Raw genomic sequence first — 288,358 nt, 5'->3', positions numbered from 1 at the left:
GAGCACTACAAGAGCCTTTTCAGGGATAATCATCAAGTACAAAAAGTATGCATTGAAATGACCCCCAGCATGAGGTCAGGCTTAAGCTTGATGGCCCAACTCTGGATGAGGTCAAAGCTGCTACTTCCAAGCTGAAATGCCATTTGGCCCCAGGCATTCATGGGATCCCAGCGAAAGCATACTAAATGGGCAGAGACATTGTCCTGAGTAAACCCACAAACCTGTTCACACTCTGTTGGGAGCAAGGCTCAGTCCCAAATGTCCTACGCGCCGCTGTAGATGTTTCCCTGTAAAAGGAAAAAGGATAGAAATTGGATTGCTCAAATTACTGAGGCGCTACCCTGCTTTCCACCACCGGGAAGATCTTCGCCAGAATTCTCTTGGACAGAATCACCCCTCCCATTGCCGAAGGCAACCTCACAGAGAGTCTGGGCGGATTCAAAGCGAACAGAGGCACATTCGACATGATCTTCCTCCTGCGCCAGATACAGGAGAAGTGTCATGAATAGAACATGGGACTGTACGCAGCATTCATTGATCTGACCAGAGCATTTGATATAATCAGCCGCGACGGTCTCTGGAAGATTCTGCCGAAGCTCGGCTGTTGCTGAAATTCCTCACATTCCTTCAGCAGCTCCATGAGGGCCAAAGCAGTCAGGTTAAACACAACAGCAGCCTGCCTGACCCATTTCCCCATCAGTACCAATGTGAAACAAGGCTGTGTTTTGGCACCAACGTTCCTCATCATCTTTTTCAGCATGATGCTACAGAGACCTCCTCGGAGAGCATCTACATTCAGTTCCGCACTGGTGGAAATATCTTCAACCTCTGCCACCTTCTTGCCCGAACAAAAACCATGCAAGAGCCTATTCTCGAGCTACTGTATGCAGGCAACTGTGCTCTTCTCATGCACACAGAGAAACACTGCAGACTGCAGACACTCAGTTCACCAAGGCTGCAAGGGCTTTTGGGTTAATGGTCAGTCTGTAGAAAACAATGATCCTCCATCAGAAACCCCCTCATGTTATAACCCACCTCAGATTACCATTGATGACCACTCTCCCACCATGGTTGAGCAGTTCACTATCTGGGCAGTGTCATCTGCAGCGACGCTACGGTGGTAAAGGATGTTGACAAACAACTTGCCAAAGCCAGCAGTGCCTTCGAGCATCTCCAGAAATGTGTGTAGAAGAACCTCCAACTACGTCTGTCCACAAAATCCAGCTGTACAGGGCTGCTGTCGTCACAGCACTGCTATATGGCGCTGAAAACTGGGTCTTGTACCGCAAGCAGATCCAGTTGCTTGAGAGCTTCCATCATGAGTATCAGCTGGCAGGATTGTGTCTCCAACAACGAGGTCCTGGAGAAGGCTCTACTTCCAAGCGTTGAAGCTACTTGGCTGCTCAAGCAGCTTCACTGCCCAGGCCACTTGCCTTGCATGGACAACTCCAGATTACTGAAAGCAGTACTCTACAGAGAACACTCTCAGGGCAAGAGAGATCGTGGTGTCCTGCACAAGAGGTACAAAGACCAACTTAAGCAGCAGCTCTCTCAGGTAAATATTGAGCTCAAAGAGTGGCAGCAGGCGGCTTGTGACAGAGATTTCTGGAGAATACTGATCCACAGAGCAGCCAAGAATTTTGAGGAATCCAGAAGAATGACCTGCTGAAGAGAAAAGGAGATAGGAAGAATCCTATTACCCAAGTGCCCATATCCCAGCTGTTCCTGAGTCTCTACTTTTCCAGAGTCTGCAGATTCAGAATTGGCTTCGACAGTCACCAACAACTGTGCCATTGCTCCTGAGGTCACTTCTTTCCTCCTGATCTTCACAAGTGAAGAACAAGCCACCATCACCATTATCCTATCAATTCCTCTCAGAATCCTATGCTTCATTGAAATCACTTCTGATATTCCTAAAATCCAGAGACTGCAAGCTCAGGCTGCTTAATTTATCTTCATAAGATTGTCTGCTAATTCCACAAATTAATTTACTGAGCTTCAGATCGAGATAGAGATGTGCCCTTGTTGTATCTAACAAACAGACAATAATGTGTCCATGCTGACATTTTATCTTTTGTGGGGTTTTTTTTGTATATCAGATCTGAGTAACAATTATTTCATTCTCCTTATACTTGTGTTTAGGAAATGATGTTAAACAATTTTGAATCTTGTGTCTAATGCATCACTATTACATTGCAATATACATGGATGGACTTTTTAGGTATAAAGAATAACACTTTATTCTTCGTCTGGTCCTAGCAAGCCTTGTACAACTCAGCAATACTTCCTAATTTCAATCATTTTCAATAGAAACCAACATGCCATTGGCCTTCCTGTTGGCTTACGTTAACTTGCATTATTTTGTTTGGGCTTATAAACCCACCCAAACACCTGTCCCAGATTTCTTCACTATTTTAATGAAAAAGAATCCGTTACCCATTCCTCTGACAAAAGAATAGCCTCATGTTTTCCCTCTTTATTTATTATTTCCCTGTGCACTGAGTTTAAACAGTCAATATTCCATGAAGCTAGCTCTCTCAGCCCACTTTCTCCACCGTTTCTGCAATCATACAGATTACTGTGCATTCCTTACTCTTTATCCGTTCATCTGACTGATTTACACCTTTCACTGACCCAGAAACCCACATACTTTGCATGTGGAATAATGTTAGTATCAATCAATGAAAGGTTCCATTTTAAAATTAGTTTTCTGATTATTTGGCTAATGCTTTGATATTAATATTATCCCCTGCCTGTGAATTCTTATTCTGTATAATCTTGTCAAATTCCTTTTGATTATTCAGATAATAAGTCCACCAATTTCTCTTTATCTATTTTGCTTTTTCAAAGCAGGCTCTATTAGATTTGCTGAAACATGATTCCTATTTCTTAAAACAATGTTGATTTTGACGGATGATAAATATGATTTCTTTTACAAAGGAGTGCTCTGTTGCCACCTGACAAATAGTGCTTTCCAAGATTTTCTCAGTGACTGATGTCAAGCTGCTTTCTTTCTCTATCCGGAATGACAAAGTTACACTCAGTCATGGAGTCACTGTCACAGTACAGAACCAGGCCCTTTGCTCCATATAGTTGTGCTAAACTATTATTCTGCCTTGTCCCACTGACCTGCACCTGGACCATAACCTTCTGTACCCCTCCCATCCATGTACTAGTCAAACTTCTCTTAAATATTGTACCATCATAAGAGTGTTGAGGCTTTGGAGAGGGTGCAGAAGAGGTTTACCAGCATGCTGCCTGGTTTAGAGAGCATATGCTATCATGAGAGGCTGGATAAACTTAGGTTGGTTTCTCAAGAGTGCCGGACACTGAAGGGAGATCTGATAGGGGTTTACAAGAGTATGAGAAGCATAGCTAGAGGAGACAGGAGTATCTGTTTCCTAAAGTTGTTTAATACCAGAGGGTATGCATTGAAAGTGAGGGGGTTAGGTTCAAAAGGGATGTGAGGGGTAGGTTTTTTACTTATGGACGCTTGGGATGTGCGGCCTGATTTGGTAGTAGAGGCAAATGCATTGGAGGCTCTTAAAAGACATTTGGATAGGCACATGGATGTAAGGAAGATGGAGGGATATGGACATTGTGTAAGTATGAGGAATTAGTGTTTGGATGTTTTTGATTTGCTTGTTAGCTGCTTCAGCACAGCACTGTGGGCTGAATGGTCTGTTTCTGTGCTATACTGTTCTATGTTCTATGTGGACATACCACCAGCAGCCGACTATAAACAAGCACTCACAAAACTGCGCAATGCTGTCTGTAAACAAGAAACGGCCCATCCCGACGCATTTCAAATTATATTCAGCATCTTTAACCAAGGCTGTTTGAAGAAAACCCTGCCCTGCCTAAATATCACTAGCATGTGACCTGTTGCCAAGGAAGATTCTTAGGAAATGATCGTTGTTCATTTGGTGCGGCCTGAGGCTGGGAAAATGATTCTTCCTGTCTCAATGGCAGCACTGACTGAAGCCTGGCCTAGCATCAATTCTTCCTGGTCCTCGTTTGGCAGGGCTGCACCTGTTTGGCTGTGCCCTCCTGCTGCTGGCAGTGGCGTGTACTGTACATCCCGTTACTGGTTAAAGGGGCTCTCTCTACCACATAAACATCTGTGTTTATAGTTCAGTCTTGAGTACTACAGAGCAGGCTGAGGATGATTTCTATTGTAATCTTAAGAAAATCCTGGACCGCATTCAGGAAAAAAATACAGACTGGTATTCCTGGGCCAGTTCAGTCCTAGGATAGAGTAAGTATGAATCTCCGCCAATGTTTTTGGGATATTCTTCTTTGGACCATTTTCTTGTCATCAGCCGTGTTATCAATGGCTTATTCATTAAAAATTACGAATGAATACACCTTTCAATCTGAAACAAAGTTCGACTACCAACCCTCTTCTGCTGGACAACACCACCCTCTGATAACTCATTTCCTATGATTTATCAGTGCCCATTATTTTAAATACTTCTATTATTTCCTCTTCCATCTTCCACTGTCTGAAGGAAAGCAAGTCCTTGCTTCTACAACTCAATCGCTTTAATAAAATTCCTCATGCTTGGAATGATCTTCTGTACCCTCTACAAGGCCTTCCCATTTTACCTAAAGTGTGGTACCCAGAACCAGACACCATACTCCAATTATGGCTGAGCAAGTGTTTTATGAAGGTTGATGATTTTTTTTTTTGCTTTGTACTCTATGTCTCTAACAGGGGTAGCTATTTATTTTATGCTTTATTGAGATACAGCATGGAATTGGTCTTTCCAGCCCTTTGACCCACACCGCCCAGCCACCTCTTGATTTAATCCTAGCCTAATCACGGGAGAATTTATATTGACCAATTAACCTACCAACCAGTATATCTTTGGACTATGGGAGGAAACTGCAGCACCCAGAGGAAACCCATGTGGTCACTGGGAGAACACACAAACTCCTTAAAGGCAGCGGCGGGGATTGAACCTGAGTTACCTGTACTGTAAAGCTAACCACTATGTTACCATGCCACCCCAAAACCATGCAGAATATATAGAGCAGTGACAAGAATGCTCAAGAACCAAGCAGCAGAAAATGAATGGGGGGGGGGGTCAAAAGAAGCAATAGTTAATGCAATAAAACTATGCAACTATGTCTTCTTTTTGATTCATTCTCTAACTTTTTTTGAAAAGTGCTCTCAAGTTAGTTAGGCACAATTTGCCTGCTGGCGTTCTCCAAACAAACCATACCTTTCCAAGCTAATTGTTAAATCCAGCTTTGATTATTGTATCTGCAATTTTCCCCACCTCTGAGGCCTATGAAGTCTCCTTGGAGAAAATGAACATCTTCACTGATTTAAGAGGATTATTAGCTGGTGACCAATTAAAATGGAGAAGGAACATCTGGGAAAGATTAAGTACCTCAAGTCTTTTCCTAGTAAGCAAAAAAAAAGGAGCATGCCAAACTACCCACCCACCCACAATGTGGCAGCCCACAGATCCCACATCGCCTCATTAGCGACTTGGAATCAACAGATATGGAACACTAGTGAGTCATCTTTGATTCCAAATGAGTATCTAAGGTATTAGAGATCCTTTCTGGAAAATAAGCAGATTGGGAAAATTGTAACCAATGTATCTCAGCCATTTCTTTTAGAATTTTAGAATGAGTGAAAATATTGTTACCTTTTAATTCCATTAATTTTGTAAATAAATAACCCTTGCTAATGTGTGCTATTTTAATTTCCTTTAGAACTTTGGTTCACCTCTCTCTCTATATTTTCTATTGTAAAGACAGATGCAAAATATTCATTTAACACCTGAATTATTTGCTTGCTCCCCGTTATATATTCTCCTGCTATTGACCTCTAGGGGACCCAAGTTTAAGTTTATTAGTTTTGTTCTCCTGGTACACTTGTAGAAACTCTTACCAGTTAAAAATTCTTCTTTTTCAGTTCTTTTACCATCCTTCGCTGGTATTGAAACATTCCAATCTTGAAGTTTTATTCAATCATTTGGAATTAAAGCTCTTTAACTTTCTTGTAGAATTTTATTTTCCGGTGTAGTAATATACTTAAGGATAATAAGAAGTGTTTAGAAGTCTAGTAAGTAAAGCAAAAAAAATAAAAGTCAGTCAGCGCAAAAATACATTTTCATAATGAATAGAAATCAAAGAACCTTTTGTTTTCAGACTTTCCCAAGATGAACTTTATCTCTGGCTGTGTCTTCACTGATCAAGAAAATCTGTGGGGTCTTTCAGAGTGAACTGGTAGTTAGAGTAGCATTGGCAGACCTCGGAGCTGGTCTCCTGGTGATTCTTCCCTACAAGTAAGGTGTACGGATGCAGGTAGGCCACAGGAAAGAACTTGGAAATATTAAAATGTATGGTAGAGATGCACAATAACTTTGAGGATACAGCCCTATTATTCTCAGTGAACTGAAGGTCAAATCAATCTCCTCAGTGTCAGAAAGGTCCTCGAATTGCCCAGGATACCTTTGTTCCCAGAACAGTACATAGGTTATGGTGAACACATAGCACATGAACAACCAAAACTTACTGTGTGACACATAGATTGAACTTTTCATTTTCTCCTTGGCCTTTGGGGAGATCTTGCGAGCTTGCTCTGGTGAATAATGATACATTGCAGACCTGATGAAACATTCTGCTTTTGCTCGAGGGACCAGTACTTGGCTCACTTTGGTCTATAATTAAAGAAAGGAGTACAGTAAGGGCTGGATTTTGCCTGCGGGCCTTCTGCCGCTCATTGAAGTGTCGAATCAAAAGTTTAAACTTGATCAAGTTTTACCCTTACGACTTTGATGCCTTTTTAAAATGTAAGTGTAATTATTCTTCACAGTTTAGTTTTACATCGCTGGGAACTGTCAGAAATATTGCTCGGCTCTCTCATGTGGGTAGTGTGTTACTCACCATGTGTCGAGCCAGCCTTTGCCTATCCTGACATACATAAGTATGACCATCGCAATGCATGAATGAGGGCAAACAAGGTTTGTACACCGAACAGAGAAAAGTTATAAGAATCTTATGAAAAGAAAAAAATACATTGCCCATTGTGGATTGATACAGAGGGTGGTGAATATATGGAATTAGCTGCCAGAGGAAGTGGTTGAGGCAGATACATTAACAACATTTAAAAGATTCTTGGACAGATACAAGAGTAGGGAAGATTTAGAGGAATATGGATCAAATGTGAGCAAATGGGGACTAGCTTATTTTGCATCTTGGTCAGATTGGACCAATTTGGATATCCTGGACTACTCTATGAAACTATAACTTGAGTGACGAATTGTGTTCATGATAGGTCTGCCCCACTTTATGTATACACACGTTGAGAGGTCAATAGTTCTGCCACATTCTTTTTGCCCTCTGCAAAGCGTGCAGCAAAGTCGCCAAATGTTCCAGGAATTTTAATCCCTCCCTCTTCTCTCTCTTCCCTATTCTGGCTCCCTCTTACCACTTTTCTTCTCTTCACCTGATCATCACCTCCCTCTGATACCACTCCTCCTTCCTTTTCTCATAGGGTCCAATCTTATTTCCTATCAGATTCCTTCTTCTTCAGTCCCTTAACTTTTCCATCTATCACATCCCAGCTTCTCACATCACCATCCCTTCCCTCCCGGTCACCTCGTTGAACTTATCATCTGCCAGCTTGTACTCTTTCTCCTCCCTCCACCTTCTTATTCGGGTTTCTTCCTCTTTCCTCTCCAGTGCTGAAGTGTCTTGACCTGAAATGTTGACTGTTTATTCCTCCCTGTAGATGTTGCCTGACCTGCTGAGTTCCTCCAGCATATGGTGTTGTGTTGACTTCAAAAGTTAGTGTTGCTTAATGTCTTTTATTGTTAAAACTGTGCTGCTGTTTAAAAGTGTGCCAGTGAAGATAGTGATTGAGTCCAGATGCCTTGTAAACCATTTTAGATTAGATTAGATTAGATTATGAGGACACACAATCCTCTTTTATTGTCATTTAGTAATGCATGCATTAAGAGATGATACAATTTATTCCTCCAGATTGATATCACAGAAACACAAGACAAACCAAGACTAAAAAAAACTGACAAAAACCACATAATTATAACATATAGTTACAACAATGCAAAGCAATACCGTAATTTGATGAAGAACAGACCATAGGCACGGTAATAAAAAGTCTCAAATTCTCTCGAAAGTCTCATTATCTTATGCAGACGGTTGAAGGGAGAAACTCACCCTGTCATGAGCTTCCAGCGCCACAAACTTGCTGATGCAGCATCCTAGAAGCACCCGAACACAGTCCGACTCTGAGTCCGTCCGAAAACTTCCAGCCTCCGACACCGAGCACCGAGCACCATCTCTGCCCAGCGCTTCGATCCCAGCCCCGGCAACAGGCAATAGGCAAAGCCGAGGATTTGGGGCCTTCCCCTCCGGAGATTCTCGATTGCACAGTAACAGCGGCAGCAAAGCAGGCATTTCAGAAGTTTCTCCAGATGTTCCTCCGTAATTCTCACGTCCGTCTCCATCGAATCAGGATTAGTGCATAACCATTTTTGATTAATGCATGTGGGTATAAATTGAGGAGAATCTTACCTCAAAATGGCATTTCCAGGAAAGCTCCGTGGGACTGTTTCTGACATACAGTACATGAGTTAAAGCTCAGAAAAAATAATAAAGTTTTAAAATACCCTGTAATGTAAAAAAACCCTCTACATGTTCTGAGAGTCTTTCAGGCCAGGGTCACTCTTTGTGAAGATGAATAATAGTGAATCATTGAAGGATATCAGTGTTGCTAGTGTAGTAGAACATAGAACATAGAATAGCACAGCACAGTACAGGCCCTTCAGCCCACAATGTTGTGCTGACCCTTAAACCATGCCTCCCATATAACCCCCCACCTTAAATTCCTCCATATACCTGTCTAGTAGTCGCTTAAATTTCATTAGTGTATCTGCCTCCACCACTGACTCAGGCAGTGCATTCCACACACCAACCACTCTCTGAGTAAAAAGCCTTCCTCTAATACCCCCCTTGAACTTCACACCCCTCACTTTAAAGCCTTGTCCTCTTGTACTGAGCAGTGGTGCCCTGGAGAAGAGGCACTGGCTGTCCACTCTGTCTATTCCTCTTAATATCTTGTATACCTCTATCATGTCTCCTCTCATCCTCCTTCTCTCCAACGAGTAAAGCCATAGCTCCCTTAATCTCTGATCATAATGCTTACTCTCTAAACCAGGCTGCATCCTGGTAAATCTCCTCTGTACCCTTTCCAATGCTTCCACGTCTTTCCTATAGTGAGGTGACCAGAACTGGACACAGTACTCCAAGTGTGGCCTAACCAGAGTTTTATAGAGCTGCATCATTACCTCGCGACTCAAACTCTATCCCTCAACTTATGAAAGCTAACACCCCATAAGCTTTCTTAACTACTCTATCTACCTGGCAACTTTCAGAGTTCTGTGGACATGTACCCCAGGTCCCTCTGCTCCTCCACACTACCAGGTATCCTGCCATTTACTTTGTACTCTGCCTTGGAGTTTGTCCTTCCAAAGTGTACCACCTCACACTTCTCTGGGTTGAACTTCATCTGCCAATTCTCAGCCCACTTCTGAACCCTATCAATATCTCTCTGCAATCTTTGACAATCCTCTACACTATCCACAACACCAACAACCTTTGTGTCATCTGCAAACTTGCTAACCCACTCTTCTACTCCCACATCCAGGTCGTTAATAAAAATCACGAAAAGTAGAGGCCCCAGATCCGATGCTTCTGAGACACCACTAGTCACAACCCTCCAATCTGAATGTACTCCCTCCACCACGATCCTCTGCTTTCTGCAGGCAAGCCAGTTCTGAATCCACCTGGCTAAACTTCCCTGGATCCCATGCCTTCTGACTTTCTGAATAAGCCTACCATGTGGAACCTTGTCAAATGCCTTACTAAAATCCATGTAGATCACATCCACTGCACTACCCTCATCTATATGCCTGGTCACCTCCTCAAAGAACTCTATCAGGCTTGTTAGACACAATCTGCCCTTCACAAAGCCATGCTGACTGTCCCTGATCAGACCATGATTCTCCAAGTACCCATAGATCCTATCTCTAAGAATCTTTTCCAACAGCTTTCCCACCACGGACGTAAGGCTCACTGGTCTATAATTACCCGGACTGTCCCTACTACCTTTCTTGAACAAGGGGACAACATTTGCCTCCCTCCAGTCCTCCGGTACCATTCCCGTGGACAACGAGGACATAAGGATCCTAGCCAAAGGCTCAGCAATCTCTTCCCTCGCCTCGTGGAGCAGCCTGGGGAATATTCCATCAGGGCCCAGGAACTTATCCGTTCTAATGTATTTTAACAACTCCAACTCCTCCTCTCCCTTAATATCAACATGCTCCAGAACATCGATCTCACTCATATTGTCTTCACTGTCATCAAGTTCCCTCTCATTGGTGAATACCGAAGAGAAGTACTCATTGAGGACCTCACTCACTTCCACAGCCTCCAGGCACATTTTCCCACCTTTATCTCTAATCGGTCCTACCTTCACTCCTGTCATCCTTTTGTTCTTCAAATAATTGAAGAATGCCTTGGGGTTTTCCTTTACCGTACTTGCCAAAGCCTTCTCATGCCCCCTTCTTGCTCTCCTCAGCCCTTTCTTAAGCTCCTTTCTTGTTTCCCTATATTCGTCAATAGACCCATCTGATCCTTGCTTCCTAAACCTCATGTATGCTGCCTTCTTACACCTGACTAGATTTTCCATCTCACTTGTCACCTGTGGTTCCTTCACCCTACCATTCTTTATCTTCCTCACTGGGACAAATTTATCCTCAACATCCTGCAAGAGATCTCTAAACATCAACCACATGTCCATAGTACATTTACCTGCAAAAACATCATCTCAATTCACACCTGCAAATTCTAGCCTTATGGCCTCATAATTTGCCCTTCCCCAATTAAAAATTTTCCTGTCCTCTCTGATTCTATCCTTTTCCATGATCATGCTAAAGGCCAGGGAGTGGTGGTCACTGTCCCCCAGATGCTCACCCACTGAGAGATCTGTGACCTGACCCAGTTCGTTACCTAATACTAGATCTAGTATGGCATTCCCCCAGTCGGCCTGTCAATATACTGTGACAGGAATCCGTCCTGGACACACTTAACAAACTCTGCCCCGTCTAAACCATTGGAAGTAATCAGATGCCAATGCAAGAGTTTTGCATGTATCTCCAAAGGTATCAATGAGCTGAATAGTATGTTGCTGAAATTTTGCACAGCTGGATTTATGTCACCGGAACCATTTGCGTGAAACTGCTCCTCACTCTCAATGGATACATTCTTAACAGTATTATCCAGTCTAGGTGAATAAACAAAAAGACAAACTTTGAAGATACAGATCTCCCTTCATGATGGCCAGATATTTTTGCAAAAATGGTACCATCTAATCAAAATTATCTTTGTTGCTCAGGGGAAGTTTTTGACTCCTATGAAAGTGACACTAATGGGTGAATCCTGAATGTCTTCACAGCCTGATTGTCCACAGTCATTTGGAATGGGCTCCTCTCTCAGTCACTGCATGAACTCCTCCAGAGATACAGCAATAAAATCTCAGCAGTTGTACTTGGAGCACCGCACGCACGCAGGCAGGCACGCACGCAGGTACGCACGCAGGCACACACACACACACACACACACACACACACATACCCTTGTTCAACCCATCAATGGCTCAGTGGAATTGCTGTAAGGGAGAGAGGAAATATTGCATTATTCACAGCATCTGTGTTACTTATGTTAATTCAAAAGTAAATTATTTAAAGTAATTTCTTGTATTTTATATGCCTTAATTTTAAAACACTTTTTAACAGCTTTAACACAAACAGGAGAAAACCTACAGATATTGGAAATCCAAAAGTCCTGCTAAAGGACGGGCGGGAGGAGAAGATGGCAGTGCGCCTGCGCGTGCACAGCCCTCCGGTGAAAAATGATATCATATCTGTTAAATAGGGGCTGTGGACAATTCTGATTTGATGGAGAATGGACGTGAAAGCACAGAGGAACATCTGGAGAAATTTCTGAAACGCCCATTTGTTGCTGTCGTTACTGTGTGGTCGGGAATCTTTCGGAGGGTAGGCCTCAAAATCCCCGGCCTTGCCTGCTTTTGGCGACCGAGAAGGACAGAGATGGTGCTCAGTACTCGGTGTCGGAGAGCTGATCAGAGCTCAAAGTTTTCGGATGACTCAGAGTCAGACCGTGGTCGGCATGGCAGGGAGAGTTTTTCTTCCTTCTCCCGTCTGCATGAGATGTGGGACATTTGAGAAACTTTGAACTTTACTGTGCTCATGGACTTCTTCATCAAGTTATGGTATTGTTGTACTGTGTAACTATATGTTATTTTAATTCCACATCCCATTCCCATTCTGACATGTTTATCCACAGCCTCCTCTACTGTAAAGATGAAGCCACACTCGGGTTGGAGGAACAACACCTTATATTCCGTCTGGGTAGCCTCCAACCTGATGGCATGAATATTGACTTCTCTAACTTCCGCTAATGCTCCACCTCCCCCTCGTACCCCATTCATTATTTATTTATATACACACATTCTTTCTCTCACTCTCCTTTTTCTCCCTCTGTCCCTTGCCCATCCTCTGGGTTTTTTCCCCCCTCCCCCTTTTCCTTCTCCCTAGGCCTCCTGTCCCATGATCCTCTCATATCCCTTTTGCCAATCACCTGTCCAGCTCTTGGCTCCATCCCTCCCCCTCCTGTCTTTTCCTATCATTTCGGATTTCCCCCTCCCCCTCCCACTTTCAAATCTCTTACTAGCTCTTCCTTCAGTTAGTCCTGACGAAGGGTCTCGGCCTGAAACGTCGACTGTACCTCTTCCTAGACATGCTGCCTGGCCTGCTGCGTTCACCAGCAACTTTGATGTGTGTTGCTTGAATTTCCAGCATCTGCAGAATTCCTCGTGTTTGCATTATAATTATGTGGTTTTGTCAGTTTTTTCAGTCTTGGTCGGTCCTGTGTTTTGTGATATCACACTGGAGGAAATAATGTATCATTTCTCAATGCATGCATTACTAAATGACAATAAAAGAGGACTACGTATCTTCATAATCTAAAGGGTCTCGGCCCGAAAAGTTGACTGTACCCTTTTCCATAGATGCTGCCTGGCCTACTGAATTCCTCCAGCATTTTGTGTGTGTTAACAGTTTCATGTTTTCTTATAGTAAGTTTAACTTCTGAATATCAGAAACATTCATGTACATTCAGTCAGCTTTGCCAGCTTTGCCAGTTTCTTCAGACAGCTGTGTGGCTTAACTTGTCAAAGCAATTCTGCCGGATTAAGATTGCAAGGTTCTGCATTATGCTTGAACCTCTTTATCGGGTCAGAGTGTGTTTTGTCAAGGATGTTCTCACCACAGAATCCACTCCAATGTGTTTAGTGGGCTTAGCAAAGCACTGAATAGCTGAGAGGTAGTTGTGGGTAGATGAGTGGTGAGCACTGTGGGTAAGTTCCAGCCCTGTAAAGACTAATCAAAAGCCAGAAATAATGGTGACTGTTGCTAAAACTCATGATCCTAAAGCATAAATCAAACAATCATAACTCAAATCAACACACACAAAATGCTGAGGAGATCTGCAGGTCAGGTAGCATCTATGGAAATGAATAAATAGACAATATTCTGGGCCAAGGCCCTTCTTCAGGACTGGAAAGGAAGGGGAAAGATGCCAGAATAAAAAGAGGGGGAGAGGAAGAAGGCTAGCTGAAAGGAGGTAGGTGGAGCTAGGTGGGAGGGAAAATTAAAGGGCTGGAGAAGAAGGAATTTGATAGGAAAGGAGAGAGGGTCATAGGAGAAAGGGAAGGAGGAAGGAGCCTGGGGGAGTGATAGGCAGGAGAGAATAGGTAAGAGGCCTGAGTAGGGAATAGAGGGAGAGCAGAGAGGGACAGATTTTTTTACCAGAAGGAGAAATCATAACTTAAACTAATTGTTTCTCATAGACATTGAAAAGTTAATTTTATTTCCATGTCCTGTACATTTTTTAGCATACTACACTAGTTTTTTTTTCCTGGCTAGTCAACAATATTGTTAGGTAATGGGACATTTACTTCATTACACCCAAATTTTATGACTCTGTCTAACCTAGGATGCAGCATTAACACTAAGGCCTTACTTGGATCAACACTCCCCCACCCACCTGGCAACATTCAGGGGTCAAAGGGAGCCATGATCAGTATTAAGATCTGACCACCTCCACCCACAAAGAACAGGTAACCATCTGATATTCTCCACTTGCATCCAGAACAGGAACTGTCTGCCTTTCTAGTCATTAATTGGGAGTATTCTGAACAGACATGAAGTTTTCCATTTTAGGAACAAATGGGCTAAAGTAAGAATGGGGATGGGCAGAAGTTCAGAAATGGAAACTTATTTGTGTAAATGAACAAAATCAAACAGGATAAACTACAACTATATGTAATCATGCCTACCTAGTGAATGTCCATGTAGTCATATCAGATGAACATACACACCTAGAGGAGGACTAAATAACCTCTCCCTTCCTAAATCAGGGTTACTTTTCAGTTGTCAACATTTAAAGTTGCCAATAATGATTGGAATGTTCTTTAGGTGTTCCCTGACTTGCGTAATGTCACTCCTCAATCTATCTCTTCATGTTGCAAGTAGGGTCAACATATCACCGGCTACTACATAGTTTGAAATGCACAGAAGGTGCTCTTCTTTTATGAAAGCAGAAAAGGTAGCTCAGATGTTTAGTTTTTGTGAACGAGTGATCCGTATACAAACCATTAGCCTGATATTTTCTTTTCCTGATGCTGACAGATCTGCTCTGACTCATATGCATTTTCTTTCAGTTTTCTTTCAAACTTCCAGAAATTAAAACATCTCCTTCGTTGTAATAATTTTTTAGTTCCATATTCTGCTTTTCACTGTATTGATTTTCATATGCCACTTCTGATTCTGGCTATAAATTACAGGACAAGGTGAATAGTAACAACGAGACTGACTGGGAGGAATTTAGCCTGAAATGTTAACTATTTCCACTTCTACAGACACTCCCTGACCTATTGAGTTTTTCCAGCTTTTATTGGTCCTATTTCAGTGGTATAAGTAGAGTAGGTATTTCTTCAGGGGAAGAAAGTGGAGGAGTACCATTCCATACAGTTGAGTACAGCTTTCTTCAGTCAAAATAGTTACTGGAATAGCGCGAGAAAAACACAATGCCAACTTCAAGGCCATAATTGATTTGGACTGTCAGGAGGAGAGAAAATATAGTCATAGTCATAGTCATACTTTATTGATCCCAGTGGGAAATTAGTTTTCGTTACGAATATGATGTTAAAATTTCGTTATATTTCGTGAATATTTCGTTAAGATATGATAAAATGAACTCTTGGCCACACATCTAACTTGTTATGATCTTGTACTTTAACGCTTACCTGCACTGTACTTTTTGGCAGCGTGTAACCTTTATGCTGCGTTGTTTGGTTTTAAATCTTACTCTAGCTCAATATAGTGTGTAAAAAAATTGATCTGTATAAACAATGAGCAAAACAAGCTTTTCACTGTATCTTGGTACATGTGACAATAATAAACCAGTACCAACAAAAAATACAATCATCCCCTCTGCCATCAGATTTCTGAATGGACTTTGAACCCATGAACACTACCTTACTCCTTTTTTTTAATTTCCAATTCTTTTGCACTACTTATTTAATTTAACTATATATATATTTAATGTAATTCCCAGTTTTCTTTTTCTCTCTATTATCATGTATTGCATTGTACTACTGCTGCAAAGTTAACAACTTTCACAACATATGCTGATGATATTAAACCTAATTCTAAATATAAGATGAGAGAATTTGTCGGAGTAAAATTGAATATGTGGACGTGTTCCCCTTGAATTAATGCCATTTAATGAATTAAGATTTTTCTTTTAACTTTTCCTTAACTTTGAACCATAGTCTTAAAACAATAACTTGAGCTACAGGGGTATGAGCACTAAATGTGCTTAGTGGTCACCTCACCACATGAGTTGAGGTGACACCTCTAGCTGAGCGCATTCATTCTTCATGCCCATTATTGGGAAGCTGTCTTTCTTCCTGCCGAAACTTAAATCATGAGTATTGAAAGATAAGTGAAGCAATGGCAAGATTGAGAGATGTGAGCTGGCTCCTATTGACATGTTCACTTTACTGTCAGCCAGTCACCTCCCAGTCTCCACACAGGAGTTACCTGCTACTTGTTTCCAACTCATCGCCTACAGCCTATTTAAACCCAAATCTCACCTACAGTCCTTGTTCACCCAGCCTCACCCAATTGCTCCCAGCCTTCAGTTACCATGCTGCCTTGTTGTTTTAAGTATCTGCCCTCTCTTGTTTTGTGGCCCCTCATGGCTTGTTATTTTGGCAGTTTATTATTAATCACTCACTGCTAAATTGTCTCTGATATTCTGCATTTGGGTCAAGCCTCATCTACATTTCCTGACATTTTACAACAGTCTCTTAAATGTCCCTAATGTCTCTGCCACCACTCCGGCAGCACATTCCGTGCACTCATCACTCTGTGCAAAACTACTTCTGATATCTCGCCTATACTTTGATATTGTATCTGAGACAAGCAGCAGATTTACCTAGAAAACCCAATAGACTGCAGATGCTAGCACCAGGAGCGACACACAAAAGCCTGGAGGAACTCAGCAAGTCAGGCATCTATGGAGGGAAGTCAACAGTTGATGTTTTGAATTTAGATCATAGAAAAAGGAATCACAACATTTTAACAAGGCCTAATTATTTCATTTTACCTAAAAGTAACAGCTGATGAAATAAGGTTCAAATATGATCTTTGACGAATGTTAACTAATAGATTTTGCTCGCTATTTTATTTCATCTCCATATTATCAAACTAGATTCTTTCTTGTTTCCTTTTAAGTTTTGCTGGGAGAGGACTTGTTTGTTTTAAAAAAAGGGGGAGGGGGGACCGTGGGAAAAAATTACCTGAAAACTAAGTAATGTGAACATTTTATTGCAGTAAAAAAATGTAAAAAATAGTTGGGAACCCCTGGCATAGAGGAAAGACAGTTTAAAAAAGTGAACGGGACAGTCAGCACTTTTTGCATTTGGGAATTCAAAATCGGCAGATACTGGGAAACTAAATTGTGAATTCTAGTTTATTTTTCCACGGAAGTTGTCTTATCTGCTGAGTGTTTCTAGCATTTTCTCTTTTTATTCCATGAAACTTCCGTTTTGGAATAAACAGCTAGCTCAGGACTATTCACTACAGTTGACACTTCTCTTGTCCCACCGTTCCAGTGGAGACATCAGATTGCGTGGAGGGAGAGAGGGAGAGAGAGTTTAAAAGGAGCAAGTGGGGCAGTGGGAACTTTTTACCCACTACAATTCCCGAGGAGGCATTGGATTGCATAGAGGGAGAGAGAGAGTTTAAAAGAAGCAAGCGGGGGTTAGTTGGCACTTCTTGTACACAACAGTTCCTGAGGAGACATTGGGTTGCGTACAGCAGGGGTCTGCAACTTTTTGTGCCATGGAGCAATAACATTAAGCGAGAGGGGGAGCCCTGGCATAGAGGGAGAGACAGTTTAAAAGAAGCGAGTGACGGCATTCGACACTTTTTACATGCTACAGTTCCTAAGGAGACATTGGGTTGTGTATAATTAGGCACTTGGCAGGGCCAACAAAAAGAAGTGAGGCTTAAGTGGATTGTGTGAGTGGGCCAAAGTTAAAGTGGGGAGTTGAGGCTTTGGCTTATCGAGGTTTAGGAGATAAGAGTCATAGGGGCAATATGTAGATTTTATTTTTTCATGATTTATTCTTTCTTTCTGTCTTCTTGCACAGTTGGAGCAGTGGAGGTGCCAGACAGGATAGTTGAATGCTCCTTTTGTAGTGGGACCTCCAGTGTCCGTGAAGACTACAACCGCAGGAAGTGCATCCAGCTGGACCTTCTGAAAGACAACGTTAAGTAGCTGGTGTTGGAACTGGATGAACTCTGGATCATTTGGGAGGTTGATGTTGAAGTCCATTTCACAGGGTAAAACATCTATTAATTGCCAATTAAAATGTTGAGGAAGATTGTGACATTGAAGGAAATGTGGATGGATTTGGTGGGGTGGGGTTTAATGTTTGGGATGCACTTCTTTTTTGTGCAGGTGGGGTTGGAGGGTTTCATTTTCTTCACTGAACAACTTTCATGTTCCTTCTTCGTTTTGTGGTTATCCGGAGAAGACAAATTTCAGAGTTGTAAATGGATACATGCTTTGATAATAAATGAACCTTTTAATCTTTGAACCCTTTTTTTGAAACTTTGGATAGTCAATATGGTTTTGTGTGTGGTAAGTCATGTCTAACCATTCTTATAATGTTTTTTGAGGAAATTACCAGGAAAGTTGATGAAGGCAAGGCAGTGGAAGTTGTTTACGTGGATTTTAGCATGCCTTTGACAAAGTCCAGCATGAAAGGTTGATTGAGAAGGTTCAGTTGCTAAGCATTCAAGATGAGATAGTAAATTAGATGAGATTAACTTTGCAGGAGAAGCCAGAGAGTGGTGATAGAGGGTTGCCTCTCTGAATGGAAGCCTGCGAATGCCATAGGGACCAATGCTGGGTCCATTGTTATTTGTTACCTATATTAATGATCTGGATGATAATGTGGTAAACAGTATTAGCAAATTTGAAGATGACACCAAGATTGTGGATGTAGTGGACAGTGAGGAAGCCTATCAAAATTTACAGTGGGATCTGGACTAGCTGAAAAAATTGGCTGGAAAATGGCAGATGGAATTTCATGTGAGGTGTTGCAAATTGGGAGGCCAACCAAGGTAGGACTTGCACGATGGGTAGTAGAGCGCTGAGGAGTGCAGTAGAACAGAGGAATCTGGGAAGAGAGATCCATAATTCCGTGAAAGTGTCATCACAGGTAGATAGGGCCGTAACGAAAGCTTTAGACACATTAGCCTTCACAAATCAATGTATTGAGTACAGGTATTGGGATGAATTTGAAGAAATGAGAAAGGATCTAAAAAGCGTGGATTGGGACAGGTTGTTCTCTGGCAAGGATGTGATTGGTAGGTGGGAAGCCTTCAAAGAAGAAATTTTGAGAGTGCAGAATGTGCATGTTCCTGTCAGGATTAAAGGCAAAGTGAATAGGAATAAGGAACCTTGGTTCTCAAGGGATATTGCAACTCTGATAAAGAAGAAGAGGGAGTTGTATGACATGTGTAGGAAGCAGGGAGTAAATAAGGTGCTTGAGGAGTATAAGAAGTGCAAGAAAATACTTAAGAAAGAAATCAGGAGGGCTAAAAGAAGACATGAGATTGCATTGGCAGTCAAAGTAAAGGATAATCCAAAGAGCTTTTACAGGTATATTAAGAGCAAAAGGATTGTAAGGGATAAAATTCGTCCTCTTGAAGATCAGAGGGGTCGCCTATGTGTGGAACCAAAGGAAATGGGGGAGATCTTAAATAGGTTTTTTGCGTCTGTATTTACTAAGGAAACTGGCATGAAGTCTATGGAATTAGGGGAAACAAGTAGTGAGATCATGGAAACTGTACAGATCGAAAAGGAGGAGGTCCTTGCTGTCCTGAGGAAAATTAAAGTGGATAAATCCCCAGGACCTGACAGGGTGTTCCCTCGGACCTTGAAGGAGACTGGTGTTGAAATTGCAGGGGCCCTGGCAGAAATATTTAAAATGTCGCTGTCTACAGGTGAGGTGCCGGAGGATTAGAGAGTGGCTCATGTTGTTCCGTTGTTTAAAAAAGGATCGAAAAGTAATCCGGGAAATTATAGGCCGGTAAGTTTAACGTCGCTAGTAGGTAAGTTATTGGAGGGAGTACTAAGAGACAGAATCTACAAGCATTTGGATAGACAGGGACTTATCAGGGAGAGTCAACATGGCTTTGTGCGTGGCAGGTCATGTTTGACCAATCTATTGGAGTTTTTCGAGGAGGTTACCAGGAAAGTGGATGAAGGGAAGGCAGTGGATATTGTCTACACGGACTTCAGTAAGGCCTTTGACAAGGTCCCGCATAGGAGGTTAGTTAGGAAAATTCAGTTGCTAGGTATACATGGAGAGGTGGTAAATTGGATCAGACATTAGCTCAATGGAAGAAGCCAAAGAGCGGTAGTAGAAAATTGCTTCTCCGAGTGGAGGCCTGTGACTAGTGGTGTGCCACAGGGATCAGTGCTGGGTCCATTGTTATTTGTCATCTATATCAATGATCTGGATGATAATGTGGTAAATTGGATCAGCAAATTTGCTGATGATACAAAGACTGGAGGTGTAGTAGACAGTGAGGAAGGTTTTCAGAGCCTGCAGAGGGACTTGGACCAGCTGGAAAAATGGGCTGAAAAATGGCAGATGGAGTTTAATGCAGACAAGTGTGAGGTATTGCATGTTGGAAGGACAAACCAAGGTAGAACAAACAGGGTTAATGGTAAGGCACTGAGGAGTGCAGTGGAACAGAGGGATCTGGGAATACAGATACAAAATTCCCTAAAAGTGGCATCACAGGTAGATAGGGTCGTAAAGAGAGCTTTTGGTACATTGACCTTTATTAATCGAAGTATTGAGTATAAGAGCTGGAATGTTATGATGAGGTTGTATAAGGCATTGGTGAGGCCGAATCTGGCGTATTGTGTTCAGTTTTGGTCACCAAATTACAGGAAGGATATAAATGAGGTTGAAAGAGTACAGAGAAGGTTTACAAGGTTGTTGCCGGGACTTGAAAAACTCAGTTCCAGAGAAAGGTTGAATAGGTTAGGACTTTATTCCCTGGAGCATAGAAGAATGAGGGGAGATTTGATAGAGGTATATAAAATTATGATGGGTATAGTTAGAGTGAATGCAAGCAGTCTTTTTCCACTGAGGCAAGGGGAGAGAAAAACCAGAGGACATGGGTTAAGGGTGAGGGGGGAAAAGTTTAAAGGGAACATTAGTGGGGGCTTCTTCACACAGAGAGTGGTGGGAGTATGGAATGAGCTGCCAGACGAGGTGGTAAATGCGGGTTCCTTTTTAACATTTAAGAATAAATTGGACAGATACATGGATGGGAGGTGTATGGAGGGATATGGTCCGTGTTCAGGTCAGTGGGACTAGGCAGAAAATGGTTCGGCACAGCCAAGAAGGGCCAAAAGGCCTGTTTCTGTGCTGTAGTTTCTATGGTTCTATGCTATGTTGAAATTGTATCAGATGTTGGTGAGGCCTGATTTGGAGTATCGTGTGCAGTTTTGTTCACCTACCTAGAGGAAAGCTGTAAATAAGATTGAAAGAGTGAAGAAAAAATTTACAAGGATGTTGCTGGGACTTGAGTTAAAGAGAAATGTTGAACAGGTTAGGACTTTGTTCCCTAGAACGTGGAAGATTGATCGAAGATTTGATAAGGGGGTATAGATAGGGTAACTGCAGGTAGGCTTTTTCCACTGACGTTGGGTGAGATTACAACTATAGATCATGGCTTAAGGGCGAAAGGTGAAATGTTTGAGTGGACCATGAGGGGAACATTCTTCTCTTAGAGGTCAGTGAGGATGTGGAACAAGCTGGCAGCACAAGTGATGGTTGCGAGTTTGATTTCAATATTTAAGAGAAATTTGGATAGGTACATGGATGGGAGGGGTATGAAGGGCTTTTGTCCAGGTGCAGGATGATGGGAGTAGATAGATTAATGGTTCGGCACAGACTAGGTGGGCTGAAGGTTGATCATCAGCCTGAAATGTTAACACTTAATTTCTCTCAAGCTGACCAACCTGCAGAAAATTTATAGCGTTTTCGATTTTCATTTTCTAACATCTCATTGTTTTGTTATTTGGCACATCTGGAAGTGATGAAAGAAACTCTATAAATGCAAGCCTTTCTTTTTACTAACTGCAGGGCCATACCAGTGTGTCGTCTGTTTCCTCTTCCATATGTGTCAAAAATTTGAGCTTTTCTTTCAATTCCTGAAAGTAAAATCCAAAGTAATTTTTGAAATTGTGACCTTGATATATTAACGAGCCATTGGTTCTACAGCCATAAGATGGTTTCATTTGGCTAAGCAGATGCTATTTGAGACTGACAGGACTGTGGCCAAACACAGAGACAGCACCCTATAGATGTCATTATAACAATAGGAGTCCACTATGAATAACTAATAAAGTGCTGAAAATAACTGGCCTCCAGTTCTGACAAAAGTTACAGGGTCGCATTCTTTTCAGCAATTATCAATCTCGACAAGGAATATTCTGGCACCACAGAGTCTGGCCTGTATTTTCTACCAGCCACTCTTTCCTTGTCTGTGAGGTGCAGCAATAAAAGGAACATCTTCAATGAAAGAAGAAACTCTTACTCTCTACTTCCTCCTCACCTAGGTACCTGCTATTGTTGGACATCACTGTCAGTAAGTAAAGAAAGAACTCTACGCCACTTTTTCCACTAACAAAGGGTATTACATTGTGGGTGAAAGGGTGGTGCCTAGTAGAAATGGCTAAGTGTCTGGTCAGAAAGCCAGAGTGAAGAAAGGCTGTCAGTCGAGAGGAATACTGAGGCATCACTGAGGGAAATCAGCGCTGAATTATCAAAATCCAGCAAATTACTCACATAAAGATCTATTCAAACAGCTCCTGAAGGATAACATCAGAATTTTGGAACAGAGGATTTAAATTCAATCAATAGTGTTTCAACACCTATTCCCATTACTGACACAAATTTTCCATAAAACTGCCACAGATTTACCAGCAAGAAAAGCAGGGTGATCCCAACACAGACCGGGCAGAAAGTCTTCCCATAGGATTTCCCAACCATCACAAACCCACCTTCCACCCGTCCCTCCCAGTTTGCACATGCTTCAATTCTCTCACTTCGGAATTTTTTTCTGTAAAGTATTTGTTTCTTATGTGTTTTGCACCACTCTTTACAGAGGAAGGGAGGCAAAAGTCAGAAAATTATAAGCCAGTTAGTCTAACTTCAGGGGTTGGGAAGATGGTGGAGTCCATTGCTAAGGTCTTAGGTTACTTGGAGGCACATAATAAAAGTGTAGAATTTTCCTAAATGGGGAAAATATAGAAATGAGTACTGTAAATTGTGGTGTGTAAGCCCAGAATTTGGCCCTAAATTTTGGTCCTAAAATACAGAGGCTCATACAGAGGGTGCCAACCTTGGAAAAACGAATACACGGAAGACAGGTCGTATTTATCGGCTGTTTTTGAGTCAAATACAAAAGAAAATACAAATGTTTATGAAATCTACACAGAAGATCTTCAAAACACATTCTGTTTCTCAATTTACTTGTACACACTGTTGTCATCAAATGTTCAGAGCTTAAAAATCTCTACTCTTCATTATCTGACTCTCCGAAATTTGCGTCCCATTCTTTGGCGGTCACCATATCATCATAAGGATTGTCAATTTCTGCTTCGACATTATCATTTGCAGCTTTACTGGCTGCCAAACCTCCATCGACTTCTTCCCAAGGCAAATGATCTTCAGTGCCATCCAAAGCATTGCTGATGCTGCACTTCTTGAAGGCCTTCACAAAGCACTCGGCCTTCATTTCCTCCCACGATTGCACTACCCACTCGCAAACTGTAGCTAGAGATGCGGCCCTCATATTCCCCGCTGGAGTGAATGACTGATTTCCAGACATCATCCATTTGTTCCACTGTCGACGCATGAATTCTTTGAATGGTTTGTTTAAACTCACATCTAGTGGCTGGAGCACGGACGTCAAACCACCGGGGGTGACTGTAAGGTCTGTATTTTCAGCTTTCAATGCTGCTTTTGTCTCACCTGACAAGTGCGCTTTGAACACGTCCCAGACAAGTAGCAACTTTTCCTTCCTGAAACCTTCGGGACGTTGACGCAACACCTCTTTAACCCACTTCAAGCAACCCGCTTTGTCCATCCAGCCGCGTTCTTGAACGTAAACAACAAGACCCTGCGGGAATTTTTCTTTCTTTGGGAATATTTTCCTCTTAGAAATCACCATTGGTGGTAGTTTGGTCCCATCAGCCATACACGTTAACACGACAGTAAAATGTTGCTTCTTGTGTCCAGTTGTTTTGACAAGGACTGTTCTGATTGACAGTGCGGTTGCCAGCAAAATCAAAGAATATTGGTGTGTCGTCCATGTTACCAGTCAGTGAGAGCGGGTAAGAATGTGCCTTTCGATGCTTGATTACAAATGATTGGAAGGCCATAATCTTATTCTCAAGGTCGCTCGGCAACTTCTGAGCAATCTTTAATTTTTGTCCCAACACAAGATCACGTCTATTCATAAATCGGGTGAACCAACTTCGCGTAGCTTTGAAATTTTCACTGACCTCACGGTGTTTCTTGGCCCAATTCAACGCTTGAACTCGAATCATTTCCCTGGTAACAAAGTATCTAGACAATTGCTGGTGATTCACCCACCCTAAAACTTTTTCTTCCAGTTCTGGCCACTGGCATGTTTTCCCACGGTTTGCACATTTTGCCATTGGCATTTCCCTCAGCGTGTCCTCTGCCTTTCTCCACTCTCTCACTTGTTTCTCGTTTACACGAAACTTCTTAGCAGCTGCAGAATTATTCGTTCCTTTAGCAAAATCAACAACCTTCAGCTTGAAGCCAGCATCATACCGCATTCATTTTAATCTTTTGTATGTAGTAGTCGCAAACTCAATACTGAGTACACGTACTGATCCCGCCACGCCATGTTATGTTTTAACAAGATTACGATGGGCGCTAATTGGTTTCACGGGGGTTACATTTCAGAGGATTCTTTGCCATTGGGAACTTAATCCAAAACTTCCCTCCCTGATTTATTTATTAAGAATTAGTTTATAATGCTCTATAATGTGTGGGCCTATTTTCTTAGCAGGTACTGGTTCATAAAATTTCCAGATTCCGGGTCCAGCAAAGCTGAGTACCAGCATGCAAGATCTTGTGATCTTTTCTGTTTAAGTCAAAAACCTCTACAAAAGGGGTCGGCTTATACAAAGGTAACATGAAAAAGTCACTTTTTTAACCTTGAAAATGGAGGTGGGGGGTGGAATCGGCTTATACTCCGGGTCGGCATATAGACCGGAATTTACGGTAATGCAAAGAGACTTGGGAGTCGTCATGCAGGAATTCCTAAAGGTTAATTGCAGGTTGAGTCGGTGGTAAGGAAAGCAAATGCAATATTAGCATTCATTTTGAGAGGACTAGAATATAAAAGCAAGGATGTAATGCTGAAGTTTCATCTCCCTCCCTCTCTGGTTATCCATCCCATAGGATGATGATGGTTCCTTTCAGTCAGTTAGTGGGGTTTGATATATGCATCCTGGAGTGGCTGTGCAGGCTGATCCTTGACAGGCACTGCTTGCCACATACTTGGTAGGTGAGGCCTGGAGGGGCAGCAGGGGCAGAAGCTCTGTTGTGGCGCTTCCTGTACCTTTCCTCTGCTGCCTCGTTGAGCTCATTCTCAGCAGTGTCCACACCTTTTCTGATGGCGTCCTTCCACTGTGAGCGATCTTGAGCTAGATCCTCCCATGTTGATGGGACAATGTCAGCTTTCTTGAGGCTCCTGTGCAGAACATTGTTGTACTGCAGTCGCTTTCGAGTGCCACTGGACAGTTGGCCGTACAAGACGTCGTTGGGCAGTCTTCCGTCAGGCACTCTGACAACATTTCCTGCCCAGCGCAGTTGGGCTGACATCACCAAGCTGGCATTCTGGCTCGAGAGAGGACCTTGGTATTGGAGACCTTGTCTCGCCAGGTGATCTTCATCAGAGAGCGTAGGTGATGCTGCTGCAGTTGGTCAAGCTAGCGTAAGTGTCTCTGATATGGGCACCATGTCTCACATCCGTATAACAAGGTTGATATGACAACGGCCCTGTACACCTTGCACTTGGTGGCCAACCTGATGTTCTGTGGCCAATCGCGATCTTTCAGCTGACCAAAGGCAAAGCAGGCTTTTCTAGTTGCTAACTCAATCTCTACATCCAGAGAAGCTGAGGATGGTATTATGCTGCCCAGATAGCAAAACTTGTTGACAGCATTGAGATGAGTGTCATCAATGAGGACAGTTGTTTCTTCGTAGCTTGATCCAGGAACCGGTTGGTACGAAACTTCCGTCTTTTTCAGGCTGATTGTCAGTCCGAAGCTTTTGGCTGCACTGGCAAAGCGACTGGTGATCTCCTGTAAGTTTTTGAGAGAGTGGGCAACCAGTGCACAGTCATCAGCACAATCACAGTCATTCATAAGTCAGACCACACTTGGATTACTGTGACCAGTTTTGGGCCCCATATTTAAGAAAGGATGTATCAAGCGACATAGATGACAACAAAGTTTCACTTCCAGATGTCCTCAGTGCCTTTTATGCTTGCTTTGACTGCCAAAACACAGAGGCACCATCACGAACCCCCACAGCCTCTTATACCTTGTGATTTACAGCCTCTGAGATCGATGTGAGAGCATCCTTCAGGAGGGTGAACTGAAGGAAAGCAGCCGGCCCAGATGGATTACCTGGCCAGGTACTAAACACCTGTGTTGATCAACTGGTCGGAGTGTTTATTGATCTTTAACCTTTTGCTTTGACAGTCCGAGGTGCCCACCTGCCTTAAGCAGGCTTCAATTATACCATTGCCTAAGAAGAAGATGATAATCTGCCTCAATGACTATCATCCAGTGGTACTTACTTACACGTTGATGAAGTGTTTGGAGAGGTTGGTGATGAAACATATCAACTCCTGCTCCAGAAGTGACTTTTGTCTATTGACACAACAGGTCAACAATAGATGCCATTTCATTAGCTCTTCACTCAATCCTGGAACAAATGGATAGTGAAAATGCATACATCTGGATGCTCTTTACTGACTACTGCTTGACATTTAATACTATAATCCCCTGAAAATTATTCAGTAAGTTTCAAGGCCTAGGGCTCAATACCTCCCTGTGCAACTGAACCCTCAATTCCCACACTTGCGGACCCTAGTCCGTTCAGATTGACAACAGCTTCTAATCCACAGTCACCATCAGTACAGGAGCACCACAAGGCTGTGTTCTTAGCCTCCTGGTCTACTTGCTTTGCACTTATGACTGTGAGGCTAAGCATAGCTCAAATGCCATATTTACGTTTGCTGACGACACCACTGCTGTTGACCAAATCAGAGGTCACGGTGAATCAGTATTTTGCAGGGAAATTGAAAATCTGGCTGAGTGGTGCCACAACAACAACCCCTCGTTGAATGCCAGCAAAGCCCAACCAGCTGATTATTGACTTCAAGAGGAGGAAATAGATGTATGATGGAGAATGTATTGACTGGTTGCCTCACAGCATGTGTATAAGATGATGAGAGGCATTGATCATGTGGGTAGTCAGAGGTTTTTTCCCAGGGCTGAAATGGCCAGCACGAGAGGGCACAGTTTTCAGGTGCTTGGAAGTAGGTACAGAGGAGATGTCAGGGGTAAGTTTTTTTATGCAGAGAGCGGTGAGTGCATGGAATGGGCTGCCAGCGACAGTGGTGGAGGTGGATATGATAAGGTCTTTTAAGAGACTCCTGGACCGGTACATGGAGCTCAGAAAAATAGAGGGTTGTGGGTAACCCTAGGTAATCTCTAAGGTAAGGACATGTTCAGCACAGCTTTTGGGCCAAGGAGTCTGTATTGTGCTGTAGGTTTTCTATGTTTCTGTGAACAGAAAAGCCTACAAAAAGTAATGGATATGGCCCAGTCCATCTTGTTTAAAACTCTCCCCACCACTGAGCAAATCTACACTGAGCACTATCAGAAGAAAGCAGCATCCATCATCAAAGACCCCCCCCCCCCACTCTCTTCTTACTTCCTGCAATCAGGAAAAAGATACAGGACTCTCAGGACACCTCACCCCCCACCACCAGGTGCAGGAACAGTCATTATCCAACCATCATGCTCTTGAACCAGAGTGAATAACTTCACTCGCCTCATCACTGAACTGTTCCTGCATCCTATGGACTCACTTTCAAGGACTTTGTCTCATGTTCTTGATAGTTATTGCATGTTTGTTTGTTTATTTATTTATTTATTACTTCTTTGTTTTCTTCTTTTCTTTTTGTTGTCTTTTGCATATTGGTTGTTTGTCTTGTTGGGGGCAGTCTTTCATTGATTCTTTTGTGTGTTTTGTATTTACTACAAATGCCTGAATGAAAAAGAATCTCAGGGTTGTATATGGTGACATAACGTACTTTGATAATAAATTTACTTTGAACTTTGAATCCTTCCTTGGTGGCAGGAAAGGACAAGGAAAATAATAAAAGATAGGTTTGTAGGTTTATATGAGAAAGGTGAGTCATTATCAGAGACAGTGTTTTGCCTGGTTGGTTGCAGTATGCTGAAAATAGAATAAAGTTAGTAAAGTATTTTTTGAAGGAAATACAGTTGTAACATGGAAAATTGGCATTCTACTTGTAATCTCCCTTAAGCAACTAAGCTGCCCACTATAGAGACGCTGATTGTGGCAGACTAGCCAAGACATTTAGATAAATATGGAGTGCCATAGTACTTTACTTGATTCTTAAAATCACAAATATTGACTGTGCTTTTGAATTGGCTAAGATAGGAGCAAGTGTGGGACGAAGGCACTATGACAATATTCACAATTAAGGTTGACAGTGTGTGATTTTGTAAGGAAAAATAATCACAATTTTACTAATCATAACAGTGATGACACTATGTTATCAGTGCTGTCAGTTCCTTATGAATTGGACTTATTTTCCAGGTAAAAGTGCTTTGGGCTTGTAAATATCTTTTATGCTGATTGGCATGAATACCTCATCTGTCATATTTGAAGATTACCATTGAAGGTGAAAAAGCAGGAGGTACAATTAACATTGTTTTTTTTTTGAAAGTCGTACTGTCGGTCATGTCAGAGTATGATAAACTATGACATCTTGATTAATAGTTCATTTATGAAAAAAAGCTGAAGGGTTGTATTTTCTGAATAGATCACAATGTCATCAGTGAACAAAATCCTGTTACAGGTAACAAATTTTTGTAATAAATTTAAATTTTCATGTCTGAAATGCTTGGCATGATTTTCCATGTGGCAATGTGCATGCATCCTGTAAATTATTACAGTGCAGGGTTTATAATACTCAAACCCCTTGAAAGAAGTTTAATGCATTCTTTAATGGTTTAGAACAATCTATAATCATTGTTTGAACTGTCACCTTAAAGCCACTCTCCCACCCCACCAAGAATAATAGATCTATTAATCTCAGTGCATTAGCAGTGTTACAAATGGGAATATACTTAATGAGTAAAACTTAGGACCTCTTAAGTTCTTCTGATTTTTAATTTTTAGCACTGGAAAATATGCTAAAAGGTTTGTAATTAGTATTCTCTTTTTGTATTGCATGAAAGTAGTTAATCAATTTACCCAAATTAGAAGTGGGATGGCTTGCACCAAATCTAGAATGAAAAGCAAGAGTCTCGGCCCAAAATGTTGACTGTTTACTCTTTTCCACAGATGCTGCCTGACCTGTTGAGTTCCTCCAGCATTTTGTGTGTGTTGCTTGGACTTCCAGCAACTCTGGATTTTCTTGTGTTTGTGATTCTACATAGAATCCAGTCTCATAGCTAAGTTCAGGATGACCATTTATCCATCTATTAGGGACTTGAGGTGAATGATTTCATGAGCCCATTGGAAATTACAAGCACTTTGAGTACTACCTTGCTTCCCAGGGCTTTGTGTTACCACTGAAGGATGCAACTTCCTTTTAGGGACTGCAGATGACCTTTAAACTCTCGTCATTTCCCAATTTACCACTCAGTTTGCAGAGAGCATTTGTGGAGGTGACCACCAACCGATCATGTGATCATGCAGAGAGCCTCACCTCTCCTCCACCTGACACTTGATAGATGTTCTACGTAACAACCAAATTCAATTAATTTGCAACCAAATTTCAAGTTTGTTTCGTCTGCATTTCAGTTTATGGTAACAACGACAAAACTTGTAAAAATACCCAAACTGGAACGGACTGTAAGATATTCCAAGATGACTTTCAACATTCATGATCTAACACCCCTGCTCCTTTGAGACAGATCCTGTCCTATGCAGCAAATTGAGGCCCTGAATAATCTCATGGATTAATGATTGAATTAGTTTTAGGGTCCTGGGAGGGGAGCCAAGCAAATCTAACCTTTGTCAGAAGAATTAGTTAAATTGATAATTTGACGGCTACATTCTAGTGTTGTCAATAATCTATGCAGTTGTTCATCAGTTGTCCTGAATTGGTCCAAACACAATGCAAATGGTGATGGATCTCAAACAGTTTGACTTGAATCATACATAATTGCTGAATCCTTAAGACTCCAAAGCATTTTGCTCTATCTGATAACAATACTTCTTTTTCAATGCTATTCAGATGACAACAAATAACTTACAGCAGAATTTGACAATTTTACAATAAAAATAGAAAATGCTCAGCACATCAGGGTAGGTTTATGACCTCCAGAACAGAAACAAGTTAAAATTAAACACTTTTAAATGTCATACTGTCAGTCATGTCAGAGCACTGAAGGTGGGGGTGTGGGTGGCAATTGTGGTGAGTGATATTAAGAGAGGCAAGGATCAAAGTGAAGAACTCTGATTAGATTGAATGCAACAGAGAGTAAATCACAATAAGAATGTTGGTGCAACCCGGAATTTGCAAAGATCCACCATTTCACAGATTATAAAGGTTGAAGGAGATTACAGAAGGGAGGACAAACAATGAAATGAGGTGTTACATAGAAACATAGAAATCTACAGCACATTAGAAGCCCTTCGGCCCACAATGTTGTGTTGACCATCTAAAATAGTCAAGAAGCTGCCTAGAATTACCCTATCACATAGCCGTCTATTTTTCTAAGCTCCACGTACCTATCTAAGGGTCTATTAAAAGACTCTATTGTATCCACCTCCACCACCATCGCTGGCAGTGCATTCCATGCACCCACCACTCTCTGTGTGAAAAACTTACCCCTGATATCACCCTTGTACCTACTTCTAAGCACCTTAAAACTATGTCCCCTCAAGTTAGCCATTTCAGCCCTGGGAAAAAGCCTCTGGCTATCCCCATGATCAATGCCTCTCATCATTTTATACACCTCTCAGGTCACCTCTCAAACTCCACCGTTCCAAGGAGAAAAAGCCAAGTTCACTCAACCTATTCTCATAAGGCATGCTCTCCAATCCAGGCAACATCCTTGTAAATCTCCTCTGCACTATCTCTATAGTATCCACATCCTTCCTGTAATGAGGTGACCAGAACTGAACACAGTAGTCCAAGTGGGTTCTAACTAATGTCTTATATAGCTATAAGATTACCTCACGGCTCTTGAACTTAATCCCACAGTTGATGAAGGCCATCACACCACACGCCTTCTTAACAACACTGTAAACCTGCGCAGCAGCTTTGAGTGTCCTGTGGACACGGATTCTGAGATCTTGCTGATCCTCCATATTGCCAAGAGTCTTACCATTAATATTATATTCTGAATTCAAATTTGACCTACCAAAATGAACTACTTCACACTTAGCTAGATTGAACTCCATCTGCCACTTCTCAGCCCAGTTCTGCATCCTATCGACGTCGTGCCTTAACCTAGACATGCTGGTGCATGTCACAAATCATGATTATGCGACCACTGACACCAGGCAGACAACCTCTGAAGAGTATGGATAATGTCTGGGATCACCTGTCTTGTAAAGATACTGCCCAGAAGAAGGTAATGGCAAACCACTTCTATAGAAAAATTTGCCAAGAACAATCAGGGTCATGGAAAGACCATGATCACGCTCGCCAAAGGACACAGCACAGAATGCTGTAACCTGATTCACTGTTCTTCCCAAATGCAGTTCATGTATCACTCCTCAAGCAGACTCAACTCTCATCAACACCTTTACACATCATTCCCTCCTTGCTTCTTCATCTAACACAGTTTACTTATCACAGTTAAAAGCTCTTCTACTTAGATGTCTTGCTGGCACGACGATGACTTGTTTCCATCAGTTCAGTGGATTCAGGACAGATGATGATCTCAACATGAGACCTGTTACTTATTGAGTAGGAAGTGTCTGATGGGAGGGTAACTGGGTCGTTTGGGAGATGATATTTATATTCTGCCATTTACACTGGGCACAAAGCTCATAGGCTTTGGTCATGCATCAGAGACATAGATTATAGCCACCTCAAGTACTGGAGAGATACCCAAAATACTGTCTCCACAAGTCCATTTAGAATGGAGTTGAGGAAAAACTTTTTCACCCAGAGAGTTGTGGATCTGTGGAATGCTCTGCCTCAGAAGGCAGTGGAGGTCAATTCTCTAGATGTTTTCAAGAAAAAGTTAGATAGAGACAAGATACTGTCTCCACAAAATCCTCTAAGTCACCAGGCAGGAGAAGGAGAAGTTTTCTTCTAAGCCAATATCCTCCATATTTAGGACCTTATTGCAGTCATTTGGCTCCAGTGGGAAGGACCCATTAGCACCAGATCTGCAGACGCTATTCTGATCTCCTTCGTAACAGAACGTCAAAGGGAAAAAAAAAATCAAGGATGTTCTCAAAATTTTATTGAAATGCTGTAACATACCCAACAGCCTTTAGGAATTTCTGTCCCATGCCTGCTCGAAGTGGAAAAGGAGCTGTCGGTTTGGCATTGAGAACAATTTACAAAGAGCATTGCAAAACTCCAAGCTACCCTTTTGACTTACCCTGGCAAGTACCTTCTGCATGGCTGCAGCAGAGTCTAATCACCTCAGAACCCAGTGAACTGGATTGGAAGCCAGTCATCCTCGACCCTGAGGGAAGCTTGAGATAGAAGACAAAGAAGGAAATGTGCCATCAGAGTATAAAAAATAGATTAGGTCGGGAGTTTGAATGCTTGATCAAGGGTTTCTAAAAGGAGGCTAAAGATGAGAAGCAGCAAAGAAGTTTCCTTTAAACAGCGACCCTGCTATTATAAGAATATTGAATGATTTCCTGGGATGCACCTTCTTGCATGTCTATCTGCAATGCACTTTGTCTGGAAGCTGTTACACTTTATTCTGCACCAGTTATTGTTTCACCTTGTACTGCCTCACCGCACTGTGTACTGACTTAATCTGTATGAGTGGTATGCAAGACAAGCTTTTCAGTCTGTTGTACTGAGGTGTGTGTGAGGATGATAATCTAATAGTTTATTTTTTTATTTATTGACATACAGCGTGGAACAGGCCTTTCCAAGCCCTTTGAGCTGCACCACCCAGCAATCCCCCACTTTAACCCTGGCCTTATCACAGGACAATTTACAACGACCAATTAACCGGTCTTTGGCGTGTGGGAGGAAACCCATGCACTGACGGGGAGAACGTACAAAATCCTTACAGGCAGCAGTGGGATTTGAAACCCGATCACTGGCACTGTAAAGCATTGCACTAACCATTACTGGTTCAAAAGTTCAAAGTAAAGTTATTGTCGATGTACCTGTGTATCCTCTATGCAGCTTTGAGAAATACAATAGGATCCAGAAAAAAAAGTACACATAACAAAGACCGACGGGCATCCACCGTGCAAAAGAGAACAAATCATGCACATATAATAAAAACGTAAACAAACAATACGCAGAACATGAGCCTCTGAGTCCCCAAAACTGGGTCCACAGGCTGCAGAGTCAGTTCAGCACTGAGGAAAGTGAAGCTGGTCCAGGAACTGAATGGCAACAAAGCAATAACTGCTCCCAAACCTGGCAGCGTGGGACCCCAGACTCCTTCGACTCCCGCCCAATGGTAGTAGTGAGAAGAGAGGGGCACAGGTCAAATGCAGGCTAAAGATGAGGGCTGAATTGGGGTATCTTGGCTGGCACGGAGTAGTTGGGTTGAAAACCAGTTCATTTTCTGCTCGCGGGGCCTTGATGCTTTAATCTAGCTTGGGGTCTGCTCCAGCCCTCTCTTCTGGCAACGGTGAAGGCGGACCTTTGCCTGCTTCGTACTTGCATTCTTGACAGTCAAGTTCGCAGAGTCCTTCAAGAAATCATAAAATCACTAGTTTGATTAGATGGTTCAAAAGTGCATTTCTTAAAGGGAAATGACAGGCTTTGGACTGCAGCCATCATAGGCCAAAAGAAGTATACCTGGTAGAATATCTGGTAGTTTTGTGAGCTGCCTGTAAAACCTCATTGTATATCATTAGCACCATCGACAACATCTGGTGATGTTGTAATAATGGAAATAGGCCCAGAATTGTGGCATAAGAGTGGCATAATGACAGAGCACAGAGATATTAAGAAATGGAGGGGGGGCGCGGGGGAACAGGAAGTTACAGAATTAAAGATGGTAAGGCAATGGAAGTATTTGAATACAAAAACCAGAATTTAAGTTTCAGACTTTGCTAACTTGTGATTGATCAAAATAGATTTAATTGACTATCTTTCTTATGTTTGTATCCCTACCATTAACCGACAGGTCTGTGGATCACAGGTTGGGAACCCCTGATAAAATTGCCCACTCACCTCAGCCAAGGCATTAACAGTTCCCGAAAATGGCATCACAGTGAGACAGGGTGGTGAAGAAGGCGATGGCATGCTGTCTTTCATCAGTGAGTGTAGGAGCTTGGGTGTTTTAATCTTTAGTTGTCCAAGATGGGGGATGCACCTGGAGTATAGTGTACAGTTTGGCAACCTTGTTACAGGCAAGACACTATTGAACTGATAAGCATGCAAAGGAGATACCCTACATGAGAATGGTGCCAAGACTTGAGGGCGTTAGCTACAGGGGGATGTTGGTCAAGCAACAATTTTATTTCTTAGAGCATAGGAGACTGAGTGGTGACCTTGTAGAGGTGTATAAAATTACAAGCCATAAACACATACAGTCTTTTACCCAGGGAAAGGGCATAGATTTAAGGTGAGAGGAGAAAGATTTAAAAGAGACCTGAGAGGCAACTTCTTCACACGGAGGATGGTGCACATACTGAATGAGCTGACAGATGAAGTGTCCGAGGTGAGTACAACAACAACACTTAAAAGACAGGTACATAGTTTGGAAAGGTTTTGCGGGATTTTGGCCAAATGCATTTGTTAAGCTTAGACAGCTTAGTTGATGTGCAGGAGTTGGGCTGAAGCACTTGCTTCCATGCTGTATGACACTATGATCCTAACTCCACAACATGATACAAGCTGCTGAGTGTAGGCTGGTTGTCACTGAAATCCATGGTAATTTGTAAATATATCCAATGCACCTGAGGTAAATTTATCCTAACAGCTTGGAATGCATTGACTGAGAAGATAAAAGGGAGGAAAATAAACACAGGAGATTTGGCAGATACTGGCAATTCGGGGTCACACACAAAATGCTGGAGGAACTCAGCAGGTCAGGCAACAGGGGAACAAAGAGATGACATCTCGGGCCAAGGCCCTTCATCACAAGTCAGTTGTAAACAGGAAATTAAGTAATACTTTTGTAATGTACAATTTATAAAATGTGGAAAGATTATGGGAAAAAATTGGAAAGGTAGGATTAATTGGATATGTCTTCAGTCACAGAAATTGCCAGTGATTCCATTGTTCCACTGATTAAGCATCGGGAAAATCAGGTCTGTTTGACAACACTGTCCCTTCACTGCATCCATTGTGGAAAGAACACTCATCCTAAACCTACCAGATGGGTGATTCTTGAAAATCCTGTCATGCAGACTGGAGTCTTCCAGTAGTTCTTATATTGTTGTTCAGTGTAGGTTGTGAGCTAATTTTATCAAAAGCTTTTGGACTTTTATGCTCTACTAATTTCAATTTGAAAAGAAACAATGTTTTTAATAATATGCTTCAAAATACTTAATTGCAAAAACAATTTATGAGTTTTCTGAATTTTGACTTCATATGTCATTAGTTGTTGAAAAATCAAGTCCTTTGTTTGATAATACTCTTATTCAATAAGTATATTTCCTCAAGGTTTACCTTAAAGGCACTAAAAATATTAGAGGTATAAATAATGATATATTGAGTTAAATTGAGTTAAACTGAACTTTGAAAGGAAGAAAACATTTTCTTGAAAGCTGTATTACTTTTGACTTCTGATGCAGTTAATAAAAATCTAATTCAAAGTTCCTATTTTCTATTGTTGCACATTTACGTCTATAGTAAGTGTTGAAACGGGAAGAACAGTCAGAACATCAATGCGACACATTATTGAACATTAGATGACAAATTCCTCAGTAACAGCCTTTGGAACATCCATTTGTATTCGTTACAACTGTCACATTTTACAATAGACACAACATTTCCCATTTTGACGTAGAAAAAAAATCAGACAATCTGTTTGAAATATGTGAATCCATTTAAAAAAATGACACACTCTGCTTCAGTGTTCTCAGCACTGTTTCAGTTTAATGTTAAGAATCTTTTCTGCATGACTGCCAGGGTAGAACTTGAATTAATCATTGAAGATAAAATGTAGGTATTTGAGTTTTTGAAAAACAAAAGGCATTGCACGTGGCACATTTGCTTCTTATGGTGCCTTCCTGAGGCTTTTTTGACACCTTAGCGGTAAATTTTGGCATAGTTTTGAGTGCAGTAGTGTCAAGTGGCTGCTTGTGGGCTCAACACTATTTCTGATCATTGTACCTGCAGTGGAGACACAAGGATAAGTTGTAATGCCATGGGAAGTTAGTAGAAACTGCGACTTCGTGCACAGCTCTTTCAAAAAAAAATCACCATTGCAACCTTGTATTTTCTATGAAACCACTTTGCCGACCCATTTATACTTAAGTACAAAGAGAATATAATCTGCATTTTTTAAAATCATCATGTAAATACACATGAAGTGAGTGATTGACACGTAAATGGTTATGTCCACGGACACAATAGTCTTGTCAGAATAGAACAAAGAACAATTTGCAGGTAGGTGTACAAATCGCAAAGGCTACTTTTACTAATAGCTTTAAAATATATGGTATACCTGAGAAGTCTGCTCTCTAATCAAATGGTAAAACATTACAATAATTTGGGTTTTTTTAAAGAAAACTAAAACTTGTAGCGAATTGTCTATAAATCCACTGGAAGTCTGTTCGTAAGAACATAGCTTCATTTGCTTGGACCTAACTTGTCAGTTTTAGTTCAGAGCTAATAGCTGGCAAAGTTTAGTGATAAGCTTTGTAGCTGTTTCTTATTGGTGAGAATCTAGCACTGAAACTATGGGCCACTAATTGATCTTGGCCAGAAGTGCAGGACAGCAGTCTTGTAATGGGTGTTTTTTCTTTTATTCTTTTACCTATTGATCTTGATTTGGAATTCAATAACATTTTGTTTCTTTTTCATACATTACTCTGAACAACAATTTTCCCCCCAGTAATTTAAAAAAAAAATTTGTTACGAAAGAGACATGTTTAACAAATGAGATTCCTTAATAGGGTCTGGCAAGGATTCTCTATTATTAAATAACAGTAGCTGTAGTACTGATTTTCTGCCTTTAGATGTTGTCATTGGGCTTTGTAAATACAAGACTGCATCAGGGTGCCATGAGTCAGAATTACAAAAAAATACTACTTTCATCTTTGTATTATGGAATTGATAAGCTTATATACATAACATTAAACACTATTGTACCTTTTATCAGTGCTTGTTTCAGTCGTCTAGCTCTTTACTTTGTAATTCATTGTCAACATAGAGGTAAAAATTTCATAGGCCAGGTGTATCATTTCTTCGGTGACTCAGTATGGAGTATACACACAGTGTCCAGTTTATTAGGTACACCTGTATATCTGCTCATTAATGCAAGTATCTATTCAGCCAATCATGCAGAAACAACTCAATGCATAAAAGCATGCAGACATGGTCAAGGGTTGTTGATCAAATCAAACATCAAAATGGGGAAGAAACATGGTCTAACTATGACCGTGGAATGATTGCTGGTGCCAGATGGGGTAGTTTGAGTAGATCAGAAACTGCTGATTCCTTGGCATTTTCATGCACAACAGTGTCTAGGGTCCATAGGGAATGGTGTGATAAACAAAACAAAAATCTAGTGGGCTGCAATTCTTCAGGTGAAAATGCCTTGATAATGAGAGAGGTCAGAGGAGAATGGCCAGACAGATTCCAGTTGACAGGTGAAAGTAATTCAAATAACCATGTGTTACTACAGTAAAATTTCAAGTTTCAAGTTTAATTTTATTTCAACCATACATGAACATAGCCAAACAAAACATTGCTTTTCCAAGGCCAAGGTGCATAACACATTACCAGCAGCACACAGCACACTGCACATAGCTCATAGTACAAATAACAGGTATTGTTACAATTTCAGAAAAATATATGCTCATAAAGAGAAAAAAATTAATAATAATATAGCCCAAGTCACTGAGTTGTCATGGTCCAGCTTGTTCTTCCACTGAGTGAACACCAGAGGGCAGCACCAACAGGAAGAATCAGTCCCCAACACAGTATGAAATCCAATGGAACAAAGCCAGCTCTGGCGTCTCCTTCACCTTCGACCACCACAGGCAACTCCGAGACTTGAGGGCCTTGACCACGTGACATATCAGCCAATGAACTGGTGAACTGGACTTGCAGTATTTTATGTTACCAATGTCCAACAGGGCCTTGCGATCACACTAAAAACACCCAAGACAATCACTCACACCTTTTTTTGGACCATGCACCATCTTGGCACAATGGTACGCAAATAGTCTGATAAGTTCAGGGTGACCTGTGGCTAATCAGCCAACTAACCAGCCTTTCTATCAATTACTCATCAGTAGTCAATAGTCAATAGAGAATGGAGGGGTAGAAGAAAACTGAGCTTTTTTCATCTTTGAAAGCTGTTACTAGTGGCCTTCAATTACATACTATTTATTTTAATGAGGGGGGCAGAATGTAAGGTATTCAAATTTGGAAACGAAACAAAATTAGTTGGAACTGCATGTTGTGATGAGGATAGTGTAACTCCCTAACAGGGTATAGGTAGTCTAAGTGGGTGGACTTTAATGTGGGGCTATGTGAAGTCATGTACTTTGGTAAGAGGAACCAAAAGGCAGATTATTAACTAAATGCAAAAAGAATGCAAATGAGTAAATTGCAGAGAATTCTAGGTGTTCTTATTACAAAAAAAGTTAGCAGATCATTGCAGCTAGTTAGAAGGGCAAATGACATATTGGCCTTAACTGAATAAAGGTTGGAGCTCAAAAACAGGAAAGTTTTGTAGGAATTTTAATGGGTATTGAAGAGGCCTAGCCTGGAGCTCTACACACAGTTAAGGTCTCCTTAACCATGGAAGGATTGAAGGTGGTCCAATAGGCATTTACCCAGCTAATTCCTGGGATAAGAGGATTATTCTATCAAGATAGACTAAATAAATTGGATCTGTATTCTTTAGTGTTTAAAAGAATAAGGGGTAATCTTATTGAAACACATAAAATCCTAAAAGGGGCTTGACAGGGTAGATATCAATATGTTTCTATTAGTGGGAGAGTCTTGAAAGAAGAGACATAGGTTCAAGCAACAAACAATCTGCTGGAGGAAATTGGTAGACCTCCACCTGTGGGTGGAAAGGAATTGTCAAGATAAGGAAGCAGTCATTTTAAAATGGGGTATACACAAATTTCCTTTTGCAGGTAGTGAATCTCTTGATGTCTCCACTCTAGAGAATTGTGAATAGAATATCTTTAGAAGAATTTAAAGTGGAAGTAGATACATTTTTGAAAGATCAGGGGACCAGGCACAGAGGAGAAGTGGAGGCCAGCAAAAATCAGCTACTATCATATTGAATGGCAGGGAAGGCTTGTGGGATCTGTTATTTCTATTCCCTCGTGTTCTTTCATTTTCCTGCAGTGGCTACACAAGGCTACTGATTTTCATTGGCCTTCATTGCTAGAGGGATTGGATTCAAGAACAGGGAGGTCATGCTGCAACTATACAGGATACTGGTGAGGCCGCACCTGGAGTACTGTGTGCAGTTCTGGTCTCCTTACTTGAGGAAGGATATACTGGCTTTGGAGGCAGTGCAGAGGAGGTTCATCAGGTTGATTCCAGGGATGAAGCTGTTAACCTATGAGGAGAGATTGAGTTGCCTGGTACTATACTGTCTGGAGTTCAGATGAATGAGAGGGGATCTTATGGAAACATACAGAATTTTGGAAGGGATAGATAAGATAGAAGTAGGAAAGTTGTTTGCATTGGTAGGTGAGACTAGAACTAGGGGACATTGCCTCAAGATTCAGGGGAGAAGATTTAGGACAGAGATGAGGAGAAATTGTTTTTCCCAGAGAGTGGTGAATCTGTGGAGTTCTCTGCCCAGGGAAGCAGTTGAGGCTTCTTCACTAAATATATTTAACAAACAGTTAGATAGGTTTTTACATAGTAAGGGAGTTAAGGGTTATGAGGAAAAGGCAGGTAGATGGAGGTGAGTTTACGGACAGATCAGCCATGATCTTATTGAATGGCGGGGCAGGCTGGATGGGCTGGATGGCCTTCTCCTGCTCCTATTTCTTATGTTCTTAAAAGAGCATTGGTTTTGTTGGAAGATTGCATCATTCAACTTTGGGCTAAGAAGTCCCAGCTTTGGATGCCATCTTCTCAATGTGAGCAACAGTCGGTTGGACATCAGTCCTGATGAAACGTCTCGACCCGAATCCTCAGCTGTTTATTCCCTCTATTGATGCTGCCTGACTTGCTGAGTTCCTCCAGGTCTTTGTTTAGAGCAGCAGTGGTAGTCTGGGCTTCCCAGCAGCTCAGAACAGGAGTACCAGTCAAGTGGCATGCAGAGTGGCGGTATCACACGACAACATCCTGAAAGGGATAAAAGGACTTACCATCACTCAGGGTCCTCAGCAGCCCTAGCAACTCGTTGGAGAAGAGTGTACAGGAATGCTGTGTTACTGCACACGACCCTTTGAACTGTGTCACCCACTGCGACGATGACAGTTACCTGATCTGCCACGTCCCATTAAGCAGCATTCAAAGCTGGGATATTGATTGGCTGAGGCCGTGTGATGCTTTCAATTACACATCCTCAGAGCCTTCCACCATTTCCATATTGAGTAATATGGGGGTTTCAGCCTCTGTGGAAATCACCCAATGATACTGCTGTACTAAGTATTTCATTGCGTGTTTCCAACAACTCTTCCCATCAAAGTTCTCTTCTGAGTTCTCTGCAGCGGAATATATGAGCACTACCAACCCTTGGAGATTAGGAATCTGTGCTACCTATGTCCCAGGCCTGACTGAAGGCTGGAGATTCACCATAAGCAGGTCCTGAAGCATCTTTGTGTTTGTTACAAGAGAGCGGTAGATTGAGTACCCGTGCATCTTCATCCTCATTCACTTTTCACACATCTGCCCACACCTGGCCAGCTGCTATCATTGGGTATCTGAATGGAGAAAGCTGCAAGGGTAAGGTTTAATGGGGAGATTGGGGCAAAGAAGGAAAGAAATGTTTAATTTCGCTGTAACCTTGTAAGCCATCAGCAATTGTGGGAAAGCAGGAGGTGAAACCTCCAAGAGGACCACAGCTTGTCGCTGGATCAATGACCTGGAGAGCTATGTTGTCTGAGGTCAGGGCTTTATGCTTTGGCTCTTGGTAGGGTTACCCATGCCAGACAGGTCAAAGGGTAGAGGCAAGACTAAGAGTGGCCCACTGGTCCTCCAGGTTCAGGGATTCAGCTCAGGGCTAAGAACTCTGACTGGTAAAACAAAATTGTTACGGAAACAGCAATGAAGAATCCTTCTATATCTAAGTGTGATGGCATTCCTAAGTCTCCACTCCAGCCTCGTATGACCGACAGTAGTGAAAATCGAGAGGAAGCTACTGACACAATGAAGGAAGCCCTGAACACAGCCAGAGATGGAGGACCTTCAAGGCTGCCCTAAACGCCAGCAGTGTAACAGGCAGTACGTAAGAAACTGTACCATGATACATTGCCCTGATATATGGTCTACACTAGTTTGCTGAGCCATTGCACAGATTGCTGACCACTGCTCATCTGTTCATATTGCTGGCTATTGTGCACAATCTTATTCTGCAGAAAACTGGTAAATTTCTCAATGTGTATTGGAATGGAAGTGGGTGAAGAGCCCATGCCTTAACTGCTGGGAATGTATGGAAGCAACAGACTTTGGGTTTCAGTGCCAACAAAGTGTGCAAGCAGCGTTGAATAACACGACTGATAGAAGTGTGCAGTCCAGTGCAATGTGTGAGTCTTATTGTGTTAATGTATGGAGTTACTGTTTGTTCATCCCAGTGAAAAAGAACAGCTTGTGAACAGATCTTGGTTGTCTAGGGTCGCAAGCGGTCTCACGGTTTAATAAAAGGTCGCAGGAGCAGCACAGACTGATGGGACAAACTGGCTCCACCACAGTCCTCAATATGTATATAATTACAATTAAACACAAACTCAGAAGGTAACTCTCCAAACTATCAGGAAAAATACATAAAAACTACTTCTTCATTCAAAACACTGGCTGATCTCAGAGGGCAAACACTTCACACTTCACGAAGACAGAAAACTGGACATTTCTCCTCCCTACCTACACTCAAAAGCCACCGTCTTTCACAGCCTCACCAGAAACAAGCTGCTGGAGAAACCCTGTAGGTCAAGCAGCTTCTGTGACCTTTCAGTCCCGATAAAGGGTTTCAGCCTGAAACGTCAACTCTTCATTCCCCTCCATGGATGGTGCCTGACTTGCTGAGTTCCTCCAGCATTTTGTGTGTATTGCGCAGGAAAAGTCTCTGTTTTGGGTTGAAGCCCTGATGCAGTTTTATTGGGAACCTGTTGGATATTACCCTCCCTCTCATAAGAGCAAGGTTTTGGATGAATGCTGTGAAAGAAATCATTATTCAAAGCATCCTATTGGCATGTCTGTCCAGGCTCTCTAAAAAATTACTTTGAAACTGCAGTTAGTGTCAGAGGAGATTTGTGTACAACTGTACTCTTATGTGCTTACTTATGTGGTATCAATTCACCCACGTCTTAAAATACAGTGCATACCACTGTCTTATATACCAGCAGATTTTTAACTACCCATTTTATAGTGATAGAACTGCACCCACCAATCCTTGTTCAAAAATTGAATGTGGGTTTGGATTTGCACTCAGGCCAGAATGGGTCCAAATGGATACCTGGTCTCAAGGTCAGTCTGGTCATTATCTGGGTGTGACTTAAGATGGGCTCTGAAATCTTATATTTTCTGCTGGAATCTCTGGATCTGGGCTGAACATTGAGCTAATACTGAATTGTCTCCAAGGATCTCATCTTGAAAGGTGAGCTGGTGGGTGGTGGTTTGCTGAACCCAACATCAGGTAAGCGCCGCGCCCAAATGGGTGAGCCCTGATACTGAGACTGGGTAGGCACCAAGCTCAGTATTGGGGAATAGACAGACAGTGGTGACTGACAGGTCTATAGAGTCTATTATGTCCTTCCAATAACCATGTGGTGCAAGATCTCAGGGAATATTGATCATCATCCTTTCTTTCAAAGACATATTGCAGACCTGAACATTCCTAGTATCATATTCATGGCTTTTATTGACTTTAAGGGGAACTTGGAATCCTACATCAATATCACATGGGGCAATCAACTTTTCTTCCTGATATAGGAAGTCCTGGACTATATGGAGTAGGTGACAGCTCTACTGTATTGGGACTACTGTAGATGTGTTCTTGTCTCTCTTGATTTCAAGTTGTTCTTCCAGCATTGTATCAGAGTCCTAAGTGCAACAATTTCAGTATTGCCATGAGACCATCTTCTGTCAATAGAGTTTCATTATGAAGCTAGAAGTCTATCTCGGCCTTTTGGGCATGGAGGAATTCTTTCCCCTCTCCATCCAGAAATACAGCATATATCCACTCATCCCTGGTCTGCAGTAGCTGACTTTCCCAAAGCTGATTAGAGACAATGAACTGTAAGTAAGTTGAGTCGGTTCATCGAAATGAATACCCCCACATTGGCAATACTGTGCCAGACAGGACTTTAGCTCTTGCTAAAGGAGAAGATGGCGGCGCGACAGCAGTGCGCGCGGCCTCTGCGGTGAATGAATGATATCTGTAATCTGTCAAGTAGGGGACCGTGCACATTTCTGATTTGATGGAGACGGACGTGAGAGTACGGAGGAACATCTGGAAAACTCCTGAAATGCCCGCTTTGTTGACGCTGCTACTGTGTGGTAACCGGAATCTCTGGAGCAGAAGGCCCTGAAATCCTCGGCTTTGCGTGTTTCAGCGGCCGGGGCGAGGTCAAAGGCGCTCGGCAGAGGATGGCGCTCAGGAGGCTGTATCGGAGGGGTTGGTCGGAGGCTCGAAGCTTTCAGACGGATGGACTCAGTGTCGGCTGTGGTCGGCTGCTTCCAAGGTATCAGCAAGTTGACAGTGCCCATGCTTTGTTCTTCATCAAATTATGGTATTGCTTTTCACTGTTGTAACTATATGTTATAATTATGTGGTTCTGTCAGTGTTAGTCTTTGGTTTGTCCTGTTTTCTGTGATATCACTCTGGAGAAACATTGTATCATTTCTTAATGCATGTATGCATTTCTAAATGACAATAAGAGAGGACTGACTGTTCTCATAATCTAATCTAACTATAATCATGGTATAGAGCATTCTCATGAATCTCACGTGTGAGTTGTCCAGTATCTCATCAGCATTGGTTTCAAGAAAAAATGGATAGGTATATGGACAGGAAAGGAATGGAGGGTTATGGGCTGAGTGCAGGTCGGTGGGACTAGGTGAGAGTGGCGTTTGGCACGGACTAGAAGGGCCAAGATTGCCTATTTCCGTGCTGTAATTGTTATATGGTTATATAAGTCAATAGCATAATATTTTAGGTAACATTTAGATATTAAACACACAGCATATATTTTCCCTGTATGAACATATAAAATCATTGCAACACACCAATATCGCTGAATCAGTGGGAGCCCTGGGCTTGATTTCCTGCAACAACACGGTCCTATCGAGGGGTGATGGGAGACAGTGATACTCGAACGGGGTTCCTTATGTCCAGTCTATTCCGCAATTTAGTTTTCTGCATTCATTGCAGAGATAGCAACGTTTTCAGTGCTTTCGAGGCTATCTCAGGATATTCAACCTCGACTTTCATCCAGAATGCCGGCAGGGATGTTATGTCAAACATACTTTTCTGCCCGCCATCATTTGCAAGCTCGAGGAGTTGATCTCCTTCCCGCGCTGACATGGATGACGTGTGCGTAATAACCGCGCATGCGTTCAAGCTCAACAGTAGGGGTGACAGGGAATGAGAAAAGATGCAGCTGCCTCCTATCACCAAGACATATCGTTTCCTTGCAGCCCCGTAGCGAATGCTTTGCGTCCCGGTGGTTGGGGACCGCTGGTGTAACGGCATCTCACCGGACTTTGAGTAGGATGGTCCTGAGTTCGAATCAGGCCAGCTCCTTGCATGCTGTCTATCCGTGTTGGATTGTGCATGGGACTAGCAACATGGCCTCATAAAAAGACAGAAAATGCTGAAGCAACAGAAAGGTTGCTGCTTGATTCATCACAAGATGTAAAAAGGAATAATAAACATTTTATTTGTGAACTGCTGAGAGCCAAGATGAAACAGAAACTCTAATGCTCTCCAGAGTGCTGTGTTTCTGGTACTAAGTGCCCAACCCTTACTGTCAATTCAGGCCTTCCTCAGTGACTGAAAAGGTAGACTTTGGTGAACTGCAGGCGGGGCCAAAAATTAATCAGGCATTGTGGTGAGAAGGCACCCATTTAAATCAAATCTTTTCATTTGGATTTGTGGCTGTGTTTTCAAAGATAGCTGGATAAGTATCATTATCTATGACATGGATAGCAAGTCAACAACACTAAGACTTGTCAGGAGCACTTTGTTTAAAAATTCAGTTTAGTAATTCAGGCCAAATAGGTTTTTCCATAAGTATTTATTCAGAACTTTGGAGTCATTTTAGAAATATCCACTAAATTTCCCTTGAAGGATTATAACATATTGCCTAATGCCAACAGTCCTGAAAGAATTTAAGAATATTAAGAATTATTTTTCCTTTTCTTTTGTTATTTGTCATCCTGCAAAATTAAAGTTTCTAATTTGATATGCTACTAACCTATTAACTGAGGGAGGGGGAAAGGATTCAAAATATAAAAATCTTTGTTATATCAAATAACCTCGTGGTCCAGTTCACTGTAGCAGCTTGAATTTTCACATAATTTGTTGAATGCATTGCGTAAAATGGTTGTGAAATTTATTCAATTCAAATTAAGTAGATGTAGCAGTGTAATCTTTCTCTATTTAATGTGTCACTCTCTGCAATTGTTCCTTAATATCCTTCACAACTTCAATCTAAGATTGGTAGTTTCTTATGCTGCCACAGTATCAGTAACCTTCTGAAAAATTCACTGAAGCAGAACCTTGAGATATCAGGTTGTGCAAGGCCTTGATTATAGCAGGAAGTGGACTGTATAAAGGATTTTTTTCAGTTAGTGGAAATGTTTAGCTAAAGAATATACTGGGGCTGAAAAATTGCCCAAATGATTTTTGAACTTGAGATAATTACTCTGATACAGTTTAATTACTCAAGTGTGTAAATTGTTGATATCTATTTTAGCATTGTAGCAATTTGTTTTTATGGCACGGTGTAGGCTTAAAGTATTTTTAGAGGCCATTAGATATTTTCTTGTAATAAAAGAACAGGAGATCAGGTTTTACTGGTTACATAGCTGATTGAAAATAAATCACGTTCCAATTCACAATCACTTTAGCAGAATTATCAGCATTCTTTGAAATTAATGAGTAAGCACATTCTTGCAGCATTCACATATATATAAAGCAAAGTGGAATGGTAGAGATTGTAGCTATAATTCCTCATGTTCCTGGTTCCTATTTTCAATGACTGTCAAAGGTGGGTAATAGGCAAATGCAGATTACTGTCTCACAAAGGAAGGGCAAGCTCATTTGGAGGGTGATTCAATTCACTTCCATAGACAGCTTGGGAAAAAAAAGACCTGGAAATAATGAATACTCAATGCCTAGAATTTCCAGCAGCAAGCCCTGGAATTTAAAATTGTTCCAGCATTCTTGTAGTGTTCCATTGAAGCAGTATTTATGTCAGATTGCTTACTGGTAATCCCGGATTTGGAGCATGGATTTAATGTTTGGGTCTGAAAGCAGAGCTAGCTTTAACTTAGTCTGTTCACTCAAACAAGACTGCTTAAATATTTGCTGTGGAAATAGTGTACAGCGGCACTTCCTGAAGTCAAGGAGAAGAACATTTCTCCTCATTGACAGCGTTGTTAAAATTCTAGGTTATACCCTTGGAGGGAGACGCACCATGCTGCAAATGCAAGTGCAATGACGCTTCTAATGCACTTACACTCACTGGCCACTTTTTGAGGCGCACTTGTACATCTGCTTGTTAATACAAATATCCAATCAGCCAATCATGTGGCAGCAACTCGACATATAAAAGACTAAAACACTAGAATGGGGAAAAAATGTGATCGAAGCGACTTGACCATGAAATGATTGATGGTGCCGGGCAGGGTGGTTTGAGTATCACAGAAACTGCACATCTCCTGGAATTTTCACACGTAACGGTCACTAAAATTTACAGAGAATGGTGCAAAGGAAAAAAATCGAGTAACTGGCAGTTTCTGTGGGTGAAATCTCCTCGTTTATGTGAGAGGTCAAAGGAAAATGACCAGCCTGGTTCAAGCAGACATGAAGGTGACAGTAATGCAAGTAGCCATGCGTTACAACAGTGATGTGCAGAAGTGCATCTCTGAATGCATATTGCATCAGGCATTAATGTGGATGGACTACAGCAGCAGAAGACCACGCTGGCTTCAACTCCTTTACCTAATCAAGTAGCCACAGAGTGTAAATATTGTGGTGTCACAAGTAAAAGCATAATAACATAACAAATAGAGGAAGAAGTAGGCGATTCAGTCCCTTGTGCATGCTCTGCCATTTAATAAGATCATGGCTGATTTTCTAACTCTGTGCCCCTTTCCTCTATCCCTTGGTTCCCTTAATAAATAATAAAATATATATCAGTCTCCTTCTTCAATATAGTGAATAAGCCTCCACAAATCTCTTGAGAGAGAATTCCAAAGTTTCACTAACCTCTGGGTGGAAAAATTTCTTCTCTTCTCAATCCTCAATGGCCGACCTCATATTTAGAAAACATGACCTCAGCCACGAGCAGCACCACTTTCATGTTTACCTTATCAAGTCCCATAAGAATTTTGTACATTTCAAATGATTAAGGATAAAAGAGGCCATCATTATCTGTTTCAAGACTGATGCAAAGATGTTATTGATTGCCACGATTTTCAGACGTTTCCAATAACAGAAGCAATAGAAAATCCTGACAACAGGGATGAATGTAGCACGCAATAAAGTAATATATTTATGGGTTAATAATAAAATAAAAGAAAAAATAATGAAAGGAGAGATAAATTTGAGACCTGTTATTTATTGAATAGTCTCCAAAGAATATTAAGGTCGCATGTGGCAAATTGTTTGTAGTGTCACGGAACTTATGAAATTGACTGCCAAGAATATAGTTCTGGTTTTACTGGGATTGAGACAGTATGGTGTGAAATCCCAGAAGGAGTAGGGAGGTGGGACTGGGGGTAGAAGGTTGTCCGAATGGCAGTAAGGAAAGAGTGCGAATGAAGGAAGCCTTTTCTGGTTGGCTACTGGTGACTAGTGATGAAGAGCCCACTAATTTTCTCATTATATGCTAATGATCTGGATGGTGGCATTGATGGCTTTGGGGTCAAGTTTGCAGATGATAGGTGGAGCAACGTATAGTTTTGAGGAAGCAGAATATCTGCAGAAGGACTTATGAGAATGAGCAAGGAAATGGCACATTGAATACAGTGTAAGGGAATATATGGTCGTGCACTTTGCTAGAAGAGAGTAAAGGCATGGACTACTTTCTAAATGGCGAGAGAATTCAGAATCAGAGGTGCAGAGAGACTTGGGAGGCCTAGTACAGGATTCCCTAAAGGTTAACTTGCATGTTGGTTCAGTAATAAGGAAGGCAAATGCAAAGTTTGCATTCCTTTTGAGAAGACTAAAATATAAAAGCAAGGACATAATGCTGAGGCTTTATAAGGCAGAACACACTTGAAGTATTGTGAGCAGTTTTTGGGCTCCTTATCGAAAGAAGATTGTGCTCTCATCAGGGAGGATCCAAAGGAGGTTCACAAGAATGAAGCCTTTTACTCTTGTCTTGAAATACTAGTTATGTCTCTCTGTGCAAAGGTATTGTAGATGTTCAGAGACATGAATAGAGTATTAAACTAGAGTTGCTTGAGGGACATACAATAGTTTTATGTCAACACCCTGGAGCATGCTTCAGACATGCATAAATTCACAAGAATGATCTTGGGAATGAAAGAGTTAATGCATGAAGAACATATGATGGCCTGTACTTACTGGAGTTTAGATGTATGAGGGAGATCTCATTCAAATCTACCAAATATTGAAAGGCCTGAATAAAGTGGACGTGGAGAGGATGCTTCCAATAGTGGGAGAGTCGAAGACTAGAGGGCACAGCCTCAGAATAGAAGGATGTCACTTTATAAGAGTGCTGGGGAATAATTTCTTAAGTCAGAAGGTGGTGAATCTATGGAATTCATTGCCATAGATGGCTGTGAAAGCCAAGTCAGTATTTAAAGTGGAGGTTGATTGGTCCTTGATTTGTAAGGATGTTAAAAGGTTATGGGGAGTGGAATTGAGAGGGATAGTAAATCAGCCATGATTGAATGGCAGAGCAGACTCAATGGGCCGGCTTGCCTAATTCAGCTCCTACATCTTATGATCTTATGGGATGGCAACAAAAGTCCATGTAACTGTAACTGGTACTCAAATACTCTCATACTAACTATTCCCCAGAGGTTATTGAAATTAGTTTTACCGCTGCCAAGCCTTACAGGGTCTGTATTATTGAAGAAATCGTGAGTTAGAGAGCTCTGAGAGAGGAGGCGGCACACAGGTCTGGGAGCAAAGTTTAAAAGGGGAAAGCTTCGTGGGAACTCGGCTATAACCGGAGCAGCAATCGTGAATTGGCGAGCAGGGAAGGTTTAGGCATAAAAGAGAGACACTGCCAAGCGGAGCAGTCATCGACAGAGTGGTCTGAGGCAGAGTGCTAGGGCTTTGGCTCAATTGGTATTCGGTGAGGCAAGTGGACTTTTTTTTTCCTTGGATTTTTTTTGGAGGAATAGAGAGCCTGTCTGTAGGGTTAGCACTTTGCTCTAGGTGCCAGATTTGGGATCCTGGGAATCTTCCAGTCTCCCAGATGGCCACATCTACATCAGGTGTACTGAGATGCAGTTTCTGAGAGACCGTGTTAGGGATCTGGAGCTGCGGCTTGATGACCTACAGCTTATTAGGGAAAGTGAGCAGGGGATAGATATGAGTTATAATGAGTTAGTCACCCCGAGGCTGCAGGAGTTAGACAAGTGTTTGACTATCAGGGAAGGGACAGGAAGAGCTCAGATAGTAGAGAGCATCCCTCTGGCCTTCCCCCTCAGTAATCGCTATCTCGTTTTGGATGCTGTTGACGGGGAGGGCTGACCTGACGGAGGATGAACATAGTGATCGGATCTCTGGCACTGAGCCTGGTTCTGTGGTGCAGAAGGGAGAGAAGAAGATGAGGAATGCGATAGTCATTGGCATTTCCATAGTGAGGGGAACAGACAGGAGGTTCTGTCGGGTTGATAGAGATACCCGCATGGTATGTTGCCTCCCAGGTGCCAGGGTACGGGATGTCTCAGATCGGGTGCAGAGTATTCTGAAGGGAGAGGATGAACAGCCAGAAGTCTGTTGGTACCAATGACATAGGTAGAAAAAGGGAGGAGGTCCTGAAGAGAGAATTCAGCGAGTTGGGTAGGAAGCTGAAAAGCAGGACCTCGAGGGTAGTAGTCTCAGGATTGCTGCCTGTGCCACCTGCTAACAAGCGCATGATCAGGTATATTAATACATGGCTGAGAGACTGACTTTTGCTCGACGCTGGCCCCCTAGGCCTGAGTCGACGAAGTAGTAGTAGTGAGAGACTGGTGTCAGGGGCAGGGCTTCAGATTCTTGGATCACTGGGGCCTCTTCTGGTGAAGGTACGACCTATACAAAAAGGACAGGTTACACCTGAACCCAACAGGGTCCAAAATTCTAGCAAGCAGATTTAATAGAGCTGTTCTGGAGGGTTTAAACTAATTTGGCAGGAGGATGGGAACCAGAGTGACAGGACTGAGGAAGGGGAAAACAGAAATAAATCAAAGATAGTGTGCAACAGAAATGATTGAAAGGGCAGGCAGGAGATGAGGCATAATCACAGCCAGTGGGATGATTTACAGGGCCATAGAGGCGTGGTGCAGTTAAAACAGAAAGCAACAAATACTGGACTGAAAGTGTTGTATTTGAATGCATGCAGCATAAGAAATAAAATGGGTGATCTAGAAATTCAGCTACAGATTGACAAATATGATGTTGTGTCCATCTCTGGAACTTGACTAAAGGATGGCTACCATTGGGAGCTGAATGTCCAAGGATATACGGTGTATCGGAAAGATAGGTTAGTAGGCAGTGGGGGTAGTGTGTATAAGAGATAATATTAAACCGTTAGAAAGGGATGACAAATGATTGGAAGGTGTAGAATCTGTATGGTTGAGTTAAGAAATGGCGAGAGTAAAAGGACCATAATGACAGTTGTATACAGGGCTCCAAACAGCAGCTAGGATGTGGATTACAAATCACAGCAGGAGATAGAAAGGCATGTCAGAAAAGCAATGCCATGATAATTGTTGGAGATTTTAACATGAAAATGGATTGGGAAAATCAGGCCAGTACTGGACCTTGAGAGAGAATTTGTAGAATGTCAAAGGGATGGCTTTTAGAACAGCTTGTTGTTGAGCCCACTAGGGGATCAGCTGTGCTGGATTGGGTGTTGTGCAATGATCCGGAGGTGATAAGAGAGCTTACGGTTAAGGAACCCTTGGGGAACAGTGATCACAGTATAATCATGTTCACTTTGAATTCTGAGAAGGGGAAACTAAACTCCAAGGTATCAGTATTTCAGTGGAATAAAGGAAATTACAATGACATGAGAGGGGAATTGGCCAAGGTTGACTGGAAAGAGACACTAGCAGGAATGGCTGGAGTTTCTGCGAAAAATGAGGGAAGTACAAGACAGATTTATTCCAAATAAGAAGAAATTTTCAAATGGAAAAAGACACTACCGTGGCTGACAAGTGAAGTCAGAGCCAAAATAAAAGCAAAAGAGAGGGCATACAAGGAAGCCAAAGCCAGTGTGAAGACAGAGGATCGGGAAGCTTATAAAAACTTGCAGAAGGAGACTAAGAAGGACATTAGGAATGAAAAGATGAATTATGAGAGGAGGCTGGTGACTAATATCAAAGAAGATACTAAAAGCTTTTTTAAGTATATAAAGGGTAAAAGAGAGTTCAGGGTAGATATAGGACCAATAGAAAATGATGCTGGAGATATTGTAATGAGAGACACAGAGATGGCAGAGGAACTGAACGCGTATTTTGCATCAGTCTTCACAGAGGAAGACATCTGCAGTATACCAGACATTCAAGAGTGTCAGAGAAGTGAAGAATGTGCAGTAAAAATTATGACTGAGAAGGTGCTCAGGAAGCTCAATAGTCTAAAGGTGGATAAATCTCCTGGACCTGATGGAATGCACCCTTGGGTTCTTAAGGAATTAGCTGGAGAGATTGCGGAGGCAGTAACAATGATCTTTCAAGAATTGATAGATTCTGGCATTGTATCGGATAACTGGAAAATTGCAAATGTTACTCCGCTATTTAAGAAGAATGGGAGGCAACAGAAAGGAAACTATAGACCTGTTAGCCTGACGTCAGTGGTTGGGAAGTTGCTGGAATCGATTGTTAGGGATGAGATTGTGGAGTACCTGGAGGCACATGACAAGGATTTCCTGAAAGGAAAATCCTGCCTGACTAACCTACTGCAATTTTTTGAAGAAATTACAAGCAAGGTAGACAAAGGAGATGCAGTAGATGTGGTGTACTTGGATTTTCAGAAGGCCTTTGACAAGTTGTTACACATGAGGCTGCTTAGCAAGGTAAGATCCCATGGAATTACAGGGGAGTTACTAGCATGGGTGGAGTATTGGCTGATCGGAAGTAAACGGTGTGGGAATAATTGGATCCTATTCTGGCTGGCTGCTGGTTACCAGTGGATTTTCACAGGGATTGGTGTTGGGACTGCTGCTTTTTACAATGTATGTCAATGATTCGGACTATGGGATTAATGGATTTGTGGCTAAATTTGCCAATGATACAAAGATAGGTGGAGGAGCAGGTGGTGTTGCAGAACCAGAGAGCCTGCAGGGAGACTTAGCTAGTTTAGGCGAATGGGCAAAGAAGTGCAAATGAAATACAATTTTGGAAAGCGTATGGTCATGCACTTTGGTCAAAGAAATCAATGGGTAGACTATTATTTAGGTAGGGAGAGAATTCAAAATGCAGAGGTACAAAGGGACTTGGGAGTCCTTGTGCAGGATATCCTAAAGGTTAACCTCCAGGTTGAGTTGGTGGTGAAGAAGGCAAATGCAATGTTGGCATTCATTTCTAGAGGTATAGAATATAAGAGCAGGGATGTGATGTTGAGGCTTTATAAGGCACTTGTGAGACCACTGTTAGAGTATTGTGTGCAGTTTTGGGCTCCATATTTTAGAAAGGATATATTGACATTGGAGAGGGTTCAGAGAAGATTCACGAGAATGATTCCAGGAATGAAAGGGTTACTGTATGAGGAATGCCTGACAGCTCTTGGGCTGTATTCCCTGGAGTTCAGGCGAATGAGGGGGGATCTCATAGAAACATTCTGAATGTTAAAAGGCCTGAACAGATTACATATGACAAAGTTATTTCCCATAGTAGAGGAGTCCAGGACAAGAGGGCACAACTTCAGGATTGAAGGGCATCCATTTAGAATTGAGATGCAGAGAAATTACGTTAGTCAGAGGGTGGTAATTCTGTGGAATTTGTTGCCATGAGTGGCTGTGGAGGCTAAGTCATTGGGTGCATTTAAGGCAGAGATAGATAGGTTCTTGATTATCTAGGGCATCAAAGGGTATGGGGAAAAGATAGGGGAGTAGGGATAAGTGGAAGAATTGGATCAGTCCATGATTGAATGGCGGAGTAGACTCGATGGGCTGAATGGCCTACTTCTGCTCCCATATCTTGTGGTCTTATAATTACATCACTATCTTACATTTGCAAAACTTAAACCGAACAAATGGGTACCAGTATTGATTATAACCAACATTTCAATAGCAAACTTTGCCACCTTCATCAGGGATGATGCTTAGGCATGTCAATCCCATGGCTATTGTGAATGCTGAATCCTGAAGAAACTCCGGATCAGTACCATCTGCAAACCTGTAAGTTAGCTCAAATCAAAGCTCATGTGGGTCAAAGATGACCTGGGACTCAGGACGTGTGGCATTCACAGGATTCCCTTTGAATCCAGAGTAGCGCATATCGGCCAGATGGGACACACAGTGGAAACCTGCATCAAGGAGCACTGGTGGTGTATCCATTTGACCTACCCTGGGAAATCTGCAGTAGCAGAACATTGTATTCACAATGGTCATAGGATTGACTTTGATGGCATAAAACTACCATGCCACACCAATGGCTTTTGAAATGGTCTGGTGAAAATACTAGGGAAAAAGAATTTTAAGAAAGACAAAGGTATGACTCTAAGTAGGAACTGGAATTTGATTGTAAACAAGGTGAGAGTGCAGATTGGATGAGAACTAACCAACCAGAAGGGACGGATGACAGGGTCGTCCCTGGTGAAGATAGCAGAGTTTATCATCAAAACATCAGTTAAAATCGACACCTGCTGGACACTCGAGAAGGGTTTATTTGTCATATATGCTGGGAAAGCACTAGATCCATGTTTTAAGCTGAAGAACTAATAGAAGGGCATTACCTTAAAGATTTAAAGATAAATATTTGTTTTATTTGTCGCATGTACATTGAAACATTGAATCCTACAGTGAAATGCATTGTTTTATGTCAACAACCAACACAGTCCAAGGATTATGCTGGGGGCAGCCCACAACTGTCGACACATTTCTGACTCCAACATTGTATGCCAATAACCTACTAACTCTAACTCTAACCATGCATCTTTGGAATGTGGGAGGCAACTGTGTCATTGTCATCATCAGGTGCTGTGCCCAGTTTGAGCTTTGACTGCCATGGCCCACACACTCCTGTTTCGGGTCAAATGGATCAATTCATTGGTATTCATTTCCAGTTCTCTGGCTGCTGTCTCCATCATCATTTGTTTTTGTCTTCCTCTTGCTTTCTTCTCTTCAATCTATCCCATAATTACTGTGCATTCTAACTCCTCTTTCCTAATCACATGCCCAATGAAGTTACGTTGCCTTTTCATGATCTCATACATCATTTCTCTTTTTGTACTTGCTCTGTTCATGACATCTTTGTTAGATATTCGTTTCATCAATGATATTCTTTGCATCCTCCTCAAAAATCACATCTCTGCTGCTTCAATTCGTTTCTTCATGTTACTAGATATTGTCCAACATTCTAAGCCATATAACATAACTGGATAAACGTAACATTTCAGTGCTCTGAAGCAGGTTGTCATGCCTAGTTTAGTGTTGGTCAGTATATTCCTCATTCTCATAACTGTGTCTTTTGCCATCCCTATTCTTCTTTTGATGTCCATCTTGCACCTGCCATCTGATGTCACCCAGTTTCCTAAGTAGCAAAAGTTCTATATTTGTTTTATGTCTTCCCCATTTATTTTCAGCCTGCAAATAGGATTCTCCTTCTTTTTGGATAACACCATACATTCTGCCTTTTTTTAATTGATAGATAGACCCATTTTTGCACTTTCTTCAACAACTGTATCAATTAAGTTTTGTAGTTCTTCCTCTGTACTTGTAATTAACACAGTGTCATCCGCAAATCTAAAATTATTGATGTTTTCACCGCCAACTTTGATTCCCGAGATGTCTCTTATTTTTTGTAATATTGTTTCACTGTACACATTAAACAAATCAGAGGAGAAAACACAACCTTGTCTAATGCCTCTCTTGATTTTCGTAAACTGACTCACTTCTCCCTCTATTCTTACAGCAGCAGTTTGTTCCCAGGACAGATTTCTGATTAGGCGGAGGTCTTTCGAATCTAGATCTAGCTTCCTGTGTCACCAGGAGGAAATGTGGTCATGGAGAGAATGTGCAAATTCCTTATACACAGCAGCGGGGATTGAACCCTAATTGATGACCACTAGCACTGTAAAGCATTGTGCTACTATACTGCCCTGTTAAAACTACAAGCTTTATAATCTAAGTGATCCTGAAAATAGCGTAAGCAAATAAATATTGAAGCAATTTAGACCAATTGAACTCTAAACAGTAACTAAAATATCTGTGAATACTGAATATTTTGGCTTAAAGAGAAATTTCACTGTTTTTGAATCTATCAAAAGGGGTTGTGGAACAGAAGAGGGTGCTGGTAAACAACAATGAAGCTTTGTATGCCAGATGTGAACCAGAGGCTACATAAATTAGAGGACAGAAGGTGGATATAGGGGAAAATGTGTTCAGAAAATTTGGACTATTATGTTTCACTATATGTGGTTTCTTAAAGTTGTTAAGGGTGATAATAAGGATAAGCTCCCAAAACCAATTAAATGTTCCCAATGGTGTGCGCCTGAAATAGCCTTCTTCAACCAAGTCCAGCTCCTGGCCTTCACGTTGAGGTTTGGCTACTAAGCCTGGTGGAACCATTTCTACTGACAGGAGAAGGGGCAAAGGTGCCTTAAAACTAATCACTGTAGGCAGATGGGGTTCATCAGCCATGGCTCTCCATGGAGAAGGAAAACTCCGATCTCAAAGCTCTACTGCCTTGCGGTTATACCTGCTCAAATCTGGAGCTGCAGTCGCTAAGGCAGCCCTACATTGAGTTAAACGCTGATTGGTAACTCCTACGACGCTGCTGGTGCCAAACTGTATCGGTCTCTGCCGTTCCTTTGGGTTTATCGGATGGATGGAGAGGGGGAGCTTGCTACATGGGCATCGGCTTGATCTCCATATTGTCCTGCCTGTGTTGCATATCTAAACAGCTAGGACACGGCATCTCTGGTCGACTCTGACCAACGGAGGCCTCATTTATTATGTTTTGTCTTCACAGTGTGTCCCTTTATTCATGTTGTCCAGAAACTAACATTGATGGATTCACCCCAATACTATGATACTGCTGAATCAGGAAGATGTAGGAAATTTGCAGATAGGCTGGTTGTTAGGAAAGGCATGGGATTGGGTTGGGAATGTTGTTGCTGGTATGGCTTGACTGATTTCTGAGTGTGGAAAAAAAATTGTTACAGGTTCTGAAGATAAATCGCAATGATGTGTGAGAAAGAGACACGCACACAAAAGAGACTGCCAATGCTGGAACCTGAAACAAAATACAAGATGCTGGAGGAACTCAATGTATGCAGTACATGTGGAGTGAAATGGACAGTTGATATTTTGGATCAAGAGAGTGGTGATAAGGGGGTTGATTTTTGATTCCTAATGTTGAGTGGCCCAATAGCAACAACCAACCAATAATGTATTCTAAGCCCGAGGGTACTGAAATGAAGGGCAGTCTGAGCGTCGTATGGTCTAATTGTGGAATTTAAATACCTTAAGCTTTGAGAATTGTGAGGAAAAATGTCCTCTCCTTGCAGCTGAGAAACAGCGTGGTTAAAGTAATTCCCTTTCTCACAAGGTTGTTATTGCTTCCCTTTAGATTCTGATGCTCAGGAAATCTTGCAGACAGGGCTAAGCCTAGTAGCCTAGATAAAGTATGAAGATAACTACCTAAGTCTTAGAATGGTTACCCGAGCCACATGGTTTCTAAGGGTTGCAACAATCCACTCACTCCTCATTTATTTGTATAGAAATTGTCCTGATGCTTCTTTGCACTGTCTGTGTTTTAGCTCTTCAATAACATTTTCATCATATTTAACATACAATGAACCAAATGTAACTTCTATTTATGGTAACCATTAATTACATTTTATTGAAGAAAAATCTTTTGTTTCTGAAATGATTTTAATCACTAGAGTCAATTTTCTCGATATTATACTTTTCACATGCCATTGTAAGATCAATGTAACGTCAGCTGGAATAAGGATGTCTTTATGTTTATTATGCAGATAAGGAAGATAGATTTAATCAGAAGCCACAACAAATTAATTTTTAAAAACCAATTGATTAGAAGAAAACATACTCATTGGGCAATTTAAATGCTGTCATAAGCTTTGAGAAGAAAATGTTTGAAATGTGATCTCTGCTACTCATGCCTTTCCCATAATTATGCTGCAGTGTTATTTTTCAACCATAAAAATTAAGTCTCACCCATTGATGCTGTGTGTGAGGGCTTTTAAATGTAGTTTAAGGTGCCATGGTTGTTAATGATGACCCCAGGGATTTTGTCTGGTTAATAAATGATGATGGTTTCACTGAAAGATTAAATCTCTCTCATAATTGCTGTAATATCAGTAGAATTTAATTTACTCAGAGTTATTGGGAAATAATTCTGCTTTTGCTCAATGTATTTGGATATTTATTTGTTTTTATACATTTCTTGCAGGTGACACAGGCAGCATTCCAGCAATGAAAATAAATGCCCTTTATCCAGCCAATCACTCATTCAAGGATAAAATTCTATAGCCTAGAATAAAAGGGAGAAGTAACAGTAATGAATCACCAACCAATTTTGCAATGGAGCATATGTGGCAACATCCTCTGGAATACAAAAGACAAAACTAAACCTTGTCGCACAGAAATTATTCGCAATTATATCCTGCCCCTCTACAGAGCAGCCTTCTACTGTATAAACATTTAATTTTGTGAGCTGATTAGAACTTCAGTTTTATTAACTATTCCTGCCATAAAAATCAGAAATTAAAATCCTTCAGGTGCTGGGATCTGAAATAAAAAGAGAAAATGCTGACAAATCAAGTCTTCTGATGAAAATACAGTCTTGATAGATTAACTGTTTCAATCATCAGTGCTGCTGCCTGACGAGATAAATATTTTCAGCATTTTTAGTTTTTGTGTCTTGGAGACATAGAGTTGTACATCATAGAACCAGCCCTTCTGGCCACATATCAATATTTGGGTGTTGGTGTGGAGATACATCTCTACCAAAAGAGGTGTAAGACGCTCCTTCCCTCTGCTAGTCTATAGATCAAGGTGTAACCGCTACTTGGCACCCTCACCCCTGATCAGGATCACATGAGGCCATAGGAACAGCTGGTGGATGGTGATATGAGCAGCTGGTGCATATCACAAGCCCTGAGACCTCTGACACCAGACAGACAATCTCTAAAGAGTATTGATAACGGCTGGGGTCATCCGTCTTGTAAAGACACTGCCCAGAAGAAGGCGATGGCAAACCACTTCTGAGGAAAAATTTGCCAAGAACAATCATGGACATAGAAAGGCCACAAACGTCCATGTCATTTGACATGGCACAGACAAACGAATGAATGAATGTTGACAATTGTGCCAATCTCTACTAAGGCCACTTGCCTGCATTGATACCATATCCCTCTTTGCCCGTTTCATTCAATGTGCCTCATAAATGTCATTTCTGTTAATGCTTCCACAACTACTCTGGCAGCTTATTCCACAAACTATCTACTATTTATGTGAAACATTTACCCTTCAGATCCGCTTAAAACCTCCTTGCTTTCATCTTGAACTAGAGCCTCTAGTTTTAGACACCCCTGCTATGAGAAGAGACACTGGATATCCAGTCCTGAGGAAGGGTCTCGGCCCAAAACAATGACAATTTACTCTTTTCCATAGATGCCGCCTGACCTGCTGAGTTTCTCCAGTGATTTGAGTGTGTTGCTTTGGATTTTCAGCATCTGCAGACTTTTTTGTGTTTGTACTGGATATCCACTATATCCATTCCTCTCACAATGTTATATACATCTATCATGTCACTCCTCAGCATTCTTGCTCCAGCGAAAGCAGACCTACACTTATCAATTTTTCATGATAACTCAGGCTCTTTAATCCAGGTAACATCCTTGCCAAACTGTTCTGCGCCCTCTCTTGCTTAGTCACATCCTTCCTATCGTATTCCTTGCTATATAGAGTTTGTGAGTATGTGTTATTGGTGCCAATCTATATTTTGCACTTTATTAAATGTTTTTAAAACCTGACATTTTCTTTATGGTTTGCTGTTGTGCAAATGCTACAATATGATTGGCTGGTTTGCTGGTTTGATGACATCATTGTTGCTGCCCACTAGAGAGACATGGAACTGATACCTGACAACAGACAATGTAGGAATGGGAGCTCACACTACAAGAAACACAAAATATTTTTATAGATAGTGCTTTATGAGGTTTGAAGTGAATGCCATTGTTCCCTGACTGAGTACAAAATAGGACCATCCACTGGTTAAGCTGCTGTGTGGACTGCAAAGAAAGAGTTAATACTTTATACTTTATACTTTATTGTCGCCAAACAATTGATACTAGAATGTACAATCATCACAGCGATATTTGATTCTGCGCTTCCCGCTCCCTGGATTACAAATCGATAGTAAATATTAAAAATTTAAATTATAAATCATAAATAGAAAATAGAAAAATGGAAAGTAAGGTAGTGCAAAAAAACCGAGATGCAGGTCCAGATATTTGGAGGGTACGGCCCTCCAAATAGCAATACCTTGACAGGAATACCTACATTTGTTTGAGAAGGAGAGAGGATGGACCATTTTTTTTGGAAATATTGGGAACCAGGACTACATTATCATTAGTTACCTGGTCAGTGACCATTCAGAGTGACTAGTTATTCAGAATATTTCCTTAACTAATCAAAAATAAATTGCTGATTGGAGGTAGGGTTGGAGGGGAAGGAGCTGTGACTGGTGGTCATCAGATTTGAGGGCTGTGCTGGGTTAGGGGCAATAAGAATTAGGGAACTTGGGGTTCACTGCAGAAAGGAGAGTGGATGGGAGGAGAGGGGCAAGTCATGCGTTTGGAATGGGGAGTGTGAACAAAAGTGCTGGATTTGGAAGATTTCTTTGATATGTGGCAGTTCAGAATCAGAGTCCTGTTTATTATCACTGGCATATGTCCTGAAATTTCTTTCTTTGCAGCAGTAGTAATGTGCAAGGTCTTCTCTGAGCACTGTCACCTTGTCACAGTTGAGAGGCTTATGAGTCGCTGAGGTTCGGAGAGTGACGCTGTCTGAAGTTCACCTCTTGTGGCGATAGGCAAATTGCAGCGGGTCCAGGTCCTTGCTGAGGCAGGAGTTCATTCTAACCATGACCAACCTCTCAAAGCATTTCAACACTGTAGATGTGAGTGCTACTGGATGATAGTCATTAAGGCAGCTCACACTACTCTTTTTGGTATAATTGTTGCCCTTTTGAAGCAGGTGTAAACTTCTGACGGTAGCAGTGAGAGGTTGAAAATGTCCTTGAATACTCCCGCCTATTGGTTGGCACAAGTTTTCAGAGCCTTACCAGGCACTCCATCGGGGCCTACCGCCTAGCAAGGTGTGCCCTCTTCATGACTACATCAATGTGTTGGGCCCAGGATCTCTTTGTTCCTTAAAACCCATGACCATTGTTCTATAAAATGGATCTGATTAGACTTACCTCTCTTTAGCCACAGGTTTGCCCACAGCCCCAGGGAATTCAGGCAATCAGCAGTAATCTAAATTCACTGTCAAATCAGCGGAAATGGAGCCAGTTCACTAACATATTTCAATCAGTGACTTGCCTCTTCAGATCAAGTTAATGGGACCCATGCCAAACCCACAATTATTGTATATAATTGTGATAAGTTAGATGTGGATTTCACAAATTTGCTTCTTTAAGTCACTCTGTAATATTCCATCTGTCTAGAGAAGTTAAATTTTCACCTCACTCTCCAAAATATTCACTGGATGAGAAGTGCCTGCCAACCATTATTGGATCTTAAGTTGTAATCATAGTTATGTGCCATTGTTGAACACTTTTTTAAAAATTTATGTTATTATTTTTAACAATAAATTGGAATTTGGGATAACATAAATTGGAGAGAATGTAACCGTGCTTAGCTACTGGGATGATGGGAGAGGCCAATAACAGGACCTGTAGCACCAGTTCAGGTCAAAGTGCACTGGTACAGTGTAATAAGTTTATAGATTTCCTAGTCACCATGAGTATGGATAGAATTTATAATAGGAAAGCTAACCTACTGACTGACGAAGATATAAAACAATGTAAAGGTGTGTGTGTGTGTGTGTGAGTCTCTGTCTGTCTGTCTGTCACTGGTTGATGGTGTAGTGGCTTCAGCACCAGACTTTGAGGCAAATAGTTCCGAGTTCAAATTTGGCTGGCTCCCTGCGCACTTCCCTTCCGAGCTGGGTTGAGCGTTGAGCTAGCAACTCGGTCTTGTAAAAAAACAGTTAAATACTATTGAGCAGCACAAATGCCACCCTTTGCACCACAAGTGTGTGTGTATATATGATATAATGCTTAAATTTTATTGATGAATCTATGTAGAATCACTTCATGACAAAGATCAAATGCATATTATTTCAAAATATTGACTGCATAGATTATACATGCTTTCCAATATACATTTAATATATTAATGAACTATTTTGTATATTTAAAATCAATTACTTTTAATTTCCTTGGCTTCAGCCTTATATTTCTGCAATTATATGAAATATCCAAATATAATTAAATTTAATTTTTCAATTACATTCTTATCAAGTTCAATGCAATTTCTCTCAACCACTGGGTCCATTTTACATCAATTTCTTTAATTTTAACCAATATTCCCTTTGTTCCCCTCAACTCTTATGGATAATTTTCCTTCTTCACTTTCCCAGAGGAGAGCTGTGCCCCTGGCATTCGTTCCTCGTAATTGACTCATAAATGATCAAAAGATCATGGGCAAAGTACAAATGAGTTTTCAGAGTGCACTCCCGATGCCAGAGACACTTCACTGGAAGCAGAAACTCAGTGAAGTACCTTGTTAAAATGTGCCAGCACAATAAAAATTTTCTATTAGAATATTGAATCCTCTTTCCTTTGATCATGGTCCAACATTCTTAGAGTCATATGGCTTAGAAACAGAACTTTTGACCCAACATGTCATTACTGACTATCATACACATCAATAAAAATTCCATTTAACAATTCTTGATTTGTAATCTTGTTTGCCTTAGTAATTCAAATATTCATCCAGAATCTTTTTAAATGCTGCGAGATAGGGGAACTGGAATGGGAAATGGAAAAAGAGGAGGGGAAGAAGCTACCCGATGTTAGATAAATTGATGTTCATCCCTTCAGGTTGGAGGCTACCCAGAAAGAAGGTGAGGTTTTGCTCCGCCTGCCTGAGTGTGGCCTCACTGCGGCAATAGAGGAGGACATGTAGCAATGTGTCAGGAATGGGAGTGTGAAGTGGATTTGATATAGATGACCACAAGGAATTACTGGCCTTTGTAATGGACGGAGCGAAGGTGCTCAGCGAAATGGTCCTCCAATCTATGTCATGTTTCAGTGATGTAGAAGAAGCCACACTCTGAACACAGGATACAGTAGATAGCTTCTCACTTCCCATCCTATCTATAACCCTCAGAAGACAACATTGGAGTAAATCTCGTATTTTTTAAATGAGAGGGTGTGGATATTACAGACAGAAAGTGTGAATATTTATGCCCATCTCTGAATAGATTCAAACTGAGGAAGTAATGAATTTGGCAACACAAGGGAGGTGGAATGAGCAGGAGGGCAGATTTCTTTCTGTGACAAATATCATTGAACTAGATGGGTTTTGATAACAATACAGTGCCTCTGTTGCCTGTGTTTTGCTTTTAATTCCAGCTACCAGACTGGGGTCTGAACATGCCTATAGATAAATGTTCTAAATCTCCCGCTGCTGGTGCAGTAATCTAACAGTGACACTACCACACCCTCAATAGCTACCTCAGCTCCACTGAGAAATTTATGCTAGTCAATATTGCCTGTGAAACGGGAAAGGGTTCAAAGGAAGTCTATGAAAATGATTCCAGGATTGAATGGCTTGTCATATGAAGAACATTTGTTGGTTCTGGGCCTGAATTTACTGAAATTCAGAAGACTGAGAGGTGATCTCATTGAAACCTGTTGAGTGGTGAAAGGCTTTGATAGAGTGGATGTGGAGAAGATGTTTCCTTTGGTGGGAGAGCCTAAGACCAGAGGACACACTCTCAGAATAGAGGGGCGTACTTTTAGAACGAAGATGAGAGGAATTTCTTTAGTCAGAGAGTGGTAAATCTGTGGAATTCATTGTCACAGGCAGCTGTAGAGGTTAAGTCTTTCTATATTCTTAAGGCAGATGTTGACAAATTCTTATTGGTCAGGGCGTGAAGTGATATGGGGAGAAGCCTGAGAGGAAAAATGGATCAGCCATGATGAAATGGTGGAATAGACTCGATGGGCCAAATGGCCTTATTCTGCTCCTGTGTCTCATGGTCTTAACTCTTCTATTAGCAATGTCTACATTCATAATGGAAATATTGAGTTAACCCTGTCATACAGTTCTATCATCCCACCAATAGGGGTGCTGCTATACCAGCTCACACATATGAGGAAGGTGCCATTAAAATATGAACCTGAGGTCAGGCAGCATCTGTGGAAGAAGAAACAATTAACTTTTCAGGTTCTTGATCAAAACTGGAAAAGAAAAATAGGTTAGCTTTCGGTGGCAGTGAAGAAGAGGAGGAAAGTCAATAGGACAAAAAGAATAAAGGGAACAATGCAGCAATTAATGAACAGTTAAAAAGAAATTAAGCTTCTTTGCTTGTGTAATGTGTAGGTAATGAGAAAATTATGAGGAAAGAAAGAAAATGATGGCAAGTAGAATTCCACAGTTCAAACACACACAAAAAGAAAACATGGGTTACTTAAAGTTGGAGATGTCGATATTGTATCCACCAGGCTGCAACATGTCTACATGGAAGATGAGGTGTTGTTCCTAGAGCTTGTGTTGGGCTTTGTTGTAACAGTGCAGGACGTTACAGGCAGAAAGATTAGAGTGGATAACAGATGCTGAATTAAAGTGGCTGCCTATTCAAAGTTCAGAATCACTACTGTTAGCATAATAAAAGCCTATGTAGATTACGTAGACAAAACCAATTTTGAATTAGATATGGAAATTTATAGTAAGAATGTATATATTAAATATCTAAAATGGGAGAACATTAGTTTAAAACAGAGCCTTGATATCTCTTATCTACATGGAAATCAATCACATAAGGCTATTCATAGTCCACTAGAATGTGTTGGATTTGAAGTGACCGTGGGCAACTCTTGTGATGACTTCAGAATAAAAGGGACTCACTTTCAAAATCCTGTAAATCTCCACTGCATGCTCTGTAATGCTTTCCATAATCTGAGTGATACAAAGTTATGGAAGCTGCTGATATTTGTGACTACTATATCTAAGATTCTGCCCACAGAAAGGGGAGCCTAACTTCCATATTACCTTTTATAATATTTGGTTTCCACCAAAGAAGGTGAAATTGGTCTTGTTTAATTCAGAATACTCAGCGTAACAGGCATTCTATCCCGCAGGCAATAAATAACTTAAGTGAATATTTCACTATGAATTGGAGGAGGTGCCTTCTCCCAATATATACAAGGTCCCTCTCCCCTGCCTTTGTCCTTAATCTGAACTCGGCTTCCACTTCTGCTCTCCTACAGACACAGCTTCCAAACTCCTGATTACTTCGCACTGTCTGCTTATTTCCCACTTGACCACACAATGGATTTTCCCTCTTCTAAGAGTTGCTGCTGGCAAGGCAGTAGCTCAAAACTGCAAGATACTTAGGCAGCACTTTCCAAACCCATAACTACCACCATCTAACTCAAGCACAGTAAAAACATGGGAACACCACCACCTAGAAATTACTGCTGGATCTCTGTTTTTTTCCTGATCCTTAGGGTTCTACCGGGAGTCAAGAATGATGAGTCAGGAATTGGCACCTGATTAGTTCCAATGGTTTAGACGGGGCAGAGTTTGTTAAGTGTGTCCAGGATGGATTCCTGTCACAGTATGTGGACAGGCCGACCAGGGGGAATGCCATACTAGATCTAGTAGTAGGTAATGAACCGGGTCAGGTCACAGATCTCTCAGTGGGTGAGCATCTGGGGGACAGTGACAACCGCTCCCTGGCCTTTAGCATTATCATGGAAAAGGATAGAATCAGAGAGGACAGGAACATTTTTAATTGGGGAAAGGCAAGTTATGAGTCTATAAGGCTAGAACTTGCGGGTGTGAATTGGGATGATGTTTTTGCAGGGAAATGTATTATGGACATGTGGCCGATGTTTAGAGATATCTTGTTAAAATACATTAGGACAGATAAGTCCCCGGGGCCTGACGAAATATTCCCCAGGCTGCTCCACGAGGCGAGAGAAGAGATTGCTGAGCCTCTGGCTAGGATCTTTATGTACTCGTTGTCCACGGGAATGGAACCGGAGGATTGGAGGGAGGCGAATGTTGTCCCCTTTTCAAAAAAGGTAGTAGGGATAGTCCGGGTATTTATAAACCAGTGAGCCTTACGTCTGTGGTGGGAAAGCTGTTGGAAAAGATTCTTAGAGATAGGATATATAGGCATTTAGAGAATCATGGTCTGATCAGGGACAGTCAGCATGGCTTTGTGAAGGGCAGATCGTGTCTAACAAGCCTGATAAAGTTCTTTGAGGAGGTGACCAGGCATATAGATGAGGGTAGTGCAGTGGATGTGATCTATATGGATTTTAGTAAGGCATTTGACAAGGTTCCACAGGGTAGGCTTATTCAGAAAGTTAGAAGGCATGGGATCCAGGGAAGTTTGGCCAGGTGGATTCAGAATTGGCTTGCCTGCAGAAAACAGAGGGTCATGGTGGAGGGAGTACATTCAGATTGGAGGATTGTGACTAGTGGTGTCCCACAAGGATCTGTTCTGGGACCTCTACTTTTCGTGATTTTTATTAACGACCTGGATGTGGGGGTAGAAGGGTGGGTTGGCAAGTTTGCAGACACCACAAAGGTTGGTGGTGTTGTAGATAGTGTAGAGGATTGTCAAAGATTGCAGAGAGACATTGATAGGATGCAGGAGTGGACTGAGAAGTGGCAGATGGAGTTCAACCTGGAGAAGTGTGAGGTGGTACACTTTGGAAGGACAAACTCCAAGGCAGAGTACAAAGTAAATGGCAGGATACTTGGTAGTGTGAAGGAGCAGAGGGATCTGGGGGTACATGTCCACAGATCCCTGAAAGTTGCCTCACAGGTGGATAGGGTAGTTAAGAAAGCTTATGGGATGTTAGCTTTCATAAGTTGAGGGATAGAGTTTAAGAGTCACGATGTAATGATGCAGCTCTATAAAACTCTGGTTAGGCCACACTTGGAGTACTGTGTCCAGTTCTGGTCAACTCACTATAGGAAGGATGTGGAAGCATTGGAAAGGGTACAGAGGAGACTTACCAAGATGCTGCCTGGTTTAGAAAGTATGCATTATGATCAGAGATTAAGGGAGCTAGGGCTTTACTCTTTGGAGAGAAGGAGGATGAGAGGAGACATGATAGAGGTATACAAGATAATAAGAGGAATAGATAGAGTGGATAGCCAGCGCCTCTTCCCCAGGGCACCACTGCTCAATACAAGAGGACATGGCTTTAAGGTAAGGGGTGGGAAGTTCAAGGGGGTTATTAGAGGAAGGTTTTTTACTCAGAGAGTGGTTGGTGTGTGGAATGCACTGCCTGAGTCAGTGGTGGAGGCAGATACACTAGTGAAGTTTAAGAAAGTACTAGACAGGTATATGGAGGAATTTAAGGTGGGGGCTTATGTGGGAGGTAGGGTTTGAGGCTCGGCTGAAAGGCCTGTACTGTGCTGTACTATTCTATGTTCTATGTTCTATGAGTAGCCTTGATTCCAAGATTTCAGTTTATTTTTGAGTACAAACAAACCCACAAATACTAATTAAACTAAATAAGGAGCCAAGGACCTACGCTAAGAGGTGTATAGACAAAGTAATGAAGAAGCCAAGATGGTGTTGCTAAAAATTCCATCTCTTATATAGATATGGTAAGAAACTCCTTAGATAAAGATAAACTAGTTAATAGGCCACGTAATTAAAACAATTAAATTATTTTGGGTAATATGCTAATACTTGACCAAAGTAAAATGAGAAAGGTGAAAAACCGTCAGTTTAGCTGCTATACCGCTTTCTGCCTGTGAGTGGGGATACATGAGCTTGTTAAAATGTACAAATCTTATAAAAAGTATTAATAAAAAGACACGGTGGTTTCCAACATTACCCCCTCCCCCAGTCCTGACTTGGAAACTTATCATCAGTCCTTCACCGTCTCTGCGTTTCACCCTAACAACATAACCGCACCTCGAGGACTGCAATAGTTCAGGAAGACAGCTCACAAACGCCTTCTCAAGGGCAATTAGGGAAGTGCAATTAAATGCTGACTCAATCTGTGAAGCCCACATCCTTTCAATTAATGTATAAAATCCATTTATTCATGAAATTAAGAAATGCTGAAGATAAGCAGCAGGATCATTGGCATTCATAAAAGGGAGAAACAGATAAACATCAGGGGCTCGGACATTTTGTTAGAAGTAGAAAAATAAAGGGACAGAAAGAAGAAAGGTTAAAGGTAACTGATCAGGTAGTTTTGCAGTAAAATGAATGTATTCCTCCTGTTTATGCAATGAAAGCAGAAAACACAATGGTAACAGAATGACAAGTCAATAAATATTTAATAAATAGCGAAGACAACTTGCTCGTTAAAATGCATTTGCACTAGCTTTTTCTCAGGCCTTCTAATTAAGCTTGCTATTGGTCATAAGGTTACCATTGAACATCGTAAACTCCTACAAATATCCACCATTAATATGGTGCTATACATATCTTGATAGTAGAAATTGTCCACAATTAGATCTGAACCTGCTTGTATGCATGATAAATATACATTTCATGTTGGTACTTAATTGGTGCTTAAATACTGTAGATGTCCATCATCTATCTCCAGTATAAATTATAGACACTCTATAATGACACAGGTCCAGTAAAGCTCTGTAATTTGTGTAAAACTGATTCTATTTAAATTTATTTAACTCCCTACAACTCAGCAATTTATGATCGGAATCAGAATCTTATTATCACTGACATATGTCATGAGATTCGTTGCTTTACAGCAGCAGTGCTGTGCAAGTCATGAAAATTACTATACTGTGAAAGACAACTAACATCATGTTCATGGGTTCAAGAACTATTCAGAAAATAAGATGGCAGAGAGGGGATTTGAATTTCACGACATACACTGGTGATAGTAAACCTGATTCTGATTCAGAAGCTGTTCTTAAAATATTAAGTGCGTCCTCCCCAATGTTAGTAACAAGAACAGGGTGTGTCCCAGATGATCAGGGTCCTTGATGATGGAGAGGGTTGTGCCCGTGATGCAATCGGCTGAGTCAGCAACCTCTGCGGCCTCTTCCGATTTTATACGTTGGAGCCTACATTCTAGGCTGTGATGCAAACTGTCAGGAAAAGGGAAGGGGGAAGAAGAGGAGTGCGGTAGCGATAGGGGAATCCATACGTAAAGGAGTTGACACCAGATTCTGTGCAAGTGAAAGAGACACCCAAATGGTATGTTGCCTCCCAGGTGCCAGGGCCGGGGACGTCTCAGATTGAGTCCACAGCATTTCAAATGGGAAGGATAAGCAGTCAGAAGTTTTGGTACATACTACATATGATCTTGGTATCAGTACCACAGTGGGATTAAAGGAAATTATAGAGACATGAGAGAGGAGCTGGCCAAAGTTCATTGGGAGGGGACACTAAAAGCGATGACAACAGAAAGCAGTGGCTGGAATTTCTGGAGCAATTCTGATGCAACCCGAAGAAGAAGAAGAAGTACTCTGAAAGCAGGATGATGCAACAGTGGCTGATAAGGAAAGTCATAAACAACATAAAAGGAAAAGAGCGGGCATATAATAAAGAAAAAATGGTGGGAAGCTTTTTAAAAGTAACTGAAGACTACTGAAAAAAACATAAGGAGGGAAAAGATGAAATATGAAGGTAAGTTAGCCAATAATATCAAAGAGGATACCAAAAGTTTTTTTCAGAGATATGAACAATAAAAGAGAGGTGAGGGTAGATATAAGACCATAGGAAATCATCGCTGAAGAGATAGTAATGGGGGCCAAATAAAGCCGACTAATTAAATAAGTACTTTGCAACTGTCTACACTGTAAGAGTCACTTGCAGTATGTTGGAAATTCGAGAGTGTCAGGGAGAGGAGGTGAGTGCAAATACTATTACTAAGGAGAAGGAAGGTGCTTGGAAAGCTGAAAGGTGGATACGTCACCTGGGCCAGATGGACTACATCACAACATTCTGAAATAATTGGCTGAGGAGATTCTGGAGGCATTTGCAAATTATCTTTCAAGAATCACTCGGTTCCTGGCATGGTTCCGGAGGACTGAAAAATTGCAAATGTCGCTCCACTCTTCAAGAAGGGAAGGAGGCAAAAGATTGTAAATTATAAGACCATAAGATATAGGAGCAGAATTCACCCATTTGGCCCATTAAGTCTGCTCCGCCAAGTATAGGCCAGTTCACCTGACCTCAGTGGTTGGGAAGACGTTGGAGTCAATTGTTAAGGATGAGGTGTTAGGATACCTGGAAACACATGATAAAATAGTTTTAAGCCAGTATGGTTTCTTTAGGGGAAAATCTTGCCTGACAAATCTGTTGGAGTTCTTTGAGGAAATAACAAACAGGATAGACAACAAGTAGATGGATGCTGTGTAGTTGTATTTTTAGAAGGCCTTTGACAAGGTGCCGCATATGATGCTGCTTAGCAAGGTAGAATTATAGTAAAAATGCTAGCATGGATAGAGGATTGGCTGATTGGTAGATTGCAAATAGGGGAAAGGGAGCCTTTTCTGGTTGGTTGCCTGGTGACTGGTAGTGTTCTGCAAGTGTTAGTGTTGGGACTGTTTCTTTTTATGTTATCCGTCAATGATTTTGTTGATGGAATTGATGGATTTGTGGCCAAGTTTATGGATGATAAAAAGATAGGTAGAGGGGCAGGTAGTATTGTGGAAGCAGGGAGTTTGCAGAAGGACTTAAATTAGGAGAATGGGCAAAGAAGTGGCAGATGAAATATAGTGTCAGGAAGTGTATAGTTATGCACTTTGGTAGGAGGAACAAATGAATGGACTATTTCCTAAACAGGCAGAATGTTCAAAAATCTGAGCTGCAAAGAATTTGGGAGTCCTCATACAGTATTCCCTAAAGGTTAATTTTCAGGTTGAGACAGTATTGAGGAAGGCAAATGCAATGTTAGCATTCAGAATCAGGTTTATCACTGGCATGTGCCATTTGGAGAGGTCTAGAATATAAAAGCAAGGATATAATAAGACATTAGGTGCTTGAGGAGATTTGGTATGCCACCAAAGTCTCTTGCAAATTTCTGTAGATGTACAGTGGAAGTTTTCGTAATGAGCCTAAGAGAAAGGATATGAATCCCTTAAGCCATGGTGTACCTGATGGTGTTCACAGGACTTTCCTTCTGGGCTGCATTGACTGATTTATTTGAAGGGATATTGTCCACTGAAGCATAACAAACACCAATGAAAGTTTGCTCATGCCAGAGCCCATCTTCCCAGCAGATTGCCATTGTGTGCATGGGGCTGGGGCCCAAAGCTCAACCTTGTTTTGTAAGGTTGGATGATTATTGTTGGGAAATGGGAGTAAAGTTTTCACTCACCGGCTTGCTGACAGAGCAAGTGACAAAAGTTGGCCAAAGTTCTCACGATGACTGCAACCATAGCTATTCTCCCCTGGTTTGATTGAAAGGCAGCGTGATGTGGCTGCCTGACTCTCAGTGTCCATGTTCTGTGATTCGCATCATTTTGGAACTGAGCTGGACAGAACGTTGGCCGTACCTGCTCCGAACATGCAAGTACAGCAGGCAGTGAAGAAAGCTAATGGCATGCTGGCCTTCATAACAAGGGAGATTGAGTATAAGAGCAAAGAGGTCTTTCTGCAGCTGTACAGGGCCCTGGTGAGACCACACCTGGACTATTGTGTGCAGCTTTGGTCTCCAAATTTGAGTGCAGTGTAGCTTCACAAGGTTAATTCCCGGGATGGTGGGACTGTCATATGTCAAAAGATTGGAGCAACTGAGCTTGTATACTCTGGAATTTAGAAGGCTGAGAGGGAATCTTATTGAAACATATAAGATTATTAAGGGATTGGACACATTGGAGGCAGGAAGCATGTTCCCGCTGATGGGTGAGTCCAGAACCAAAGGCCACAGTTTAAGAATAAGGGGTAGGCCATTTAGAACAGAGTTGAGGAAAAACTTTTTCAGTCAGAGAGTGGTGGATATGTGGAATGCTCTGCCCCAGAAGGCTGTGGAGGCCAAGTCTCTGGATGCTTTCAAGAAACAGATGGATAGAGCTCTTAAAGATGGCGGAATCAAAGGTTATGGGGAGAAGGCATGAACTGGATACTGATTGTGGATGATCAGCCATGATCACAGAGAATGGCGGTGCTGGCTCGAAGAGCTGAATGGCCTACTCCCGCACCTATTGTCTATTGTCTATTGAACATCATCAGTTGTTGGTGTAAGCGATGAGGATACAGGAGATGCTTCCCATTTCCTTTTGGTGGGACCAGAAGAAGCTGCTTCAATTGGGCTGGTCACAGGAATTATCCCGGTGTCAGCTTGCGGCCATCCCAGGCCAACCTGGAACCAGCGTTCGCCTCCTGGGCACCTGATGCTTGGGTGCATCCATTGTTCTGCTGATCAGGTCAGACCTACAGCTGGAACCTTTGGATAGCTAGCTCTTTCCACACCACCCGCAGTCCACCCTCCCCGAACAAAATTTGTGCATTTTAACCTCTAACAAGAGAAATTCTGCAGATGCTGGAAATTCAAGCGACACACATCAAAGTTGCTGGTGAATGCAGCAGGCCAAGCAGCATCTCTAGGAAGAGGTACAGTTGACGTTTCAGGCCAAGACCCTTCGTCAGGAAGGGTCTCGGCCTGAAACGTCAACTGTACCTCTTCCTAGAGGTGCTGCTTGGCCTGCTGCATTCACCAGCAACTTTGATGTGTGTTGCATTTTAACCTCTAACTGGATTTTCCAAAAAGGAATATCTGACACTTGTTGCCTGCTTAATTTAATCCAGGAACTTGTGATCAAGATCGTTTTCAAAGTGGGAAGCATGAATCCTCCCCACCCCCAGATAGGTCTCAGGATATTAAAATATGGTAGATCATATCCTTTCTTTTAAATAAATACCAGTCTACAGATCAGAGAACTTGTTATTGCAGGATCATGTGGGTGAATTGTTTGGTTAAAGTGGCTCATCTGAAAAGTGTCTGATGTTCACAGATTTGGATCTTGCTTGGCCTTTTCATTTCCTAATCATACAGAACAATGTAGAAGAAATCATGATAATGGCATGTTATAGAGGAATCCATAGCATTTTGTAATTAATCTTTAAAATGCAGTGGTGTATAGATTTATATTATACGTAACAAAGATATAAATTCCGAAGGTTAGCATTGTGGACATGTAATCTATTGTTTAATCTGAGTGATTGGATTACAAGATATTAATATTATTAATCTCATCTTTCAATCTTGTAGCTATGCAATATATTCTTTGCTAGTCTTGTTATACGGGAAAATGATGTATGGGTAAATTTCATATTGAAATTGTGAGGGGTCCAATATCACCCATTTTAATCATAGGAGGCTGATTATCAAGCACATCCAGTTTGAATAGTATGACCATTGATGTTCTATTATGTAGTATTTTTGTTATGAAGATTGTTTAATGCAATTAGTAGCACCATTTGTGAATTTCCTTCCTCCTTTTAACAGAAACAGAAATGCTGGGGGTTTTGCATCAGCTGTCCAACTATAGACAAAAAAAAAATGCTCTTTTAAAATTTGTATTTCAGTGCAGGCTTTTGTTGGAAAGCCCGACCCAGCAAAGGAAAGGGACAAAACTTCTGGCTGATGTGAATAATATCTGTACCCCATCAGCTGAATTCAATCTGTGGTGGAGCAGAAACTGCAGAGGATGTAATTTATGGGCAGATGCTTGCAGTTGTGAGCTACCTCCATTGTAGCAGCCTGTTTCCAGACTTCATCTTCCCAAACTGTCCAATGGGATTACTGTAAGCCTTTGCTGCAGTCTGTCAACCAATGAATTTCTGATCAGAAATTCATATCCCTGGATATAAGATTGCTCTCTTCCTTGTGTCCTGTGACGGCTATGATTGCTGTCATCATGTCAGACTAAGGAATTAGCATCTTGGCTTTCTGTCCAGCTCATAATTAGCGAAGTAAATAGGCAAATGGTAATTCAGTCAAAATCAAACAGGGTATGGCTCACAATTGAGTAATATTGGAAGATTATGCAGCAAATCTCTCACAGTATGCTGCTGTTGAATGAACAAAATATAAAATAAACAGTGTTTGTAGTTTATTTGCTGGTACTATAACCTACATTTCATAATCAAATTGTACGTTCATATGTGTGCGACAAACCTCCTTGGAATCATGTTTTGATGCTTACAGATCCCACATTAGGACGGCGAAGATTGCAGGCAGATAGTTTCAAGGGCATTGAATTAATCACGGGAGGCTGGCTAGCAGGAGGTTGCAGGGAGGCTTTTGAGCATCAGTTTGGGTCATATGTCTAGAGGCAATGGCTGTGCATGCATCCCATTTCCGAGTTGCTATTTGATTCTAAATGGATGCATATTTTGAATAGAGCTGATACAAAGAAAGGAAAGCAACCAGTAAACGTTCTTAGTTTTAAAGATATTCAATAATAAATTGTCAACATAAACAAAATGAGAGTGCATTTGTACTTCAAAATCTACAACTTTTTTCTAACAATTTATGAGGCTTACTGTTCCATTGCTCCCATTACAAACACTTTTTTATGTTGCCTTTTATGTAATATTTTATTGCATATTGACAATTCACTATAATTAACATTTTATAATGGATAGAGCATGGTTTTACACCAGTTTTCTCTTTCTTTATTTCCTCTCTCTCTCTCTCTCACTCTCTGTCTCTCTCTCATTCTCTGGTTAAAAAGAAAATAGAGTGGTGTGAGTAATGACATTCACTATAAAGGCGAAGGTATGTCCTCCAGTTGCATTTTGTTTGTCTGAACTAATCTATAAGAACTCTGATTCTCCCTGGCATTAGGAGTGAACAAGCTGGGACCATTGTGACTTACGTGTTTGCACAGATTTACTATTAACAGCTTCTGATTTTCATCCATCCAATCTGATCCATCATATTTAATCATGTAAAACTCAGCATTACTTTATCACAGCAGTTGATAAGAAAGAAAGATTTACATTAGAATGAGTGACATAGGGGAAATATAAATTGAAAATAATCATCAAGGAAATTTAATATTTAGACTACAGCTTCATTTGTTTTGTGATGCTCATTTAGAGCAATGATCTGCCAAAGTCCTAACGGTGAATTGATGTGATTTCTTCCCGCAGAAGCTCAGTGCTTTTATATTCATACCTAGAAATGATATTCATTTCTAGTGAACATGTTAATTTCTTACCTCAAGACAAAGTTTACAAATGCGTTAGTTTAATGCATATTTGCCTAACAGAAATGTTTTTGCATTCCATTACATTTGGTATTTCAGCGCCAAACAACAAAACAGTACTGAACCTGGAATAAAAACTAAAAGCTAGTGGTGTAATGATGAGCTGTCATATTAGGTCTTCAGTGACAGTGCTAATGACATTTGGGAATGATCTGATACTTATTGATATGTAATTTAAAGAAATTTTTATCGATTTTTCTCTTTTCATGGTAATTTTTCCTGTTTCCTACTCATCCTACAGACAATATAGCAAATCTAAAAGGATTAATATTTTCATAGGATCTTTCATTATTACATTGGAATAATCTTTATTTGACTGACAAATACAATGTGTGCTTTGCACATACTTGACTCTTGAGTATGGTCATTCCCAGAATTCAAGCATGCCTGGGTTGTAGAGATAGCCATTTTAAAGAATGAATGCATCGTTGCTCTTTGAGAAACCTCATCTATCAAATGATACTGTGCAGGTTTTATTTCAAGGAAGAAACATTTTAATATGATTTGATATAATTTCTATATGGGAGAAGGAAATAGAATTTTTCACCTTATTGAGAATAGATTAAAATATGTAATAAATAATATAGCATAATGAATATAAATATATTCTAAGGTTCTTGTTAAGAACAGAGGTGTATTGTCCTGTCGATTTTGAGTATTTCATTCTCCAAACTTCACTTCCATTAGGGTTAGGGTTCCCTTCCATTTAGAAGCCCTGTTGGGAACTAAATAAAGGTTGGAGACTCGAATCCCACAAATATTTGGTGACGCGCTGGGAAATGTGCCTTCCTTTGAGATTCTTGATTTATTTTTGCTGTTACTTTGTAAGTTTTCTCTTGCCTGCTATACCTGCAATACGGAGGTGTTGCAAACACTTCTTGTCAAAGCAGAGACTGTCAAAGAGTCTGGGTTCGCAGCTGGTCCTTGGCTGTGTTTGTCACCCGTTTGAATTTGGGGAGTTTGTTCATTACATGTGGATAAAACAAAGTCGGTCTATGTACCATAGAAATACTATTACACTGTAAAACATAGGGCATAGGACAAACTTTTCTTTTATAATTGAGGAAGGAGGCTGTCAGACTAAATAATATGAAAATAGTTAAGGACTCCTAATGAATGATTTAAAAACTGTAATTCAATAAATTCACTGAATAGACACTGAATGATAGTAGTTTCAGAATCACGTTGTAATGTAGGTTAATTCTTGCATTATTTTCTCTTCTTTCCTTCATTCTTTCTCCAGGAGCTGTGAAAGTATTCATTCCAAGAAAGGGCAGGCAGTCAATGAGCTGTCTACCCAGTGCTAGTGCTCTGTAAACTATTTGTGTGAGGTGGATGGGAATGGCTGGAATTAATCACCCACAGATCTTGGTCTCTCTACCCATGGGGAAGAGTCCTGAACACCTTTCTTGCAGCCCTGGTGCAGATAAATTCTGTGACTCATCATAAACATGTCACCACTTCACAGCATGAATCGTTGGTGGTCCGATGTGCTGTGCCAGCTCACACAGGCCAAGTGAGCAATATAGAGTTTTGAACTTGGTACTGCTAAATGCATTAAATTTGCAACCACCTACCATCACTGATCTCAATTTTATTTTGAAATGATTACTTTCTAATAAATCTAATTGTTTTTTCTATTTAATTTTCTCTTTCTTGCACCTTCAATCATGCTGACAGTGACTTTGATCAATTAGCTCTGGTATTAATTACAATTTTTATGACCTAACGCTGAAGTTTGCACTTCAATAACAATTTCAGATAGTGTGTAGATTGAAATTCTTGATTCCACAAGAAAATAAATCCCTAATCTGTTGAAATGGATGGAATTAAGAATTATGCTTTTCCTATAAATGATAGTTTAAAATTGAAATTTAACAAGGGCAAATGATTATAAAAATAATATTTGGTTTATTCTGTAAGTATACTTGTTGCTTGTACTTTCAGCATTTTCAATATATCCTGAGACAAACAAACAAAAGAATTGCAGTCTTTTTAAAACAACTGTAATTTACCAGCAGGAAACACTTTAAGGTAAAGACAATACTACGTGGTAAAATTGTACTGAGTGATCTGTCAAAGGAGTCATTTGAATTTTTAAACAACTTTTATTATTTTACATGAGCTTATAAAATGCAGAACAAAAATATTTCTCCAAATTTTATTGTTTCAACTGTATTTCAGATTTAAATAAGCTGATTCCAAAACTCCGGACAGATTAGTTGGTCCAATATTTTAACACTTCCCATTGTGGGCAGAAATTCCCTACATTCCATGAAAAAAAGAGGTTTAACAAAGAAAAAGCAGTTTAATATTAGAAATGCCCCATTGCCAGCTAGCGTTTAGATCTAGTTCTTTAGATTTTGTGCCCTTCTGCAGATTTTTTGATGTTAAAATATGGTAGATACCTTCAAGATAATTCTTTCAAGCTGTTTTAGCTTTCTGCGTTTTCACATGGAACAAGTCAGTCATTTAGTTCTGTGCAAGCTATTTTAGTAATACGAAATGGAAGATTAAGGATTACAAGTTTATCATTCAATTTATTCATTCCTTCCAAAGATTTAGTTTTTTCAATGACAGATAAAAACCCTGTTTTTATTGTCTTGTGAATGCCTGGAGAAATCTGATAGTTCATGATTATCAGAATGGAGTAATAGACAATTCAAAGAGCTAGGAGAAATGAAATGTCATCTTTTAAACAGTTGCAAAAAATCTACAGTATGTTTCTACAAATAAGCTCAAAAATGGAAAATGTCTAAAACATTTATAATTAAAACATGCATGGTATTCATTGCAGGAGAGTTGTTGAATTATAATCTAAATTTTAATTTCAAATCTTGAGATTTTGTTTTGTATTTCTGAATATTATTGCCTTGTATATAAACTTACTAACAGATGTTTACTTGCCCTCAAACACTTGAATGAATGAATTCATCTTCATGTAGATTCAGTTCATTTTAATGATTTGGAACTTTTAGTTTAGTGTTCCATGTTAGTAATATTGAATATTGTCTTGAATACTAATTTGGCGATTTCTGATGATTTACCATGTTTGATGTGAGGTGATTTATTTTATAAATAATATGGCGCTCATGATAAACCATTGATAGCATTGTATTTGTTTTTCCAAGAAGAATAATACTAGTCATGGTGTTATTTTAAGGTTATTTAAATTGACTTGGATGTAACTAATTCACTTAACTGAAATTAATATTTATAATTGCTACAATTTTTATGAAATGAGTATCAATTGAGTCAGTGACAACACTAATTTTCTGAAAAAGTTAAAGGATAATCATTATTGTATTTTTATTAAAAATGAGTACTCCTAGATTCTTGGTATACTTCTTTAATATCTGTAAAAAAATGGAACAGTTAATGATTTTTTGAATAATCTATAAGAATATTGCACTAATATCATAAAATCACATCTCATTTCACATTGAACAATTTCTGTAGATTACTAAATTATTTTTAATTATTTTGGAAATCTGCAATTAATAATTATGTACATTGTACTTCAGTGAGAGTCACAGGATGTATATAGCTTTTAATTGGTAAGCCTTATATATTATACCAGTAGATGGCATTGCAAGCCAGATTATCTCTGTTCTTTTCAATTCTTGCACTGTAAATAAGGAATAGGGAGGACTATCGAATTGCTTATAGGCAGGACTTGTATACAGCAAAACTGACTATGCAAGCACTGAACAATACAGGGAGCATGGTAACACTTTAATAACACTTCTCTTCTCAGAATGACCTGGCATTTTGTTTTAACAAAATACAGGTTGGATTATATCTAATTAGTATACCTTTAGTGACTTGTTCATCATGAGAACTACACTTTTAAAGTGACAATTAAGAATTCTTATTTTGTTCTTCTGAAAGAGGTTTATGTCAGCCATTAACTGGTTATTGCAAAAATATAATCAAATTCTCTTGTGGAACAATAACATGAGAAATAAGATGACTTGGTTTCAAGATTTTTATTTTCTTATCATTTTTCATCCTTTAAAATTTTCAAGGGAAATATCATCATAATAATAATCCTGTTATTATTTGTTGCTAAAATGTTAATACAAGAAAAGTACCTTTAAGTATTAAATTGTTGAATGTGTTCTGGAAGGGAAATTGCAAATTACTTTTGAGTTTTCATCAGTGTCTATTTTATCTGGTTCTGTACAATCCTTTAGCAATTTTCCACCAAATATATTGCAGCAATATTTTTTCAAAGTATAAAATGTGATTTCTGATGTTCTGAAACTGACCTTCAGCTTTTGCAGTGCACCATTTTCAATATCCAGCTGAAATCACTCAATCTATTCCAGAACATGTTACATTAAATAAGTATTTCAAGAAGATTGGTATCTAGGACAACCTTTGATATCGCTATAATTTAAATAGTTTCTTGTTTGGGAGCTTTCCAAATAATCATCCACACACTATTAGGTTGGAAGACCCGATCACTGGAACAATGGCCAGTGTCAGGGATGAAAATGGACGGTTTCAGACATGATGATCTATGACAGTGCCCAGAAGTCTGATGAATCATGAAAGCATATGATGTAGATACTTGGATTGCTCTGCCGCAGTGAGCAAATCTGTTATTTAATATATTGGCTTTTACTTTGTTTATATACGATAAAAGAAAATGATATTTGTTTGTGATGCAGATTACCAATGGCTTTTAAAGTGTTTCTGTTTTTTATCCTGCCTAAAAACCTTGCAACATCATTGTAGTTTAAAATGTAGTAAATATAATAATTACCATTGCAAATAAATTAATCATTTGAATTCTGTTTCAAGTCCCTTTAATCTTCAGGCATTTTAATACTCCTTTGTAATTTGTGAGATCAGAAAGTTAATAAAAACAGTGGATTATATTTTTAACAATATAAAAAATAAATTCAATGCATCAAGACAAAAAGAATGATTTGAATGAGACTCTCATAATGTTGCTGATCATTGTTATTTTCACTCTTGCACAAAGTCTATGAATTTTGCTTAAATTGAAATACAGTATTTTCAAAATTTGTTTTTTTTAACCAAAACAGGGAATATTTGATTTACAAATTAATTATTGGTTAATGAACTTATTATATTCTGTGAACATGCCCAAGGTGCTGGCTTTGTGGCTCATTTACCACATTACCTATTTAACTGGTAATTTAACAAGACATCAAAACCAGATACTTTAGCCATTACATGTAATGCATAATAAAATCACCATGAGAAGAAATATCTAATGCATAGAAAAATGCAGGAATATATTTTACAGCCATGAAAATACTATTAGTTTTGTTATATTCTTAATTCTGCAATAACTCACTTAACTGAAAGAAAGAGTGATAAGCCTTTTAAAACATATACTCAGCTGTAAAATCTTGTTAATTTTATTTTGTGTATAATTCATATTGCAATATCCTTAATATAATTAAAACAATCTAAGTTGAAATTACGTAGAATTTCAAATTTATTGTGGAATAATATTTTTCCTTATAATGTGGCATAAAAGATTGCCAAATTATTTTTCCAGTTAACTATCATTTGTTTACAATTAATGCTGGAATAAATTATTTAAAAATTTTCTGAATAGAGTTTTGAAATTTAAATTGAGCAATGCCCTTTTAAAATTACAACGTGTAAAATAGATGGATTTGTTATCAGAACATTAATTTTAAAATGTCCTTCTCTGTATAATGTTTGATTCTCATGTTTTGACAAAGGCCTTAATGTTAAATCATAGAATCAGATGATTTGTATTTGATGTCTTATTCTATTGTATCCTTTATAGAAATGTAAAATGCTGCCGATACTTTAAATGCAACTGTTTTCTGCGGCTGTCAGAAAATAGTTCAATATTCTGTTCGAGAGATACACCTATACAAATTGCAGTAATCTCACTTTAAAATTAAGCTTCACTTATCAATGTCTGAGATAAGAATGTTAAATTTGATTACAGGATTGCCATGTGAAGCATTTTGAAAAATAACCAAGGAGCTCTTTTATGAAACTTTGCGAATATTAAAAATTGTGGTAACAATAATATAAATGAGAGAGTTATCAACAAAGGTAGACGTGTTTATAAATAGGACTCTAGTGCTTCGGGTACCTAAGCAGCTAAAAGCTCAGCAGTGCTCTTACAAAGCAAATTGAAACTGAAGGTTACATTCTTGTAGACTTTATCTTAAAGCAGTAAAACAAGTAGCTGCAACTACAGCTAAAGGTATTGATTTTGTAATTTCAGCAAATTAAGAACAAGACAGGAAACCTATTAAACCTTTTCACTGATTGCCATTGGTACTTTTTGGTGATGCCAGGACTGACATTTAAACCAGTCACACTGCCTTTTTTTTTCGTTTTCTGTAGTCAGGTGCTCTGTTTTTTGGGAAGAAAATCTGAAAGAACTGAAAACAGAAGGCATCTTGGCAAAAGATATTGATTTTCATATATTGTCAGTAAGCAATTTGAAAGCTGTAGTCTGAATAACAAAGAAGGCATACAAAATAGCTTAATTTCCTTATAACTAATGTGTTTGAATATATTCCCATTAATTTTTTTATTATCTGCAACAACAAACGAAAGAAATATTCTTTGTAATACGATTTGGTAACCTTTGGCAACAATATTATCTGTCAAATGATTTGAATAATGATTGTATTGAAAATTTCATATGAGGCTAAGATTAATGGATATTATTATTGAATTATCTGCGCTTATATTTAGGTACATACTGTGATATTTTATTGTAAAGCTGCAGTAACATTTTTCAGGGATTTTGAAACTATTGGATATCATCTCATCAAATTGACTATATATTTTGCTTTGTGTCTCAGAGTAATGTTTACAGACTAATTCCTTCCATGATATAACATCATATCTCACTTTTCTTTTATTGTAACAAAACTCAACTGAGTATCACGGTGTTTCCTCTGTTGTTTTTGTTTTAATATACAGTAAATACATTATGACCCATCCATGTATGATTAAAAAGATTTGAAAAATAATCAGATTTTAGAAATAAATATGGAACAAAATATTTAAACAATTAAAACACAAAGTGTAAATTTTGTACATATTTGAATTCATTTAAACTTGAAGAGTGTGATGATGGTTAGTTAGCTGGGGAGAAAATGAATTTATACTCTTTTCGGTGGAAATGTCATTGTTGAATCCTACTTTCATTTTAGAAGGCATTGAAATGGGCACCGAATCTGTGGGAAAATCACAGGTTAATTCATTGATTGCCCCTTGGAAATTACTGCTGTTAATTGTTAGGTAATTAACGCCATGCTGCAATTATGTTGGCCTTAGGGGGTGATTAATGTTTCAACATGTCACATTAGCACTGTCTGGATTCTAAAAGCATTCCTTTCACATTAGATTTACAGAACAGATGGTTTATTGTCTGTGGTAACATTTTTTTCTTTTATTACAATCTGAGTTAGACATCTTCTTTTTGTTTTAATCAATTAACTACTCCATTAGTTGTGCCTGAAAAATGATTGTGTAATACAAAATTATTCAGCCAGTAAATTATCAGAAACCTTGCCTGGTTTAGATTCAGTGGCTGCTCTTTTTTCCTCTTCGTAAATACTCCCTTCTTTTATAGATTTGAATTTTGTGCCATGTGTCAGTATATCCAGAAAACCCTTCCGCAATTTGGTGCTTAGGCATTGAGTTGACATTGATCACATTGGCTGTGGACTTGTTGTGGCGATATCTCTAGCATTAACACCTCTGGCTAATCAGTCTGACAGAACTTGGACCCAGACGGAAAAGCCGATCACGTCCTCCGAAGAGGCTGAATTGACAAGGCCGCCACCCCTTAAGGTCACATTTATCAAGAATTGCAGAGTCCTGAATTCCAAGCCAGTAACTATAAATTTACAACTAATTCCCATTTGAAACAGAAGGGAATTTGCAATTTTAAAATGTCACTCCACAAATCTATCTGAATGGATGTTTTATTGAGTATTTATTGTTAATTTTGCTTGATGTTGTAGTATCATTCTTGAGTTTAATATCACAAATTAAGAAACAATTTATTCTGTTAAAGTTAATGTGTTTAATGGTTTGCACATTTTGCTAAGAATAATAAGAGTAATGACACTGACAAATTTCTAATTCATGGTTTACATTGTGCACAATATACAACACGCAGTACTGTCTTTCCTGACATCAAATTGCAAATTTAATTTCATTTGACAGCCTCATGCTGTGGTCACTGCATTAAAAGCAATGTGCTGTTATCCTGATTTGGGCATAACTAGTAGCAAATGAGCACTCAGCATGTTATTTGGCAATTGTTCTGAAAAGATGACATTTAGCATCTCCCAAAGAGAGCCTTGAAACTAGAGTCTAATTTGTACCATTATTAAAAATACGGGGGAGAAAGTGAACAAACAGAACAACTAAATCACAAAATGTATGAAAGCATTACTGTAAAAGGAATCAAACAAAAAAAGGAATAGAAATGACTAATAATTAAGTACATGTGAATGAAGCAAAGACGTAATTTATAAAAATAGAGAAACGCACAGCTTTTTGTCAAATGAAACAAAGTAAGGTTATCAAATTTGAATGGATACAATAATCAGAATATAACAAAATTGCTGCCTATTACAATTGTTTATATTTATTGATTTCTAGTCCTCATATATCAGTCAGGTGAACCGTTCTTCAATTGTTTTGGAATGTCTTTTTTATTTGACCTTGCTTTTGAGTGTAACTTTTTAATGTTTTATTTTAGACTTCTTATGAATTGAGATAAATGGCTGACGTATACAATTGTTTACCATGATTTGACTTGCTTAATATTGTAGTCACGTTTCTGTGTACTTTCACATTACATATTCTATTGTTTACTCACCATAAAGATAATACAGCTGAATCCACTTATATCCATTATGTCATGCATTAATACATTTAATGCAGCAATCCGAGTTTAAGGAATACCTTTTTGCTTAGAGCTTGACAAATTATCTTCAAATCAGATTATATGTAAACTGTAGAGCTCCAGATCAGTTGACAAGAAATACAGAATACCAACATACATTTCTTACAATTCTATACCTGCTTGCTTTATACCTTTGATCTTCAAATAAATGATAGTTACATACTTTCCAAGAAAGTAGTCTATTTTTGTTAATGAACAGACACCTTGGAATGAATTGGTAATGGTGGAGACGGGAATTGGGACAGATTTGGAGCAGTAACTACTTAACACCTGACATTTATGGTATTAAGTGTTTAACTGGAAGAAATATAATCTAAGAAAATGGCACTGTGAAGGAGTAGCTTATGTTAACCAATTTTACACACATTTCCATGTGAGCTTATCCCAATCATTAAAAAAAAGATTGGACTCTTTGATATGACATTTCATGCATGTTAGTTGTATTATTCTGGTGTCCAACTTTTCAAATGATGTCAACATTTGGGCAATGCCCAAAATGCGTTTCTGGCAGCCTTTCAGCCATATTGATGTGAGTCGTAACTGTCACAGTTCACTCATCGAAGAAGTAGCTTTTAATAATGCTGAGATTTTCCGAAGAGATTTTCTTGCCTATGATCAAAGATAGATTTCTGTAAAACTTCCTGCCAAACAAACCGGTAGAAAGCTCACTCATACCTAGATCCCATTCTCCACATTGGTTTATTTTCCCTCACCCTTTCCCAGGTGTGATGACGGATTTCAGAACTGAAATGTTAACGCTTTCACTTTTCCACAGTTGCTGCTTGTCCAGCATCTTTCCAGTATTTTCAGTTTACGTTTTAGATTTGCAGTAACTGAATAGTTTTTGTGATTTTCACCACACCTCAAGATGGATTCAATAGATTTTGTCTCTGAATTAAATAGCCTGAAAGGTATAAAGAAACCCTGTGATACCTGACATGGTTCCAGATTCTTTACATCAACAATTACTGTAAAAAGAATTTGATATAATAGCAGGAGTTTGCAGGGAAATATCTGTAAGGGCACAGGTGTCCTCATGAACTGGTGAACCACAGCAGAGCACTGAGCCTGCCTTCAAAAATCCTGAGGCAAAAGGTCCCTGAGAGCACAGGATGACCTGACTTTGACTGTGAGAGCAATGCAAGCACTTTTGAGGGTTGTCTAATAAACAAATGCAAGGTGCTGGTATTCCGGTGTGAAAATCAGGCTCCATCTTGTTCTCAGAAACCTTGCCTCAGGATTGCCCCCACCGGAAGATGTTGTATTTGATTCTCCTCTGCACTGGCGAAGTCAGGAGCAGCTCTAGCAGTGAATGAGAACTTCCCGATTCTGATTAAAGCAGCCATTGCGTCTACAACTGTAAGAGGCATTTGGTTGTAGCCCAGAGTTCCCAAAGGTACAGGCATTTGTGCAAAACACTCGTGCACTTACAGATGAATGTCCTGTCATTAGCAGTGTTTAAACAAGGAGGTTGTTTCCTGTATGCAGCACAGAAGCATAATGCTTTACAGTGCCAATGATCAGAAGATCAATGATCGGAAGGTTCGATTCCCGCCATTGTCTGTATAATTTATACATTCTCACCATGACCGTATAGGTTTCCTCCCACATTACAAACATATACGAATTAGAATTAGTAAACTGTGGGCATGCTATGTTGGCGTCAGTAGCATGGCAATACTTGCAGCCCCCAGCACGTCCCCGGACGGTGTTGGTCATTGACACAAACAGCACATTTCGCTATGTGTTCTGATGTTTTGATGTGAATATGACAAATAATGCTAGTATTTAATACACTGTTCTTCAGGTAGGTCTGTAGCTTCCTCTATTCCCTGGGAGGGCTATGCCATCCCTTCACTGGGGCATGAGATCACTCCTTGCCAATGCTCTCCAAGGACTGATAGAGTGCTTGTTCAGTTGTGGTATGACCTTTCCTGAGCTACATACTAAAATACGATGCAATCAAGTGGAAATATATGTATGTTTTTTCTAAAGCAGAGCCCCGTATAAGGGAGCCTGCATTGTTTTGGCAATAGTAATAGTAAGTTTTTCCATTTTGTTGGAACTGTTTGAGACAATGTTACTGAAAATGCTAAAATTGCTTTAGCACCAAAAAAAAAGACACAAAATAATTTCCAGGTTGTATTTTAATGGGATTGGAAATAGTGCTCACAATTAAGTTAGTTATGCCATGCAATTCACAGATTCATCTGAGGGAACTGTCCCACGTGGATTTATCTGTGAAACTGGACCATAGGGATTCATTTAATGGATGTGTAAAGGATTTCTTCAAGGAACTGGTCCACTAAGCTTAATCCAAGTGTTTCATTCACCACTACACATTTATTGGATTGAGGTGCATGGATTCAAAGGATGATCTGAGGGACTTGCCCACAGGGATTCATCCAAGGAGTTGCTCCACAAAGATTCATGCAATGGATATCCACAGACATTCATCCAATGATTGATCTGTATGTGTACATTTATTGGATGTGCCCAATGAAAATTACTCAAGGGATTGGTCTATAGGGATTTACTCAATGGACTGGTGCAAAGTGATTCATCAATTGAAGGGTTTACAGGAATTTTTTTTCACAAAACCAGTCCTCGGGGATTCATTGATTTGACTGGCTCATTCAGACAAGGGACTGGTCTACCAAAATTCATGCAATAAGCCAGACCACAGAACTTCATTGTAAGTAATGATTCATGCACCTTCATCCAAGGGGACTGATGTACAAGCCTCCATTAACTGGATTGATAGGACTTACCAAATAATTTAACAAAGATGTACAAAAGCAGAAGAATATTCAGACGAAAGTAGCCCAATGAAGGTTATAAATGCGCTGTCCAATTGATCAGTAAGATCATGCTGAACTACAGTGATTGTGAACTATCCGAGTTGTTTCTATTCCCAATTTTTTCTAGCTGCAATGTCAGTGGTAGGCACTGTATACCTGGAGATCTAATATCCTGGAGGAACTCAGCAGGTCAGGCAGCATCTATGGAAATGAATAAACAGTCAAGGTTTTGGGGCTGAGACCCTTCTTCAGGACTGGAAAGGAAGGGTGAAGAAACCCAAATATTGCTTCCAGGATGTTCAACCATTCATTTGCATAATTTCATTGAACAATACAAAGAAACAACAAAAAAGCAATTAACAATCAGAAGAATAATGATCCCTTCCTTTCACCTTCCTTTTTATGATGATGAAAGTAAATATAAAGGTTCCCTTAAGAAAGAATAAAGGGAGTAATGAATTACTGTTCAGGGAACATTTAGTTAAACAAATTACTCTTAAATGATCTTAACAGTTAAAACCAAGACAGTCTTCAATGCATAAAATTGCTTTGTGCAGTTATTATATATTTAACAGTTTTCTACAGCACATGCCAAGATAAATTCTTTTTTATTTTTTTAAATAGCAGAATAGGCTGTTTACATTTTCTCTCACAGAAATTACTTCAGATAAGTAGATTGGGAATACATGCATCCTTTCTATAAGGGAAACAAAGATTGTTATCTAGCATTCTATAAATGGGACATCCTTCAACATAAAAAAAACAAAGGGAATATTCTATTTTCTTTGACAGCGATTTTGTGCATTTATGTAATAGTGCAGTCTTTATTAGATAGGAAGAATTTTATACAATGTATAAAAGTATGATCATGAAGATGTATTGTTTGGTGAAATATTTACATTGAAAACAATGTAAATTTAAGATTTGTTAGAAATAGAGATAATATAGAAACAATTATTCAGGTTTTCATATTACGTTTCAAGGTAATTTTCACTGCAAGTGTATGAGCCCGTATGATTTTCATGTTTGTAAATAATGAAAAATTGATATATGGTTGCAGAAGGAAATTTGCTAATCAGTTTGCAATGTTTTCTTATTTCTGTTTTAATTTTATATTATATTATGGTACACTGCCTCAATGAACATAGACAGGAATTAAACATGATTCAAAATTAAAATAAAGTTAGCTTCCTTCATTTTTACTTTAAAGAGAGCAAAAGAATAATTAAAACCAGTTGGCATGACCTAAATATTAATCTAAGAAATTAATGTAAATTAGAATGCAGTAAACATGTGATGTTTTTGTTCATGCTTTATTTCAATCTGGCATTAGAATATTTTTGCTCCGATCGCATCACTTACTAACCCAGGATTAATGAACAGAAGTCTGTGAACCCATTTCCTTCTTTGTACTTCTGTTGATTTATTTAGTTCAGCTGAGTTTCTGCTATACAGTATACTAAAGCTCAATTCATAGTCAAGTAGGCTCAAAAGAAGTGGCACAATTACACATCAGCCTTATATTTATCATCGTCCATATCTGACCACACTTACATTATCTGGTCCAGGCTTTATTTTCACCAGTACCCAAGACATTCCATTTTACTATGGCTGTTTACAATGCATTAAACAATAATCCCACATTCTGGACATTCACCAGACTCCTAACTTCTATCTGAACTTACTGAATCAAAGAAAGACAACAAATGAGACCCATTGGTCAAAAATCCCTAGTGATAGTTCCCCATACCCATAAATTTAAAAGCTTAAGCAGCTTAGAGCCTTGTCATTTATGCTAGAAGAATTCTAAATATATTGCATTTATTCCTCCTAGAAATAGGACAATTATATTCTATAAAAGAGAGGTTTAGAGAGCAGTAATGCACAATATTAAGTGAAAAAATTAAAGTAATTTCATAGTAGAATTATAGCATTAACTGTGCAGTTTATTTTGTTCTTTGATTGAAGAGTTTAAAATGTGGATGTTAATTGAAATTAAAGCCCCTGCATATGTAACAATCTATTGCAAAATATCATCTTTTAGACTTTACATCATCGTTTGTTTAAGATGATTTTCTCTTGGAAATACAAAGCAGTTGCAATTTACTGACAATTTTAAGAGGTGTGTTCCTTAGGTGTTGAGAAAGTGAAAAATCTAAAATATGTTGAATTTTCTACATCTTTCAACATCAAAGTGCTTTGATCTTTGTATTAGCAATGGTATGTACTCCATGTTGTAAGCCTATCAAATGAACTGTTCTAAAAATACTGTTTCTGGGCAAAGTTTCTTTTAAACTGTAGAAACTTTGTATTAAACATTAATGTATACATTAAATTAATGATTTCAAATAGACTTGTCAATTTAAGTTGCCTTGAGCATTCAAAAGGTTGAAAGGTAAGCATTGTAAGATGCTCATCAAAGTGGAAACCCAGAATTTGTACAGAGGATAGAAACTTTCTAGAATTAACATTAAATACTTGCACAGAATTTGAGTGTTTATAAAGAAGTTTGATTGAAAATATTATGGATTTTATATAAAGAAGAAGATTAAATATTTGATCTCTATTAGGCATTAGATCAAAGTAAAGAGGAGAATCAAGGTGACAGAAAAACTAAGCAAAATAAATAAGTGGAAGCTGTAAATGTTTAACGGTTTTACCTCTTTGAAAGGACAGCTTAGTTTGGATGCATAAACTGAAAAAAATATTACTAGTAATGACCAAACAAAAACAGCTTACACAGCAAAAGCTTACAGAAGTGTTGAGACCACAACCAGCAATTTATCACAAATGAGATAGCTTCAGAGCTGACAGATACCTGGAATTGTGGAGCGTCGCCAGCAAACCTCACAGTAAAGCAAAACAATCATAAACAGTCACTGTGTAAACAAAATAGCATAACCTTATCACAAAATAGTTGTTCATCACGACTTCCAAGGATAAATTATTGGAATTGTTAAATTGAAATGGAATCAAAAAATGACTTCAATGAATTAATATTTACATGTTGTCTTTTTCAGTGCAAGTATATTTTCCAAACCTTTGTTGAGATTTTTGTAAATTCTAATGTAAAACTTAACAACAAACAGAAAAATAAATTAAATCAACAAATACAACTTTTAATTATACACACAGTAATTACATGTCAAGAATTGCAAAATCTCTTGAACAATACACAGAAACAGTATAGTAACGCAGTAGTTTTGCTTCAGCAAGGGAAACTTATTTAGTAACAGCGAGACTAACCCAGAAGACATCCATGTACCTATTATTGCTAAAATCAATAGTGTGCTGGTTAAATTGATCAACCAATAGGGGACAAATATAGAAGTGAGAGCCCTCATCTTTCTTTCTGAAAGGTGAGTGAACTTTACAGCAAACAAAGCCACAATGTAAATCATTCATGGGTTTTATTTTAATTAACATCTGTGATAACATAACAACCTTTAATAGGAACATTGACCAAAATTCAGTATAATTTTAGGAAATTTTTGTTATAGAGTACGTACTGTAAAATAAACCTGTAACATTGAATAAGACACTGAATCAGCGTTTTTAATTTGCATAGCATATGTATTTAACTATAAAAAATCAATATCACTGCATTGCATGATCGAGGTATAGATATTACTATAATCAATAATGTTTGATTACATTTGAGCATTTTGAGCTGTGATATTATCACCTCCTGCTTTATTATATATCTTTGCTGTAATGCATGTTTGAGAATGTTATCACACAGCCTATTCCCCACCCCACCCACACACTCCCTACCCTATCCCACTTATTCAGTAGTGGGACCTGTATCAGTAAGAGAAGCTTAAGTCTTGTGCACTCTTCCCCTGACAGATTGGAAAAACAGTTTGTTCTACTAAATTTAACAATGATATATCATTATCACAACTTTGGGAGGTAATCCATAAGATCAATAAGTTTATAGTCTAACTCGGATTTGGATTGCTTCCACGCTGAGTGGCTGCCATCGCGCAAGACATGTACAGTGAGCCACAGGCAATAGCAGTTCAACAAAAAGATGGGTTATACACTTATAACTATTGGAGATAAGAATTCCCTTTCCTAAACCCAGAGGTAAAATAGATTTTTTCCAAAGGCACCTCACAATCCTGACATGTTGTTTGATTCATTTCAATTTCATCTTCTTATTTGAAAGATTTGGAAAAATTACAAAGTATTGACATGTATTTCATTTAAAATAAAAATATTTATAGTTGGGCTCATTAGGAAATGATCTTTCCTTGTAAGTAATCAAAGTGAGGATATCTAAAAATACATTTGATAAGTACAGAACAACATCTGTGATATTTCTATAGAACTGCATTTGGATGCAGAAACAGTTCAAATTTGCATTAATTGAGAGATCAAGATTTGCTTGCCTGGGCCAAAACGAGTCCATTGTGCTTAAGGTAATTAGTGTTTGATAAACAGGTCTGAAATGAGCTAAGACACAGCTGTCTGTGTTTGTGGTAGAAGACGTATCAGTAGCCGTGCTGCAGCAATCGATTGGGTAGCTGTGACATCCCTCAAGCCATGTCACCAGAGTGAAAGAAACCCCAAATTGACCAATAATAAAGTGTTGGAAGTTGTAGAAGCTGCCTCATGGGGTTTGTACTTGTAGAGGAAAGCACACCCTTCCCCCATTGCCATCAATCCTCCCTGAAGGACTGTATGTGGCACTAAATTAGCAAACAGCCTAACAGTCTAGAAGGGACATCTGTTTAATTACCTTCACCTTCTCCAAAACAAATCTTTTCTAAAAGAAATTTTTAAAGAAAAACTCTAAACACTATTTTGTCCAAAGTAGATTGTGTTTGCCATGCATCTTGAAACCTAAATGAAAAATATAAAAAAAAATTGAAAATTTTAAGTTATTCCTGACACTGGAATAATCAAACAAATTCAGAATTTTTACAGTGATAATGTAACAAAAGTTTAGATTATTTAGCTCATATATGTATATAAAACCCTCCTCCAAAATAAGCTTAGACTTTAATGTTTCTAGTGATTTAGAATATAACACTTTTTTTTAATTGTCCCAGTTTTTTTTGAACTGAATCAAATATGTCAACAATTGTTAGCAATTTCTTCTTGATTTTTACTGCTCTGATTGTGTAGTCTTTTTCTGTCATGGGCCACTGACCATACAGAGCATCAGCCGACTTTATATCAAAGACCAACAAGCATGGAAGCTGTTGGTGTTAGTGCATTGAAAACCAGTGACCATAAATATTTAATCCATCAAGAGCATCTATGGACCTTGACTGAGTCTCTCATCTATTCAGTCTTTTAAGTTCCATTGAAGAAAGATTAAAACAGTACATCAGAAGTTCTTGTATGTACCATAACACTATGGAGTGTAATACAGGTAAATTTGGTTTCTTCAAAACTAATCAATTATACATCGTAAAATGCTTTTCAAAATTTTTATTCATCTAGTATAATCTATCAAATATTATAGGAATTAACAAATGATTACAATTATTAAAAATTTCCCTTGTTTTATGTCTCAACTAAAACGTAAATAAAATGTGCTTTATAAAACTAACACAGTTTAGTGCCAATTGATATATAGCTACTGTAGATCACAAAAAATAAATTGAAGCTTTTACTATATCAAGAACATTTTAGTTGATGATCATTTTCATATTTCTGTGAGATTTAATATGACTGATCTTCTAAATCTTCAAGGTACATGATGCACATAAATATTCATGCAAATGCAAGTTTCTTTCTTGTAATTTAAATTGCTGCAAGAATAAAAGCAAATTGCATTTATTTACAGACTTTAACTTATTTGAATTTTTAAATATACTACAACATTTAATATTAAGCTGTGTGAGAACATAATACGGGCGCATCTTTGACAAAGACAGTATTTAGCAGTATTTTAAGACAAGAATAGTATACAAAAGGCAAAATTTAGGAAGGAAGTCCCAAAGATTGGGGCCTTTGTAAAAGGATCTACTGGTTTTCTGGTGTACAGGTATATGATGAATAAACTCTTCTCAGGTTTCAAGCCGGGTACAAGCATCAATTATAAGCAATGTTTCGATGTCAAACTCTGCCATTTTCTTCAGAGATGATGCCTGGGTAAGTCTAGTCCAGTAGTATTTATACCTCCGTAGTCTGTCCCTCATGATTGGGTACTCTTCATCCAATCAGGTTTCCGGCCTCCCACCTTGCTTACAATCGCATTCCAGTTCTTACTTAGAGCGGGACCTTCGTCTTTGTTAAAATTACTTTCCTCTACTTTTAGTTCAATGGCTTGGGGCCTTTGTAGACAATGATGTCCTGGGTAAGCTAAGAGGCCTGAAATGAAAAAGCATAGCTTTCACAGAGGGATGCATGGCTGAAAGAGCAGTTAGTGTAACACTACTACAGTTCCAGTGACCCGGGTCATCATTGCCACTGTCTGTAAGGAGTTTGTATGTTTTCCCTGCGACAGTATGGGTCTCCTCTGGGTGCTCCAGTTTCCTCCCACATTCCGAATACTGTATGTACAGTTGTACATGTTAGTAGGCTAATTGATCAGATGGGTGTAATTTGGTGGAATGGGCTCATTGTGCTGAAAGGGCCTGTTACCATGCTGTATCTCTAAATAAATAAGGAAATGAAAGGAAGAGGCAAGACTAGATAGAGATTTGAAAACAATCTTAATACTGAGGCATCGCTTTACTTGTAGATCAGTCAGCAGCTACATAACTGGTGAGTTGGAGTTTTGGATGGTATCTGTTCTGTGGAAACTAGGAGCAAGGCTGGACATGAATGTATTGCAGAAGTCACTATTAGACAAGGATACTTGCATTACATTGGACTTTTAGCACCTCTTTTTGGTTGTTTCAAAGCACCGGATGGTCATTTGAATATTTTTGAAGCAGCAGACAATCTGCTGAAAGAACTCGTCCAGCAGCATCACTGGGTGAATTTGGCCCAAAATGTCAACAATTCCTTTCCTCCCACAGGATGCTCCTCAGACCACTGGGTTCCACCAGCAGGTTGTCCGTGGTTCCGCATTCCAGCATCTGCAGTCCCTTATATTTGTCTCCAAATATCTGTCGAACCCTTATTGGAAACAAAGCATGGGTTGGAGACATAAGAGAGTGTAGGTGCTGGGATCAGGAGCTAAACATAAGCTGCTGGAGAAACTCTCACTTTAAGTGAGACAAAGGATCAGTCAACACGTCAGACTGAGGCCCTGCATCAGGTCTGTCTGAAGGATAAGTTTTCAGTAGAAGTGAGACAGCCTGGTACAGTAGCAGTTGGCATAACACTGCTAACTACAGCGGTGATCGTGGTTTAATTCCCATTGCTGTCTATGAGGAGTTTGCATTGCCACAATGGCTTCCTCTGGGTGCTCCACATACAGGTTAGGAGCAGAAAGCTGTGTGCATGGTATGTTGTTACCAAATCCTTGGACTGCATTGGTCATTGATCCAGTTGATGCAATTCACTGCATGTTTTGATGTACATGTAACAAATAAAGTTAATCAATCTAATTTTAAGAAGATACCCCGAGTCAGGTAATCATGAATGACAACACAGATGGATTTGTTGATGAAGAGGTAATAATGTGGTCACAATTCCAGTTCATGATAAAACTCAACATCTATAGTAGATTTGAGTAGTTCTTCACCTCCTGCTTAGACAATGGTTAAAAAATAGAGATGTAGGAAGATTGTAGAGGAAAGTTTTGAGCAGTTCTGCAAAGTATTCAGAAAGGCTTTCTTCTTCTAACTAGTTCCTTTTGTAAAATCTAGAATACCAAGTGCTTTGGTATTCTAAATGTTTGACCATGAAGATATTAAATTGAACAGCTCTTGATATTATTAAGTTCAACTCAACTGCATCAATGGACCAGATTTCTGACTATTATGGAGATGACATATTCCACAGTTTTTTGGGAAGAGGATTATCTCTTATTCTCATCTTCTCCCTCTTTAACTCTGCTGTGTCAATCTCCAACCCAATGTCAGAGAAGTGTCTTGTTGGTTGCAGTGTTCACCCAGGAAATCCTTGCAATAGTTTATCAGTACCCCTCCACTCCCACCCACCAACACCCCAAACCCCTCCATTACTTCAGGTAGTGGTTCCATTTGAAAAAATCTAGGCACAACTGTAATGTATGGACCTATTTCTTTTAGAGCAATAACCTCCCCCTTAGCACTATGTATTGATCTGTTGTCTATGCATGTCCATTGCTCGCTCTCTCTCTCTCTCTCTCTCTCTCTCATTGCAATGTGAATACACCAGTTAAGGCCATCTCCTGTGTGCGTGCTTTTATTTAATTGATATGTAGTTGTGCACAGACCCAACCAATTGGTGATGAGTATGAACCTGAATATCAGAAAATATCATGAACTGCACTGTCAGTTACAGGGCAAAACAGTGAAAGTTAAACAGCATGAGAAGGCCGTTTCAAGGACGTTAACAAAGGTGTGAGTACAGCATAGTACACCGTAAAAGATGCATGGAATTTAAAGCAAAAATAACCTGGTGTTGGTTTCAGTCATGAAAGATGATGAATTTGATGTGTTAATGAAGATAGGGAGTTGTATATCGAGAGGGTTGAACTATATTGTAACACAAACAACATGGAGGACAAAAAGAGAGCCCTTACACTTCTTAGCTTAATGGGCTCAAGAACGCACAGTCTCTTACACAACTTAGTTATGTAAGAAAAGCCAGCAAGAAAGATGTTTGACAAAATTCTCACAATTTTACAAGATCACTTGAGCCCTATACCACTGGTAATAGCTGGGAGATTTAGATTTTACAAAAGGAACCAGTTAAAAGAAGAAATCCTTTCTGAGTACTTTGTAGAACTGCAAAAACTTTCCCAGTACTGTGACTTTAGAGATGGACTTCCTGATGTATTAAGGGATAGGCTTATATATGGCATGCATTGTCAACACTCAAAAGAGGTTACTGTTTGAGAGAGACCTAACCTTAGAATTGGCTTTGACCATTGCAATATTGTTAGACTGCACAGAAGAATGCAGCAGAATACAGAAAAGGATCAGTCATGATTGAATGGTGGAACAGATTTGATGGGCCAGATGGCCTAATTCTGCTCCTATGTCTTATGGTCTTGTATGGTGGATGGTGCTTTCTGCTAGAATAGATGGGGGAGGGTTGATGCTGCTTTGTTGCTGCTTGTGCATGGGAGAGGACCATGGGTTTAATGTTCTTAAGTTTTTCCTATCGTTCATTCTTTGGGGTATTTCTGTTTCAAGGATGTCTGCAGAGAGTAAGAATTTCAGGTTGTATATTGTATACATTCTCTGATATCGAATGGAACCATTGAAAAATCTGATTTTACCGAAAACTTCTGTGGCACAAATGTTACATGCCACTTATCTGCCCGTACGTGAAATCCCATCCACGTCTTGCTGCATGCAAGCAGGGACGAGTTCATTTGCTGAGGAATTACAAATAGACCTGAACATTATACAATCATCAGTGAACAGCATTCTGACCTTATGATCAGAGGAAGGTTATTGAAGATGATTAGACCTTGGAATCTTGCTTAAGGAACATTGCACTTATATCCTGGGCTGGGATGATTGATCTCTGACAACCACAGGCAATTTCGTTTGTGCTACCTATGATTCCAGTTGAAGGTGAAGTTTTCCCTAGATCCTAATTAACCTGCAACTCCCTGAAGTCACACCTGCTGCCCTGTTATGAAGAGCAATCACTCTTGTCTCATCCCTGAATTGAGCCATTTGTTTCTCTGCTTGGTCTAAAGTTTTGAGCTGAGCAGGCTCTGATGAAAAGTAAACTAAGCATTCCTGAGCACTCACTGTAACCGGTTCTGCTTGATAGCATTGTCCATGACTCATTCCAACATTTTGGTGCTGATGGAGAGTAGACAGATGAGGCTATCATTAGTTGGATTGGACATCCTGCTTTATGTGGACAGGACATTGGAGCGCTTTCTCTTCTGGTGTCCACTGAAATTCATTTCACTAGGAGACCTTGAGGCCACCCTCAATCAAATCTCACACTACCTTCCCCTTCACAAAATCTAGATGGTGAGGATGGAATTGAGATCATTTGTTGGGAGGACTAGGGGGTAATTGCCATAAGAAAAGTAACTATTTTGGAGAACATACTTCATCATTGTGGCAGTCCTGAATGGAGACTCTCTTAACTATGGGCAGTGGGTGTTTATAGACAATTTCTTCCACATGTTAATTGGATATCAATTTTCCATTTAACGTTTTATTCCTAATCCCCAGAGTATTCTCAGTCAAGAGTAAACCTAAAAAGAAACATTTCAAAGCCTGTTGTAAGTCTTCTGCAAACTGAATGGGCTTTGATGATTAAATAACTGGCCAGTCCTCTCCTGATAATCTTTAAAAATTAAGATATTTCCAAGTTTATTTGAGATTTTAAGTGTCATCTTGAAGAGTCTGTTTTGCTTATTCAGCAGGCTGCAAAAATTCACACTAATCCTGAACCTCAATATTGCCAGCGGAGAATTACACATCAATTTAATGTTTCAGTTGATGATCCCATATCGTCAAGTGGAATATTAAAATAAAAGAGTAAGTTTAAACAAGCTGAAATTAGTAACAATAATCAAGTTTTGAGGGAAAGAGTGTTATTTCTCTACAAACCAAGCTTTACTTAAGAGATGGGAAACAGGATGGGAAAATCCAGAAATTTAATGCGTAAGTCGATGCTGAACCAACCAATCCTACATTGTTCGGATATCGTTAGTAGGACTATCTTTAATATTCAGGAAGTTCTCAGACATCTAAACCGGGGTTCTATGATGGTTATAGGACACTCTGCCATTTTGGCTGGTGGTATCTAAGAATAGCAAAGGCTGTTCCTGGGCCTTTGTGAAGGAAATTGTGCTTGGAACTCTGAATGTATACATGATCAGCCCAGACATGGGTAGGCTACATCTGAATTTGAATTTATTTAAATCTTACATTTCGTCCCACAATGTGAGGAAGTAAAACTCTTTGCGTTATGACTCCGTTGCAATGTACAGACATTGTGGGAAGAAGCTGCCCCGTAGCCTGTTGGTCCTGGCTTTAATGCTGCGGTACTGATTGCCAGACAGAGGTAGCTGAAACAGTTTATGGTTGGGCTGACTGGTGTCCCCGATGACCTACCAGTCCTTTATGCACCTGCTGCTGTAAATGTCCTCAATGGAAGGAAGCTCAAATCCACAGATGCGCTGGGCTGTCCGTAGCACTCTCTGCAGTGTCCAGTGATCAAGATTGGTGCAGTTCCCATACCAGGCGGTGATACAGCCAGTCAGGATGCCCTCAATGGTGCCCCTGTAGAAGGTCTTGAGGATCTGGGGGGCTCATGCTGAATTTCTTCAGTCGCCTGAGGTGGAAGAGACTCTGTTGCCATACAGTTGATCTATACAGTCCAGGTGAGACCTTTGGTGATGTGTATACCGAGGCACATCCATGACATTATTTGAGAGTACATTGGTGGAGGATTGAAACTTTATTTCTGAATTTTATTGATTTGCTGTGTAGCTAAACTTTGTGAGAAATTAATGAGCTGTTAAGTTCTTTAGAGTATCCTGAGGGTGATGAATGTACATAGTGCACAATATATATGTACACATTTGTGTCCGACAGAGAGAAAGAGGAGGTGGGGGGGGGGGATATGTAGAAATTTAAAAGCAAGACTTTTTAGATGCTAATTGCACAAAATTTGATTCTATTCAGAGTAGATCAGGACCATGAAAACCCCATTTGTGTGACCCCATTGTGGAGGTGGAACCATTTCCTGATGATGCAAAATGTCCATTTTTCTCACAGGAGCCTCAGGGGCTCACCGTCCTGGATGATACTGCACTCGCAGTGGAACTGTCCTGGGTACTTCATGTCAATCCCTGTCATGTCACTCAAACTTTCCCTGATGTTAGGGATACATTTGCTAATGCCATTATTGGCAAACTGCTCAAATCTGTCCATCTTAACAGTAATTGGAGCTCACTGCTCCATAATGGCTGCAGTGTGAAGTCCCAGGTGAGCAAGGCACACATGTTTCTCATTATTTAAAGGGATTCTCTGCTGATATTAAGACACTGACTAGGTCATCTTCAACAGTGACTTCTTACTGCTCCAATATCCTCTAAGGTTAACAGAATAACAGGCTGTGCCTTCTGCAGCATTTCACACCTCAGATCTGTGACACCACTAGAATGACCTCCTTACTTTCTTACTCTAATGCTCATGGCTGGTCATGCAGAGTGTATTGGAGACCTCTGGGGAGGAGCTGAGGAATTGTCCTCTTTGAGCAAGACATAAAATGTATTTCTATGTGGAGAATCTCATTCCTGGAGCAGACCACAGTAGATACCTCCTGCCAGAATTTTCTGGTGGCTGGTGTGCGTTCTCACCCCCTTGGTACACAGGGCTAGTTTCCCTATATTTATCACATTGACCAGTATATGTCTGTCCCTTTACTGAATATGGGATTTTTCCCCCAGCTTCCATGCAAAGTCCTTGTTCTCTATAGCAGCCAAAGTGTGTAGGAGTGCTGTGTTGCTGCCTTGGAGAGAGTGCCTTTAAAGGCCAACGCTAATGCATGATTGTTATGGATGAGTATTGAGCAAATACAGGAAAGTATTGGATATTGTGCTGAAATGAGTGAGGTTCTGTTGAAGATTGATTAAGTCTTGTTTTCATACTTGTTCCTGACTCTAAAGTAACTTAATGCTGTTTCACATTGGACTTTGGCCAGTTTCACATTTTAATTTTTGCAAGGACATGAGCTGGTGTGAGCAGTATGTATTGCTATGCTTTAGTGCATCGTTACCTTGGTTTCCTCCTTCACCTGGGTCTAAGTGAATGTTGCTAGCCCTGTCTATAACCTCTCCATATCCTCTGGCCCTCTGTAAAGTTCCTTACCTTTCCATATCCACACCAATCTCTCCTGCAGGGTAACCTAGAGTTTGTTGAAGGAGGTTATGGTGCTGTTGTCCTCAGTGTGGGAGCCACCTTCTCACCTGCTGTCCTGAACTGGAAAAGCACCAAGCTAGGATGTGTAGGGGCTTTCGGTGCTGGTGAGGGGCTGCTGTGTGGACATGACTGGAATCATCTCTTTGAGCCCATGCAGCCAGTTTAGGGGATCATTAGACCATAAGACAAAGAAGCAAAGTTAGGTTATTCATCCCATCAAGTCTGCTCCACTATTTCATCATGTCTGATTTATCATAACCCTTCAACCCCACTCTCCTGTTTTCTCCCCATAACCTTAGATGCTCTTACTAATCAAAAACCTATCAACCTCCGCTTTAAATATGCCTAATGGCTTGGCCTCTACAATTGACTCTAACAATGAATTCCACAGATTCACCACCTCTGGCTAATGAAATTCCTCCTCATCTCTACTGTAAAGGGACACCCTGTATTCTGAGGCTGTACCCTCTGGTCCTAGAAATCCCACAATAGGAAACATCCTGTCCATGCCTGCTCTATCTAGGGCTTTAAATATTCGATAGGTTTCAATGAAATGCCCCTCATTCTTCTAAACTCCAGGAGTGAGCAGAATTATCTGCAGCTTAATGTGAAAAAGACTAAGGAGCTGGTGGTAGACCTGAGGAGAGCTAAGGTACTAGTGACCCCTATTTCCATCCAAGGGGTCAGGGTGGACATGGTGGAGGATTATAAATACCTGGGGATACGAATTGACCATAAACTGGACTGGTCTAAGAACACTGAGGCTGTCTACAAGAAGAGTCAGAGCTATCTCTATTTCCTGAGGAGACTGAGGTCCTTTAACATCTGCTGGACGATGCTGAGGATGTTCTACGAGTCTGTGGTGGCCAGTACTATCATGTTTGCTGTTGTGTGCTGGGGCAGCAGGCTGAGGGTAGCAGACACCAACAGAATCAACAAACTCATTCGTAAGGCCAGTTATGTTGTGGGGATGGAACTGGACTCTCTGACGGTGGTGTCTGAAAAGAGGATGCTGTCCAAGTTGCATGCCATCTTGGACAATGTCTCCCATCCACTACATAATGTTCTGGGTGGGCACAGGAGTACATTCAGCCAGAGATTCATTCCATCGAGATGCAACACAAAGCGTCATAGGAAGTCATTCCTGCCTGTGGCCATCAACCTTTACAAGTCCTCCCTTGGAGGGTCAGACACCCTGAGCCAATAGGCTGGTCCTGGACTTATTTCCTGGCATAATTTACATAGTACTATTTAACTATTTATGGTTTTATTACTATTTATTATTTACGGTGCAACTGTAACGAAAACCAATTTCCCCTGGGATCAATTAAGTATGACTATGACTATGACTATGAGTACAGGCCCAGAGTCAAACACTCCTCATATGTTAACACTTTCATTTCTAGGATAATTCTCTTGAATTCAAACATACATCAGTTCTAATCAACAAGCTAAAAAACCTGGGCCTCTGTACCTCCCTCTGCAATTGGACCCTTGACTTCCTCACCAGGAGACCACAGTCAGTGTGGGATTGGAAATAACATCTCCTCCTCACTGACAATCAGAACTGGTGCATGTCAAGGATGCATGCATAAGCCACTGCTGTAGTCTCTCTACACCCACAACTGTGAGGCTAGACACAGCTTTAATGCCATCTATAAATTTGCCGATAATATAACCGTTGTTGGCAAAGTTCCAGATGGTGTCGAGGAGGTGAGTGAGATAAATCAGCTGGTTGAGTGATGTTGCAACAGCAACTTTGAACTACAAACGGTAAATGTCATAAGGCCAAGGAATTGATTGTGGACTTCAGGAAAGGGAAGTCGAGGGAAAACGATCAGTCATTAAGGGATCAGTAGTGAAAAGGGTGAGGAGTTTCCGGTTCCTGGGTGTCTGGTCATACATGTAGGAGGAACAAAACCTTGGTTTCCTCAGCTCATTGAGTTTAAAATAGTGGGTACAAAACGAATGCTTTCTTTTACCCCCATCTCTCTATTTTTATCTTTTGCTTCCGAACACTAAGTATAAACAATAAGAAATAAAAGGGTAGAACAGGACATTTCCCCTTGATCATTGATGAAAAATTGGTTACAGATCCATGATTAAAATAAAGATCATCATTTTGGTGTCTCAGAAAGGCAGCGTCCATTCTTAAGGATCTCTAGCCCTTTTCTCACTGTTACCATCAGGTAGGAGATACAGAAGCCTAAAGGTACACACTCAGCGATTCAGGAACAGCTTCTTCCCCTCTGCTATCTGATTCCTAAATGGACATTGAAGCTTTGGACACTACCTCACTTTTTTAATATACAGTATTTCTGTTTTTGCACATTTAAAAAAATCTATTCAATATACGTAATGGATTTACTTGTTTATTTATTATTATGTTTTATTTTATTTATTATTTTTTTCTCTCTCTGTTAGATTATGTATTGCATTGAACTGCTGCCGCTAAGTTAACAAATTTCATGTCACATGCCGGTGATAATAAACCTGATTCTGATTCTGATGTTCAGTGTCCGATGATGTGGGCAATCATGATCTTTCTATGACAATAATTGTTCTTTCAAATTTTTCTGCAGAAGTAGTTTGCCATTGCCTTCTTCTGGGCAGTGTCTTTATGAGACTGGTGAGCCCAGCCTCTTCAGAGGCTGTCTGCCTGGCATCAGTGGTCGCATAACCAGGACTTGTGAAAATCTGCAGATGCTGGAAATCCAAAGAAACACACAGAAAATGCTGGAGGAACCAAGCAGGCCAGGCAACATCTATGGAAAAGAGTAAACAGTTGACGTTTCAGGCCAGTGCTCTCTGCAAACGCTGTCTATGCTCATCTGCAAATACACTGATGTGAGGTGCAAAGGAAGTAAAGGATAGGCCTTATTCCCTGGGATCCATTCTTTCAAGCAATATTGGCTGCTACCAATGTTTTGCAGTGCAGACTGTCTAATGACTAAAGTGTCATGGGTGCTTCCTAGAAATACGGCACTTAGAGCTTGAGGATATTTGGTCACAAAAAACTTCCAGATTTCTATAGATGTACAATGAACAGTACTCTGACTGGTTTCATCACAGCCGGGTAAGGAGGCTCCAATACATAGGATTGCACATCACAGACACCATCAAGAGAATCTTCAAGAGGCCCTCAACATCTTCGACATGCTTTTGTTCATTACTGCCACTGGGGAAGAGATAGAGGAATCTGAAGACCTACACCCAATGAATCAGAAACTATTCCATCCCCTTCCCCATCAGATCTTTGAACAGTCCATTAACCCATGAATTCTACCTCTTTAATCCCTTTTATTTGTGCCACAGTATTTATTTTTATAATTTACGGTAAATTTATTTGCACTACACTGCTGCAGCAAAACAACAAATTTCATGTCATATAAGTCAGTGATAAGAATTCTAATTGCCTGTGATCCACATCAAATGAACATGTGAGGGAACGTGAATCATCCCTATTGATGATGACATCCAGGTTATCAATGGGAGCCTTTCAGGATACACACATGGGACACATTCATCAGGTGGAGCTCTTCAATGATGGCCATGATGTTGCCACACTCCTTTTTCTAACCACACACTTACTGAATTCTCACAGAACCTGACCAAGACTGAGATAACTTCTTTTCTCTTTTTCTCTCATTTAGCATCATTCCTGCAGGACCTGACCTGGAGCAGGGCTACTTCTTCCTGTGCTTCCTGCAGGACCTGATCTGGAGCAGGGCTACTTCTTCCTGTGCTTCCTGCAGGACCTGACCTGGAGCAGGGCTACTTCTTCCTGTGCTTCCTGCAGGACCTGATCTGGAGCAGGGCTACTTCTTCCTGTGCTTCCTGCAGGACCTGATCTGGAGCAGGGCAACTTCTTCCTGTGCTTCCTGCAGGACCTGATCTGGAGCAGGGCTACTTCTTCATGTGCTTCCTGCAGGACCTGATCTGGAGCAGGACAACTTTTTCCTGTGCTTCCTGCCAGACCCAACCTAGAGCAGTTTCTGTCCTTCTGTTCATGATCATTCATTGCCATTAATGAGATGCTGTTAGTGATGCCCCCAACCATATACCCACTGAATAAATATCTCTGCAACTAAATATTACCACAAGCCTACTGTGTAGGCATTGGGAGGTCTCTGAGCTACCAGCAGGGAGTATTAAAGCCATTCAGTTGGATCTCCTGATGACTGCATATTTTTGGTATTGATAGAAACAACAATGTAGCACAATCTGATTCGAGTTGTGCTGAGATAATCCATGACATCATCAGACATGCCTTTGCATTTTATGTTATCTGCAAATTGCAATGTCATATAATGCATGACTTAACCTGGTAAAACATCAGGTCTGTTAATGCCAATAGTGTGGTTAAATTTCACACTAGTTGGGATCTCAGTCAGAAATGATCAGTCTCTCAGTCTACTCCTTCCATTGATTTATGTGTGATTTGCAGATAAGAAATCCAATTTCTCAGTTTTAGCTTTAAGTCAAATTCTTAAATATGATTCAATGGACACTTCCAGTCGGCAGAGACAATATGATAATGATTTTAAATATTGAGAATAAAAATATAATACCTTAATGAATCTGAGCACAATTTATTTCACTATGTGTTTGTAAACTAAGGAAGTTTCAGCAATATTCATCAGATACATGGAAGTATAAGAAATGTGAAATGCCTACTTGTCAAAATGAAATCTTTCCAATTAGAGTTAGTTCATTCCAGGAGAGAGAAATACAAACAGATTAAATGATCACTAAGTTCCTCTTAGTATATGTTCATTATATTTGAAATCTTTTGGGGTTTTTCCTGTAGAGTAAATAAACATTCTTGATTAGTATAGATCTCATAATGAATAGCAGACAGATTTCATTTGCTGTTCTCAATGACATGAAAAGACCTAATGCTGCCTGAAACCATCTAGGGATATTTCCTTAGTATTTTATGGTAAGGTTCTTAATTCTTGGTTTACTCTGTTTTTAGCTGGTATATAATAGTGGTTCAACAAAACTAGGAGAATTAAATGATAGTCTTTTGTTCCGTTTCAGATAAATCTGAAAATAGTGCATAAATTACCGAGACGGTGAAGAAATGCGCAAATAAATCCCAAGGTAGCTGACTGTAATCAGTGTCTGAAAATTGAATGGATCATCACTGTTTTATTCATTTTGCTTTTCGCTGAGTTTTCCAGCAGAAGAGATAGCGGTAACAAAATTGGTAGGTAAAAAGTATTTCCAATAGTTTCCCCTCGAGATATCTTGCAGGTAGTAATGATGATATAACATAAAAATCAATAAGAAGTATTGAGCTATTACCTAAAACAAATCATAACTGCCATCTTGTAAACTATTAATTAAATTGGCACTTGACCAACTGGGTGAAAATAATATCTAGTTTCAAAGGAATTATCTATAAGTGCCATGGCTTTACATTTGCAGCAGAGAGATTCTTCTTATATGTCTGAATGTTTAAAGCTTTAACCTCGGGACATAATATACTTTCACATACAGGATCAAATACTTACTGTTCATTTTTGGATTCATTTCACAAGCTTACAAAGGACTGTGATCAGAATATTTTTATAATGTACTTGAAATGGCTACTGTTTAATTGATAACTCTTCTATTTTTACATTTAGTGGAATCCATCTAATTATCTCATATTGAACAAAACTTCAAAGCTGCACTTGTCACTGGATAGCAAGCACATGTTTGCCTTTGACCACGGGAAAATCATTAAGTCTGACATCTTGTTTTCCATGTTTATTTATTTAGTTTTTTTTATTGATTTATTTATTTAGAGGCACAGCATGACAACAGGCTATTCTGGCCCACTGAGTCTGCATTGCCCAATTTCACTCATATGACCAATTAACGTACTTACCTGTAACCCACGTGCTCATGGGGAGAATGTATAAATTCCTTGCGGGCAGCAGTAGAATCGAGCTGGTGTTACTGGTGCAGTAATAGCATTACGCTAACCACCACACTACCATGTCCATTAAATAAACAATAGAGAGGGCATTGGCATTGCGGTTTAGATGTGCTCTGATGTCATAATCACAGAGAAATAGAGTACAGGAACAGGTGCATTGACACAATGAACGCCATACAGCCGTCAACTGCCCATTCACACCAAGCTGAAATGGCGACATTAATCTCAGATTTCCACGTTCTCATTGATTTGCCATCCCATGCCCTCAACGCCCATCAGATTTTACATAATAGGGGTAATTGACAGAGATTGATTAATCTACCTGCCAGCACCTCTTTGGGATATGGGAAGAAACTGGAACACCTGGTCACAGGGAGAACATGCAGACTCAACATAGACAGCATGCAAGGACAGGATTGTTCCTGCTGCTGTGTACTAGCTGAGTTGTTGTGCCAATCATGTTGAACTAAATGCACTGTGTAGAATGGTGATGGGGATGATTCCAATGTCACTGACTAGTCTACTTTGTGTTAATCCTTCAGTTGGGATAAAAAGGGAGGCGCAGTGACTGATCTCAATAATTACTGAGGTAGAAAGAAGCCACCCCACACTTCTCATGATCTGTGGCACTTCATTTTAGGTAGAAACATGCCTTGTTGCTTCATGCCTGAGGATCATTTTGGTATCATCTCAAAATTTTTTTTCCATTTACGGAACTGTGGTACTGAGTAAAAGTTTTAGGCACACCTATATAGCTAGGGCTCCTAAGTGTTTTGCACAGTACTGTATTTGTCAATGTGGAGTGCAGAGCAAGTTTGTAAATCTGACAGACCAAAGGATGCTGGGAATGGTGAGCCTGTTCCACCATTCAATAAGATCATGGCTGATCTGACCATGGATTCATCTCCACCAATCTGCCTTTTCTCCATAACCCTTAATTCCCTTACTATGCAAAAATCTATCCAACATTGTCTTAAATATATTTATTGAGGTAGCCTCCACTGTTTCATTGGGCAGAGAATTTCACAGATTTACCAACCTCTGGGAAAAGCAGTTACTTCCTCATCTCCATTCTAAATCTACTCCCCTGAATCTTGAGGCTATGTCCCTTAGTTCTAGTCTCACCTATTAGTGGAAACAACTTTTCTGCCTCGATCTTACCTATCCCTTTCATAATTTTATATGCTTCTATAAGATCTCCTCTCATTCATCTAAATTCCAGCAAGCACAGACCCAGGTGACTCAATTTCTTCTCATAGTCTAACCTCCTCATCTCTGGAATCAACCTGGTGAACATTCTCTGCACTGCCTCCAAAGCCTTCTTCAAGTAAGGAGATGAGGCAGCAGAATAGGAGTGCCAGGGGCAGGGGGAGGCACGGGTGCAGACACACCCAGCCCTGAGACTCCAGGCAAGGTCATTTGATTCTAAACAATTGATTTATTGATCATTACAGAATCTCTCTGGTGCTTCCCACTCCCTCCCCTCCCCCTTCTCCTTTTCCCAACCATGATTCTCCTCTCCCTGCACCTCTCCACTCTCAGTCCACAAAGAAAGATCTATATCAGAATCAGGTTTATCATCACTCACATATGGTATGAAATCTGTTTTTATTTTTGCGGCTGTGACGCAGTGCAATACATAAAATTATTATAGTACTGTGCAAAAGGTCTTAGGCACCCCAGCTAAATATATGGGCTTAAGACTTTTGTCCAGTACTGTATGCTGTCATTAAGTCACCAACTTTCAGGGAATGTGTTGGGTAAAATGGAGGAAAACAGTGGAGGAACAATATATAAATTAGGAAAATTGCTCCATTTGCCTTTTCTCAAATTTTATGTGACCTCATTTGAAGAAGCTGTCAATCACATTGAGATTCTGTGTAATAATTTAATTCAACCAAACTACATTGAATTGACTTTATTGCTTACATCCTTCACATGCAGGAGTAAAAATCTTTACATTACGTCTCCGTCTAAATGTGCAATGTGCAATTTATAGTAATTTATAATAGTATGTACAAGGGGACAGTCAATACAACATAGAAATACAATTGTATCAGCATGAATTAATCAGTCTGCTGGCCTGGTGGAAGAAGCTGTCCCAGAGCCTGTTGGTCCTGGCTTTTATGCTGCGGTACTGTTTCCTGGATGGTAGCAGCTGGAATAGTTTGTGGTTGGGGTGATCTGGGTCCCCAATGATCCTTCAGGCCCTTTTTATACACCTGTCTCCGTAAATGTCCCGAATAGTGGGGACAACCATCAGCCTAATACCCACTTGCATTGGTGTCTTTCTCAAAGCATTCTCATCATTCTGTGTAATCTTGGCCAATTTGTTAAAAAAATCTAATCAGAAATTGAATATCAATTGTATACCTTCATAGACATAATCAGAAACTGGTTGCAGTGAAGGTGTATTAAGCAGTCTAAGTGTATTGAATTTGGATCAGATGCAGGAAGGTTTAATGGTACACTGTCCCCAAAGCCTTGTGTGCTAAGGAATGGGCCTCATAACCAGAGAAGCCTCTCTTCATGCTCTTCACTATTCAAAATTGGAAATCAGGGAAGCCCAAAGCTGGCTGATGCGGAGGAGGAGGTTCATGGGGTAGAGTAAGATTTTGGATTGAGGTTTTGTGAGGATCAGAAGCATGGTAATTATTCAGAGATCAATAGGTTGTAGGCATTAAGCTGAGACTAGATCAGAAAGGCCCCCTAGATATCTGTGCCTTGAAGCAGAGTTCACTGGCAGCACAAAGACACATTTCCTCCTGAGTGGCCCACACAGAGCAATGTGGTAAGTTCCCGATTTTCATTTGGGTTTATTTTTCACTGAAATTCAATCAGGTATTATACAGCATTATAACACTTTTGGATCTAGTTCTGGGGAATTCTATTATATTAGTTCCCTGTGGCCACATAAATGAATAACATGGTTATTAAAGCTCCTAAAACTCCTCTTACAGCGGCCGTTTGGGATAAATAGGTGGGGTGTCTTTTCCCCTTTCTGATGAGTGCATGTCTAGTTGTCACAGGCTCTCATTGAGGAATCGGCCACTTAAGATTAAAATTAAAAGAAATTTCTTTATTCAAGGGTTGGTGAATTTTTAAATTTCTCTGTCTCTGGGCAACTGTGAATGCTCAGTCACTGAATTCATTAAAAACATAGATTGATATATTTCTGGATACTACAAGAATCAGCTGATACTGGGATGGGGCAGAAAAGGGTGGCTAATGTGTAAAGTCAGACTTGATTCTGCTGAATTGCTGAACAGGCTTGAGGGGCTGAATGGCCTATCCCTGCTCCTGTTTCTTATGTTCTTTATTTTAATAATAAAGCCATCAACATTACAAAATCACACAGTAGAGGACATATTATGTTTCAGTTCTTCATTTTTTCAGCTAAGTGATATTCCAGGGCACAAGCCATAAAAGCATCTCAAGCTGGTAGATTTTTAACTGGCAGCACTTGATCTATAGACTTCAAACGGTTCAGATTCTGCTCTGTGGTAAATGGAAGAAGTGGGTGACTTGAAAAAGTAAATCTTTGGCAGCAGTCAACCTGGCACCAGAGCTGAAAGAATTGATTTGGTAAATAAACTTTTATTGTCTATGTCTTATCAAGCATCTATCCTGACCTGTCACTAAACTGTCTTGATTTGTGTTCTTCTAAGGTGTTGAATCCAGCTCGTAGATAAATAGCTATTAAGTGAATATTATACAGTAGACATAGTTCTACTGATGGGTACAGCACTATATCACAGAGAAAGCATCAGGAAAGTTAATAGATTAAATATGTAATAGACGTGACGATAAATGTAAAGCTAGCATTACCAGCCAAAGCTTATCCTTCTGAGACAGGAGTATCTGAATGAAAGTGAAATGTTTCATTCCATTGGTTAATTACCTTATTGGTTGAGATACATCTCTACCAAAGGTGTAAGGCATTCCTTCCCTCCACTAGCATGCAGGTCACCCTTGGGTAAGGTGATCAGGTTACCTGAAGCCATGGGACCAGGTGGTAGATGGTCATATGAGCATCTGGAGTATATCACAAGCAGCACACACAAAATACTGGAGGAAATCATCAGGCCAGGCAGCATCTATGGAAAAGACATAGGAGCAATCTGCCCCAGTCTGGGTCAGGTCTCCTGGGAATTCTTAAGTGTGGTTGAAAAAAAAACTCCAAAATGTATGCATCTGTGTGTGTGTGCATCTGCCCTGATTCTGCGTACACGAATGATAACATGGAAGTTCCCGGTCCCATGCCTCAAAAGGATTCTGGTAGCGTGCATGCTTGTACATTATGGACCAGAAAGTATTATGTTGAGAAGTGTACTGTATGGGTGGAATTGATGAGTGTTTGCAAATGCGTTACTAGAGAGTGGAAAATGTGAGAAGACTGTAGGGGTGGCCTGTGATTGTTCAATTTAGATGTGAAACACAAAAATGTCTAGATGAATCCAGTAAAAAACTAGAGAAAGTAAACAAAAATCAACATTTCAGGCCAAGACACTTCCTACCCCAGTGTTTTGAAAGAAACAACTGGCACTAGATTCTAAGGCTGACCTGCCAGACTGGCGCGTGAAAACATTAACATGACCTCAGCACTACTGGAGAAACTGGCTACCAACACAGCCTTGGCACTACACGACACAAGCCAGACCATCAATAACATTACTGCCAAAATGCTGGCAATCTGCACTGCGGCTCTTCAAAATTGACTTCTTTGTGTCTAAGAGGGGTGCCATTATTATCCAGGAGTGTTGCACACACATCCCTGATGTCAATAACCAACTGTCCCTGATGAAACTGATATAAAGTTTCAGCGAATCTGCACTTTTGAAATTCAGTCAAATTTGTGTTGATCTCTACAAGATGGAAAGGAGGGAGTGTGGAAATTGCAGTACGGTAAGGGTTAAAGACAATGTCCAGGCAAGAATGACTGCAGCATTGTGTGGTCAACCCAGATAAGGGAGAACTTTGAAATGAGACCCTGCTCAGTACTGTTGAGATAGGCGAGGGTAACTGTGGCAGTGTGTGAATCAAACTAGCCAAGTGGCCACTGAAGTGAGACCTTTTCCAGAAAGGTCTTTGAAGAACTTTGCTTCCCTTTACACAGTAGGGGGTGCCAGAGGCAGATGAGATTGGAACATGATGGAAGAATGTGAAACACACCTAACAGCTAGGAGACAATAGCTATTGACTTTTAACACATCTATTGTGAATGGTGATTGATCTTGCAAGTAAGGGATTCAAACATACTCAATTTACCAAACGGTCAATATCCGGAACTGATAAGCCAATTCTGTGTAAAAATAGAAGTTTCTTGTTCAGACTGTAGAGCTGTCTAGTAAGGTGATCTACATATTGCTTCAGAAAAAAATTGTGGATACCCTTGACAAATTCTCTCCCATCTAATCTCTTAGCACTTTGTCAGTCTTAGTCATGATTAGGGAAATTAATCACTCTTGCTGTTACAACACTATTATTCCTACAAGTATCTGTGATTTTCCTATACATATACTCTAATGCCTGCTGACTGTTTCTATCAAAATAACCTCTCCTTTTTTTATTTCCAAATTCTACCGGCATGGCCTCAATGGACATTATCCTGGGATATCCTAAGTATTGCTATGATATTCTCCCTCGTCCGAGTGCAAGTCACCATCCCCCCCCTTACCCCCTCCACTGTCATCCAGAAATGTCAGTACCACAGAACATTGAACTGCTAGCCCTGCTCATCCCTCAACCATGTTTCTACAATAGCTTTAATATCACAATTCATGCACGAAGTTCATCTGCTTTGCCTTTAATGCTTCTTACTGTACTGTACTTACCTGCTTTAACATCTGTATCTGAAGTTGGAGGAGCAGTATCTCATATTCCATCTGGGTAGCCTCCAGCCTGGTAGCATAAATATCAATTTTTCTAACTTCTGGCAATTTCTCCCCCCACTTCTTTTTTTCCATTTCCATTCTGGCTCCCCTGTTACCCCTTCTCTTCTCCGCAGTTGCCCGTCACCTCCCTTTGGTGCCCCAACTCCTTCCCTTTTTCCCATGGTCCACTCCCCTCTCCTATCAGATTCCTTCTTCTTCACCCCATTACCTCTTCCACCTATCACCTTCCAGCTTCTAGTGTCACCTCCCCAACTTCTTCCCCCTTGCTTTTCAGTCTTGACAATGGGTTTCAGCTTGAAACATCAACTGTTTATTCCTCTCCATAGATGCTGCCTGTCCTGCTGAGTTCCTCTAGCAGCTTGAGAGCTTTTCTCTATATCAGCACCATCTTTCCCATCCGATACACTTATACTTTGGGTCCCCATTCCCATCTAGAATAATTCAAGAAGCATTAGCCAAACTTCCCCACAAGATATTGGCCCCTCCTTAGTTCAGATGCAACCTTTCTCAGTTGTCTGGGTCACCACTACTCCAGCAGAGATCTCGTGATCTGAGTAGCTGAATTCATCCACCCCACCCATTTTCTTTACCGTCCTATTCTACCTTCTGTCTAATATTTATTTTGCAGGACTCATCACTTCTTCTGTTGCCACAGGAGTTCATTTCAACAATCCTGACAGCAGTCTACATCCTGCTTCAGGCAGAATTGAAGCCTGCACAAATGAATTATACTCCCCCATCAACAGCCTTGAAAAAGGACACCCTAAGGCCCGCTTCATCATTGTCAGTGACTGGACAATTTTAACAACATATGTCCTGATAGTATTTTGGTATCACGCTATTAAAATTGTCCCATCAGGGTCTGAACATCCTTGACCAATGCTACACAATCATCAAAGATGCCTATCCCATACTATGGTAATTCTGACCATCGAGTTGTGCTCTTTTTGCTTGTGTACAAACAGAAGCTTTTTGTACACAGAAGATCCAGTACAGAAAGCCATTCAGTGCTGGTCTGAGGAAATAGAAACATGACTTCTTAGATTCAATAGGCTGGTCCATGTTCAAAAGCCCAGCAGCCACCAAGATGAGCATGTCACCACTGTCACGGACTTTAAGTGTGTTGGAGAACTCTCTACCAAAGAGGACATCTGGGTGTTCCCAAACTAGAAACATGAATGAACCAGGAAATCCACTCCCTACTGAGGTCTAGGACTGAAGGATTAAAAACAGGCAGCCTTGACCTTTAGAAGATATCAAGATACAACTTTATAAAGCTATCAGGGACGCCCAGAAATAATACCAGTTGAAAATTGAGTCCCAGATTATCAGTCATCTGTAACAGGGCTTAAACAGCTACAAAGCAAAGTCAGGCATCATCATCAGCACCAGTGTATCTCTTCCTGATGAGCATAACTCATTCTATGCAAATTTTGAACAGAAGGGGATTGCAATGTCATCCAAATCACCTGAACCCATAGTCACAGTTGTGGCCATAAGATTAGTCGTCCAGAGAGTGAACCCACAGAAAGCATCTGGCCCAGACAGTGTCCCTGGCCATGCCCTTCGATCCTGCACAGATCAGTTGACATTGCTTTATTATTGGTACTAGTTTATTATTGTCACATGTACGAAGATACAGTGAAAAGTTTGTCCTGCATAAAGTTCATACAGATCAAGTCATTACACAGTGCATTGAGGTAGAACAAGGTAAAACAATGACAATGCTGAACAAAGTGTAAAGGCTTTTAAGTAAGTGTAGTACAGGTAGACAATAAGTGCAAGATGATGACAAGGTAGATTGTGAGGTCAAGAGTCCACCTTACCTTCAAAGAGGTCCACTCAAGAGTTTGATATCAGCAGGATTGGAGATATCTTTGAGCCTGGTAGTTAGTGTATCCTCTCTCCCATCGAGCCTGCACGATGGGAGAGAGGAGAATGAATGAATGTCTGGGGTGAGTGGGGTCTTTGATAATACTGGCTGCTCTACTGGGGCAGCAAAAAGTATAGACAAAGTTCGTAGAGGGGAAGCTAGTTTCCATGATGTACTGAGCTGTGTCCACAACTCTCTGTAACTTATTGCAGCTACATGCGGAGCAGTTGCCCCACCAAAGAATTAAGCATAAGAAAAAAGAAGCCAAAATAATCATTTATGACAAATAATGAGACCTACCTTAGTTCTCATCTTAGAAGGTATGGATAACAGGCTGTCTGAGCTATGACTGTGAGGATAACAAGGAATTACTCCCCTGACGTCGCGAAGGACCCAAACCCATGAATGTAGAATTACACAAGGCACTCTTTGGTGATGTTCTAATATTGATAATTTTTGGACATAAACTTAAATTTGTTCACTTGAATTACTCGGGACAACAAAGACTTTGCTACTTGAATACTTTCGGATATATCTTATGGACTTTGGGTTGCTGATCATGAAAATCACTATGGAATTGCTCTATCACACCCCATTTTTTTTAATCAAAGGAGTCAAGGATTTAAATTATATTTATTATCAAAGAACATATAACTTATACAACCTTAAGATTATTTGCTTACAGGCAGCCACAAAGCAAGAAACCTGTAAGAAACTAATTAAAAAAATTAAAATTGTAGTAAATTGCAGCACCCGATGCACAGGGAAAGGGGGACAAAACACAAACCGCGCAAACAATGGAAGTGAGCAACAACATTCCGAATCAAAATAAGTCCTTAGATCCAAACCCTGGAGCTGCCTGAAGTTGGCCCAAGCCAGTTCATCAGCCACCGTGAACAGTCTTCATGGCCTCAGTGCCATGGAGAGAGGAGCGTATTGTACTTCGCACTAGGATCTGGGTGCTGCTGCAGTGAAAGACTCCAGGCCTAGAACATGCCACCCAGCGATTTGCTCCATGTCCAGATTCCATCATCCTGCCCAAAGCCACTCTGGATTTCTCCAATTCGGCTTGGCACCCAAAGCAATCCAACCTCACACCTGGTCCAGCCGTACAGGCATCAGAACTCTTCTGCCTCGACCTCTCCTCTTTGAATGGCTCACTCCATCTGTGTTGATTCTGCAACTTTGTAGTGACAATTTACTACAAATTACTTCAGAAAAAGTGTTATTAGTAATGGCTTTAGTCAAATTTCTTGGCTTCTGAACTGCGTATGAGTTGCCGCACGCATTTGGTAGAGCCATTTATATTTCACCTATATTTGTTATTTCAATTCATAATTCAAGTCAGAATAACTGATGCCAAGGTTAAGGAAGGCGTTTTGTTGGACCACAAATCAAACAGGTTATCAACGCATTTCTGGTGGGACTGGAGAAAATTGTATGGAAGGCATTCAAGGCTGTTGTTGAACGTTTTCTTGGCAACTACAGAGCACCAAACTATGTGCAGTTGGTTGACAACATTTTTCAAGCATACAGAACCATGAAGTGCGGGGGAGGGGAGGAAATGTCGACTCAGACCTTGAGAGCCCTGTGTCGGGCATTTTCATGCCTTACAAGGCGCAGGTTGGAAGTCTGTGTGGGGTGCCACTCCTCGCACAGACACTAGAGCAATGTGTGGTTAAGTGTCTTGCTCAAGGACACAAACACACTGCCACAGCTAAGGCTCGAACTAGCGACCTTCAGATCACTAGATGAAAGCCTTAACCACTTGGCCACGTGCCCAACACATGAAGTGCAACACGTCACTAAAGATTCATTTTCTGCATTCCCATTTAGACTTCTGTCCTGCAAATCTTGGTGCTGTCAGTGATGAGCATGGTGAAAGATTTCACCAGGACATAGTGGTCATGCAGAAATAGTATCAGGGCAACTGGAATCCATCAACACAGGCTGATTATTGTTGGGCACTTCAGTGAGAAGCCTCAGGCACTGAGTACAAATGAAAATCATCCACTAAACATTTTTAACTTGGTTGAACTATTGCAAAGCATCAGCACTATCATGGAATTAAATGCATTGTATTCAATAAAAGTTAATTTCTTGTTTCTTTAGATTCCTACATGATAGAAGTAGACTGAAATTATATGTTGGTTCAGCTTCAAGCAGTGTATCATAAACAAAAAAATTCTGAGGAAGCAACACTTCCTAAAAAATTCGTTAAACAGTGTGATCTATCCAGGAGAATATCCAAGTTAGGCTCCAAAGCCAGCTGACACTTTCAATATAGAGTAGCAAAGGCTGTACTCCTTTCCAAACCAATCCAGTAGAGAGAACAGCATTCCTTTAAATTTCAGAAGCTAGGCAACTGCAGAATGCTTTGTAATAATAATGCAGCATTGCCTTTAGCAAGTAGATGCACAACTAATGCTGAAATGTATTACCCCTCATATTTAACATTCTTGTCATGAAAAAGATCATGTACTACATATGTACTACAGTTGGTATAACTCGGTGCTTAGAAAGCTCTTTACTGCTGAATAAACAGAAACTTCATATGAATTGCAAAAGATAATTGACTTAAAATGAAGTCAACAGTAATTTAATTTGATGTACCTGTATGCAAACATATGCTTTGCCAAAATTGATATGCAAAGTAATTTGATCCACGTTGCTGAATCGTCTTGGTTACGTCAAATTATCCTCACATGTAAAACTGTCAGTGTGGAATAAATCATAATTTAATACATCACAATACCACAGCTTTCACTTTAAGGGTTAATGTATTCTCTGCACAATAAGATAGATACAGGTAAAGATTCAGGTTTACAAAGTTCTTTGTTGTGGTGTCATATTATTGTTTTTTATATGCACAGGCAATTCTTGAAGTGTCTGTATTCTTGAAATTATTTTGCTTTATAATTTTAGGCTTTGAAGTGAAATAAGGATTACAGCTGCAGAGAAATTACACAGAAATAGACATAACAAATTGTTTAATGGAACAATCTACACAAAATGGCTGTGGGAATGATTCAATTTCATTTGCATAGCTGAAAAATTTATATAGATGCAATTAAAGTAACCAAAATCAAATAATTTGTAATTAAATTATTCAGATGCTGCCTGGATTAGAGGGCAACCTCTGGATAAGAGGTTGGACAAACTTGGGTTGTCTTCTCAGGAACCGCAGAGGCTGAGGGGCGATCTGACCGAGGTTTATAAGATTATGAGAGGCATAGATAAAATAGACAGAGAATATCTTTTTCCTAAGAATAAAATGTCTAATACCAGAGGGCATGCATTTAAGGTGAGAGGGGTAGATTCAAAATGGATGTGAGGGGCAAGTTTTTTCTCCACACAGACGGTGGAGGGTGCCTGGAATGCACTGCCTGGGGTGGTGGTAGAGGCAGGAACATTAGGGATTTTTAAGAGCCGTTGAGATAGGCACATAGGTGTGAGGGAAATGGAAGGATATGGACATTGTGTGGACTGAAGAGATTAGTTTAGTTGGCCATTTGATTACTAATTTAGTTGGTCCAGCGCAACATTGTGGGTCAAAGGCCCTGTTCCTATCCTGTACCATTCTGAGTCCTATGTTCTTTATTCACATTAGTTATATGTAGCCACTTAATAATTCCACTCATAATCATAATGTTGCTTGCATTACGGAGGACATCTCCATGAATGTTGCCATGAGGACCTGATTTATAGGGAAAGGTTGAAAAGGTTCAGACTTTATTCCCTGGAGTGTAGGAGAATGAGGGAAGATTTGAGGTTAGGTATAAACATTGTAAGAGGTATCGATAGGGCAAATGCAAGCATGCTTTTTCCACTGAAGTTGGGTGAAACTACAAATAGAGAACATAGGTTAAGGATGAAAGGTGAAATACTTGAATTCAATAGTTCAATAGTTCCATTTAATATCAGAGAATGCATACAATTTACAACCAGACATTATTGCTCGTTGCAAACATCCACAAAATCAGAAGAGTACCCCAAAGACTGATTGACAGCAAAAATGTTAGAACACTAAAGCCACCCTACCAACCCCTCCCAAGCACAAGCAATGGCAAAGCAAAAATCCTCCCCCTCTCCCCTTATTTCAGCAAAAAGCATCAGCAGCCACCACTCACCAAGCAAGTAATAGTAAAGCCCCCAAGAGGCACTGTGATCTGCAGAACAACAAAAACTAATCATTAAGGGGAACCTTTCCGGAACTCCTTCACTCAGAGGGTGGTGGGAGTGTGGAATGAGCTGCCAGCAGAAGTGATGGATGCAGGTCTGATTTTGAAATGTAAGAGAAATTTGGATTGACACATGGATGGAAGGGTATGGTCCGTGTACAGTTCAATCGGACTAGATTCTCCAAAGCACCTGTTTCTGCGCTGTCGTGCTCTATGACTGTGTGTGACCTTCCCTGATCCAGGGCTGTCTGTGCATCTGCTAATAAAGCTTGGATGAGATGAAATTCTTTAGGAAAATGTCAGCACAATCTATGTCCTCCTCTTTATATTCTGGCCTTGCTGTAACAATCTCCTATCTGCCATTTTACTTCAGAGAAACAGGCATTAGCTCCCCCCATGTTAAAGCTATCAACTTTCAGTTTAATTTGCCCCCCTTTTCCAGTTCACCCAACACTGCTTCACAGCATGTTCCACACTCTCAACACTAATGTTTGCTCTTTAGCTAATGCTTTGTACCATCCATGACTCACTCCCTGTACGTATCAACCTAAGACCTCCATCTCTTTCTTTAAGCTTCTCTGAAATGCATTTTCCTTGGATAATTCCTTTGATTTTCCTCAGCATCAGCTTGACATTTCTCTCTTTCTCAACTCTACAATGTCTAGTGGAGTAATATGAAATCACTTTTATCACAATGGTAGCCAAAGAAATACATACTACTGTTGTATAAATAGCAAGCATTAAATAAATTTTTATTTAAGCCCCAGATATATATATATATTATATTTTCTTTGAAGCTCTTGACACCTTGTATTATACTCACTGAAATTCAAACAAATAAGAGAGGATCTAGTAGAAACATATAAATTATGAAAGAGAAAGATAAGACAGGACATAGAACAGAGAACAGTACAGCACAGGAACAGGTCCTTCGGCTCACAATGTTGTGCCGAACCAATTAAAGAGGCAGGAAAGTTGTTTCCATTAGTAAGTGAGACTAAAATAAGGGACACATAACCTTAAGGTTTGGGGGAATAGATTTAAAGCAGAGATGAGAAGGAATTGCTTTTCTCAGAGAATAATGAATCTGTGGAATTCTCTACATAGGGAAGCAGTAGCGACTAGCTCATTAAATATATTTAAGATACAGTTAGATAGATTTTTACATAACAGGGGAAGAAAGGGTTACAGGGAATAGGCTGAGTCCATGGCCAGATCAGCCATGATCTTATTAAATGGTGGAGCAGGCTTGACGGAACAATGGCCAACTCCAGCTTCTATTTCAGATGACAAATTTCACCCAAATCAAATTTTATGATTCACTGTTTACACCTCCTTTCATGGCGGTGTGAACAATGGAAGCAACTAACGAGAAACTGTTGACAATGAATAACTAAAAGAGTTATTGCACCTACCAAAAAGAGTACAGTTGACGTTTCGAGCCAGAGCTCTTCGGCAGGACTGGAGGTAAAAAGCTGAGGAGTAGAATTAAAAGGTAGGGGGAAGGGATAAAGAAACAGAAGGTGAAAGGTGAAACCAGGAGGGGGAGGGATGAAGTAAAGAGCTAGGAAGTTAGTTCGTGAAAGTGGCAGATGGCCACTGAAGAAAGAAAAGGGGGGAGGAGTGCCAGAGGGAGGAAATGGGCGGGCAAGGTGAGAGAGTGAAAAGGAGATAGGAAATGGTGAAGGGGGGGGAATGGGAGCATTACCCGAAATTTGAGAAATAGATATTCATGCCGTCAGCTTTAAAAGAGGAACCCTATCACTGGTAGTGTGGTGGGAGGATGGGGTAAGGGCAGAACTACCAAGGATAGGGTTCCTCTTGTCCTCACCTACCACCCCACCAGCATCCGCGTCCAGCACATAACTTCTGCCACCTCCAGCGGGATCCCACCACCAAACACATCTTTCCCTCCCCGCCCCCCACTTTCTGCTTTCCGCAGGGATCGCTCTCTGCACAACTCCCTTGTCCATTCGTCCCTCCCCACTGATCTCCCTCCTGCCACTTTTCCTTGCAAGTGGAACAAGTGCCACACCTGCCCCTGCAAATCCTCCCTCACTACCATTCGGGGCCACAAACAGTCCTTCCAGGTGAAGTGACACTTCAGTTGTGAGTCTGTTGGGGTCATGTACTGTGTCCATTGCTCCCGGTGTTGCCTCCTGTATATCGGTGAGACCCGATGTAAATTGGGGACCGATTTGCTGAGCACCTATGCTCTGTCTGCCATGTCCAGCCATGACCGCCTCCACTGTTGTGATGAGGCCGCACTTAGGTTGGAGGAACAACACCTTATATTCATTTGGTTAGCCTCCGACCTGATGGCATGAGCATCAATTTCTCAAATTTCCATAATGCCCCCACCCCATTGTCACCATTTCTCAACCCCTTTTCCTTCGCTCACCTCATCTCCTTGCCCGCCCATCGCCTCCCTCTGGTGCTCCTCTCCTCTTTTCTTTCTTCAGTGCCCGTCTGTCTCTTTCAGCAATCAACTTCCCAGCTCTTTACTTCGTCCCTCCCCCTCCAGGTTTCACCTATCTCCTGGTGGTTCTCTCTCCCCTCCCCCACCCTTTAATCTACTCAGCTTTTTATCTCCAGTCCTGCTGAAGGGTTTCGGTCCAAAATATCAACTGTACTTTTTTCCATAGATGCTGCCTGGCCTGCTGAGTTCCTTCAGTATTTTGTGTGTGTTGCTCAGTTAAAATCACCTACTATCACATCCTTATGTTTCTTGCAACAGTCTGCGATTTCTCTACAAATTCGTTCCTCTAAATCCCTTGGTCTGTTGGGTGGTCTTTTGTATAGCCTCATTAATCTGGTCATACCTTTCTTATTTCTCAGTCCCACCAACAACGCCTCACTAGACGAGTTCTCCAGCCTGTCCTGATGGAGCACTGCGATGGTATTTTCCCTGGCCAGTAATGCTATCCCTGCTCTTTTAATCCTTCCCGCTCCACCACGTCTGGAACAATGGAACCCTGGAATATTGAGCTGCCAGTCTTTCCCCTCCTGTAACCAAGTCTCAGTAATGGCTACAATATTATAATTCCAGGCGTTCATTCATGCCCTCAGCTCATCTGCCTTTCCTACGGTACTTCTTACATTGAAATATACGCATATGAAGTATGGCATGTACGTTGATTTCTCAAACTTCTGGTAATGTCCCCCACCCTACCTCTCCTTCACTATTTCCCATTTCCTTTTCCCTCTGTCACCCTATCTCCTTCCCCACCAATCACCTCCATCTGGTGCTCATCCTCCTTTTCTTTCTTCCCTGGTCTTCTGTCTCTTTCACCAATCAACTTCCCAGCTCTTTATTTCGTCCCTCTCAGTTTCACCTATCACCTTGCATTTCCCCCCTCTCCCACCTTTTAAATCTACTCAGCATTTTTTCTCCGGTCCTGCCGAAGGGTTTCGGCCCAAAACGTCGACTGTACTATTTTCCATAGATGCTGCCTGGCCTGCAGAGTTCCTCCAGCACTTTGTCCGTGTTGCTCGGATTTCCAGCATCTGTATACTTTCTCCTGTTTGTGAGAGTTAGTGACCTGTATAGTATGTCAAAATTCTATGAATTGATTTATGTGGGAGGAATAGTTCGCTAAAGTCAATTGACGTGACAGGCTATTTACAGGTCAATGTGTTCTTTACTTATTTGTTGAGATACAACGCAGAATAAACCCTTCAAGGGACTCCCCCCAGCAACCCCCGATTAACCCTAGCCTAATCACGGTTCAATTTACGATGACTAATTAACCTACTAACTTATAGGTCTTTGGACTGTGGGAGGAAGCCAGAGCAACCAGAGTAAACCCACGCCTTCCATGGGAGGACGAACAGACCTCTTACAGATGACGCTGGAACTGAGCTCCGACCCATGCCCCGAGCGCTAACCATTACATTTCCATGATGCCCTGTTACAGTCAATATATATTGATCTTTAACATTCAGAATTCTTTTTTTTTTAGTCACACACCTTTTGGTTTTGCCCTTCACTGATTGGATTTTGATCAAAATATTTGACTGGTACTCAAAGGCCTATAAAAGATCCTTCCCCTTGGAAGCTGGTCTCGCCATCTTTGGCTGTTTGCAATCCACTCTATGCTTCCCTACAGCCATACAACAGTCTCTGATGCTGGGAATGATTGTCACTAAAAGACTTGTCTTGAGGAAATGGAAATCACCCTCTCCCTCTTCCTTCCGGAGATGGATGGCTGACATGGTCTCAGTCATACAGATGGAGAGACTCAGGTTCTTGAGAACCAATTCAATTATAAAATTTTCAGATATCTGGGATCCATTTCTTGTTATCTAGACAAGGCCGGGGGCAGATGAACAATTTAACATAGAACATAGAACATAGAACATAGAATAGTACAGCACAGTACAGGCCCTTCAGCCCACAATGTTGTGCCGACCCTCAAACCCTGCCTCCCATATAATCCCCCCACCTTAAATTCCTCCATATACCTGTCTAGTAGTCTCTTAAACTTCACTAGTGTATCTGCCTCCACCACTGACTCAGGCAGTGCATTCCACGCACCAACCACTCTCTGAGTAAAAAACCTTCCTCTAATATCCCCCTTGAACTTCCCACCCCTTACGTTAAAGCCATGTCCTCTTTTACTGAGCAGTGGTGCCCTGGGGAAGAGGCACTGGCTGTCCACTCTATCTAGTCCCCTTAATATCTTGTATACCTCTATCATGTCTCCTCTCATCCTCCTTCTCTCCAAAGAGGAAAGCCCTAACTTCCTTAATCTCTGATCATAATCCATACTCTCTAAACCAGGCAGCATCCCAGTAAATCTCCTCCGTACCCTTTCCAATTTCCCCCCAGCTAATCTCTCACGACCCTCATTTGAGACTTAATGTTTAGCACTTTTGAGCACTCTGTACAACAGGCATCCCTCTAATGATATGTCCCTTTTTTTTCTTTTTCTTTTGTTTATTTTATTTTTACATATATCTGAGTTTAGAAGAAAAAAAATAACATTCAGAATTTCGAATGAAATATTTATCATGAAGACTTTGATGAAGGCATAAACTAGGCTAAAATAAAAATGTACTTAATTGTCATTATTACATCAGTGGACTTTGGAGAAAAAAAAGGCAAATTGGTGAGTGAAGGTAGGTAGCAGCATTTATTGAGATACAGCACAGAATAGGTTCTTCTGGCCCTTCGAGCCACGCTGTCCAGCATTCCCCCAATTTAATCTGACCCTAATCACGGGATAATTTACAATGACCAATTAACCTAGCAACTGGTATGGCATTGGAGAGGGTCCAGAGGAGGTTCACAAGGATGACTCTAGGAATGAAAGGGTTATTATACGAGGAATGTTTGATGGCTCTGGGTCTGTACTCGCTGGAATTCAGAAGGACGAGGGGGGATCTCATTGAAACTTTTCGAAGGTTGAAAGGCCTAGACAGAGTAGATGTGGAAAGGATGTTTTCCATGCTGGGGCAGTCTAGGACAAGAGGGCACAGCCTCAGGATAGAGGAACGCCCTTTCAAAACAGAGATGTGGAGAAATTTCTTTAGCTAAAGCGTGGTGAATTTGTGGAATTTGTTGCCACATGTAGCTGTGGAGGCCAGGTCATTGGGTGTATTTAAAACGGAGATTAATAAGTTCTTGATTGGACATGGCATCAAAGGTTATGGGGAGAAGGCTGGGAACTGGGGTTGAGGAGGAGATTAAAAAAAAGAATCAGCCATGATTGAATGGCGGAGCAGACTCGATGGGCCAGATGGCCTAATTCTGCTCCTATGTCTTATGTCTTATGATCTCATGGTATGACTTTGGACTGTGGGAGGAAACTAACACTGGCACAGAGAGTACATAAAAACTCCTTACAGGCAGCGGTGAGAATTGAACGCAGGTCACCGTTGTGCTAACCACTGTGCTACTATGCCACCCATGGGTTTCAGGAAAGACAAGAATAATGATGAGGTAGAAGAAGCGGGCAAAACAAGATCAAAGAGGTCATAGCATTACAATTTGGAATAAAATGTATAATGGGAGCATTATAGAGGTATCAACTTAAAGATTTTAAAATATTTCTTTAGATTGTTCTGTAGAATTCCAGTTTCTTGCGTGGATCTGATTTTAGTCACTCTTCTAATTTGTTAGCTCAACCTCTTTGTCATTGTGTTTGTACAGTTTCTCTCTGTATTGAAATGCATGTCTTGATAATTATTGCCTTTATGTTCACTATTGACAGATAAATGCAGAGAAGATGCAGGTGATGATGCTGAAACCGAAAGCATTTGACTAGATGAAAGAAATGAGAATAAATTGGCTGTAGTACTGAGATATATTGTAAATCCCCAATCTAAAGTGGCAAAGAGGTTGAATATGTAAGGAGCAGGGATTAAAACAGGATTATCGTGAACTGCAACTTTATTATTTCAAGACAGATTAGAATAAGAAGAATGTAATAGATAGGCCTAGGTCAGAATTGTAGGTCTGTTTACTATTAGTCCAAGATGATTTGATACAAGAGATGAAAGGTAAGGTAGAATTGGAAGAATGCTTATAAAACAATGATCTTAACAAATTAGATGATTTCAAAATTTAAAAAAGTGAGTAATCTTGACCAGAGAAGAGCAAGTATGCTTAATTTTTTTAAAAAAGAAAATAGTCCAGGTTAACTGGTAAGACAATGCTGTCCAATAAGTATATGCACAATCTGTGGGAAATACTTCTACTAAAAAATGATTATTGTATAAACACCGTATCATTTCTTAAGTTCAGTAGCAACTAAGTCTGGAGTTTATCTGCATGAGTGAGTAAATTCAAGTGGTATCAGCTGTAGGAAGGAGCAAATAATAAAGTAAGGAAAGTTAAAATAAGAAATGATAAGAAACTTAAGGTAGAGAGGAAAAAAAGATGAATTGAATAAATGACACTGGGCAAGGTAGAGAAACAAGAACACAAAGAGAAAGAGAAAAGGAAGGAAGTTCGACCAGAGGAACTGCTTACCCTAGTTTGAGTTTCCAAAATGCAGTACCTTACATTTATTTGGTCTGTAAACCATTTGCTAATCTTCAGCTTACATAGCTACTTTATCAAGATACCGCTGTAATTTTTCATAACCTTCTAAACTGTCTACATCAGCTATTTCAATATCATCTGCAAATTTACTAACCGTGCCTTGTACGTTCACATCCAAATAATTTCTGTAAGTTGCAAACAATGAAGGTCCTAGCACTGACACCTGTGGCACACCACCGGATACAACTATCCAGTCTGCGAAATCCTTGACCATCACCCTCTGCTTCCTAGCACTGATCCAATTAACACTCACAACACGCTGGAGGAACTCAACAGGTCGGGTAGCATCAGTGGAAAAGATCGGTCGATGTTCCGGCCCGAACCATCGACCAATCTTTTCCACTGATGCTGCCTGACCTGCTGAGTTCCTCCAGCATGTTGTGAGTGTTGCTTTGACCCCAGCATCTGCAGATTATTTTGTGTTTACTGATCCAATTACTAATCCAACCAGCTATCTACCCTGATATCCCATGTGATATAACCTTCCGGACTAACCACCATGAGCGACTTGCCAAAAAACCTTGCTAAAATCCAATTAGACAACATCCCTACCTTCATCTACCCTCTTTTTCCAGCATGATTTAATAGCAGAGTAGACTTAGTGGACTAAATGGCCTAATTCTACTTCTATGTCTTGTAAACTTACTTCCTCAAAGAACTCCAAGAGATTCCACACACACGCACACACACGCACACACACACACACACACGCACGCGCACACGCACACACACACACACACACACACACGCACACACATTCACATGCACACACACACACGCACACACACACGCGCACACACACGCACACACACACACACACACGCGCGCACACAGCCATTCTACTTGTCTTTAATCAGATACTGTCTCTCCAAACATTGGTAGATCGTGTCCCTTAGAATCTTCTTCAGCAATTGTCCCACCACTGCCTTCTTTACCATATTAGCCACTCTTTAGTCCTCTGGAGCCTCATCTGAGGCCAGGGATGAAGTAAAAATCACTGCAAGATTTTTGTTCTCTAGTTTCCAAGAATGTACCAGGTTAGGCACTGTGAATTTATCCACTTTGATGACTGACAGTCTTGTTTCTGCCAGGGAGACTCGAATCAGTGAGGTTAACTTCACTTTATTGATCAGGAACTGTACCCACATCCTATGGACTCACTTTCAAGGACTCTTCATCTCATGTTCTCCATATTTATTGCTTATTTATTATTATTCTTTTTCTTTTGTATTTGTACATTGATGGCTTGTCCATCCTGTTGGGTGCAGTCTTTCATTGATTCTATTATGTTTCTTGGATTAACTGAGTATGCCCACAAGGAAATGAATCTCAGGGTACAAATATGGTAACATATATGTACCTTGATAAGAAATTTACTTTGAACTTTGAATTCTAAACATTGTATTTTTGATATCACTTAATCTTCCAAACTGGTAATGTCTTGTTAGCAGCTACTAGATATTTCTTTTAACATTTTGTTGGCATTAAAAGGAAAAGAAAATGTAAACTAGAGTAGAAGGGTCCAACACAGTGGCAGCGTGGGCTGGAAAATGGAAGAAAGATTTATCCCCAAAAGGAAACTGCACAAATTGTAAAAGAAAACAACTGATCTTCTGTGCTGAAAATTTTCAGCATTCCATTTTCCTCAGATTTGTTCCACTTTCCTCAGTCACATTAGTTCCTGAGACTGAGGAACTTGCAACCTTTTGACTTGACACTGTCTTTCTCTGAATCTTCAATAGTTGTTGACTCTTATTGATGTTAGGAATAGATTTATCATCATCCTTCAGCATTTATTTGTCCATCTCCTGCTGTGATCATCTCATCAAAATGAATACTTCTGACATAATTTCCAATAAGTGCTGGGTACCTGTTTGAAGTGCAGATTTGGTCTACTTCACTGATATCCCATGCTGAGTTCCATACACAATCACACATCTGCTAACTTTAACTTTTTCACTCAGTTGAAATTACTTTTCTCTTCCTCCATCAATTGCCCTTCACTGTATGACCTGCTCTGCCAGAATGAAATGAGGAATAGACTCTGGGGTTGTATGGTATATTTGTAAGTGTGTGTGTGGGGGGCGGGGGGGGTGTTGGGAGTTTTGATGCTATTTCACTGTTCTTTTCTGCGAGTGAGGGGGTGGGGGATTGTTATCGTTGCTTTTTTTTCTGCAGGGAGGGGTGGGATTTTTTGGGGTCTGGAAGTTTTGTTTCTTTTCTTTTCCATGCCAGGGAAGTGAGAGTTGATGTCTTTGATGTGTTTGGTGACTTTAAACTAGAATGGTTGGGGGGTGGGAATCAAATTAAAGAGGCTAGGCGTGAGGAGGTTAGTTCACAACAGGGGGATGGGAATCAGTGCAGAGAGACAGGGGGGTGTAAAGTGAGGGTAGAAGCAAAAAGTACTAAGGAGAAGAGTAAAATTGGCAGGCCGACAAATCCAGGGCAAGCATTAAAAAGGGCCACTTTTCAACGTAATTGTATAAGGGCTAAGAGAGTTGTAAAAGAGCGCCTGAAGGCTTTGTGCGTCAATGCAAGGAGCATTCGTAACAAGGTGGATGAATTGAAAGTGCAGATTGTTATTAATGATTATGATATAGTTGGGATCACAGAGACATGGCTCCAGGGTGACCAAGGATGGGAGCTCAATGTTCAGGGATATTCAATATTCAGGAGGGATAGACATGAGGGAAGGGGAGGTGGGGTGGCGTTGCTGGTTAAAGAAGAGATTAACACAATAGAAAGGAAGGACATAAGCCGGGAAGATGTGGAATCGATATGGGTAGAGCTGCGTAACACTAAGGGGCAGAAGACGCTGGTGGGAGTTGTGTACAAGCCACCTAACAGTAGTAGTGAGGTCGGAGATGGTATTAAACAGGAAATTAGAAATGTGTGCAATAAAGGAACAGCAGTTATAAAGGGTGACTTCAATCTACATGTAGATTGGGTGAACCAAATTGGTAAAGGTGCTGAGGAAGAGGATTTCTTGGAATGTATGCGGGATGGTTTTTTGAACCAACATGTCAAGGAACCAACTAGAGAGCAGGCTATTCTGGACTGGGTTTTGAGCAATGAGGAAGGGTTAATTAGCAATCTTGTCGTGAGAGGCCCCTTGGGTAAGACTGACCATAATATGGTGGAATTCTTCATTAAGATGGAGAGTGACATAGTTAATTCAGAAACAATTATTTCTATATTTAAGAGAGAGTTAGATATGGCCCTTGTGGCTACGGGGGTCAGGGGGTATGGAGGGAAGGTTGGGGCGGGGTTCTGAGTTGGATGATCAGCCATGATCATAATAAATGACGGTGCAGGCTCGAAGGGCCGAATGGCCTACTCCTGCACCTATTTTCTATGTTTCTATGTTTCTATGTCTTGGTGCCAAACTGTCGTGGGTAATCCTCTCTAAAGGTGATGATTGCTTCAACCGATTCATGATCCTAAATGATGAGCATTGATATCCAAGGTCCAAAAGCATGGACTCTACAAGTCATCCATAATTTCTTCCCATACACAGCACTATCATTTCCTTAATATGCTATTGTTTAGCCTATATATATATATTTAATTTAGCTCCTTCTCAATGGTTTCTTGTGATTCATTTGATCCTTCTGCTTTGTAATATATGTTTCTGATCAAAGCCAATCCATTTAATTGGAAAGAGTGGTGGTCTCAGCCTTATGCAACCCAGTTTAGTTCTCAAGCTTGATCTGGAATGACTCTTCCTACAAGTCATTATTATTTCCATCCTTCCATTTGTTTCTTACTAAATGAAAGTTTTGATAAGTTTCAAGCACATAGGGTTAAACTTTATAAGAAGTTGGTGCCAGGGAACAATGCTACCAAAGGCAACATCCTCAAGATGGTTCATGAAGCAACTCCTTTTACTTCTTTTACACATTTTTTTTAGTTTTACACATGGTTGCTATTGCTGCAGCCTGTTATCTATATTCTGACAGTATGGTTTTGGACCGAACAGGGGATCTGGTGCTTATCTGACTCTGAGAGGGTTCCACAAGGCTACAAAGCGTGTGGCATGTAGGCCAGGAGGCTAGGTGAGCCCATGATCAACTTCATCTCTCGTCGACCTTGCCGATCAAAGCAACGAAAAAGATTGAAATCATCGAGGCGTGTGCGGAGGGCGAACGAGTGTTCAGCGCTGTCTACCAGCATCTTGCTCAGTGCTGCCGGAGGAAGGTGTCTGCGTGCGATGGTCTCTCTCTCCCTCCCTCTCGCTCACTGCTCTCGAGGGAAGGTCCTTGCATTTGAGTGATCTCTTTATTCCTTGATGCCATGAGCAGATAGTACCGAAGTAAGGTTTAAACCCTGCAGTTTGTAGATTTCGGCTCTAATTCAGGTGGATGATGTGTTCTAGTTCTGGTCTTTCCTTTCTTCTTGTTGCTACTTTTGGGTGATTTTTGTATTGGGGCAGCCTGCAGATAATAAACACTGAGCTGAACTGAAATATTCCTTTTGATTTTGTGCTTATATTCTGTTTTCTCACTTTTAGCTTTTCATGTTGCCGTTTGTACGTTTTTTTTCCACGTTGGTGGGGTTTGATGTTTTCCTTTGAACAGGTTGGTTCCGTGTTTTTTTGTTTCATGGCTGTCTGTGAGAAAGATGAATTTCAAGGTTGAATGCTGCATACATACTTTGATAATGAATGTAATTTGAATCTTCGAAGCTTTCAATGCTGAACTTTATTAGGAATTGTTGGAAAATAAGTTATGTCATGCTTTAGGGATTATGGTGGTAATTTGGATTATCACTTCATCACTGGAGCAAAGAAAATTACATAAGTGGACTTTTCCTTTCTGATTCCATGCTGATGATTTACAATTAGGTTATTGCTGTGTGAATTATCTTCAGGTTTAATCTGAAAACTTCGCAGAGTTTTTCCAGGACACTGACTGGCTCCGCCATGTATTTTGTTATTCTCGGAAGTCCTACATGTCCTTTGAAGTCCATCGGCAAAAGCCAAAGGGCTTTTGAGTGATCTCTTTGTCCTCTATAGCCCTAAAGGGCTATACAAGCAAGTATAATAGGTTATAATTTACTTCAATTATAATCATGAATATGTATTTACTCTTAGTTATGCAGAAGAACCACTGGTAAGGTCCAATAAATGATGATCAAATATAAAATTTGTTCCTTGAGTTGGGCTGCTCAGCTCCATCTTTGTAAAAAATAACAACTCACTGCCGGGCTTGTTATTTAAAAGCATTGATCGGTGGTAAGTTGCTGCAGGTGTGTGGTAAATAACTAAACTCTACAGAGAGACTATAGCCCTGTGATTTAAATCTAATTACCCTCTTAATGATATTGTAAGTGTTAATTACTCGCAAACAACCTCTCTGGGGATGGGCACTATTACCAGCATGAAGTCTCATTCTTCAGATTTTAATTAATGCTGGTAATTTATAACATACAAGAAAGTAATTTTATGTGCTTTTCCTTTTCTTTCCTTCTTTTAACATAATCTTTCTATCTCTCTTTTGTTCTCTGCCTATTGTAATGCGTTACATAATCTACAATAACATACACTTCCTTCCCACGTTTTCCATGTTAATTTCACAATCCTTCAGACCGATTGGCTAAGGAGTTGCTTGCTTACTTCACTAAGGTCCCATATGCTGAGTTTTCCCTGATGTAACATTATCAGGTAAAAACTGAGAAACTAAATGTGTATGTGCAGCTTTATCTATTAGCCAATGCCATTACATTCACTCCTGGAATAAATTACGATTCAATAAAGCATGGACGCAACGGTGTGGCAGGTTTATGGTTTATCATAAATGACAGCTGCACTCAGATTGCAACCTAAATAATTATCTTATATCAATTAACATGAAAATTTTATGAAATTCCCAGTCGAAATATATTGATTATGAATTAAATTCTCAAGAATAATGCCCATGAGGATGTTCAATGTAGACCATTTTCTTTGTCCTTCTTTCCAACACTGTTTTACAAGGTAGCACTTTTCATATTAATTTATCACTACTTAAATCACGTGTTTACTTGTCTACTTTAGAATTTGTAGAGTCCACTTAGAAATTTTCTTAGAATGTATGTTGTGCTTTGTACTAAAATTCTCTGGAAATTTTTCATTATTCATACCTGTACCAATCAATTGTATGAAGCACTCAGGTGTATATTATAGTTGAGGTGTATACACTCAGCTGTTTAGTACACTATATTACAGATATCTAGAAAATTTATATTTAAATCATAAGCCAGTTTTGGGGAAGCAATGCATGAGCTCTGCGGCGCCATCAGCAATTGTCAAACCACACACTTGAACGGATTTTTTTTATTGTAGCTGGGGACTTCACCCATTATCGTCATCATTATGTGCCATGTTGTATGACATAGACGATCATGGTCTTTCCATGACCACAATTCTTCTTGGCAAATTTTTCTACAGGAGTGGCTTGCCATTACCTCCTTCTGGGCAGTGTCTTTTCAAGATGAGTAGCCCCAGCCATTATTAATAGATTGTCTGCCTGGTGTCAGTGGTTGCCTCACCAGGACTTGTGATATGCACCAGATGCTCATATGACCAACCACCATCTGCTCTCATGGCTTCACCTAACCCTGATCATGAGGTGAAGGAGGCCCTACACATTGGCCAAGAGTGACCTGCAGGCCAGCAGAGAGAAGAAGCATCTAACACCTCCTTTGGTGGGAACGTATCTCCACGTATCTCCATGTATCTCGTCACCCGTCCTACCTAAATTTCATCAATATGTTGACTTTGCTACCAGAGGAAAGAATATATTGGACTTATTTTGCATCAACATCTGTGTGGCATATAAGGCTGACCCTTGTCCCCACCTTGGATACTCTAATCTCATACCTGTTATGCTGATATCTACATACAGACCACTGACTAAAATGCTTCAAACCAGTTTGCAAGGAAACCAGAGTTTGGCTAGAAGGAGCCACCTCAGCATTGCGGGGCTGTAATGATCTGGTGCTTTTGCAATCTCCTGTAAAATTCGGTGAACTAGACTCGAGAGTGCAGGCATGGTCGGGGCGGTCACTGCTAGGGGTGGATGCTGTGTAGAGGCCTAGTGGAGGAAGATTAACTCATGATTTGCTCCATTGCACCGCACTGATTAAAGCCTCAAGCAGCGTTAAAGGGAGAGAGCGGAAAATGAACAGGTGTTCGATGCTGTTTGCCTGCGTTTGACCGGTCTCTGCCTCTCTTGCTACAACTGTCGGGTAGGAGGTGCAGGAGACTTGGATCCCATGCCACCAAGATTAGGAGCAGTTGTTGCCCTACAGTCTTTGGGCTTCACTTGCCTCAGCGCTGGACGGGCTTCGCAGCTGTGGACCCACTTTCAGGGACTCTACAGTGCATGTTTCAGGTGTTTTTGTTTACTTTTTTAAAAACTATTTGCATGATTTGATCAAGGCACCAAGGCCGAAAGTGAAGGACGGAATGCTGTTCAGCTCACTATTCTGTGAGTTTTACTCGTTTCAGCCCTAAACTGATCCTCTCAACCCCATTCTCCTGCCTTCTCCCTGTAATTTTCATGCTCTGCCTAATCAAGAATCTATCAACTTTCATCTTAAATACACACAATTACCTGGCTTCCACAGCTGTCTATGGTGATGAATTCCACAGATTCACTACCCTCCGGCTAAAGAAATTCCTCCTCATCTCCAATCTAAGTGGACGTCCCCCTATTTTGAGACTGTGCCCTTTGGTTCAAGACTCTCCCACCATCCTCTCCACATCGACTCTATCTAGACCTATCAACATTCAATAAGTTTCAATGAGATCGCCCCCCTCATTCTTCTAAGTTCTAGCAAGTGAAGGCACAGAGTTATTAATTGCTTCCCATATTATAAGTCCTTCATTCTCAGAATCATTCTTGTAACCCCCTGAACCCTCTGCAATGTCAATACATCCTTTCTTAAATAAGTGGCCAAAACTGCTCAGAATACTCTAAGTGAGGTCTCACCAATCCTTTCTGAAGCCTCATCATTACATCATTGCTTGTATGTTTTAGTCCTTTCGAAATGAGTTCTAACATTTCATTTGCCTTCCTCTGAACCTGTGAATTAAGCTTCAGGGAATCCTGTACGAGGATCCCCAAATCTCTTTGCACATTGGAGTATTTGAATTTGTTTACTTTTTGATTGCTTGCACCAATTCCAGACCTAACCAGTTCCCCTCTACCATCACTCTGCTCCGTCTAGCGGAATTAATCCTTACTCTTAATAATTTCTCCTTTGACACCTCCCACTTCCTCCAAACTAAAGGTGTAGCCATGGGCACCCATACGGGTCCCAGTTATGCCTGCCTTTTTGTTGGTTTTGTGGAACAATCTATGTTCCAAACCTATTCTGGTATCTGTCCCCCACTTTTCCTTCGCTACATCGACGACTTATTGACGCGGCTTCCTGCACGCATGCTGAGCTATTGACTTCATTAACTTTGCCTCCAACTTTCACCCTGCCCTCAAGTTTACCTGGTCCATTTCCGACACCTCCCTCCCCTTCCTAGATCTTTCTGTCTCTGTCTCTGGAGACAGCTTATCCACTGATGTCTACTACAAGCCTACTGACTCTCACAGCTATCTGGACTATTCCTCTTCTCACCCTGTCTCTTGCAAAAACGCCATCCCCTTCCCGCAATTCCTCCGTCTCCACCGCATCTGCTCTCAAGATGAGGCTTTTCATTCCAGGACGAAGGAGATGTTCTCCTTTTTTAAAAAAAGGGGCTTCACTATCAACTCTGCTCTCAAACGCATCTCTCCCATTTCACGCACATCTGCTCTCACTCCATCCTCCCGCCACCCCACTAGGAATAGAGTTCCCCTTGTCCTCACCTACCACCCCACCAGCCTCCGGGTCCAACATATAATTCTTCGTAACTTCTGCCACCTCTAACGTGATCCCACCACGAAGCACATCTTTCCTTTTCCCCCTCTCTCCGCTTTCTGCAGGGATCGCTCCCTACGCGACTCCCTTGTCCATTCCTCCCCCCCCAACCCTCCCCACTGATCTCCCTCCTGGCACTTATCCGTGTTAGCAGAAAAAGTGCTACACATGCCCTTACACTTCCTCCCTCACTACCATTCAGGGCCCCAGAAAGTCCTTCCAGGTGAGGCGACACTACACCTGTGAGTCAGCTGGGGTGATATATTGCATCCGGTGCTCCCGATGCGGACTTCTATATATTGGCGAGATCCGACGCAGACTGGGAGATCGTTTCGCTGAACACCTATGCTCTGTCCACCAGAGAAAGCAGGATCTCCCAGTGGCCACACATTTTAATTCCACATCCCATTCCCATTCTGACATGTCTATCCATGGCCTCCTCTACTGTCAAGATGAAGCCACACTCAGGTTGGAGGAATAACACCTTATATTCCGTCTGGGTAGCCTCCAACCTGATGGTATGAATATTGACTTCTCAAACTTCCGCTAATGCCCCACCTCCCCCTCGTACCCCATCCGTTATTTATTTATTTATATACACACATTCTTTTTCTCTCTCTCCTTTGTCCCTCTCACTATACCCCTTGCACATCCTCTGGGTTTTTCCCCCCTCCCCCTTTTCTTTCTCCCTAGGCCTCCTGTCCCATGATCCTCTCATATCCCTTTTGCCAGTCAATTGTCCAGCTCTTGGCTCCATCCCTCCTCCTCCTGTCTTCTCCTATCATTTTGGATCTCCCCCTCCCCCTCCCACTTTCAAATCTCTTACTAACTCTTCTTTCAGTTAGTCCTGACGAAGGGTCTCGGCCTGAAACGTCGACTGTACCTCTTCCAATAGATGCTGCCTGGCCTGCTGCGTTCACCAGCAACTTCTATGTGTGTTGCTTGAATTTCCAGCATCTGCAGATTTCTTCGTGCTTGCACCAATTGTTCTTTTTTTACACTATGGGTGTTTGATGGGTTTTTAAAAAAATGGGTTTTATGTGCTTCTTTATTTTGTGGCTGCCTGCAAGATGAATCTCAAACCTGTATATGGTATACCTACTCTGATAATAAATGTACTTAGAACTTTTGAGCTGTTCAGTACACGCTGACTGGTAGATGTTCAGGGAGATAGCAACCTATGGTCTCATATCAACATCGATGAATATGTAGGATGTGTGATGGAAATGTATTGGGGATGTCACGGTCATTACGCGCATCACAATTTGAGCCAATCAGCAGCTGCGGTTGAGAGCAGCTGTCTGGACACCATTGGCCCACCATCAGGAAGGCAGAGTGGGACTATAGACAGAAAATTTCCAGCCTCTTCTGTGACTTCAAAGACACACAGTACATGTGGCAGGACATTCAGGCTATAACGGACTATCACAAGAAAATGCGAAATGCTGGAAATCTAAGCAACACACACAAAATGCTGGAAGAACTCAGCAGGGCAGGCAGCATCAGTGGAAAAGAGTAAACAGTCGACATTTCAATCCGAGACCCTTCATCAGTGCTGCTTTGAGTGCTGATGAGAGATATGAGAGAGGAGTTGGCTGGAATTGATTGGGAAAAAAGCACTGGCAGGGATGACAGCAGAGAAGCAATGGCTGGAATTTCTGGAAGCAAGTCAGAAGGCACAGGATTTATACATCCCAAAAGGAAAGAAGTATTCTAAAGGAAAGATGACACAACTATGGCTAACAAGAGAAGTCAAAGCTAACGTAAAAGTCAAAGAGAAAGCATATAATAGAGCAAAAATTAGTGGGAAGTTCAAAGATTAAGAAGCTTTAAAAACCAATAAAAGGCAACTAAAAAGTCATTAAGAAGGTGAAGGTGGAATATGAAAGTAAGCTAGCCAATAATATTAAAAAGGATACCAAAAATTTCTTCAGATAAATTACAGTTTGTAAGCGTAAAAGAGAGGTGAGAGTGGATAATTGGACAGTTGTAAAATAATGCTGGAGAGGTAGTAATGGGGGACAAACTGAATAAGCATTTTTCACAAACAAGAGAAAATCTGCAGATGCTGGAAATCTCAGTAAAACACATAAAGTGCTGGAGGAACTCAGCAGGCCAGACAGCATCTATAGAAAAGAGTACAGCAATGTTTTGGGCTGAGCATTTTTCATCATTCTTCACTGTGGAAGACACTAGCAGTATGGTGGAAGTTCCAGGTATCAGAGAGTCATGAAGTGTGTGAAGTTACCATAACTAGAGAGAAGGTTCTTGGGAAACTGAAAGGTCTGAAGGTAGGTAAGTCACCTGGACCAGACGTTGTACATGCCAGTGTTCTGAAAGTGGTGGCTGAATAGATTGTGGAGGTATAGTAATGAAGTTTCAAGAATCAATAGATTCTGGAATGGTTCCATTAGACCATAAGATATAGGAGCAAAATTAGGTCATTTGGTCCATTGCATCTGCTCCACAATCTCATCATGGCTGATCCAATTTTCCTCTCAGCCCCAATCTCCTGCCTTCTCCCTGTAACCCTTCATGCCCTGACCAATGAAGAATCTATCAAACTCTGCCTTACATATACATGGCCTCCATAGCTGCTTGTGGCAAAGAATTCCATAGATTCACCACCCACTGGTAAAGAAATTCCTCCTCATTTCCGTTCTCAAAGGATGCCCCTCTATTCAGAGGCTGTGTCCTCTTGTATTAGGCTCTCCCACCATAGGAAATGTTCTCTCCACATCCACTCTATCAAGACCTTTCACCATTTGATAGGTCTTAATTAGGTCACCTCTCTGTCACATGATCAGCAACAATGAATATATCGAGTCAGGATTTATAAACAAACAAGCATTTATTAAACCCAGATAAACAATGAAAAAAACTGAAAACCCTAACCGGAAGTAAACGGCTATGCGGCCATTCATTAAACCGCTACTCAGTACTAGCTCTTCAAGCGATAAATGTGAAACCAGTTCTTAAAGCCATAAATTCAAACACAGTTCTTCGAATGGTAAATTTTTAAAGTTCAAGAGATTTATATAGTCAATTAGGAGAGACTTTCATGAAGTAACAAATTCCTCGAAGACACGACGTCACTGCTACTCCCAGCTGGATCCTGCCTTGTCTGCAGGATTCACGACGACGGAAATAAAACAGTTTAAGGGCACTGACCTTCCTCCGTAGAATAGATCCTGCACAGCCTTTCTGCCACTTTTAGCAGAGGCTATCTCATGCAGATCACTCTTTCTTGAACAAATTCAATAATGGTTGATCCTTTCCAAACCTGTCGAACGTCTCCTTCAGGGTCCTGTCTTCACTCTCCAGTGTTACTGAAAAGATACATTAACAAACCTGACAGTGATTGGTCAAACTGCCGGCCCAGCACTTCTATGCCTTACAATAGAACATAAAACTCCGTTTAAAATCAAAACTGCGTCATAACGCAAATACGCGTTCTAACTGGAAAACTAACTGTGTCACCAGGGGTCTTCCCTTTTATTCCCGTGGTGAACATGTCATCACATGACCTCACATTGGAGGGAAAATTACATCAGGTGACCTCCAAAAGACCATTATATCATTCTCACAAGAAAATCACTAGATTTCCATGAGGTATGTAACACCTCATTCTTCTGAACTCTAGTGAATACAGGCCCAGAGCTATCAAACACTCTCCATATGACAAACCATTCAATCCTGGAATCACTTTTGTGAACCTCCTTTGAACCTTCTCCAGTTTCAGCACATCCTTTCTAAGATAAGGGGCCAGAAATTGCTCACAATACTCCAAGTGAGGCCCCACCAGTGCTTTATAGAATTTCAACATTATATCTTTGCTTTTATATTCTAGTCCTCTTGAAATGAATGCTAACATTGTATTTGCCTTCCTCACCACATACTCAACCTACAAATTAATATTTAGGGAATCATGCACAATGTCTCCTAATTCCCTTTGCACCTCAGTTTTTTGAATTTTCCTCTCCATTTAGAAAATAGTCAACCCTTTCATTTCTTCTACCAAAGTGCATGACCATACACTGCCCGACACTATATTCCATTTGCCACTGCTTTGCCCATTTTCCTAATCTGTCTAAGTTCTTCTGTAGCCTCTCTACTTCCGGAAGACTGGAAAACTGCAAATGCCATTCCACTCTTCAAGAAGGGAGAGAGGCAGAAGAAAGGGAACTAGAAGCCAGTTGGACTGAAGATATTGGAGTCAATTATTAAGGATAAGGCTTCAGGGTACTTGGAGGCACATGATAAAAGAGGCCATAGTTGGCTGGGAAAGTTGACTGCTGAAGACATCACTGGTATCTCCTCCCACCACCCCCCCCCCCATTCAGGGAGCAACATGTTTGGAAGCACTGCATGCACAGTGCCTTCAGCACTTTGAAAGACTCCTCCCATCCTTCCCTGTACCAGTTGGTGGGTTGGTAGGTCATTATCAATTGCCTGTGATTAGGCTTGGTTTAAATCAGAGGATTGTCGGGCAGCACAGCTTGAAGGGCCATAAGACCTGTTTCACAGTGTATCTCTAAATAAATCTCTACATCTGTTTGTAATCATTTAAAAGTATTCTTTTCCTCTTCCCCTGAAATGCGTGTGTTTGTGTTTTAGCCCTGTAATTTTCTGTTCACAACTTTTTTTGCTTCCGCACTGATACACATTGCAATAGTTGAGGGCTTGTTAGTGATCCCAGTATTAATGCACAAGTAGCAGTTTGTAAACCTATAAAAGATCTACTTAATCCTGAACTCTGCTACCTGTCCTCTAACTAACACTTTATCTATGCATTTATGTTAACATAATTGTAAGTAACCTTGGTATGTGTAACAATATTTTTGAAAATCCAGATGTACTATCTCCATCGGTTGCCCTTAATGTCCCTGCCACCTACATCCACAAAAAGTACTATTTGATCTGTCAAATACTATTTTCCTTTCATAAAAACCTCATCAAATGTCTAAGTGTTTTATGATTTTCAAAGTGCCCTATTACAACGTCATTATTGATAGATTCACGCATTTGGCAACAACAATTGACAAGCTAACTGGTTTTAGTTCCACATTTCCCTCTCCTTCCCTCATTTCCTAAATATAACTCTTAAATTTGCTGTCTTCCAAACTAACAAGAATACTCCAGAAAAACAAAATTCAAGTTCATCAGAATTGTAATATTATTTCTGTAAATCACCACATGTTGATTCCTGGTGTGCCATGTATGAGGACCAGGAGATTTGTTCAAATTTAATTCATTTTGTTAACACACACAAAATGTTTGAGGTACTTAACAAGTCAGGCAGCATCTGTGGAGGAGAATACACTGTTGATGTTCTGGAGCTTTTTGTAGAACCCACATCATTCTCCTCCAATGACTATCCATTGTTTCGCAGCCAGACGCCATTACTATCCACTTGCAACTGATGAGTTAACTGCACTTGTTTCTCCACTGCTCCACGTAGAGATCCATTCCTCACGTCTTACGTCTCGTCCATCAGCTGAACCTATTTCCATTGAAATGATAATGCTGATGCTTATAGCAGGGTGTCCTTCTTGAACCTGTTGTTGCCTCTAAGTTGTCAAACTGTTTGCCCCATATCTGACCCAGAATGAGAACTAATTTTCTTCAATTAAACATGAGGAAGACCAGAGCCATCTTGCTTAATCTATCCTATGTCCCAAATGCTTCAACCCTCTCCCTGGTATCTGAAACTAAGTTGGACTGTTCTCAGTCTTTGACCCTGAGATGGATTTTAGGTCTTATGTTGGAACCACAGCTCATGCTGTGATTGATATCTTTGTAATATTGCCCACCTCAGTCCCTGCATCAGCTCTATACACATGTATGTACACAAAATGGCCACTTTATTAGGTACAAATGGGCACCTGCTTGCTAATGCATATATCTAATCAGCCAATCATGTGCAGCAACTCAATGCATAAAAGCAAGTAGACATGGTCAAGAGGTTAATTTTTTGTTCAGACCAAGCATTCGGAATGGGGAAGAAATGTGACCTAAGTGACTTTGATCACGGAATGATTGTTGGTGCCAGACAGTGTGGTTTGAGTAGTTCAAAAACTGCAGATCACCTAGGATTTTCATGCACAATAGTGTCTAAAATTTACAGAAAATGGTATGTAAAACAAAAAAAAACTTTGAGTGAGCAGCAGTCCTGTGGGTGAAAATGCCTTGCTAATGAGAGAAGACAGAGGAGAATGGTCAGATTGGTTCAAGCTGACAGGAAGGAGTCAGGAACTGAAATGATTATCCATTACAACAGAGGTGTGCAGAAGAGCTGCTCTGAATGCACAAATCATTGAAGTTTGAAGTGGATGGGCTACAGCAGCAGAAGACCATGGACATGCACTCAGTGGCCACTTTATTAGGTACAGGAAGTACTTAATAAAGTGACCACTGAGTGTATAGGTTCAGCCAGTACCATATGTCTCCAGTCTTTCTACATTTGCCTCTTTTAGTAAGAGTGCCCTTCTATCTGACTCCTATGTTGTGTCTCTCCTCCTTAATGTGTATGGCCAGCGCATGGTTTGAATGTCTGTCCAAATCTGTTTCTATTCTTGCTGTATTGCTGTCATGTACCACCACGTACCTACATTCATTACTTCTTATTGTCTCCTTAGAAATCTTTTCAGTTCATTCTCCCTCTTTACTCCTCCTACACAGGGAGTCATCAAGATGCATATGAGCCACTTAAATGACAGCAAACATCTACAAAGACCGGAATGTGATCAAAATTGTGCTGGCAAATACAGCTAACGGACCAGAAAATGAGTCCTTGGTTGTAAGGTCATGCATACTCCAAAGAATAGATTGCAAAACCTGCGAACAGTTGTCAACCATCAGACTCCTGAACCAGAGTGGATAGCTTCACTGACCTCAACAATGAACATGCTTCCACAATCTGGAGACTCACTTTCAAGGACTCTACACATCATGTTTCCAGTATTATTTATTTATTTGTTTCCTTGTTTGTTCTGCATTTGCTAAGTTTGGCTTCTATTGTACATTGGTAGTCTGTCAGCCTTTGTGCACAGTTCTTCATTCATTATATTATATTTCTTTGTTCTACTAGTATGCCTGCAAGAAATTGAATCTCAGGCTAGTGTTTGGAGATATATATGCACTTTGATAATAAATTTATCTTGAATTTTGAAAACACTTTGAAAGAAATGAAAGATATTCTGAGCTCTTAAGTTGTATTTACAGATGCATTAAAAACACTTTGATATAAGTGTCCCAGTTGTAATGAAGATAGGAAAACTTGTTTAGGATGTTGAAAGGCTAAACTTTAGGTTTTTAGTTGCTTGAAATATGATTTAGAGGTTTCAAAAATGAATGATACACTGTTATTATTAATATAAGCATTTAGTATGGAGGAAATAACATATGAATTGTGAAAAGACACATTGTTAAGTGATCCTTGCATCACCACTGATCCCTTTGTGGTAACGACGTCTTGTTCTTAACTTTACCTTAAGTATTCACATTAGTATATTAATTGCATTGATATATAATGTGAAATCTGATGTCTTCAGATTTCCATCACAGGAAAAGGTGTTCCCTCAATTGAGCACATCTATGAGGAGCACTGCTACAGCAAAACATCCATCATCATGGACCTCCAGCTTCCAGGCCAGGCTCTCGTCTTGCTGCTGCTGATTAGAATGGAGGTACAATGAACTTAGAACCCACACCACCAGGTTCAGGAATAGTTATCACCCTTCAACCATCAGGATCCTGAAACAATGTGAATAACTTCACTCTCCTCAATACTGAACCGATTCCGCAATCTATGGGCTGAGTTTCTTGTTGGAAATGGCTAAGATGAAAGGGAAACTAAAATTTAAAGAGAAGAGATCAGTATTAGTGAAACGGATGGGAATGGGATCATGATTTGTTACAGTCTCTGCGGATGTTCGAAGAAGATCAATAAGCTTGTCAGGAAGGCTGGTTCTCTTCTGGGAGTAGAACTGGTGGCTGTGTCTGAGAGGAGGATGCTGTAGAAGCTATGGAGAATTATGGACAATCCCTCTCAGTGGTATGCTGCAGGGATTGTTGTTTGTCATCTATATCAATGATCTGGATGATAATGTCGTAAACTGGATCAGTAAATTTGCGGATGATACCAAGGTTGAGGGTGTAGTGGACAGTGAGAAGACTATCAAAGCTTGCAGAGGGATCTGGACCAGCTGGAAAAATGGCAGAATGGAATTTAATGCAGACAAGTGTGAGGTGTTGCATTTTAGGAGGAGCAGCCAGAGTAGGTCTTACACAGTGAGCGGCAACTAAAATTTAAAGAGAAGCAATCGGTATTAGTTAAAGAGATGGGAATGGGATCATGATTTGTTACAGTCTCTGCAAATGTCCCAAGTATTTAGTATGTTTCTAAAACTGCATGGGATGGGGTGCAGGGGTGGCCATCAAGCATGAGTGGGAGCCACATACATTAAATATAGAGGCAGGAATCCCTTGGCTGGGTGTATCATAACTGCTGGATTGTCAAGGAGTGACAGGGTGGCTGTGTAGCATTCTAGGTAAGAGGTGAATGTTAGGATTCATGGCCTGTATCTGCACATCCTGGGTTCTTCATGAGGGAGAACTCAACACATCCGAAGAAGCTGCCATGGTAATTTTACACTACAACACCATTTGCCATTTATTTTCCATTCTGCTGCCCACTTACTTAGCTGATCAAAATCCCCATGTAATTTTTCATAACATTCTTCAATACCCACTATACCGCCAATTTAGTGTCACCACTATCTTACTGACCATAACTTGTACATTCTTACACAATCTTTGAGCAAATAACAATGGGTCTAGCAACAACCCCTGAGGCCCACTACTAGTCACAGGGCTCCAATCTGAGAAACAACCATGGATTTCTATTTTTGAGCCAAATGTGCATCCCATAAGCTCATTCTTCCTGGATCCCATGCATTCTAACCTTCCAGAACAGCCTGGCAAGTAGAACCTTATCCAAGGACTTGCTGCTGAGGCCTATTGATGTGTCCACATCAATCTTCTTTGTCACATCATCAAAACACAGTCAAGTTCATTCAACATGATCTCCCATGGATAAAAACATACTGACTACCTCCAATCAAACCTTGTCTTTCCAGATGTACATATACCTCATTCCTCACAATTCTCTCCATTAACATACAGTACCTACCACCGATGTTAGATATTGCTTACAGATTAATAAATAGAGAGATATGTTAGTAAAATTCTAAATGTACAGTTAGAAAGCAATCTCCATATGAGAATTAAATCTTTAATAAAAGCACAACATAAATTCCCAAGGTCGCTGCTGGGTCTGAGAATGTGAAATAAGACTTGAAGATTTAGAAGTGAACAGATTACAAAGTAATATAATTACGATGTTTAAATTGCTGTAAGGAAATGAGAAACAGATAAAGCTGGCTGCTTCCATGAGCAGAAGGGTCAAGAACAAAGGACCACAGAGACAAGATTAAATGTAAGAAACTTAGATCAGAGGGCAGGGCAATCATCTTAACACAAAGAGTTGAGAAGCTCTGGAATTCACTTCCATGGTTAACGGCACAAGCAGGAACTAAGCCAACTTTCAGGGTTAAATTGATTAAGGTGAATAAAGGAAAAAAGATTGAATGGATTTATGAACAAGGTGGTTATGTATGATTGCACCTTACTGTCTGCAGGGAAAGAATCGGTTAGATCTGTATTTTCAGTAGTCTGTAGTTAATTGCATCTTCCCAAATACGATGAAAGGATGCAAGGATGCTAGAAGGTGAGCTGATGAAAATAAATCTATCCATTTTAAGTAACATCCTAATTTCCTTCATGTTATCTTCGCTAGCATCTTTCCAATATGGAATGAGAACTAGTTTCTAGCCCTTTCCATGAGGCTATTTTAAATGTGACTGCAGAATGATACCTTGAGTATCAAAGCATCTGATTGCACCAACTTCAAATTTATTACTTATTCTTTTTCATGGATGAGACAGAGAGCACGTGGTAATTGCATGCCGTACCAAGGCTGACGAATGGATCAGACCTGAGCTGGGATCAGAACGCCAATACTGCTACAGAATGCCAGGGTGACTTGTGGGGGGCCCTGAAAGATGAGATTAGGACCATGCTGCAGATGGGAGTCATCCAGCCTTCAAATAGTAAGTGGCGCAGTCCTGTCATTATTGACCTCGAAAAGGATGGCACCCTGAGGGTATGCATTGATTTCTGTAAGTTGAATGCCATTTCTGTAGTTGATGCCTATGCTATGCCGAGTATTAGAAAGGATTGGACGGGCAAACTGCATTACTACACTAAACCTTAGTAAAAGTTCCTGGATGATCAATCAAGACCCCTCACTGCTTTTTGCACACCCCTGGGTCTGTTTCAATTTACAGTGATGCTTCTTGGTCTTCATGGTGCACCAGTAACCTGCCAGGTACTGATGGACCGGGTGCCATAAAACTGTGATGACAAGGTTGTCTACAGGCGGATGTGGTCAGAGCTCCTGAACCATCTGCGCAAAGTCCTGGGGAATATTCATGCTGCCGGTTTCACCCTAAATCTACAAAAATATGAGTTTGCAAAAAGGGACAGAGTGGAGTTACCCCCTCTGCTTCAAGAGCCTGATGGTTGAGGGGTAATAACTGTTCCTGAACCTGGTGGTGTGAGTCCTGAGACTCTTATACCTTCTTCCTGATGGCAGCAGCGAGAAAAGAGCATTCCCTGATGATGGATGCTGCTTTACTGCAACAATGTTTCATGTTGATATGCTCAATGGTTGGGAGGGCTTTACTCTTGATGGACTGGGGCATCTCCACTACTTTTTGTAGGATTTTCTGTTCGAGGGCATTGGTGTATCTGTACCAGGCTGTGATGGCATTGGGGTATCTATACCAGGCTGTGATGCACCCGATCGATATGCTCTCCATTACACATCGATAGAAGGTAGTCAAGGTTATAGGTGCAAAGCCGAATTTTTTTGCAAACACCTAAGGTAGTTAAGGGTCTGCTGTGCTTCCTTCATAGTTGCACATGTGTGTGGGCCCAGGACAGGTGCTCTGAAACCGTAACACCGAGGAATTTCAAATTGTTGACCCTCTCCACCTTTGATTGCCTGATGAGGACTGGCTCATGGACCTCCGATTTCATCCTCCTGGTCAATAATCAACTCCTTGATCTTGATGACATTGAGTAAGAGATTTTGTTATGACAGCACTCAGCCAGATTTTCAATCTCCCTCCTATATGCTGATTCGTCACCACCTTTGAATGGGCCTACAACAGTGTTGTCATCAGCAAACTTAAATGTGGCATTGGAGCTCTGCTTAGCCACACAGTCGCAAGTGTAAAGCGAGTAGAGCAGGGGGCTAAGCACACAGCCTTATGCTGTACCTGTGCTGATGGAGATTGTGGGGGAGATGTTGTTGCCAAACCGAACTGACCAGGGTCTGAAAGTGAGGAAATTCAGAATCCAATTGCACAAGGAGGTATTGAGGCCAAGGTCTTGAAGCGTATTGATTAATTTTTAGGGGATGATAGTATCGAGTGCTGAGCTGTGGTTGATAAAGAGCATCCTGATGTATGCATCTCTGCTGTCCAGTCGTTCCAAATCAAGTGGCAGATCATTTGAAAAACCTGCTCCCATTGTTGCTGCATGCTGGTGATAGCGAGTTTGAACAAAATAATTAGTAAGTTTCTCTTTTTCTGCATTCTTTATTTACATTAAAATAACTTTCATTTGTCCATCATCAGTGCAGATTTGGCAACATTTGAATGGATCCACACAAGAAAATTACTGAATAAATCTGGCATTTAAGGTAGAAAATTTAAAAAAATAATAGCTTTCCTCTCCTTTAAAAGATGATCTGGGGTTAATCACTAACATTGTTCTGAAATGATTTGCTTGTTGGTGAAGTGCTGCAGATGAGAGGAGCAGCTCTGTGATATTCATAAAACCCACTAGATTTTCCTTTAGCTGCTAAAGCAACTCTGCTTCCATCAAGCATGTCTCGGTTTTAATAAAAAAAACTTGAGTGGCATAGGTGAAAAATGACTTTCCTCACCCGGTCATCTGTCTGTCATGTATTATGCAGGTCAGCAGTATTTGTCCTGAAGTGTATCATTCCGTAGTTGTGTCAGGTATGAAATATGCTCAGTGTAATTCCATCAGACTCTGCAAAGTTGATTAGAACAGATCACCTTTCACCAAAGACATCTTAACAGATTGACTGAAGAAGACTTATTGTAAGCGTACACTTAGAGAAAGAACAAATTCTAATTTTGTGGTTCTTTAAGTTTGGGAGCTGCAAATCCTTATGTCATTTCCTGAGGATGAAGTGCAGTTGGTGGAAGCATACATCTATTCTCTTCCCACACTCCCTTCAGCTCCTAAGTGCATTCCTGTATTCAGACACAGAAGAACTCTGACCTAACAGATCATGTTGAACAATTTCAAGGCACACAGGCACTTAAGTTCCATTTACCGTTCAGATAACAGGATTGCTCATAATTTTGAGGTTAATTTATTTATTTAGTGAGGTACAGTGCGGAATAGCCTCTTCTGGCCCTTCGAGCTGCACCACCCTGCAATCCCCAATTTAATCCAAGCCTAATCATGGGACAATTTACAATGATCAGTGAACCTATCAAACGGTACATCTTTGTACCGGGAGCAGGGATTTGTACGTGATCAGGCACTGGGTACGGATGGTCTGTGGCTATGACAGGATAGTGAAGATTTCAACACTCTTTATCAAGGCCACGCACACGATCTGCTGTGGATGAAGAGTATATAGTAGAAGGAAGCTGATAGTCCTGCACAAGCTAATGTTTGTTGCATCGACAGACGTGACAGAAAGTCAAAATATCTGCAGATGCTGGAAATCTGAAATTAAATCTGGGAATGCTCAGCAGCTCAGGCAGTATCTGCTGCAAGAAAAGCAGCTAATGTTTGAGGTTGAAGATCTTTTGCCAAGTCAAGCTTTATCAGTGCTCTTACCTTCTAAATGCCCTCATTAAGACTTTTGACTGGAGGAGCTGCTCTCCAGCTATCCCCTTAGCAACTGTCTCACCCTTTACTCATCACCCACATATAATTTGCAACCTAAAACAAACTTCTTTTCCCCTCTTTCCTCACTCTGAAATATTAACTCAATTGCATGACCTGCTGAGTGCTTGCAGCTCTTCCTGGTTTTGTTTCAGAAAGCCTGCATACTTTATCAAGGAACATGAAGGAGTCCAGCTTCAGATACTGTATGCACTGTGCTAGACACAGAAGTTTCTAGCAACCTTTAGCAGCATGTAAGTGGTGGTCTGCTCCATGTGAGAATCAGGGTCAGTTTTAATATCACCGGCATATGTTGTGAAATCTGTTGACTTTGTGGAAGCAATACGATGCAATACATAATACAGAGAAAAAAAACTGAATTGCATTAAGTATATATATATATATATATAAATAGTTAATTTAAATTAGTAGTGGAAAAATAGAATTAAAAAGTAGTGACATAGCATAGCGTTCATGGGTTCAATGTCTATTCAGAAATTGGATGGCAGCAGTGAAAAAACTGTCCCTGAATTGTTGATTGTGTGCCTTCAGACATCTGTACCTCTTTCCTGATGGTAACAATGAGAACAAGGCATGGCTTGGGTGATGGGAGTCCTTAATGATAGACGCCGACTTTTTGAGGCATCGCTCCTTGAAGATGTCCTGGATGCTACGGAGGCCAGTGCTCATGATGGAACTGACTAAATATACGACTCTTACCAGAATCCGATAGTCCAAATTTCAGCTTCCATTAGCAAACATGGTATGATGGCGCAGAAGCACGGTGACACCTGTAGGCTACCTCCACCGTATCCTAAAACTGTGATGCAACGTATTTCACTGTATGTATTTTATGCTTTGATGAACAAATGTCTAATAAGGCTAATCTTTCAATTCTATAGAACATACCCAACATCCAGATACTGTGGTTGAAGCTTAGTCTTCGTTATACAGACCCAAGCTGCTGCCATTGCAGCTCTGGTCACCAGTATTCATTAGTGAATGAATCATGGCTGCACTTCAAGGAATAAACTCTCCCACTAATCCCATGAAGCTGCCCATTGGTGTAGTGCCATCAGCACTGGATACTGAGGCGAGCAGTCTCGGGTTTGAATCCGGTCAGCTCCTTCCACGCTTTCTATCCGTGCTGGGTTAAGCGTCGAGCTAGCAACTCGACCTCAACAAAAAAAGAAATGGGGAGGTTTCCACCAAATGCACCGCAGTTGAAGCAACACCCAAAGAGTGCGACTCTGTGGAGCAGGAATTTCTGTCCTTCTCAAAGAAAGTGTTTGTCTTGGTGGTTGCTCTCACCTGTGCTGTGGTACAGTGGCTCTCACATATCGGGGTTCCATGCGTAAAGAACCCGCCCTGCTCTGCACCGATGTCTGAGAGTGAAGACAAATTCATTCAACGCCTGACACACCCATGACAGCAATGAACTGTAGAAAATGCCAAACAGGAGAAGAACTATAAAAATGCCTGATAGAGGTCAATCAGAAGATATTCGCTGGCCCTATAAATAGTGCTTTTGGGGATATTTCCTGCAGCTGCACAGACATTCAGTTGCAGGTATCAGCTATTAGATATCAGCAACTGTATTAGTTCCAACCTGAAATATAAACAAATGCACCCTTAAATGCTCTACAGATGTTCCCTCTGTTTTTAAAAAGAGCATTTGAAGAGTCATATAGTCATAGAACACTACAGCACAGAAACAGGCCAATCTATTCTCTGCTGAACTATTACTCTGCCTAGTCCCATCAATGTGCACGGACCATAGCCCTCCATACCCCTCACATCCATATATCTATCTAAATTGCTCTTAAATGTTGAAATCAAACCTACATAGTTGGATGCATCAGCAAGGGGGATGAGGCTGAGTTCAGGGCTACGGTAGGAAACTTTGTCACGTGGTGTGAGCAGAATTATCTGCAGCTTAATGTGAAAAAGACTAAGGAGCTGGTGGTAGACCTGAGGAGAGCTAAGGTACCGGTGACCTCTGTTTCCATCCAGGGGGGTCAGGGTGGACATGGTGGAGGATTACAAATACCTGGGGATACGAATTGACAATAAACTGGACTGGTCAAAGAACACTGAGGCTGTCTACAAGAAGGATCAGAGCCATCTCTATTTCCTGAGGAGACTGAGGTCCTTTAACATCTGCCAGATGATGCTGTGGATGTTCTACGAGTCTGTGGTGGCCAGTGCTGTCATGTTTGCTGTTGTCTGCTAGGGCAGCAGGCTGAGGGTAGCAGACACCGACAGAACCAACAAACTCATTCGTAAGGCCAGTAGTGTTGTGGGGATGGAACTGGACTCTCTGACGGTGGTGTCCGAAAAGAGGATGCTGTCCAAGTTGCATGCCATCTTGGACAATGTCTCCCATCCACTACATAATGTACTGGTTGGGCACAGGATTACATTCAGCCAGAGACTCATTCCACAGAGATGCAACACAGAGCGTCATAGGAAGTCATTCCTGCCTGTGGCCATCAAACTTTAGTGCAGAAAGTGCAGATTGTTATTAATGATTATGATATAGTTGGGATCACAGAGACATGGCTCCAGGGTGACCAGGGATGGGAGCTCAACGTTCAGGGATATTCAATATTCAGGAGGGATAGACATGAAGGAAGGGGAGGTGGGGTGGCGTTGCTGGTTAAAGAAGAGATTAACACAATAGAAAGGAAGGACATAAGCCGGGAAGATGTGGAATCGATATGGGTAGAGCTGCGTAACACTAAGGGGCAGAAGACGCTGCTGGGAGTTGTGTACAGGCCACCTAACAGTAGTAGTGAGGTCGGAGATGGTATTAAACAGGAAATTAGAAATGTGTGCAATAAAGGAACAGCAGTTATAATGGGTGACTTCAATCTACATGTAGATTGGGTGAACCAAATTGGTAAAGGTGCTGAGGAAGAGGATTTCTTGGAATGTATGCGGGATGGTTTTTTGAACCAACATGTCGAGGAACCAACTAGAGAGCAGGCTATTCTGGGCTGGGTTTTGAGCAATGAGGAAGGGTTAATTAGCAATCTTGTCGTGAGAGGCCCCTTGGGTAAGAGTGACCATAATATGGTGGAATTCTTCATTAAGATGGAGAGTGACATAGTTAATTCAGAAACAAAGGTTCTGAACTTAAAGAGGGGTAACTTTGAAGGTATGAGACGTGAATTAGCTAAGATAGACTGGCAAATGAAACTTAAAGGATTGACGGTGGATATGCAATGGCAAGCATTTAAAGGTTGCATGGATGAACTGCAACAAATGTTCGTCCCAGTTTGGCAAAAGAATAAATCAAGGAAGGTAGTGCACCCGTGGCTGACAAGAGAAATTAGGGATAGTATCAATTCCAAAGAAGAAGCATACAAATTAGCCAGAGAAAGTGGCTCACCTGAGGACTGGGAGAAATTCAGAGTTCAGCAGAGGAGGACAAAGGGCTTAATTAGGAAGGGGAAAAAAGATTATGAGAGAAAACTGGCAGGCAACATAAAAACGGACTGTAAAAGCTTTTATAGATATGTAAAAAGGAAAAGACTGGTAAAGACAAATGTAGGTCCCCTGCAGGCAGAAACAGGTGAATTGATTATGGGGAGCAAGGACATGGCAGACCAATTGAATAATTACTTTGGTTCTGTCTTCACTAAGGAGGACATAAATAATCTTCCAGAAATAGTAGGGGACAGAGGGTCCAGTGAGATGGAGGAACTGAGCGAAATACATGTTAGTAGGGAAGTGGTGTTAGGTAAATTGAAGGGATTGAAGGCAGATAAATCCCCAGGGACAGATGGTCTGCATCCCAGGGTGCTTAAGGAAGTAGCCCAAGAAATAAGGAGGGTATGGAGGGAAGGCTGGGGCGGTGTTCTGAGTTGGATGATCAGCCATGATCATAATAAATGATGGTGCAGGCTCGAAGGGCCGAATGGCCTACTCCTGCACCTATTTTCTATGTTTCTATGTTTCTATGTTTACAACTCCTCCCTTGGAGGGTCAGACACCCTGAGCCTATAGGCTGGTCCTGGACTTATTTCCTCGCATACTTTACATATTGCTATTTAACTATTTATGGTTTTATTACTATTTATTATTTATGGTGCAACTGTAACAAAAACCAATTTCCCCCGGGACCAATAAAGTATGACTATGACTATGACTACATCCACCACTTCTGCTGGCAACTCGTTCTCCACTCTCACCACCTGCTGAGTGAAGAGATTTCCCTCATGTTCCCCTTAAACATTTACACCCTTAGACCATGATCTCCAGTTCTAGGCTCACCCAACCTCAGTGGGAAAAACCTGCTTGCATTTATCATATCTATACCCTTCATAATTTTGTATACCTCTATCAAATCTCCCCTCATTCTTATATGGAGTAGGAAATGAGGTCCTAATCTATTCAACCTTTCCTTATAATTCAGGTCTTCAAGTATTGACAACATCCTTGTCAATTTTCTCTGCACTCTTTCAATCTTATTGACATTTTTCCTATAGGTAAGTGACCAAAACTGGACATAATACTCCAAATTAGGCCTCACCAGCGTAATATTCAACTTCAACACAAAATCCCAATTCCTGCACTCAATACTTAGATATTTGAAGACCGCACTCTTCAGTGCCTTACCGTTCACCATGTTATTCCTACCCTGGTTTAGCCTCCCAAAGTGCAACACCTCACATTTGTATGTATTAAATTCCATCTGCCATTTAGCAGCCTATTTTTCCAGCTGGTCAATTCCCACAGCAAACTTTGATCATCATCTTTGCTACACTCCACTACACTCCAAATCCTGGTGTCATCTGCAAATTTGCTGATCCAGTTTACCATGTTATCATCCAGGTCATTGATATAGATGACAGACAACAATTGACCCAGTGCTGATCCCTGTAGCACACCACGAGTCTCAGGCCTCCAGTCAGAGAGGCAACCATCTACTACCACTCTCTGACTTCTCCCATGAAGCCAATGTTTAACCAATTTAATACCTCATCTTGAATGCCAAGCGACTGAAGCTTCTTGACCAATCTCCCTAATGGGACCTTGTTAAAGAGCTTGCTGAAATCCATGCAGACAACATCCATTGCCTTGCCTTCAGCAACTTTCCTGGAAACATTCTTGAAAAACTCTATTGCTGTAGATTAGAAACATAGAAACATAGAAAATAGGTGCAGGAGTAGGCCATTCGGCCCTTCGAGCCTGCACCGCCACTTATTATGATCATGGCTGATCAACCAACTCAGAACCCCGCCCCAGCCTTCCCTCCATACCCCCTGATCCCCGTAGCCACAAGGGCCATATCTAACTCCCTCTTAAATATAGCCAATGTACTGGCCTCAACTGCTTCCTGTGTCAGAGAATTCCACAGATTCGCCGCTCTCTGAGTGAAGAAGTTTTTCCTAATCTCGGTCCTAAAAGGCTTCCCCTTTATCCTCAAACTGTGACCCCTTGTTCTGGACTTCCCCAACATCGGGAACAATCTTCCTGCATCTAGCCTGTCCAATCCCTTTAGGATTTTATACGTTTCAATCAGATCCCCCCTCAAATCTTCTAAATTCCAACGAGTACAAGCCCAGTTCATCCAGTCTTTCTTCATATGAAAGTCCTGCCATCCCAGGAATCAATCTGGTGAACCTTCTTTGTACTCCCTCTATGGCAAGGATGTCTTTCCTCAGATTAGGGGACCAAAACTGCACACAATACTCCAGGTGTGGTCTCACCAAGGCCTCGTACAACTGCAGCAGCACCTCCCTGCTCCTGTACTCGAATCCTCTCGCTATAAATGCCAGCATACCATTCGCCTTTTTCACCGCCTGCTGTACCTGCATGCCCACTTTCAATGACTGGTGTATAATGACACCCAGGTCTCGTTGCACCTCCCCTTTTCCTAATCGGCCACCATTCAGATGATAATCTGTTTTCCTATTTTTGCCACCAAAGTGGATAACTTCACATTTATCCACATTAAATTGCATCTGCCATGAATTTGCCCACTCACCCAACCTATCCAAGTCACTCTGTATCCTCTTAGCATCCTCCTCACAGCTAACACTGCCACCCAGCTTCGTGTCATCCGCAAACTTGGAGATGCTGCACTTAATTCCCTCATCCAAGTCATTAATATATATTGTAAACAACTGGGGTCCCAGCACTGAGCCTTGCGGTACCCCACTAGTCGCTGCCTGCCATTCTGAAAAGGTCCCGTTTATTCCCACTCTTTGCTTCCTGTCTGCTAAGCATTTCTCCATCCACATCAATACCTTACCCCCAATACCGTGTGCTTTAAGTTTGCACACTAATCTCCTGTGTGGGACCTTGTCAAAAGCCTTTTGAAAATCCAAATATACCACATCCACTGGTTCTCCCCTATCCACTCTACTAGTTACATCCTCAAAAAATTCAATGAGATTCATCAGACATGATTTTCCTTTCACAAATCCATGTTGACTTTGTCCGATGATTTCACCGCTTTCCAAATGTGCTGTTATCACATCTTTGATAACTGACTCCAGCAGTTTCCCCACCACTGACGTTAGGCTAACCAGTCTATAATTCCCCGGTTTCTCTCTCCCTCCTTTTTTAAAAAGTGAGGTTACATTAGCCACCCTCCAATCCTCAGGAACTAGTCCAGAATCTAACGAGTTTTGAAAAATTATCACTAATGCATCCACTATTTCTTGGGCTACTTCCCAAGTTGGACATGACCTATAACATACAAAGCTGTGCGGACTATCCCTAATCAGTCTATCCAAATACTTATATATCCAGTCCCTTAGACTACCTTCTAATATCTACCCACTACTGATGTCAGGCTCATTGGCTTATTCTTAGAACCTTTTTTAAACAATGGAACAACATTAACTATCCTCCGACCCTTCAGTACCTCATCCGCATCCAAGGACATTTTAAATACATATCTCTTCTGCAGCCCCTGCAGTTTCTGCATTATCCTCCCACAGGGTCTGAGGGAACAACTTGTAATGTCCTGGGGAATATCCACCACCTCAATTTTCCTCAAGACAGCAAATACCTTCTCCTCAGTAATCTGCATATGGTCCATGACCTCACTGCTGGTTTGCCTCACTTCCATAGATTCTGTGTCCATCTCCCAGATGCAAAAAAAAACATTTAAGATCTCTCCCATCTCTTTCAGCTCCATGCATAGTTGACCACTCAGATCTTCCAGGGGACCAGTTTTGTCCCTTGCTATGCTTTTTCTCTTACAGTACCTATAAAAAATATCCCCCCCCACCCAGGGAGTGTTCGTGCTTTATTGTTTTACATCATTAATTCCCAACGGATTTAGTTTGGCTTTCTTTGACATGGATCAACAGAAAAAGACCCTTTCATGTCAAAGTGAAAACAGATCTCTACAAAGTGACCTAAATTAATTACAAATATAAAACAGCAAATACAGCAAGAAGGCAGGATAATGGGTTTGAAAGGATAATAAATCAGCCATAATGGAATCGAGGAGCAGAACCAATGGGCTGAATAGCCTAATTTTGCTCCTATGTCTTATAGCCTTAACCCTTTGGCATGATGGCCCATTAACCCCTTGGCACAATTTGCTCCAGTGGAACGACACGCACACAATTTCTTGTTGGAATTACTTCAACACCTGTAGCTCCCAAATTTCATACTGGAAAAATAGAAGTATATCTCGGTTATGATTCACTAACTACCAAAACCTAATCGTCAATAAAAGGTGAAGAAAGCAAATCACTTTTAGCATTTTTCTTGCAGTGTGTACAAAAATTCATTATGTGTTAGCACACAGAGAGTTTAACACTTTGCAAACTTGATGGAATGAAGACAGCTCACTTCTGCTTCTATTCCGTCGTAATAGATTTTAGGACAGGATAGAAACAACCATTAGCAGCTTAAGTTATAAAGCTTTGGCAAGAGCTAACTGGCATCTTTCAATTTTTCGATGCATTTCAAATCTGTGTCATAATGTCTTAACTCTACATAAGACTAAATGACTTCTCATAATACAGCTTAAGCTTTGATGTTTTATATTAAAGAATTAATGATGACTGGTGCAGATATGCCAGATGGATTGTTTCCAGATATACTGGCCTACTTTTTTTTCATTTTTCATTTGTAGAGATTATAAAAAATAATATGCACAGTGTAAGTTTAGCGGCTCTAACTAATATACAACATAAAATCTCTTCCTAGCAAATAATTTATATATTTATTTTTCAAATAACGCAGGAAACTTACTTCTATAATTTGATTAATTTATTGGTATTGTTTATAAGAATAAATAGAAAATTATTTCTCTTGCATATACAAATGTAATGTTAAAACTTTTATATTACACAGACATACTTTAGTCTGGTTTAATTCAAGAATGCTTGGAGTATAGTTAGAACACCATGAATTACAGAGACTGTGGGGTCTAGGTGATACAGATTAGAAATCTGCTGCACAGTCTAATGTGTCCTCCTTCGACCCAGTGCAGACACTGCAAAAAATGCACTCTGCTCACTGAGTGGCCACTGTCTAGTCACCAATGTTCAGAGTATCGGCTGCCCTATTGTATCATTGGGAGCCTGAAATTTTGAAGGGCTGGCACCAAGTTTAAAGTGAAATCTATTTGTGCTGCTTGGAGGGGAGCTGTACTGTGATCATTGCAGGGGGTGCAAGCCATTGTGAGATAATTATGACTTTCCCATAGACAAATGGCACAAAACAGGAGGGATTGTTATATTGTCATTTGCTTTACTGGAAGCTATGTTAGAAGACATAAAGAGGAGGATATCCCTCATTAACCACAAGGGGGCAAACTCCTGAACCAGGGACTCTCCACCTCTTTGCAACTGGATCCTTGACTTCCTGACCAACAGATCACATTGTGTTAGAATAAGCAGCAGCACTTCAGCTACAACTATTCACAGCACTGGCGCCCCACAAGGCTGTGTTCTCAGCCCTCTAGCTTTCTAATCTCTGAACGCTCATGACTGCGTGGCCAGATTCTCCTCTAACTCCATCTACCAGTTTGCAGATGATGCCATCATTGTGGACTGAATCACAGATAATAATGAGTCAGAACAGGAAGGAGATAGTGAGCCTAGTGACATGGTGTCGTAAGAGTAATCTTCCCCTGAATGCCAGCAAAACAAAAGAGCTGGTCATTGACCTTGGACAAGGGTGGGACAGTGCACATTTTCCTGTTTACATCAATGAGGTTGAGAGCATTTTGAGTTTCAAGTTCTGACAAGGGAACATTATCAATACCGGTCCTGGACAATTCAGATTCAGATCCTTGTTAATACCATAGACAAGAAAGCACACCAATGGCGGGCAGGAGGCTGAAGAAATTTGGCATGTCCCCTTCTGACCGCTACCAATTTTTATCTACAGATCATAGAAATCAAAATCAGGTTTAATATCACTGGCATTCATTGTGAAATTTGTTATTTTACAGCAGCAGTAGATTACAATTTATTGTAATAATAACAAAACATTAGAATAAGACATATATAAAACAATTGAATTAAATAGTAGTGCAAAAAGAGAAAAAATACTCAGGTAGTGTTCATGGGCTCATTGTCCTTTCAGAGATCTGAAAGCATCCTATTTGGATGCACCACAGCTTGGTATGGGAAGTACTCTGCTCGTGAATGCGTGAAACTGCAGGGAGCACGTTATTCTCTCTTCTCCCCTCTTCCATAAGGAGGAAAATAGTAAAACATGAAATAACATACTACCACACTGAAAGACAGCTTCTATCACACTGATATAAGTCTAATTGAATATTCCCTGGAATGATAAGATGGACTCTTGACCTCACAGTCTACCTTGTTCTGACTTGGCACTGCACTTCATCTGAAAGGACTGAAGCACTTTATTTTGCATGCTGTTGTTGTTTTACGTTGCACTATCTGAATGCACTATTGTAATTCATTGATCTGTGATGATGGTATGCAAGAAAAGTTTTTCATTGCCCCTCAAAACATATGACAAGAATAAAGTAATTTAACTTAGTAGTATAATTGCAAAGCCTAGTAGAGCAGACAAGTGCAGAAATTAATTTGATGAGTTAAACCCTGCGTTATACAACTTCATACATAGTCAAAATGAGTGAATGCATCTCAAGATGTTGAAGCAAACCAATTACCCTACTAATGGTTTAACTGCTGAGGGTCACACACACTTATTATTCACTATCCAACAAGCTCTCACGCAGTATACATAATAAGGTAGATGATCTTGTAGCGCAGATAGAGATTGGTGGGTATGAAGTTTGGAGCATCACTGAGTTCTGGCTGAAAGAAGATCATAGTTGGGAGCTGAACAACCAAGGATACACCTTGTATAGAAAGGACAGGCAGGTGGGCAGAGGGAGTAGGGTGGATCTGTTGATAAAAAATGAAATCAAATCCTTTGAAAGAGGTGATATAGGATTGGAGGATGTAGAACTCTTATGGGTAGACTTATGAAATTGCAAGGGTAAAAAAAAAGCCGGCTAGTGGTGTAGTGACATCCACACTGGACTTCAAGTTTGAATGGTCCCAGGCTCCTTGCATGCTTTTCATTCATGTCGGGTTGAGCATCAAACTAACTACTCGGCCTCATGAAAAAACAGACTAAAATGCTAAAGAAATGGCAAGGCTCCTGCCAGATGCGCCCCAAGGCGTGGAAAGGAACAAAGGTAAAAATATCTTGATGGGAATTATATACTGGCCTTTGAACAGGATGTGGGAATTAAATTACAATGGGAGATAGGAAAATCATGTTAAAAGGGGAACGTTACAATCGTCAAGGGAGATTTCAATATGCAGGTAGATTGGGAAATCAGGGTGGTGCTGGATCTCAAGAGAAGGAATTTATGAAATAGCTTTTTAGAGCAGCCTGTGGTTGAGTCAACTAGGGGAAAAGTAATTTTGGATAGGGTGCTATATAAATTACCAGATTTGAATAGGGAGCTTTAGGTAAAGGAACCCTTAGGAGACAGTGATCATAATATGAAGTAATTCACCCAACGATTTGAGAAGGAGAAGATAGTCAGCTGTATCAGTATTACAGTGGAGAAAAGGAAATTACAGAGTTATGAGAGAGGAACTGGGCAAAATTGATTGGAATAGGACAATATTAGTGATGATGACAGAACTGTAATAAGGTAACAGGTAATGCTAGAGTTCTGGGGGCAATTAGGAAGGTGCAGGATAGGTACATCCCAAAGGTGAAGAAATGTTCCAAAGGGAGGGTAAGGCAACTGTGGCTGACAAGAAAAGTAAAACACAACATAAGAGCAAAGGAGAGGGCGTAAAATATAGTAAAAATTAGTGGGAAATTAAAGGATTGGAAAACTTTTTAAAAACTAACAGAAGCCAACTAAAAATGCCATTAGGAGAGAAAATAATAAATAAGAAAGTAAGGTAGCCAATGATTTAAAAAAAGGAAACCAACAGCTTTTTCAGACATATAAAGAATAAAAAAGAGGTGAGATTGGATATTGGACCAGTGGAAAATGATGCTGGAGAGGTAGTAATGTGGGACAAAGAATTGACATACAAATTTAATACCAAGGGCAGGATGCTGTTTACTGACTATAGCTCAGCGTTTAACACCATTATTTCTACAATCCTGATCTAAAAGCTGCAAAACCTGGGCCTCTGTACTTCGCTATGCAACCGGATCCTCGACTTCCTAACCAGAAGACCACAGTCTGTGCTGATCGGTATTAACATCTTCACCTTGCTGGCCCACCTCAGGATGTGTGCTTAGCCCATTGCCCTTCTCTCTGTCTATACCCATGACTGTGTGGCTAGGCATAGCTCAAATGGCAACTGTAAATCTGCTGATGATACAACTATTGTTTGCAGAATCTCAGATGGTAATGAGTGGACATATAGGAGTCAGATATATCAGCTAGTTGAGTGGTGTTGTAGCAACAACCTTGCACTTAGTGTCAGTAAGACCAAAGATCTGGTTGTCGACTTCAGAAAGGGTAAGGTGAGAGAAAACAAACTAATCCTCATAGAGAGATGAGAGAGGGAGGGATGAGAGAGAGAAAGGGGGGAGGGGGAGAAGGAGAGAGGGAGAGGGAGAGGGGGAGAGAGAGATATCAATACCTCTAAGGATCTAGAAGGCAGGACAATGACTATATTCCATTAGGAATTTGAGGAGATTTGGTTTGTCACCCAAAAACGTCACAGATGTACCATGGAGAGCATTCTGACAGGAGGTATCATTGTCTGGTATGGGGGGGGGGGAAGTGGCTACTGCACAGGATCGAAGCAAACAGCAAAGTGTGATAAAATCGTCCATCATGAAGGATCCCCAACACCCAGGACATGCCCTCTTCACATTGTTACCATCAGGAAGGAGGTACAGAAGCCTGAAGATGCACATTGAGTGATTCAGAAACAGTAGGCTTCAATAGGTACATGTAATGTAATGTCAGAGAAATGTATAAAATATACATGCTGAAATTCTTTTTCTTCACAAACATCCACGAAAACAGAGGGGTGCCCCAAAGAATGAATGATAGATAAAACATTAGGATCCCAAAGCTCCGCCCCCTAGTTCCCCCCTCCCATGCACAAGCAGCAGAGAGGCAAAAACCCCACCTCCATCCTCACCAGCAAAAAAGCATAAGCACCTTCCACCGAGCACTCAAGCAAGCAGCAAAGTATCAATAAAGACACGGACTTGCAATACCCCAAAAATTGCTCATTCACCCGGTATTCGACATACCACAGGCTCTCTCTCTCTCTCCCTAATAAGGGAAAAAGGGATGTCCCCATTTCACAGCGAGAAGGGAGACAGAACAAACAACTCTCTGATTTATGATGTTAAAAGTCTGTTTTTCCGAGCTCTGCGTCAGAGAGTCAACACCAAAAAGGCCCAGCTTTCCGGACACACAACCCCCAGCAGCTAATCTGCTGCTGCCGATGTTCCGCGTTCTCCCACGGTGCTTCTATCGGGGCACCAGCCTAGAATCAGCATGTCCCCAGAGCCACAAAACCCTGGAACACTGAAGGTGTGCTTGGCTTGATTGCTTGGGATATCAAAAAGCGGCTGGTCACGAGGCCCTGAGAGTGGATTCCATTCCCGCAAAGAACCGAAGTCTGAGTGTAAGTCCAGGTCAGGGTCTTCAAAAGAACCTCCCACACTCTGAGAAGGAAAGGATTCTGATTATGATAGTATTTTCTATCACACTTCACAGTGGAAGGCACTAGTGGTATGCCTGAAATTCAAGAGTTTGAGACCAGAGACCATAGACCATAAGACCATAAGACAAAGGAGCAGAAGTTGGCCATTCGGCCCATCGAGTTTACTCCGCCATTTTATCATGAACTGATCCATTCTCCCATTTAATCCCACTTCCCGCCTTCTCACCATAACCTTAGATGCCCTGGCTATTCAGATACCTATCAATCTCTACTTTAAATACACCCAATCACTTGACCTCCACTGCCGTCCATGGCGACAAATTTCTCCCTCTGGCTAAAAAAATTTCTTCGTATCTCTGTTCTGTATGGGCGCCCTTCAATCCTTAAGTCATGCCCTCTCGCACTAGACTCCTCCATCATGGGAAACAACTTTGCCACATCCACTCTGTCCATGCCTTTCAACATTTGAAATGTTTCAATGAGGTCCCCCCTCATTCTTCTAACCTCCAAGGAATACAGTCCAAGAGTGGACAAACGTTCCTCATATGTTAACCCTCTCATTCCTGGAATCATTTTAGTGAGTCTTCTCTGTACCCTCTCCAGTGTCAGCACATCCTTTCTTAAATAAGGAGCCCAAAACTGCCCACAATACTCCAAGTGAGGTCTCACAAGTGCCTTATAGAGCCTCAACATCACATCCCTGCTCCTATACTCTATGCCTCTAGAAATGAATGCCAACATTGCATTCGCCTTCTTCACCACTGACTCAACCTGGAGGTTAACCTTAAGGGTATCCTGCACAAGGACTCCCAAGTCCCCTTGCATCTCAGAACTTTGAATTCTCTCCCCATTTAAATAATAGTCTGCTTGTTTATTTCTTCTGCCAAAGTGCATAACCATACACTTTCCAACATTGTATTTCATTTGCCACTTCTTTGCCCATTCTTCCAATCTATCCAAGTCTCCCTGCAGACTCTCTGTTTCCTCAACACTACCGGCCCCTCCACCTATCTTTGTATCATCAGCAAACTTAGCCACAAAGTCATCTATTCCATAATCCAAATCGTTGATGTACAACGTAAAAAGAAGCGGTCCCAACACGGACCCCTGTGGAACACCACTGGTAACCGGCAGCCAACCAGAATGGGATCCCTTTATTCCCACACTCTATTTCCTGCCAATCAGCCAATGCTCTATCCATGTATGTAACTTTCCCATAACTCCATGGGCTCGTATTTTGTTGAGCAGCCTCATGTGTGGCACCTTGTCAAAGGCCTTCTGAAATTCCAAATATGTAACATCCACTGCATCTCCCTTGTCTAGCCTACTTGTAATTTCCTCAAAAAATTGTAATAGGTTTGTCAGGCAGGATTTTCCTTTAAGGAAGCCATGCTGAGTTCTGCCTATCTTGTCATATGCCTCCATTGGGGGGGCAGAAGTGAGTGTGCTAGGGAGAACTTGCTTGGGAAGCTGAAAAGTCTGAAGGTAGATAAGTCACCTGGACCTGATGGACTACACTGCAGGGTTCTGAAAGAGTTGGCTGAAGAGATTGTGGAACATTAGTAATGACCTTTCAAGAATCAGTAGATTCTGGAATGGTTCTGGAGGACTGGAGACTGCAAATATCAGAAGTTGGGAAGATGCTGGATGCTATTATTAAGGATGAGGTTTCAGGATACTTTGAGGTACATGATATAATAGGTCAAAGTCTGTATGGCTTTCTTAAGGGGAAATCTTGCCTGACAAATCTGTTGGAATGCTTTGAGGAAATAACAGGCAGGATAGAGAAAGGAGAGTCAGTGGATGTTGTTTACTTGGATTTTCAGAAGGATTTTGACACACATGAGGCTGTATTACAGGAAAGCTACTAGCATGACTGACAGGAGACAGTGAACGAAATAAAGGAGTCCTTTTCTGGTTGGCTGCCAGTGACTAGTGGTGTTCCGCAGTGGTTGGTATTGGAACTGCTTCTTTTCACGTTCTGTGTCATCAGTTTGGATGATGGAATTGATGGCTTTGTAGCCAAGTTTGCAGGCGATACAAAGCTAGGTGGAGGGGCAGGTAGAGTGAAGGAAGCAAGGTGTCTGCAGAAGGATTTAGACAAACTGGGAGAATAGGCAGAGGAGTATCAGATAGAATATAATGTAGGGAGTGTAAGAGCATGTGTAGAAGGAATAAAGGTATATCCTATTTTCTGAATGGAGAGAAAATTTAAAAATCAGAAATACAGATTTGGGAGTCCTTGTGCAGGATCCAACTTGCAGTTTGAGGCGATGGTAAGGAAGGCAAAGGTAGTGTTAGAATCCATTTCCAGAGCAAGATTGTGATTCTGGGGCTTTTTAAGGCATTGGTCAGACAGCTTTTGGAGTGTTGTGAGCAGTTAAGGGCCCCTTATCTATGAAGAGATATGCTGGCATCGAAGAGGATTCAGATGAGGTTCATGAGAATTTTTCTGGTAATGATAGGGTTTAACATACGAGGAGTGTTTGATGATTCTGGTCTTGTACTGGCTTGAATTTAGAATAACGAGTGGGTAGGGGTGGGGGGAATCTTATTGGAACCTTTCAAATATTGAAAGGCCTAGAGAGAGTGGATGTGGTGAAAATGTTTCCTACAGTGAGTGAGTCTAGGACCAGAGGGACATCCATTTACAACAGAAATGAGAAGGAATTCCTTTCACTGGAGGGTGGTGAATTTCTGGACATCATTGCCACGGACGGCTGTGGAGGCCAAGTTATTGAGTTTATTTAAAGTGGACCTAATTCTGCCCCATGTCTTATGTCTTATGGTCTCAATTAATGCTTGAGCCTATTTGTAGATTTTGTAAAAAGCTGTTTTACCCTGCTCCAAGGCTATGCCCATTGCCTACAGTTCATATGTATTACTGCTTTGTCGTCTATGTATTTGCCTTCCTGAACACCATTGTATGATTCTCAGTATAAGCCTGCACACCTGTTAAAGCAAGAATACAGCCCACAGGCAGCAATACCCCACATCACTCCATCCTGCTGGAGGTCTGACCTTCATTGCTTCAGCTATTCTGAAGTCCAAGGCTGCTGGCTGAGCAAAAGCACAGGAGGTTGATTCTCTACTTGAATTCTTTCCTCCCTCATTCCGCATAGTCCTATGACCCAACAAACTGATCAAATCAAATCATGTTTAATTAGCATTCAGATCAAACATGGATACAGTCGAACGAGGCAGTGTATTCCTGGGGCCCAGGTGCATAACATACATTCAAAATAGCAACAGAGAAAAACACACTCACACACACACACACACACACACACACACACACACACGTCGTTACGCAAGAAACACATGTATAGTCTAAGTCCCTGAATAACATGCAAATTGATGGTACAGCTCCTGACGATCCAGCCTGTCCTTCCACTTGTTGAACACTGGAGGGCAGCACTGACAGGAGAGGCCAACTCCTCCCTGAGCACAGATTCCACACTACACTGCCTCCAGCATTGTCTCCCCTGGACTGCAGCAGCAGGGAAGCCCACTTGAGGACTAGTCCTCACTACAGCTGAGGCCAAGCTGTTGTCTCCTCGTCTGCCTTTCCACCAGACAAAAGAAACAGGCCGGCGGCATCTCACATTATCAATGTCCAACGGCGTCTTGCAATCGCAAGAGAAACATCCAAGACAGACACTCAAGGTTACACTGGACACTGCTTTTGCAGACCAACTCCAATGTCTCCGGGTAGCAGCCCGCAGCATGGACTGCACCCAGGTCAGCTCCTCCTAACCTTCTCCAACCTGTCCGCCAGCTCCACCTTCCCTTATCTGCCCACTGGCCTCTCCTTCTCCTGGCCCCCCCCCCCCACCCCATTGGCTTCTCCTTCTCCCAGGCACTCACCAGCTTCTCCTTCTCTTGGCTACCAGCTGGCTTCTCTCAGATAAAAGTTAGGTCAATTTTCCCTTATTTTCCCTTCCCACCCTTGCCCACCCTTGTGCTGATTTTCGTTTGAGAAAACTAGTAATCAGAGACATAGAGTCATAGAGCACTACAACACAGAAACAGGCCCTACAAGCCTGCCAAAGTAATATCCTGCCTAGTCCCATCTGTACCACAGGCCTCCACACCCCTGTCATTCTAAGATGGCACCCACTGTCACTTAACTTTCCCTTAAGACTACCAGCTCTGATAATGAAACTCTTCTTAAAGCATGAAAGAGGGGGTAACTGATATCATGATCCGCTTACTCAAGGTCTTTCTAATGTTGTCAGCATTGAGAACATTATCACCCCTCCCACTATGTGCCACTCACACTTTAGCTGTGAGCAAGTACATACTCTTGGCATTTAGAAAAGGGTGTCTCAAAGTTGGGCTGTGACTACAATGAACATTTGGAATGAAACACGATACCATGGTACCTCACCATGTCTTAAGGTGATCATAGTCCAAGTATGGCACTTTGTCATGTGCCTCACATATAATTAAGCATCTATTCCAGTAGTTCATTGGATCTAATACACAGATATACAAAGGATTTGGGTACACACCAATGGAAACAGTTGAAAGGATATCATGAACTGTCATATTGTTCTGTACATATGTAGCAAACGTAGAATCATTTGAGTACAGGAAAGAAGATTCTTTTAGAAAGAAGCAGCAGTGCACCACAGTCCTGAACACAATTTTGGAAAATCAGGTTAGTGACCTCTGAGTCAATCTCATCACTCTCCCGTTTGTCCTCCAAGCTGATTAATGACCTATAGGAATGGTTAGATCTAAGCAGGGCTTTTTTAAAAGGCCAAGCCATGATGTCATACAGTGCATACTTTAGCTGTGATTACTGCCACTTAAAGTGAAACCTTGCTTAGATTGCCAAGGGGATTTTTTCCTGACGCAGCATCCAGACAAATGCAAGCAGTCCCCATGCAGTCCTACTTTAGAATCTGTCTTCTAATTTCCTCTACTTTTCTCTGACCAATATTGTATTGTTAGACATCTGTAACCCTGAATTAAAATGGTATTCATTTAAAAGTAACTGAAAATGTTCACGTTCAGCATTGCACAGATGTTTAAGTGTTGCTATACAAATTCTAATGTTGTTCAATATATTCCATTTTGTCCCTTTTCTGTATGGAATATTTATTTGTGAACGGGAAATAAAGTACTGTATTACATTTTTCCATATGTCCAAAATGTACAAAATGTTCAAAGTAAATTTATTATCAAATTGCCTGTATATTAATGTATACTACCACAAGTACAATTTAGAACATAGAAAACTACAGCACATTGCAGGTTCTTTGTCCTACAATGTTGTGCCGACCATGTAACCGACTCTAGAAACTGCCTAGAATTTCCCTACTGCATAGCCCTCTATTTTTCTAAGCTCCATGTACCTATCCAGGAGTCTCCTAAAAGACCCTGTTGTATCTGCTTCCACCACTGTCGCCAGCAATGCATTCCATGCACTCACCACTCTTTATGTGAAAAACTTACCTCTGACATCCCCCTCATACCTACTTCCAAGCACCATAAAACTATGCTCTCCTCTGCACTTTCCGTATAGTATCCACGTTCTCCCTGTACTGAGGCGACCAGAACTGAACACAATACTCCAAGTGGGGTCTAACCAAGGTCTTTTCTTGCAGGCCTTCATGGAAATACAATCGAATTCATGAAATACTCCACAGAAAAACTGACATTCAATGTGCAAAGGAAGACAAGCTGTACCAATAAACAAATAAACAGACAGACATACGTAAATAGATAGATAAATAATACGGAGAACAGGAATCGTAGAATCATTGAAACTGAGTCCATAGGTAAGGTAAAACAGAGGTTGCTGTAGATGTTTTCCCCGTAGGCACCACTCATGCACAGTTGGTTTTCACTTGCTGTGGCACCATTTTCCTCAGCATTCACTGTAGCAGTGACTGGTAAGAGGAGGTTCCAGCTGATGTACAGCAACATCAAGCCAAGTTGATTCTACCCCTTGTCATAAATGCCAAATCTCTCCACAGCTTTTGGTGAGAAAATGATTTCCACACATCTCCATGATTGGATGATGTATTCTGATTTGGTTATGCTGATTTCTTGTATGGTAGTGACTGCACATTTATTTCTTCACAGCATGTCTGAGCACACAGCACTAGTCGATTTTTTTTTGGCAACAGAATACAAATTCACATGTAACAGCAAAAAAAAATCCCTGCCTTAATCCTCCACACAATTCAGTTTCTTTGTAACCTCCATGCTTTGTTGGTTTAACTAATAGAACTGTTCCCTGTGTTCTTCTCCCTACCATATAAAACACTCTGCAACTGAGTTAGTACTTGGGATGATATAACTTTTACATAAATACATGTGAGCACATATATATAAAGGTTTGACAGAGATCTTAAAGCTAATCTGCATTATTCAATAGAATTAAGCAAAATTGCAAAAAAATTACATCAAACGGTTCATTTCATTACTGTTGGATTTTCTGAAATTTTCTGTTTTACATAAATGAGCTTTTTTTGATGCACATGTATATTTTGAGAAGGAAGATTTTCAGATGATATCACTCAGGATTTTTCTTCATCACAGGAAGCCTGGCCATATAAATGATGCATGCAGAGTGAGCCTGATATTAATTCTGACGGTGCAAGAATGGTAGTGGCTGTACGACAAAGGGAAAGTGTCATTTTCTTCACTTGTACGCAATGAACCTGCACTATAAATAAGTCAATATACTCAGGAAAGGAATTTCAACAAATGATTGGATTGAGACTGACAACCATTTTCTTAACAACTAATTCCATTACTTAGCCTAATAGGTTAGATTTACCACAGTACATAATTATCTATTTAAATGTTTATTTTCCTTTTATATCATCTCAATGTGTACTTAAGAATGTATAAATAATTGTAGTTTTATACATATAAAAAAATGGAAAAGGTTATACGTGTGAAAAAAGTACATGATATTTGTGAATTCCTTATCCAAATAAAAATAAAATTAAAAAAAAGAGACTGACAACCGAGTTCATTTCCAAGATTTAGATCCTGTATCTCTGGAAGTGTCTAGGGTTGTTGATAAAAAATTGAATTTAGTTGTACAGGATTAGACACTGGTAGTGTTTTCAAATGTGGCCATCTAATACAAAACATATTTTAACAAGGTAGCTTTCAGAAATGTATATGATATGCATATTAACCTCATTAGTGTGAAGCCTAATTGTTTCTGATGGGATCTGACACAAGTGGTTAACATTTAAAAATGAATCAAGTTTAAGCACCTGGAATTAGATTCAAGAATGGCTCTAATTAAGGAGTTGTAAATAATATATTCTAATAAATGCATATTAAGTATGAATGGAGATGTCCAACCAATTTTTAACCTATTGTTTTAATTTTCATTTTCTAGCCTAAAACTCTATTTAACTTTTATAGCTTTAGATAACTATAGAGAGATGAACTAGATTGGGAGATAACATTTTTAGTTACCTCCACTTTGAAATCAAATAGCTGTATACAAGTGTGTGTGTGTGTGTGTGTGTGTGTGTGCGTGCGTGTGTGTGCGTGTGTGTGTGTGTGTGCGCGCGCGCACGTACCTGTATATACATACATAAATTGATTAGTGGGTGCTTGTCAGCCTGCAAGTATATCTGTGAGTATGTGTATTTTCTTTGTGTCTGTACATATGCATTTGTATATGTAACACCCTCACTGTAGGCTCATAATGAGTTAGCTATTACTGTGAATACAGGCTGACAGCAATATAACGACAATGGATGGGAATAACAATGAAAAGGGCATTTCCAATAAATAAACATGTCTAGGGTAAATATGATTCAGGTAAACACAAACATAAAAGTCTGCATGTCTCTTTCGGGGAAAATAAGGCTATCATTTGAATGAAAACTAATACACTCATGCAAATTTACCTTCTGCCAGGAAGCAATAATTTAGCTCACGTAAGTATAAACTTAGATTAAAATGGATTGACAAAATATTTTAAACTATAACAAACAAAATGAAGAGAAAGGGCCCATTACATATATTAGACCATAGCGTGCACATAATCATTGGAGCTCATTGTTGCATAATCTGGTTTGATTCACTTTGTTTACTCATGGTGCCAAACAATTCTGCTTCAAAACACAGTCCAAATAAAACATAAATAAATATTTACACCATGTCCAAGGACAAGGTGTTGAACATTCTCCAAGGTCAAGTGATAACTAGCTAATTAAAGGTTATCTGTACATTCTCCGTGAGACTATTGTCTGCATGAGGATTTTCTGACAGCAGTATCTGTCCTTCCAAATGGGTTCTGTGAACGTTTCACCACGTTCTTCACTGTTACTTGTCCCCCGTCTCCATTCTTTCATCCTTCTCCTTCTTCCAAAACTCTTGCACTCTCTCCAGAAAATGTCTACCCCCAATCCCTTAAGAATGTACTGGGGCATTTTATTGGTCAAAATGTTAGAAAGAAAAATCCTGTTGACTCTTACAACAAACCTAATTTAGCAATCAACTGAAATATTTGATGGTATAATGTAATTAAAGGAGCACATTGCATTTTGAGAAAATCTGCGGAAAATAAAATACACAACAGCATAACTGTATTAATAAAATGAAGCATAGTCTTAAACCAGAGGTACTACATAGAGTAGGCAGCCCCCTCTCCACATCACTGATGTAGTCCAAGGGAAGGGCAAGTGCCGATACAGCTTGGCACCAGTGTCATTGCAGAGGTTGCCACAGTGAAGCTGTAAACAACATCAAACTGCCTTACGGAACCCAGCTCCAGATTTCTTCCTCAGGGTTTACTTCCAAAGCCTTTCCCATGGGAAGGTATAGCTGCAAGGCAGCGGAGGTTTAAAATTAGAGTTTTCCTTTTCCTAGGCGGGCTGCCATCCAAGGCTGATGAGCCCCACCTGTCCGAAACAACTGGTTTTGAGCCACCAGATGTTTGCCTTTGCCCCTTCTCTTGTCAGTAGAAACAGTTCCGCCGGGCTTAGTGGCTAAATTACAAGAGTTGGACTTGATTGTGTGCATATATTAATTAGCGACGCACACAAAATTGCTGGTGAATGCAGCAGGCCAGGCAGCATCTATAGGAAGAGGTACAGTTGACGTTTCGGGCCGAGACCCTTTGTCAGGACTAACTGAAAGAAGAGATAGTAAGAGATATGAAAGTGGGAGGGGGAGGGGGAGATCCGAAATGATAGGAGAAGACAGGAGGGGGAGGGATGGAGCTAAGAGCTGGAAAATTGATTGGCAAAAGGAATACGAGGCTGGAGAAGGGAGAGGATCATGGGACGGGAGGCCTAGGGAGAAAGAAAGGGGGAGAGGGGAAGCCCAGAGGATGGGCAAGCAGTATAGTGAGAGGGACAGAGGGAGAAAAAGGAGAGAGAGAAAAAATATAATTAATAATTATTACTCTCACTATACTCCTTGCCCATATGCGTGCATATATTAATTGATGGTTTGAACATCTCTGTATGCATGTGAACATACGTACTTGTGAGAATATATGTACAATACACATAATGACTGAAGAAACAGTCAATGTTTCAGGCTGAAAGCCTTCATCAGGCCAAGGTTTCAGCTCAAAACATCGACTGTTTATTCTTTTCTATAGATGCTGCCTGACCTGCTGAGCTCCTCCTGCACAGTGTGCCTGTTGCTCTAGATTTCTCTTGGAAGTTGCTGTGAAAAATGTCAAGACATCTTTAAATGTGAAATACCCTTAAAAAGTAAGGCCATATATTTTGGGTATACACCTCAAGAGTGGTTAAAAAGAGATAAATATTTAATGAATATACTGCTGGTGGCTGGTAAAAATACAGGAAATGGTTATCACAGGAGAGCCCAACTTCAAATGTATGGATGGAAATTACAATGGACATTTACAAAATGGAAAAGATAATAGCATCTGTTAATCATAAGTTGGAACAATTTTATTCGTACTGAAAAAATGGTTTAACTACATAACATCTCATAGGCCTGATTTTATTCTCACAAGTCAAGGAATATGTTGTAAAAAAAGACCACTTCCTACTCTGTACAGAGTTTTCTTCTTTTGATTGCTCTTTCTTTCCTCTCCTTTCTATAAGTGTATACCTCAGATAAATATTATGTGAAGATTTGTGACAAATATGATTATATGTTATATATGTACAGTATCTGAAATACTTCTTATGGAAATGTTTGATGATGAAATTCAATCAAAAATAAATTACACAAAAAAAATTGGCCTTTCTCCAATTCAGAATACTAACCCAGGACCAGACATATCTTTTTCCATGTTTACTTTGAAACCAACGGCATTATGATTACAAGATGCAAAATGTACCTCCACACAAACTGCTTTCACCTATCCTGTCTTATTTCCCCAATAGCAGATCTCTCTCACTGGGACTTCTATGTACTGATTAAGGAAACTTTCCTGAATGTATTTGACAAACTCTATCCCATCTAGTCCTTTTACTGTATGGGAGTCCCAGTTAATATGTGGAAAATATTAATGAATAGATGACTTTGTGGCTAAGTTTGCTGATGATACAAAGATAGGTGGAGGGGCTGGTAGTGCTGAGGAAACAGAGAGTCTGCAGAGAGACTTGGATAGATTGGAAGAATGGGCAAGAAGTGGCAAATGAAATATAATGTTGCGAAGTGTATGGTTATGCACTTTGGCAGAAGAAATAAACGGGCAGACTATTATTTCAATAGGGAGAGAATTTAAAGTTCTGAGTTGCAACGGGACTTGGGAGTCCTCGTGCAGGATACCCTTAAGGTTAACCTCCAGGTTGAGTCGGTGGTGAAGAAGGCAAATGCAATGTTGGCATTCATTTCTAGAGGAATAGAGCATAGGAGCAGGGATGTGATGTTGAGGCTCTATAAGGCGCTGGTGAGACCTCACTTGGAGTACTGTGGGCAGTTTTGGGCTCCTTATTTAAGAAAGGATGTGATGACGTTGGAGAGGGTACAGAGAAGATTCACAAGAATGATTCCGGGAATGAGAGGGTTAACATATGAGGAACACAAAATAATCTGCAGATGTTGTGATCAAAGCAGCACTTTCAGTACGCTGGATGAATTCAGCAGGTCTGGTGGCATCAGTCAGAAACGATGAGTCGACGTTTTGGGCCGGAACCCTTCGTCAGGACTGAAGAATAAAAGATGGGGAAGGATTTGAAGAATGCTTGTAGCTTCAGTTGAAAGACAAAGGGGTGGGGGAGGGGGAGCATTGACGTCATAGGCCTGAAAACAATGGGTAGTAGAAGAAGGAGGCGGAACCATGAGGGAGCTGGGGGAGGGGGCAGAGTGAAATAGGGATAGAGGAAGGGAGGGGGAGGGAATTACCGGTAGTTGGAGAATTCTATGTTCATACCAAGGGGCTGGAGACTACCTAGACAGTATATGAGGTGTTGCTCCTCCAACCTGAGTTTAGCCTCATCATGGCAGTAGAGGAGGCCATGTATGGACATATCTGAATGGAAATGGGAAGCAGGGTTGAAGTGGGTGGCTGCCGGCAGATCCTGTCTGTTGTGGCAGACGGGGTGGAGGTGCTGGATGAAGTGGTCCCCCAATCTGTGTCGGGTTTCACCGATGTAGAGGAGCTCGCACCGGGAGCACCGGATGCAATAGATGACCCCAACAGACTCACAAATGAAGTGTTGTCTCATATGGAAGGACTGTTTGGGGCCCTGAGTGGTTGCAAGAAATGAGGTGTAGGGACAGGTGTAGCACTTATGCTTGCAGGGATAAGTGCCGGGTGGGAGATCAGTGGGGATGGACGTGTGGATAAGGGAGTCGCGGAGGGACCAATCCCTGCAGAAAGCGGAGAGGGGTGGAGAGGGAAAGATGTGCTTAGTGGTGGTGTCCTGTTGAAGGTGGCGTAAGTTGCGGAGGATAATGTGCTGGATCTGAAGGCTGGTGGGATGGAAGGTAAGGACAAGGGGAACTCTGTCCCTATTGTGGTTGCGGGAGGATGGGGTGAGGGCCGAAGTGCGGGAAATGGAGGAGATGCGGGTGAGGGCATATGAGGAACGTTTGCCTGCTCTTGGACTGTATTCCTTGGAGTTTAGAAGAATGAGGGGGGACCTCAGAGAAACATTTCAGATGTTGAAAGGCATGGACAGAGTGGATATGGCAAAGTTGTTTCCCATGATGGGGGAGTCTAGTATGAGAGGGCACAATTAAGGATTGAAGGGTGCCCATTCAGAACAGAGATGCAGAGAATTTTTTTAGCCAGAGGGTGGTGAATCTATGGAATTTGTTGCCACGGGCGGCAGTGGAGGCCAAGTCATTGGGTGTACTTAAGGCAGAGATTGATAGGTATCTGAGTAGCCAGGGCATCAAAGGTTATGGTGAGAAGGTGGGGGAGTGGGACTAAATGGGAGAATGGATCAGCTCATGATAAAATGGTGGAGCAGACTCGATGGGCCAAATGGCCGACTTCTGCTCCTTTGTCTTATGGTCTTATGGTCTAAAATTAAAATCATCTATCATAATTACCTTATGTTTCTTGCTACAGTCTGTGCTCTCTCTACAAATCAGTTCCTCTAAATCCTGCAGACTGTTGGGTGGTATATAATATAGGCATATTAACATGTTCATACCTTTCTTAATCCTCAGATCCAGCCCTCTAAAGTTGTGACCATGATGATCCAACCTCTCATGAACTCCTTACTACATTGCATACAAAATACAAGAGTACAATAACCAATACTGTAAACCCAATAGTCACCCCCAGCACACTACCAAAGTCCGCCAGCCTCCCTGTGCCCCAGAAGGCCACCAACCCCATTCCAGAGTGTACGAGCTAATGAGATGGTCCCCCCACTTAATCTTATACACTGACTTTCAGATGTGATCAACCAGGTGAGTGAGGTTACCCAACCCATCAGGAATGTAGGTGCAGCATTCTTGACCAACAATTCAAGTACCACCTTCCTATGTGAGCAGGCAATCTGTTAAGGAAACTAGTTCTCGGGACAGCTTGTCCACACCCTGTTGAGAAAGGTTATCATTCAAAACCTTCCTTCCTTTGTAATATCCCTCTTACCGACCAGCATGGACAAGGTGCTCATCCAGGGCACTGGGGTGGTGTATATATGGCACCACATATCAACTGCACCACCCTGTGGGAACCACGGGTAGGCCTGGGAATTGTGTACCCAGTAAGTGCCATTCAACAAGTGCCCACCTTCACTACACCATTTGAGGTAGAGAAAGGCATCCCAGGATACTGTTCCTGCTCATATTTGCCACCCACTTTGCCGCCATGTACCTGTACCCAACATACCTCCTACACCATCACTCTGTCAGTTGGGGAAATTACTTTAAGAGATGGGACTTTCCAATTAAGCAATGGTACGTAGGGAAATGCCAGCCCTTACAGTACTTACTCCACAGGGGCTATTAAGACTCATGTCCTTTAAGGTTGTTAACATACTCCGGGTCAAGGTTGGTTGGGATAGAATACTTCCACACAGGCGCCAAAAAAGAATGCCAAAATGCGAGAAGCCAGATAATTTCCCCCAATAGTCTTTTTCTTTGTCAAAGGGATCAATATGTGGCAAATGCTCAGGGGATATTTGCATGGGGTTCTGCGTAGGTATGTTCCAATGAGACAGGGAAAAGGATGGTAGGGTACAGGAACTGTGGTGTACAAAGGCTGTTGTAAATCTAGTCAAGAAGAAAAGAAGAGCTTACGAAAGGTTCAAAAAACTAGGTAATGATAGAGTTCTAGAAGATTACAAGGCTAGCAGGAAGGAGCTTAAGAATCAAATTACGAGAGCCAGAAGGGGCCATGAGAAGGCCTTGGCGGACAGGATTAATTAAACCCTCAAGGCATTCTACAATTATGTGAAGAGCAAGAGGATAAGACATGAGAAAATAGGACTACTCAAGTGTGGCAGTGGAAAAGTATGTATGGAACTGAAGGAGATGGCAGAGGTACTTAATGAATATTTTGTTTCAGTATTCACTACAGAAAAGGATCTTGGCGATTGTAGAGATGACTTGTAGTGGACTGAAAAGCTTGAGCATATAGATATTAAGGAAGAGGTTGTACTGGAGATTTTGGAAAGCATCAAGTTGGAAAAGTCATCGGGACTGGACAGGATGTACCCCAGGCTACTGTGGGAAGTGAGGGAGGAGACTGCTGAGCCTCTGGCGATGATCTTTGCATTATCAATGAGGACGGGAGAGGTTCCAGAGGATTGGAGGGTTGTGGCTGTTGTTCTCTTATTCAAGAAAGGGAGTAGCAATAGCCCAGGAAATTATAAACCAGCGAGTCTTCAGTGGTTAGTAAGTTGATGGAGAAGATCCTCAGAGGCAGGATTTATGAACGTATGGAGAGGTATAATATGATTAGGAATAGTCAGCATGGCTTTGCGAGCCTTATAGAATTTTTTGAGGATGTGACTAAACACATTGATGAAGGAAGAGCTGTAGATGTGGTGTATATGGATTTTAGCAAGGCATTTGATAAGGTACCCCATGCAAGGCTTATTGAGAAAGTAAGGAGGCATGGGATCCAAGGGGACATTGCTTTGTGGATCCAGAACTGGCTCGTCCACAGAAGGCAAAGAGTGGTTGTAGATGGACCATATTCTGCATGGAGGTTGGAGACCAGTGGTGTGCCTCAGGGATCTGTTCTGGGAGCGCTACTCTTTGTGATTTTTATAAATGACCTGGATGAGGAAGTGGAAGGAAGGGTTAGTAAATTTGCTGATGACACAAAGTTTGGAGGTATTGTGGATAGTGTGGAGGGCTGTCAGTGGTTACAGCGGGACATTGATAGGATGCAAAACTGGACTGAGAAGTGGCAGATGTAGTTCAACCCAGATAAGTGCGAGTGGTTCATTTTGGTAGGTCAAATATGATGGCAGAATATAGCATTAATGGTAAGACTCTTGGCAGTGTGAAGGATCAGAAGGATCTTGAGGTCTGAGTCCATAGGACACTCAAAGCTGCTACACAGGTTGACCCTGTGGTTAAGAAGGCATAAGGTGCATTGGCCTTCATCAATCGTGGGATTGAGTTTAAGAGCCGAGGGGTAATGTTGCAGCTATATAGAATCCTGGTCAAACCCCACTTGGAGTACTGTGCTCAATTCTGGTCGCCTCATTATAGGAAGGATGTGGAAACCATAGAAAGAGTGCAGAGGAGATCTACAGCGATGTTGCCTGGATTGGGGAGGATGCCTTATGAGAATAGGTTGAGTGAACTCAGCCTTTTCTCCTTGGAGCGACGGAGGATGAGAGGTGACGATAGTGGTCTACAAGATAATGAGAGGCATTGATCGTGTGGATAGTCAGAGGGTTTTTCCCAGGGCTTAAATGGCTAGCACAAGAGAGCATAGTTTTAAGGTGCTTGGAAGTAGGTACAGAGGAGATGTGAGGGGTAATTTTTTTATGCAGAGAGTGGCCAGCGACGGTGGTGGAGGCGGAAACAATTGGATCTTTTGAGAGACCCCTGAATGGATACATGGATCATAGAAAAATAGAGGCCTATGGGTAAAGCCTAGGTAGTTCTAAGGTAAGGACATGTTCGGCACAGCTTTGTGGGCCGAAGGGCCTGTATTGTGCTGTAGGTTTTCTATGTTTCTCTAATACCAGTGGCATCCCTCCCGCAAAGTAGTAAGGAGTCCTCATTTAAATCCAGCAATCTGACCTATTTGCTAATCTAACTTCCGTACCTGGCCACATGTACCTTCTTCTACATAGTCTAAACATTCAAATAATTGAATTGCTGTGCTTCTAGGATAACCAACAGTTGATGCTACTAAAGACAGCACTGCCCATTTTATTTAGGAAGCTGCCGTCATAACCACATGCCCTATGATTCCAGAAGTTAATTTAATATCCTCTGGCAGGCTACCACTATTGCGGTATAATTCTGTGATAAGAGCCCACTGGCATAGAACTTTAGTGCCTCCCTGTACTGTGATTCATTCCGTTTGGGGTCTTAAATTCCATTCAGTGGGAGTAAGACATCTAAATTTAACCACAGCTCTTATTCAAACCCATAGCAATGCATTATACTCAGGGGGAGCAAGCACTGTTCTCAGGGCGTTATTGATTGTGTGTTGTGATGGTATACTCCCACATGCACCCATTTCTCTATTAGATAGGATCAGTCCGGTAACCCCCTCATCCCATATCCTCAATAACCATGCTGCCAAAGACTCTCCAGCCTTTTGCTTGCACCTATCCCCTAAATTTGCTAATTCCTTAGCAGGGAATTCTCTGATCTCTTGTTGACTCGAAGAGGCCCATTACACCATCCTCCACACACCCTCCTCCCCAGCCTGAGAGGAAGATGGCCCCCCCCCCCCTCTCACAGCGCGTGTGGGAATGCATGATCACTGGCCTGACCCACACTGTTTCGGGTATTCAGGAGAGAGATCGATCATTTTGATAATCATCACTTTCTCCCAGCCCCCAGAGTAGGATTACCGCCCTGCCTCATTAAAGCTGGAACCTTAACAGGGTCGGGCTGCCAACCAGCTAGGTGTGCAGCATCTAGGTGCTGCAGCTTCATTAGTTGACAAGCTGTCTCTGTATTCTATTTAGAATTAGGGATATCTGAAGTCCCTGACTGTTCTCTCTCCATTTGTGCTTCCTCAAATACTCCTTGCCCTGCTGTGCCTTCACCCCGTGTCCCTTGACTGCATATTAATCCTGATTTATTAATTTTGGTGTCATCCTTTCCCTGTTCTCGACCCCTCTCCCACAATTCTTATGATATCTGCCTTAATTCCATGTGTAATCTTCCCAACCCTTTCTTGCCTGGGCCATTCTCAAATGTCTCACCATGCCTGCACCCAAAATCCACAGCAATAACAGAACTAGTGTAGTCCCAGTCTCTTGAGACCACTTCCACAATCAAGCTTTGTCTATCTTACATTATATTGTAGGCATTGTGCACAACTGAAGCATGTTGCCAGTGAGTAGGCAACTTTTTGGGTTCCTCAAGCATCTCCTGTTTATATCACCCACTCTAGCCTCTGAAGATCTACAATGTTTTTGTCGTTGGCATCCGTCTGTCTCAAAGGACAACGGGTGATGATGGTGATCATCACAAGCCTGAGCAGAAGGTATGGAGATGCCCAGTTGTCAAGATCCTCCTCTCAGCCTCACCAGTGTAGTCCAAAGGAAAGCTAATGAAGCAATACCTTTGGCACCAGCTTGGCTGCAGGAGCTGCCGGAAGGATGTTCGATGACGCCACCTGCCTTAGGGCTTTCACTCTAGATTTACAGTTTCGGTTTACTCCCGTATCCTTCATCTCTCCTGAGGCTGCCCACAAGGCAGTGCAGCTGCTTATCTGAAGCTGGGGATCTGGTTCACAGGCACCAGAGTGCATCCACACACTGGTGGGCCTGCTATGTGTGGAGGGGGCAGACCTCCTCTCCATCCTCTGTATTTCAGCCTGAGTCCAAAGAGTTCAGTTTCTGTGTGTTGCCAGCAAGGAGGCACTACGTGAGGCTTGCTGTTGGAGAGGCTCTGTACTGGCAGAGAGAGACTGATACATTCAGCTCTCCTTTTTACAAGACTGCTAGTCAATGATAGAAACAGAAAGTGAGAGTGACATACACTGTACTACCACACTAGACACATCACAACAATTATTTTGTCACCAATGATATTTGTATTTTGTGACATAATGGAGGCTAGAAATTTAACTGTAAAATGCAGGACTGTAATTTGGCATTGTAGTTTTCTGTGCATGTATTTTGTTACATTGCATCATTTGTGATGGATGCTTACTTTCCAGAGCCCAAGAGGCTTATTGCTAACCTCAGCTTTTTAGCTGAGCAGCATGATCTCTCCTACGGTTCAGAGTTGTTTGTAACAAATTTAAATTTCTAACCAAAATTCCTTGTTAAGCTTTGAGTTGTAAACAAGTAAATGATGAGGTCTTGTAGGCCTAGGTTTAATCAACATAAGACAATTGGGTTATGTTAATTGGCTTGCATCAAACCAGACAACACTGGCTAAGTTACTTGCGACATTGTGACTGAGTGAAAAGCAAGTTTGCAGACCAGACAGATTTTGTCACATACCACATCAAATATGGTCACAGGTATAGTTGATCCATCTATTGTTAGATATTAGTGTATATAGGGAGTTAGCACTCATAGCATTAATATTCGGTATTGGGATCTCTGTCCCCAGAAGCATTAAGATAGTTTGTGTGAATTATATTGTCCCAGGAAAGGTCTCTGAAAAACATCACATGCAAATAAATACCAACTAGTAGTAGACTAGCGTAAATGTTAGAAGGCACTGGGGATTCTCTGTAACTTTCACCATCTCCAATGGGATCCCACCACCAAGCACATCTCACCCGCCCCCCCCCAACATTCTGATTTCTGCTGAGATCGCTGTATACATGACTCCTTTGTCTACTCCCCACTAATCTCCCTTCTGGTACATATCCTTGCAGCAGAACAAGTAGCATACCTGTCCCTACACTTCCTTCCTCACTACCATTCAAGGCCACAAGCAATCTTTCCATGAAAGGCAACACTTCTCCTACAAGTCTGTTGGGGTCATCTACTGTTTCTGGTGCTCCTGGTGTGCCCTCCTGTATATTGGTGAGACCAGACGTAGCTTGGGAGACCACTTCACCGAGCACCTTCACTCCATCCACTGCAGAAAGCAGGATCTCCCAGTGGGTACCCATTTCTATTTCAACGTGTCACTCCATGGCCTCCCTACTACCGCAATAAGGTCATACTCAATTTGGAGGAGTAACACTTTATATTCCATCTGCGTAGCCTCCAACCTAATGGCATGAACATTGAATTCCTGAACTTCTGGTAATTGCCTCCCCCCCCCCTTCACCATTACCCATTCCTGTTTCCCTCTCTCACCTTATCTCCTTACCTGCTCATCACCTCCCTCCTCATTCCCTTTCTTCCACGGCCTTCTGTGCTTTCTTATTGGATTATCCCTTCTCCAGCCCTTTACCTCTTTCCAGCTCTTTACTTGACCCCTCCCCCTCTCCATTTCACCTAACATCTACCACCTTGTACTTCTTCCTCCCTCTCCCTATCTTCTTATTCTGACTTCTGCTCTTCCTTTCTAGTCCGCATGAAGGGTCTCTGCCTGAAATGTCCACTCTTTACTCTTCTCCATAGATGCTGCCTGGCCTGCCCAGCTCCTCCAGCATTTTGTGTGTTTTGCAGGCATTGAGGATTGTTAAAAATGACAAGGAGAATAACAGAAAGAAGAACTAGAATTCCTCCAGCTTGTCTCCACTGACTATTAAGTCTGACTAACATTCTGCTCCATGCATAGTCAAAAACTAACCACTGGTCTGTGCACAGGCAGTTCTATGTCCATTTCTGCTGGGTTCTGCTGGAGCTTGTAGAAGTTATAGTGAATAGTTTAATAGAAACAACCATGCCCTTCTGCAGGGAATCTCATTGTCTAGGGAACAGGGATTGGATATATTTTTCATGTTTCCTAATGACAGTGAATAATTTATCAGCATTAGAGCAAAGTTCGAATGCCTGCATTTGTTTATTGAGTAGAATCTGCATTCCCAGACACCAAGCAGATGCCAGTTCAAAGTAGAAAATATCATCTCTGATGAAGTGGATTACTTAGCAAGTGTCACAGATGACTGTTGTTAGCAACATGCACTCGAAGAAGGTGATTACTCCTTGCACCAAGCTTCTCTTGTTTCTCAGAAGTAAACATTACATCAGGTGCAGTAACATTGCCTTTGATTCTAGCTGCGATTGACAGCTTTATTTATCGTCATTCCTTTGTTTCAGTTCAGATTTCAAAGCAGGGATTAGTTGGACCAGTTGCCCCATATGCAGGCTATTGAGTAAGTATTTGGTTCACTGCGCAGCTGACAGACTGGAGCCAGTGGAATGTCTGACTTCATGCATAAGCTCCAGAATATGGACATGGGCCCAAGCTAAGAGTGTTCACTTTGACAGCCAATAGATTTAAACGCAATCTATTGTAAAAAGAGCAGGGACAGTAAGTTTAAGCAAAGTTTTTTTTGCAATCTAATTCAAATCTGCTGTGCGGCATGTCCTGCTTCCTGCAACTACAGATATTTGTATTTATATAGTGTCTTTACCATGGCAAGGGAACTACCATGGAAATATCTCTCCCGTGACCTTGGGGGACTTTCTATTTGTCAACCCTGCTGCCACCTATTATTGAATAAAATGAAGTGATTGTGCCAGGGAATGGAAGTGGAAGAAGTGAGAGTGAATTTGGTTGACGGAAAGATGAAGAATATAGGAATTCAGAATCAGAATCAGGCTTTTTGCTTTAGTAATTATTAACTTATTGACATTAGTTGTGTGGAAGCAGTGAAGTGCAGGCCTAACTAATTACTATAGATTACAATAAAAAGCATGCAGACAGATGTGATTAGTCTAGATTGACATCAAGGTTGGCACAAAATGGAGGTCACAGGGAATCATGGTTTTGTAAATGATCCTTTCTATGAATAAATTGGTCTGGAAATCTGTCAGGATATGTGAGAAATGAAGGGCCTTCTAAAGAGGCAATGAGTGTGCAGCAGAAACCTATGCATTCTTCAGACCATGATTTATCTAGTGGACAAGAGTAAAATTCTGCTTGCAGTACTTAAAGTATCTTCCCAGCATCAATGCTAAAATTACTGTGGAGAATTTACAGCCTCCTTGCTGCTCGGTTCCCACAGGACAGCATATAACCAAAGGGTAACTTTTCAGGAAGCGAGGTTTAAGGATGAGAGAAAGGTAGCTGGGTGGTTTAGGAAAGTGAATTCCTGAACTGAAAGTCAAGGCAACTGAAAGCATGGCCAACTGGGAATGGAAAACCAACTGCTTGCTGGGTTCATCAAATGATTCCTAAAAATGAAAAGGGTTGGATTGTGAAACCACATCACTAGATTAATCTATCTAAAAGATTCAGCTTTCATATAGCAAAAAGCATGCATGAGGCAGCTCTGCAGATTGTTCACAGAGCATTGATCTCAGATCTTTGGAATTGTGAATGTCTTTATCATATAACATTACAAATATTGAATTTGGGTTACATTTTGTGGAACACTGTTATTTTACTTGGGAAGCTCGGAAGGACTGTAAATTACTTTCATAAAATCTACTTTTTAAGTATGTAAAGTTACCTGTTTGGATGTGATTTTGGCAGATCATAGTTTCAGCAATGCAGAGATACATCTTTCTTTTGAAGCTATTTATTGTGTCCGATGAATGAGAAATACATGACTCAGGGGTTATTAATTCACTGGGGCAGTACCTATTGACAATAGCACTCTGGAGTTAAAAATTATATGCTTCTGACTTATTTAATTTATTTAATCCTACAGGATGTATTTCTCACTCAGTTCAAATCACAATTATGTCGACGATGTGCTTGCAAATATGTAAGCCTCTCCAAAGATGTTTACTAACCGTTGTGCCAAGCATGGGCTTCTGGGTCCATAAGTGACCATGCATCATCACGTATGGATGTAAAACTATCTTCATTCTTTATCAAATTGCTCTTGACAAAGTTTTTTGTTCCTCTGTTGGCATAAAATTTGTTTTATATTGACTTTTTACTTAATCAGTTTAATTATACAATATTTTATGATCCATTGTGTCATTCTGCTGAAAGCACAGTGGCAGCAAAGGTCTATTTCTAGTTATGTATTTGATACAGAAAGACGTCATGCGGCCAAGTAGTATGCGCTGATATTTTTTGCGCAAACAGTAATACAATGTTGCTTGCCTTTCACCTCACTGTCAGTTGACTAGATTTAAAGCAGACTTCTTGTCATTGGATGCCTGTTCCTGTGTAGTTTCTCCACAGAGGACCTATGTGGCTATGAGAGGAATAATTTGGCTACCCAGCCAATCAGACCAAAGCGTCATCATTGACCCATGCAGAGAGCCAAAGCCAGAATAGGTCTTTTGGAATTAAGTGGTTCACAGAAAGCAAACTGAGTTAAGGAAATTTAATGTACTGAGAGGGCCAGGTGGAAGAATTAAGGGAAAAATATTTTAAATGCTGGGCTGAACGTATTGGCAAAATCAACAGATTACTGTTGAAATGCCAGCATTTCCATTTGTAAGCAATAGGAAATTGTGGACTGGCAGGGGATTACTGAATTCTCTTTGCTGGGCTCATATTGACAACACTGACAGCCTCATGGAGACCAATGCAGAAGTGTGAATGGGGATGTAGAAGGACGGCTATAGAGATCAAAAGTGAGTGTTAATTAATTTAAGCAGCTTTTAATTGACTCGGTCAGCCAGTCAGTGGGTGCTGTCCCAAATCCGGGGTTGGCGGCTATTCACCTCCATCTTCTTTGATCTTTTGACAGCACCGAGTACAGCCTCTCCGCCAGTTTGTTCCCGCCGTCCGCCTTGGCACCACCCGCCGCCGCCCCCGCCGAACTCGAGCCCGAGGCCATGTTGTCCTCCAGCCGCAGCTGTTTCTTCAAGCACAGCCCTTCCTTAGGCGGAGGCCTTGGGCAGGTCCAGGCACACGGTGCAGCACCCAAGTTCATCATGTCTCTTCTAACTAGGTGCAAAGCATACGATTCGTAGATACGTGGTGAGGCTTTAATCTCTTCCACGGAAGATGGCCATTGGCTCACAAGGAGCTCATCTGCTCTTTGTCAGGTCTTGTTTTTTCTCAGTCCTGCTGGGTGTCCTCACACCCTCCTCACCAGACTAAGTCCGGTGAGGGAGCCGGCCCAAGTCGCCGACTACTCGACCACGGCCCCCAGCCGAGCGCCGGGCACTCGGCCCCAACCGAATTAATTGACTGGGTTTATTTAAATATTTCTAATTGCTGCAAAGGTAGGCCTGCACTTGAAGATCAAGTTCAAGTTAATTATCATTCAACAGTACACATGTATACCACCAAACGAAACAACGTTCCTCCAGACCAAGGTGCACAACACAGTACATATAATTCACACACAGCACATATGGTAATATTACCATAAATAAATTAAAGGTGCATTTGTGACATAGTGAAAAAGTAATCACTACCAGCACTCCATATGTGATGCGATGTGGGTGGTGACAGGGAGTTCAGTAGTCTCACAGCGTGGGGGAAAGAAGCTGTTTCCAATCCGAGCAGTCCTGTTCGTGATGTTATTGGTACCTCCTGATGATAGAGGATCAAAAAGATTATTGGACAGATGGGAGGAATCATTGGCAATGCCAATCACATCATTCAGTGGAGAAGTAGAGAGACATATTTTCCAGTTCCTACGAGTCTTCAAAGGAACAAGATTGCACATAAAATTTAAAAAGTATACTTTACAGACTACAGATGTTGCTTGGCAGCAATTTTCATCTATCACATCATGAATAATACATTAATTCTTAAATGCTTTAGTACTACCTACTTCAGCAGTGTGAACCCAATGGGTGAGAACAGCAAATTTGCCGCAATATCCAACAAAATAAATGTCCTGTGGTAGGGCAGGACATCTCCAACATCAGATAAAGGAGGCAGACCAAACAAAAATGAAAATCAGGGCATGATGTATGGAAGATAACAATTGTTACTTTTGGATGGAATTGGATGGAAGTCATAATATGAATGGTCCAAAGACCTTTACTTTACTTTATACTTTATTGTCGCCAAACAATTGATACTAGAACGTATAATCACCATAGCGATATTTGATTCTGCTCTTCGACCTCCCTGGAGTACAAATTGATAGTAAATATTAAAATTTTAAATTATAAATCATAAATAGAAAATAGGAAAGGGAAAGTAAGGTAGTGCAAAAAAAAAACCGAGAGGCAGGTCCGGATATTTGGAGGGTACGGCCCAGATCCGGGTCAGTATCCGTTCAGCAGTCTTATCACAGTTGGAAAGAAGCTGTTCCCAAATCTGGCCGTACAAGTCTTCAAGCTCCTGAGCCTTCTCCCGGAGGGAAGAGGGATGAAAAGTGTGTTGGCTGTGTGGGTCGTGTCCTTGATTATCCTGGCAACAATGCTCCGACAGCGTGCAGTGTAAAGTGAGTCCAAGGACGGAAGATTGGTTTGTGTGATGTGCTGGGCTGTGTTCACGATCTTCTGCAGCTTCTTTCTGTCTTGGACAGGACAACCTCCATACCAGGTTGTGATGCACCCTAGAATGCTTTGACTCATTGGTCTGAAATGTAATTTGCTCTATAATCTTTGTGGAACCAAGACGAGCAGTGATGGTCTCAAAGGTTCCATAGATTCAGTCAAGGTCACTCTGTTGTAGCTTGAGCTCCTCCCTCGCCCACAAAAATCCGGACCCTTCTCCTTACAGTCAGGGATCAAAGAGTCTGTTCATAGAATAGAATGGTATCATGAAGAAAACTGAAGTCAAACACAATAATTAAAATTTCAAATGTCACGTACGCGTGAATTTTTCTAACTGTGCGCAATACCAAAACTAGAATGAAACACCAAAGGCACTGAGAACTGGTAACACATGTACATCTTGTTATTCCACTTTGTAACGATGGTACCTCATGTGTTAAAAATATCGTATATCTTCTACTGAATTCAACTGAAATAAGGGGTGATTATAATAATTACAGATATAGCCTCTCTACAAGTCTTTGATCTTCTCACAGGAACTTGCCTTGTGACAATGTATACATTTCTTGACTTGAGGAAGGTGTGAATTCTTTGACTGATTTCAATATAATCTTGTGTTGTTTTCTCACACTCTCTGGTGGATAATCTTCTGGAATACCCAAATGGTTACATATCTCTGATTTCTCTTGTAGAAATCTCCCAGGAGATAAGTGATTCATGATGCACTTCTAATTCCTTTTTCCACATGGACTGAATATTCCAGCTATTACTCCAGCATCTCAATTCTGTCAGATTTGCGAGTAGGTGTTAATACACAAACTTTTATCACATACTTAAAGTATTTCACTTCATGGCTTGATTGATAATTTTGTTTCTATTTCAACTAGGCTCAGCCTTGTTCTGAGTGTACTTGATTACTAGCTCAGCAGCAGTATACAGTATTCTGCTGGCAGAATGGCTTTGCTCTGTACTTTAGTAATGAGCATGTCAGTTGATGATATATTGTTAAACTCAAGCATGCATGTTTTTTGACAATTCTCACTAACCACTCCATTGTGTCATTTGACAACAGATTATATGGCAAAACAAGCGTGTGCTTAATTTTAATTTGTAAAGTCCTCATATTCAGTAGAAATGAATGTAACTGAGGACCATTATCCAAGCCTAACTCTTCCAATTACTCTTAACATAAGAGCATGTTTCTCATAAAGACAAGAGTTTATGCAGATGCTGGAAATCCAAACTAGCACACACAAAATAGTCAGGCAGCATCTATGAACAGGTATAAACAGCCAATGCTTCAGGCTGAGACCCTTCATCAGGACACAGCATGTATCTCAGTTCCTCAGTTGTATGTAATGTTGTGACGCAGGACATGATCCACTTTGAACAATTTTGAAAGGCTGTCTATGAATTCTAACATATTATCAATCTATTCATCACAAAAGTCAAATATATCTTTTGAAGAGTCGTGTTAGGCTTTTCTAACTCTGGACGGTTTCATTACTAGCTTCACAATTCTATTCTTTCACAATTGCTTTCACTTATTCTTTGACTGGACACATTAATTTCCATCTACTTTTAGCCCGAGATTAAGTACCAATGTACACTTGCTTCCTTTGAGCTCTATATTGTATCCAGTCTCAAGTGCTCGATAGCTCCCCAAACATTTTTAATAACTGAAGATTATCCTCTTTTGAAGAAAGAGAAGGAGGAGTTTGTTTCACCAGAGGATGATGAATCTGTGGAATTCATTGCCACAGACAACCGTGGAAGCCAAGTCATTGGGTATATTTATAGCGGAGGTTGATAGGTTCTTGATTAGTAAGATCTTCAAAGGTTATGGGTAGAATGCAGAAGAATGGGGTTGGAGGGATAATAAATTGGCCATTATAGAATGGACAAGTGGGCTCGATGGGCTGATTGGCCTAATTCTGCTCCTATGGTCTTATGGACTTTGATACTTGCTACTAATTTGACATCCTATATTGTGTATACTATGTTTTTGTCTAGGGTGATTTGAAAGATCATACCTGATGGTTTCATCAGGAATTACTGTACGTGTATAAATACAAAACCTCATGTACGTTCATTATCAAGTATGTCTGATTCTCTTTATCCACATTCATCTGAGTATAAGCAGATGACAGATTTAATTTGGTTCAAGTTCAAGTTTATTTGTCATCTTATATGAAAACGTACTGTGAACAGGAACGGTGTCATTTGTGTTAACAAACAACACACCCGAGTGTGTGCTGGGAGCAGCCCACGAGCCCACAATTGTCACCACACATCCCAGCACCAGCATAGCATACCCACAATGCTCATCAGCAAGAAAACATCAGCAAAAGCAAGCCCTGGTCCTGCCTTCCCAACCCCACCACATATATAGTTCTTTAACACCAGGTCAGACATCCAGTCTCCTCCAGTGACCTCCTTATGGACCTGCAGAGATTCGCAGGTTCAGTTCCAGCCAACAGGCCTTAACAGAGTCGGTAGGTAACATGATTGTCTCCTGCTGACTCTGCCTTTCAATCCTGCAGCTAAGGCTTTGAGCATTTTTGTCATTAGCTGCTTGGTTCAGTGTTATCTTACTCTCCTCTTCCAATGCTGGTGTTCAAGCCAAAAACCAATAATGTCAAAGCAAAATGCATAAAGTTTCCATCTTGTCGTAGTCTACTTAGTTTAAAGGCCATAACCTCTGACTCATTAACCTAATGCAGCATTCTCCTCAATGTAATTCCCCTTGCTATTGGAGCAATCAGGAAATCTCTTAATGAGCAATCACATGTCTGAGGTACCCACTGGCTGTACTGTATCAGACAGCTTCAGTTGTCACAAAATATGCACTGGCAATGTCAAAACCCAAGAGCTGAGGAAAGGCAGGTACTAATTTGGAAATGGTGACCAAAGTTTATTCATACAAATTCCAAAAGAACATCGGCAGGTCAGCTGAGCAACACCACGAGATGTACATTCTCAAAACTAGGACCCCATCATTAGCCCTAATCAGGCATCCGCTTAAATAATACAAGTAACAAGGGATTCCTGAGCCTATCAGAATAAACTTAGGAAGCTGAAAAAGAAAGCACTAGGAGACCACACTACAAAGAGTGAGTCATTCAATAAAAAAACACCAGGAACTCTAAATGATTGACGACTCTCATTAAACAACAATTAACCAATTCAGGTGCTCTAAAGACCTCAGAGCACTCCACTCTCTGGCTCCCCACACAGGCCAGAAGAGCTCATTACATCAGTTAACTCTGCGAGAATTGTGCTAATTCTTCTCCTGACAGCTCGTGTTATTCAGTGGATCCACTGGTCGAGCTGCTACCTCAAAGCTTCAACAATCCTGGTCCAGTCCTGATTTCTGATCTCTGGTGTCCTGTGCAGAGATGGCACCCTCTCCTTGTGACCATGTTCACTTCCACAAAGGCCTATAGTTTCCTCCCACGCCCTAGGTTTGGGATGTCAACTGACCTCTATGAATTGCCCATAGTGTGTAGCTGATGGGAATATGGGCAGAATAAAGTGATAAACCCAAGAAAATCTGAAGATGCTGGAAATCCAAGCAACACACACAAAATGCTGGAGGAATTCAGCAGGCCAGGCAGCATCTCTGGAAATGAGTAAACAGTCGCTGTTTTGGGCAGAGATTGTTCATCAGGATCAGAATCAGGAGAATAAAATGAGATCAGTTTAAATGGCGTCTTGATGATAACCACAGACTCACGATGCTGAAGGACTTATTTCCGTCCTTTCTCATCTTCTTCACATGAGGTTTACTCATTGCATGTTTGTCAGCAACTTCCATATGTCCATCACGGCCCAGTCCATCATGGGTAAAGCCCTCCCCACTATTCAGCACATCTACATGAAGCACTGTCGTAGGAAAGTAGCATTGATTATCAAGGACCTCCACCACCCAGGCCATGCCGTCTTCTCACTGCTGCCACCAGAAAGCAGGCAGAGTAGCCGAGGACTCGTTTAACTAGGTTCAGGAACAGTTGCTACCTTGCAACTATCATGCTCTTGAACCAAAGGGGATAACTTCACTCAACTTCACTTGTTCCATCATTGAAATGTTCCCATAACCTATGGACTCAACTTCATGGAAATTGATTGCTTACTTACTTATTATTACTATTATTTCTTTCTTTGTGTTTGCACAGTTTGTTGTCTTCTGCATGCTGGTTGAATGCCAAAGTTGGTGTGATCTTTCATTGGTTCTATTATTGTTATTTTTCTATTATTGATTTGTTGAGTATGTCCATAAGAAAACAAATCTCCGGGTTGTTTATGATAACCTATGTACATTTTTATAATAAATTTAGTTTGAACTTTTGAACTTTGAACTTGTGTGGATTCTTACTCTCACTGCGTGTCGAATCAGACAGATAGACTCATGCTGAACAGCTGCAGCAAGTGCATCTTGCTCATTCCACTCTTTCCAAATGCACTACTTGCATGTGCAGCAGTCATACATAAACAACACTAATTCCAGAGCTCAGGACCAGTACAATTTGGCAAGAGCAATCTGCTAAAAGTCTGGGTCTTTATTTATATCCTACCATGGTTTGAGTTTAAAACACAGAATGTAGAACAGTACAACAGAGAAAGAGGCCCTTTGGCCCATCATGTTTCTCCTGACTACGGTACCAATCCCACAAATCCCATCTGGCTGCATATGGTCTGCATCCTCTATTCCCTTCCTGTTCACATATCTGTCTGAGAACCTCCTAAACATTATCATTGCATCTGATTCTACCATCTCCATTGGCAGCACATTCCAGGCACCTCTGTGTAAATAAACATGTCTTGCAGATCTCCTTCATTCTTTCCTCCCCTCACTTTAAAACTTCATCCTCTTGTATTTAACGTTTACACCCTTGGAAAAGGAATTGGAAATAGATTTGGTTTACTATTGTCACAAATACCAAGATATAGTGAAACGCTTGTCTTTCATACTGTTCATACAAATCAGATCATTGCACAGCTCTCTGAGGTAGAATAAACATAGAAACATAGAAAACCTACAGCACAATACAGGCCCTTCGGCCCACAAAGCTGTGCCAAACACGTCCTTACCTTAGAAATTACCTTGTGTTACCTATAGCCCTCTATATTTCTGAGCTCCATATGCCTGTCCAGGAGTCTCTTAAAAGACCCTGTAGTATCCACCACCACCACCGTCACCGGCAGCCCATTGCATGCACTAAAACTTACCCCTGACATCTCCTCTGCAGCTACTTCCAAGCACCTTAAAACTGTGCCCTCTTGTGTTAGCCATTTCAGCCCTGGAGAAAAGCTTCTGACTATCCACATGATCAATGCCTCTCATCATCTTATACACCTCTATCAAGTCACCTCTCATTCTCCGTCACTCCAAGGAGAAAAGGCAGAGTTCACTCAACCTATTCTCTTAAGGCATGCTCCCCAGTCCAGGCGACATCCTTGTAAATCCCCTCTGCACCTGTTCTATAGTTTCCACATTCTTCCTGTAGTGAGGCGATCAGAATTGAGCACAATACTCCAAGTGGGGTCTGACTGGGGTTCTATATAGCTGTAACATTACCTCTTGGCTTCTAATCCCATGATTGGTGAAGGCCAATACACTGTATGCTTTGTTAACCACAAAGTCAACCTGCGCAGCAGCTTTGAGTGTCCTATGGACTCGGACCTCAAGATCCCTCTGATCCTCCACACTGCCAAGAATCTTACCATCTATATACTACTAAAATTCTCATGCTCTGTTTGTCTGTTTGTGACCTCCAATTAGCCCAAATGGTGCATTGCAGCGGCATTTTTTTTGACTAAATCGACCTAAAATGCGCTAATTTACAGAATGCATGCAAAGTTCAGGGTTATATATTCATATAAAATTGCTTACTCATCAATCAACAGGCCCGCTTTCCACAACTCGAGCCGATTCCAGCTTTAATGGAAACCGCGATGCGACACCACGACGCATGCGCACGGCCAGCCTCAGCAGCGCCTCACGATGCTCACAGCAGCGACACTAACTGCAGCAAAAGGGCAGGGTTATCACGTCCATTTAGGAGAGCGCCAACCACATCATCAAGAAAAATCAGCATCCTGGAGGCTTTGGTGTTACTGCTTCGTATCTTCTATCAAGCGTTATAGAGATAGAGGAGGAGAAACTGGCGGCGCAACACAGCGCGCGGCGGCCACTCCGGTGAATGATATCTGTAATCTGTCAAGTAGGGTGCCGTGCACAATCCTGATTTGATGGAAACAGACGTGAGAGAACAGAGGAACATCTGGAGAAACTTCTGAAATGCCTTTTTTGCTGCCGCTGTTACTGTGTGATCCAGAATCTCCAGAGGGGAAGGCCCCGAATCCTTGGCTTTGCTTGTTGCTCAGTGGCCGGGATGGGGTCGAAGTGCTTGGCACAGATGGTGCTTGGGGCTCGCTGTCGAAGGGCTGGTCGGAGGCTCTAAGTTTTTGGACAGACTCAGAGTCGGCTGGGGTCGGGTGCTTCCAGTGCATCAACAGTTGTCGGTGCTTGGAGGTTTATGGCAGAGAGAGTTTCTCCCTTCTGCCGCCTGCTAGCGGGGACTATCGGGAGTGGATCGGAACTTTGAGACTTTTTTTTAACATTCCCATGGTCTGCTCGTTATCAAATTATGGTATTGCTTCGCACTGCTGTAACTATATGTTATAATTATGTGGTTTTGTCAGTGTTAGTCTTTGGTTTGTCCTGTTTTTTTTGTGATATCACTCTGGAGGAACATTATATCATTTCTTAATGCATGCATGCATTTCTAAACGACAATAAACGAGGACTGAGTGTCCTCATAATCTAAAGCATTAGGGTGAGAAAATATGGACAGCCTAATTATGCCGCGTGGAAAGAGAAGGGGGACGTTATGGTCAAGAGATGATGCCAAACATCGTCGGGAAGTGGCAAGGAGAGGGAGAGAACAAGAATCGGATCAGGCCAGGTCCACATGACTCCAGGATCAAAGAGTCAGGACAAAAAATGATGAGAGAAGAAGAGACAGAGGAGGAGAGGCAAGCATGTCTCCAAAATGTCGACAATGGACACAGAAGGAGGGGAGAACAAGAATCGAATCAGGCCAGAGCTGCACGACTCCAGGATCAGAGAGAAAAAACAAATGGTAGAAGAGATGAAGAGATGAAGAGATGAAGGATGAAAGGGCTGCGTGTCTCCAGAATGTCAACAACTGCCAATGAAGTCGCTGTCATTATACTGAACAGTGCCGAACCTGAAGCAAGAACACGGCATCCCATCATTTCAATGAGGAACTTGGATCCACCAAGGCTTTGCAATGGAACACGAATGATGGTGGAAGAAATGAACGACAATCTTATCATAGTAAAGTTAAACATTGGTGCGTTCAAAAATGACATTGTCATGATCCCAAGAATTACTCTCAGTTTATCAAAAGGGGAAGATGTCCCGCTTCAGCAGAACCAGTTCCCGATGCAGTCATGTTTTGCTATGACTATATATAAGGTGCAAGGCCAAACCAGTATTCCAGCATGGTCAGCTGTATGTGGCTTTAAGCTGGGGAAAAAGAAATGAAAACTTTAGAGTATTCTTGAAGGGTGGCAGATCAGCCAGAAATGTCATCAAAAGTGTCCTTCGTTAAACGAGGAGGAGCTATATTTGTCTTTCTATGCATTTTTCTTTTTTAATAAGCTGAGTCGTTCTTTAATTTCCAAAGCACATCACATCAGACTGCACTAACTTTCTCTCAAAGGGTGCCCCAACGGGACACCGGGTTGTCTAGTTATTACTATATTCTGTCATCATATTTGATCTACCAAAAAAAACCACCTCACACTTATCTGGGTTGAACTCCATCCGTCTCTTCTCAGCCCAGCTTTGCATCCTATCGATGTCCCGCTGTAACCTCTGACAGCCCTCCACACTATCTACAACACCTCCAACCTTTGTGTCATCAGAAAATTTACTAATCCTTCCTTCCCCTTCCTCGTCCAAGTCATTTATAAAAATCACAAAGAGTAGGGGTCCCAGAACAGATTCCCGAGACACACCACTGGTCACTGACTTCCATGCAGAATATGACCCGTCCACAACCACTCTTTGCCTTCTGTGGGCAAGATAGTTCTGGATCCACAAAGCAATGTCCCCTTGGATCCCATGCCTCCTTACATTCTCAATAAGCCTTGCATGGGGTACCTTATCAAATGCCTTGCTGAAATCTGTATACACTACATCTACTGCTCTACCTTCATCAATGTGCTTAGTCATATCCTCAAAAAATTTCATCAGGCTTGTAAAGCATGACCTGCCTTTGGCAAAGCCATGCTGACTATTCCTAATCCCATTATGCCTGTTTAATCATATTATAAAATGTAAGAGCTACAAAGAAAGTGCAGTGCAGTTAAATGATAAGGTACAACATCATAATCAGGTAGATTGTGAGATCAAGAGTCCACCTTATTGTACTAGGGTATTGTCTTATAACAGCTGTGTTTGAGCCTGCTGGTATGAGCTTTCGTGACTGAAGTGTGGTGATGGTCCAGAGGGAGGGAAACGAACACAAAACGAGAGACACAAGTGAAATGCAGTTTTAATAAGACCTGTATAGAACAAGAAGTAAATAATAATCTCTAGGTCAATAGTCATTGTAGTGCAAAGTCATCAAAGTTGTCATAGTGTGGCTATACTGATGGTAGAGTTAAGTGTTGTGTAGGGTAGCTCAAAACCTGAATTGTTAAAAGGAAGCAGCTATTCTTGGACTTGATAATGCAGAGAAGACAACACGGCCCAGATTGTGGGCATTTTTGATGATAGATGTTGCCTTCTTGAGGCAGTGTGGTATGTAGATACTACCAATGATAGGGAGGATTGTTCCCTGTTGTATTGGGCTGAATTCACTACACTCCTGTAGCTTCCTACATTCCTGTGCTGTCTGAGATCATGATACTTCAAGTCTGGATATCTTAAACAGTATATTTGTAGAAGCTTATGAGAGTGTTTGCTGACATGCCAAATCTAGTTAACATCCTAAGATGAGCTATTACTTTTACAGTACATTCCATGTCACCCAAGATTTCCAAGACTTTACCTTATAATCACAATTCCTCACTCTATCTCTCTGAAGTACAAGACATACCAGGGTTAGCATATTCTTCATAACTTCCACCATCTCCAGCGGGATTCCACAACCAAGCAGATCTTTCCCTTCCCCCAACTTTCTACTTTCCACAGGGATCGATCCCTATGCGACTCCCTTGTCTATTCATCCCTTGACACAGATCTCCCCTCAGCACTTATCCATGCAAACGGAACAAGTGTCACACCTGCCCCTACACCTCCTCCCTCACTACTATTCAGGGTCCCAAACAGTCCTTCCAGGTGAGATGACACTTCACCTGTGAGTCTGTTGGGATGATCTACTATATCCGGTGCTCCTGGTGTGGCCTCCTGTATATTGGGGAGACCCAACGTTGATTGGGAGGCCGCTTTGACAAGCACCTATGCTCCATCCACCAGAAAAAGTAGGATATCCAAGTGGCCACCCACTTTAATTCCACTTCTGATTCTCATTCTGACGTGTCAATCCATGGCCTTCTCTACTGTCGCAATGGGACCACACTCAGGATGGAAGAGAAACACCTTATATTCCATCGGGGTAGCCTCCAATCTGATGGCATGAACATTGATTTCTCAAATTTCTGGTAAAGACGCCCCCTACCACTCCAGCGTCCTTCACCATTCCCCATTCCCATTTCCCTCTCTCACCTTATCTGTTTACCTGCCCATCACCTCCCTCTGGTGTTCTTCCCCCTTTTATTTCTTCCATGGCCTTCTGTCCTCTCCTATCAGACTCCCCCCTCCCCCCCCACCCCGTCTCCAGCCCTGTATCTCTTTTTCCAGACAACTTCCCAGCTCTTTATCTCACCCCTCCTGGTTTCACCAGTCACCTTGTGGTTCTTTCTCCCCTCCCCTCACATTCTTACTCTGACTCCTCATCTTTTTATTCAGTCCTGATGAAGGGTCTTGGCCTGAAACATCAACTGTGCTCTTTTCCATTGATGCTGCCTGGCCTGCTGAGTTCCTTCAACATTTTCCTGTGCGAGGCTTGGATTTCCAGCATCTGCAGGTTTTCACAGACAAGAGAAAATCTGCAGATGTTGGAAGTCCCGGCAACACACACCAAAGGTATCAGAAGGGGATCTGCAGGTTTTCTCTTGCTTTGGGTTAAAATATTGCCGAGCAGCTGAATTTACTGTAAAATTTAGGCCAATTTCTGAGAAAAAAAAAATTAAAGCAAAAAGAAAGGACAATTAAACCTGCTTAAGATTGGTCTGTTTTACACTATTTGCACAGTCAAGGCAATTCTCAAATTGCCTGCATTTTCTGCATCAGTAACTTGCTTAGAACTGTGGGTTCCCTCAAAAGTACAAAACACAAAATACTTTCAATACCAAGTAGTATTTGTTAAATGGCTGAAAATAGCAACTTCAAAAGAAAGGTAATTTTTTCCCTGACTAATTGGTGCAAGCTCTTATCCCTTGGCCCAACAGCAAAGAGGACTTAGCCCAGGGCAAGTAATGGTAAGAACTATCTATTCAGGTGAACAAAGTGACAGAAAAGGCTCTGAAGTACTTGATGCAGGCTGAAGGATGAGAACTGATCCAGCATAAAATATAACTTTAGTTATGGAGACACATTTTAATTTTAGTTAAGCACCAATTTATAGCTTTAGCTGTGCAAATGCTACAACCCGATGATGCCAGCAATAGAGAGACCCTTGGGCAGGTATCCAACATCAATAAGACCGAGATCCAGCAAGCAGTTTAGTCAGTTTGGAATTCCAAAGTCTTCAGGAGTTGGTTCTTAGATAAATCCCATTAAATTTGCATCTTGCTCTGCAGCAGAGATCTTACACTTGCAGTCACTTTTATGGTGTGGTTCAGTTAATTTCATGCCTACGATTGGATGTTCATTTTGCCACAGGGAGAGCCTTTGGTTGTGATTGTGACCACAAATGGTATAAAAGAGTGACTACAAATGATCAAAGGAGGAAATACATTCAGCCCCTCACTTACTGTATTCATCTTCACCAAACAGGGTAAATGATCTCTTTCATGGTCCGCACCTTCCTTAGCTTACCTCAGCAGAACTCTAAGTAGCAGGGAGAGTTTCAGCTGAATTCAGGCTGAACAAAATATGCTAGAAATGTTGGGATGGCTTTATAAGTTTGTGTCTGATTGCAAATGGTTAATTTATTACCAATAGTTACAACCTGTTGGATCTTTTCCAGCGCAAACACGAGGAAATCTGCAGATGCTGGAAATTCAAGCAACACACATAGAAGTTGCTGGTGAATGCAGCAGGCCAGGCAGCATCTCTAGGAAGAGGTACAGTCGACGTTTCAGGCCAGGACCCTTCGTCAGGACTAACTGAAAGAAGAGCTAGTAAGAGATTTGAAAGTGGGAGGGGGAGAGGGAGATCTGAAATGATAGGAGAAGACAGGAGGGGGAGGGATGGAGCCAAGAGCTGGACAGGTGATTGGCAAAAGGGATGTGAGAAGATCATGAGACAGGAGGCCTAGGGAGAAAGAAAAGGGGGGGGGAGTAAGCCCAGAGAATGGGCAAGGGGTATAGTGAGAGGGACAGAGGGAGAAAAAGGAGAGAGAGAAAAAGAATGTGTGTATATAAATAAATAATGGATGGGGTACGAGGGGGAGGTGGGGCATTAGCGGAAGTTAGAGAAATCAATGTTCATGCCATCAGGTTGGAGGCTACCCAGACGGAATATAAGGTGTTGCATGCCCTCAGGTTGGCTTTTCCAGCATTTGATTAGTCCTAATTATTTTTTTCAAACTGTAGAGCACTGTCTGCTTCCTAAAGAATATTTGCCCTATAAGAAAAACTCTACGTACCTGAAGAACATGAGAAGGTTTGGAAGAATGGCTGCAGATCCATCTCTGAGTTTAGAATATCAACTAATTTCACTTAGTTTCAACTAATTTCAACTATTAATACTAATTTATCTGACATAAATTGATATCCTGGGGGTTATAGTTGACCACAAACTGAGCTGGAGTAGCATATACACAACGTGGCTTCTAGGAGCAGGCCAAAGACTAGTAGCTCACCTCTCAACTCCCCAAACCCAACCACTGTCTCCAAGGGCCAAATCAGCAAAGAGATGGAATGCTCTCCACCTGCCTGCATGGGTGCAGTTTCAACACTTGAGAAGTGTGAAGTCCATGTCCCTTAATTGAATATAAAAATAATCCACACCTTTGCTACAGTTTTCTCTCCACTGCCTGCAATGGACTTACCCGCTTCTTTGACCACTTTGCTACTGTATTTCCTTGTAGCCCAGCAGATATCCCCTTCTTAAGAGACTTCTTCAGAAATTTAAGAGACTACTAGACAGGTATATGGAGGAATTTAAGGTGGGGGATTATATGGGAGGCAGGGTTTAAGGGTCGGCACAACATCGTGGGCCGAAGGGCCTGTACTGTGCTGTACTATTCTATGTTCTATGTTCTATAAACTTTTATATCTTGCATATAATTTACATTCACATGATCAGATTTTGAAATGATTCATGCTTCCATCTCTGAGGACAAACTATGTGTCACTTACACTTAACTGGATGCTGAAATTCCACAAGTTTGGAAAACTTGATGTAATATAATGTTTATTTAATTTCATGCGATCTTACCCTGAGTAACCAATACCCTGACACATTCAAACAGCTCACTACAGATGATCCATTTTCCAAAGATCCTTTGTGGTGTTAGTATTGAGAAAGCTGTGGTTTCCTGAAGACTACTCCCTATATGATGGTGGGATGTGTGGCCAAATATTTGAATGTCACCTGACCTTTCCCATTCTTGTACTGTGCATTGACCCATCAATAAACAAGTCCAAAATTCAGAGCTCTTTGTATTTCTGGTCCTATAAAGTCAAAACTATGAATCTCTAGTTAGACCATAAGACCATAAGACATAGGTTCAGAATTAGACCATCTGACCCATTGAGTGTGTTCCACCATTCAATCATGGCTGATCCTTTTTCTCCGCCTCCTCAGCCTCACTCTCCGGCCTTCTCCCCATAACTTTTGATGCTAAGTCCAATCAAGAACATTATCAAGCTCTGCCTTAAATACAGCCCATGACCTGGCTCTACAGCTGCCCGCTGTAATAAATTCCACAATTCACCACCCTCTGGCTAAGGAAATTTCACTGTTTTAAATGGATGCCCCTCTATCCTGAGGCTGTTCCCACTTGTCCTAGACTCTCCCACCATGGGAAACATCCTTTCCACATCTACTCTGTCTAGGCCTTTCAACATTCAAAAAGTTGCAATGAGATCCCCCCTCATCCTTCTAAATTGCAGCGAATACAGATCCAGAGCTATCAAACGTTCCTCGTATGATAACCCTTTCTTTCTCAGAATCATCCTTGTGATCCTCCTTTGAACCCTCTCCAATGCCAGCACAACTTTTCTTCGCTGAGGAGCCCAAAACTGTTCACAATGCTCAAGGTGAAGCCTCACCAGAGCCTTGTAAAGTCTCAGCATTACATCCCTGCTCTTGTATTCTAGACCTCTTGAAATGAATGCAGACATTGCATTTGCCTTCCTCACCACCAACTCTGCCTTCAAGTTAACATTTAAGGTGTTCTACACAAGTCCTTTTGCATCTCAGATTTTTTGGATTTTCTCCCCATTTAGAAAACAGTCTGCACATTTATTTCTACTACCAAAGTGCATAACCACGCATTTTCCAACATTGCATTTCATTTGCCACTCTCTTGCCCATTCTCCTAATCTGTTTAAGTCCTGCAGCCTACCTGTTTTCTCAACACTACCTGCCCCTCCACCAATTTTTCTACCATCTGCAAACTTGGCAACAAAGCTATCTATTCCATCATCGAAATTATTGATGTACAGCATAAAAAGAAGAGGTCCCAACTCCGTCCCCTGCAGAACATTACCAGTCACCAGTTGATTTAAATCCAGAAATTAAAAAAAATCATGATGAGACATTAGAAACTGGTATTATTTTCACTGGAGTAGACAGCACTAAGGATATTGAATGGCAATTAAATGTATTGGTTTAGAGAACTAAATTCAATGGACATTGCAAACAGGCAGGAAAATTAAGATCCAGAATTAAGCCTTACCTGTTAAATAGAACACTGGAGCAATGCCAATTTTACACTACCTATAAAATGCCAGTACGAACCACTTCAGCAGTTGTCCAATGCTTACACCAGTCAAAGCTTCCTTGGGCATTGTGTACAGAGTAATGTACAAGGCTTTCTACAATTGGGAAACTGTTGCATTGATAAAATTTGGTAAGCGTTGATGGGGACATGCCAAATTCCTTTAACCTCCTGAGGAAGTAGTGACTTCTTGCAAGAGGAGCTGATGTACAACTGACCATGGTAGAAATTGTCCCTCTCATCTCTTCAAGAGGAAATGGTGCTGGCCATCTCCGGCCTCAACAACAGTTGATGGTGTTGGCAGTGGAGAGTCTACAATCAGAGAGCACAGCCATCACCAACTGAGATATTGAAAAAGCCCACTATAACATCTTTATTAATAAAGGATATTCTGTACAAATTTACAAAGTATTGCACAAACCACACTACTTTTTATACTCATGATGAAACAAGAAACAAGTGAAGTCTTTGCTTTGACATAAGATGTCACATGGCCCGATGAGAAGGTTATAGTTTGCCTTCCCATTGTGAGAAACGGTGGATTTAAATAATGAGTACGTATAAAATTTTCAAATGGGAATTATTTGGACACTTCTACTGTGGAACAGTTTTGCTGGATTTAACGAATCAGGAGATATCAGAGGAATCCAAGACCACAGAAATTATATTAAAATACTTCATGAGGTAGCTTAATTTCCATTACTTCTTTTGAACCACATTTATCTTTTATTTTAGGAGCACACTGTTATGGCTGATAAATAGAAGTAGTACAAAGCTGTCAGTTTCCTTTCAGGAGCTGCTCTGTCACTGAAGTACCTTATTTAAAGTGAGTGCTTCGATTAGTAATCAGTCAGCGAATCTGCATTGGTGGATCAAGTGGGAATGCTCAGTTTACATTGCTGGGTCTCCAGGGTTCAGCTTTGTGGCAATAATTATTTTTTTTGTGTGTGAGTGCATGGCTGTCAACACATGAGCATGAGGATATACTTATCTGATTAAAGTAAAAATCCTGCACTAGGAATTAGAATGTTTATGTCAAGTAAGCAACGTGCCAGGCCTAACACATTGTGCAGCCTGTATAATTCATACTGGCAATATTCAGCATCTCACATTGGTTGAGATGCCTCACAGTTTTCAGGCCTTCTATCTTAACCTTGTCTTAGGCCCATTCTTTATGCAAAATGAGATCTAGCCACCTCTCTCAGGATCCTATGTGCATAATTGTGTGACTGAGTTACAGATGTGTGGCACAGACATCAATCACATTATTTTACAGGGTCATAACAAATAAACCTTAGCTATTAAAGAGGGACACCAGAATCAGAATCAGGTTTAATATCATTTGTATATATTGTGAAATTTGGTAACTTTGTGGCAGCTTTTTTTTGCGCGAGTGTTTTAGGTGACATACCAAACCTCCTCAAACTCCAAGTGAAATATAGCTGCTGTCGTGCCTTCTTTGTGGCTGCATTGATATGTTGGCTCCAGGTTAGATGCTCAAAGATCTAACAGAATGTAGATGCCAGATCTGGAGCAAGACACAGTCTGCTGGAGGAAAACAGTCGGTCAATCCCACTGGTGGTAAATACCATCCAAGTGAAGTAATTAAGAGAGCATGGTGTTGTCCATGCAATGGGCAAGAAAAGTTGCATTGTGGGAGGCAGAGCAGTGCCAGATCTATAATGGTGACTTTGTTCCGATGTGCCTGAAATAATCTTTGCTTCACGCTAACCACATTGATTAGAATAACTTCTTTGTGAGGTTAACTCTGTTTGAGTTCAAGTTAAGGTAGTTCTTGAGCCCATTTCAAGATATGATTAAGAATATAAAATTCTACACTGTATTGTATTCGGAAGAGGTTTTAACACACTCATATTGTGAGTGCTTAGAAACATAGAAACAGAGAAAACCTACAGCATAATACAGGCCCTTCGGCCCGCAATGCTGTGCCAAACATGTACTTACTTTAGAAATTGTCTAGGGTTACCCATTGCCCTCTATCCTTCTAAGCTTCATGTACCTATCCAGGAGTCTCTTAAAAGACCCTATTGTATCTGCCTCCACCACTGTCGCTGGCAGCCCATTCCACACACTCATTATTCTGCGTAAAAAAACTTACCGCTGACATCCTCTCTGCACCTACTTCCAAGCACCTTAAAACTGTGCCCTCTCGCGGGGGAAAAGTCTTTCTCCAACATGTGTCTTATTTGATCAGCATAGATATTTCTGACTTTTCTCTTGGTTGGACAAAGTATCATGTAGTACTATCGCACCACTATTCCAGATGTGTGCTTCATAGTAGTATATGTGTCATAGCACTCTCAGTTTCTTGAGTTACAGGAGCTGACTATTGCCAGGAGTTATCAGGATGTAGACCATGAGTTTCCTTTTGCGCCATCCCTTCACTCTTTCCGCCGAACTCAAGTGTGACAAGTTTAAGTCTGTGAAGCAACATCTCCTCTGTTGAGGTGAACCTTGTGATGCAATGTGAGGTTTCATGATACAGAGTAAGTAGTTAACTCACTAATGACTTACAGTTAAGCTCAAATAGCCTTGGAAGCTTGTTTTCTCAAGGGGTTGTTAAGAATATGAAAGACCTTTGTGTGGCATGGTTTTAGGCCAGATGGGATTGGAGAATGCTTAATTTCTTTGCATTTATGCAGTGTTCAGACAAGCAAGATTTGAACTGAGGCCCATTATCTGGCTCTGGTACTTTACTGATTCATCTGTTGCAAAAATCATCTTCAGATCTTCAACTGTGCACTCCTTTGATAAGTTTGATTCCACTGAACAAACCTCAACTCTCTCAGTATGATAAGGAGTAGAAAATTGTTGTAGATTTTCTGACTAAAAAAAGGGATTCTCTGAAATGTTCACTTTGGTTACATCCATCTCCAGAGAAGTGCCTTTAATGATTTTGTTCTGTATTTTGACAGACTATATATATTGGAACTACATTTTCTAGATCTTCATCACTAGTTCCATGCATGACATTTCTTCTCAAGACATTGGAGGTTGAATATCAGGGCATTGTATGCCGTTACTTTAGACATATGTGCTCAGTGGACAATTTACATCTTCTACGTTGCATACCTGCATTTGGACACATCCAATTAGAGCAACACGGTAGTGTAGCAGTTCATGTGATGTTATTACAGCTAGGGGTATTGGAGTTCAGAGTTCCAATTTGGTGTCCTCTGTAAGAAAGTTTGTATGTTTTTCCCAGTTTCCTCTGGGTGCTCTGGTTTCCTCCCACAGTCCAAAGGCTTACTGGTTTGGAGGTCAATTAGTCATTGTAAACTGCCCTGTAATTAGGCTAGGATTTAATAAGTGGGTGGCTGAGTGGTATGGCTCATTGGGTTGGACGGGTCTGTTTTATGCTGTATGTCTGAATAAGTAAAAAAGAAGAATTTCCAACCTTTGGGAGTCCTCAGAAGTGTACATTTCCTTGCTGTCCCAGCAAATTCAAACCTGTGACTCGAAAACCATCAAATACTAGTTGATGTGTTCTCAGTATCCATGTCAGGACTTACCTTTGACAACCTGGATAACTCACCTGCTGCACAATAATTATGTCAGCCAGTATTCGGCAATCCTTGCCAAGTAAGGTTCTATTTTTACATGCAACATGAAAGGAGGTTCTTTTAGCTCTTCGAGTCTATGCCAGTAAATTTTGTTTTCTGTAAACTTTTCTCCTACCATTCCCATCAACTCACCCTAGATTCACATATATTCTAGGGTCAGTTTACAACGGCTAATTTAATCTACAACCTGCATATCTTTGGAGGGAGCACCTCATGAGAACAGATTGAGTGAACTTGGCCTTTTCTCCTTGGAGAGATGGAGGTTGAGATGTGACCTGATAGGGGTGTATAAGATGATGAGAGACATTGATCATGTGAATAGGCCAGAGGCTTTTTTCCCAGAGCTGAAATGGCTAACACGAAGGGCATAGTTTTACGGTGGTTGGAAATAGGTACCGAGAGGTAAGGTTTTCACACAGAGAGTGGTGGGTGCATGGAATGCACTGCTGGTGACGGTGGTGGAAGCGGATACAATAGGGCCTTTTAAGAGCCTCTTAGATAGGTACATGGAGCTTGGTAAAATAGAGGGCTATGCGCTGGGGAAATTCTAAGCAGTTTCTAGAGCATGTTACCTGGTCGGCACAACATTGTGGGCCGAAGGGCCTGTAAAGTACTGTAAATTTCTGTGTTCTATGTTCTATGAAATTGGAGCAGCTGAAGGAAACCCATACAGCCACAGGGGGATATACAAACTTCACACCATCAGTAGCCAGTGCTAAGACTAAACCCAGTTTGCTAGAGCTGTGCTTTGCAGGTCCATTAATTATGTCATCCTGTTGGTTCCTTTATGTCAGTATCAGGTCTAAGGTCCCTGACATATATTGTGAAATTTGTTGTTTTGCGGCAGCAGTACAGTGCAAGACATAAACATTACTATAAGTTACAAAAACAAACCCATGGAGCGTTCATGGGTTCATGCGCTATTCAGAAACTTTCTTAATATTCAGAAATCTTTTCTAAACCCATGAGCATGCTCCTCTACCACCCCCGTAATGGCAGTAATGTGAAGATGGTTGGGTATAGCTATCAGCGGTTCTAACCATAAGCTAGGAGAAGATGTGAATTACTGTACTGTATACTATTTTCTGTATTTGCCTGGTTATGTCTTGAAAATAACTATGCCTTCCACCAAAAATGGTTAGCTGAATTTATTGCTGTTGGTATGTCTGCTCATGTAGAATAAGCTACTGTTATATTGGTATTCACTTCAACAGTCTGCCCTTTTATTTGTATCTTCATTTCGAAATTTTACTGATTTAACTTAAATAAGTCAAGTTCAGAGCAACACACACACACACACACACACACACGTGCACACACACACACACACACACACACACACACACATACACACACACACACACGCGCACACACACACACACGCGCACACACACACGCGCGCACACGCACACACACACACATACACACACACACACACACGCGCACACACACACACACGCGCACACACACACATACACACACACACACACACACACATACACACACACATACACACACACACACACACACACACACACACACACACACACACACACACAAAAACACACACATGAACACAACGGGTCAGGCAGCTTCTATGGAAATGAATAAGCAATCGGCGTTTTGTGCCGATATTCTTCTTTGGGACTGAAAATGAAGGGGGAAGACGCCAGAATAAAAGGGTGGAGAAGGGGAGGGAGGCTAGCTGGAAGGCGATTGGTGAAGTCATCTGGGTGGGAAAGGTAAAGGGCTGGAGAGGAGGAATCTGAGAAGAGAGTGGACCATGGGAGACCATAGTTCAGGTCTATCCATATCAGCATCAATATTATGAAGAAATTTCTGACTGAAGAAGTTTCCTTCCCGTGAAAAATTGCAGTTGCAGAAAGGTTAGTTGTTCTGGGTTTGAGCTTAAAAACTATATTTTCCATTACTCTGCATCTAGGGCATGGAACTGTAATTGCTGCCTTCAGGTTTTCGGTGTTTTCTTTCTTGTGGCCAGTTGGCGGGTAGGCAATCTGCTAATTTTTTGTGTGTAAGGGGTTGTTGGGGGTTTCTGGTGCTACTGTTGAATCAGAATCAGGTTTATTATCACCGGCATGAAACGCAAAATTTGTTAACTTAGCAGCAGCAGTTCAATGCAATACATAATCTAGCAGAGAATAATAATAATAATAAAAAAAAGAATAAATAAACAAGTAAATCAATTATATATATTGAATAGATTAAAAACGTGGAAAAACAGAAATACTGTGTATTAAAAAAATTGAGGTAGTGTCCAAAGATTCAATGTCTATTTAGGAATCCAATGGCAGAGGGGAAGAAGCTGTTCCTGAATTGCTGAGTGCATGCCTTCAGGCTTCTGTACCTCCTACCTGATGGTAACAGTGAGGAAAGGGCATGCCCTGGGTGCTGGAGGTCCTTAATAATGGACGCTGCCTTTCTGAGACACCGCTCCTTGAAGATATCCGGGGTACTTTGCAGGCTTGTACCCAAGATGGAGCTGGCTAGATTTACAACCTTCTGCAGCTTCTTTCAGTCCTTTGCAGTAGACCCTCCATGCCAGACAGTGATGCAGCCTGTCAGAATGCTCTCCATGGTACAACTATAGAAGTTTTTGACTGTATTTTTTGACATGCCAAATCTCTTCAAACTCCTAATAAAGTATAGCCACTGTCTTGCCTTCTTTGTAACTACATCAATATGTTGGGACCAGGTTAGATCTTCAGAGATCTTGACACCCAGGAACTTGAAGCTGCTCACTCTCTCCACTTCTGATCCCTCTCTAATGATTGGTATGTGTTCCTTCATCTTACCCTTCCTGAGGTCCACAATCAGCTCTTTCATCTTACTGACGTTGAGTGCCAGGTTGTTGCTGCGGCACCACTCCACTAGCTGGCATATCTCACTCCTGTACGCCCTCTCGTCACCATCTGAGATTCTACCAACAATGGTTGTATCGTCAGCAAATTTATAGATGTTGCTGTTTTTATCTGCGAGTGAGGGGGCTGGGGATTTTTATTGTCACTGTTTTTTTTCTGTAGGTGAGGGTCTCAGGGATTATTATTGTTGCTGTTATTTTTTTCTGTGGGTGAGGGTGTTGGGATTATTATTGTCACTGTTTGCTTTCTGCGAGCGAGGGAGTCAGGGATTGTTAATGTAGCTTTTTTTCTGCAGGCGAGGTGGTGGGGGATTTGGGGTCTGTGGGTGTTGTTTCTTTTCTTTTTTGTTTCGGGGAGATTTGATGTCTTCTCTTTCATCAACTCCCATTGGCTTTCTGTATTTCATGGCTATCTGGAGAAAACAAATATCAGAGTTGTATTGTACATGCATACTTTGACAATAAAATGAATCTTTCGAACCTTTGAAGAGGTGCTTGCTGGAATATTGTGCTGATCTGGCTTCAGGAATGAAGCTATCTGTGATGTCTTCTGACGAAAAGCTTGCACTAAGTTTGAGTCCTGTGAGGATGCTTTTTCTTCTGTCATTTTCAATAGAGGTCACTATTTTGTAAGCCAAGTTAAACATAAGGCTATCAGTGCTTAGCAATTCGGATGGAATCAGTTTGCTTTTTAAGCCACACATAAATAAATTGCTCATCTCACGATTCAACAATGAACCAAAGTTGCAATGTCTGGTTAAATCCTATAATATAACCAACTGGGTATTGACAGTTCCTCTGCTCTGATTTTGTATGCCAAACTTATAGTTCTCTGTTCTTTTTTCCCCCCAGTTGCTGTTGATTGAAATACCCCTTCAATTCTGAAGGATGAATTTGCCCTAATCATGGACAATCCAATAATGTGACTTCAGCATATTGAGAATCAGCACATTGCACATTGGTTGGGCTTTTGTAATATCCAGCAGATAGCCACAGACTTGCCAAAGCTATTTGGAGGCCCTGGTGAACCATGCTAGATCTCAGTGGGCCCTAGGACTGGGGGAGTAGTTATGGTGTGGTAACATGTGCACGCACTGGTGCATGCACAGACACCAACATACAACACAGAGAAGCACAGGGACAAACATACTCAGAAGCAAATACACGAGAAAATCTGCAGGCGCTGGAAATCCTGGAGGAACTCAGCAGGCCAGGCAGCAACTATAACCATGAATAAACAGTCAATGCTTTGGCCACAGACCCTGCTTCAGGTCTGATAAGGAAGGGGGAAGATGTCAGAATAACAAGGTGGGTGAGGGGAAGGAGGCTAGCTAGAAGGTGATAGGTGAAGTCAGGTGGGTGGGAAAGGCCAAGTTTTGAAGGAGAAGGAATCTGATAGGAGAGGAGAGAGGACCATAGGAGAATGGGAAGGGAGGGGGGTGGACCAAAGGGAGAGTAATAGGCAGATGATAGGAGGTAGAAGGTCAGAGAAGGGAATGGAGGGGGGGAGAATTTTAAAGCACACATACAAAAACACACACACGTGCAAGTGAGTGAGTATGCACACAGACATGCAAACAAGCGTACTCTTGCGCACACGCAAGCATACGTACAAACAGCTTATTCGAGCTGCTGCCCTTTTTATAATAAATAGTGTTATCTCACTGGTTAACCCTGACACAAGGCAGTTTTAAACAGATATATTCAATATCAAGGAAAATCCCACAGTAAAAAAAAATTACATTAAATAGCATTAAAATTCTACAAAGTTTCGGAAAAAACGCTCACTCAGAATATTTATATAGCACAACTCCATTATCCATGAGAATCCAAGCTCAATATCCTTTGAAGTCTACATTGCATCATTTAAAAATCTTTGACATTTTATCAGAGAAATGCTACATTCAGGATTGATCAGAAAATATACTCATCATCCGTGGGAATCCAGCCTCAATATCAAAGCTGCCGGTCAGTATCAGTGAAAATCCACACTCTGTATCAATCAAACTCCACGCTCAATTTCAAACAAATCTCATGAATAAAATCAGATGAAATCCACACTCAGTTGCAATACAAATTCATGCTGTTGAAATAAATCCTCATAAAATATCAGCAAAAAGTTGCAGGCAGCATTCACACCCCAACATCAGTGAATACTCAACGTAAAAATCAACAATCAGTCAAAATTGTGCTCGAATGCAATCTGCTCCCATTCTGAACATTAGTAAAAGCCTGTATGTTGAGCATAGAGTCATATAGTCATGGAGAAGTACAGCAGAGAAACAGGCCCTTCAGCCCATCTAGTCCATGCCAAAACTATTTAACCTACCTACTCCCACCGTCCTGCACCAGGACCATACCCCTACTATCCATGTACCTATCCAAACTTCTCTTAAATGTTGAAATCAAGCTTGCATACACCACTTGGGCCGGCAGCTCATTCCACACTCTCATGACCCTCAGAGTGAATAACTTTTCCCTCACGTTCCCCTTAAACTTCTCACCTTTCACATTTAACCCGTGACCTCTGATTGTAGTCAAACCTAACCTCAGTGGAAAAGCTTGGTTGCTTTTATCTTATCTATACCCCTCACCAACGTCTTATACAACTCTAAAATACTATCCCATTTTCTGTTCTCAGTACATTGATTTTTGAAGGCAAATGTGACAAAAGCTTTCTTTACAACCCTATCTACCTGTGACACCACTTTCATAAAAACATAGAAACATAGAAAACCTGCAGCACAATACGGGCCCTTCGGCCCACAAAGTTGTGCCGAACATGTCCCTACCTTAGAAATTACTAGGGTTACCCATAGCCATCTATTTTTCTAATCCTCATGTTCCTATGCAAAAGTCTCTTAAAAGACCCTATCGTATCCACCTCCACCACCGTTGCCAGCAGCCCATTCCACGCAATCACATTCTCTGTGAAAAAAACTTACCCCTGACATCTCCCCTGTACCTACTCCCAAGCATCTTAAACCTGTGCCTTCTTGTGGCAGCCATTTCAGCCTTGGGAAAGAGCCTCTGACTATCCACACGATCAATGCCTCTCATCATCTTATACACCAGGTTGCTATCAATGAATTACGTACTTGTATTCCCAGATCCCTTTGTTCAACCACGCTCTTCAATGCCCTACCATTCACTGTGTAAACCCTACCCTGGTTGGTCCTACCAAAGTGCAAAGCCTCGCATTTGACTGCATTAAATTCCTTCTGCCATTTTCCAGCTCATTTTTCCAGCTGATGCAGATCCCTCTGCAAGCCATGATGGCCTTCTTCGCTGTCCACTTCCTCACTACATCCCGAATCTTGGTGTCATCTGTAAATTTACTGAGCCAGTTAACCACGTTATCATCCAGATCATTGATATGGATGACAAACAAAAAAGGACTCAGCATGAATCCCTAGGACACATCACTAGCCTCAGGCCTCCAGTCAGAGAGGCAACCCTCTACTACCAGTCCCTGGCTTCTCCCACAAAGCCAATGTCTAAGCCAATGTGAAGTGAATTAATCAGCATCGACCAAAAACATCCACACCTCTGAGCTTAATATCAGTGATTAAAACAATGTGTGGGAAACACAATTACTGTACAAGGATATATTTCCACAAACAAAATCAAGGACAATTTCATATGAATCATGAATAGAATCCACATACAATATCATAAAAAAATCAAGGCATGAGTAAAAGCTTATGTTCCTTATCAGCTCCACTCAACACAAGTAAAAATCCTTTAAATATTAGTCAACACTCATAATCTGTGTCAGTCATCCAAGCTCATCATCAATCAAAACACACAATGGTGATCAGACACACTTGATGTCAATGCAAAGGACATACTTATTTTAGGCTATATCTATGCTGACTGTCAGTCAATAGGCATTGAGCTTCATCTAAGTCCACAGATTCTTCCAGAATTACTCTGTATCTCAGAGGGAGATCTTTCTTTAGGCCAAGATTCTGATCTTGAACTACTTGTCTCTCATGTAAAAAGGAATTAGCTCTGAGATCTGCTACAAGCCTGGACCACAACATCTCTGCCTAATTTCATGTGGCCCATTAGACGTTCTCTAGAGTGTGGTTTATTGGAGAGGTTTGATTCCAAGTGAAACTGGCAGCTGCATATGAATTTCAGTCGACATATATCGATCTGCACTGTCTGAAAACTAGGCTGAGAATTCTGCCATGTAAGATGTGTTTCATATGCCTTATGGGATAGAATTGAGGTGTAAAATCAATTGTGGAATGCGTTGTGGCCTTATGTTGCATGTTGAAGCTTTGGATCGTTTCCTTCCACATTTGTGAACTGTGAACACACAAGAGTAACTGAACATGTTGCAGTGACACTAATCATCTTGTGTTCATGTGTCACATTGCTGCTGGAGATGTGTGAACAAGAGGTAATGTTAGGAAAGCTCAGGAAAGTGGGCAGTGACAGAAGGAAGCAGGTTTGCTTAGGGCTTTCGTAAAAGGATAGATTTTACCTGTTCAAGTTGTTAAAGATCAAGTTGATTGGGTTCAGTTCAGATGCAATCACGGATTAGATTTCTGATCATTATTAAGGTTGGAAAAAAATTCTTCCAGGGAGTGGCCCAAGCACTTCAACCCTTTCCTGCCCCTGTTGGCATTATTGTCTGAGAAATGAGGAATCTGCTCACAGGGCATTCCTCCGTTTGTTCTACCATGGCAACTCTTCAGTTCCTGCTACTGGTTCAAGTTAAGAATCATGAAGTCAAGAGCAGCAAGGATGCAATGTAATCCCCTGAAGGGTCTTGGCCCGAAATGTTGACTGTTTATTCTTTTCCATAGATGATGCTCGACCTGCTGAGTTCCTCCAGCATTTTGTGTGCATTGCCTTGAATTTCGAGTATCTGCAGATTTTCTGGTAATACAATCCACAGTTTACTCACACATTTATTACGACTAACCACAGAAGGATCATGAGCCAGGGAGCTTATCCAAATACAAGCATACAAAAATCATTTCCCAGTGGCACCAGTGCAAATAAAATGGGCCCATGTGCAGTCATTTGGCGCGTGTTTCTTAAGGCTTGACACAAAGCCATTGACTCACAATAAATCCACCTTTCCCTCACTCCTAATGGGTAAGGAGCCACACAACTGCAGACACGAATAGCAGACTGATGGGGAGACGACTACACCTATGCTCAATACCCTGCCGGGGAGAGACTTTGTATGTGGTATGGCGGTAGACTACGGCATAGGAGATACAAAGATGAAAAAAGATGGCAGAATGCTTATGACTGTCCAGAAATGTAGAGGTGGCTTGAACCAAAATCAGAGCAACAAAGACGATTCCGTAGTGGATGATAACTTTAATAATAGACCAAAAAAAAAACAAGCAATAAGGAGCCACAAAACAAGGGAGAACAGAAACTAAACACAACAGGCAACCAGGTAAACTTTAGGCAGGGAGAGTGAAGGCTAGGAGCAATTGATTGAGGCCCGCTGGTTCGATGAGTGAACAAGGACTGTGGATGAGAACTGAGGTTCAACAGGCTGAAAGTGTTGAGTCTGGAATGAGCAGCAGATAGTTCTATTAGCTGGGTGGAGACTGGAAGGTGCCTGGGAAGCAAGACTGACAATGATTAACTTTATTTGTCACATGTACATCAAAACATACTGTGCAATGTGTCATTTGTGTGAACACAATCCATGGATGCACTTGGGGCAGTCTGCAAATGTCACCACACTTCCAGCACCAACATAGCATGCCCATAACTTACTAACCCAAGCACATCTGTCTTTGGAACATGGGAGGAAACTAATGCACCCTGAGGAAACCCACACGGTCATGGGGAGAACATACAAACTTCCTACAGCCAGTGGTGGGAATTGAATCATGATCACAATTCATGGCAGTGTATAGTGTTAAGCTAACTCCTTCTCCTGCTAATATTCTATTTCCCTCACCATTCAGAATCTCTTCTGGTTTGTAAGGTGCATTTGGTACAAGAACTCCCCTTTTCTCCCTGTCCTCGCACTTTGTTCACTGGCAGAGACATAGCAGAGCGATGAGAACCAATCCATTGCCTCAGCTGACAGGCACCAGTTCAGGTGCTGTCCATGATGTTCAAAATGGGCTGCAGGTGTACCAAGGTAAAGAAAGGCCCAGGCACCAGCTCCATGGAGGCTGTGGTTGCACACAGTTTCAACGACTAAATGCTCAAGACTACAGTGAGGTCCTGCAGAAGATAGACATGCATATTGAGGTACTCCTGAGTTGCCCAGTTTGCCATGATGGGTGGACCTGTTCTTGTGAATTGTGTCCATATCAGACATGAAGAGACTGTAGATATCATCTAGCACATTTTTTCTTTTCCTCTCCCATCTTCCACTTCTGGAAGGATTTATATCCAAGATGTTTAAGGCATTGTGACATTTCCTTTAATGGGCAGTGTGATTCTGTCATTCTCTCTGTGGCTATCATAGATGGCAGATCTCTCCAAACACTAATGTCATGAAGTAATAGCAACAACTATGCATCAAGTATTGGTTTATTACTGTCACGTGTATCAAGACACAGCAAAAAGCTTCTCCTCCATACTGTTCATACAGATTGAATCATTACAGAAGAAAGTAAAACAATAACAATACAAAATCAAGTGTGAAATGTACAGAAAAAGTGCAGTTTTTGGCAAACAATAAAGTGCATGATGAAGTAGATTGTGAGGCTAAGAGTCTATCTTATTGTACAAGAGGTTGATTCAAGAGTCTGAAAACAGTGGGAAGGAAACTGTCCTCAAGTCTGGTTGTGTGTGCTTTCAGGCTTTTGTTAATCTTCTTCCCAATGGGAGAGTGACTGCCCAGGCTAGGTGAGGTCTTTGGTTATGCTAGCTGATTTACAGAAACAGCGAGAAGTAAAAGCAGAGTCCTTTGAGGGGAGGGCTGGCTTCCATCAGTTAAAAATCAACTACTAAGAAAAGTGTAAGTATTCGATATTCCATTTAGTATACATTGAGCATTAAGTGTGTTGGTGGGCGTATGAGGGAGAGTTTTCTCCCTGCTAAACATTAGGATTATGTGCTAGCTTCATATTGTGCACTAGACTCATTGGCCAGAGGGTGGCATTTAACCAAAGTTGCACAAGGATTCACTTTATCTACTATCAAATCATCCAAATTACTGGTCACCAGAATGCGCAATAGCAATTAACGTTTCAGAATGGAAGTCCTCTTTCTGCTGGAGAGCCCAAGGACAATAAAACTCAATTTCTCCAGTGGTAACCCAGAAAATATACCAAACATGAATATGAAATAGTGAATGTTAAGACAAATATTACCCATCATAATTATCTAAGTATTTTTGCAGCCAATCCTGAACACCTTATTTCTGGTTCTTGTGCAGAAGTGCTTCACCTAAATGACTTCTTGAATCAAACAGGGATCAAATCACTGTTCAATTTGACCAGTCAGCTTGTGACCACAAAGGAACTGAATGTGCTGCCTGGATTCACTACCGGAGTTCCTTATTAAAATTTTATTGATTTCATTTGATTAAATATGACAGTGACATTTTAAGCAATAAATTGGGGCTCTAACATACCTTAGTATGGTTAAAATAAAATAAAAAGATTCTGCTTGTGACACTGGCATGAAGTTTTTCCACAATGTTTCCAAAGTGTTTGCTTGGGGCTAAAACTTGTGTGCTTTTATTTTCTTTAAAAATGGACCAAGAGTAACCTGATTACTAGCAGCATGCAATGTATCAGTGCAGTTGCTACATGACACTGAAGCTTACCTGTTGGGTTCAGAATCAAACCAGAATTTGATCAGGTAAGGTACAAATCGGATTGGTCTGCTTCAAATGGATCAGTTGCCTCACTGGATCAGTTCTGCTGAGCCGAAGGTGCAGCCTGAGAAGGCTATGGCACGGCTTGCCTGTTGTACCTCAGAAAAAGATGCAAGATGGCAGGTGGGAGAAGACAGCCTGTGTCCGCTCATAGCTTATTTCCATCAAAGACTGGCACACTCTTCCACCGCTTGCTCTGAAGACTTACCTCGGGGTCTAAACAGCCTAGCATTATGTTTTATGTTCTCCAGTAGAATTATTTAAGTTTTCTGAGATAGCATTCTTGTCATTTAACTCTGTCCTGCTGGCAAAAATTATTTCACTTACTTTTGGCCAAGGTATGCTACGTGGCAACAAGTGAAGTGTCTATGTTCATTCTGTTCTAGCCTTGCATTGCTTACATTATCCCTGCAGTTGGAAGTTTTCACAACAATACCTAAAGCTTTAGACAGAACTTTGAGAAGCACAACCAGCTAGAAGCTGCATGTGGATTGGAGAAGACATTTTCTTGCAGCAATATAGAAGGTCACAGTTCATTACAGAGATTTAACTGCTTCAAAAGGGTAGACATAAAATTCAGACGATGCCCATTATTACATTACTAAAGCCATAGTTTTGATGTCAAGAGACACAAGCAAACATGAGTGGAGAGGCACTTTGTATGGTGTCTTGCTTGGAGCATACCAGGGCTATCCCTATGAACTCAGTGGTCTATGTAGGATTAGGACTGAAAATGCATTCATGATTTACCACTAATAACCCATCCCACTTAGTTCATGGCTAATTTCTGTTTTCTGCCCCTAGGATTCTACGGAGGTGCGGTGCCTTGTAAAACTGGTTCAAGTTGAACAAGTGCAATAAGACTGATGTGGCTAACACCAACATATTTTCTGATGACCAGAAAAATCGATAGTTTCCAGGCATGGACACATGAATTAGAATTTTCTTTCATTACAATATGATTGAGACAAAGTATTTACAAGTAGTTCAATCTAGAAAACGCAGAAGGAGGGAAAACAAGGGGAAGCTCTGCTGTTTGCTAAGGAAACACTTTATTCCTGATGAAACAAACCTCAGCTTAGAGGACACAATGAGGCCTCCCTCAGGTTTGAAGACCAACACCTCATACTTTGTCTAGGTAACCTCGAACTTAATGACATGAATTTCAATTTTCCCAACTTCTGGTAATTACTCCCTTTCCTCCCTTATTTTTCCAATCCCCTTTCTCTTCTGCCCTGGCCATCACCTCTCTCTGGAGCCCCTTCTCCTACTCTTTCTCCCATGCTTTACTGTCCTCGTGGGTCTCCTGTAGACAGAGGGTTAAGGTTAGCCTTTATGGCTTACAATTCAGTGTCCAAAAACAGGGGAGCTTGTGCTTTATTCTTTGCAGTTTCCCAACTCATCTTCGATTATATTTTGCTGTATGCATTGACCTACATGTGATAAATAAATCTGAATCAGAATCCAAGTTGGTTAAAGGATGCAGACTAGCATAAACTGCCTACTCTCTGTGCTGGTCCCCCGATGAATTGCCTTTCCATACATGCCACAGCTGCGGACGTATGAATGCTGCCTTTGTTATGACAATAACAATGTGTTGATAATAGTTGCTGCACTTTCAGCATTACATCACATACGTTTCTCTTAGTTTTGCAACATTTTGCTAAACTTTTGAGGCTATTGAATTAAGCCCCTTAAAGATCTTAAAGAAGGAAGAAATCAAATTTGAGTTTGTCACGATTTTGCTTTGATTAACTAAATATGGCTCCACTGATAAACCAGGGAAGTTTTAGATACCCGTCTATTGAATTTATAGGGGATAATTTTAATTTTACTTGCCTTGGAGAAATGGAGAATCTTAGTTCTGCTCTCAATCTTGCAGCAGAAGTAATCTTAACCTCCATCAATAAAAAAAAAATAGAATCAGGTGTTTGGAAGATGAAGAGCTGATCTGAACCTAGCACTTTCTTGATGGGTAAGTTAATTTCAAATTATCCCAAATGTGCCTTCACATCTGTCTGTTAATAAAATTAAAATGCTTCTTTAACATCAGTTAAGGCTTATAGCAAAATAAGTGAATATCAGCATTGAAAAAATGGTAAGTTATTTATTTTAAATGTCAACATCTTAACATAAAATTTCCTTCTGAATCTGGAAAATAAATTTTTCAGGAATATCAGTAAAAGTTATTTCATGAAGATGTTACTCAGGCAAAAGTATGTAATTGAAAAATATATATTTTCCAAAGAATATCATGGGCTCAATTGCAGGCAACTGTTCGGCTTATCACATGCAAAGGGGCAAATCTTTCCCATCAAAAAAGATAGATTCCTGATGGCATTTGACATTTAAAATCATCTAAATTTACAGCACAGAAGGAGACCATTCAGCCATCATCTCTCTAATGCTTGGGAAAGCAATTCAAACATAATCCCACAGCCGTGCATTCCCCCTACACTCCTGTATCTTACTTTGCTTTAAATATTTATCCAATTCTTTCCTAAAAGATGTAATGATGTCTGCCTCAAGCACTCCCCGTGGCAAAGTATTTCATGCTTCAGTAATCCTCTTGGTAAGAGATTTCTCTTAACCTTTCTTCTCAATCTCCTGGTGATATTAATAAATTGTAGCTACCACCACCACCACCACCCCCAATCTTACCCCCACCTCTCATCCTTGTCATTGACTTCCTGAAGCTAGGGGAAACGTTTGGGATCTCAGGTAAATCAGCAGCAGTACTTATTGCCAAGCCTGCTCTGATTGAATGCCTTATTGATTGATAACTGCTTCCAAGTGGAATCAAACCTCAAATATCTCATCTGAAGCAAGTGCTGAGACGTGGAATAGATTCAGCTACGAGAAAGCTGGCCTTACGTACAGGCCTGAAAATATTGTGTTAATTCTACCCGGAGTTGACCACATGGAGCTGACTGTGAAGAGTAAAGAGAAGCTGGTGTCCGGCTACTTGTCATCAGCCTGGACATGTGTTCTGACTTTGTTAATGTCATTGTAAAATAATTAAGAAAGATCGGGAAGGGCAAAGAATAAAGAAATTAAATCTGCTGCAGACTCTGACATGAGAGTGCTGTGGTGGAAAGAGAGGCCACTGCTTGTGGGACCTTTGGAAGTTTGGTCTAATGGAACTGGACAATGGATGAAAAGCAATAGAGGGAGATACCATTATCAACCTTATTAAATCCTGCAGAACTATGAAGGACAATGCACAACAGTCACATTCATTGAGAATGTCATACTCAGGTCAAGGCAATTTCACTGCTATGAGTATGACAAATACTGACAAAGACTATCATCCTATTGATCAAATCCAGACTTGGTTTTTAAAATGATATTAGGCAAATTACAAAGTCATCGTGCGATTATATAGATGTGAAGTCTCAAATGTAACTACTGCTATTTCATAGATTTCAGGTAGTGATCCTCGTTTGTAAACAGAACATTTAAACTTCGTGGCTAACATATGCAAATTGCTGCTTTTTAAATAAATATTTGATATCGCCTTGAGTGTTACCCCTAGTAACATGAAGTCTGATGTAATGTTTATTTGTTAAACTGGTTGATTCTTTCAAGGGCCTTGTTCAGAATCCTCCTTTATGGAAGTGATCTAAAATGACTAATAAGAAGCCTGATAATTAATTCACCAGATTGACAATAAATTGACTCAATGTCAGAAAACAAAAAGCTGCTGGAAATACTTGGATGTCATTGATCATTTACTGTGCCTTTTATTTAAGACTGTAGCAAGCATCAGTAAATTGCAACTCAACATGCTATGCCGCCATTGAGGAATTTGCCTGTTCTTGGAGTGGGATAAATTCAGACGGAGTATGGGCTTGAAATTGAAAGGGAATAGCAAGCATGTGCACAGGAGGAATGTGACAATGCCGGGAATATGGAGTATCTGCCACAGCCTCATTTAGGTCAGGTGGACAGTGCAACAGGTACCTGGGAAGCAGGAATCCTCAGCAGAATTCTCTTATCAAGATTGTGGTTCATCCAGTCGCAGAGCCACTCTGGCTCCAATGGTGCAAATTCTTTGTCCTTCACATCTTTCTTATAATCGCAAGACACTGCTGGATAGTTAGGACATCAAGTAATGCAAGTCTACAAGGCAGGAGGTGACGTAGTATTAGAACAAGAACTGTTAGGATGAGAAATGGCTTCTTTCCCCAGGACTACTGAACTCCCTACTGCCACTCAGGTCTCATCACACATGAAGCGCCAGTAGCATTATACTTGTGTCATCAATACACTATTATTTGTTAATTTACTAGTGGTATGTTACATTATGTGTTGTAAGTTATATGTACTGTGTTGTTCACCCTGATCAGGAGAAACACTCTTTTGTTTGACTGTGTACTGTACATGTTGAATGACAATAAACTTAAACGGGAACTTGAATCCTCATCATTCAGGGGAGAAGGAGAAAAGCGATAATTGGAAGGAAGAAGAATAAAAGCTTCTGAGAGACTTTGGAATCAGAATCAACTTCAGAATCAAGTTTATTATCGTGTGTCATGAAATTTGTTAACTTCGCAGCAGTACTTATGCAATACATAATATCGAAGAAAAAAAAATAAGTAAATAAATCAATTACAGTATACGTCTATTGAATAGATTAAAATTCATGCAAAAGCAGAAATAATAAACATAAAAAAAGTGAGGTAGTGTTCAAGCATTCAATGTCCACTTAGGAATCGGATGGCAGAGGGGAAGAAGCTGTTCCTGAATCGCTGAGTGTGTGCCTTTGGGCTTCTGTATCTCCTACCTGATGGTAACAGTGAGAAAAGGGCATGCCCTGGGTGCTGGAGGTCCTTAATAATGAGACACCGCTCCTTGAAGATGTCCTGGGTACTTTGTAGGTTAGAACCCAAGATGGAGCTGACTAAATTTACAACCTTCTACAGCTTCTTTTGGTCCTGTACAGAGGCCCCTCCCCCCCAGACCAGATACTGGGGATCAGATTCACACTCTTGGTTACGAAGAGCTGATGAAGCCTCTTTTGTTCTTTTTGCCGAGTCCCCAGCTCCTGCAGCAATAAATAACTTCAATTAAGCTTCCAATTGTATTTTGGAAGATGTATTTAACTATATTTTGTTGGATTCACTTCTCTTTGACCACTGCCATCTCCCAAACCACAATACCGCAGCCCATCCTCGCCCAAACCCTACTCTACAACCTCCCCTCATGGCGGAAGACATTGACTTCCCAGTTATTATTTCAGTAATCAATTTATAAATCTGAGGACTATAATTCCCAGAGAGAGTCTAGAATCCGGGAAGTGTTGATACATTCAAGTACAAAATGATATATTAGGTCACAGCATGTGACTAAGAGGAAATGTGTCATAGTTTAAGTGTAACAGGATTAGAATGATGGATTACAAACTTGAATCAATGATTTCCAGTTTTCCACTATTACTTTCCTGTCTGTGTCTGTTGTTGACTATTGATCCACATGACAAAACAACACCTCCAAAAAACATCACAGCTTCCAACACAGAATGGTGGAAGTCATATTAGATGGATCAAGATCTATTTTCAGATTTCTAAGTGGAATGTATTTGATAAATGTGAAATCTGTACATGAACAGACGTCAGTCCATTACAAGAAATAGACATTACAAACTTGCACTCTGATCTACATGTGAAGAATCGTTGAGGATTTGAGCACGGGGATTATGGGACCTCACAGAATTCTGTATCCATTAAAATGAATAGATGGGCAATACTGTGGGAGTGCTAACCTCCATACTCAGATTCCCAATCTGTGCTCTCAGCATGTGAAGAGGAGTGCCGGGAGCATGAATTCATAGCATCTACACAAAGCCATCTGAATATGTAATGCACTGTGTGAAACCATTTCCTTCCGGATATTCTGGTGTATCAATATGAAATTGTGACAGAAATCCTTTTAAATAGACTCATTAACAGTGCCTCACAGTACCAAATAAAATTAGTAGATTCTGCCTTAAGACAATGCAAGGCAGAGAACTTAAATGAGAACATTGATCTACTGGTAAAAAAAAGCAAAATTGGCTGCATTGTGCTTATTCTTATTTTTAACCCATTACAGTATTGCTTTAGAATGGCTTTCTAAGTACTTAACCCCTTCAGCATACTGTACATCTTAAACATATGTTGATTGTTTATAGTATTGCTTACAGCATAAAACATTAGGTCAGAATTTCCTTCGTACCTCTATCAATGGAAGAGAGCTCAAACAACTAACCCACATTTGATTTTCATCCTGTCAGAATTCTTAAGTTTGCTGCCATATTTGTTTCTAGTTGCAGATACCAGAGACCTTCCTACAGGTGCCATGATGTCCATTTCCTTTGCATGCTCTTACCTCTCTCATTTTCGCTCCTCTGCTTGGTTCACACTCTCTATATATTCTCTCTGCTAGCCTTCCCACCTCTCCTATCTTTCTCGTGGCTGCCTTTACACTGTCAGCTCAGCGAAAATAGATATCTCCCCTGCCACCTCCTCTTCCTCAGCACCAAGATGAACGGCGTGTTTACAATGCAAGCAGCTTTGAGATGCATGATGTACTTGACACCAATTCTGCCGCTGTAGACCTTGAAGTTTAATGATATTGATCTGAAGTGAACCCTGCACATAGTTGAGGAGACAAAGGGGAGAAGAAGTGGAAGGAAGGTGTGGTGATATCACGAGTCATGTGTAAGAACATGATTGGACAGAGTTTGAAGCATGTGCAGAAATGACAGAATGATCTAGAAACTGAATGGTGAAAACGTGGTTGTTTGCTGTTGTAAATAAAAGTTCTAGTTTTAGGTCAAGTCAAGACAAGTCAAATCACTTTTATTGTCATTTCAACCACAACTGCTGGTACAGTACACAGTAAAAACGAAACAACGTTCCTCCAGGACCATGGTGCTACATGAAACAACACAAAACTACATTAGACTTCAGATCTACACAGGACTACATAAAGTGCACAAACAGTGCAAGACAGTACAATAATTAATAAACAAGACAATAGGCACAGTAAAGGACAAATTACAATATAATAATAAATGATGTAAATGTAAACAATGTTTTAGCAGGAATTGAGATAGAAATTAACAAAAATTGCGAAGGGAGTGGAGTGGTATTCAGTTGAGAGTGGTTCTGTGCGTGTGTGTGTGTGTTAATTCTTCCAGAATATGGTTTGTTCTTTGTAACCCATAGTACGTATAAGTATAAAGAACACAACATGGTGTCAGAAGTCGGTCTGGAAGAATAATACGTTTCGCTAACATGGGAGAAGAGAAGATAACTGAAAGAAAAAGAGCGCAAAATTGTTTGTTGTTTGCTAACAGCTTTAAAAATAAAAGTTTTGCAACCCCCATCGACGCTTCAGCTGACTGGAAACGTAGCTGAAAACTGAAAAAGATTTAAACAGCTTTTTGGAATATACTTTTATACTTTATACTTTATACTCATACTTTATACTTTATTGTCGCCAAACAATTGATACTAGAACGTACAATCATCACAGCGATATTTGATTCTGCGCTTCACACTCACTGGATTACAAATATTAAATATTAAAAATATTAAAAATAGTAAAAATTAGTAAATATTAAACATTTAAATTATAAATCATAAATAGAAAATAGAAAAATGGAAAGTAAGGTAATGCAAAAAAACCGAGAGGCCGGTCTGGATATTTGGAGTGTACGGCCCGGATCTGGGTCAGGATCCATTCAGAAGTCTTATCACAGTTGGAAAGAAGCTGTTCCCAAATCTGGCCGTACAAGTCTTCAAGCTCCTGAGCCTTCTCCCGGAGGGAAGAGGGACGAAAAGTGTGTTGGCTGGGTGGGTCATGTCCTTGATTATCCTGGCAGCACTGCTCTGACAGCATGCGGTGTAAAGTGAGTTCAAGGGCGGAAGGTTGGTTTGTGTGATGTGCTGTGCCGTGTTCACGATCTTCTGCAGTTTCTTTCAAATATATTTATGGGCGATCAGAGCAGATAATAAAACAGAAAATATGAAAGCTGTAATTCTACTCCATGTAATAGGGAACGATGCAATTGAGGTATATAACCATGTTACTTTTGAAAATGGAGATAATTTGAATCTAAAAGTGATAATCAACAAACTTGACGCATTTTGTATACCGAAGTGTAATGTGACATATGAGCGCTATAAATGTTTCAAATGTCTGCAGAGACCTGGTCAAAAGATTGATCAATTTGTTACGGAGTTGAGAAACCACAGTAAAAGCTGTGAGTCTGCAGAGCTTACAGACTCTCTCATTAAAGACAGAATTGTTTATGGCATTCTGGATAACAGTTTGAGAGAAAGACTGTTAGAACAAGATGATTATGAAGACACGTAGTCCTCTTTTATTGTCATTTAGTAATGCATGCATTAAGAAATGATACAGTATTTCCTCCGGTGTGATATCACAAAACACAGGATAAACCAAGACTGAAAAAACTGACAAAACCACATAATTATAACATATAGTTACAAACAGTGTAACAATACCTTAACTTGATGAAGAAGTCCGTAAACACAGTAAAGTTCAAAGTTTCTCAAATGTCCCACGTCTCACGCAGACGGGAGAAGAAAGAAAAACTCTCCCTGCCATGCTGACCACAATCCGACTCTGAGTCATCCGAAAACTTCGAGCTCTGATCAGCTCTCCGACACTAAGTACTGAGCGCCATCTCTGTCCGAGCGATTCGACTTCCTTCTCGGTCGCCAAAAGCAGGCAAGGCCGGGGATTTTGAGGCCTACCCTCCGAAAGATTCACAACCAAACAGTAACGACAGCAGCAAATGGGCGATTCAGAAATTTCTCCAGATGTTCCTCTATGCTTTCACGTCCATTCTCCATCAAATCGGAATTGTCCACGGCCCCTATTTAATGGATACGATATTATTTTCACCGGAGAGCTATGCACGCGCGGTGCACAGCCATCTTCTCCTCCCGCCTCCTAGAAGCAGACATGAATTTGGAAAAAGTTGTGGTACACAGCAAAGCTTCTAAGACCATGATGTCACTGGCTAAAGAGATTTTTATCGAGAACGGCTGTGTAGATGCTGTAAAGTGCGAACATATTAGAAAAAATAATGCAGCGACAACGAAACCGACAGAGAGCAAGACACTTTGATCGCTGTGGGCAACAACATCATCTAAAAATTATTCAGCCTGTTGGAAAATGTGCAACACCTGTGGTAAGAGTAATCATTTTTCACGTTGTTGCAGAAGTAGAAAGGAAATAAAACACGTAAATGCAGTGCTTGAAAATGAACGTGAGGAGTTTTATATAGATGTGCTTTGTGTAAACAAACACAGTTAGAATGACTGAGCTATTCCATTGCAAGTTAACCAAAACAATATTCTGTTTAAACTGGATACTGGAGCACAAGTAAATGTTCTTGCAGAATCTGAGTTTAATGCATTAAAGCCTGAACCAAAGTTACATCAGACAAATATAAAAGTGACTGGGTATTCAGGTGCAGACATTCCAGTTAAAGGAACATGTGTGGCAAAAGTATCACACAAAAATATGGTGCACACGCTTTCATTTGTGGTCGTGCCAAAAAATGTACAGTCAATACTTGGCTTATCTGCCTGTGAAAGACTGAATTTAGTGAAAAGAGTATTAGTCCTGGACAGTGACACAGAGTCAGAATACAGTGACTTGATGAAAGAGTATGAGGACTTGTTCAAAGGGCTTGGTTGTCTTCCAGGAGAGCACTCGATTAAAATTGACAACACAGTGCCACCCGTAGTATATCCATGTAGAAAAGTACCTTTTGCATTACGTCATCAGCTGCAAATAGAGCTGAAGTGACAGAATGTTGCATTACAGTCAGCAGAAGGTGATATAGCTCGACTGCAGGTCCAGCTCATGGAGGCAAATGCCGACATGGAGAATATAAGAGCAGTAGCTGCACTTTCTGAGATGACCAAACAGGAGGCAATTGATGATGTGAAAAGCAATGGCAGGAGGAGGCTGCTTCAATACAAGCGATAATGAAAGAGACACGGAGAGAATATGAGATTCAGTTTCATCACCGTCTAGAGCAAGAACACTCACAGTGGGCACAGTGTAAGGAAGCAGTGGAACGTGAGTTGACTGATCTAAGGAGACGTTTTTCTGAAGGACAAGGAGATGAAGTAAGGATGTAAGACAAAATGAACACATGGGCACAGAAAGCTACAGTACTTGAAGAAGTAGAACCCAGATCATACATGGTTCAAACAGAAGGAGGAGCAGCGTTAAGAAGAAATCGCAAAACTTCAAGAAAGAGCCAATTTCAGAGTTTCAGTTAACTGATGCAGACCAGACAAAACATGGAAATAACAACGAAACACAAGAACTGTGTGAACTACTTAGAAGGTCTTCTCGTGTTCATAAACCCCCAGAGAGACTGGTGGAGACATGTTAAATTATGCATTTGTTTGATTACCATTGCTAATTGTTTTTCTTTTTAAGGAAAGGAAGATGTGGTGATATCACATGTCACATGTAAGAAATGATAGAATGATCCAGAAACTGTATGGCAAAAAAATGGTTGCTGTTTGCTGTTGTAAATAAAAGTTCTAGTTTTAATTCTTCCAGAATATGGTTTGTTCTTAGTAACCCACAGTACGTATAAGTATAAAGAACACAACAGAAGGAGGATACTAAGAGGGTACTTGTCCCGTGGATGTCCGTGAATGTTTAATTCTAGTTTGGTGCCTCTAATCATCATCCCAGATCAACATGTAACAACGGTTCGTCACTTCTCCATTCCTCTGTTACTTACTCTTGGTCAGCATCTGCCTGTACGAGTTGGGCCAAAGGGCTTGGTTCTGTGCTGTATGAATGTCTGACTCTGACAATGTCCACATGGGCAGAGTGCACAACCAGCCAATTATTTTTATTTATTTGTTTATTTAAGGATACAGCACGGTAATGAGCTCTTTTGGCCCAACAAGCCCCCACCACCCATTTGCGCATATGTGACACATTTATCTACTAAAGGCTGATTTATACTTGTGCGTTAAATGTATGCCGTAGGTACGGCATAGACGCGAACCCTATGCAGTATCTACGCTAAACCCTACGCCGTAGCCTAACGTGCACCTCTCCCAAAATATAACTACATGTCGTGGCGACGCAGACCGCAACAACTGTGATTGGTCCGCTTGGTAGCATCGTATTTCCTCCTATGCTGCAATAGCTTGCCATTGGGCGACTGAAGGGCAGGGAAGGAACCCTGGCTGTAATGCTTTCCATAAAGCTTTACAGATCTCCGAAATTATGGAGGACCCTGTGCTTGACGCCAGTTTGTAGCTGGCTGCTACAGCCTGTTGACTTCCACCTGAAGCTAAAACTCAAATGGTGATTGCCAGTCTCTGAGTATACTGTGTGTACACTGTTGCAAAATAAATGGTTGGAGACGGTGAACCAAGTAGTCAAATCTACCTGCCGACATCCGAAAATATTTGAAATGCATTTCCTCATTCATGTCTCTCAGTGGCCGAACAAGCACAGAAAATTCACCCTCCTTCAGTTTCAGTTGCCATTGTTTGAAGTTTGAGTTTTTTCGTGCTGAGCTTCAACAAGAAGAAACTCAACACAGTGGCATAGAAACCCCACCACTAACTAGCGTTTTGGCGGTGAATTGCGGAGTGACACAGATACACCAACGCACAAGTATAAATGCTCACAACAGCGTAGCCCACTTGCATAGGCCACAGCGCAAGCTGGTACGCACAAGTATAAATCAGCCTTAACCCATACATCTTTGGAATATAGGAGCAAATCAGAGCCTGGTCCACGTGGTCCATTCAAACAGCAGCAAAACTGAACCCAGGTCACTTGTGCCACACTAACCACTATTTCCAAAGTAATAACTAACTGAAGTCACCTTGTATTCCACACAAAGGTAAACTGACCAATCACATGGGTCCTCTTAGTCCTTCCATGTTCCTTTGTTGGTCTAGACACTAGACACTAGAATATTACAGCACAGTAATGAGCTCTTTTGGCCCTCGATGTTGTGTCGACCCATATATTCCTTAAAAAAAATGTACTAAACCCACACTACCCTGTAACCCTCTATTTTTCTTTCATCCATGTGCCTGTCCAAGAGGCCCTAATGTTTTAGCCTCCACCACCATCCCTGGCAAGTCATTCCAGGCACCCACAACCCTCTGTGTAAAAAACTTACCCCTGATGTCTCCCCTAAACTTCCCTCCCTTAACTTTGTACATATGACCTCTGGTGCTTGCCTGGGAAACAGGTACTGGCTATCCACCCTATCTATGCCTCTCATAACCTTGTAGACCTTTATCAGGTCCCCTCTCATCCTTCTACACTCCAAAGAGAAAAGTCCCAGCTCTGCTAACCTTGCCTCATAAGACTTGTTTTCCAATCCAGGCAACATCTTGGTAAATCTCCTCTGCACCCTCTCCATAGCTTCCACATCCTTCCTATAATGAGGTGACCAGACTGAACACAATACTCTAAGTGTGGTCTCACCAGAGATTTGTAGAGCTGCAACATGACCTCTCTACTCTTGAACTCAGTCCCCTATTAATGAAGCCTAGCATCCCATAGGCCTTCTTAACTATCCTATAAACCTGTGCAGCGACCTTGAGGGATGTATGGATTTGAACTCCAAGGTCCCTCTGTTCGTCCACACTCTTAAGTAAACGACCATTAACCCTGTACTCAGCCTTCTGGTTTGTCCTTCCAAAGTGCATCACCTTACACTTATCCGGATTGAACTCCATCTGCCATTTTTCTGCCCAACTCTACATCCTGTCTATATGCTCTTGTAACCTTCGATAACCTACAGCTCCATTCACAACTCCTCCAATCTTTGTGTCGTCAGCAAACTTACTCACCTATCCTTCCGCCTCTTCATCCAGGTCACTTATAAAAATCACAAAGAGCAGGGGTCCCAGGACAGATCCTTGCGACACTCCACTGGTCACCGACCTCCAGGCAGAATACTTTCCATTCACTACTACCCTCTGCTTTCTTCCTTTAAGCCAATTTTTTATCCAAACACCCAAGGTTCCACTGATGCCATGCCTCATGACTTTCTGGATGAGTCTCTCGTGGGGGACCTTGTCAAGTGCCTTGTTAACTTCTTGCACACTTGTTTCCAGCTTGGCTGTGGAAGGCTGCTGACAGCCTTAACAGGAGATTGGAACGGTTCTGAGCTTGCAAGGCCATATGCTGATGACCGTTTCTCAGAGCGGAGTCTTTGTTCTGCACGGTGCACAGTCTCATAGGGACCTTGGGGGGGGGGGGGCGGGTGGTGTAGATCTGCACAGTCCAGGAGGTGTGCTTTAAAGCACATGAATTCATAACCAAAAGGAATGGACACCAGTTGGCTACCCCGACACAACCTATGACCTTGGCTTCATAAGCTTTGACCTGCGTAAGTGACCATAGCAAAATCCTGTGACAGGCTATAATGTAGGGGCAAGCGAGGCCCATTGTCAGGAGAAAACGTGGCTTAAATTTCTCAAATTTAGCACTGCAGGTTTAACCCAGATGGACAGATTACGCCTGCCACATTCCTACTTGTACACTGCAACAGCTTACTTTTATCTCTGCCCATGGACCCCCACTGCTTGCCTCCAACAATCTAATTTTACACGACCATAAAATATTGATGATGCATCCATTGTTCACAGTGAAGTACATGAGCAAAAAAGAAAAATAAAATGGTCGTTCAGCCCTGGAGTACACTACATGCAAACAGAGCAACATCCATTCACTTTAATTTTGTCTGGCTTTCTTTAACAAATTTCTTCCTGTGTTTCATTGTCTCACTACAAATCTCTAATAGTCAGTTTGGAAGAAAATAAACATATTATAAATGATATTGTTTGTTTTTCTTCATGTAAACAACTTTCAAAGAAATTCAATCCATCTCTCATCCCCTGGCTTCCCCACACCAGAATCGGGTTTATTAACACTGGCAAATATCATGAAATTTGTGTTCTATATACAGCGGAGTCTGGTTAATTGGGACACATCAGGACTTGTACATTTTCGCCTAATTAAGCGACTTCTCCAATTAGCCGAGGTTTCATGGAAATAGTTAAAACAGTATAACAAATTATATATTTAAATGAAATACAGACCACCATAGACAACCAATACTACTATAGTACTGTCAAACTGTATTAGTTCCTAATAGTTATCAGAGGAATTCAATGTGTGCACTGTGTTCTTTTGATTGACTGTAAACGAACAAGATCAGTGCAGACACCTAGAGAAAATAATGGACTGATTTCATACAATGCTTTCAACAACTGCATTATTCAAATCTTTACATTGCAACATTCAAGGTGATTGTCGATACCTGCAAATTCTTCATAGTTGTTAACTTGTTGAAGAAGTGAAATCATTTCATTTTCTCTCCTGGTCGTTTCTGGCACCTCCAAGCCTGAATGCATGAAACTACAGTGAGCAAAGCAGTTTTTAGGGCTTACTTTTCATCAACTACTAGTGACAAAAATCTCTACTTTTGAACCAAAACACACACAACTGATGTTGTTTAAAATCTGTTCACTCCTAGCATGGTGTAATGGCTAATGGTCACACAAATGCATGTGACTGACGTTAGTTAAAAACTGACAACTGTTAAAGTTAAAGTACTCGCTGGAGCAGTGTCCCAAATAAACGAAGGCAATCCTGGCTCTTTTCTTGATTAGATTTTGTTCTTTAAGAATTGTCTGAAATAAGTGGCTGCTCCCATTAGCCAACAGCCCAATTAATCGGAATTCATTATATAAATTAAATAAGTGAGTGCAAAATGATAGGAAAAAAATCCAATCAGTCACAAGTTTATTTTTGAAATTCTCCATTAAGTTTATTTCATTTGAAGTGCTTTTAACAAATATGTACAGGAGTACCATGTATTTGTAAATTCACATAAACTTTATTTTAAGACACAGGATCTCTCTCTTTGCCTGTAGTTGTCATGAGGCTAAATAAGCCTATAGTTACCCTCTTTCGTCTTGCTCTGCCGTTGAACTGAGTTTTATATTGGTCACTGCCCATTCTCATAAATGAATTGTACATAATATCGTGGCCAAATCCTCATTCCATCTCACTACAGTTGCTGCAGCTACCTGTCTCATATTGTCTAAAATCTGTTCTGTATTTCACAGCCAATTATTTTTTGTCATATGCATTTTTTGATACTCATTAGCAATCGCTCTGAGAGATGAGCATTGTCACAGAATAAATCCAACAGAAGTTTAAAAAAAAAGTCATGAGAGGCATTGATAGGGTAGACATCTAGAATCTTTACCCAGGGTATAAATGTTGACTGTTCGAGGGCATTGTTTTAAAGTAAGGGGGGAAAGTTCAAAGCAGATGTGTTGGCAGGTCTTTTCATAGAGTGTGGTAGGTGCCTGGAATGCACTGTCAGGGTGTAGTGGAAGTAGATACAACTATGGCGTTCAGCAGGTTTATAGATAGGAATATGAATATGCAAGGACAGAAGGAAATGGATCATGTGCAGAAAGAAGGGCTTAGTTAAATTTGGAATCATGGAAATGCACACCAGGGTCATAATGCGTGACTGGCCTGTGTCTGTTTGACTCAATGAAGAATGTACATAGTTCCTGCTCCAAATTCATGATCATAACTGGAAAATCTTGCCTGATGAACCTGTTGGAATTCTTTGAGGAGATTATAAATAGCATAGATAAAGGGGATGCAGTGGATGTTGTATATTTGCACCTTCAGAAGGCCTTTGACAAAGTGCCACACATGAGGCTGCTTACCAAGTTAAGAGCACATGGTATTACAGGAAAATCGTTAACATGGTTAGAGCATTGGCTGATTGGTAGGAGGCAGCAAGTGGGAATAAAAGGATCCTTGTATGGTTGGCTGCCAGTGACTAGTGGTGATCCGCAGGGAATGGTGTTGGGACTGCTTCTTTTTATACTGTATATCACTGACTTCGATGATGAAGTTGCCAAGTTTGCAGGTTGAGTCAGTGGTGAGGAAAGCAAATGCAATGTTAGCATTCATTTCAAGAGGTCTAGAATACAAGAGCAGGGATGTGATGCTGAGGCTTTCCAAGGCACTGGTGAGGCCTCTTTTTGAGTATTGTGAACAGTTTTGGGCTCTTCATCTTAAGAAAGATGTGCTGACATTGGAGAGGACCCAGAGGGAGCTCAAAAGGATGATTCTGGGAGTGAAAGGGTTATCATATGAAGAATGTTTGATGGCCCCCTGGTCTGCACTCACTGGAATTTAGAAGGATGATGGGGGGACCTCATCGAAACCTTTTGAATGTTGAAAGGCCTAGACAGAATAGATGTGAACATAGAACATAGAATAGTACAGCACAGTACAGACCCTTCAGCCCATAATGTTGTGCCGACCCTCAGACCCTGCGTCCCATATAACCCTCCACCTTAAATTCCTCCATATACTTGTCTAGTAATCTTTTAAACTTCACTAGTGTATCTGCCTCCACCACTGACTCAGGCAGTGCATTCTACCAACCAACCACCCTCTGAGTAAAAAACCTTCCTCCAATATCCCCCTTGAACTTCCCACCCCTTACCTTAAAGCCATGTCCTCTTGTATTGAGCAGTGGTGCCCTGGGGAAGAGGTGCTGGCTATCCACTCTATCTATTCCTCTTATTATCTTGTATACCTCTATTACGTCTCCTCTCATCCTCCTTCTCTCCAAAGAGTAAAGCCCTAGCTCCCTTAATCCCTGATCATAATGCATCCTGGTAAATCTCCTCTGTACCCTTTCCAATGCTTCCACATCCTTCCTATAGTGAGGTGACCAGAACTGGACACAGTACTCCTAGTGTGGCCCAACCAGAGTTTTATAGAGCTGCATCATTACATCGCGACTCTTAAACTCTATCCCTCGACTGATGAAAGCTAACACCCCATAAGCTTTCTTAACTACCCAATCCACCTGTGAGGCAACTTTCAGGGATCTGTGGACATGTACTCCGAGATCCCTCTACTCCTCCACACTACCAAGTATCCTGCTATTTACCTTGTACTCTGCCTTGGGATATGTGGAAAAGATATTTCCCATAGTGGGGGAGTCTAGGAGAAGAGGGCACAGCCTGAGGATTGAGATGTGTCCATTTAAAACAGAGATGCAGAGAAATGTCTTTAGCCAGAGGGTGGTGAATTTGTGGAATTTGTTACCACAGGCAGCTGTGGAGGCCAGGTCATTGGTTGTACTTAAGGCAGAGATTGATAGGTTCTTGATTTGACATGGTATCTGCGGAATGGGGTTGAGGAGGAGAAAAAAGGATCAGTCATGATTGAATGGTGGAGTAGACTCGATAGGCCAAAGGTCTAATTCTGCTCCTATGTCTTAATGTCTTATGGTCTTATAATTCTAAAATCTGTGCATTACTTACTCAATGTCAACAAGGAGCTGATCATAGACTTCAGGAAAAGGAAACCGGAGGTCTATGAGCCAGTCCTCATCGGAGAATCAGAGGTGCAAAGGTAAGCAACTTTAAATTCCTAGGTGTTATTATTTCAGAGGATCTGTCCTGGGCCAGGCAGGAAAGTGATATTTCGAAGTAAGCACGGCATTCTCTTCCTGACAGACAAGGTGGCAAGTAGGTTCACACTCTATGTTGGGGAACACCAGCAATTGCGTACAATGCCACTGTGGCATCATGGGTTAACTGTGGTGCAGTTCACAATGAAGTTGACAATATGTTCATATCTAATCCACTTGTTCATATCCATTGGTAATCATCTTTTCTGACAGAAAAAAGGTAATGTTGTGTTCTTTATATTAATACATACTGTGGGTTAACAATAAAGAATCATATTCTGGAAGAATTAGAACTTTTATTTACAGCAACAAAACCAACCAAGTTTTTACCAAGCTATGTTTCAGATCATTCTAACATTTCTGCGCATGCTCAGAACTCTCTCCAATCACGTTCTTACACGTGATATCACCACATCTTCCTTTCCTTAAAAAGAAAAACAATTAGCAACATTGACCAAAACAAATGCATAATTTAACATATCTCTATCAATCTCTCTAGGGGTTTACGAACACAAGTAGACCTTCTAAGTGGTTCATACAGTTCTTGTGTTTCATTGTTATTTCCATGTTTTATCTGGTCTACATCAGTTAACTGAAACTCTGAAATTGGATCTTTCTTAAGGTCTTAGCGATTTTTTCTTAACACTGCTCCTTCTTCTATTTGGACCACGTATGATCTTGGTTGTACTTCTTCAAGTACTGTAGTTTTCTTACTTACTTCACTTCCATTTGTAATGAAATACAAATCTTCTTTTCTTCATCTAATTCATTCATTAACTGTGTAATCTTTTTTTTAATGCAGAGACTTCATCATTTCAATAAAATGTCTCAATTCCTTCACTTGTGCTTTCACTTCTTCAATTGGATACTGATTCTTGTCATTGTCCAGGACTAATACACTTTTCACCAAATTCAGTCTCTCACAGGCAGATACACCAAGTATTGACTGTACATTTTTTGGCACGACCACAAATGAAAGTGTGTGCACCACATCTTTATGTGATACTTTTGCCACACATGCTCCTTTAACTGGAATGTCTGCACCTGAATACCCAGTCACTTTTATATTTGTCTTAATGTAACTTTCGTCTTGGCTTTAATGCATTAAACTCAGATTCTGCAAGAACATTTACTTGTGCTCCAGTATCAAGTTTAAACAGGATATTATTTTGGTTCACTTGCAATGGAATAGTCCAGTCATTCTTACTTTGTTTGTTTTCACAAAGCACATCTATATAAAACTCCTCAAGTTCACTTTCAAGCACTGCATTTACTTGTTTTATTTTCTTTCTACTTCTGCAACAGCGTGAAAAATTATTACTCTTACCACAGTTATTGCACATTTTCCCATACGCTGGACACTTTTTTGGCTGGTGCTGCCCACCACAGCGATCTCATGATGTCTTGCTCTCTGTCGGTTTCGTTGCCACTTCATTATTTTTTCTAAGATGTTCGTGCTTATTCACAGTATGTACATTGCAGTTCTCAATAAAAAGCTCTTTAGCCTGTGACGTTACGGTTTCCGAAGCTTTGCAGAGCATCAAAGCTATTTCCAAATCCAAATCTTGTTCTCATAACAATCTTTCTCTCTGACCATTATCCAGAATGCCACAAACAATTCTGTCTTTAATGAGAGAGTTTATCAGTTCTGCAAACTCGCATGTTTTACTGCAGTGTCTCAACCCTGTAACAAATTGATCAATAGTTTTACCAGTTGTCTGCGAACATTAAAAATATTTATACCTCTCATACGTCACATTATGCTTTGATATACAGAATGCTTCAAACTTCTCCATTATCGATTTTAAATTTAAATTATCTCCATCTTCAAAAATAAAATGATTATATACCTCAATTGCTTCATCACCTATTACGTGGAGTAGAAGTGCAGCTTTCTTTTTTTGGTTTTTTTATCTGCTCTGATCACCGATAAAGAAATTTCAAAACACTGTTTGAACTTCCTCCAGTCCTCAACTACATTCCCAGTCAACTGAAGTGCAGGTGGAGGTTGCAAACCTTCCACTTTTAAAACTGTTAGTAAACACCAAAACAGTTTGCGCTCTTTTTTCTTCGATTATCTTCAATTCTCCCGTATTCAGAAACGTATTATTCTTCCAGACCGACTTCTGACACCATGTTGTGTTCTTCATATTAAGATGTACTGTAGGTTAACAATAAGGAGTCATATTCTGGAAGAATCAGAACTTTTATTTACAGCAACAAAACCAAACCACGTTTTTACCAAGCCATGTTCCAGATCATTCTAACATTTCTGCGCATGCTGAGCACTCTCTCCAATCATGTTCTTACGCGTGTTATCACCACAGAGTACATAAGTATTTCTTTCATATTTAGTCTAATGGTTAGCATGACCCTATTACCGCTTGGTGTGCTCCAGAGTTCAAAGTTCAATTCTGGCGCCATTTGTACATCCTCATTGTGGGTTTTATCCAGTGCTCCGGTTTCCTCCCACATTCCAAAGACATACTAGATAGGTTAACTTGTCATTGTAAGTTGTCATATGATTAAGTTAGTGTTAATCAGATTTGTCGGGGGTTGCTGGAACAGCATGGCACGATGGGCCAGAATGGCCTGCTCCATGCTGTATTGCTAAATAAATAAACAAACAAGTATTTACAACTTTTCCCTTCCTCTCGCAAACTATTCCTCCTCCTGATAGTCAGCAATTCTAAGATGCCGACTGTTCACCAAGAAGACAATGGTGAAGAAGGCACCCTTGATGCGATCTGGAAGCCTCAGCCAAAAGCTCAAATTAGTACATGATTTAGCACTTGGTTTGTCCAACTGTTCACCTTCCAGAGGATTCCAGTGAGGATGCCCATGGGTTGTCCAGGGATGAAATGTGAGGGAGACAAACAAGAGTTTTGGGACATCGGGAGGCCTACTGGAAAGCATGTGTGAAATATTGAGGTACAGGGGCAGTCCAGCTCCAACTTTCTATTAGTTTGTGGAGTTAGAAGGCCATCTTATCCACCTTAGAAATGGTGACACTTTGGGGTCCTGGCCATCTGACAATACTGGTGACTGAGTAAATTTTCTATTACATTAAAGACTCTATGATTACTGGACTTATGTCATACCAGCTCAATTCATCACACTATAACCCTAGGTACCATTACTCAAAAAGGTCTTAAGGGTGTTGAGGCCAACTATCTGCCCTCTCACAAATTTTTGATTCATTGTCCAAGGGAATTGGCCCTATAGATAATAAATCGGCTTTCCTCTTGTAGGATGAAGTCACTTTTGACCTCGCCACTGCTATTCTTCCAGCATGCTTGCTCTTGTCTGGCTATTCTGGAAAAGCAAAGCAAGCAGGCTGTCTTCAATAACATATGAAGTCTTCTTCACTAAAAATTGCTCGCTTCCCTTCAATATCCTGGTGCTCAGTATGGAGCTTAAATTTTCCCTCACAACAGTAGTAACTAGCCATCCTTTCCACCAATTCCAAGCCCCCCATGTAAGACTTTCTCCAAGCTCCAATAGGTGTAACTTGTCCAGTTTATAAAGGTTACACCAACTCGGTTGGTCCTAATATCTCAAGGATCTGTGTCTTTACCATTGTATTCATCTTCACTATCTTCACAAGTAGCCCAATGAAAATTGTAATTCTGATATTCTCCTTTTCAACCTCTTTTCCAGGTTTTTAAATAAAGGTTCTTAAATTCTATCTGCAAGATCTAATCTTTTTTCTATTCACAACATTAACACCTGTGGGCGAAGAAGTTACCACCCTGACAACGGTGTCCAAAAAAACCCACTCCCTCAATGTCACACAAAAAGGAGCTAGTTGTGGATTACAGGAGGATTGGAGACAAGCTAGCCCCTATTGACTTCAATGGATCTGGGGTTGAGAGGGTGAACAGCTTTAAGCTCTTTGGCATAAACATCACTGATGATCTCACGTGGTCTGTACATACTGGCTGTATGGTGAAAAAGACACAACAGAGCCTCTTTCACCTCAGACGGTTGAAGAAGTTTGGTATGGGCCCCAAAATCCTAAGAACTTTCTATAGGGGCACAATTGAGAGCATCCTGACTGTCTGCATCACTGCCTAGTATAGGAACTGAACTTTCCTCAATCCTCGGACTCTGCAGTGAGCGGTGCGGACAAACCAACACATCTGTAGATGTGAACTTCCCACTATTCAGGACATTTACAAAGACAGGTGTGTAAAAAGGGCCTGAAGGATCATTGGGGACCCAAGTTACCTCAACCACAAACTGTTCTATCTGCTACGATCTGTGAACTGGTACCACAGCATGAAGGCTAGGACCAACAGGATCTGGGACAGCTTCTTCCACCAGGCCATCAGACTGCTTAATTCATGCTGATACAGTTGCACTTCTATGTTATATTGTCTGTCCTGTTGTACATACTATTTATCATAAATTACTATAAATTGAACATTGTACATTTAGACAGATTTTTACTCCTCATGTATATGAAAGATGTAAATAATAAAGTCAATTCAATTCAACCTGAATGGATCAAAACATAAATATGAGGGATTCTGCAGATGCTGGAAATTCAAGCAACATGCGTCAAAGTTGCTGGTGAATGCAGCAGGCCAGGCAGCATCTCTAGGAAGAGGTACAGTTGATGTTTCGGGCCGAGACCCTTTGTCAGGACTAACTGAAAGAAGAGCTAGTAAGAGATTTGAAAGTGGGAGGGGGAGGGTGAGATCCAAAATGACAGGGGAAGACAGGAGGGGGAGGGTTGGAGCCAAGAGCTGGACAGGTGATTGGCAAAAGGGATATGAGAGGATCATGGGATGGGAGGCCCAGGGAAAAGGAAAAGGGGGGGGGGAACCCAGAGGATGGGCAAGGGGTATAGTGAGAGGGACAGAGGGAGAAAAAAGAGAGAGAGAAAAAGAATGTGTGTATATAAATAAATAACGGATGGGGTACGAGGGGGAGGTGGGGCATTAGCGGAAGTTTGAGAAGTCAATGTTCTTAACCTTCATGACTAAACATATCATGAAGGATATATTTATATAGTATATTTCATACTTCGCAGCAGTTCTGTACCATCCAGAGAAGAAAGGTACCATCGTGGAATCACATACAGTATGTAGCTGCAAGAATGTCTATCAACCTCATAACTACAATATCTTTGTCCATATTACTTCCATACCAAAACCTTAAACGTGTTCTTACCACCACAGTGAACTGCCTCATCCTGTTAAGTACTGTCCCTGCTTAGGGACTCAACAACTGTAATATCACTGGAAGTCATATTTATTGGTCCCTCTTGTTGAAGGCAAAGCACACATCTTACTTGTGTTCTAGAAATCCAAGTCTGGATATTGTTCAGAATTTTCCGCAAGCTGGCATGAATTCACCTTTACTGCCTGAGCCTTGGTGACTCTGAAATCTTGCTGAGGTTCCTCTTTGGAACTAGACTGAGAACTGAGCCAGTCAAGGCTTTGTCACTTCTTCCATTGTTGCCTCCTCCTCCTTCACATTTTTCTCTTTCACCTTCTCTTCTATCTGCACAGTTGAGGATGGACAATCATGGAGTGAGGTACCCCAGCAGCAATGTCATGAAGGCAATTGCACAATGGTCCAGGTAGAGTTATTATTGTAACACTGCTCTCATTGTGAAAATCCTGCCATTTCTCTTGCATTTCTGACCAACTTGAAAAAAAGGAGGTCACACTCAGTCAGGTAGCACAGCATGGTGGTTGAAATATGGTAGCCAAAGTTGGCAGCAACAGTAGAGTAACCTGTAACCTGTGCAAGTGCCTGGATGTGGTCCATTTAACTCCTGTCTCTCTCATCTTTTTATTTGTGTGACTATTTTACTGACAGCTCATTTGTGTTTCTATCTAATATGTGCTGCATGTGCCTTGCACCGTGAGTGAATGTTGGTACGTTTTTCACCTTGGCCCCAGAGTAACGCTGCTTCATTTGGCTGAGTTCATGGGTAGTCATGAACGGCTGAATGACAATTAAACTTGAACTTTACCTGAAATGCACTTTTTTCAGTAGCTTTTACACTTTGTTCTGCATTGTTATTGTTTTACCTGATTCTAGTTCAATGCACTGGGCAATGAATTGATTTGTAAAAGCAATATGCAAGACAAGATTTTCGCTATATCTTGTGTAACACCCTGGGAAAGGTTTCACTGCTAACATAATACTCTTCCTGTAGAAGCAGTGTTTGGGTTATGGTTAGAGATAACGGGTGCTTTTGGAATGTGAGCTGAGTCTTTTTGTTCAGTGGGAGTTGGAGAGGAAAGATGCTAGAGAGAACCGGTCGTAGGATTTAACCCAGTGAGAGATCGTGGCTTGATGGAGCAAGATGCTGCAGTCAACTGAGAATTAGTGAATATTACTTTTGGAAGGGTCAAGCTCCAGCTTGTGCACATTTGACTGTTAAATTATAATGGGCCCGTTTTGTTTTTTTTCCCTCTCTTTTCTTTACTAACCCTTTAGTTAAGATTCACAAATATAATTCCTTTAATCGTACGCAATGTGTTGTCTGTTAATTCTTGGCACTGAGTTGTAACAGGGTAACAAATTACACAACATCCACACAAACCAAGGTTTGGGGTGGGAGAGCCGTCTCAATCTCACGGGTTTGGCGGGACCGGCGAGTGCATTCCCTAGACTTACGCAGCCAAGGAAACCAATGAAGTTTCATTTGGTATCCACTGTGACAATTATAAACCAATATCAATACCAATAGGTGAGTGCAAGTCATCATGCAGTCCTTTAAATGGAGGTCATTATATTCATAACGTCCCTTGCCATACTGCCTAAAGACAAGGAGATGAATTTCTCCCTCTGTTAATAGAAACTCTATTTCACTCTGGAAATTATAGGTGGGACATTCTTCAAGATGTGGAAAAATTGAAGGAAGGAATAAGGCTGTTTTAGAAGGGTTCCAAATTTCTACCATGCACAAAACAATCATATGCTCAGTTCTAATCAACAAGCTCCAAAATGTGGGCTTCTGTACCTCCCTCTGCAACTGGATCCTTGACTTCCTCACCAGGAGACCATAGTCAGTGTATATCATAAATGACATCTTCTCTTCGCCCACAATCAACACTGGTGCACCTCAAGGATGCATGCTTAGCCCACCGCTCTACTCCCTCTACACTCACAACAGTGTGGCTAGGCAAAGCTCAAAAGCCATTTATAAATTTGCTGATAACAGAACTACCACTAGCAGAATTTCAGATGGTGGCTAGGAGGTGTACAAGAGTGAGATAGACCAGCTGGTCAATGGTGTCACGACAACAACCTTACTCTCAACTTAAGTAGGACTAAGGAATTGATTGTGGATTTCAGGAAGAGGAAGCTGAGGGAACACACATCAGTCCTCATCCAGCGATCAGCAGTGGAAAAGGTGAGCAGTCTCAAGTTCCTGGGTGTCAACATCTTTGAAGATCTATCCTGGGCCCAACATATGCAGTTAAAAAGAAGGAATGACAGCAGCTAAATTTCATTCGGAGTTTGGGGAGACTTGGTATGTCAGCAATTACACTTGTAAATTTCTACAGATGTATTGTGGAGAGCATTCAAAATGGTTGCATCACCATCTGGTTAGAAGGGACCATTGCACAGGATCAGAGAGAGCTGCAGAAAGTTGTAAACTCAGCCAGCTCCATCATGAAAAATAACCTCCTCAGCATTAAGGAAATCTTCAAAAGGCGATTCCTCAAGAAGGCAGTTACTAATATTAAGGACCTCCATCACCCAGGACGTGCCTTTCCTTCATTGCTACCATCAAGAGGGGTTACAAGGACCTGAAGACAAACACCCAACAATTCAGTAACAGCTTTTTCTCCTCTACAATCAGATTTCTGAATGGACAATGATCCCATGAACACTACCTCACTATTTTTTCCCTCTTTTTGCATTTCTTGAGTGATGAAATGGTGGAATTAATTGCAATAGGCAGCTGTGGAGGCCAAGTCATTGGATATATTTCTGACAGAGGTCGATAGATTCTTGATCAGTCAGGGCATGAAGTGATATGAGGAGGCACAGGAGACTGGGGTTGAAATAGAAATGGATCAGCCATGACGAAATGGCAGAGTAGACTTCATGGGCAAATGGCCTAATTCTGCTCCTATATCTTATGGTCTACTTATTTAATTTGTATACATATACATACTGTAATTTATACGTTTAAAATCAGAAGACCATAAGACATAGGAGCAGAATTAGGCCATTTGGCCTATCAAGTCTGCTCCGCTATTCAATCATGGCTGATCCTTTTATTCCCCCCTCAACCCCTGTTCCCGGCCTTCTCCCCGTAACCTTTGATGCCATGTCCATTCAAGAACCTATCAACCTCTGCCTTAAATACACCCAACAACCTAGCCTCCACAGCTGCCTTAGGTAACAAATTACAAATTCAACACCATCTGGCTAAAGAACTTTCTCTGCATCTCTGTTTTAAATGGACACCCTTCTATCCTGAGGCTGTGTCCTCTTGTCCTAGACTCCCCCACCATGGGAAACGTCCTTTCCACATCTACTGTCTAGGCCTTCCAACATCCAAAAGGTTTCAATAACATCGCCCCTCATTCTTCTAAGTTCCAGAAAGTACAGACCCAGAACCATGAAGCGTTCCTCGTATGATAACCCTTTCATTCCTGGAATCATCCTTGTGAACTTCCTCTGGACCATTTCCAATGACTTTTCTTATACAAGTAGCCCAAAACTGTTCACAATACCCAAGGTGAGGCTTCACCAGTGCTTTATAAAACCTCAGCATCACATTCCTGCTCTTGTATTCCAGACCCCTTGAAATGTTTGCCAAGATTGCATTTGCTTTCCTCACCACTGACACAAGCTGCAAGTTAACATTTAGGGGTTCTGCACAAGGACTCCCAGGTCCTTCTGCATCTCAGATTTTTGGATTTCCTTATCATTTTGAAAATAGCCTGCACATTTATTTCTACTACCAAAGTGCATGACCACCCTTGCAACATTGTATTTCACTTGCTACTTTCTTGCCCATTCTTCTAATCCCTCTAAGTCCTACTGCAGCTGATCCGTTTCCACAACACAACCTGCCCCTCTACCAATCTTCGTATCATCTGCAAACGTGGCAACAAAGCCATCTATTCTGTCGTCAAAACCATTGATATAAAGGATAAGAATGAGTCCTAACACTGACCCCTGCGGAGCACCACTAGTCACTGGCAGCCAGCCAGACAAAGGTCATTTTATTCCCACTTGCTGCCTCCGACCAATCAGCCAATGCTCCAACCATGTTAGTAACTTTCCTGTAATACTATGGGCTCTTAACTTGGTAAGCAGCCTCAGGTATGGCAACTTGTCAAAGGCCTTCTGTAGGTCCAAATATACAAAATCTACTACATCCCCTTGATCTATCCTATGTGTAATCTCCTCAAAGAATCCCAGCAGGTTCATCAGGCAAGATTTTCGCTTGAGGAAACCATGCTGAATTTGTCCTATCTTTTCCTGTGTCATGAAGTACTTCATAACCTCATCCTTAACAATTAACTCCAACATCTTCCCAACCACTGAGGTCAGACTAACTGGTCTACAATTTCCTTTCTGCTGCCTTCATTTCTTAAAGAGTCGAGTGACATTTGCAATTCTCTTATCCTCTCGCATCATGCCAGAAACCAATGATTTTTGAAAGATCGTTATTGATTCTTCCACAATCTCTAATGCCACATCTTTAGAACCCTAGGGTGCAGTTCATCTGGTCTGGGTGGCTTATGTACCCTTAGGTCTTTCAGCTTTTTGAGCACCTTCTCCCTTGTAATAGCAACTGCACTCACTTCTCTTCCTTCACAGACCACCGCTGTTCACTCTGTTGACCCACGACTGTGCTGCAACACACAGCTCGAACCACATCATCAAGTTCACCGATGACACGACTGTGGTGGGTCTCATCAGCACGAACGATGAGTCAGCATACAGAGAGGAGGTGCAGCGGCTAATGGACTAGTGCAGAGCCAACAACCTGTCTCTGAATGTGAACAAAACAAAAGAGATGGTTGTTGACTTCAGGAGGACATGGAGCGACAACTCTCTGCTGAATATCGACGACTCCTCCGTAGAGATCGTTAAGAGCACCAAATTTCTTGGAGTGCACCTGGCGGAGAATCTCACCTGGTCCCTCAACACCAGCTCCATAGCAAAGAAAGCCCAGCAGCATCTCTACTTTCTGCAAAGGCTGAGAAAAGTCCATCTCCCATCTCCCACCCCCTCACCCCCCACCCTCACCACATTCTACAGAGGTTGTATTGAGAGTATCCTGAGCAGCTGCATCACTGCCTGGTTCAGAAATTTGCCCATCTTGGATCGCAAGACCCTGCAGCAGATAGTGATGTCAGCTGAGAAGATCATCGAGGTCTCTCTTCCCGCCATTAGAGACATTTACACCACATGCTGCATCCGTAAAGCAAACAGCGTTATGAAGAACCCCATGCACCCCTCATACAAACTCTTCTCCCTCCTGCCATCTGGCAAAAGGCACTGAAGCATTCGGGCTCTCACAACCAGACTATGTAACAGTTTCTTCTCCAAGTCATCAGACTTCTCAATACCCAGAGCCTGGACTGACACCAACATACTGCCCTCTACTCTGCATATTATCTTGTTTATTATTTATTGTAATGCCTGCACTGTTTTGTGTACTTTATGCAGTCCCAGGTAGGTCTGTAATCTAGTGTAGTTTTTGTGTTGTTTTACGTAGTTCAGTGTAGTTTTTCCATTGTTTCATGCAGCACCATGGTCCTGAAAAACGTCTCTCATTTTTACTGTGAACTGTACCAGCAGTTATGGTCAAAATAACAATAAAAAGTGACTTGACTTGACAACATCTGGCACACTGTTCGTGTCTTCCACAGTGAAGACTGATGGAAAGTATTCATTTAGTTCATCTACCATCTCGTTGTTTCCCGTTATTTCTCTGGCCTCATTTTCTAGCAGTCCTATATCCACTCTCATCTCTTATTTTTTTAAACATACTTGAAAAGCTTTTATTATCCACTTTGATATTGTTTACAAGCTCGCTTTCATATTGCATCTTTTCCCTTCTAATGATTTTTAGTTGCTCTCTGTAGGTTTCGAAAAGCTTCCCAATCCTTTATCTTCCTGCTAATTTTTGTTTTGTTGTATGCCCTCTCTTGTTTTTACATTAGCTTTGACTTCCCTTGTCAGCCACAGTTGTACTATTTTGCCATTTGAGTATTTCTTAGTTTTTGGAATATATCTGTCCTGCACCTTCCTTATTTTTCCCAGAAACGCACACCATTGCTGCTCTGCTGACATCCCTGCCAGCAGCTCCTTCCAATTTACTTTGGCCAACTCCTCTTTTATACCACTGTAATTTCCTTTACTCTACTGAAATACTGCTATGTCAGGCTTCACTTTCTCCATATCGAATTTCAAGTTGAACTCAAATCATATTGTGATCACTGGCTCCTAAGGGCTCTTTTCCCTTAAACTCCCTAATTGCTTCTGGTTCATTACATAACACCCTATCTAGTATAGCTGATCCCCCAGAAGGCTTAATGACAATCTGCTCTAAGGAGCCATCTCATAGGCATTCAAAAAACTCACTCGCTTAAGATCCATTACCAACCTGATTTTCCCAATCGACCTGCATGTTGAAATCTTCCGTGACTATCATAACATTGTCATTTTGACACACCCTTTATATTTCCTGTTGTAATCTGTGGTCCACATCCCAGCTACTGTTGGGAGGCCTGTATAAAACTACTATCAGGGTCTTTTTACCCTTGCAGTTTCTTAACTGAATCCACAATGATTCAACATCTTCTGATCCTATGTCACAACTTTCTACTGATTTGATGTCAATTTTTCCAGATGACCCATGCCACCTCCTCTGCCTACCTTCCTATCCCTCTGATACAACGTGTATCCTTGGACATTCATCTGCCAACTACAACCATCCTTCAGCCATGTTTCAGTGATGGCCACAACATCATACCTGAAAATCTGTAATATTGCAACAAGATCATCCACCTTATTTCTTATACTCCACACAATGAGACATAGCACTTTGAGTGCTGTATTTGCTACCCTTTAGATTCTGCATCTCTAATGCACTGATACTCACCCTGCTGGCTCCAATTTTGTCCTATCATCTGCTTGCCCTTCCTGACAGTCTGACTGCATGCTGTCTTTGCTTTTTTACCATCTGTCCTATCCTGAGTCCCTTCATTCTGGTTCTCCCCCACCTCTCCCCCGCCAAATTAGTGTAAACCCTCCCCAACAGCTCTCACAAACTTGCCCATGAGAATATTTGTCCCCCTCTAGTTCAGATGCACCCCGTCCCTTTTGTACAGATTATACCACCCTAGAAGGAATCCTAATGATTCAAGAACCTGAAGCCCCATCCCCTGCACCGGCTTCTCAGCCACGTGTTTATCTGCCAAATCATACTGTTTCTACCCTCACTAGCACATTGCACAGGTAGCAATCCAGAAATTACTAACCTAGTTGTCCCTGCTTCTCAGCTTTCTGCCGAGCTCTGCAAATTCTCTCTTCAGGACCTCACTGCTTTTCTTTCTTATGTCATTGGTACCAAGACATCTGGCTGCTCTCTATCCCTCTCTGAAATGCTGTGGATGTGACTCGAGATGTCCTAGACCTTGGCACCTGGGAAGCAACATGCCATCCAGATGTCCTGTTCACATCCACAGCATCTCCTGTCTGTTCCTCTGACTATTGAGTCCCCTATCACTACCGCTCCCCTCTTCTCCCTCTTTACCTTCATGCTCAGTGCCAGTAACCTGGTCTCTGTAGCAATCCCCTGGGAGGCCATCTTATTATTGAGGGGGAATGGCCACAGGAATGCTCTGCACTAACTTCCTATTCACATTTCCATTTCCTCTGACAGTCACCCAGCTACATGCCTCCCACTACTTCAGCATGACTACTTCCCTGTAACTTGGATTGATTACCTCCTCACTCTCCTATACAAGCCAAAGTTCATCCAGCTGCTGCTCCAGATCCCCAACACAGGTCCCTTCAAGGAGCTGCAGCTGGATGCACTGCATGCAGATGTAGTTCACTGGGAGACTCTGGGTCTCCCAGGACTCCAACATCTGGCATGAAGAACACACACCAGCCATTTACTACACTAAGTACAGCAAGATAGAGAAAAAAAGGGAATCTTAACAGAAACTTACCCAGAGCCAATGCCTCTTTTGAGCCAAAGCCTGACAATCCTACTCTCACCACTAACCTACTCACAAGAATGGCCGCCCCACTTGTCCCTTCTGTACTTTTATTTCATTCCCTGTGCTCTGCTCCCACCGCTGACTGGGTCTCTGGAATTTCCGAATGCCCGCGAAGCTACACTAATTGTATATTGCAATGTACTGCTGCCACAAAGCAAGTCATCTCACAACCAGGGATATTAAACTGGGTTCTGATTTCAAGATGCTGTAAAAGGCCCAAAATCTGTAGATATGAAAATATGCAAAAAATGTCCCTCCTCTGTCATTTCTGCCATTGTGAAAGGTAGAGATTATGGATGATGACTGCTGGTCAATAGATTGGTTGTAGGATTCTGGTAAAGCTGATAGATTGGGGAGTGAACCACAAGGTTTGAAAACTGAAGAGCAAAAAGCTGAAGAAATGAGAAGGAACCAGAGTGATATGCAGAAGAGATGTATCGTGGAGAATGTGATGTGGCAGTAGAGGGATGGTGGTTGCAAGGAGATATTCAGGAGTGGTTAGGGAAGCAAAATTCTTGGTGCTCCGTTGTCCAATTTCAGATTTCCACTGTAGGTTCAATCCAAAATTGTTGATTATTTTGTTTTTTTCTTTTCAAGTTATGAAATTTCTACTTTGTACACCTTGGGTATATAAGCGATTAGTTTTTAGTTCACCTGGAAATTAAGGAAGCACCATGGTTTGTAGCTGAATCAAGGTAGGGGATGTTTGGCCTGTCAATTATAATTAAAATCTTAATTTGCCCAATGGGCTTAAAGAGAGTCTGCAATATCAACCTTTTAGAAAGGTTTTCTGCAATGAAATCTTTCTGTCAGTTTGGTGAAAATATGTGTACTTTGGCTATCATAAAGCGAACACTGTCATAGTTATGTCATGACTGGCAGATTTTTTGGTAGTCAGAAATGGTCTCATAACTAAGGCAGCAAAATGTGCATTACTGTGACTTTCATTTCCGTCTGTTATAGTCAATGCAAACAATGCATTCAATGTTTAATTCACAAAGAAAATAAAAGACTTCTAGGTTTTAAAGTGATATTTTTATGAATTATGTTATTGTGTACTCAAAAGAGCTCTGCATACATTAGGAAATATTTCAGTATGTTTAATTCTTTAAGGTATACATTAGAATTACAGATGTGATTTAAAATATAATTACTCTTGTGTTTTGAATTCAGAATGCCATAGTTGGGAAGTATTGTCCTGACCAGCCGCATTACTATGTGCTATGGGAATTGCAAGGCATCTGACCGCAAGACTTTACAAAGAATTGCTGAGGCAATCATCGGGGTCTCTCATTCACCGATTCGAGATACTTGTCTGGAGTGCTGCAGACACAGGCCCCTTTGAATTGTCAAAGATCAATCCCTTTGACTGCACCCCCACCGCCCCACCATCATGCAGGACGTACCATAACATTAAGAAGGGACTGGTAAGATGGGAAGCAGCTTCTTCTCCCCCAGGCCATGAGACTATTGCCATTGCCCAGGTCTCATCACTTATGAAGCACCAAAGCGTTACACTGTTTACTTTTTAACTTGCATCATTAATGCACCTTATGTTAAAAGTCAATCTTAACCATATAACCATATAACAATTACAGCACAGACACAGGCCATCTCGGCCCTCCTAGTCCGTGCCGAACTCCTACTCTCACCTAGTCCCACTGACCTGCACTCGGTCCATAACCCTCCATTCCTTTCCTGTCCATATAGTTGTCCAATTTAACTTTAAATGACAACATCGAACCTGCCTCAACCACTTCTGCTGGAAGCTCGTTCCACACAGCCACCATCATGTTACCCCTAAACTTTTGCCCTTTAACTTTCAACTCATGTCCTCTTGTTTGAATCTCCCCCACTCTCAATGGAAAAAGCCTATCCACGTCAACTCTATCAATCCCCCTCATAATTTTCAACACCTCTATCAAGTCCCCTCTCAACCTTCTACGCTCCAAAGAATAAAGACCTAACCTCAACCTTTCTCTGTAACTTAGGAGATGAAACCCAGGCAACATTTTAGTAAACCTCCTCTGTACTCTGTCAATTTTGTTGACATCTTTCCTATAAGTCGGTGATCAGAACTGTACACAATACTCCAAATTTGGCCTTACCAATGCCTCATACAATTTCAACATTACATCCCAACTCCTATACTCAATGCTCTGATTAATAAAGGCCAGCATACCAAAAGCTTTCTTCACCACCCTATCCACATGAGATTCCACCTTCAGGGAACTATGCACTATCTTCCGGAATATATTTTATAATTTGCTAATTTAATTGAGTTAATATAACTTTATGTGTTGTGTGTGTGTTATACACACGAACTGTGTTGTACACCTTAGTCCAGAGGAATATTGCTTCGTTTGGCTGTATACATCTATGTGCTTGAATGACAATAAACTTGAACTTGAGCTATTACATTAGGAAATAATTCTTGCACAGCAGCTCACACTGAATCAAAGCACGCCAGTGGAATTCAGAATTCGGGATTTGGGTACCATTAACAACAGCTGCATAGACTGTTGTGATGACAAACATTGATGTAAATACAGTATTTATGTAATAGTGTTGTCAATGTCAAGATCAAGGTATTTTCTTTGAACAATAAAGTCCAGAACAATGCATGAACATAAACTGTGAGATACGGGTGGTCAGCAATTCAGGGAAGTCTGGAATATTTAGCACACAGGAATACTTAGACTTAAGTATTCAGGGCCAATGCTATATTGTTAAAGCTGTTGAGCTTCTAATTGTGCTTCATTATGCTTGCTGTTAATGATTTCTTCATTGTTGGTAGTAGAAACACTTGCTCTAACTATTCAATCCTGTCACCTCCTCCTGTCAGAGTGTACAGCTGATGTGGATCTGAAATACTGTCTATCAAATCACACTGATGAGTTTAACTTAAAAGAAAGGAGTCCATAGGTTAAAAGTCATCTGCACAAATTAGAAGTGTTATCAATCACTAACCAATCTTTTGTTCAAGAAAATCCACTACCTGATTTGTGTTACTTTTACAAATTAAATTGTAATTTATGTTGAATATTATGTCTCGTTATTAAAATAGTAGTGAAACAGTAATACTAAAATAGCAGGGCATTATCAATTTTGCGTTAAATCACTCATTTATAAGACCATTAGACATAGGGGCAGAATTAGACCATTCAATCACAACTGATACTTTTTCCCCTCCTCAGCCCCACTCACCGGCCTTCTCCCCATAACCGTTGATGTCGTGGCCAATCAAGAACCTATCAATCTCCACCTTAAATACAGCCAATGACCTGGCCTCCATAGTTGCCCGTGGTAACAAATTCATCACCCTCTGGCTAAAGAAATCTCTCCGCATCTCTGTTTTAAATGGATGCCTCTCTATCGCGAGACTGTGCTCTCTTATTCTAGGCTCCCCCACTATGGGAAACATCCTTTCTACATCTACTCTGTCTAGACCTTTCAACATTCGAAAGATTTCAATGAGATCCCACCTTGTCCTTTAAATTTCAGCAAATACAGGCCCAGAGCCATCAAATATTCTTCACTTGATAACTCTTTTATTCCCAGAATCATTCTTATGACTCTCCTCTGAAACATCTCCAATGTCAGCACATCTTTTCTTAGATGAGGTGCTCAAAACTGTTCACAATACTCAACGTAAGGCCTCACCAGTGCCTTAAAAAATCTCAGCATCACATCTCTGTTCTTGTATTTAGACCTCTTGAAAAGAATGCTAACATTGCATTCGCCTTCCTCACCACCGACTCAGGCTGCAACTTAGTCTTTAGGTGTACTGCACAAGGACTCCCAAGCACCTTTGCATCTCAGATTTTTGGATTTTCCCATTCTCACCACTGGCTCATTCCCAACAACGGCTGCTCCACTTGTCCCCTCCTTACTTTTAGTTACTCCACTCTGCGCTGCTCCTATTGCTGATTGGGCCACTGGAACGACACTGAATGGCTGCGATTCTCTCCTTTTAAATGAGTGCCGCCAGCCTGTGAGAAAGATCCTTGCTGTGTACTACTCCCGCTGCTGATTGGGCTGCTGGAATTTGTCAATTATAATTTTGTTTGCATTTATTTTTCCCCTTCAAATTCCAATGGTTATGTAGACTCACGTTTATCTTAAGTTCAAAAAATGTCCTTCAGTCTGATGTCCGAATGGCACCATGTACACTCAGCGGCCACTTTATTAGTCAAATATCTAATTGGCCAATCATGTGGCAGCAACTCAATCTATCAAAGCATGCAGACATGGTCAAGAGTTTCAGTTGTTGTTCAGACCAAAGATGGTATCAGAATGGGAAAGAAATGTGACCTAAATTACTTTGACCATGGAATGATCTGTCGGTGCCAGGGAGGGTGATTTGAGTATCTCAGAAGCTGCTGAGCTCCTGGGATTTTCATGCACAACATTCTCTGGAGTTTACAGAGAATGGGATGAAAAACAAAAACTTCCAGTGAGTGCCAGCTCTGGGAGCAAAAACACCTTGTTAATGAGAAAGGTCAGAGACATTCAAGCTGACAAGAAGGTGACAGTAGCCAAATAATAATGTGTTGCAACAGCAGTGTGCAGAAGAGAATCTCTGAATTCATGACGCATTGGTTCTAGAATTTGGATGGGCCACAGCAGCAGATGACCACACTTGGATTCCAGTCCTGTACCTAATGAGGTAGCCACTGAGTGTATATGGAAGATATTGTCCCCATCTAAGAAATTACCACAAGTCACTACTTTCTCTTTGGTTCTAACCTCGGGATCCATTCCACATTTAGTAGGTTAGCCATTGATAGGAAACTCTTCAGTTCTCAAGGCACAAAGATCTGGAATCTCTCAAACTTTCTATTTGTTCCCTCTTTAAAAAGTATCCTAAAACTTTTCACTATAACTTGACTTGATATCATCCATACAATCAGTAACTCATTTGAATTTTTTATGATGATGTTGTGGATGTGGGGTAATAGTCTGAAGATGGCAAACACTCCTGAACTTGTGATGTAGCAAACTAAATGTGTTGAACTCTGCTCTTAAAATTGAGTGTGACTGAATTCAATGGGAATTAAGTCCAGAAGCAGATTTGCGTGTGTGTATACATTTCCACATTGTGCATCTGCTGCATGTTATGGAGGTTAAATTTCTACTCCTATAGTTTAGATATGCAGATGACACTGTGTTAATTGCAAGCACGGAGGAAGAACTACAAAACTTAATTGATATAGTTGTTGAAGAGAATGCAAAAATGCGTCTATCTATCAATTGCAAAAAGACAGAATGCATGGTGATATCCAAAAAGAAGGAGAATCCTATCTGCAGGCTGAGAATAAATGGGGAAGACATAAAACAAGTACAGAACTTTTGCTACTTAGGAAGCTGGGTGACATCAGATGGCAGATGTGATATGGACATCGAAAGAAGAATAGGGATGACAAAAGACACCTTTATGAGAATGAAGAGTATACTGACCAATACTAAACTAGTCATGACAACCCACCTGGTTACGTTTATCCAGTTACGTTATATGGCTCAGAATGTTGGACAATATCTAGTAACATGAGGAAATGAATTGAAGCAGTAGAAATGTGGTTTTTGAGGAGGATGCAAAGAATATCATGGACAAAACGAATACTGTATCTAACGAGGATGTCATGAATAGAGCAAGCACAAAAAGAGAAATAATGTATGAGATCAGGAAAAGGGATCGTAATTTCATTGGGCATGTGATTAGGAAAGAGGAGTTAGAATGCACGGTAATTATGGGAAAGATTGAAGGGAAGAAAGCAAAAGGAAGACAAAGACAAATGATGTTGGAGACAGCAGCCAGAGAACTGGAAATGAATGTCAATGAATTGATCCACTTGACCCAAAACAGGAGTGTGTGGGTCATGGCAGTCAAAGCTCAAACTGGGCACGGCACCTGATGATGATGATGATGATGATGATAGTTTAGGGTCCTCTAAAAGGACTAGAGCCTTCTTGTGGTTTGGAGGCTTGTGTGCCTCAATGAACTTGAGAGCTATGTTGGCTGGAGTCGGGGCTTTATGCTTTGGCTCTTGGTAGGGTCCGCCATGCCAAACAGGTCAAAGGATAGAGGACAGCCTAAGAGTGGTCATCCCGTCATCCAGGTTCAAGGGTCCAGCTCAGGGCTGACAATCCTGACTCGTAAAACAAAATTGGTACGGAAATAGCAATGAAGTATCCTTCTACATTTGAATGCGACAATATTCCTGAATCTCCACCCGGGACATGTATGACAGACAGTAGTGAAAACTGAGAGGAAGCTACTGACATGATGAAGGAAGCCCTGAACACCACCAAAGATGGAGGACCTTCATTGCTGTCCTAAACTCCAGCAGTGTAAGGAGAAGTAAGTAAATAATTGTTTCTTCAAAGTACATCCTCTAGAATACGATAAACTAAACTCATTTAATTGTTTGAGTAACATTTTGCTGATTAGTTAGCTTCTCACTTGTGATTAATGCACAAAGGGATGGCTTAGGTTTTGAAGCTATTTGTAATTGGTTTGTCTACAGCAAGAACGCAAGATCCAATAAAGTGTAATTTTTTTCTGGTGTGCTGAATTCAACAAATTGGTTGAAATAATTCCCAGGAGAAGATGGTTTTGAAATTAAAAGTTGATTAAAAATTGCTAAATGTCAGGACAAATGATATCATTTTCTAATTTGCTTCCATTGCCCACTTTTTCAACAAAAAATGTAAATTGTACTAACTGTTACTATGCCAGCATTCTTGGGCTAGGACTTCTAATTTTCATTTTGGAGGGCCTTAATTTTTTTGAGGAATTCAAGTTTTCTTTTAATCCATTTAATTCAATGCTAGGCTTGAATTAACGCAATAAAATAGTTCCAATTTTGGGAATCCCCAAATATTCAAGAATTAAATCTGTATTTTTTACTGCAAAGAACTATGAAATGAGTTGAGGGAAGGAGAGGGGTACGTGCGTAGGAGGGGAAGGTTTGTGGAACATCAGTGGTATTGCTTGCTATTGCTGACCTTCAATTGAACTAGAAAATTATCTGGAAGTGCAGCTTTCAGAAGTTCTAGAAGGAAACTTTGGTGTCAACCTCCTTGGTACCTCAAGGGCATTCTGCTACATAATGGTCACGAATATAGGCAACACAATCCTCACTCACAAAAATTGTTGGTCAACTCCTTTAGTCAAACCTGCCAGATGTATCAAGTGCTTTGAATGCTGCGGATTCTTCAGAATGCTTTCAATGCCACCCAATAAAATGGTTCACTAATTCCTTACAGGGGTGATGAATCTTTCACCATGCTCAGTCTGGCCAATTATTGTTTCTCACCCCACAACTCTATGTGATGAACTCTTATCAGCCCTCTGAAGTGGACCAGCAAGTCATAACATTGCATCAAGGCCTTGCATTGAAAAAGATGAAAGATATGCAGCATTCAAAACTGGTAAAGGCAATTACCACCCAGGAGACATTGCCAAGACCCCTCATAAACAAATGAGGAGTAGAGCATAAATAGGAGAGCTATGCCACAGACTGCTCAAGTGCCAGACTGATGTAAACATACTTGTAGGATCATATCTAACACGGAGTATTTTACGTTTGTATAGCATAATCACTAATTCTTCCAGTTCTCTCAGGCCCATCCATCTAATAGTGCATTACATTGGGACATGAGAGGGAGAAGGAATAGCACTAGGTGTCATCATTTTAATTACCACCCACTATCTTCCTTCACTGGAGGAATCAATACTCCTCCACGTTGAATAATAGTAGTTAAAGTGCTACCCAAGAGGTTTAAACTGGTTTGGCAGGGGAACAGGAAGCAGAGATAGAGGTCAGAAAGAGGAGGGATGAAATTAGAAAAAGAGAAGCCGAAATCTGATGTGTCGGTGTTTCAGTGGAGTAAAGGAAACTACAGTGGCATGAGAGAGGAACTGGCCAAAGTTGACTGGAAAGAGACACTGGCGGGAAAGACGGCAGAGCAGCAGTGGCTGGAGTTTATGCGAGAAATGAGGAAGGTGCAAGACAGGTATATTCCAAAAAAGAAGAAATTTTCGAGTGGAAAAAGGATGCAACCGTGGTTGACAAGAGAAGTCAAAGCCAAAGTTAAAGCTAAGGAAAGGGCATACAAGGAAGCAAAAATTAGTGGGAAGACAGAGGATTGGGAAGTCTTTAAAACCTTACAAAAGGAAACCAAGAAGATCATTAAGAGAGAAAAGATTAACTATGAAAGGAAACTAGCAAATAATATCGAAGAGAATACTAAAAGCTTTTTCAAGTATATAAAGAGTAAAAGACAGGTGAGAGTAGATATAGGACCGATAGAAAATGATACTGGAGAAATTGTAATGGGAGGTGAGGAGATGGCAGAGGAACTGAACAAGTATTTTGCATCAGTCTTCACTGAGGAAGACAGCAGGATACCGGACACTCAAGGGTGGCAGGGAAGAGAAGTGTGCGCAGTCACAATTACGACAGAGAAAGTACTCAGGAAGCTGAATAGGCTAAAGGTCGATAAATCTCCTGGACCAGATGGAATGCACCCTCGTGTTCTGAAAGAGGTAGCTGTGGAGATTGCGGAGGCATTAGCGATGATCTTTCAAAAGTCGATAGATTCTGGCATGGTTCCGGAAGACTGGAAGATTGCAAATGTCACTCCGCTATTTAAGAAGGGGACAAGGAAGCAAAAAGGAAATTATAGACCTGTTAGCTTGACGTTGGTGGTTGGGAAGTTTTTGGAGTCGATTGTCAAGGATGAGGTTACAGAGTACCTGGAGGCATATGACAAGATAGGCAGAACTCAGCATGGATTCCTTAAAGGAAAATCCTGCCTGACAAACCTGTTACAATTTTTTGAGGAAATTACCAGTAGGCTAGACAAGGGTGATGCAGTGGATGTTGTATATTTGGATTTTCAGAAGGCCTTTGATAAGGTGCCACACATGAGGCTGCTTAACAAGATAAGAGCCCATGGAATTACAGGAAAGTTACATGCGTGGATAGAGCGTTGGCTGATTGGCAGGAAACAGAGAGTGGGAATAGAGGGATCCTATTCTGGTTGGCTGCCGGTTACCAATGGTGTTCCACAGGGATCAGTGTTGGGGCCGCTTCTTTTTACATTGTACATCAACGATTTGGATTATGGAATAGATGGCTTTGTGGCTAAGTTTGCTGACGATACGAAGATAGGTGGAGGGGCCAGTAGTGCTGAGGAAACAGAGAGTCTGCAGAGAGACTTGGATAGATTGGAAGAATGGGCAGAGAATTGGCAAATGAAGTACAATGTTGGAAAGTGTATGGTTATGCACTTTGGCAGAAAAAATAAACGGGCAGACTATTATTTAAATGGGGAAAGAATTCAAAGTTCTGAGATGCAACAGGACTTGGGAGTCCTCGTACAGGATTCCCTTAAAGTTAACCTCCAGGTTGAGTCGATGGTGAAGAAGGCAAATGCAATGTTGGCATTCATTTCTAGAGGAATAGAGTATAGGAGCAGGGATGTGATGTTGAGGCTCTATAAGGCGCTGGTGAGACCTCACTTGGAGTACTGTGGGCAGTTTTGGTCTTCTTATTTAAGAAAGGATGTGCTGACGTTGGAGAGGGTACAGAGAAGATTCACTAGAATGATTCCGGGAATAAGGGGGTTGACATATGAGGAACGTTTGTCCACTCTTGGACTGTATTCCTTGGAGTTTAGAAGAGTGAGGGGAGACCTCATAGAAACATTTCGAATGTTAAAAGGTATGGACAGAGTGGATGTGGCAAAGTTGTTTCCCATGATAGGGGAGTCTAGTACGAGAGGGCATGACTTCAGGATTGAAGGACGCCCTTTCAGAACAGAAATGTGAAGAAATTTTTTTAGTCAGAGGGTGGTGAATCTATGGAATTTGTTGCCACGGGCAGCAGTGGAGGCCAAGTCATTGGGTGTATTTAAGGCAGAGATTGATAGGTATCTGAGTAGCCAGGGCATCAAAGGTTATGGTGAGAAGGCGAGGCAGTGGGACTAAATAGGATAAAATGGATCAACTCATGATAAAATGGCGGAGCAGACTCGATGGGCCAAATGGCCTACTTCTGCTCCTTTGTCATATGGTCTTATGGTCTTATGGATGGTCAGGGCCAGTAAAAACAAGCAGGAGAAAAGTAATAGATATGATGGGAGGGATAGTTTGAAATGTGTGCATTTTAATGCTAAGATTATTATCAGTAAAGGTGATGAACTTAGAGCATGGATCAGTACACAGAACTATGATGTGGTCACTATAGAGACTTGGCTGAGAGGGGGCCAGAAATGAGTGCTTAATGTCTCAGGGTTTTGATGTCTTAGAAAAGATAGAAAGGGAGGTGAAAGAGTTGGGGGAGTTGTACTACTAATCAGGGACAATATCACAGTTACAATCAGAGGGGCTGTGACAGGAGGTGTGTTCACTGAGCCTACATGGGTAGAAATCAAAAATAGGAAGGTTGCAATCCTTTTGACCCCTTATAGCTACTGGGACATTGAGGAACAGATAAGCAGATAGATTAAGGAAGGTTCACTCTCTTTGAAGACAGACTAACATCTGCCTCTGAAACAGAGATCACAGGGTCATCAGGTGCAGCAGGGATCTTCATAGCTGTAGTTGTGTTCTCCCTTTCAAAGCGGGCATGGAAGGCGTTTAGTTCATCTGGTAGTGAAGCATCGCTGCTATTCATGCTGTTGGGTTTTGCTTTGAAAGAAGTAATGTCTTGCAAGCCCTGCCAGAGTTGTCCTGCATCCAATGTCACCTCCAACCGCATTCGAAATTGTCTCTTCGCCCTTGAAGTAGCCCTCTGCAAATCATACCTGGTTTTCTGATACAGGCCTGGATCGTCAGACTTGAATGCCACGGATCTAGCCTTCAGCAGACGACGTACCTCCTGGTTCATCCACGGCTTTTCGTTTGGGAATGTACAGTAAGACTTTGTAGGCACACACTCATCCACACAGGTTTTAATGAAGTTGGTAACAACTGCAGCATACTCATTCAGATTCAAAGATGAATCCCTGAATACAGTCCAATCTTCCTATTCCAAGCAATCCTGTCAGCACTCCTGTGCTTCCCTTGTTCATACCTTCTTGGTCCTCACTACTGGTGCTGCGGTCTTCAGTCTCTGCCTATACTCAGGGAGTAGAAGTACAGCCAGGTGATCAGACTTCCTGAAGTGAGGGCATGGAATAGCATGGCAGGCATTCTTGATGGTGGTGTGGCAATGGTCCAGTGTGTTGTTTCTTCTGATATTGCATGTGATCTGTTTAATGGTAATTGCTCAGTGATTTTTTCAGACTGGCCTGGTTAAAATCTCCAAAAACAATAGTGACGGCTTTAGGATGCACTGTTTCGTATATGTTGCTCATTGCTCAGATCATCTAAAGCCTGTTTGACATTGGCTTGAGGTGGAATGTATACTGCTACCAAAATGACCCCGTAGAACTCCCGTGGTAGGTAAAAAGGACAGCACTTTACTGCTGGATATTCCAGGCCTGGTGAGCAGGATTGGGACAGCACTGATATATTTGTGCACAAAGAAGAGTTGATCATGAGGCATACTCCTCCACCTCTGCTTTTGAAAGACTCTATAGATCTATCCTGACATTGTATAGTAAACCCGTCAATCTGAATCGCTGCATCTGGTACGGAAGGGTTAACCAGGATTCCATGAAACAAAGGACACATGCGGTCTTAATGTCCCTCTGATTCAGCACCCTAGCTCTGAGATCATCGATTTTTTTTCACCAAAGACTGCATGTTTGCCAGCAAGATGTCGGCCGAGGTGATGAACTTAATCAAGAAAAAGGAAAAATACGCATAGTTTAGGAAGCTGGAATCAAAGAGAGTCCTGGGGGATTATAAGGAAGCCAGAAAAGGACTCAGGAAGGAAATTAGGAAAGCCGGGAAAGGCTAGGAAAAGTCCTTGGAAAGTAGAATTAAACACAATCCCTTCTTTCCATCCATCAAGAGCAAGAGGATAACTTGCCAGAGGTTAGAACTACTCAATGATAAATAGGGGGATCTTTTGTTTGGATGTAAAGAATGTGAATGAGGTCCTTAATGAGTACATCAGTATTTATCAAGGAGAAGGACATAGAAGATAGACGGATCAGTGTTGAGCGTATTGATATCTAGGGCATTCCGAAGTAAAGTAGGAGGTAGTATTGGGTCACTAAGAGCATTAAGGTGGAAAAAGTCCCCAGGACCTGATGGGATACTGTATACCCTAAGCTATTGAAAGAGGCAAGAGAAGAGGTTGCTTGGGTCTTGACCAGTATCTGTGTCCTCTCTAGCCAAGCAATGTCCCGGAGTACTGGCGAGTAGCTATGATGTTCCATTATTCAAGAAGAGAAACAGGGATAAGCTTGGAAACTACAGACCGGTGACTCATGGATCAGTATTAGGGAAGTTACTCAAGAGAATTCTTAGAGATAGGATTTCAAAGCATTTGGAAAACCACAGCCTAATTAGGCTTTGTGCAGGTTCTTCGTGTCTTACTAACTTGATTGAGTTTTTTGATGAGCTGACAAAGATGATTGATGAAGGTAGAGCTGTGGATGTTGCTTACATGGATTTCAGTGCGGTGCTTGACAAGATCCCTCAAAGGAGGCTCTTCCAGAAGATTAATGTGCATGTGATCCAGAGTGAATTGGCTGTTTGGATTCAGAACTGGTGGCGGTGGTCAAATGGACTTATTCAAGCTGGAGGTTTCTCATTAGTGCTGTTCCACACAGATCTGTACTTAGACCTATGCTACCTGTCACATAAATAAATGAGCTGGGTCAAAATGTAGATGGGTGGGTTAATAAGTATGCAGATGATATAAAGATTGGTGGTTTTGTGGATAGCGCAGAAGACTGCCAAAGAATACAATGGGATAAGGGTCAGTTTCAAATATGGACAGAGAAATGGCAGATGGAGTTTAACCCAGATAAATATGAAGTGTTGCACCTTGCTAAAGACAGTGCACTGTTAAGGGCAAGATCCTTAACAGTGTTGATGAGCAGAAAGATCTTGGGGTCCAAGTTCGTTGTTTTCCGAAAGTAGCTTCACAGGTTGATAGGGTGGTTAAGAAAGCATATGGCATGCTTGACTTTATTAGTGGAGGCATCGAGTTGGAAAATCAGGAAGTTATGTTCAGCTTTAGGATGCATCTGAAGTATTGCATATATTTTGGTTGTTAAGTCCTTGGAGAGGGTGCCAAGGAGGGTTACCAGGATGTTGCCTGGATTAAAAGGCATGTGCTATAACAAGAGCTTGAACAAACATGGGTTGTTTTCTCTGGCGCGGTGGAGGCTGAGGGAGATCTGAAAGAGGTTTATAAGGTTATGAGAGGCCAAGAGTAGACAGACAATATCTTTTTCAAGGTTTGAAACGTCTAATGCCAGAGGGCATGATTTAAGGTGAGAAGGGGCAATTTCAGTGATGAGAGGCAAGTTTTTTTATTTTATACATCGAGCGAAGCGGGTGCCTGGAATGCACTGCCTGTGCTGGTATCAGAGGCAGAAATATTAGAGACTTTTAAGTTACTTTTAGGGAGACAAATGAATGTGAGAAAAATGGAAGGATATGGACATTGTGTGGGCAGAAGAGATTAGTTTAGTTAGCCATTTAATTGGTTTGTCACAACTTTCTGAGCTGAAGTGCTTGTTCTAATACCTGGAAGAAGCATTGAGTAGAACATAGACATAGAATGTGGAATTTCAAGTTCAATTAGCTGCAGGTGGTGAGTGAACTAGCATGATAGATAAACTCATTCAGTGTAGCGTAAGTGTCCCTACACCTTCTCTCTCACCACCATTCAGGGCCTCAATCAGTCCTTCCAGGAGAGGCAACACTTCACTTGTGAGTATGTTGGGGTCATCTATTGCATCTGGTGCTCCCGGTGTGGCCTCCTCTACATCGGTGAGACCCGACGCAGATTGGGGGACCGCTTCGTCGAGCACCTCTGCTCTGTCCGCCACAACAGACAGGATCTCCTGGTTGCCACCCACTTCAACTCTGCTTCACATTTGGGTATGTCCATACATGGCCTCCTCCACTGCCATGATGAGGCCAAACTCAGGTTGGAGGAACAACACCTCATATACGCTCTGGGTAGTCTCCAGCGCCTTGGCATGAACATTGAATTCTCCAACTTCCGGTAATTCCCTCCCCCTCCCTTCGCCCATCCCAGTTTCACTCTGCCCCCTCCCTCAGCTGCCTATCACCTCCCTCATGGTTCTGCTTCCTTCTACTACCCATTGTGTTTTCCCCTATTCCTTCTTCACCTTTCCTGCCTATCCCCCTCCCTGCTTCTCCTCCCCCACCCCTTGATCTTTCTCCTTACTGGTTTTTCACCTGGAACCTACCAACTTTCTCCTTCCCACCCTCCTCCCACCTTCTTTATAGGGCCCCTACATCCTCCCTCTTCAGTCCTGACAAAGGGTCTCAGCCCGAAACATTGACTGTTTGTTACCACGGGTGCTGCCCGACCTGCTGAGTTCCTCCGGTGTGTTGTGCGTGTAACTCACTCAACCAGCCTTGTTTTCACTAATCTGGCCAAGGTATGCTTCTCAAAGGCAGTACTTAGTGATCACCACACGGTGCTTATGGAGACAAGGTCCTAGTTCCACAGCGAAGACTCCAACCATTGTTTCATATGGAAATGCTGTCTATTTAAACTCAACACATCTAGCTGCTGAAATGTGCTATCCATGAAATTAAATAATCTAAATTTGAGCTGCTGTAAAATTGTATTTTGCTGTGGCCTGAAACCTTATTGTTCAGTATATACCCCGGAATAATCATTACCAAAATTCAAAGTAAATTTATTATCAAAATATGTATACGTCACCATATACCAGGGGCCCCCAACCTTTTTTGCACCATGGACCGGTTTAATATTGACAATATTCTTGCGGACCGGCCGACCGGGTGGAGTGGGGGGAGGGTGTCCAAGTAGGGTTAAGCTCACCTCATCATGTCTTTTACAGTTAGGGTTGCCAATTTTCCCACTCCCAAATAAGGGACAAAAGTAGCAGTCAAATCCCGGGACACTTTACCCCAGGAAAGACTACCATGACCATGAAGCCTTGCGCGGGCACCTGTGTGCGCATGCATGACGTGCGCATATGATGTGCACATGCGCGTATGTGCCAATAATTTTTCTCCCCACAAATCGGTTTTGCCTTCATCTTCCCGACTACACTGTACATGCATTATTTCTACTTTATATGGGCTGTGTATTTATCATATCATTCCTGCTATTACTATATGTTAGTGTTATTTATTTTAGGTGTTATTTGGTATGATTTGTTAGGTTATTTTTTGGGTCTGGGAACGCTCAAAAATTTTTCCCATTTAAATTAATGGTAATTGTTTCTTGGCTTCACGCCATTTCGGCAGGAAAGATTTCATAGGAACGCTCTACCTTGGCGGCAGAAATACAGGACAAAGCAATTTAGCCCAATATACGGGATGTCCCGGCAAATATGGAGAAGGCTTCAAGTATATCTGTTGGCTTAATAATGGCCAGGCCTAATTTGTGAGACCAAAGGGTAAGGAGGGAGCATTCTGAACCATCTGCAGTCAGCAGTACTGAATGGCGAGTCCATCTTGGATTCTACAAGACCCGGCTGAGAACAACGGATACAGAAAGACAATGGGATCAGGCGATATCCTGAAGATGTACACTCCAAAACTACCTGCAAACCTGACCAAACTGTTTGAATTCTGTTACAAAACTGGCATCTATCCAACAATATGGAAAACAGTTCATCTATGAGCTTATAAAAAAGATACATTGATACATTTTTTAAGAAATACATTTTTTTTAAAAAAATGAGACACACAAGCCCTTCTGACCCAGTGAGCTGCACCTTAAAACCAGTCACTTTGGGCACATGGGGCTTATCAACTGTTGTTGGCCGCTCATCTAGGAGAAGAAAAACTCTGATATTAAACTTCCACTGCCTCGCAGTAACACCTACTCATAGAGAAGGCTTTAGGAGGAAAGCCCAAGGAAAGATCCGGAGCTGGAGTCCCTAAGGCAGTCCTACATTGAGTTCAGCATGTAATGGCAACTCCTGTGATGCTTCTGGTGCCAAACTGTATCAGTCCCCGTCATTCCTTTCGATTCATCAGCTGTGTGGAGAGAGGGAGTCTACTGTATGGGCAAGTGCTTGCTGTCCATATCGTACTGCCCTGGCTTTGTGTATTAGCTCACATACTGAAACATAGATGGCTAGGACACAACACCCATGGTTGACCCAATCAGTGGAAGGCCTTCTCAAATCATAGAACAACATATGATGATCAATTAGCCTACTAAGCAGTATGAATTCAGAATGTGGGTGGAAACCGGAGAACCCAGAAGAAACTCATGCACTTCACAGAAAGGACGTACTGACTTCTTACAGATGGCATTGGAATTGCACCCCAAACTCTGTCACCCTGTGCTGTAATAGCATCATGCTAACCTCTACACTAAAGCTAGGACAAATCCAATCCAATCAATACCAAATGAGAAAACATGGACTGAACAATTAAATTCCAGGGATGAGGGAAGAGTGGCTGAACTTGACCAAGTTTTGCTTTAAGGAGCCCTAGATTGCAATAAGGAACGCCGGGAATTCGGGGTCTATGGACTCGGTTTGGCTTGGAATGCTGTTGCCTGCTCCTACTGTTTGCATGATTTGTGTTTTTTCCCCTCTTTCACTGCACATTGGGTGTCTTTCTTTTTAATTGGGTGCTTCCGGGTTTATTACTTTGTGGCTGCCTGTAAGCAGACAAATCTCAAGGTTGTTGTATTATTTATACATACTTTGATAACAAATCTACTTTGAATCTTTAAAGCTGAATTCCATGGCCATCAAATGAAATCAAATTCATCAAAATGAGGTCAAAAGTGATAATCTGCCAAGGCAGTATATAATAATCCCAAAGTGGGCAGGTTGGATCAAAAATTGAATTCTTGCTATATCCAGTCATGCACTGTAGTGGGATCTGCAGGAGAAGGCCTAGAAGTATATCTGTCGGCTTAATAATGGCCAGGCGCAATGATTGCTATGATTACTCAATACCGCATGTAACTCCTAAAGAAATGAAACAGTTCATATCATGAAGACAGCACTGAAACTTGTGCTGATATGAAGTAGCATTTGTTCTATAGAACCTCAAGTAAATGATTTTTCCAATAACAGCTTTGAAGTACCTCTATTTGATATCCATTGGTGTTAATATCACCAAGCTAATGACCATGACATTATAATTCTTAAAAAGTTAATTTCACCAGCTGCACAACTACTGCTTGAACAGGTTTTAATATATCCTGCCATGAGTGACTCAACAACTGACAGAGAAGTTTTTCCAGCATCAAGTCAGGACCAAGATGGAATACATTCCACTTACCTCATTGAGTATAGTTATGCCACATTCGTGAAGCTCAATACACGCAGGACACGGCATCCGTTAGTTTAAATATTTAACGACTCTACCATCAGCATACTGCACCATTCAAGATTTTCTCTAAAGCCCATAATCATCAAGAAAGGCAACGTGGACACCATCATGTATGGGGAAAACCATGTGGACTCACAAATGCATCACAATATCTTTGGGGTTTAAAGTGCAGAGGCGCAAAGTGACTTGGGAGTCTTGTGCAAGATACCCTAAAGTTTAACCTCCAGGTTGAGTCGGTGGTGAAGAAGGCGAATGCAACGTTGGCATTCATTCTAGAGGTATAGAATATAACAGCAGGGATGTGACGTTGAGGCTCTATAAGGCACTCGTGAGATCATACTTGGAGTATTGTGTGCAGTTTTGGGCTCCTTATTTTAGAAAGGATATAACCATATAACGATTACAGCACAGAAACAGGCCATCTCGGACCTTCTAGTCCATGCTGAACTCTTACTCTCACCTAGCCCCACCGACCTGCACTCAGCCCCTAACCCTCCATTCCTTTCCTGTCCATATATTTATCCAATTTACCTTTAAACAACAACATTGAACCTGCCTCAACCACTTCTGCTGGAAGCTCGTTCCACACAGCTACCACTCTCTGAGTAAAGAAGTTCCCCCTCATGTTACCCCTAAACTTTTACCCTTTAACTCTCAACTCATGTCCTCTTGTTTGAATCTCCCCCACTCTCAATGGAAAAAGCCTATGCACGTCAACTCTATCTATCCCCCCCCATAATTTTAAATACCTCTATCAAGTCCCCCCTCAACCTTCTAATCTCCAAAGAATGAAGACCTAACTTGTTCAACCTTTCTCTGTAACTTAGGAGACGAAACCCAGGCAACATTTTAGTAAATCTCCTCTGTACTCTCTCAATTTTATTGACATCTTTCCTATAATTTGGTGACCAGAACTGTACACAATACTCCAAATTTGGCCTCAACAATGCCTTATACAATTTCAATATTGCATCCCGATTCCTATACTCAATGCTTTGATTAATAAAGGCCAGCATACCAAAAGCTTTCTTCACCACCCTATCCACATGAGATTCCACCTTCAGGGAACTATGCACCATTATTCCTAGATCCCCCTGTTCTACTACATTTTTCAATGCCCTACAATTTACTATGTATGTCCTATTTTGATTAGTCTACCAAAATGTAGCACCTCACATTTTTCAGCATTAAACTCCATCTGCCATCTTTCAGCCCACAGACAAGGATATACTGACATTGAAGAGGGTTCAGAGAAGATTCATGAGAATGATTCCAGGAATGAAAGGGTTCTCACATGAGGAATGTCCGGCAGCTCTTGGGCTGTATTCCCTGGAGTTCAGGAGAATGAGGGAGGATCTCATAGAAACATTCGGAATGTTAAAAGGCCTGAACAGGTTAGATATGACAAGGTTATTTCTCATGGTAGGGGATTCTAGGACAAGAGGGCATGACTTCAGAATTGAATGACATCCACTTAGAACTGAGATGTGGAGAAATTACTTTAGTCAGAGGTGGTAGATCTGTGGAATTTGTTGCCACGAGTGGCTGTGGAGGCCAAGTCATTGGGTGTATTTAAGGCAGACATAGTTTGGTTCTTGATTAGCCAGGGCATCAGATGGTATGGGTTGAAGGCAGTGGAATGGGGATGACTGGAAGAAATAGATCAGCCCATGATTGAATGGTGGAGCAGACTTGATGAGCCAAATGACCTACTTCTGCCCTTACATTTTATGGTCTTATGGTCGCAACATCAACCCCTGTGGAACTCTACTGGCAACCGGCAGCCAGCCAGAATAGGATCCCTTTATTCCCACTCTCTGTAATCTGCCGATCAGCCAATACTCCACCCACGCTAGTAACTTCCCTGTAATTCCAGGGCTCTTATTTTGCTAAGCAGCCTTATGTGCAGCACCTTGTCAAAGGCCTTCTGAAAATCCAAGTATGCCGCGTCTACTGCATCTCCTTTGTCGACCCTGCTTGTAATTTCCTCAAAGAATTGCAGTAGGTTTGTCAGGCAGGAGTTTCCTTTCAGGAACCCATGCTGGCTTTGGCCTATCTTGTCATGTGCCTCCAGGTACTCCGTAATCTCAACCCTAACAATCGATTCCAACAACTTCCGAACCACTGACGTCAGGCTAACAGGTCTATTGTTTCCTTTCTGCTGCCTCCCACCCTTGTTAATTAGCGAAGTAACATTTGCCATTTTCCAGTCATCCACTATAGAACATAGAAAACCTACAGCAGGATACAGGCCCTTCGATCCACAAAGCTGTGCCGAACATGTTCTTACCTTTGAATTACCTAGGCCTACCCATAGCCTATTTTTCTAAGGTCCGTGTACCTATCCAGGAGCCTCTTAAAAGGACTCTATCATTTCTGCCTCCACCACCGCCGCCAGCAGCCCATTCCACACACTCACCACTCTCTGCATAAAAGACTTACCCCTGACATCTCCTGGTACAATACTAGAATCTATTGATTCTTGAAAGATCACCATTAATGCTGCTCCATCTCTTCAGCTACTTCCTTCAGAACCTGAGGGTGCATTCCATCAGGTCCAGGAGATTTATCCACCCTCAGATCATTAAGCTTCCTGAGCACCTTCTCAGTCGTAATTTTCACTGCACAAACTTCATTTCCCTGACACTCTTGAATGTCCAGTATACTGCAGATGTCTTCCACTCTGAAGACTGTTGCAAAATATGCATCGAATTCCTCTACCATCTCTGTGGCTCTCATTACAGTATGCCAGCATCATTTTTCTATTGGTCCTATATCTACCCTCAACTCTCTTTTACCCTTTATATACTAAAAAGCTTTTAGTATCTTCTTTGATATTAGTCGCCATATTCCTTTCGTAATTCATCTTTTTATTCCTAATGACCCTCTGCAAGTTTTTAAAAGCAATTCTCTATCATCCCACTAGCTCTGGCTTCCTTGTATGCCTTCTCTTTTGCTTTTACTTTGACTGGTTTCACTTGTCAGCCACGGTAGTGTCCTTCTTCCCTTTGAAAATTTATTCTTATTTGTAATATATCTGTCTTGCACTTCGCTCATTTTTCGCAGAAACTCCAGCCATTGGTGCTCTGCTGTCCTTCCTGCAAATGTCATTTTCCAGTCAACTTTGACCAGTTCCCCTCTCATGCCATTGTAATTTCCTTTTTTCCACTGAAATACCAACACATTGGATTTTATTTTTTTCCTCTCAAATTTCAATGTGAATTCGATCATTTTGTGATCACTGTTCCCTAAGGGTTCCTTAACCTTAAGCTCTCTTATCACCTCCGGATCGTTGTACAACACCCAATCCAGCACAGCCAATCACCTAGTGGACTTCAACAACAAGCTTTTCTAAAAAGCCATCCCTTAGACATCCCTACAAATTCTCTCTCTTGAGGTCCAGTACCGACCTGGTTTTCCCAATCCACTTTCATGTTAAAATCCCCAACGATTATCATGACATTGCCTTTCTGACTTGCCTTTTACATCTCCTGCTGTAATTTGTAATCCACAACCCAGCTGCTATTTGGAAGCCTGTATACAACTGCTAGTAGGTTCCTTTTACTCTTGCCATTTCTTAACTCAACCCATAGAGACTCTACACCTTCCAATCCTATGTCATCTCTTTCTAATGATTTAATATTATTTCTTGTACACAGAGCCACACCACCCCCTCTGCCTACTAACCTATCTTTATGATACACCGTATATCCTTGGACGATCAGCTCCCAGTGGCAGCCATCCTTTAGTCAAGTTTCAGTGATGGCCACAACGTCATATTTACCAATCTGTAGCTGAATTTCAAGACTGTCCATTTTATTCCTTATGCTGCATGTATTCAAATATAACACTTTCAGTCCAGTATTTGTGCAGGCAGATATGCAGATTAAACAGGCATCATAATTGGCACGGGCATTGTGAGCCAAAGGACCTGTTTCCAGTCCGATGCATTACCATCTGCTTGGTAGAAGAACTGATAGTTATCATTCAAGCAAACGTCTTTCTTAAAAATTCTTTAAAGACAACAGGAGATGGTGAGTAAATGGGCAGTCTACCAATAGCTTAATCCTGTAAATAAACATGAACAATTTTTAAACACTTCTAAACATTTCAACACTATAAATATTAAATTAATAATGCACTTGAGACTTTAAAATATATTTAGAAAGGAGTATTTGTGCAACGCATGTGACAAAGTTATTTTACATCAAAAACTATTCACCTGTTAAAGGCCCATTTCATTCCAACTATTACTGATGTTAAAATCAGTGATGAAGAAACACTGCTTGCTGCTAATCTTCAAGTAAGCTTTCCACAAAGAATCAATGATTTCTGTGGTGTCTCATGATCCCTGGGGCCTAAGAACTGCAGTGTCATCAAGATGTTGAATAGTCAATTGCATTGAAAATTTCACTCAGACAGCAAACTAGCTGGCAAGAAAGGGCAGCCTCGAAAATGTATTCACTAGATCTTCCTGGTTGTGCCTAAAACATACACTCAGTGGCACCTTTATTGGGTACACCTGCTCATTAATGCAAATATCTAATCAGCCAATCATGTGGCAGTAACTCAATGCATAATACCATGCAGGTATGGTGAAGAGGTTCAGGTGTTGTTCAAACCAACCAACATAATGTGGAAGAAATGTGATCTAAGTGACTTTGACCGTGGAATGATTGTTGGTGCCAGACAGGGTAGTTTGAGCATCTCAAAAGCTGCTGATCTCCTGGGATTTCCACACATAACAGTCTCTAGAGTTTGCAGAGAATGGTGCGAAAGAAAAAAAAAATCCAGTGAGCAGCAGTTCTGTGGGCGAAAACATCTTGTTAATGAGAGAGGTCAGGGTGAATGGCCAGACTGATGGATCACACCAGTGACATTTTTGGGTGAATTATCTGAAGTGCGCAATTCCTTTTTTCAACACCCTAGAACATAGAATTCTACAGGGCAGGAATAGACCCTTTGACTTATAGTTGTGCCGACTGTGATGCCAATTTCAGTTGCACATCCACCTGGAAATAGGCTAAATCCAGCTCTTTCTTGCCTGTTCAGGTGTCTGCCTTAAGTGCTGCTATCGTGTCTGCTCCCATCACTTCCCCTGGTTGCACATTCCAGGCAGCAAAAACTCTGTTTAAAAAAAATGAAACTCGAACTTGTAAATCTTTATTCTTCCCTCTCTCATCTTAATTCTACAGTATCTAGTATTTGAAGGCAATGGAGCCAGAGACAGTTCACGAAGCTACTTTCACATTTTTTTCTTTCAAATATAATTCTACTGCTATGCTAAGTGTGATTGCACCCTATGATTTACGTTTTGACGGTGCGTTTTCAGGCCAATTGAAGGATCTGGTGCTTTGCTGTCCCTAAGGGATTTTGGTGAGATCCGGAGCAGTATCTGTGACCTTGGAGGCCAAGCAACTGAACAGGGTATGAACCCATGATAAACTTCATTTCTCATCGATCCCTCCGATTAAAGCATCGAGCAAGATTAAAATCAATGAGGACGAGCAGAAAGTGAGCGGGTGTGTTTAGCGCCGTCTGTTTGTCTGCGACCAGTCTCTCTCCCTCTCGTTTGCTGCTGCCGAAGGAAGATGTCTGCGTTTGACCAGCCCCTCTCTCTCTCTCGTCCACTGCTGCTGGGGGGATGGTGCTGGAGGCATGGGTCCTGGGCAAGGTTTAATCAACATAGTTTGTGCATTGAACTCTATAGTTCATGGTATATTTGTTTCTGGTTTCTGGTTACTCCTTTTTTTAATTGGCATTTTGCGTGGTTTTGTTTGAGGTGAACTGTCCCTTCAGCCTGCAGTCAATGAATGCCACAGCGCTAAAGTGAACTAAACTGAACACTCCCAGACTGTTTTAATGACTCTGTGGGTTGATATTTTATATTCTGTGTGTTTTCACTCGCTTTTTGCTGTTTGTGTAATTTGTTCTTATTTTTGCGTGTTGCGTGTTTGATATTTTCCTTGAACGGATTCTATACAGTTTTTTCCATTTTTGTGGCTGTCTGTGGGAAGAAGAATCTCAGGGTTGTATACTGAATACATCTTTTGATAATAAATGTACTTTGAATCTTTGAATCTTTCCACCATGGGAAAAGAATACTCACTATCCACCCTAATCTATGCCTCTCCTAATGTTGCAAACTTCCATCAGGTCACCCCTGAACCTCACGCTCCAGAGAAAACAATCCAAATTTTCCCAATCTCTCCTGTTAGCTAAGATTGTGGAAAAAGATGTGAAACTCTTCTGAACCCTCTCCAAATCCTTTCTATCCTTCCTGTAATCAGAACAGCACATAATCTCCAAATGTGCCTTTGATAAGATTTTATACAGCTGCAACATGGCTCCTTAAATCTCATACTCAACACCCAGACTGATGTAGGCAAGTATGCCATACACATTTTTCACAAGACTATTTACTTGTGATGCCCTTTTCAACTATCTATGGACTTGGATCCCAAGATTCCTCTGCATATCAGTCTGCTAATGGTCCTGTCGTTCACTGTATACTTTCTTCTTGCACTTGACCTCCCTAATTGCAACATCCCTTATGTGTGTTGGGCAACCACCATCTGCCATTTCTACACTTATACTTCAAGCTGAACAACATCTTACTGAATCTTCTGATACTATTTCTCGCTATCCACATCTCCACCTATTTTTAGTTGTCTGGAAACTTACAAATTTACCCACTTACTTTTTTATCCAAGTCATTTATATAAAGGTCCCAACACTGACCCTTGTGAATACATCTGGTCACAGACCTCCAGGCAGAATAATTCCCCTTCACCACTACCCTCCGTCTTTTAAGGCAATGCCAAATTTGACTCCAATTTGCCAGGTCTCTATGAAATCCCAGAGACACAAAATGTTTCAGATGCTGGAATCTGGAGTAATACATAAAACACTGAGTGGACTCAGCAAGTCAGACAGCATCTATGGAAGGAAATGGAGAGTTGACATTGCTGGTCAAAATCCAATGCCAACTGTCCATTCCTCCAGAATTTTACGTGTTACTCCATGAAGCCCATGTCCCTTAATCTTCAGAATCAGGTTTATTATCACTGGCATGTTACGTGAAATTTGTTAACTTAGCAGCAGTAGTTCAATGCAATACATAATCTAGCAGAGAAAAAAAATCAATCAATCAATCAATCAATCAATTACAGGATACAAATATTGAATAGATTAAAAAATGTGCAAAAAATGGAAATACTGTATATTTTTAAAAATGAGGTAGTGTCCAAAGATCCGATATTCATTTAGGAATCAGATGGCAGAGGGGAAGAAGCTGTTCCTGAGTCACTGAGTGTGTGCCTTCAAGCTTCTGTACCACTTATCTGATGGTAACAGTGAGAAAAGGGCATGTCCTGGGTGCTGGAGGTCCTTCATAATGGACACTGCCTTTCTGAGACACCGCTCCCTAAAGATGTCCTGGGTACTTTGTAGGCTAGTACCCAAGATGGAGCTGACTAGATTTACAACCCTCTGCAGCTTCTTTCGGTCCTGAGCAATAGTGTTTCCCCACCCCCCCCACCCCCCCATACCAGACAGTGATGCAGCCTGTCAGAAGGCTCTCCATGCTACATCTATAGTCTTCGCCTTACCCTTCCTGAAGTCCATAATCAGCTCTTTTGTCTGACTGGCATTGAGTGCCAGGTTGTTGCTGCGGCACCACTCCACTAGTTGGCATATCTCACTCCTGTACGCCCTCTCGTCACCACCTGAGATTCTACCAACAGTGGTTGTATTGTCAGCAAATTTATAGATGGTACTTGAGCTACGCCTAGCCACACTGTCACGTGTCTATAGAGAGTAGAGCAGTGGGCTAAGCACACACCCCTGAGGTGCACCAGTGTTGATCATCTGCAAGGAAGAGATGTAATCACCAATCTGCACAAATTGTGGTCTTCCGGTTCGGAAGTTAAGGATCCAATTGCACAGGGAGGTACAGAGGCCCAGGTTCTACAACTTCTCAATCAGGATTGTGGGGATGATGGTATTAAATGCTGAGCTATAGTCAATGAACAGCATCCTGACATAGGTATTTGTGTTGTCCAGGTGGACTAAAGCCACGTGGAGAGCCATTGAGATTGTCGTTGACCTATTGTGGTGATTGGCAAATTGCCACAGGTCTAGGTCCTTGCTGAGGCAGGAGTTCAGTCTAGCCATGACCAACCTCTCAAAGCATTTCATCACTGTAGATGTGAGTGCTACGGGGCAATAGTCATTAAGGCAGCCCACATTATTCTTCTTAGGCACTGATATAATTGTTGCCTTTTTGAAACAAGTGAGAACTTCCGCCCGTAGCAGTGAGAGGTTGAAAATGTCCTTGAATACTCCTGCTAGTTGGTTGACACAGTTTTCAGAGCCTTACCAGGTACTTCATCGGGACTTACTGCCTTGCGAGGGTGCACTCTCTTTAAAGACGGTCAAACATTGGACCCTGAGACAGAGATCACAGGGTGATCAGGTGCAGCAGGGACCTTCACAGCTGTAGTTGTATTCTCCCTTTCAAAGCGTGCATAGAAGGCGTTGAGTTCATCGGGTAATGAGGCATCACTGCCATTCATGCTATTGGGTTTTGCTTTGTAGGAGGTAATGTCTTGCAAACCCTGCCAGAGTTGTCATGCATCCGATGTCGCCTCTAACCTCATTTGAAATTGTCTCTTCGCTCTTGAAATAGTCCCCTGCAAATCATATCTGGTTTTCTGGTACAGGCCTGGGTCACCAGACTTGAATGCCACAGATCTAGCCTTCAGCAGACGACGTACCTTATGAAAAGCCTTACTAAACTCCAACTACGGAGCATCCACTGTTGAAACTGATCAGTCATCTTCATCACACCTTCTAAAATCCAGTCAGGTTTGTAAGACATGACCTCTTCAGCACAAAGCCATGCTGACTATTCCTCATAAGCATATTCATTTCTAGATACAAGTATATCCTATCTGTAAGAATTTTCTCCAATAATTGTCCTACCACTGATGTAAGGACTGCAGGTATACAATTTCCTGGTTTGTCACTATCTCTCTCCTTAAACAGAGCATCAACATTATAAACACAAGAGATTTTGCCCATACTGGAAACCTAGAGCAACACACACACACACACACACACACACACACACAATGTCACAACCACGGATTCGGCAGCACAGTAGATACAACAATTGAGCTTGTGAATTTGCACGTGTCAGCTAATTATTATTTAATCGTGATAGTATTTAACTCTGTACTTGTCATCATAGTGCTTGTCGAGACTTGGACAGAGCATAGCAACGCTTTGCTGCTGTTTTACATTCGGCCTTCCCTGAGTTCTTGGAATTTCAAGTCAACTGACTCTGAAGACTAGCAGTATTCGTTTAATGTTTAGATGTTCTTTGCAGCCGCAGTGTAGGCTTCATTTTCCTTTTGAGAGTTTTAGTTAACGGCCCCGTTTGGCCTAACGTTTATTGTTTTATTTTCCCTTTAACACTGTTCATATTAAAGTCTGTGAACTATTGACCTGCTTCAGTGTCTCTCACTCCACACTTGGACCACATCCGAACCTGGTAACAGCAAGTCTCGGCCAACAAAGATGGACCCAGCAGAGAGAGAGCAGCTATCCTTGGCTGTGAGATTCATTGGTCAGCTAGGAGACAAGCTACAGGCAATGGAATCTGTTCTCAGTGAAGTTGTGGAGGCAATGAGGCAGATAACCTCTTGCCAACAAGCCCAGTCTCACTTGGAGAAACAGGTATCGTCCCTAGCTGCAACTGTTCAACAGCTCACCGCAGACAATCAGACTCAGGTGTCTGTGATTTCCGCTCTCATGGCTGCCACCAACAAACTCACTGTGAACAGCCAGCATCAGCTGATGTCTATTAACATTCTCACCATCTCAGTTCAGCAGCTTCAGGCCGCCTCAGTCCCCCTTCCAGCATCCTGCAGGTCCTCCTTTTCTGCTGCCCCGACAATCTCTGCTAATAATGCTCCCGCTCCTGCGCCCAGAGCAGATCCAACTCCCACAACCATTCAGGAACTGAGTATTCCACCATCAGACAGGTATTACTTTTCCTTTAACACTGTATTAAAGTCTGTGAACTATCAACCTGCTTCAGTGTCTCTCACTCCGCACAGGCCATATCCGAACCTGGGAACACACAATGCTGAAGGAACATAAAAAGTCAGGCAATAAATAGTCAATATTTTGGGTTGAGACCCTTCATCGGGACTGGAAATGAAAAGGCAGAAGCCAGAATGGGAATGTGGGGACCAGGGTAGAGGTACGAGCTGGCAGGTGATAGATGAGTCCCAGTGAAAGGGAATGTAGGTGGGTGGGATAAAGCAAGAAGCAAGATAGGTAGAAGGGATAAATGACTGAAGAAGATGGAATCTGATAGGAGGGGACAGAGAACCATGGAAGAAAGGGAGGAGGAGTGGAAGCGGAGGAGGTGATGGGTAGGTGAAGAGAAGGGAGCAAGAGAGTAACCAGAATGGGAATGGAAAAACAGAGAATAAGAGTGTGTGGGAGAGGTCACCGGAAGATGGAGAAATCAATGTTCATGCCATCAGGTTCGAGACTACTCAGGCAGAATATGAGGTGTTGTTCCTCCTGCCTGAATTTGGCCTCACCGTGGCAGTAGAGTAGGCCACAGACTCCTTGTCCTCTCGGCATCCTCTTATTCAGGCTTCTGCTACATTTCTTTTCAGTTCTGATGAGGGGTCTCAGCCCAAAGCATTGACTGTTTATTCTCCTCCATAGAAGCTGCCTGACCTGCTATCCTCCAGTCTTCTGCAGCATCAGTGGTGGCGAAAGAAGATACAAGGGTCTCTGTCAATGCCCCAGCAATTCCCTCTCTCAATAATTATTCCCATGCATAACAACATCACATTTACACTTTATATCTTTCCTCCCTTACCAATATAAACTCAGATCTCAGGTGTAGCCTCCAATCTTACCTGTACACAACACAGAGAAATGTGCCACCATATGGGATTTACATCTATCTACAGGTATGCATTACTGACGCCAGCCTTACTGCTCAAGACCTTTCAAGGTACACAGCAGCATGTTCTCCAGCATTTAGTGACTGAGCTAGTTATTCCATGGCTGTCTCACTGGTAACACCACTGGTACCACTGCACTAGCAACCATTCTTGTTGAGATGCCACAGGGACGGCAAAAAGGTTAACTTCACTCAGCTTCACTTGTCCGATCATTGAAATGTTCCCACAGCCGATGGACTCACTGTCATGGACTCTTCATCTCATGTTCTCATATTTATTGCTAATTTTTATCATTATTTCTTTCTTTTTCTATTTGCAGTTATCTTTTGCACATTGGTCGAATGCCCAAGTCTTTCTTTCTTTTCAAATCTTTTTATTGTTATATACAGGAAAAGTAACATGAGTACATGGAAGTAACAACACTTACAATGCCTCAGAAAAAACATTATCTTAAAGATTGGAAAAAAATTTTGTGATAACAAAAAAACCCTACTAAGCAGAAAAGTGAGAAAAAAAAAGAACCCATTAGGTGTACAACCCCGGAGTCATGTGTCATACAAAAAGCTTCTAAAAATAAACATCAAACCGCCAGCAAGAAAAGAAAATATGCTAAAAAAAATTTACAATTAGATCGTGGAAAAATTATATCAATTAACTCAAATGATAACAACGAGCAAATGAGCCCCATCTTTTGTCAAAATCAAATAAAGGTTCAAAGGTTCGACTTCTAATTTTCTCCAAACTAAGACATAGCATCGCTTTAGAGAACCATTGTGACAAAGTGGGAGCTGATGTATCCTTCTACTTCAACAAAATGGCCCTCCTAGCTACCAATGTAACAAATGCAATAACATGTTGGTCAGACACAGAAATACCATGAATATTTTGAGGAACTATTCCAAGAATGCCCGGGTCTCTCATTGATTCCACTATGGTTACTGCTCTATTATAGATTTATTGAGTATGCCTGCAAGGAAATGAATCTCAGGGTTGTATATGGTGACATGTATGTACTTTAATTATAAATTAACTTCAAACTTTGAGAAGATACTCAAACTGGTGTCAGTAAAGGAAGGGGTTAAACTCTGTGTGTGTGTGTGTGCGTGTGTGTGTGTGTGTGTGTGTGTGTGTGTGTGTGTGTGTATTGTGTGTGGGTGAGAGTACTTGCTCACAGGGTCATCGTCGTGGCTATCCCTTGAGGTCGAGGATGATGGTCTTTGTTCTGAAGAAGTGGCTCACAGAGCGAAGACGCCTGTGCTTGTATTTGTTTAACGAGTACTTGATGTTGCACTCCAAGAAGCACACGATACTTCACAAATCAACCAACTAATTCCAATGGCATGGAAACCACGACGATAGGAGCTGATGGATTTGTTGCAGCCATCATCCGCCTTCACAGCCATTGAGCTTGAAGTAACTTTGTCCGCCTGTTCCACCGTTGAGGTCTTGGTTGGATTATTCTTTGTCAGGGACCTCACCCTCGACCTTACTGCCATGGGTGACCCTTCTAGGAGCATAGCTCCAGACGGCATTGCTCTCGGGATCACAGGACCACAGGACCACACAAGCCTCTCCACCATGACAAGGTGCCAATCCGCGGAGAAGGGTGCTCATAGGGTGCGTGTGAAGCGTCTGGTGCAGTAGTGTAGTAGTGCTTGTAGTTAGTACATGCTGCATGCTGTATGCCACATAGTGCTCTCTGCTTACAGCTATTGCCGCTGGCTAGCCTTCTTAATAGAGGGTGAAAAGAGGAGCCGAGTGTGTAAGCCTCCTCCTGCCAGTGCAGAGCCTCTCCACCACCAAGGCTCCTGCAGTGCCTCCTCAGGGCCACACACGGAAACTGGGTATCTTACGGTCCTAGGCTAAACTGCAGGGGATCTTGGAGCAGCAGTGGGCCCCAGAGACGTGGTGTGCAGGCCCACCACTGTGTGGACACGCCTTGGCGCCCGTCAACCACTGTCCCAGCTATGGGCAAATAGCTTTGTGGTAAGTCTGTTAAGACAAGTCAAGTCAAGTCAAGTCAAGTCACTTTTTATTGTCATTTCAACCGTAACTGCTGATACAGAACATAGTAAAAATGAGACAACGTTTTCCAGGACCACGGTTCTACATGAAACAATACAAAAACTACACTGAACTATGTAAGAAAAAAACACAAAAACTACACTAGATTACAGACCTATCCAAGACTGCATAAAGTGCACAAAACAGTACAGGCACTACAATAAATAATAAACAAGACAATAGGCACAGTAGAGGGTATAGTAGGTTGGTGTCAAGCCAGGCTCTGGGTATTGAAGAGTCTGAAACTGTTACAAGACTAAGGGAGCACACCCTGACAGAAAAGCAATGTGCTGGCGGCGCGCAATAGGCGGGCCTTAACAGACCAAGGACCTGGCAGCCTCCTGCAGCCAAGATGTGGGACCGGTTGTCCTGGGCTCACCCTTGCCACCGGGATTTACCTCATCATGGTGAAGGTAGTGCTACTGGGGATGGCACACCCCGTGTGGCACTTTAAAATCTTCCTTGCGCAGGTCTCCACCTCTGACCACGGTGAACAATACCTGGACCTTACATATGGTTGAAGTCTGACGGCGATGGGGCGTCTGGCAATGGGAGCAGGTCCGAATGGACTGGGAGCTCCTAGTCGGAACCCTGCACTGTAGTGGCACCGGGTATTTGGTCGCTAGCAGCTGGGACTGAGTAGCAGCTGTTTTCGGCAGACCCCTGTGCAACTGAGCAGCCCTATTTAGGGACCGCACTGTTCACCCCAATTGGGGAAGGGCCTAGAAAAGGTGGCCTAAAAATTGCCCGTTCAATCACTCACCTGGATAGGTTCCTGCGCCTATCGGGTTATTCCACTACTGCGGTCGAAATAAGAAACAATACAACCTAAAACTGGCAACATGGAATGTAACGACTCTCCTGGACTCGAATGGCATCTCTGACAGACCTCACCGGAGAACAGCCTTGATCACTGCTGAGCTGAGGTGCTATAACATCGACATTGCTGCCCTGAGTGGAACCAGGCTCCTGGATGAAGGCTCTTTAACAGAGGAAGGGATGAGTTGCACCTTCTTCTGGAAAGGTTTCCCCTCCAGGCGGACAACATCTCCACGGAGTAGGATTGGCCATCAGGAACACCTTTCTACCAAGTCTCACAGAAACACCTGTTGGCATTAGTGAAAGACTAATGACCCCCCCATATCCCCCTGACAAAGAAACGTTATGCCATGCTTCTCAGTGCCTATGCACCAACTTTGCCATCTGAGAATGAGGCCAAGGAATGCTTTTATCAGACATTGGATGAAGCTCTTTGCAGGATCCCTAAGAATGATAAGATCCTTTTGCTTGGGGACTTCAACACTAGTGTGGGACAGAACAACAGGATATGGAGTGGAGTGCGAGGTAGGCATAGTTTTGGCCAGGTGAATGCAAATGGCATGAGGCTACTTACTCTTTCCTCTGAGCATAACCTTACCATAACCAACACCATCCTCCAGCAGAAGGCAAAATATAAAACCTTGTGGATGCACCCTCGCTCTAAACATTGGCACATGATCGACTTCATCATTGTGAGACGTAGTAACATCAAGGATGTACTCATCGCCTGTGCCATGAGAGGAGCAGAGTGCTTGACTGACCACCATATGATTGTGGCCAAGCTCCATATGAAAGTGCGTCCCCCCTTGCGGCTGCAAAAACCCAATTAAAAGCGGCTAAATTGCAACCGCCTGAGAAACACAGAAGCAAGAAGTGAGTTTCGACACATCCTAGCTGAGAAACTAAGGGAGCTGGAACCTTGTCTGAGCTCAGAAAATACCATGGAACAACGGTGGACCTATATCAGCTCTGCGTTCTATGAGGCTGCAGCCCAATCTATCGGCCATAAGAGCAGGAACTACCAAGACTGGTTTGACGGTAACTCAGACACCATCCACAACTTGCTTAAGGACATGCATGAAGCACACTGGGCAACTTTAGACAACGCTTCATCCACCAGCATCAGACAGCATTGGCAGGCAGCTCGGAGGAAAGTGCAAAAGGCAATACAGGCCATACAAAATGAGTGGTGGACTGAAAAGACACATGAAATCCAGACCTTTGCCGATAATAATGACATGCATAGTTTTTACAACGCTGTCAAAACCAACTACGGCCCAATAAATCGATGCGTTACTCCCCTGAAAATAGCAGATGGTCTAAGACTTCTGAAGAATCAGAATACCATTCTGCTGAGATGGTCTGAGCATTTTAACACCCTGCTTAATCAGGACTCTGACGCAGACCCCACCATCCTGGATGAACTGCCTGAACTTCCTCCTATCCACGGTCTCAGTCTACCACCAACCTTCCAGGAGGTTCTATCAGTTGTCTATTCCCTTAAGAACAATGTCCCCTGGTACTGACAATATCCCTGCTGAGTTACTGAAGAACAGAGGGCACCCTCTACCAGTACATCATTAAGGCCTGGACTGATGAGAACATCCCACAGCAATGGAGAAATGCAAACATCGTTGTCATTTATAAGAACAAGAGTGACAAGGCCATCTGCAGCAATAGTAGGGGCATATCACTTCTTTCTGTTGCTGGAAAGGTCCTGGCTAAGGTGATGCTTCAGGAATTCATCAGCAACATCACCGAGTCAGTGCTGCCTGAATCGCAGTGTGGATTTAGGAAGAACAGGAGCATGACCGACATGATCCTTACAGCCCAGCAGCTTCAGGAAAAGTGCCGGGAGCAACATCAGGACCTGTTTATGGCCTTTGTCGACCTCTCCAAAGCATTCAACACTGTGCAAAGAGAGCCCTTATGGGATGCCTCCTCAGGTTTGGCTGTCCCAATAAATTTGTTAACATCCTCCTCCAGTTCCACGATGGGATGACTGCTCGGGTGACCATAGGAGGACAAGAGTCCGAGCCCTTCCTTGTAGACACAGGGGTGAGGCAGGGGTGTGTGCTAGCGCCAGTGCTCTTTAACATCTTCCTCTCGTGTGTTACCAAGCTTCTCCACAACGAGATTGAAGACAGCAGCGGTGTGGCAGTGGACGTCAGATTAGATGGCAACCTCTTTGACATCAGGAGGCTCCGCGCAACCACCAAACTCCGTAGAGATCAGGTCCTGGAGCTGCAGTATGCAGACAACTGTGCTCTTGTGGCCCATCCTCTGGAGGATCTTCAGACTGTCCTTGCTGTGGCGGTGAGAGTGTACAGCAGGATGGGGCTGACTGTCAATACCACTAAGACAGAAGTGGTTTGCCAGTGGAGTACCAGTGCCCCACCCACTCTACCTGCCTTCACTGTTGGTGATGAAAAGCTGTCAGTAGTGTCATCTTTCAAATATCTGGGGAGCATTCTCTCTGAGGATAGCGGCATTGACAATGACATCCAGAGCCACATTAAACAGGCATCAGCTGCCTTTGGGAGACTTCGGTGTAGAGTCTTTCAGAACAGGAGCCTTTGTACCTCCACAAAGGTGGCCGTATACCAAGCTGTCTGTGTCACTACCCTCCATTATATCTGTGAAGCTTGGGTAACCTATAGCCGTCATATCAAGTCCTCGGAGCGCTTCCACATAAACTTCCTCCAGCACATCCTGGGAATTACCTGGCGTGAGCGGGTGCATCACACTGAAATACTTGTAAAGACCAACTGCAGGAGTATTGAGGCCATGATCACCCAGCGTCAGCTGCAGTGCTGGGGCACGTGATAAGGATGCCCCCATGTCGGCTACCCCGCAGAGTGTTATACGGCCAGCTACATCATGGTCGATGCTCAGCTGGAAGGCTGAAGAAGCGCTATAAGGATCAGATGAAGAATGCTTTAAGGAAGTGCAAGATCAGACCCGAGGACTGAGGTTGCTGCTGACCATACCACTTGGCGACAGCTGTGTAGGACTGGGGTTTGTATTCTGGAGATGGAAAGAACAACCAGGAGACAGCAGAAGAGAGCCAGGAGAAATGCAGTCATGGTTGCCACCACTACTACATATACATGTCCCACCTGCAATAGAGCTTGTGCGTCCAGGATAGGACTGTATAGTCAATAGACAATAGACAATAGGTGCAGGAGTAGGCCATTCAGCCCTTCGAACCAGCACCACCATTCACTGTGATCACGGCTGATCATCCACATCAGTACCCTTTTCCTGCCTTCTCCCCATATCCCTTCACTCCGCTATCTTTAGGAGCTCTATCTGACTCTTTCTTGAAAGCATCCAGAGAATTGGCCTCCACTGCCTTCTGAGGCAGAGCATTCCACAGAACCACAACCCTCTGTGTGAAAAAGTTTTTCCTCTACTCCATTCTAAGTGGTCTACCCCTTGTTCTTAAACTGTGGCCTCTGGTTCTGGACCCCCCTCCCCAACATCGGGAACATGTTTCCTGCCTCTAGCGTGTCCAATCCCTTAATAATCTTACATGTTTCAATCAGATCCACTCTCATCCTTCTAAATTCCAGTGTATACAACCCCAGTCGCTCCAATCTTTCAACATATGACAGTCCCGCCATCCCGGGAATTAACCTCGTGAACCTACGCTGCACTCCCTCAATAGCTAGAATGTCCTTCCTCAAATCTGGAGGCAAAAACTGCACACAATACTCCAGGTGTGGTCTCACCAGGGCCCTGTACAACTGCAGAAGGACCTCTTTGCTCCTATACTCAACTCCCCTTGTTATGAAGGCCAACATGCCATTAGCTTTCTTTACTGCCTGCTGTACCCACATGCTTACTTTCAGTGACTGATGAACAAGGACACCTAGATCTTGTTGTACTTCCCCTTTTCCTAACTTGACACCATTCAGATAGTAACCTGCCGTCCTGTTCTTGCTACCAAAGTGGATAACCTCACACTTATCCACATTAAATTGCATTTGCCATGCATCTGTCCGCTCACCCAACCTGTCCAAGTCACCCTGCATTCTCATAACATCCTCCTCCCATTTCACACTGCCACCCAGCGTTGTGTCATCTGCAAATTTGCTAATGTTACTTTTAATCCCTTCATCTAAATCATTATTGTATATTGTAAATAGCTGCGGTCCCAGCACTCATTAATCCTTACTCTTTGTTTCCTGTCTGCCAATCAATTTTCTATCCATGTCAGTACCCTACCCCCAATACCACGTGCTCTAATTTTGCACACTAACCTCCTATGTAAGACCTTATCAAAGGCTCTCTGAAAGTCCAGGTACACTACATCCACTGGCTTTCCCATGTCCATTTTCATAGTTACATTTTCAAAAAATTCCAGAAGATTAGTCAAATATGATTTCCTCTTCGTAAATCCATGCTGACTCGGATCTATTCTGCCACTGCTATCCAAATATGCTGCTATTTCATCTTTTATAATTGATTTCAGCATCTTCCCCACCACAGATGTCAGACTAACTGGTTGATAATTGCCTGTAATAGTCATAATAGTCATCAAAGTTCTCATCGTTAAAGGAGTGGACGTCGTCATCGGATTTCGATGGACAACCGAAGAACAGCAGAGGAGTATGTGTGTGTGTGTGTGTATGTTTATGTGATTATGTGCAAATTGTCTTCATGTCAGATCATGCATTTTCTTTCCATATTGCTCCACTGTGTGGAGGTTCTCTGTCTGACAGGAAGACTATTGTAGCTAACCCTGTAGGCTCTTGCAGACTCCTGCAAGGTCTCCTGGCCTGGTCCCTCCTCTGGTACACAGGGTGTCATTCCTGCCCATTATGTCCTGGACCAGGACTTCAATGCTCTTCTGAGTGACTCTTAGAACCGCATTTTCTGTGCTGTGTGTTCCTGAGGATGTCTTTAATTGCTGGTGTCCTTATCTATTTGCCATGTACAAAGGCATTGGCAGATCTTTTGAGTTGAATGTAGTCTTGTCGAGAGCTTTACAAATCCTGCTTTCAGGCTTAATTCTGGGTATAAATCACCTGGAAACTGACTCTAATACCTTGCCGGTAAATATTAGAAATTTCTGCAGGAGATCCAAATTAGCATTACCATTATATCTACCCCATACTTGATCACACGACGGATGAATTTTTAAGCACAACGCTCTCAATTAACAATTTAAGCATAACACTAAATGCTGAATAAAAACTGGAACATTTATAACCAAAATAGAAACTAAATATTATAAATAATTACCCCTAAAATTAAAAATAAGTAAAATTATTTTGCCTGTAAATTTGTATCTAGTTAGTTATGTGAAACACACTTATTTGCACTTATTGTTGACACTCTGTTCTGTGAAATTCAAGATTCAACTCAATGTGTTGTTGCTACTATATAGAGCACTTAGTGCAACTGACCTGAGATGAATTTCTATCCACTTGTATTTTGAGATCTCACATGAGAATTTAAAGTACACATGCACTAAATTAGTCTTTTAGAAGCAGGTAGTTTGCTCAGTAATAATTGCGGCTTAGTACACTATTAAAAATTTACGGAGCTCATTTAACAATGCATAAGAATTTCAGGGTATGTTACACTGAGACATATCCATAAACTCTGAAAATTCACATTAGTCCAAGAGATTTCCTTTGATTGCAGTGGTGATTGCTGCGGAAGAGAAAGCTTTTGAAAGTTGCTTTAAGCCACTGATGGTGACTTTTATTTTAAAGTAAATCTCCAAGGTTCAGGATGTATCCTTCATTGAAGGTAGAAGCTAGAAGTTTGTCGTCATTACCACAGCAAAATTTGTGCTTATATTAATTTATGTGGATGTTTTCTGAGTAGGTCCAATGATTAAGAAATGGTTTTTCCTAGACTTACTGATCAAAGTAGTCAAAGCACTATCACAATATTTTCACTCTGTAATAATGAAGCATTAATTATAATGGATTTGACAAGAAAATTTTATTGAAAGAATGAAGTGGAAAGGCAAACCGTTTCTTGGTTTGCTGCATTAACAGAACTAATAGACTTCAGAACTATTATTCTAAGGGGTGACATTGGTAATGAAAAATGATGTGATTGCACAAAACTTTCAAATGCATCCTTGATTTAATAGTTTTCTTTGCAGGAAAATAATCATCCACAGCAGAAAAAGAACTGTTGTAAAGGGTTTCAGAATTAACAATTTCACATTATGACTGATGATTCATAGACCATTTTCTGTTTATATTAGAAATTCCACTTTGAATGCCCCAGAACCAATATGATCAGTAAAATAAGTATGATGAGGACTAATGGTCTGGTAAGTTTGTTTCTCTGAGGGATATAGAATTTCCAGCATATAAAAGAACATTTACAGTGATATCTTTACAGCTTAATGACAGCTGCTTAGGTTCCATATTCTAACCTTTCCACTTAAAATCATAATTTTGTCTCCCGCATTACCCCAGCAGTTTTATACGTTACATTAAGATTAACAGCTCAATGTCAACAACCATAAAATTATTCCAAGATGCCACTTAATTTGCTGCACTCAGTCCTACTACAATTCAGTAGCATGCGGTCAGGAGATTATTACAGTAATTGACATGCTGAACTTCATTTGCTTTTGTAGCATCTGCCAATAAACATTAATTCCACTGATTTAAGATTGTGATGTCAAGAGTAGTAACAATATAATTAGTTCTAATTTTTTAAAAAAGCAAAGTATCACTACAAATAAAATTCTAAATTGTCTTTCCAAAGTTAAAATTTGGTGGCACTGCCTTTGTTGTATACAGCTGGACAATGTTGTGTTTGCCCAGACTTCCTCTAAATGAATGTCAACTTCTTTTACCTCGGCCACAACCAATCGATACTTCATTAGGGTGAATCGTCTTGTGCCCATGCAACCTTGAAGCTGTGGCTTAATTACCACCCATGTTATGCAGTGGCTGTGAGAGACAAGCACAGCTGTGCCTGACTGTGACAATTGCTGTGCCGTTGGTTATATCGTACAAGGAATGATCCCAGCTTCTGGCACTTTTAAAAGATTTAAGCACTTCACTCCTAAAGGATGAATACAGAAAAAAAGGCAGAATGACTGACTGACAGTGGTTAAAACTTATGCAGACAATTTGCTTCAGAAATTTATAAGGCATTTTTATTTGCTTAAATTTTTCCTTCAATAATTGATGAAGCATTCTTTCTGTTTGTAGAATAAAATGTTAAAATGATAATGTTAGTTTACAATTCACCAAGACAACATTTGTCTCACATACAAAAACAAAATCCAGAAACCAGCAGCTAAATGGCAATTGTGACAAATGACATCTCTTGTCTTGGAGTCACTTTTCTTCACAAGACTGATTTGTCATCTGCACTTTTGACATTTTTCATCCTACTACCAAATCAAGTTGACAGCATAAGCTATTTCATAAACCTCCAAAGTTGACAGTGGGGCCAAAATAGTTTGCAATATTTCTATCTGTTCTCAGTTTTTGACTTTCTAGTTGTTCAAGGTAATATCAGCCAGGGTCTTTCCACTCTCCAGCAGCTAATAACATGGCAAGATGATTATTAATTAGGATTCATGTGGCTTTAGCTTTGCCTATTTACAACCGAGTAATTTGTTAAGTTTAATTAGAGCCAGAATATAGTGTAAGAACTAAACATGATATTTCTGGTGTCACTGGAAAAGTTCTTAATAATTAGAAAGAAAAAACAAAGCAAGCTTTAGTTAGTCATTTATTTATAACAATTCTTATTTTAAAAGTGAATTCATAGTGAAATTATGGAATAATTGGAAAAAATAATTTTTGACAAGAGCAAATGAAGTTTGAGTTTTCTATTCAACTTCACTGAAATGCAAACATCAACAGAATAAATATTAATTTGTTGACTCCAGATTTTTGGCCTTTTTGGGCCTTTGGGAGTTTGCAGAGCAGACTCAATGGGCCAAATGGCCTAATTCTGCTCCTAGGTCTTATCATCTACTTGGGTACCAATATGGCCTTATGGATGTATTAAGTTGGAGGGTATCGTATTTATCAGAGCATCGTATTTTCATACTTATGAGGGCATCAGGTCGCAGGGCGACATTCTCAGCACTGGCTTCCAAAACCACCCACCCCCTTTGTTTTTGGAGTATGTGTCTGGAAGGCTCCCTGGTTTCTGTCAGGCTATCCCACCTCCACCGCATAGCAGTCAAAAATATTCGAGCCTGGTTTATTCCTGGTCATACCAAACTGCACCGTTTCCCAAGGCAGTTTCAGGTGCAGAATGCCTTACAGTCACAGTTCTAGCCACTGTATACTCGCCCTTTAAGAGGTCCGGGCTAACTTTAAGCACCACGGGCTAGCTTTAACTGGTATTGGCCTCTCACGACTTTAATCCCAACTGAAGCATCCAGCCAATAAGAAGGTGATGAGCTGAAGGATGTACAGTACAAGACAAATAAATAGCAAGTAGCACAAAACAGATGTGCTGCCTCTTTGCCCAAGTATGGATCCACTGATGTCGTTATTTTGGATCCATTTTAAGGGGCTCTTGAACTTAGTCTACTCCTCCTAGACTTGACTCTCTTGACTTTCTGACACAGAGAAATGGACGTTTAACATTAAAGCTTTGAAATTTTAAAGGACCAGAGAATATTCTGACACCAATCTCAGCCAGATCCCTGAGTGTACAAAATGCTTCTAGTTTAACCTGCAACGGAGACATATGGGGGAATAGAGAGAGGAAATAAAAACATCATTACTTTTATGTTATCCCTTCTCGGCATCAGTTTTATACAGTCTGTTTTTAATTTCATTATTCCTTGCATCTGCCTGAAAGGCCTTTTGTCATATAACAATATTTCCTTCTCTTCTATCTCAAGTTGTAAAAAGTCAGCAGAATATTTTGTACTCTTGAATTCATCAGAATCTGCTAACACTCTCTCTCAAGTTGATTAATGTAGATCTCACCGGCTTGAATAGCGTATCATTAATAATATTTCTACCGTTATATTTTGCACAAAATCTTACTCCTGCAAATTAAGGTAAGATATTTTGTCAATACCACACCTTGTGAGTAGGGGGTCAGAATGCATATTAGTGTCTTTTTAACTCATATGCCTGTGTTATTTCTATTATTAGTGTGTGTTATTACTTCTGGCATGTCACAAGAGGAGAGAAGAAATCAAAGCCTAACAATTTTCCTTCATTTTCTGGCCTGTGCAACCATTAAAATACAGTCCAACATTATACAGAGAGAAAAAAATTCTGTTATCGTCTCATTCACTGATAACAAATACCTGGCCTAATATGTTCTGATATTTTTGATGCTCGTTTATCATACGACCTTCCTTGCTATCAATAATGCTGTGGAAGAATACAGCAGAGATGCTGAGGCGAGGGTGCACAGAAGTCAGATTGCTTCCAAAAGTAATAGTGGTCAGCCATTCCAATTTATGCTTGCATTCAAACTAAAGGTGTCTGGAGGAGAGAATTTGTTATTAAAATTTGATCTTGCTGTCTAGGCACTGCCACCTAGAATTTGCAACTTTCAGTAGTGATGGGAGCACCAAGGGGGGTTAAATGAATTTCTATTTGAATTATGATATTAATAAAATACAGCACAGTTGTTCAGACATTCATAATTTGAAATAAAATTTAGTAAAACCTATTTAAGGGATTTGCTAAGCATCTCACTTTAGTCACTGTGTGTAGAATTGAGTCATTATTATTAGCTGTTTATTTGTATCTTTTATCTTGTAAATAATTATGAAATTGATATTGATTTGTTTGGGGTTTAAATTTAATTCTTTTAGAAAGTTACAACTAATATTTTTAGACTATTTTTGGGTGAATATTAGTTGACATATTTGTTTGTTGGAAGTTACAGGCTCACTTTCAGAACAGAAAGAAAGTGTTATACTTTGTAATTTCAAAACATTAAAATAATTCAAGGAAGGACACGAGAGTCTGAAATGTAAGGTTACTTTAAGTGAGGCGCTCACGTATCACGCGGTAGCATGATGGCATTTGCAATTTACCTATTTATACGTACGACGCACAATGAATTATTCAAAACAAACAAGAACACTTAATCAAACTATATATATACAAGTTTACTCATATATTACTGAAATGTTAAATACAGAACAGAAGGTGGCTTGTATCTCCAGCTGGGCCACTTTTTAGGATTGGATATGGCATGTTGTAACAAGTGGAGAGAAGGAGCGAGGCTGGGGATTAGTGGCAGTGCTGTGCAGCGGGGCTGTGAGGAATGGAGAGAAGGGCTGGTGATGGAGATTGCTGGTAGTGTGTACAGTGAGGCTGTAAGGGGAGAGAAGGGATGGTGGTAGTGTGTACAGTGAGGCTGTAAGGAATGGAGAGAAGGGATTGGTGATAATGCTGTGTAGTGGAGCTGGAACGGGAGAGAAGGAATAGTGGTGGGCATTGGTGGTAGTGTGTACAGCGAGGCTGTAAGGAATGGAGAGAAGGGATTGGTGGTAATGCTGTGTAGTGGTGTTGTAAGGGGAGAGAAGGAATAGTGGTGGGGATTGGTAGTAGTGTGCACAGTGGTGCTGTGGGGAGAGAAGGGATAGCGGTGGGATTGATGGTAGAGTGTACAGCGAGGCTGTAAGGAATTGGAGAGAATGGATGGTGGTGGGGATTGGTGCTAGTGTACACAGTGGTGCTGTAAGGGGAGAGAAGGAATAGTGGTGGGGATTGGTGGTAGTGTGTACAGGGAGGCTGTAAGGAATGGAGAGAAGGGATTGGTGGTAATGCTGTGTAGTGGTGCTGTAAGGGGAGAGAAGGGATAGCGGTGGGGATTGATGGTAGTGTGTACAGCGAGGCTGTAAGGAATGGAGAGAAGGGATTGGTGGTAATGCTGTGTAGTGGTGTTGTAAGGGGAGAGAAAGGATAGTGGTGGGGATTGGTAGTAGTGTGCACAGTGGTGCTATGGGGAGAGAAGGGATAGCGGTGGGGATTGATGGTAGTGTGTACAGCGAGGCTGTAAGGAATTGGAGAGAATAGATGGTGGTGGGGATTGGTGCTAGTGTACACAGTGGTGCTGTAAGGGGAGAGAAGGGATAGTGGTGGGGATTGGTGGTAATGCTGTGCAGTGGAGCTGGTAGGTGAAGGTTGTTTTTTTCTGGGTCCACTGAAGGGGAACTGTTCTCTACCCCAGTACATTTAGTATTGGTTGTTGCTGTAAGACAGGAGGAGGAACGTCGACTCAGACCATGAGAGGCCTGCGTCAGGCATTTTCATGCCTTACAAGGTGCAGATTGGAAGTCTGTGTGGGGTGCCACTCCTTGCACAGACTAGAGCAATGTGTGATTAAGCGCCTTGCTCAGAGGCACAAGCACGCTGCCACAGCTGAGGCTCGAACTAGCGACCTTGAAGTAACTAGACGAATGCCTTAACCACTTGGCCCAACACATGCTGTAAGACAGTTATACCTTTAAGAATTGTGTTATTACCACCTGCTCTCTGGGCTGCCACGATATGTGTGGGAAGTCCCAGAGACTGCCTGAGACATCACCTATTTAAGGTTTTGACATGACACATGCATTAATTTACAGATTCTGGGATGGCTCAGTTAGAGGTCAGGAATGCACCAAACACATACTTTGCACTGGCAATGAAGATAGGATGATGAAGATCTACATCCATCGAAATGGATATTGATTGAATACATGAACATGAGATAGTGTGAACCTGAGAAATTTCAGAATTCAAAAAGGTTATAGAACATTGAAGTTGAAACATTACAGCACAGTACATGCCATTCAGCCCATGATGTTGTGCCAAACTTTTAACTTACTCAAAGATCAATCTAACCTTTCCCTCCTACATAGCCCTCCACCTTTCAAGCATGCATGTGCCTATCTGAGAGTTCCTGATATGCCCCTAAGGTGTCTGCCTCAGCAACCACCCTGGCAGTGCGCTCCATGCACCTACAACTCTGTGTTAAAACCTTACCTCTGACATCCCTCCCCATCCATCCCTCCTCCAATCACCTTAAAATTATGTCCCCTGGTATTAGCTATTTCCACCCTGGTAAAAAAGTACCTAGCTTTCCACTCAGTTTATGCATCTTATCTTCTTGTACACCTCGATCTGTTATACCCATTCAAAGGGGAAAAGAGGTCAAATCTAACAACTATTTCTCTGGAAGATAACATAAGCTGGTAGTTTAGTACTTTATATAAGATGAAGTACAAGAGTTCTGTCAACTATACTTGAAAAGGTGGAGATATTATTTCGCAGGAACGATATCATCAGAGTGAGCGGTGAAAATATTTGCAATGAGATCACATGCTAATGAGAGAAAGCAATTTTGTTGGTACGTAGGCACTTAAGCCTTAGACAAACCTCGATTGAATTATGTGCCACTCAAGTTCGCTTATTGTCATTCAACCATATACATGGATACCCCCAAATTAAATAACTATCCTACAGACCAAGGCGCACACACATTCTGGAATATATTTTATTTATTATTTGTTAATTTTTTTTTTGTGATATTACTTTATGTGTTGTGTGCGAATTATACACACATGCACATACATAAAGTGATATTACCACAAGTAAATTAACAAATAATAAAAATATATTCCAGAATGCTTAGCATAAAGTTTACTTACGACACAAGTTTAAAAGTGTACAATATAACGCTACTGGAGTTTCATACGTGCCGAGACCTGGGTAGTGGCATAAGAAGTCTGGAAAGCTGTTGCAACTGAGTATTGTGAGAGATTCTGGAGAGCATGGAATCCAAAATCAGAAGTCACGTGATTTGATTGCCAAATGCATGGTTGTTCTGAAAGAAACTACTCTTGCATTACAGCTGCTGTGCATTCTTAGATCTCGTACTACATGCTAAGTTTGTGTGTTGACTAACCAATGAGTGTATCCAGTAAAAGTCATAAATCTCTCCACATTTAACGCTTGAACAGACTTTGAAGATAGCTATAGCTATGGAAAATTGATGGAATTTTGCAGTTGTTGAAAGCTGGTGTAAATGCAGTAGGAACAGGAATAATAGAGTGAATTCTAATATTGAGTCTAGATCACACGAGTGTGAGCAGCACAATATTTTGCTCTGGCAGGAAAGTCTGCTACCTTTCAATTGGACCAGTTCAGCAAAAGTTCCAAACAGTAAGATGTTTTAATTGTATAAAGACCTGGGCATATAGTCTCTATATAGGGATAAGCAGAAAGCAGCTGAAGAAAGGAATGGCTGTAATGTGATGTTTCAAGAGAAGGGAAAAAATTTCAAGAGGGATTCACGGAAGGGAAGTTTACACAACAACGAAGAGGATGAGCAATGCGAGGAGAGTTTTTAAATACTAATAGTCATGATTGAGGCATACAA

This window comes from Mobula birostris, chromosome 1 (assembly GCF_030028105.1).
Source record: "Mobula birostris isolate sMobBir1 chromosome 1, sMobBir1.hap1, whole genome shotgun sequence".
NCBI lineage: Eukaryota > Metazoa > Chordata > Chondrichthyes > Myliobatiformes > Myliobatidae > Mobula > Mobula birostris.
Note: the sequence above shows the minus strand (reverse complement) of the source record.